We start from the raw sequence: 288,358 nt of genomic DNA, 5'->3' as shown, positions 1-288,358 counted from the left end.
ATAATTCACTGACAACATCTTGTGAAAAAAACCCTAGTGATCAGAAATCATTAAATATTGTTATAACAGCAGTAACTAAAATCAAGTCTTTTGCTCTCAATTCTTGACTATTTCAAGAGATTTGTATTGAGAATGATGAACATTTGCTGTTGCATACAGAAGTCAGATGGCTCTCAAAAGAAAATTGCCTGAGAGGCTTTTTGAAGCTGATAAAATTCTTTGAAAACTTGAACATTCAGTAATCAACTCACGAATTTTAGGCATGGCATTGCTTATTTGTCCGAATTATTTACTAAGTTTAAGTAAATCAATTTCAAGGAAATCATATGAATCTTATCAATGTCAAATAAGTCATCTCCACCTTTCTGATCAAGTTAGCTTTCTTTAAGTGCAATATTGGCTGTCGCGACATTTTCCAATTTCCGAGCATCTCTGATTTGGAAGAGAAAGGAAGAATACCAGGTGATGATCTTTTAGTATACTCTGCCCACCTGGGTGAGCTGCATAAATACATGTCAGAGAGGTTTCAGAATCTTCTCTTGATCCAAATTCCAGAGTGGATAGTAAATCCATTCCTGAACACTTGTAATGAGGAACTAACAGGAAGGATGGAGGAAGAACTGATCTTGCTATGAAATGACTTTTCAGCTGAGGTTCAAAAGTCATATCAAGACTTTTGGTTGCAGAAAGAAACCCCTGAGGCCTCTCCTGCACTGTGGAAAAAGCTCAAGATGTTTTTTATTGCCTATCTAACATCATATTTAGTGGAGTGTGGTTTCAGTGCAGCCACCCAACTTTTTCAAAGCAATGAAACAGACTGAACATGGGGATCTGAAACTCCTTCTGAGTAATAATCGCCCTGACGTCAAGAAGCTGATATCACTGCACCAAGCCCACCCGTCTCATTGAAAGGTGAAAAAGCAAAGAAGTAGTGAAGAGTTAGGTTATTAATGTGCGCTCTAAAACTGTTTCTACTGTAATTAAAATAAATAATTGTATTTGTAGTTTCAAACAGATTTGAATAATTTGTGCAATTATTTGCCACTGTTTTAAATTTGCGGTTCCTATTTTCTTCCATTGTGCATAGTAAATCAGAATTCTTTATAGATTTTATGTCATGGCTGGAAAGAGAAAGGGGAACAGGGGATGTGGTCTGGGAACCAAGGGGGTGGTTTGGAAGTCACTAATCTAGAGATTGTTGTGCATTATATCCCAGGAGATCAGCAGTTTCTGAGATTCTCAGTAACACACACAAAATGCTGGAGGAACTCAGCAGGCTAGGCAGCAACAGTGGAAAAGAGTAAACAGTCAACATTTCGGGCTGAGATCCTTCATCAGGATTGGAGAGCAAAGATGATAAGTCGGAGCAAGAAGGTGGGAGGGGGAGGGAGGAAGAAATACAAAGTGATAGGTGAAACTGGGAGGGGCAGGGAGCTGGGAAGTTGACTGGTGAAAAAAGATAAAGGGTTGGAGAAAGGGGAGTCTGAGGAGAGGACAGAAGGCCACGGAAGAAAGAGAAGGGGAGAGCACCAGAGGGAGGAGATGGGCAGGTAAGGAGAGAGAGGAAAATGGAAATGGAGAATGTGAAGGAAAGAAAGGGCATTACCAGAAGTTCAAGTTCTCATGGATAGAGAGCAGAATAAGCAGCAGTATGGGGGAGGTGTAAAAAGAGCACAGTGCACTGAGCTAGGGCCATAGTATTAAATATAAGCAGGGCAATAGAAGGCAGTGTATGTAGCCAATGAGGAGAGGGCAGTTCATTCAGCTAGGGAGATAAAAGAGACGTAACTAAAGGAAGGTGGAGAGATAGTAAAGCGTTGATGCAGGGAGATAGTGAGCAGCTTTTATACGTGAGGGGGTAGATAGCAGTGCATGCAGACTTACAGATGAAGGCCATTACATTGCCTTTGGAAAGTTAAATTTGAAGGCAGAATAGAGGGGCAGGATTGGCAGGATCCTTAGCAGTGTGGAGAAACAGAGGGATCTTGGGGTTCTTGTCCATAGATCCCTCAACGTTTTCAGGTTGTTAAGTATGGTGTGTTGGCCTTCAAGAGATTGAGTTCAAGAGCCACAAAGTAATGTTGCAGGTCTATAAGACTCCAGATGGACCACACTTGGAATATTGTGTTTATTTCTGGTTGGAAGGAGGTGTAACCGTTTGAGAGGGTGCAGAGGAATCTACCTGGATTACCGGAATCTGGGAATTATGGATTGGAGAGCATGTCTGATAAGATTAGGCTGAGTGAGCTAGAGCTTTTCTCTTTTGAGCAAAGCATAATGACATTCAATAGAGATGGACAAGATGATAAATGGCATAGACCAAGCGGAGAGCCTGAGATTTTATCCCAAGGTGGAAATGGCTAACATGAGGGGGCAACATTTTAAGGTGATTGAAGGAAGGTATAGAGAGGGATATCAGAGGTAGGCTTTTTTTTTTATACAGATAGTGGTGGGTGTGTGGAATGTGCTGCCAGGGTGATAGTAGAGGCAGATAAATTAGAAACATTTACGAAACTCTTAGATACACAATGGATGACAGAAAAATGGAGGGAAGGGTGAGACTGATCTTTGATAAGGTTGCAAGCTTGGCACAGTATCATAGGCCAAAAGCCCTATACTGTGGTGCAGTGTCCTATGTTTTATGTAGCCACTGCAGTATGTATTTCCAGGCTTATGCATAGGGGTGTGAAGAGCAGGAACCATTGGGTTAGAGATTCATATATGATCAGACCCAGTGAAGGACCTGCATTCCACGGAGGTGGCTATCAAGATGCTCTATAGTTTCTGGAAAAGTTCCTGCTGATCCCAGGGATGCACTATTCAGAAAGAAGAGACAGGAAATGGGGAAACATTGGCTTAATCACTTGACATTGGTGTCTGCCAAAATAATAGAAACCATCGATGATATGATATCCAAGACACTTGGAAAATAATAATATGAATGAGCAGAGTTGACATCAAAGTGATTTCTCATCAAAGGAAAATCACATTCAATTAATTTGCTGAAGGTTGTGAAGGAGAAAAACATAAGAAATAGAAACCAAATATGCTTCATGGTCCTTTGAGCCTGCTTCGCCATTCATCAAATCCATGTTGGCCTCCTCACTTTCCCAACATCACTCAATTCCCTTAATTTTCAGAAATACATCAATGTTTGCGGATATATTTGCAGCTATATAGGACCCTGGTCAGACCCCACTTGGAGTACTGTGCTCAGTTCCGGTCGCATCTCTACAGGAAGGATGTGGAAGCCATAGAAGGGTGCAGAGGAGATTTACAAGGATGGTGTTGCCTGGATTGGGGAGCACGCCTTATGAGAGTAGGTTGAGTGAACTCAGCCTTTTCTCCTTGGAATGATGGAGGCTGAGAGGTGACCTGATAGAGGTGTACAAGATAATGAGAGGCATTGATCATGTGGATAGTCAGGGGCTTTTTCCCAGGGCTGAAGTGACTGCAACAGAGGGCACAGGTTTAAGGTGCTGGGGAGTAGGTACAGAGGAGATGTCAGGGTTAAGATTTTTTTTTAAAAAACGCAGAGAGTGGTGAGTGCGTGGAATGGGCTGCTGGCAACGGTGGTGGAGGTGGATAGGATAGGGTATTTTAAGAGACTTTTGGATAGGTACATGGAGCTTAAAAAAATAGAGGGCTATGGGTAACCCTAGGTAATTTCTAAGGTAGGGACATGTTCAGCACAACTTTGTGGGCTGAAGGGCCTGTATTGTGCTGTAGGTTTTCTATGTTTCTATATCAATATTTCTTTTAAATTGACAAAATTACTGAATTCTGCATCTAATCAGGGTGGAGTATTCAAAAGGTTCAATGTCTTCCAAGTGAAGACACTTCTCCTCATCTCAATCCGACATAGCTTGCCCCCATGCATAGGCTGTTCCCCCTGATGCAGCAGACTCCCAACAGGAGGAAGTTCCTGACTACATGCAGCTTGTCAATCCATCCTCAAAGAAAAGTTCAAAGTTCAAAATAAAATTATTAACAAAGAACATTTACTGCATTTCACCATATACTACCCTAAGCTTCATTTTCTTGCTAGGTATTCAGAGTTGAACAGAAAAATAGAGTGGAAACAATGAAAAATTCCACACAAAGACTGATAAACAACCAATGTGCAAAAGAAGACAAACTGAGGAAATAAAATAATAGAGAATGTGAGAAGTAGAGTCCTTGAAAGTGAGTCTGCAGGTGGTGGAACACACACAAAATGCTGGAGGAACTCAGCAGGCCAAGCAACATATATGGCCTGAAACCTCGACTGTACTTTTTTCCTGGTGGGACCTAAGGCTCCTGTACCTCCTTTCTAATGGCAACAGCGACAAGAGAGCATGGCCTGGATGGTGGGGGCCCTGGCTTCTTGTGGCAGCATTCCCTGCAGACGTGCTCAGTGATGGGGAGGGCATTGCCTGTGGTGGACTGGGCTGTGTCCAACAGTTCTTGTAGGCGTCCCTAGAATTGGTGTTTCCATACCAGGCTGTGTGCAACCAGTCAACTCCCAACTCTGCACCTATAGAAGCCTGTCACAGTTATAGATGACATGCTAAATCTGCACAAACTTCTAAGACAATAGTGGTGTTCTGATGCCTTTTTTTCATGATGACACTTATGTACTGGTTCCAGGACAGAAATACTGATATAAGGCCAAGGAATTTAAAGTTCACTCCTCTTCCAACCCCCCCCCCCCCCCCAAATAGGAATGGATCATGGACCTCCAAGTTTCTTCTTCCTATAGTCGATAACCTGCTCTTTGGTTTTGCTGACATTGAGGGTTTGTTGTTTATGGTTCCACTCGACCACATCGTCAAATCTAGCATGCAACCTGCCAATCCATCCTCAAAGAACTAAGATTAGTCAACACACACAAAACGCTTGGGGATCACAGCAGGCCAAGCAGCGTCTGTGGAGAGGAATGGCCAGTCGACCTTTCGAGAGTCAGGACAATAAGATCATCAAGCACCTCTTCCGTCTCTGAAGCGCAACTGCACTTCATTTGCCGAGTTCCTCCAGCATTTTGTGTGCGTTGCTTGGATTTCCAGCATCTGCAGATTTTCTCTTCTTTGTGATTTCATTTCATTTTTTTGGCTCTTTGCAAATCACATCTTCAAAAATGGAGAGTGCTATTACTCTTGCGATTTGGGGGCTACAGTGAGCCATCAGTTAGGAACCGGGTGGCCAACGCCCTGCTAATGGACGTGCAGCACGTCTTTGGTGACTGGTTCAAAGGTGCGCACAGCCGGCCGAATGTCAAGAGTAGTCCAATTGATTTTAGTCATGTAGCACCGCAAAATAAACTTCGTGTCCTATCTTATAGGTGGGCAATGTAATTTCGCGACAATCTTTGCGCTTTCCTTTCCTCCCGAGCCAGATCTCGCCATCACGTACAATTGAATAAATAAAATCATAAAGTTCTGATTCCCCGCACGACTTCGGCTGCTTGTTTGTTTCCGTGATGAATCGTGACTGATGAGTCAGTCAAAGTGCTCCAAGCGCGAGTTTGTGACTCAGGAGTTTCCAGGAGCCACCCTGCCCGGGAAACCGCGCAGCAACGCCGTCTCCAGTCCCCGGTCATGCCAGCCACCAGCCGCTGATCACGCAGCCCGCGCCCTGCCATTGGCCGCCGCGCCGCACACCTTTGTGCCTGATTGGCCGGCGCTCGGGGCCCGCGGCCCCGCCCCCGCGCGCGCTCCTCCTGAATGGAGCGCGGGGCGGGGGGCGGGGCCTGGCCGGCCGGTGTCAACAGCTGCCAAAGTGGCTCCGTGTGTCGGTGCGGCGCCGCTTTTGTGAGCGCGGTCGCGTCCGGTTCACGAGTTTCGTCGCCGAAAGCCCAGATTTGGGAAAGCGTGTGAGTACCCCTTCTTCCTATACCCATCTCAGCTGATCCCTTTAGTGATGAGCCTGGGGACAGGCTGGTGGGGGGCTGAATCAGATAGCTTTTCACCAAGTCCATTCTGCGTACGTGTGGCGAGGCACTGGGTAAATGTTTCATCCTAACGGAACAGCAATGTTCGTTTTAAAAATAAAGCTGCTTTTGGTGATTTCATCTTTCCTTCTCCCCCCCGCCCAGTCTCATTGGGAATAAACCGGCGGTCGCTTCAAATCGGACGCGGTTGCTAGGTTCGGGCGTAATTACATGTCGACGAGGGGAAGTTTGTTTTTATGTAATTTTGGTGAAATAGTCTCTTTTTTGCCCTGTCCTGTGCCGGCTTTTCCCTGGGAACGCAGCTGCGAGTGACGCCGCCGCCGCCGCCGCCGCCTGTGCTGGCTCGGGGGAGGGGAAAGGCTGTGTCGAGGCTTGTCTGGAAAGTGGGTGAAAGGTTGCCTCGGTGACTGGTTCAAGTTCGCGCACGAGCCTGCGCCGCTCCCGCTGGGGGCCGCCCTCACCTCACCTCATCTCGGCAAGTCTGTTCGAGCTGGCGAGTGCCGGAGACACTGTCTGCATTCCTTATCCCCTCCCTCTGCAATCGATGTCAAAGCGAAATGACTAACTTCGTACTGTAGCGCTGCAAAGACATTCTGCTGCTGGGACTCTTAAAATACTGAAGAATGCGAAAGGTTTGTGGGGATAAGGGAGAGGAAGAGGGCGTGTATTCGGCGAGGTGGGAAAAGACACAGTAAATGAGAGGAAATTAGGTGTGGACTACATGATCACCGACCCTTAAAAACAGACGGCGGAGTTGACAAAAAGCATTTTCTTTAGATTTTTATTGTAATGTACTCTATGACGCTATTATGTACATGAATGGGAGGGGTGTGGATGACTATGGTACAGATGCGGGTCCGGTAGACGAGGTCGAATAATGTGTTGTCAGTGCCCTTAATATTTTATTCCTAAAATATAGATCATGCAATAAAATCAGTACACACCTTTATACTACCAAACCAACAAATTCTCTTATTTCCTAAACAACGCACGGAGCAGTTTTGGGCCCCTCCTGTAGGAGACTAAGTGCTAGCATTAAAGAAGGGCCAGGGGAGAATTAGTCTGGGAACAAAAGGGTTAATGAACGGGGATATTCAGGCTCTGGGCCTGTACTTGCTGGAGTTTGGAAGAACGAGGGGTATTTCGTCAAATCCTTTTGAAAGACCTGGAGATGGAGAGATGTTCTTCATAGTAGGGCAGTTTAGGACTAGAGTCAAGTCAAGTCAACTTTTATTGTCATTTGGACCATAACTGCTGGTACAGTGCATAGTAAAAATGAGACGTTTTTCAGGACCATGATGTTAAAAACTAGACTGAACGACGTAATGGGGAAAAAAACCAGAAAGCTACACTAGACTACAGACCTACACAGGACTGCATAAAGTGCACAAAAACAGCGCAGGCATTACAATGAATAATAAACAGGACAGTAGGACAAGGTGTCAGTCCAGGCTTCGGGTATTAAGGAGTCTGATAGCTTGGGGGAAGAAACTGTCACATAGTCTGGTTGTGAGAGCCTGAATGCTTCAGAGCCTTTTCCCAGATGGCAGAAGAGATTGTATGAGGGGTTCATGGGGTCCTTCATAATGCTATTTCCTCTGCGGATGCAGCATATAGTGTAAATGTCCGTGATGGCGGGAAGAGAGACCCCGATGATCTTCTCAGCTGACCTCACTATCCGCTGCAGGGTCTTGCGATCCGAGATGGTGCAATTTCCGAACCAGGCAGTGATGCAGCTGCTCAGGATGCTCTCATTACAAACCCTGTAGAATGTGATGAGGATGGGGGTGGGAGATGGACTTTCCTCAGCCTTTGCAAAAAGTAGAGACGCTGCTGGGCATTCTTTGCTATGGAGCTGGTGTTGAGGGACCAGGTGAGATTCTCCGTCAGGTGAACACCAAGAAATTTGGTGCTCTTTACGATCTCTACCGAGGAGCCGTCGATGTTCAGCGGGGAGTGGTCACTCCGTGCCCTCCTGAAGTCAACAACCACCTCTTTTGTTTTGTTCACATTAAGAGACAGGTTGTTGGCTCTGCACCAGTCCATTAGCCGCTGCACCTCCTCTCTGTAAGCTGACCCATCGTTCTTGCTGATGAGACCCACCACAGTCGTGTAATCAGCGAACTTGATATGGTTTGAGCTGTGTATTGCTGCACTGTCATGGGTCAGCAGAGTGAACAGCAGTGGACTGAGTACGCAGCCCTGGGGAGCCCCCGTGCTCAGTGTGATGGTGTTGGAGATGCTGCTCCCGATCCGGACTGACTGAGGTTATAGGTTACAGGGAGAAGGTGGCAAAATGGAGTTGGGAGGGATAATAAATCAGCCATGATAGAATGGTGAAGCAGATTCGATGGGCCAAATGGTTTAATTCTGCTCTATGTCTTATAGTCTTCCTGTTTGACCCCTAAAGTGTTTGAATGTTGTTACATGGGACCCAGTTACTCACTGTCCATTAGCAAGTGGACCCCTTCCCCTCAAAGCTTTTGTGGAGACTGTACCAAGACTCCATGCATCTCCTCTGCACTTTGGAACGTGTCAACCTGCAGCGTTTATTGTCGGACACTTCATTACGCTGGTGAATCAGCAGTTTTCGAGGAGACCAAAACGTGTACTGCACTGAGTAAGTGGAAAGTACTGATGAGCACAAGACAGGAAAGATACGACTGCTTGCACGAGATTCTGCAGACGCTGGAAATCCAGACCAACACACACAATATGCCAGAGGAACTCAGAAGGTCAGGCAGCATCTATGAAGAGGAATGAACAGTTGACGTTTTGGCCAAGATTGGTTATCAGGATTGGAAAGGAAGGGGGAAGAAGCCCGAATAAGATGGTGGGGGGAGAGGAGGAATAAAGTTGGCAGGTGATTAGTGAAGCCAGATGACAGGGGAAAGTAAATGGGTGGGGAGGGGGCTTGGAGAAGCGGGGTGGTGACAGGTGGAAAAGGTAAAGGGCTAAAGATGAAACTGATAGGGAGGGGAGTGGCCCAAGGAAGAAAGGAAAAGAGGAGGAGCACCCGAGGTGAGGAGAAGAGGAGGGGTAAGAGTACAGAAGTTCCCTTTAACTTCACGTACAGTCAAACAGTAACTTTCCCTGAAGTATGAATCACACTAAGCCTAACTTGAACATTACCCAGAGCAATTCTATGTGCAACCTCACTTATGAATTAGTCAGGGTCTATTGAGGCACGTGTGATTTATGCTCTGAGTACTGCTCACTGGCTTCCAACTGGCCGTGAGGATTCCAAGTATAGAAAAGGGAGGGCTGTCTCATCATTTTGAAATTGTGAAACAGAATTATGGGTAACAAGTTCTTGTTTTTTTAAACTGTGTTGATTTTTTCATTGTTTGGAATACTTTTTTTTCCATTATTAACATGTTAGAATTACACACTCTTCTTAATACAAGCTCGTTTTTTTAAATCACACTATGAACTCCCATGTCCATAATTATAATATATGCTGTGGCCACTTTATTAGGTACCGCCTGTACCCAATAATGTGGGCACTGAGTGTATGTTTATGGTCTTCTGGTGTAGCCCACCCACTTTAAGGTTCAATGTGTGTGTTCAGAGATGCTCTTCTGCACACCATTGTTGTAACGTGTGGTTATTTGAGTTACTGTCGCCTTTTTGTTCTTTTGCACGATTCTCTGTAAACTAGAGGCTGTTGTGCGTGAAAACCCCAGGAGATGATAAGTTTCTGAGATAATCAAACCACCCCGTCTGCCACCAACAATCACTTTGATCACATTTCTTCCCCACTCTGATGTTTGGTTAAACAAGAACTGAACCTCTTGACCATGTCTGCAAAAAAGCATTAAGTTGCTCCCACATGATTGGCTGATTGGGTATTTGCATTAACAAGCAGGTCTAGCTAATAAGTGGCTACTGAGTGTACGATGGCTATGTAAACCTGTCACTATGCAATTATGCTTTATTCCTAGCAGAGGAAGGTCATAGTAGTAATGTTTCTGGAACTGAGTCCTGCTCTGTTCCTCAGGGGATAGAAGAGTTTAGCTGTCATGATAGGAGGTTTATCAGTGAGTGAAACTGGCAGAAGGTTCTGTGGACAAGAACAAGGTTCCTGGATGGTACGTTCCTCCCACATGCCAGTGTCATCTTGGACTGAGTCTACAACTTTCTTTAGAGGGATGATGAGCAACTACGTCTGAACCAGTGACATGGTAGGAAGGGTGACAAGGTCCTGCAAAGTGAGTTCAGGGAGCTAGGTGCTAAGTAAAAGGACTTACTCAGGATTGCTACCTGTGCCACATACTAGTGAGGCCAGAAATAGGAAGCTAATAGTTTAACATGTAGCTAAGGAGTTGGTGCAGAAGGGAGGCCTTCAGTATTTTGGATCATTGGGACCTGTACAAATGGGACAGATTGCACCTGAACTGGAGCGAGACCAATATCCTCAGAGGGAGGTTTGTGAGTGCTACACAGGGGGTTAAAACTGGAGTTGTAGTGGGATGGGAACCAGAGTGCCAAGGCAGATAAGTGGAGTGATTGTGGGGAAAGATGTTGTTAAGCTTGCATACAAAGACAAGAGCCTGAAGGTTGAGCATAGTGGGACTAATACTCCTGAGTTGCATCTATTTCAATACAAGAAATGTTGTGGACATGGCAGATGAACTTAGAGCATGGATCAGAGTGTGGAATTGTATTGTAGCCTTTAGTGAGACTTGATTGCAGGAGGGGCAGGATTGGCAGCTGAAGGTTCCAGGGTTTCCGTTGTTTTAGACATGATAGAGGGAGAGGTATTAAAGGGGAAGGGGTGGCATTAGCAGCCAAGAAAAGTGCTCAGTCAGGACAGACTAAGGAACTTGTCTACTGAGGCTATATGGGTTGAACTGAGGAATAAGAAATTAATGGAATTTCTTAATGGAATATTAATTAATGGAATATACTAATGACCTCCTGTTGTGATGGAAAATAACTGGTTCTTTGAGTCTCAACAGTAGAGGCCTGGACGCACAGTTTTAATAATAAGGAATTTATTTACCAGGGTAAGTTGGGTCAACACAAGCAACTACAATATTCTAACAAAAAACACTTAGGGTTAACACATGTGGGGAAGGTCGGGTTGGCTGTACAATACACAGAAAGCAGTGTGGGGACAGGGTACAGTTACACATACAAAGAACAAAGGAAAAGCACTACGACAGCTATCCCCCTTGACCTTGGGTAGCTGCGGCTCGCTTACCAGGACAAACGATAAACTTTCCCAAACATAAATCAATGCACTTACCTTCAATGAGGTGGTCTGTAAGAAAGAGTGAGCCAGGCACATGTCTCACCTCTTATAGCATGGGGCTGGGTGAGATAATCCAATTAAGGTGACCAATAATTTAGGTGTGCATTGATAAGTTGGGAGGGACTAAATGTTGATTGGCATGTGGTGTGTCCTCCGACCAGCCAGGTGGCAGTGCATCTGTCACGTGGCCGGTATCTCTGGATACACCTCCTAATAGCAGGATTTAAAGGAGCAAATTTGTGGAGAGATATCAAATAGTTACAAGAAAAGTAAGATTGTGATAGTAGGTGATTTTAACTTTCCACATATCGATGAAGATTCCATACTGTAACAGGGCTAGATGGGATAGAGTTTGTGTTCAAGAAAGTTTCCTTAATCAATAAATGAAGAGAGAGCGTGATATTGGATGTCCCTTTTAGGGAATGAGACGGGGCAGGTGACAGAACTGTGTGAAGGGGAACACTTAGGTTCTAGTGATCATAATTCTGTTAATTTCAAGGTTATTGTTGCTTTGCCGAACACTGTGGGTATACTATGTTGATGCCAGAATGTGTAGGCCCCCCCCCCCCCGAGTGGTACACTACTACAATAACTGAGGGACGTCCTCACCCATCCCAGCTGCTCTGTCTCCAGTAGCAGAAGAATCCTGTACTACAGTCCTTCTCCACTGAGCCCTCGCAGTGGCTGTAACAAGCTTCAGTGCGTCCTTGCAGCCTTGAATGTGCCAGTTGGCAGCGTTCCTCAACAGCCATCTTGAGTTGCAGGCAGACCAACAAGTTTCAGAAGAGTGACATCTCCAGCATTGATTTACTGGGGGAAAGGTGGCACAGCAGCACAGCGGTTAGCTAAAAGCTTTACTGGGGTGAAATTTCCCCCCCCCCCAATCCCCCTGCTGTCTGTTAGGAATTTGTATATCCTCCCTGTAAGTGCATGGGTTTCACCCAGGTTCTCTGGTTTCCTCCCACGTTCCAGAAACATTAGAGTGGGTAAGTTGTGGGCGTACTATGTTGCCGCCTGAGGCATGGTGGAACTTGCGCACCGCCCCCAGCACAATCCCTGCGCGTGTGCTAGTCATTGATGCCAGCGATACATTCCACTATATGCTTCGAGGTACATGTGACAAATGAAGCTAATCTTGTTAAATTTTTGGAGAAGGAGGGAACCGCTAATCTACACCTGCAGTTAAAACAGGACTCAGTGTGAGTTTTCTCTTTAACAGGAAGAAAGGATGGAGATGGGCTTTGGAACACGCAGAGACAGTAGGTGTTACTGGGGCAGCCGGACGGAACAAGGGGACATTGAGGCTGTTGAAGCACTCGTGTCAATGAGTTGCAGCTGGAAGTCAGATGGCAGAAGGTACACTGATCTGAGACCACTAACACCTGCCTCCGATGTGTCTGAAGAATCTGAGGATAGTTTATCATCCAGCTCTAAAGATCTCCACACTTTGCCCCTTCTTGTAAGTAACTTTTGTAGCAGTTAAGTCTAATAAGAATGATAGATAAAACCTAATGAAGACTGGCTTTGCAGTGGTGCATTAGGTAAATGAGGGACGTGCTGAGTCATCAGGTCCAAGACTTCTTACTCCTGTAGAGCCATAGTTTCTTAGCATTCAACGTGTGGACACTGATGAAAAGGAGAGGAAATAATCTGAGCAGAGACGGAGAGATTCACTTTTCAACATACTTGTCAAAGTTCAAAATAAATTTATTAACAAATACATATATCTCACCATATACTACCTTGAGGTTGATTTTTTTGCAGGCATTCACAGGAAAATAAAGAGAGCTCAAACTATATTACTCACATACATTTATGTTCCCATAAGCTACCCTGCGATTCATTATCTTGCAGGCATTTATAGTAGAAGAAAGTAATATAATAGAATCGATGAAAAACCACACACATACACTGACAACAACCAGTGTGCAAAAGAAGACAAAGCATGCAAATTTAAATGTATACATGCATACTGCGAGCATCAGTTTGTACAGTTCTTCAAAGTGAGTCCACAGATTGTGAATCAGTTCAGAGTTGAGGTGGTTCAGGAGCCTGATGGTTGAAGGGTAATAACTGTCCCTGATCCTAGTGGTGAGGGACCTTTGGCTCCTGTACCTCCTTCATGATGACAGTAGCAAGAAGAGAGCATTGCATCATAAGAAAGTCCCGAGTGCTTCACGCTCAATTAATTGCTCAAAAGATCCACCACAGCAAGATGAATAACCAAGAGTAGCTTGCAACATTTTAGTCAGAAAGTAAGGACTCAGCGTGTTGAAGAATAGTCTCCGGAATTTTCACTTACCATGTGAATGGCTCGTGTTAACATCTCATCTGCATGTCTGCATCATTGAACACAGAATCCTCAGTGCTGCCCTATTCTGTATTTTTATATTCAATCTGTGTGTGAGATAAGATGTACACCCAGTAGCCACTTATTAGGTACCTGCTGTACCTAAGAAAGTGGCCTGTGAGTGGAAGTTCCTGGTCTACTGCACACCATGGTTGTAACAGTTGGCTATTTGAGTTGCTGTCACCTTGAGCCAATCTGGCCATTCTCCTGTTGACTTCTTTCATTAACAAGGCATTTTCATCCACAAGACTGCTGGCTGGATTTTTTTTGTTTTTTTTTCAGTGTCTGTAAACTCTAGAGACTGTTATGTGTTAAAATCCCAGCAGATCAGCAGTTTCTGAGATACCCAAACCACCCTGTCTGGCACCAGCATTCATTCCATAGTCAAAGTCACTTAGATTGCATTTCTTCCTCATTCTGATGTTTGGTCTGAAAAACAACTGAACCTCTTGACCATGTCTGCATGCTTTTATACACTGAGTTGCTGCCACATGATTGGCTGATTCAGTGTTTGCATTAATGAGCAGGTGTACCTAATAAAGTGACCACTGAGTGTACTTTGGGAATGGATGGACTCTCACTTTTGTTTTCTTCATTTCTAGTGTTTAACCCCACCGTATAGTCCTCCAATGTTTGAGGCATCTCAAATGGCCCACCCTACAATTCCGACCCCTTCCGCTCTACCAAAAGGAGGAGTTCCATTATCCAGAGAAATGACCAGGGCTGCAGCAGCGCCAGAGCTGGTGCCCGTCGATGCAGCATACTTAAGGAGTCCGCATCCAGCCAAGGTAGCCACAGGCCAGCGATCCCAGGCAACGAGCGTGATTCGCCACACCGCTGATGTCTTGCCCTGTACAGATGGTTCCTGTCCGGTTAGGGTGGTCCAGGAATCCGCGGGGCTGCCAACAGCAGCCGTGGGTGGAACTGAAGGGGAGGTGATGGAAAGTGATGGCACTGAAAAGAGAAACTGTGTATCGCAGGAACTGAGTTTGTCTGTCCACCCAGTAAATGAAAGCAATGAAGGACCAAATGAAGATCAAAACCAAAACTCGGCTCCAGTAACTAATTCCACAGTAGTTACAGGACAAGCTCTCCTTTCAAGGACACATCCTCCTAGCAACACTGAGATTCGGCAAAATTCGGTGCTGGTGTCTCCTCCAGCTTATTCCAGTGTCCCTCCATTGCCCATCATCTGCCAAGTCGTACCGGTGGCTGCAGGCAGCCCCATTATGACTGCTGTAATGCCCAACACTCCAGGCAAGCACCCGGCCATGATCCCTCCTCCCCTTGTCTTAATGGGAGCTTCAGTTTCGAAGGCAGCCCTGATGTTTGTCATGCCACAGCCCGCGGTCAAGCAAGTGAAGCTGGGGGTCACCAGCCTCAATGGCACCCGACTGTCACCCATTGCCCCTGCCCCTGGGATCCTGCCACCTGTCCAGAAGGAAGAAGCCCAGATTGATGTGTCTCGACATCGCAGCCACATCTGCCACCACCCAGGCTGTGGGAAAACCTACTTCAAAAGCTCCCATCTGAAGGCCCACATGAGAACTCACACAGGTATGGGAAGTGCACTCTCTCTAGGAGGTAGAATTGAATTGAGTCCAGTGACAAGTTGTTGGATCTTTACTGATGTATAACGTCCAGAGCCCAGTGCCAGGCAGCCAACTACCTCTGACTAAGGCCTGGGCAGTAGTGCCTTTTTGTTTTTGCAGCGGAGTGCAGGTTAAGACTATAAGACATAGGAACATAATTAGACCATTCAGCCTGTAAGTTTGTTCCGCCATTCCATTATGGCTGATTTATTAACTCTCTCAAACTCATTCTCCTGCCTTTGCCCTCTAACCTATCAACCTCCATTTTAAATATACCCAATGTCTCCACAACCATCTGTGGCAATGAATTCCACAGATTCACTGCACCCTGGCTAAGGAACTTCCTCCTCGTCTCTGTTCGAAAGGGGCAATCTTCAATTCTGAGACTGTGCCCTCTTGTCCTACACTCCCCCACAATAGGAATCATCCTCTCCGCCTTTCAATATTCGATAAGTTTCAATAAGCTCCCCCCCCTCATTTTTCTAAATTCTATTGAGTACATATCCAGAGCCATCAACGCTCCTCATACGTTAACCCTTTTATTCCCGAGATCATTCTTGTGAACTTCTTCTGAACCCTCTCCAATGCCAGCACATTTCTTAGATTAGAGGCTCCCAAGTGCTCACAATACTCCAAGTCTGGTCTGACCAGTACCTTATAAAGCATCAGCATTGTGTCCTGGCCTTTATATTCTAGTCCTTTCGAAATGAATGCTACATTCCATTTGCCTTCCTTAGTTCAAACTCAACCTGTAAGTTAACCTTTAGGGAACCCTACACAAGGGCTCCCAAGTCCCTTTCCAACTCTGATTTCAGAATTTTCTCCCTGTTCAGAAAATAGTCTTTGCCTTTATTCCTTCTATCAAAGTTCATGACCATCAACTTCTGTACACTGCATTCCATCTGCAACCTCTTTGCCCTTTCTCCTAATCTGTCCACGTCCTTCTGCAGACTCCCTGCTTCCTCATACTGTCTTTCTCTCTGCCTACCTTAGACCATAAAGACAGTCTCTTTGTCCCATTGTCTTTCTTCAATCCTCATCTTAACTTTATTTACCTTCTCTGTATTAATTTTCCTATAAAGGATGAGAAATGTTGTTTGTCCTGCTATGCAACATCTACACCAGGACCATCAAGCTCAAAACCAAATAATTCCCCCAAGCCATCAGACTGATCAACACCTCCACCCATTAGCCCACCCCATCACCCCAAACCTCCACTACTTTACACTTCCTGTCAAGAAAATCTTATATACAGATACTCCTGTACTTAGTGTCACTTTTTGTACATAAATGTATACGTGTACTGTGTAAGCTAATCCTATGTATTTACACTTATTGTGTTCTTTATTGTGTTTTATTTAATTGCTGGATTGGATTCGGACTAACAATCATTTTGTTCTTTTTAATGTGCGTGTACTGAAGAGTGACAGTAAACTATCTTGAATCTTGAATTAAGCTACAGTATCTGAATTTTCCAACCTAATTAAATGACAATTGTGGATTGCAGCAAATTAAATTGAAATTTTTAAGTTTTTTTTTAGTTTGAGGGTAAGACTGACTTTGTGATTCAACATGATCTGCCAGAGATGTATTGTAAATCGCACCATGAATCCCATTACAGGTGAGAAACCATTCAGCTGCAATTGGGAAGACTGTGACAGGAAATTTGCACGCTCTGACGAGCTGTCTCGACATCGCAGGACCCACACGGGAGAAAAGAAGTTTGTGTGTCCCATGTGCGAGCGGCGGTTCATGCGGAGCGATCACTTGACCAAGCATGCTCGCCGCCACCTCTCTGCTAGGAAGCTAAGCAACTGGCAGGTGGAAGTGAAGAAGCTGAACGACTCCATCTCCCCAGTGTCGGCTCTTTAGTCCTTGTGACTCCAGCAGTCATATTCACGTTAACCAGTGCAAACATCACCTAATGGGAACAGTCGTTCAGTTCTGCTGAAAACTATGGAACTGAGTGAATGCAAGTTTTTATGTATTATGTATGTATCTTGTAAATGTTTATGCTTAGATGTAAGCAGAGCATAGCATGCAGAACTGAGAGATTACAGAAATACATGAAATTTGTATGGAGGGAATATGTTACCTTCTGAAAAATGACTGGTTAAATGCAGTTCTTATGTGCACAGTGCACACTTTGGGAAGGCGGCAAGTAAGGTGACTTCTAACTGTGAGAAAAGTGAGTTGGTTGCTCACCACCTCTGGCCCCAGAAGCGGCAGACTGCTGGCGAGTATGCTATCCAGCACCAAAGTCAGTATGAGCTGTGGTCTGAAGTATCAGGTGGCGGCTGTACACAGTGTGTCACTTCTCAGCGGTGAAAGGAGGAAAGGAGAAGTGAAGGATCAGGATCTTCCTGCATTCATACCTAGTGAATGGAAAGGGTAACTAGGGAAAACAGTAAGGGATTTCGGGCGCTGTCTGAGACAGCAAGGAAGCACACTCTTTGAAGCTCACAGTAAATTTATTATCGAAGAATGTATATGTCACCATATACTATCTGGAGATTCATTTTGTTACGGGGATTCACAGTAAATACATAGAAACACAATAGAATCAATGAAAAATCGTACACAAAGATGGACGAACAACCGGTGTGCAAAAGTCAATAAATTATGCAAATATACACATTTACCCCATGCTTGCTTTTGCCAAGATGTTGGGGTAGACATTTCTATTTGTGTCATAGGTGAGATTACATTAGCACAACCAAATGTTCTGGAGCTGAATGTTGGGACTCACCATCAACAGGCAACTAAAGCAGATCACAATGCCCGTACCAAATTTCCTTCCCCAACTATTTACCTCTGCCTTATGAAGTTCTGGCTAGAGGGGACGAAGACAATTGACCAAATGCTGATTTAAAAACTGTCTTGGGGGAATACTTAAACTAGCTATTTTTGTGATTAAATTTTTGCCAAATTTGCAAATATAACAAAAAGGAAATTAATTGTTCTTTTTCTCAGCAAAGATGGAAACATGTCATTTCTTACAATATGAGTTTTTGACTTACATATCACTGTATACATTTACATGTTTTATAATTACTTGTGTTGCTACTTATTTATTTCATATTGTTATCACAAACTATTGTTTAATAATCTACTTGCTCACTTAACTTTTTTTGTGCTCGTCTTCTTGGTGTCCAGCTCATTTGCTCCCTCGAATGAAGTTGCTCTGTTTGCAAACATAAGACACATGAACAGAATTAGGTCATTTGGCACATCAAATCTGCTCTGCTATTCCATCATGGCTGATGTTGCTATTGTTTGTAGCAGTTTGGTGTTTCCTGAATTGTTTTCTAATATTACAAGATAGCAACACTTCAAAGAGTGCTGCACTGGTTGTAGAGAGATGTGGGATATACTGAAATTATCAGACAACCATACACCCATGAAGTTACATAGGATCTAGCCTCTTAGTGTCCAAGTGATCCAATTCACAAGGAACAGGACACAAATGAGAGCCTTGTTATAAAGATAAAGATTATCCTTATTTGTCACTTGTGCATCGAAATATATAATGAAATGCATCATTTGTGTCAAATCAAATCAGCGAGGATCGTGCCAGCAATGGTCGCGACAGTTTCGACACTAACAGAGCATGCCCACAACTTACTAACCCTAGCTGTACATAGGAGGAAATCCACATGGTCAGATGTTGCAGAACCAAGTGCCCTCATTGATGATGATGCTGACTGATGCCTCTGCAGATGCGGAGGAGTGTGATTAGGGGAGGTTGCCTTCGTTGAGTATACACCCATGGGACCCGCCAAAAGTGTTGCTGTGAAGGCAGAATACATCCCTGCTGTCTGCACTGTAGCACCTGTGTGCCCAACGAGCCTCCCCAACCCGGGTGAGGATTATAATGCCTTTTTGTCCTCAGCCATCGCTCTCTAGCAGCTGGACAAGTTACCCATACTAATGTCTAGTTAAGATAAAGTAATTAATTCTAATTTATTTGTCATGTACAGTTTACATCGAAACAAACAGTAAAATGCACCTTTTGCATTGACAGCCAGCGCACCTAACAATGTACTGTGGGCAGCCCACAAATATCACCATGCATTCCAGCATGCCCACAATGTTCCACAGACTAACACAAGCAGCAGCAGCAACAAAAAGAAAGATAACAGCCAAACAAGCCCTTTTCCCATCACTTACACCCATGACACATCTCCCAATCCCAGGACTCTGGGCCGCCAATCCTAGTCCCCTGGATTTTCAGCCTTCAACTTTGGACCACCCCAGGACTTGCCAATCTTTTGTGCCTCAAGTTCTGGATTCGCAGATCTCCATCCCTGGTAACCCAGCCCTCGGGACGACTTCTTTGGGCTTTTACCTTCAGCTTTTCCGGGTTTGATGTTCAGGCCTATACCCTACGATCTCTTTTACTGAGACATTACTGGGCTGCTGGTAACCTTGAGGTCAAAGAGCTACAGGGAAAAGTGCGATTTCATATTGCTTTATTATTGTCACGCACCAAGATACGGTGAAAACCTTTTGGTTCTGCATGTCATCCATACATAACATTTCAAAGCATGAGTACATCAAGGTAGCACAAAGGGAACAACATCAGAATGCAGAATATACATTCAGGGGCCACCTTATTAGGTATCTCCCATATCTAATAAAGTGGCCAATGAGGGTATGTTTGTGGTCTCCTCCCGCAGTAGCCCATCCACTTCAAGGTTCGATGTTTGCATTGCAAGATGCTCCTCTGCACTCCACTGCTGTAATGTGTGGTCACTTCATTGCCGGCAGTTTCTTTATAACACTGCCAGTTAAAAATCAGTGAAGAGTGAAGATCGGAGTTTGGGAGTTAAAAGATTGAGGAAAGTTGATTTCGATGGAGAAACAGGTTCGACCTTGTTTGATCCTCATTCGGAAGGAATTCGTTGGCTATCCCCTTGTTAATCCCTGCGAAATATAGCAGAAAGGGTTGGGTACAGTTTTGTAAAGGAAAGGTCAGTGCCTTTAAGCTATTTCATTTTCATCTTCGTAAATTCTCCGGGAAAAGTATAGTTCAACTGGGAACCACAACAACACGACGTGAAAGAGAATTTAAATCATCTAAAAAGTCTCTCCTTTAATGGACTGTAAGCATTTTGAACTTTTGCAGTACTACCTTGAAGAACTGTTTTTGCAACATCACTTTAAGAACTGTTTTCACTTTATTACTTTAAGAACTGTTTAAGCTGCCGCACAGCAGCTGACTTCCGGTTACGTTAGTGGTTTGCTTACTTTTTGGGGGTCTGTTTTTCTGTGTTTAATAAATGTTTTATTTGTTATAAAAACCCCTGCCTCACTTATATAATTATTGTTGCTGAATCCATAACTCCTCTCATTAACAAGACATTTTGCTCACAAAACTGCTGCTTGCCGGATGTTTTTTTTTTACTAAAGACTTTTACTAGAGGCTAGAGTTTACTAGCTGACTTGAAAATCCCAGGAGATCAGCAGTTTCTGAGATACTCAAACCACCCTGTCTGACACCAACAATCGTTCTACTTAGATCACATTTCTTCCCCATTCTGATGTTTGGTCTGAATAACAACTGAACCTCTGACCATGTCTGCACGCTTTTATGAATTTGAGTTGCTGCCACATTATTGACCAATTAGATATTTGCATTATTGGGTGTAGTGCAGGCAGACAATAAGGTGCATGGGCCATGTTGAATCCCGGTGCTTTAGTGATTCAAAGATTCTTTGGAAATCAAGAATGAGGCACAAAATTTACTGCCTACAGCTGTTTTATTAAGCATTACAAGAACAAAGAATGAACAAGAAGGAGGAGTTGAGAAAACAAAGAAAAGATAAAGGAAAAAAGCAGTCATGATCGTGTCATACTCAGACTGGAAATAACGAAATTGGAGTGATAACAACTAACCTATAACACAGCCAGATTCCAGAGGCTTGGTCCTGTGTTACTGGAAACTAAGACATTCCTGGAACAATTCATTAAACAATTACATCTGATTATATAAAAACGTAAGCAAGCATAAGAAAGTTGAATTACAAGAAACATAACAATTGTGCACCTAATGTAACAGTAGATGTGAGGTCAAATTTTGATCTGAAACGTATCAGAATCAGGTTTAATATCACCGGCATATGTTGTGAAATATGTTAACTTTATGGCAGCTGTACAATGCAATACATGATAATAGAACAGAAAACTGAATTACAGTAAGTATATATAAAATAGTTACATTAAATAAGTAGTGGAGAAAAATAGGAAATGAAAGATGTAGTGAGGTAGTTCTCATGTGTTCAATGTCCATTTAGGAATCGGATGGCAGAGGGGAAGAAGCTGTTCCTGAATCGCTGAGTGTCTGCCTTCAGGCTTCTGTACCTCCCTTCTGATAGCAATGAGAAAACGTGATAGAGGTCCTATTCTGAGGTACTGTTTCTAGAAGATGACCTGGATACTATGGAGGCTAGTACCCATGATGGAGCTGAGTAATTTTACAACTCTCTGCAGCTTACTTCGATCCTGTGCAGTAGCTCTCCTGTATAAGGGGTTTGTTCAATAGTCTTATTGCAGTGGAATAGAAGCTGTCCTTGAGCCTGGTGACACATGTTTTCAAGCTACTGTATCTTCTGCCTGATGGAAGGGTGGTGGGAGGGGGGAAGAGAAAATGTCTAGGGTGGGAGGGGCTTTGATTATATTGGCTGCTTTCCCCAAGCAGTGCAAAGTTAGTTTTCATGATGGACTGAGTTGTGTCCATAACTCTCTGCAGTTTCTTGCAGTCTTGACCAGAACAGTTGCAGCATCAAGAAGCGATGCACCCAGATGGTGCCGATTGTGCAGATCAGTTTATCAGAGTGAAAATCAATGCACCAGGGCAGCAGGTGGGTGCATGAGAATTCCCCGATGGGACGATTTTGCGAATGGACTCACTAGGGACAATCACAAATCAGAATCAGGCTTCATTACTACAGATGCTTGCTGTGAAATGTGTCGCTCTGCAGCAGCAGTACAGTGCAACACATAAAATATATTCTGCTGCATAATATACAAAAAGCAAATAACTGGTGCAAAATAGAGAAAAAAGTAGTGAGGTAGTGTTGATGGGTTCATGGACTGTTCAGAAAACTGATGGAAGAGGGGAAGAAGCTGTTCTTAAAATGTTGAGAGTGTGCCTTCTGCCCCCTCCCTCATGGTAGCAACAAGAAGAGCATGGTCCTGGGTGGTGGAAGTCCTCAACAATGATTGCCAGCTTACTGAGGCATCACATTTTGAAGATGCCCTTGCTGGTGCCCACGATGAAGCCGGCTGAGTTTACAATTCCTATCCTGCGCAGTGGCCCCTTCATACCGATGATGTATCTATTGTACATAAGACCACAAGATATAGGAGCAGAATTAGGCTATTTGGCTCATGGAGTCTGCTCCACCATTTCATCATGGCTGATCCATTTTTCCTCTCAGCCCCAGTCTCCTGTTTTCTTCCGGTATCCTTTATGGCCTAACTAGTCAAGACTCTATCAACCTCTGCCTTAAACATAAATACAGACTTGACCTTCTCAGCTGCCTGTGACAACTAATTCCATAGATTCACCAATCTCTTGCTAAAGAAATTCCTCCTCATGTCTGCTCTAAGTGGTCAACCCTCTAAACTGAGGCTGTGTCCTCTGGTCTTAGACTCTCCCACCATAGGAAATATTCTTTCCACATCCACTCTATCAAGGCCTTTCCCTTTCAAGGGGGATCTTGATGACAGTGAGGACAATATGAGTGAAGTTGATGTTTTGGAGCATGTTGATATTAAGAGAGAGGAGGTGTTGAAGTTGTTAAAATACATTAGGATGGGTAAGTCCCCAGGGCCTGATGGAATATTCTCCAGGCTGCTCCACGAGGCGAGGGAAGAGATTGTTGAGCCTCTGGCTAGGATCTTTATGTCCTTGTTGTCCACACCAATGGTACTGGAGGATTGGAGGGAGGTGAATATTGTCCCCTTGTTCAAAAAAGGTAGTAGGGATAGTCTGAGTAATTATAGACCAGTGAGCCTTACGTCTGTGGTGGGAAAGCTGTTGGAAAAGATTCTTAGAGATAGGATCTATGGGCATTTAGAGAATCATGGTCTGATCAGGGACAGTCAGCATGGCTTTGTGAAGGGCAGATCGTGTCTATCAAGCCTGGTAGAGTTCTTTGAGGAGGTGACCAGGCATATAGATGAGGGTAGTGCAGTGGATGTGATCTACATGGATTTTAGTAAGGCATTTGACAAGGTACCACACAGTAGGCTTATTCAGAAAGTCAGAAGGCATGGGATCCTGGGAAGTTTGGCCAGGTGGATTCAGAATTGGCTTGCCTGCAGAAAGCAGAGGATCACGGTGGAGGGAATACATTCGGATTGGAGGGTTGTGACTGGTGGTGTCCCACAAAGATCAGTTCTGGGACCTCTACTTTTTGTGATTTTTGTTAACGACCTGGATGTGAGTGTAGAAGGGTGGGTTGGCAAATTTGCAGACGACACAAAGGTTGGTGGTGGTGTAGATAGTGTTGAGGATTGTCAAAGATTGCAGAGAGACATTGATAGGATGCAGAAGTGGGCTGAGAAGTGGCAGATGGAGTTCAACCCGGAAAAGTGTGAGGTGGTACACTTTGGAAGGGCAAACTCCAAGGCAGAGTACAAAGTAAATGGTACAATACTTGGTAGTGTGGAGGAGCAGAGGGATCTGGGGGTACATGTCCACAGATCCCTGAAAGTTGCCTCTCAGGTAGATAGGGTAGTTAAGAAAGCTTATGGAGTGTTAGCTTTCATAAGTCGAGGGATAGAGTTTAAGAGTCGCGGGGTAATGATGCAGTTCTATAAAACTCTAGTTAGGCCACACTTGGAGTACTGTGTCCAGTTCTGGTCGCCTCACTATAGGAAGGATGTGGAAGCATTGGAAAGGGTACAGAGGAGATTTACCAGGATGCTGCCTGGTTTAGAGAGTATGGATTATGATCAGAGATTAAGGGAGTTAGGGCTTTACTCTCTGGAGAGGAGGATGAAAGGAGACATGATAGAGGTATACAAGATATTAAGAGGAATCGATAGAGTGGACAGCCAGCACCTCTTCCCCAGGGCACCACTGCTCAATACAAGAAGACATGGCTTTAAGGTAAGGGGAGGAAAGTTCAAGGGGGATATTAGAGGAAGGTTTTTTACTCAGAGAGTGGTTGGTGTGTGGAATGCACTGCCTGAGGCAGATACACTAGTGAAGTTTAAGAGACTACTAGACAGATATATGGAGGAATTTAAGGTGGAGGGTTATATGAGAGGCAGGGTTTAAGGGTCAGCACAACATCGTGGGCTGAAGGGCCTGTACTGTGCTGTATTTTTCTATGTTTACCATTCGATAGGTTTCAATAAAGTCACAACTCATTCTTCTGAATTCTAGTGAATATAGGCCCAGAGTGTCACAACCACAAATTCAGCAGCACAGCAGATACAGCAATTGCACTTGTGAATTTGCACGTGTCAGCTAATTGTTATTTAATCATGATAGTATTTAGCTCCATACTTGTCACAGTGCTTGTCGAGACTTAGATAGAGCACAGCAACGCTTTGCTGCCTGCTTTCAGCCTTGCCTGAGAAATTGGACTTTCGAGACAACTGATGCTGAAAACTAGTGGTATTTGTTTAATGTTTAGATTTTCTTTCCAGCCACAGTGTTGGCATTATTTCCCATTTGAGAGTTTTAGTTAATGGCCCTATTTGGCCTAGCGTTTATTGTTTATTTTCCCTTTAACATTGTTCGCATTAAAGTCTGTGAACTATCGACCTACTTCAGTGTCTCTCACTCTGCACTTGGGCCATATCCGAACCAGGTAACACAGCATCAAATGTACTTCAAATGACAAGCTGTTCAAATCTGGAATCATATTCATGAACTTCCTTTGAACCCTCTCCAGTTTCAGCATATCCTTTCTGAGATAAGAGACCCAAAACTGCTCTTAATACTCCAAGTGAGGCCTCTCCAGGGCTTTATAAAGTCTCAACATTACATCCTTGCTTTTATATTCTAGTCCTCTTGAAATAAGCGTCAACATTGTATTTGCCTTCCTCACCACAGACTCAACCTACAAATAAATCTTTAGGGAATCATAAGACAATAAGACATCAGAGCAGAAGTAGGCCATTTGGCCCATTGAGTCTGCTCTGCCATTCAATATTGGCTGATCTTTTTTTTTCTCCTCCTCAACCCCGTTTCCTGGCCTTCTCCTCATAACCTTTGATGCCATGTCCAATCAAAAACCAATCAATCTCTGCCTTACATACACCCATGACCTGGTCTCCACAGCTGCATGTGGCACAAAAATTCCACTAATTCACCACCCTATGGCTAAAGACATCTCTCCACATCTGTTTTGAATGGATGCCCCTCTGTACTGAGGCTGTGCCTTCTTGTCCTACACTCCCCCACAATGGAAAACATCTTTTCCACGTCTACTCTGTCTAGACCTTCCAACATTTGAAAGGTTTCAATGAGATTCCCCCCCCATTCTTTTAAATTCCAGCAAGTACATACCCAGAGACATCAAACATTCCTTGTATGATAACCCTTTCATTCCTGGAATCATCCTTGTGAACCTCCTCTGGACCCTCTCCAATGCCAGCACATCTTTTCTTAGATAAGGAGTCCAAAACTGTTCACAATACTCAAGGTGAGGCCTCACCAGTGCCTTATAAAGCCTCAGCATCACATCCTTGCTCTTGTATTCTAGACCTCTTGAAATGAATGCTAACATTCCATTTGCCTTCCTCACCACCAACTCAACCTGCAAGTTAACCTTTAGGGTGTTCTGAACAAGGACTCCCAAGTCCCTTTGCATCTCAGATTTTTGGCTTTTCTCCTCATTTAGAAAATAGTCTCCACATTTATTTTTGCTATCAAAGTGCATATTTCATTTGGCACTTTCTTGCCTATTCTCCTAATCTGTCTAAGTCCTTCTGCATCCTACCTGTTTCTTCAATACTACCTGCCCCTCCACCAGTCTTCGTATCATCTGCATCTATTCCATCATATAAATCATTATATGCAGCATCAAAAGAAGTGGCTCCAACACCATCCCCTGGGGAAAACCATTAGTCACTGGCAGCCACTCAGAAAAGTCTCCTTCTATTCCCACTCGCTGCCTCCTACCAATCAGCCAATGCTCTAACCATGTTAATAACTTTCCTGTAATATCATGGGCTCTTAACTTGGTAAGCAGCCTCATGTGTGGCACCTTATCAAAGGCCTTCTGAAACTCCAAATATACAACATCCACTATATCCCCTTTATCTATCCTAGTTGTAATCTCCTCAAAGAATTCCAACAGGTTTGTCAAGCAAGATTCTTCTTTAAGGAAAGCATGCTGATGTCCTATCTTGTCCTGTATCACCAAGTACTCCATAACCTCAACAATTGACTCCAATATTTCCCCAACCATTGAGGTCAGGCTAATTGGTCTATAATTTCCTTTCCTCTGCCTTCCTCCTCTCTTAAAGAATGGAGTGACATTTGCAATTTTCCAGTCCTCTGGCACCATGCCAGAGTCCAATGACTTTTGAAAGATCATTGCTAATGCCACCACAATCTCTATAACGCTACCTCTTTCAGAACCCTAGGGTGCAGTTCATCTTGTCTGGGTGACTTATGTACCTTTAGGTCTTTCCATTTTTTGAGCATCTTCTCCCTTATAATAGTAACTGCACCCACTATTCTTCCTTCATGCACTACAACATCTGGCACACTGCTAGTGTCTTCCACAGTGAAGACTGATGCAAAATACTCATTTAGTTCATCTTCCATCTCCTTGTCCCCGTTATTATTTCTCCTGCCTCATTTTCTAGCAGTCCCATATCCACTTTCATCTCTTTTTATTTTTTTACATGCTTGGAAGAGCTTTTACTATTCACTTTGATATTATTTGCTAGCTTGCTTTCATATTCTATCTTTTCCCTTCTAATGATACCTTTAGTTGTTCTCTGTAGGCTTCTAAAAACTTCCCAATCCTGTCTCCCCACTAATTTTTGCTCTGTTGCGTGCCCTCTCTTTTGTTTTTACATTAGCTTTGACTTCCTGTGTCAGCTACAGTTGTACTATTTTGCCATTTAAGTATTTCTTCATTTTTGGAATACACATGTCCTGCACCTTCCTAATTTTTCCCAGAAACGCACACCATTGCTGCTCTGCTGACATCCCTGCCAGCAGCTCCTTCCAATTTATTTTGGCCAACTCCTCTCTCATACCACTGTAATTTCCCTTACTCCACTGAAACACTGCTACATCAGGCTTTTATTTCTTCCTATCAAATTTCAAGTTAAGCTCAATTATATTGTGATCACTGGTTTCTATAGGGTCTTTTACCTTAAGCTCCATATTCACCTCCAGTTCATTACGTAACACCCAATTCAGTATAGCTGATTCCCTAGTAGGCTCAACAACAAACTGCTCTAAACAGCCATCTCTTAGGCATTCAACAAACTCACTCTCAAGATCCATTACCAACCTGATTTTCCTAATTGACCTGCTTGTTAAAATCTCCCATGACTATCATAACATTGCCCTTTTGATACACCTTTTCTATTTCCTGTTATAACCTGTGGTCCACATCCCAGCTACTGTTGGGAGACCTGTATATAACTGCCATCAGGGTCCGTTTACCCTTGCAGTTTCTTAACTCAACCCACAAGGATTCAACATCTTTTGATCCTGTGTCACATCTTTCTACTGACTTGATGCCATTCCTTACCAGTAGAGCCACACCTCCCCCTCCGCCTACCTTCCTATCCCTCCGACACAATGTGTAACCTTGGACATTCAGCTCCCAACGACAACCATCCTTCAGCCACGATTCAGTGATGGCCGCAACACCATACTTAACAATCTGTAATAGTGCAATAAGTTCATCCATCTTATTTCTTATACTCCATGCATTGAGATACAACACAATCCTGCACGAGAACTCCCAAGTCCCTTTCTTTGTGCCTCAGTTTTTTGTATTTTCTCTTCATTTAGAAAATAGGCAACCCTTTAATTTCTTCTATCAAAGTGTATTTGCCTATTCTCCTAATCTAAATACTTTTGTAGCCTCTCTACTTCCTCAAAACTACCTGTCCCTCCACCTACCTTCGTATCATCTGCAAACTCTGCAACAAAGCCATCAATTTTATCTTCTAAATCATTGACTTATAACGTAAAAAGGAAATTTGCTAGTGACACTCATGGAAGTCAGGAGTAGATTGCAACTCTCTGAATCAGGTGTTTTATTGGATGTTCATAACACAGAAATAACAGTGTATCATGGCAGCTGGAACCATCTCACTGTAACAAATAACCTGCCCTGTGCTCCTTTATACTGGATAGCTGAAGGGAATCTTCTCTGATCAGCATCCACATCAGGACCACCAGATAGCTACTTTCCCCAAGCAGTAAGGCTGATCAACAGCTCCACATACTAACCCACCCCACCGCCATGAGTTTATTATTTCCTGTCAGAGTCATCTCCTGTAAAGACATTGCTGTACCAAGTGTCACTTTATGTACAATCAGTGTATATCAGCTATCTTATGTACTTATTTTTATTGTACCTTTTTATTATTGTGTTCTTTCTCTTGTGTTTCTTTTTTGCTACATCTGATCCAGAGTAACCATTATTTCATTCTCCTTTGTATTGGTGTACTGGAAATGACACTAAACAATCCTGAATCTTCAGTCTTGAATAAAAACAGCCTCTTGGACAACAAGTACAGTCTTAATTTACATTACCATGACATCTCATGCTTACAGTCAGAAAAACAAAGTACATAACCAGTTATACTACAAGTTTCTGAAAATCCACTAAACATTTACAGGTAAGCAGGTAATTATACAAGCATGTAAACAAGCATAAAGAAAGTTAAACTACAAAATCAAACAATTTAGACCCTAATCCAACGGACTGATATTAGCATCGTTAACAAAGTACTGGAGGAACTCAACAGATAGACATGGGGATGAAGGACATCCATGGTTGTCAGGTTTTCCCAGGTCCTTGCGAGCAGGAGGTACGAGGAAGCACAAGGGCTGGTGAGTCAGTGTGTTCGGAGTTTGTGCCACAGGGTTCTGTCATTGACTGGTCCAGGGAGTTGATACCAGACATGGGTGCCTGAAGTCTGGATGTCACAGCCCTGGAGGCCCGTCCTGGAGGTGGAGCACTGTTGTGTTTGTGGTGGGAGAGAGGAAAGGGTCTTATTTTGTTGCTTGTTGTGTTCTGTGTTGCTCTGCTGAGCATTGCGGGCACGCTATGTTGGTGCCAGAATGCGTGGCGACACTTGTGGGCTACTCCCAGCACATCCTTGAGTTCTGTTGCCTGTGAACAGAAATGACACATTTCACTGTCTGTCTTAGTTTACATCTGATCAATAAATCTGAATCTGAACGCTTGATGTCAAGGGTAATCGCTCTTACTTCATCTCAGAAATTCAGCTCTTTGGTCCATGATGGGAACACTGCTCTGGAGCGACAAAACGCATGCCAGGCATTGGCGAAGAGCTTCTGCTCAGTAATGCTGTCAGGGCTGTTACTAATGTTAGCTGTGCAATGGCATGGGATCACCTGGTGTACAGGAACCATCACTGATATTAGATATGCAGCGGAATGGGATTGCTCGGTGCTGATCTATTACCGATGCCAGATGAGCAATGCGTTGAGATCATTCAATTCAATTACTGACACTCGGTGAAGGGGCGGGTGGGTGCAGATCACAGTATGGGTGACCATCACTGGTATTTAGTTGTTCAGTGGGGTGACATCGTTAGAGAGAAGGCCAGGAGCCTGAAGACACACACTCAAAGTTTTAGGAGCAGTTTCCTCTCCTCAGCCATCAGATTTCCCAGCAAACAGTGAACCCACGAACACTACCCTCACAATTCTTGTTCTTTTTTTGAAACGCTTATTTTTCATATACATTTCTTATTATAAATTATAGTATGTTTTTAATGTATTACAGTCACAGAGTAGCAAATTTCACGACAAATGCTAGTGATGATAAACCTGATGATTCTGATTCAGCACAGGAGCAGCTATTAACTTGGCTGTTCTGAGAGTGCAGTTTCTGATCTGATTCCAGGAGGCACCCTGCCACTGGAGCCTCATTTCACGTGCGAAGTCCACTGCTCTGACAATTGCACAAAGCTGTCAACAGCTCTGAAAACTTACTATTAAAAGTGTGCTTTCTCAAGGGCCTGTCTCTGCACCCTCCCATCAGCCTGTGAGATTACCGGACACTTAAAACATATTAATTTCTTTTTCAAATTTCTACTGTATTTATTCATTTTTTTTATTTATAGCTACAGCACGTTAACAGGAGCCCTTCCAGCCGGTTAGACCCACAAGACCAATTAACCTTCTAACCCGTACGTCTTTGGAATGTGGAAGGAAACCAGAGCTCCAGACGACTCCCATGTGGTCAAGGGCAGAATGCACAAACTCCTTACAAACAGTGGCAGGAATTGAACCCATGTCGCCGGTGCTGAAGGCCCATTACGTTAACCATGACACTCCATGCCACCTCAGCTTATTTTCCTTCATTATTTACTCTCCCCTTGTATTTACCCAGTGTGACATGCCTTCTTTGAAGTCTGGTTCATGTCTGCATTGTCCTTTCTGATTGGTTCAGAAGGCACACAACTGCTTTTCCAGTTCACCCAGGATGCAGTTCCCCAAATTCCCCTGCACGTCCAACAATGAGTTATGTTTTTCAGGCATTTGAAACCACTTGAGAACAAAGCTAACTAAATGCCACAGGGGGAATTCCCTATCTCACTGTGAATTGTAAGATGCTCCTTTGTCCCTTTCAAAACAGTAGGAAAATCTCAGCCAGTCAGACTCTGCAGAGAGGGCAATGGTCTGTTTTCGATGCTCTGGCATCAAACTGGAGGGATGTAAGAGTTATGTCTTTGAAACAACGCACTACAAAGCAACTCACACAAAATACTGGAGGAACTCAGCAGGTACAGAGGGGAATAAACGGCTGGTGTTGCAGGCTGAGGCCCTTATTACATTTTATAACTTCAAAGCATTAAACTAATTCAAATGAAGGCACGGGAGTACGAAATGTGGGTATAACTTCGAGTTTACCATTAAGTGAGGTGCGCACATATCTTCTGGTAGCGTGAAGACATATGCAGTTCAAATATTTATACATATAACCCATAACGAATTGTTTAAATGAACAAGAATGTTTAATCAAATAATTTATATACATATATAGATAAAAGATTACTCAATTCTTTGAAATATTAAATACACAATACTCCTCTCATAAAATGCATCTCAACTGTATACATAGTTTACTACGTATACAACTATCGTATACATACAGGCATCCACATCACAGTAAATTTCAAATTGCTCCATTCAGGCCTAAAGATTTAATCACTGTGGAGGATTTCTTACTCCTGTGAGATAACGTCTTTCATTCTGCCTGGCAGGTGAGATGTGTGAGTGTGAAGCAGTCTCAGGTTCTGGGCCTCCTCTGTGGTGCTGTGGGAGCCCACTCTGAGACCGCAGCGAGTGGTTCTGACAGCGGTAGCCACCTTTCTTCTCTAACAGGTGACTCTGCTCTCCTCAGCTGATCGGTGTGTTGTCTCCGGCTGACATCAGATGCTATCTTCACTGTGTAGGAGAGTGAGAAACCTCTTCAAGAGGACTGCCGTTCCAGAACATTTAGTCAGTGACAATGGACCACAGTCTGTGGGTGAACAGTTTCAATCACCCCTGAAATTGAATAGAATGAGGCATACTACATCTGCACCAAACCACCCAGACGGGCGCAAAGTTTTATCCAGAGTCTAAAGATCGCTTGCTTGAGCAATGTCAGTGGAACACACTACACTGACACTGTCAGTTCTGTCCCTAATCCTTCTACCCCATCTACCCCCCTTTGACCCTCTCTATAGCCCCTCGCTTGTCCAGGAGTGAAACGTTGAACCTCAATTCGTCTCAGCTGCTTGTCCTGCATCCTGAGATTGGGCTTGAGGAGATCCAAGCCTGAAGGCGAGGGCTGACGCAGGAACGGCCCAGCTGGGGGGTTGCTGGTTGTGCAGTGTGTTGTACGCAGGGAGGGATTGGTGAGCTTCTGAGTCAGTGCAGAGTGTTCCACTGGAATTGCTCGCAGTGCGGTTTTCAGACTCTGGCTGGGCCTTTCCGCGATTTGTAGCTGGGCAGTAGGGTGCAGTTATGTCTTGTTCCACTAAGAATGATTGAAACTGTTCCCCCTTGAACTGTGGTCCATTGTCACAGGCTAGGTGGTTTGGAACACCAGTCCTTGAAAAGAGACTTCTCAATACATCAACAGTGTGTGAGGATGTAATGGAGACCGTTGGGATTACTTCTGGCCACTTCATAGTTGCATCCACTGCTACCAAGAAATTTGTGCCCATGAATAGTCCGGTGAAAGCCAGAGGAATCCTCTGCCAGGGCAACGCAGGACAATCTCAGGGACTGAGAGGCTCCTTCTGGACATGTTGGCATCTGTATAGTGCCAGGCCAGCAGACAAAGCTTTGAGGCAAAGTTTTCACTTTGACTACGCCTAGATGACCAGCATGTAGATCCTCCAACACTTCAGCTCTCAGCTTGGATGGTGCAGATACTCCCAATCCCCACATAAGGTAACCCCTGTCAAGGGTAAGTTCATCACAGCGATGGCAACAATGGAGGAACTAGAATTTCTGCTGCACATTCCAGCCATGTTGGGTGGCCATGCAGACCTGACACAGTGTGGGGTCTTTTCTGGTTTCCCATTGGACCACCTCTGCTGTAATAGGGAGACTTTCCACTTGCATTAGGGAGAATACATCAAGAGGAGTGTCTTTTTCAGTAAATTTTTCCAATGCTTCCATTTCCAGGGTGTGGTGATCTACATATACCTGTCTGGACACACCCCCTGCTGACTGCTCCTGTGGCTCCTCCCACAGACCCCGGTATAAAGGCGATTGAGGCCTGAACCCGGCCTCTCAGTCTCCAGGATGTAGTATGGTGGTCACTCGCTGCTTGTTCCTTCTTCCAGTCAATAAAATTGATGCACCATCAATAACTCACTCTGAGACGTAAAGGCGATGTGAAGGCCACATTTCCCTATCTGGATAACATCACCATCTGTGGTTGCGACTGGTCGGATCACAACGCCAACCTCCAACGATTTTTCCAAGTGGCCGAAGCTCTGAACCTTACTTATAACAGGGACAAGTGTGTGTTCGGAACCACCCGACTCGCTATCCTTGGGTATGTCGTGGAAAACGGGGTCATTGGCCCTGATCCCGACCGTATGCGCCCCCTGTTAGAACTCCCTCTTCCCACCACTCTCAAAGCCCTCAGACGGTGCCTGGGTTTTTTTTTCCTATTACGCCCAATGGGTCCCCCATTACGTAGACAAGGCCCGCCCCCTGGTCAAGTCTACCACTTTTCCCCTCTCTGCTGAGGCCTGCGCGGCCTTCAGCTGCATTAAAGGGGACATTGCCAAAGCAACGATGCATGCGGTGGACGAGCCCATTCCCTTCCAAGTAGAGAGTGCCGCCTCCGATTTCGCGCTGGCTGCTACCCTCAATCAGGCAGGCAGGCCAGTAGCATTCTTTTCTCGTACCCTTCAAGGCTCTGAAATTTGGCACTCAGCGGTGGAGAAAGAAGCCCGGGCCATAGCGGAAGCTATTAGGCACTGGAGGCACTATCTCGCCAGCAAAAGGTTCACCTTGCTGATCGACCAGCTCTCAGTTGCGTTCATGTTCAGCAACCAACAGCGGGGCAAAATCAAAAATGGTAAGTGTACAATGTCCTGGGTATGTTACTCAAAATGGCCTCTTTGGTTTGTTACAAGTAGGAATGTTTCTTTGTCGGATAAGTGTTTCTCTCGCCGTTGTTTCACTTTAGAATGGCTGATATGGTAATTGTATTCATTTGTTAATCAATGGGGAATGTCATTGTGTCTTGTGATGCTGGGAACTTGGGGGAGGGGTTTTCGCGGGTTTTTTTGGAGAGGCCGAGGAAGACGCTGAGGAAGGTGGACGTGTGTTGGACTGCTCGTAAGACCACCGGGGTGGTCCCAGGTGCGATGGCCGGATGGGTCGATTGGTTCGTTGATTGAGCTCCGACGAGTGCACTAAACAGACTGAACTTTGATAAGTTGGCACTTTTTGTTTTTTTCCTTGTATATATATATTGTATTGCCTACTATTTTTTAAATTTTAGTAAACTCTTTAAAGTGTATTTCATAACGGTATTTGTTGTGTGTTTGATACTGTTGGCGGGCGCGAGGCATTAACTCGATTCTCACAGCACCTGCGTGTACGGGAGGTGGGTTGGAGAGTGGCTGGATCTCCTTTTTCCCCTAGACATATACCAGCCTGATGGGTAAGGGTTACATTTGTGGGGGGCTCGTCCCGGATTGGATTGTCAGGGGCTGTGGAGTCACGCAGGCAGCAAAGGATTGTCAGGGGCTGTGGAATCGCGCAGGCAGCAGAGCGGAGATGGACAGAGATAAGTTTGTTTGTTGGTGCCAGTTTGAAGATGTACCAGTACAGTACGCATGCGTAGTGAGCAGAGTGGATGTTCGAGTTTCAGGAGACGTGATAGTGAGGGGTTTAAGTTCGGTGAAGGGTATTGGGCAAGTAGAATTGGTAGCTAGACGGTGTGGTAAAGAGGTGGAGTCTAGCTGGGTGTTGGTTCGTACGAGTGCTGAAGTCAGGACGGTGGAACTGCCGGAGACGGTCAGTGTACCGGGGGAGGAGGGGCCGTGGGGTCTCCACTCCTACAAGGACGAGGCTGAGGAGACATCGGGGGAGGAGTTAGAGCTAGAGGTGGACCCCAGAGAGGTGCCCGGCACTAGTAAAGGGAGGTGGGAGGAGGGAGTCGGGACTAAGCCCCGCTCCCCAGGTAGGGTGGAAGCCTCGGAGCTGGCAGCCGCACTTAATTCCCTGGTGGGGGTGGCCGAGAGGCCACGGCTGAAGCTGGGGGTGTTCTCCGGAGCCAAGCCTACTCCGGATGGGGAGGTGGACTTTGAGACCTGGATCGAGCATACGTCTTTGATGTTAGAGGAGTGGCCAGGCTCAGAGGAGGAGAAGAGGCAGCGATTGGTGGGAAGTTTGAGGGGTTTAGCAGCCAAAACCGTCCGGGAGTTGAAAGCTGAGAAGCCTGGGGCCTCAGTGGAGGACTGCCTAGAAGTTTTGGAGGGAGCATTTGGGTTGTCAGGGGAACCCTGGCTGCTTTTAGCAGAGTTTCAACGCCTGGAACAATGGAGAGGGGAAAAGCTCTCCGAGTACATATTTAGGATGGAGGGGATGCTCTTGGGGCTGCGGCGCCGGGGGTGGGGGGGTAGTGAAGGCAACTGACGTGGCTAGCGTGAGGATGAGTCAGCTATTCAGTGGCTCTCTGGAGGAGGACAAGGTGGCGTGGACTATCCGGCAGGCTTATAGGAAAGGTCCCCCTCCATCCTTCGGGCAACTGATTAGAGAGGTGCGAGAGGAAGAGAGAGCGTTGGGGCGGAAAAGGGGCACGGGCCTTCGGGAGCAATCCTCAGTGATACAGGAAGTGGGGCTGAGTGGAGGAATGACAATCCCCCAGGGAGTAGGGAACCCCCTTTGGAGGGGAGGGACAGGGGAGGTACCTACTCTCAGGGGCGATCAGTGCAGTGGATTGGGAGCAGGAGCCGTCCTGGGAGAGGAGGGGCGGCCGGCAGTGTGTGCTTTAACTGTGGGAAAGAGGGGCATTTCAGGCGGGACTGTGGAAGGCTGAGGGTGTGCTATAGCTGTGGAGAGGAGGGTCACTTTAGGTGGGATTGTGAGAGACAAGGAGTCCCGCGGAGGACAAGCCCCCCTGCGACTAAGAAGGGAGAGGTGTCGGGGAAACTTAGGAGAGGCTCAGTGAGGGAATGGACTGGAGCCTCTGGAGGAACACGTTCCCAGAGATCAGCCGGAAGACCACCGGGTGCCCACGCCTCTGTTCCGGATGGGCTGGTAGGACCCCGTGCCAGTGTGGGTCTACGGATAGAGGGAATTTACGCAAAAGCCGTTCTTGATACGGGATCGCAGGTGACCTTATTGTACCGGTCTTTCTACAATCAATATCTAAAGCATTTGCCCATAACCCCATTTGACGCCCTGCAGATTTGGGGTGTGAGCGAGGGTGACTACCCGTACGATGGGTGCCTATAGGTGAGATTGGAGTTCTTGGAGGGCGATGTGGGGGTGTCGGAAGCTATTGAGACGTTGGTGTTGGTGTGTCCTGACCCGGTGGAAACCGGTGGTGCTGCCCTCCTGGTGGGGACTAACTCCCCAGTTGTGCGACGGCTCCTGGGAGCTTGTAAGGAGAAAGGGGGTGAAGACTTTCTGGAGACCCTCTCGGTGCATCTAGTGTTCCGAGCAGTGTTCGCAGAAGGGGTTGCCTCCCAAGGGCTGGACCCAGAGTGTAAACGAGGGACGGTGTGGTGTACGCAGGCGAGGCCCAAGGTGATCCGACCCGGGGAGGTAGCCCTAGTGATGGAGACCCCCAGATTCCCAGGAGTGCCGACGGGAGAAGCCCTGTTAGTAGACGCCCCAGACGATCTTGAAGGGGAGACACGATTTCCGGCGGGGGCGCTGGTGAGGCCCGAAGTGCAGAGACCAGGGGTGGTACATGCGAGGCGTATAGCTATAAGTGTCAGGAACACCACGGCAAGAGAAATCACCTTTAAGAGGGGAATGCCGCTGGCACATCTGTTCCCGGTGACGGTAATTTCCAGCGCACCAGTGCGGACTCCTAACGGGGAGGGATCGGAGCATCAAAGGGAGCTGACCGCTGAAGCCTTTAACTTCGGGGATTCCCCAGTGTCGCCGGAGTGGAAACGCAGGCTAGTGGAGAAGATGCTGAAGATGGAAGCTGTTTTTTCTCGGGGCGAGTTTGATGTTGGCTGCTCCAAAAGCACTCGCCACACCATCCGGGTGACGGAGGACACCACGTTCCGAGAGAGATCCCGGCGGCTGGCTCCAGCAGATGTTGAGGACGTGCGACAGCACTTGTGCAAGTTGAAGGAGGCCGGAATCATAGCTGAGTCTTGAAGTCCTTATGCGTCCCCAATAGTGGTGGCACGGAAGAAGAATGGGCGAGTGCGCATGTGTGTTGACTACAGGACGTTGAATCGGCAAACTGTCCCTGATCAATATACTGTCCCAAGAGTCGAGGATGCGCTGGCCTGCCTGAGCGGTGCGAAGTGGTTCAGTGTGCTGGATTTAAGAAGTGGGTATTACCAGATCCCGATGAGTGCGGCCAATAAAGAGAAGACCGCTTTTATCTGCCCACTGGGGTTCTTTCAGTTCGAACGAATGCCCCAAGGCATATCCGGAGCCCCAGCCACCTTCCAGAGGCTCATGGAGAGAACTGTGGGGGATATGAATCTGTTGGAGGTGCTGGTGTACCTGGACGATTTGATAGTGTTTGGATCGACTTTGGAGGAACATGAGGAGAGGCTGTTGAAGGAGTTGGGCCGGCTTAATGAAGAAGGGTTGAAGCTTTCCCTGGACAAATGCCAGTTCTGCAAGTTGTCGGTTAACTACATTGGCCATATCATTTCGCGAGAGGGAGTGGCTACTGATCCAACCAAGATAGAGGCCGTGACCACCTGGCCGAGACCCCAAAGTGGGTGCTCTGCGCTCATTTTTGGGGTTCTGTGGGTATTACCGGCGATTTGTGAAAGGATACGCCAAAGTGAGTCACCTGTTGACTCAGCTGTTGTGTGGCTATCCCCCGGTGGGGAAGAAGAGGACGGGGAACCAGAGGCAGGATGCTGGAGGATACTGGAACCCGGCGGAACCTTTTGGCTCGAGATGGGATGATTAATGTGAAGAGACGTTCCGATCTTTGAAAAGGGCACTGACCCAGGCCCCGGTGTTGGCTTTTGCCGATCCCCAGAAGCCATATGTGCTGCACATGGATGCCAGCCGAGAGGGTCTCGGGGCTGTTCTGTACCAGGAGCATGGCAAAGCATTGAGGCCGGTAGCCTTTGTCAGCCGAAGCTTGTCGCCCTCTGAGAGAAACTATCCCACTCACAAGTTGGAGTTCCTGGCGCTGAAGTGGGCGGTGGTGGACAAGCTAGGCAATTACCTGTACGGAGCCAAGTTTGAGGTGAGTACAGATAACAATCCTCTCACTTATATTTTGACTTCGGCGAAGCTGGATGCCACCGGACATCGGTGGCTGGCGGCCTTGTCGGTATATGATTTCAGCCTGAGGTACCGCCCCGGAAGCAAGAATGTCGATGCGGATGCATTGTCTCGTCGGGAGCTGGGGGAGGAGGAGAGGGACGAGGAGTGGGAGAGTGTCCCTGCCCCTGGAGTGAAGGCGATGTGTCAGTTTGCTTCACTGTGAGGGCCGAGGGAAGAGGGAGGCTGGAACGAGCCGTGGACCATTTGGGGGTTTTTGACGACGCCATACCCCTAGTTTACTGTGACCTGTCCGCACTGGGGACTAAACAGTTGCCGGAACTGAGTTCGGGGGAAGTGGCAACTGCTCAGCAAAATGACCCGGGCATTGGCACAGTGTGGAGAGCGGTCGAGAAGGGGGATGCGGCGTTGGCTGAGCAGGCGAAACACCCATGCGTGCCTCTGTTGTTGAAGGAGTGGTCTCGGTTGAAGTTAAAGAACAAAACCTTGTACCGGGTAACGACGCCTCCGGACCAACCCCGCTGTTGGCAACTGGTCCTGCCGGAGGAGTATCGCCAGACTGTACTCCAGGCCTTACATGATGATTCTGGACACTTGGGGGTGGAAAAGACATATGGATTACTCAAAGACCGGTTCTACTGGCCCCGGATGAGGGGGGACGTCGAAGAATACTGTAGGGGATGCCGTCGTTGCATCCAGAGGAAGACCCTGCCAGCGTTGGCGGCTCCACTGTCGCACTTGCAGAGTGCGGGACCTCTGGACCTGGTATGTATGGATTTCCTGTCGATTGAGCCTGACACCAGCAACACCGCGAATGTATTAGTCATCACCGATCATTACACTCGCTATGCTCAGGCATTTCCCACCAAGGATCAGAAGGCGACGACAGTGGCGAAGGTGTTATGGGAGAAGTATTTTGTGCATTACGACCTTCCCAGGCGAATCCATAGTGATCAGGGGCGGGACTTTGAGAGCCGCCTTATCCAGGAATTACTGACTATGCTTGGGGTTGAGAAATCCAGGACTACCCCTTACCACCCACAGGGAGATCCTCAGCCAGAGAGATTCAACAGGACCCTGTTGGATATGCTCGGGACGCTGGAGATTGGGCAGAAAAGCAGGTGGAGTCGTCATATTGGACAATTGGTTCACTGTTACAATTGTACTCGCAATGAGGCTACAGGGTATTCACCCTATTATCTGATGTTCGGGCGGGAAGCGAGGTTGCCCATTGACATGTGTTTTGGAGGTGGAGTGGGTGAATTTCCCGGGAAGTCCCATCTAAAGTACGTGTCTGACATGAAGAGGGAGTTACAGCGGGCGTACGAGTTGGCCGAGGCGGCGGCTACCAAACAAAATCAGAGGAATAAGATGCGGTATGATCGAAAGGTGAAGTTTGTACAATTATTACTGGGCGACCGGGTCCTTTTACGGAATTTGGGACTCCCTGGTAAGCACAAGTTGGCAGATCGATGGGCGGCCAGCCCCTATGTAATAGAGAGCCAGATGCCGAACCTGCCAGTTTACCGGGTGAAACCCGAGGATGGAAAAGGGCCTATCAAGGTACTCCATAGGAATCACCTGCTGCCACTGGGTCAAGCGGTGCAGGTGGATAAGGAGCCCGAGTGGGAGGTTACGCCCAGTACAAGGACTCTGCGAGGGCGCGGAGAATGGGAAGAGCCCGCTGCTGAAGAGCGGGGACGGGTCCCTCACCCGGGAGGACGACTCAGATGAGTGGGTCCTGTTCCCATTCGCTGGTGCTCCAGTACCAGGAGAGGAGGCTCCTGGCCCTTCCCATACTGAATTGGGTGAGAGGAGGGAAGGTCTTGAGGGTCAGATGGAGAGGCAGCCTACATTGGTGGGAGAGAGGGTGGAACCCGAGCGTGAGCCGGAGAGATCTCAGGTGAGGGAGGACCCCTGTGAGGAAGGGGGTGCGGGTCTGTCAGGTAGACCTGGGGTGTCCGAGACAGTGGGTTCGCAGGTGACGAGGGAGCCCAGTGGGGCAGAAGGGGTATGGCGATCTCAGAGGATTAGGCGCCCCCGGAGCGGTTGACATATGTGGTACCGGGAGAACCGAGTGTGATTTCTACTGCTCTGGGTAGTTATGTCACTGCTTTCTGCACCTGGGTTGGGTTTTGTGTGTTGCAAGAAGCTTTGGGGACCTCTAGTAATGCCATGAGGGCATGACATTTGCTGGTGGGGAGAGAATGTACAATGTCCTGGGTATGTTACTCAAAATGGCCTCTTTGGTTTGTTACAAGTAGGAATGTTTCTTTGTCGGATAAGTGTTTCTCTCGCCGTTGTTTCACTTTAGAATGGCTGATATGGTAATTGTATTCATTTGTTAATCAATGGGGAATGTCATTGTGTCTTGTGATGCTGGGAACTTGGGGGAGGGGTTTTCGCGGGTTTTTTTGGAGAGGCCGAGGAAGACGCTGAGGAAGGTGGATGTGTGCTGGACTGCTCGTAAGACCACCGGGGTGGTCCCAGGTGCGACGGCCGGGTGGGTCGATTGGTTCGTTGATTGAGCTCCAACGAGTGCACTAAACAGACTGAACTTTGATAAGTTGGCGCCTTTTGTTTTTTTCCTTGTGTATATATATTGTATTGCCTACTATTTTTTTAATTTTAGTAAACTCTTTAAAGTGTATTTCATAACGGTATTTGTTGTGGGTTTGATACTGTTGGCAGGCGTGAGGCATTAACTCGATTCTCACAGCACCTGCGTGTACGGGAGGTGGGTTGGAGAGTGGCTGGATCTCCTTTTTCCCCTAGACATATACCAGCCTGTTGGGTAAGGGTTACATAAGATTTTGCGGTGGAGAATAGAACTCTCCACCTACAACTATGATAACCTGTACCGGCCTGGAAGGCTCAATGAGCCCCCTGATGCCCTATCCTGGGGAACGTGTGCTAGCGCACAGCTCGACCAGCTATATGCCCTCCATGCACATCTTTGCCATCCGGGGGTCACCCAATTTTACCATTTCGTGAAAGCCCGGAACCTGCCGTACTCCCTGGAGGACATCAGGACGATGACCAGGGACTGCCAAGTCTGCGCTGAGTGCAAACCGCACTTCTACCGTCCTGAAACGGCGCAACTTGTCAAGGCCACCCGCCCTTTTGAGCAACTGAGTGTTGACTTTAAGGGCCCCCTTCCCTCCACCGACCTCAATGTCTATTTTCTCAATATTATCGACGAGTACTCGCGGTTCCCCTTTGCCATTCCCTGCCCCGCCACCATTGTCACGTCCATCGTAAAAGCCCTGCACCAGCTCTTCACTCTGTTCGGATATCCCTGCTATATCCACAGTGATAGAGGGTCCTCATTTATGAGTGACGAGCTGCGCCAGTACCTGCTAGCTAGGGGCATTGCTACTAGTCGGACCACGAGTTATAATCCCCGGGGAAATGGACAGGTGGAGAGGGAGAATGCCACAGTGTGGAAGGCCACACTTTTAGCCCTTAAGTCAAAAGGGTTGCTGGTCTCTCGATGGCAGGAGGTCCTCCCTGAGGCACTCCACTGTATCCGCTCTCTGTTATGTACGTCCACCAATGCCACCCCTCACGAACGCCGATTCTCTTTTCCCAGGAAGTCTGTCACTGGGACCACCCTACCAGTTTGGCTGACGTCCCCAGGGCCAGTGCTGCTCTGGAAACATGTGAGGAGTAATAAATACTCCCCGCTGGTCGAGAGGATTCACCTTCTACATGCGAACCCCCAGTATGCCTACGTGGTCTTACCTGATGGGCGGGAGGACACAGTCTCCGTCCGCGACCTGGTGCCCGCAGGAGCAGCAGACCACTACCCCGAACACTCCACGGTAACTATGAACCCTGTACCCGAGGTGACACCGTGCTCACCAGGCCCTACACAGACTCCTCACGACACTCATATACCGGGCGTTTTGTACGCGTATATACCAGGTGCCTCGCACACGCATGAGGGATCACTGACGCCTAGTGAGCTGACACCTCCAGTTAGGCCGGAACCAGCACAACCTCCATCTCCGATGCAATCACCACCGGCACCTGTGCAGTCACAGCCGGTGCTACGTAGATCGCAGTGACAGATTCAACCACCTGATAGACTTAACCTGTAAGAAACTTCGCCACATGGGGACTCTTTTTAAAACAAAGGGGGGGGGGGGTGAATGTGGTGAACTACATGTACCTGTCTGGACAAGCCCCCCTGCTGACTGCTCCTGTGGCTCCTCCCACAGACCCCTGTATAAAGGCAATTGAGGCCTGAACCCGGCCTCTCAGTCTCCAGGATGTAGTATGGTGGTCACTCGCTGCTTGTTCCTTCTTCCAGTCAATAAAAGCCTATATCTCGCCTTCACATCTCAGATGAGTTATTGATGGTGCATCACAGGGTTAAATGGGCCAATCCATCAGCATTTCCATGATTAGTCGGCCTCTTGAATGCAATCTTATAATTGTGTCCTCCAAGAAATGGAGCCCATCTCTGTGCTCACGCTGCTGCTGTTAGCGGAACACCTTGCTGACGACCCTACAGAATGAGCATCAGAATCAGGTTTAACATTACTGCCATAGGTCATGAAAGTTGTTGTTTTAGCATATTATTATTATGCAATACAAAATAATAAAAACTCTGAACTGCAGCATATATATACAGTATATAAAATAGCTGAATGAAATAGTGTAAAAAGTTCATGAGTTGCATGTCCATTCGGAAATCAGATATCAGGTGGCAGAGGAGCCGAAGCTGTTCCTGAGTCATCGCCATGACTTCTGCACCTCCTCCCTGTTGGCAGCAATGGGAAGAGGCCATGTCCTGGTTGATGGACGCCACCTTTTCTGAGGCCTCGCTCCTTAGAGATGTCCTGGCTGCTAATGGTGGCTGGTGCCCATGAAGAAGCTGACTGAGTTCTCAACTTTCAGCAACTTCTTTTGACCCTGTGCAGTAGTTCCTCCCCACACCAGACGGATGCAACCAGTTGGAAAGCTCTCCACGATAAATACGTAGATATTTCCGAGTGTCTTGGGTGACATACCAAATCTCCTCAAATTCCCAATGAAATATAGGTGCTGTGGCGCATTCCTTGCAGCTGCATTGATACGTACTGTTTCAACCAGTATTTGTAATCTGATTCTGTAAACTCTCTCCCATGCAGAATCAGGCACGTTTTACACCCCAAACCAGACTCAAGGCCTTCCTGTCAATCTGCGCGTTATTTTTCTCTGTAACAGTAAGGGACCCTGATGTAAATGTTATGGAGCATTCTCTTCCAACACTCGTAGCACTATGACTGCATAGTGACAACATGACTGCACCTACACCACAAGGCATGGCATCACAGGCAAGCTTCAGCAGCTGATGTAGATCATAATGTGTCAGTACAGTGCCTGACGTCACCACTTCCTTTCACTCTTTGAAAGCCTCCTCACACTGCTTTGCCCATGGCTATTTCTTCCCGATCTGCAGTAATGAGTTCAAAGGGTGGAGCACAGTAGCCAAGTTTGGCAGGATCCTGTTACAGTTCCTGTTCTGTGTCGATCTCTATAATTCTCTTCTGTGATACTTCTGCACAATTGTTGTCATACAAAAGAATTATAGTGACAGGCACAGAACAGGAACTATAACCTTTACCTCTTACAACTATCACTCTCGGTTTTCGTACGTCATCTCCCTCTCCCCTACCCACCACCTTCCCCCTCACCTGGTCTCACCTAATCCCTGCCAGCATCTACTCCCCCTCTCCTCCCCCCCCCCACCTTCTTATTCTGGCTTCCTCCCCCTTCCTTTCCAGTCCTGGTGTTATAAGGACTTATTTAAGGTTAATTTTTTACCCTTAATCGATCAGATTAAATGTTTGTTCACTAGACGGTCACCATTATCTTTATCTCTGATAGGTCGGATTAATGCTATTAAGATGATTATTTTACCCCAGTTTTTATATATATTTCAAGTGGTACCAATTTTTATTCCAAAATCTTTTTTTGCTAATGTTGATTCAAAAATTTCCTCATATATATGGCAGAATAAAAATCCTAGATTAGGTAAAAAATATTTACAGAAGGCAAGGAAGGAAGGTGGATTGGCATTGCCTAATTTTAGATTTTATTATTGGGCAGTTAATATCCGATATTTGATATGTTGGTTAAAGGATTGGGATTTATCTTTTAGCCCTCATTGGGTGAACCTGGAAACTAAATCTGTACAAGGATTTTCATTCGGTTCTATTTTAGGGTCTTCTCTTCCCTTTGCTCTTTCTAAATTGCAGAAACGAATTGACAATCCGAAAGTTAAACATACTTTACGTATATGGTTTCAATTTCGGAAATTTTTTGGGTTGACTCAGTTTGTTTTAAATATTCCTATTGTATCCAATTTCTTTTTTTATCCTTCTATTATAGACCAAGCTTACTTAGCTTGGAAGACTAAAGGATTACTATGATTTTCCGATTTATTTTTGGATAATTTTGTGCGTGTGTGTGTGTGTGTCTTGGATTTCCAGCACCTGCAGATTTTCTCTTGTTTGTTTTAGGACACTCTCCAGTCTGTGCACCTATAGAAGTCTGTCAAAGTTTCAGATGGCATGCCGAATCTCTCCAAACTTTGAAGTAGACGTGTCCGCTTGTGGTGGCACTTACATGCTGGTCTCAGAATAGATCCTCTGATATGGTAACACAAAGGAATTTAAAGTTACTGACCCTTTCACCCCCGACCACTAATGAGGACCAGCTCGTGGTCCCCAGTTTGTTCCCCCTGTAATCGATAATCTGTACTTTTTAAAGGAAACAATTCACTCTTATTAAGATTTAATTTATACCAGGAAAAATTACTGAATTGAGCCAACAATGATATAACTGCAGGAATGGATTTCTCAGGATCACAAATAAATAATAATAAATCATCTGCATATAATGTTAACTTATGTATATCCGTCCCACGAGTAATGCCAAAATGTTCGGTGATTCTCTAATAGCAATTGCCAAGGGTTCTAAAGCAATATCAAATAATAATGGACTAAGAGGACAGCCTTGTCTAGTACCCTGAAATAAACGAAAAAAGGGAGATCTTTTTTTGTTAGTAAAAACTAAGGCTGCTAAGGGAGTATGATATATCAGTTTAATCCAGGAAATGAATGTCAGACTAAAATTAAACTTCTCAAGCACAGTAAATAAGTATGGCCATTCAACTCTATCAAATGCTTTCTCTGCATCTAATGAAATGACACATTCTGAAGTGCTATGTGAAGGAGTATAAACAATATTCAATAATCTCCTAACATTGAAAAAAGAATAGCGATTTTTAATAAAACCAGTTTGATCTTCCGAGATAATTTGAGGTAATACCTTCTCCAGCCTGGATGCCAGTAACTTGGAAAAGATCTTGGAATCTACATTCAATAAAGATATTGATCTATAGGATGAACAGTCAGCAGAGTCTTTATCTTTCTTCAATATTAAAGAAATGGAAGCTCTATAAAAAGATTGTGGCAGATTACCCAATCTAATTGCTTCTTCAAAAACCCTGCATAACCAAGGAGAAAGAGTAGAGGAAAACATTTAATAAATTCTACTGTATACCCATCTGGACCTGGTGCTTTCCCAGAATTCATAGAGGAAATAACCCCATTAACTTCTGCATCTGTAATAGGAGTTTTTAATATTGAAAGATCATCTGATGATAATTTTGGAAAATTCAAATTCCTAAGAAAATCATACATGATATTATAATCATGAGGGAATCAGAATGATACAGGGAGGTATAAAAATCTTGAAAAGATTTGTTTATCTCATCATGGTCAACTGTCAAATCACCATTCTGCTGACAAATCTTAATAATTTGGCGTTTAACCAAAGAATTCTTCAATTGATTAGTTAACAGTTTACCTGATTTATCACTATGTATATAAAAATCAGATTTGGTTTTCATTAATTGATTTTCAATTGAAGATGTAAGTAATAAACTATGTTCCATTTGAAGTTCAACCCTTTGTTTGTAAAGCTCCTCACTAGGAGTGATTGAATATTTCTTGTCAACCTCTTTAATTTTATCAACCAACAAAAGAGTTTCCTTCTTAATGCGTTTTCTCAAACCAACAGAATAGGATTTAATCTGTCCACGTATATATGCTTTAAATGTGTCCCAAAGTGTTCCGCAAGAAATATCATCCGTGGAATTAGTTGAAAAGAAGAAATTGATCTGTTCCTTCATAAATTTAATGAAATCTGGATCTTGCAGTAAGGTAGAATCAAATCGCCATTGTCTAACATTAGAAGTTGTATCCATAAATTTAATAGAAAGTTTTAATGGAGCATGGTCAGAGGTGGCTATAATATCATAATTACAACCAATTACCGATGGAATAAAACAAGAATCAATAAAAAATAATCAATTCTCGAGTAAGAATGATAAACGTGAGAAAAATGAAAACTCTTTGTCCTTAGAATGCCAAAATCTCCAAATATCAAAAAATTCCATTATCAGTCAAAAAAGAATTAATATAAGTGGCCGACTTATTAGGTAAAGTCTGAGTAGATAAAGCTCTGTCCAACAAAGGATTTAAAAAACAATTAAAGTCACCACCCATTATTAACCTATATTCATTTAGATTAGGTAGAGAAGTAAATAAGGACTTTAAAAAATCAGGATAATTCACATTTGGAGCATAAGCATTAACCATAGCAACCTTTTTGTTAAAAAGTAACCCAGTAATTAACTAAAATCTACCATTCAGATCCGAAATAATATCATGTTGGACAAATGCAATAGAGGAGTCAATAAAAATTGAAACTTCCTTTACTTTAGCATTCAAATTTGAATGGTACTGTTGATCCCTCCAAAACCTAAAAAAACAATGATTGTCTTCTTTCATCACTTGTACAAAAATAATATGTGCATTCAGTCTTTGGAATACTTTGAAAATCTTTTTCCGTTTAATCCGATGGTTTAAGCCATTAGTACTCCGAGACAAAATTAATGGTCTGAGCCATATTTCTGAAATCAACCTTTTGGTATATAAAGGGTTAACCAAATTATGAACTCAAGCACCCAGAAAAGGAATGAAAATAAGGGGCGGTCCCTGAAGTGATGGCATCGCGGACATTTTAGTAGTTTAAAATCAGCCCAAATGAATAAACTAAAAAAAACTGATAAAAAGAACAATAGATTTAGAAAAAAAAACACCCTCCACCCAGGAAGAGGAAGTCCCTCCCAAGCCAGGAAAAGGCTGGGAAGAAAGAGGAATGAAACTAAATCTACCCCCATATCAGCAGAAGGCAACTCTTGTATATAAAGGGAAAAAAAAGATCCACCCAAACTCCAAAAAAAATGTTCACTATACTAAAACAAACTTCTTAATATAATTACTAGTAAAAAACAAAAAGAATATAATCACTAGTAACTTATAAATTGGGTTAAAACCCAAACAAACCAAAAAAAAATGTAAACTGTGATAAGAAATGCATTATAGGAAGAAGATGAGAGAAAAAAATGGCAAAATCCAAAAAAGCAAAAAATATTTTAGAGAAGAAACCGCCATCTTAGTAAAAAAAATTCACCTTCGAAAGATTAATAATAATGACCAAAGATAAAGTAGAGTGGTTAAAGTAAGTAAAATAAAAAGATTAGTATGTCGAACAAAAAAACTTTAATTAGAATATAAAATATAGAGTAAACCTACACCATTAGCCAGAAACAAAATCTGGTTTTGGAAACAAAAACTGTTTTGTAACAATCAAAATCACTCATTTATTAAAAACGAGAGTCAAACAGTAGAATAACGCTCATCCAGAAAGCTTCGAGCTTCAGATGTGGAGAGAAAAACACGCCGTGGTGCATTCGGAGGCGAGATTCTGAGCTTCGCAGGGTATGAGAGCACAGGTTTTAGATTTTTCTCATAACATTCGGACATCAGAGGTTTAAAAAGAAACCTTGCTTTCATTACTTCTGGGCTAAAATCCTCCACTAATCGAAAGCCAAATTCTTGGAATTTGACCATCCTTACACGCTGAGCCACACGAATAAGTTGCTCTTTAACATGCACAGTGAAATCGGACAATTACAACCGATGGTTTAGCTGAAGCACTTGGCGATCGACACATAATTCTGTGAGCGCGATCAAGTAACGGAGGACTGTCTGGGAATACAGAAGGGAACGCATCCTTTAAAAGTTGGGCAAAATACTTCGAGGGGTCCCCTTGTTCAATACCTTCCGGGAGACCAAGTATGCATAAGTTCTGTCTTCTGGACCGATTTTCAAAGTCGACACTCTTGGCTTTAAGTGTTTCCACCTGCTTAATCGTCAAAGATAATTTCTGCTCCAGTTTTTCGATTATCAAGTCTTGCTTCCAAGCGTCCTCTTGCAAAATTGCGATTAGAGCTTGCTGCTGGTTAACTACTGAATACGTCTTATCCATATAATCCTGAAAAGCCTTTATATCTTGTTTGAAAATATGTCGTTGTTCTTCAAATTTTTCATTTAAAAGCTCCGATAACATTTCATAAGTCAATTCAGTGCGCTTAGGATCGGTCTTTTTCTTCTTCCCGTTCCCGTTAGAATCTTTCCCAGGGTCTCGCCCTTCAGATCTCAAAGCCATTTCTGTACTCATTTCTTCAAAATTCACAATAGACTCTTAAAGATAAGTCCAAAAAAAGTAGCAAGAATCTTTTGGTGTAGGTAAACGTAAGTTAAATAAGGGTGATCATAGGTTAAAAAAAGTAAAGGTTATGGAGTGAATCTGAAACAATGCTCACTCCATGAGCGTCTCCTGCTGACCTCTATAGACTCACTTTCAGGGACTCTACAACTCATGTTCCCAGAATTATTTATTTTTTAGTTGCACATTTTGTTTTCTTTTGCACGTTGGCTGTTTACACATTATTGCTTTTTCATAAATTTTATTGTGTTTCTTTCTTTTCCTGTAAATGCCTGCAAGAAAATGAATCTCAAGGCTGTACGTGGTGACGTATACTTACTTGGAAAATAAACTTACTTAGACTTTGACAGTGTCTAATGCACACCAAGTTTTTGTTGCTTGTTTAGCTTCCTGGATCAGCTGAGAGCAAACTGTTAATTAGAGACTTCTTTTCAGTCCCTCACGCATTCCAGCCGCACACACCTCCCTCAGAGCCATTAGCTTAGCAGAAGACGGACCCTGCCTCATCAGGGTATAACGACACTCTGCAGCAGAGTCATCCCAGCCTCGCCAGCTCTGTCACTGAACTTTTCCAGTACACTCAGAGAAAAACAACCTCTCTGTGTGGTTCAGTGTGCCATAAGTGTTTGAAAGGTTAGTCAGCGAGCTCTTACAGTGCTAAGTAGACAAATCTTTGAAAAGGAGTGTTCAGAATCAGATTTATTTATCACACTCTTCACTATTCTTTGTGCGGCTGTAATGAAACCTACAATTTCCCTCGGGATCAATAAAGCATGTCTGTCTGTCTGTATGAACATCAAGACATACAGTGAAATGTGGAGTTTGCGTTAACAGCCAACCCAGCCTCAGTCAAAATGCTGGAGGAATGCAGTGGATCAGGCAGAATCTACAGAATAAACACCGTTTTGGGCTGAGGCACTTCATCGGGACTGGAAAGGAAGAGGGACGAAGCTGGAATGTGGGGGGAGGGGGGAGGAAGTGAGAAGCTGGGAGGTGACAGGTGGAAGAGGAAAAGACCTGAACAAGGACTCTGATGGGGGAGCAGAGTGGACAGTGGAAGAAAGCGCAGGAGGAAGGGCGCCAAGGGGAGGTGATAGGCAGGTGAGGAGAAGAGGTCAGAGGCCGGAGTGGGGAATGGAAGAAGAGGGAAGGGTGAGGGAGCAAAATTACCAAAAGCTAGAGAAATTATCTGAACCATCAGGTTGGAGGCTACCCAGATGGAATATGAGGTGTTGCTCCTCCAAATCCTACTCGTTGCGGATGGAGTGAAGGCGCTCGACAAAGCAGCCCTCTAATTTACGGCGGGTCTCTCCAATGTAGAGGAGGCCACATCTGGAAAACCAAATATAGTAAACAACCCCAACAGACCGGCAGGTGAAACCTGGAAGGACCTGAATGGAGGTGAGGGAGGAGGTGATTGGGCAGGTGTAGCACTTCTTCCTCTTACAGGAATAAGTGGCAAGAGGGAGATTAGTGGCGAGGGACAAGTGGACGAGGGAATCAACGAGTGTGATCCTTGCAGAAAGCAAAGGGGGCAGGGGAGGAGGTACAGTACTGTGTAAAATTCTTAAGCATGTAAAGAAATTGAGTACAGTGAAGATGCTTTCAAAAATAAAGAAATGAAACATTTCTAAATATTAAAAGAAAAGTACTATAGAGAGCAGTAAACAGTGAAAAATTAAATCAAATCAAACTTTGGTGTGACCACCCTTTGTCTTTAAAACTGCATCAATTCTCTTAGGTACACCTTCATGTAGTTTTATAAGAAAATCAGCTGGTAGGATGTTCCAAGCATCTTGGAGAACTTGCCACAGTTCTTCTGCAGACTTTGGCTGTCTCACTTGCTTCTGTCTCTCCAGGTAATCCCAGACAGCCTTGACGATGTTGAGATCAGGGCTCTGTGGCGGTTACAGCATCTATAAAGATGTGTTTGGGGGTAGTTTTCCTTTGAAGATGGTGGAATTTGAACTTTATCCCCTCTCCCCCACCCACATACTTCAACTGTGGCCTGCCAGCCTGTATTCCTTCCCCCCCCCACTCAACTTCCCCCTTCCTTTCCAGTCCTGACGAAGAGTTTCAGCCCAAAATGTCAACTGTTTATATTTGTCCCTGTAGATGCTGCGAGTTCCTGAGAATTTTGATGTAGATCTGCTGAATCTCTGACACTTCCAGTACAACGTAAGGATGTGCTGGGAAAAGCCCACAAGTGTCGCCACTCATTCCGGTTCCAATGTAACATGCCGACAATGCCCGCCGGAACAACACAGAGCACAGGGAACAAAATAACAACAAGAGAACAAGGCCCTTTGATCTCCTTCACTCTCCCACACACACACACACACTCTCACACACTCACACACACACACACACACACACACACACACACACTCACACACACACACACACACACACACACACACACTCACACACACACACACACACACACACACTCACACACACACACACACACACGCACGCACACACACACGCACACGCGCACACACACACACGCACACGCGCACACACACACACACACACACACTCACACACACACACACGCACACTCACACACACACACACACACGCACACACACACACTCACTCACTCACACACACACACACACACACACACACACACACACACACACTCACACACACACACACACACACACACACACACACACACACACTCACTCACTCACTCACTCACTCACTCACTCACTCACTCACTCACTCACCCACCTACCTCTCCAGTCTCCAGTCCAGAGTCCAGTGGATTTCAAGGTTTTTGATCCCAAGAGATGGGTAATTTTACATTGTACTTCGATACAATAACAATGTGATTTTAGATGGGGAACAATGCCAATTCAATACAATGCTGTTAGGCACAAGGAAGTATAAAGGAATATGAAATTTTTTTTCTTTTCTCAATATAATAAATCTGATTACAATGCCATGCCAAGGGGTAAGATTTCTGCTTATTTTTACTAAGTCCATCAACCAATTTAGCTCTCGCAATGTAAAGGACTGGGAAATTTTATTCATCGTGGGATTCAACTTGCTTTTTTATGTTTTCCATACACTTACACCAGCTCAAGACCCAATACACATGAAGTGCTGGAGGAACTCAGCAGGTCAGGCAGCATCTATGGAGAAGAATAAACAAAGTTTTGAGCCGACACTCTTCAAGGACTCAAAGTTTAAAGTAAATTTGTTATCAAAGTACATTCTACCATATGCTACCCAAAGATTCATTTTCTTGCAGGCATTCACAGTAAAACAAAGAAATTCAACAGAATCAACGAAAAACTACATACCATGACTGACAAACAACCAATGTGCTAAAGAACACAGACTGTGCAAATAAAATAAATAGGTAAATAAATAATGCTGAGGACATGAGTTGTTGAGTCCTTGAAGGAGAGTCTTTGGGTAGTAAATTATTTCAGAGTTGAGGTGAGTGAAGTTTTCCAGGAGCTTGATGGTTGAAGGGTAATACCTGTTCCTGAACCTGGTGATATCAGATCTAAGGCTCCTGTATCTCCTTCTCGATGGGGCACGCCGGAAATCATGTTCTCAGTATTTATTTATAAGTCTAGCTATTTATTTTTTTATTTGTATGTTGTCTTCTTTTGCACATTGGTTGCTTGTCAGTCTTTGTTTATGTTTAGCTTTTTTTCATAAATGCTGTTGTATTTCTTTACTTTCCTGTAAATCCTTTTCTGTTTTGTGCACTTTATGCAGTCCTGGGTAGGTCTGTAGTCTAGTGTAGATTTTTTTCTGTGTTGTTTTTACATAGTTCAGCCTAGTTTTTGTACTGTGTCATGTAACACCATGGTCCTGAAAAACATCTCATTTTTACTATGTATTGTACCAGCAGTTATGGTCGAAATTACAATAAAAAGTGACTTGACTAGACTTGAAGAAAATGAATATTAAGGTAGTATATGGTAACATATACATACTTTCATAATAATAAATTTACTTTGACCTAGACTTCACATTTACATTGCTGTTGTTAATTGCTTTAAAACTACCCTAACTCTACCGTTAAGTTCCCAGCCCAAAATATAGATTCTTTATTCCCTTGGATGCTGCCTGACCTGCTGAGTTCTTCCAGCATTTTGTTTGCTTTGCTCTAGATTTCCAGCCTCTTCAACTGCTGGCCCTCTAGAGGGCACTAGTGAGAAGCTTTGACGCTCTCCACAGACGTTGAGCTCCACCTGAAAATCAGGAGAGTATATTAACTTTACTGTGCAAACCGCATCAAATGAGAGTTTGCTCTTCTCTCTTTTTAGAGACCAAGATGCGATCTATCACGTTTATTTTCAATCCACTTTACTTTGTCAGCTCTCAGTGGAATTTGCCCAAGAAGAGAATGGCCAAATTTTTGGTTTGGCCTTGACAACCACATTCAGTACTGGGGAAGAAACAAGAGGAATATTCAGTTTCTGGAGATGTGTAGAGGGTGGAACCAGTGTCTAGAATATGGGCTTTAAGTAAATACTCAGATAACTTTAGAGAGGCCCCCAGAACATCATTAGGTGTATTGGTTATTAACACAAACAACACAGACAGACAGACATACTTTATTGATCCCGAGGGAAATTGGATTTCGTTACAGCCACACCAACCAAGAATAGTGAAGAAATATAGCAATATAAAACCATAAATAATTAAATAATAATAAGTTAATCATGCCAAGTGGAAATAAGTCCAGGACCAGCCTATTGGCTCAGGGTGTCTGACACTCCGAGGGAGGAGTTGTAAAGTTTGGTGGCCACGGGCAGGAATGACTTACATACATTTCATTGTATGTTTCAATGTAAATGTGATGCAGTATATAAATCCGAATTGTATGGTAATAGATTGATTGCTAAGGGTACAAAAAAAAAGACGTATAATATTGCTTTAAATGTAAGTGTGAGTAAAGTACTGGGAGGCACACAGTTGCAAGGTGAAGAAAAATTCTTTTAGGATTTATAATAGAATTTCTGTTTACACAAAGGGTCATAGTAAAAAGGCAACATCCATCATTAGAGACCTCCACCACGTGGGACATGCCCTCTTCTCGTTAGAACCCCCGGAGAGACGGTCAGGAGCTTGAAGAAACCCGTTCAACTTTTTAGGAGCAATTTCTTCCTCTCTCCCTTCAGATTTCTAAATGGACACCACCTCATTATTTTGGCACTTTCTTAATTTTTAATAATCTCTAATTATTAAATTATCATTAAATTATTAAATTATTTATTATTATTGAATTTATTAAATTGTTTAATTATTTTTAATATTTCTTTTTGTACTTTATAGTAGATTTTACACATTGCAACGTACCATTGCCCTAAAGTAGCAACATATTTCACAACATATTATCATTGATAATGAACTTGGTTCTGATTCTGAAACACAAGTGGAATAAAGATACAGCAAGGGTGTAAAATATTTGCAGACGTAACGTAAAATGTTGAGTGTACTTAGTGCAATGGTCTTCATATATGTTTGTAAGAGAGGGCATCTAATTTAACAAAAATTAGTGGGAAGGTAGAGAGTTGAGAAGCTTTTAAAAACCAACAGAAGACAACTAAAAAAGCCATAAGGAGCGAAAAGATGAAATATGAAGGTAAGCTAAATAATAATATAAAAGAAGATACAAAAACTTTATTCAGATATAAAAAGAGTAACAGAGAGGTGACAGTAGATGTTGGACCATTGCAAAAATGACACTGGAGAGGTAGTAATGGGGCACAAAGAAATGGCAGACAAACACAATAGGCATTTTGCGTCAGTCTTCACTGTGGAAGATGGTTAGCAGCATGTCAGAGATTTTGAGAGTATCGGGGTGCAGAAGTAAGTGTAGTGTGGCGACCCACTTTCTACGCAGGCGAACCGGCTCACAAACAGCCAGTGCGCGGGGGGAGACTTTGGTAATGAACCCCTGACGTCATTTCCGCCTGGAGAGGGCGGGCGCTAGGGATTAAATGCCAGCGCCGCGAAGTTTGAATAAACTAGTCTCGAAACAACTTACCGACTGCGTGTCGTTATTTCAGCGCTGTGTGTAGCACATCGCTACATTGGTGACCCCGACGGTCCAAACGGGATTTGGACCAAAAATGACCGACTCTTCATCTGTTCACGCAGTTTCACTAAAACTGCCGACTTTCTGGACGCTGCGACCACGCGTGTGGTTTAGCCAAGCAGAAGCCCAGTTCCAGATTCGGCAGATATCCTCTGATTCCACGCGTCACTATCACGTGGTGAGCGCCCTTGACCAGGAGACGGCTGCCCAGGTTGCGGATTCCATACAGTTGCCCCCGGAAGAAGGCAAATATGAAGCATTCAAAGTGCTGCTCATTGGGACCTTTGGCCTCTCACGCCTGCTTCACCTGGACGGTTTGGGAGACAGTCTGCCGTCAGCAATGATGAACGAGATGCTGTCCCTGGCTGACGGACACAAGCCCTGCCTCATGTTCGAGCAAGCGTTCCTAGAGCAACTGCCCGAGGACATACATCTGCTGCTGGCCCACGCAGATTTCTGCGACCCCCCCCGGAAGGTGGCGGCCCGGGCAAACGTGCTGTGGAAAACCAAGAGGGAGAGCGTGGCATCCGTCTGTCAGGTTACCAGGTCACATGCCCAACAGCAGACCAGACCAGGCCTGGCAGGGGAGTGCACACAACGCAGAGGCAGGAGTGAGGAGGCCAGTGAACAGTGGTGTTTCCAGCTCCAGCGGTGGAGCCCAAAAGCCCGCCGTTGTTGCCCACCCTGCAAGGGCCAGCTGGTACTAAAGACTATAGCGGCTGGCCACCAGGACAGCCACTTGTACGTCTGGGACAAACAGTTGGGACGCCACTTCTTGGTCGACACCGGACCGGAAACCAGCGTCTTGCCCCCAACGAGGTACGACACCCGCAGCAGGAAGCCAAGACCCACCCTGAGGGCCGCAAACGGCAGCATGATATGGACCTACGGCACCCGCACAATGCAGCTGCAGTTCGGCGCCAGCCGGTTCACGTGGGACTTCACACTGACCGCGGTGGCCCAACCACTCCTGGGGATGGACTTCTTGCGAGCTCACAGCCTGCTGGTCGACATGCAAGGAAAAAGACTGGTACATGCTGAGACTTTCCAGACGTTTCCTGGGTGAAGCCAAGTTGCCGGCCCCACACCTGGACTCCATTACGCTGTTGGACAACGAATTCACCAGAATCCTGGCAGACTTTCCATCGATTCTGGCACCGCAGTTCACGGCAGCCATGCCCAGACACGGGGTACAGCACCACATTCTGACCCAGGGACCACCCCTCCACGCCCACGCACGAAGGCTCCCCCCGGAAAAGCTCCGCCTGGCGAAGGAGGAGTTCAAGAGGATGGAGGAATTGGGGATCGTACGGAGGTCCGACAGCACATGGGCCTCCCCCCTGCACGTGGTGCCCAAAGCAGCCGGGGGCTGGAGACCATGCGGCGACTACCGCAGACTGAATGAGGTTACCACTCCAGACCGCTACCCCGTGCCGCACATACAGGACTTTGCAGCAAACCTGCACAGGGCAAGAATATTTTCCAAAGTAGACCTTGTCCGGGGATACCATCAAATCCTGGTGCATCCTGAAGACATCCCCAAAACGGCACTCATCACCCCGTTCAGCCTGTTCGAGTTCCTCTGAATGCCGTTCGGCCTGAAGAATGCCGCACAGACGTTCCAGCGGCTAATGGATGCGGTGGGACGTGACCTGGACTTTGCATTCATCTATTTGGACAACATCCTTATAGCCAGCAGTTATCGTCAGGAGCATCTGTCCCACCTCCGCCAGCTCTACTCCCACCTGAGTGACTTCGGCCTCACAATCAACCTGGCCAAATGCCAGTTCAGTCTCAATACCATTGACTTCCTGGGCCACAGGATTTTACCAAAGATGGGACAACACCTCTGCCCGCCAAGGTAGACGCGATCCGCCACTTTGCCCGGCCCAACAAGGTCAAAGGCCTAGAGGAGTTCGTTGGTATGGTGAACTTCTACCACCGTTTCCTCCCCTCAGCAGCCCGTATCATGCACCCTTTGTACACCCTGATGTTGGGTAAAGGCAAGGACAATACTTGGGACAAGGAGGCTGCAGCCGCTTTCATTAAAGCCAAGGAAGCCTTGGCAGATGCCACGATGCTGGTGCACCCCAGAACAGATGTTCCGACGGCCCTCACGGTGGACGCATTGGACACAGCAGTCGGTGGGGTGCTGGAGCAGCTCATCGAGGGGCGCTGGCAACCCCTGGTGTTCTTCAGCAAGCACCTACGACCACCCGAACTCAAGTACAGTGTTTTCGACCAGGAGCTGTTGGCACTGTATCTGGCAATCCGGCATTTCAGGTACTTCTTAGAAGGCAGGCCGTTCACCGTGTTCACGGACCATAGACCGTTGACCTTCACATTCACGAAGGCGTCCGATCCCTGGTCAGCTCGCCAGCAGCGACATCTGTCCTACATCTCCGAGTACACGACGGACATCCAGCATGTCTCTGGAAAGGACAACGTCGTGGCGGACGCACTCTCCAGACCAGCTGTCCAGGCCCTGACCCTGGGGGTGGACTATGCAGCACTGGCGGAGTCACAGCAGGCAGACGACGAGATGCCCAGCTACAGGACCGCAGTCTCGGGTTTGCAGCTGCAGGACTTTCTCGTAGGCCCAGATGATAGGACCCTCCTGTGCGACGTGGCTACCGGCCAACCTCGCCCCATCGTCCCGGCAGCCTGGAGGCGGCGAGTTTTAGACTCCATACATGGTTTGGCGCACCCATCTATCAGAACAACTGTCCGGCTGGTCTCCAGCAAGTTCGCGTGGCACGGACTTCGCAAGCAGGTCAGTGAATGTGCCAGAACGTGCGCGCAGTGCCAAACAGCCAAGGTGCAGCGGTACACTAAAGCCCCGCTGCAGCAGTTCGAATCCACCCACCAGAGGTTCGACCACATTCATGTGGATATCTTAGGCCCCCTACCAGTGTCCCGAGGAGCGCGGTACCTCCTAACTATGGTAGACTGGTTCACGAGGTGGCCAGAGGCGGTCCTGCTCACCGACACTTCTGCCGATTCCTGCGCCCAAGCACTGATCGCAACCTGGGTAGCACGCTTTGGGGTACCGGCCCACATTACCTCCGACAGAGGTGCCCAGTTCACCTCCAGCCTGTGGTCGGCTGTGGCCAGCCTGTTGGGAACGCAGCTACACCACACTACTGCCTACCACCCACAGTCAAACGGACTAGTGGAACACTTCCACCATCACTTGAAGTCGGCTCTCATGGCCCACCTGAGAGGACCTAACTGCATGGACGAGCTTCCCTGGGTCCTGCTTGGAATTCGTACAGCGCCCAAAGAGGATCTGCACGGCTTGTCGGCTGAGTTGGTGTACGGCACGCCCCTGGCCGTCCCGGGAGAGTTCATACCAGCCCCAAGGGGGCAAGAGGAAGAACCTGCAGCAGTCCTGGACAGACTACGTGAAAGGCTCGGCAACCTGGCCCCCGTACTGACTTCACAGCATGGACGGACCCCGACCCATGTACCCAAAGACCTGCAGAACTGTAAGTTTGTGTTTGTACAAAGGGGCGGACACCGGGCACCACTACAACGGCCGTACGAGGGGCCGTTCAGGGTGATCAACAACAACGGGTCCATGTACATTCTGGACATTGGGGGGAGAGAGGTTTTCATGGTAGACCGACTCAAACCAGCCCATGTGGACTTGGCGCAGCCGGTCGAGGTTCAGGCACCGCGGCGCAGAGGCAGACCTCCCAAACAGAGGCTGATCCAGACTGTGGACATTGGGGGGTGTATCGCCGGTTCTGGGGAGGGGTTATGTGGTGACCCACTTTCTGCGCAGGCAAACCAGCTCACAAATAGCCAGCGCGTGGGGGGAGACTTTGGTAATGCACCTCTGACGTCATTTCCGCCCGGAGAGGGTGGGTGCTAGGGATTAAATGCCAGCACTGCGAAGTTTGAATAAACTAGTCTGGAAACGACTTGCCGACTGCATGTCATTATTACAGCGCTGTGTGTAGCACATTGCTACAGTATTTGCTATTTCTAAGGAAAAAAGTCTGAAAGTAGATAAGTCACCTGGACCAGATGGTCTACACCCCAGGTTTCTGAAAGAGGCAGTTGAAGAGATTGTGGATGCATTGGTATTGATCTTTCAAGAATCACTAGATTCTGGAATGGTTCCAGAAGACTGGGAAATTGCAAATATAACTCCAATCTTCAAGAAGGGTGGGAGCTAGAAAAAAAGGAAATTATAGGCCAGTCAGCCTCTTGGGAAGATGTTGGTGTCCATCATTAAGGACTGGAGGTGCATGATGAAGTAGGCCAAATTCAGCATTAAGGGGAAATCTTACCTGACAAATCTGTTGCAATTCTTTGAGGAAATAACAGGCAGAATAGACAAAGGAGAGTCAATAGAGGTGGTGTACTTGGATTTTCAGAAGGCCTTTGACAAGGTACAGCACATGAGGCTGCTTAACAAGATAAGGGCTCTTGGTATTACAGGAAATATTCTAGCATGACTAGCAGATTGGCTGGAGACAAGTGAGGTCCTGTCTAGGTCAGTATTGGGAGTGCTACTTCTCACACAATATTTCAATGATGGAATTGTTGTCTTTGAAGCCAAGTATGCAGATGATACAAAGATAGGTGGAAGAGTAGGTGATGTTGAGGAAGCGTGCACTTTGGTAGAAAGTATAAAGGTGCAGACTATTTTCTAATTGGGGAGAAAATTCAAAAACTGGAGGTGTGAAGGGACTTGGGAATCCTTGTGCAGGATTTCCTAAAGGTTAACTTGCAAGTTAAGTCAGTGGTACGGAACTCAAATGCAATGTTCGCATTCATTGCAAGAGGACTAAAATGTAAGAGCAAGAATATGATGCTGAGGCTTTATAAGATATTGGCCAGTCTACACTTGGAGTGCTATGAGCAGTTTTGGGCCCCTTATCTATTAAAAGATGTGTTGGTGTTGAAGAGGATCCAGAATAGGTCCATGTGAATGATTCCAGGAATAAAAGAGTTAATGCATGAGGTGTATTTGTTGGCTCTGGGCCTATACTCACTGGAGTGTGGAAGAATGAGGCAGGATCTCATTGAAACCTATTGAATATTGCAAGACCTAGATAGAGTGGATTTGGAGAGACTATTTCCTCTAGTGGTTGAATCTAGGACCAGAGGACACGGACGTCCATTTAGAACAGAGATTAGGAAGAATTTCTTTATCCAGAGAGTGTATCCTATGTCTTATGGTCTTATGGACTTTTTACAATTCATGTTCTCACATCGTCAAGTCACTTTTATTGTCATTTCAACCATAACTGCTATGCACAGTACATAGTAAAAATGAGACAACGTTTTTCAGGACCATGGTGTTACATGACACAGTACAAAAACTAGACTGAATTATGTAAAAAACAACACAGAGAAAGCTACACTAGATTACAGACCTACACAGGACTGCATAAAGTGCACAGAACAGTGCAGGCATTACAATAAATAATAAACAGGACAATAGGGCAGTAAGGTGTCAGTCCAGGCTCTGGGTATTGAGGAGTCTGATAGCTTGAGGGAAGAAACTATTACATAGTCTGGTCGTGAGAGCCCAAATGCTTCGGAGCCTTTTCTCAGATGGCAGGAGGGAGAAGAGTTTGTATGAGGGGTGCATGGGGTGCTTCATAATGCTGTTTCCTTTGTGGATGCAGCATGGTGTAAATGTCCGTGATGGCAGAAAGAGAGACCCCGATGATCTTCACAGCTCAGGATAATTTTTAAAATAATAATATCGATGTCTCTCTTCCACCCATCCAAGATCTTGAACGCTTGCATACACAGGGACCTTAGCATTGTCAATGGTTGCTCCCATCTATCCAACAATCTCCTTGACCACCCCCACCCCCCCCACCCACCATCAGGCCAATGGCATTAGAACAAGGGGAATATTGTCCCAGGCCTTTAGACTACCGAACTCCCTGCCACCACCCAGACTCACCACGAATGAAGCACCAGTAAAGTTATGCTGTTTACTTTTTAACTTGCATCATAAATGCACTTTATTATTTGTTATTTGTGGTAATATTATTTTATATGTTGTGCATGGCTTTATAAGTACTGTATTGTGCAACTTGGTCCAGAGGAGGGTTGTTTCATTTGGGAGTGTACATGTGTATGGTCGAAAGACAATAAACTTGGAGTTTATATTTTTATTTGCACAGTTTGCAATTTGCACCTTCATTGTTTTTGTCAGTCTTTGTTTAAAGTATCGTTCTTCATAAATTCTATTGCATTTCTTTATTTTCCTGTGAATCTCAAGGTATTATATGACAACATATAAGTACTTTGATAATAAACTTTACTTTGACAGTTTTGGGCCCCTTATCTAAGAAGGGATGAGCTAGCGTTGGAGAGGATCCAGAGGAGGTTCACTGGAATGATACAGTGAATAAAAGGATTAACATATGAGAATTGTTTGATGGTTCTGGGCTTGTACTCATTGGAGTTTAGAAAAGTGGTGGGGGGGGGGGGGTTGCACAGAATCTCATTGAAGCTTAATGAATTTTGAAAGGCCTGGATAGAGTGGACGTGCACAGCCTCAGGGATCAAGGAAGTCCCTTCAGAACAGAGATGAGGAGGAATTTCTTGAGCTAGAGGCCAAGTCATCTGAGTATATTTAAAGCCAAGGTTGTTTGGTCCTTGATTAGTAAGTGCACCAAAGGTTATGGGGAGAAGGCAGAAGAATGGGGTGGAGAGGGATAATATATCAACCATGCTGAAATGACGGAGCAGACTCAATGGGCTGAATGGCCTAATTCTGCTACCACTGTTGAGAGAACTTATTCAGAGTCATTGCATTGATCAGTACGACTCATACACACATGTTCTCCTCAACAGTGCAATGCAGTTGACAGTTGCAAAGCTGCACTTTGGTCAAATGCAGTCCTTTTATATACAAACCCCACTTCCAGAAAAGTTGGGATATTTTCCAAAATGTAATAAAAACAAAAATCTGTGATATGTTAATTCATGTGAACTTTTATTTAACTGACAAAAGAACAAAGTAAAGATTCTCAATAGTTTTACTGACCAACTTAACTGTATTTTGTAAATATACACAAATTTAGAATTTGATGGCTGCAACACACTCAACAAAAGTTGGGACAGAGTTAAAATAAGATTGAAAAGTGCACAGAATATTCAAGTAACACCGGTTTGGAAGACTCCACATTAAGCGGGCTAATTGGTAGCAGGTGAGGTATCATGACTGGGTATAAAAGTAGCATCCATCAAAGGCTCAGTCTTTGCAAGCAAGATTGGGTTGTGGCTCACCCGTTTGTGCCAAAATTTGTGAGAGAATTGTTAGTCAGTTCAAAAGGAACATTTCCCAATACAAGATTGCAGAGAATTTAAGTCTTTTAACATCTACAGTACATAATATTGTGAAAAGATTCAGAGAATTCAGAGACATCTCAGTGCGTAAAGGGCAAGGTCGGAAACCATTGTTGAATGCACGTGATCTTTGAGCCCTCAGGCAGCACTGCCTAAGAAACCGTCATGCTACTGTGACAATTATAGCCACCTGTGCTCAGGAGTACTTCAGAAAACCATTGTCACTTAACACAGTCCGTCACTACATCCAGAAATGCAACTTGAAACTGTATTATGCAAGGAGGAAGCCATATATCAACTCTATGCAGAAACGCCGGCGGGTTCTCTGGGCCTGAGCTCATCTCAGGTGGACCGAAAGACTGTGGAACCGTGTGCTGTGGTCAGATGAGTCCACATTTCAGCTGGTTTTCGGAAAAAAATGGGCGTCAAGTTCTCCGTGCCAAAGATGAAAACAACCGTCCTGATTGTTATCAGCGAAAGGTGCAAAAGACAGCATCTGTGATGGTATGGGAGTGCATCAGTGCCCACGGCATGGGTGAGTTGCATGTATGTGAAGGTACCATTGACTCTAAGGGATATATCAGGAAAATAGAGAGACATATGTTGCTATTAAGGTGACGTCTCTTCCCGGGACGTCCATGCTTATTTCAGCAGGACAATGCCAGACCCCATTCTGCACGGGCTACAACAGCGTGGCTTTGTAGACACAGAGTGCGTGTGCTTGACTGGCCTGCTGCCAGTCCAGATCTATCTCCTATTGAAAGTGTATGGCGCATCATGAAGAGGAGAATCAGACAACAGAGACCACGGACTGTTGAGCAGCTGAAGTCTTATATCAAGCAAGAATGGACAAAATTTCCAATTGCGTATCTACTACAATTAGTATCCTCGGTTCCAAAACGATTAAAAAGTGTTATTAAAAGGAAAGGTGATGTAACACAATGGTAAACATGCCTCTGTCCCAACTTTTGTTGAGTGTGTTGTAGCCATCAAATTCTAAATTTGTGTATATTTACAAAATACAATTAAGTTGGTCAGTAAAACTATTGAAAATCTTTTCTTTGTACTTTTGTCAGTTAAATAAAGGTTCACGTGAATTAACATCACAGATTTTTGTTTTTATTGCATTTTGGAAAATATCCCAACTTTTCTGGAAATGGGGTTTGTAGTTCACAATGCGGTCACAATTCCAGGAGCTCAAACCTCCAAAGCAGCACTTCCCTCAATCAATACAAATCAGGGTAATCTGAAATTATGGTTCCATTTTTCAATGCAATAATGGCAGCATTTCAACTTCGAAAGTCACATTTAAACTAAAGAAACATGTTTTTATTTTACCATTTTTCACTTAAAATGGGATCTAAGTCATCCTCGACTGAGTCATTTTACAAGTTTCTGTATTTTATGATTATCTGTGCCAACATATAAACTGCATGCTGGTTCCCAGTGGAACTTAAGAATGGTACAAATTGTTAATTAAGTAGAAAATTGTTAGGTGTCAACTCACATGACAAATTGCCAACTTAACACATTTAAAATGGAGGTTATGTCAGCAATATTAATCAGCAAATGTTTAAAAGACACATGAACCCAGTTAAAATAAACTAGTTCATGCCTCAATTGAAAGAGTGTATGAATAATTATGATTTTGCATTTGCTTTTCAACTCCATCGCCTGTGATATTTATTGAAATTTAAACTAGTTTGTGATTCTTAACTCTGTATGTGTACTTTCGAAAAATCTAGTGGAGTAGATATTGTCCTGTAGTTTTGCACACAGCAGATTTCTGTGTTTGCTGCATTGTCTGCAGTAAGAGATCTCCATTTTCCTTCAGTACTGATGCTCAAGTGGCCACAGACGTTTCTCCATTCCAGAGTATCCCCTGAATGCATGTAATTCTAATGTATAACCTTTTTCTGCTGTACAATTTAACTCATCTGTTAGTATGTCCTTTTTAATTCAATGTCAGCGATGCGGCTTTTGCCTGTACTGTAATTGCAGATACTAATTTGGTCTGATTGCAGACCAGCCTGTCTGTCCCTGTCCCAGTCCCAGTCCCAGTCAAATTAATTGGGTAGCACTGTCAATAACACTTGCTGCCTTAATGCTGAAAGCTACACTCAGTGGCCACTTTATTAGGAACACCTGGTCATTTATGCAAACGTCAAATCAGCCAATCATGAGGCAGCAGCTCCATGCATGAAAGCACTCAGGCACAGCCAAGAGGTTCATTTGTTGTTCAGACCAAGCATCAGAATGGAGAAGAAATGTGACGTAAGTGACTTTGACTCTGGAATGATTGTTGGTGCTAGACAGGGTAGTTTTCACAATCTTAGAAACTGCTGATCTCTGGGATGCACAGAGAATGCGAGAAACAAAAGACATCCAGTGAGTGGCTGTTCAGTGGGTGAAAATGCCTTGTTAGTGAGAGGTTGGGGGGAATGGCCAGACTGGTTCAAGCTAGGAGGCAACAGGAACTTAAATAACCAGGCGTTACCACAGAGGCAAACAGAAGAACACCTCTGAACACACATGTTGAACCTTGAACTAGATGGGCTACAGCAACAAAAGACCACAAACATACACTCAGTGGCCACTTCATTAGATACAAGGAGGTACCTGATAAAGTAGCTACAAAGAGTGGGGGAGCTGTTGAGCTGGGCTGAGTCATTTCAAGGGCTCTGTCGCGGAAATGGTTGTTGCCTGTATTTTGTATGGCTCAGATGTTTTAGTCCATGGAGAATGTCAACTAGCAACTGATGCTCGGGAGCACCTTGCCCTCTTCTTTTTCTGAGGATTTGCGGGTGCCTGATGGGGGCCAATGTGGGGACCACAGCCGCCTCTTCCTTAGAGTGGAGAGGCTCAGTACTTGATGGGTGGGTGGGTGGGTGGATAATCGATGAAGTGTCACACAGAGCTTGTGGGTGTACACTAATGGCTCAAGGTTCTCAATAATGCCCCAGAATCCTCCTCCTTCACTCTGAGCAGTCATGGACTGACAAATCCCAAGGATCAGCGGGGACATTGCCGTTTTTAAGGAAACTGAGCACCTCTGTCATCTGCTTTTGCTATGTCTGCCAGGTAATTTCGTTGGATAACAGAATGGCTGTTTTGAGAGGCAGTGTCGGGCATACTAATCCTGGGTGTAATGTGAGCATCAGATCCAGATTTGTTTAGTTATCACACATCCACCCAAAGACACAGAGGTGTACCGTTTGCATTAACAGATGTGCTGGGGGCAGCCCACAAGTGTTGTCACACATTCTGGCGTCAACACAGCATGGCACCATGTTCAGCAGAGCAACCCGAGCATCATCAACAACAATAACAGGAAAGCAAGCCTCTTTCCCACCCTCTCACACGGTTTAACTTGACATTGTGATCCAGAGAGCCTGGTCCTGGTCCTGTGCCGTACTCTTCTGTGTTCCATGTTCATTGCCTCCACTTTGGCAGCAGGAATCTCACTTGCCACTCTGAGCGCATGTCTGAATGTTGTCCAGATCTTGCTGTGTGCAGGTACGGGGGCTTCAAGTGTTCAGGACCACTGACTGGAGCTGAAGATGGTAAAATCATGAGTGAGCACCTCCTTTTGGCTTTCTGAAAGGTCACTGAAGAAGTAGTTGAAGATGTGTTGGTTATTAATGTAAATGACACATTGTACTGTCTGCTTTGATGTACACGTGATAAAGAAACTTGAATCTTGAGCATCTTTCATTTCCATACTTCATTAAACTCACGTTGGTCAATTTTGCTTTGAAATACTGTGAGTAAATAAAAGTTTTTTCTACAAACCTTCTGTGGAAGATGATAGCAATATCAAAGTTCAAAGTAAATTTATTATCAAAGTATGTATATTTCACCACATACTACCCTGAGATTCATTTTTTTTATGGGCATTCACAGTAGAACAAAGAAATACAACAGAATCAATAAAAGCAACCAATGTGGAGAGAGAAGACAGACTGCAAATGCAAATAGATATATAACTGAGAGCATGAATTGTTCAGTCATTGAAAGTGAGTCCGTACTTTGTGAAATCAGTTCAATGATGAGGTGAGTGAAGTTATCCACCCTGGTTCAGGAACTTGATGGTTGAAGTTTAATAACTGTTCCTGGACCCAGTGGTATATAAAATTAATATTTTTTTGTTATTTAGAGAAGTAGTGAGGAACAAGTTCTTCGGCCAACAAGCCATACCACCCAGCAACCCACCTAGTGAACCCTAGCCTAATCACAAGACAATTTACAATGGCCAATTAGCCTACTAACTGGAATGAGGGAGGACACACACCTGCTCACAGGAAAGATGTATAAAGATCTTACAGACTGCGTCGGAAATGAAGCTGTAATAGCGTCGTGCTAACCACTCCTCTACTGCGGCACACATTAATATCTTAATGTGGTTGAATAAGCCGCTGCTGCTTATTGCAATGGAGGGTCACCTTCCAAAAGACAGCAGAAAATCTGGCAACAGACAGTAACACTCACAAATTTTGAATGTCCTCTTTTTGTTGTTTTATTCTTGTTTTGGTAATATTATTAGTCAGTGATTCTTTGATACTTCTTGGAGCTTGGTCCCCCTCTTCACCCTTACCTAATTTAAAGATTGTCCTGTTTAGCTGTGAGATGGCCCAGTTACGCCATGCCCGGTGGTAAATCTTTATGTCCCAGATTTCATTTGCTAGGAGTTTTTTTTTGTAACTGCAAAATTTATGTTGCTGTGTAAGACAGGGTACATATAAGGCAGGTTTCATTGTTAATAGCAGGCACTGTCAAGAGTCTGCACAAGAACTGACAGTACACATGAAAGAAAACTAACTGAGAGACATAGACCTCACTATACGGTTTTTGATGATGCATCCCAAGTCTTTGAGTGGCTGATGACTTATCACTGTAAATCTTTCAAGGATGGTTCTAGAAATGAAAAGGCAGGAGTTCGGAGATGAGGGACAGGATGCAGTTACATAAAGTTAAATAAGCTTATAAGTTGAGGCCTTCTGTCTCTCATCAGATTTCTAACTTCAGCTGTAAGCTACATGTCACCTCTTTCAGGGAAGCATGTCGATCTTGAGCCTGGAGTGAAAGGCATTGTTTGTGTTAACAATCAACACAGTCCGAGGATGTGCTGGGGTTCGCCTGCCAGTATCACCACACTTCCAACGACAACATGGCATGCCCCGACTTACTATCCCTAACTAACTCATACGTCCTCATAATGTGGGAGGAAGCAGGACCACCGTGAGGAAACTTGTGGTCATATGAGAATGGTTAGTAGGCAAATCTGCCAGAAATTTTGTAGATAAACTCCCCAACTCACATTTATTCCTTGTGGCACAGTCTGTTTATTGTTATCCAGGCATCTTGCAGAGGCTAGTGTTTAATCTGGCCTTGGGCTTGCTGCTATTTTATAGAAGTCACAAAGTCATAGAGCATTACAGTACCAAGACAGGCCCTTTGGCCCATCTAGTCCATGCTGAACCATCAACTGGCACCTGGATCATGGCCCTCCATACCCGTCCCATCCTTGTGTCAATCTAAATTTCCCTTAAATATTGAAATTGAACCCACATCCTCGACTTCTGCTGGCAGCTCATTCCACACTCTCACCACCCTCTGAGTGAATACATTGCTCCTCATGTTCCCCTTAAACACTTTTGTTTTCACCCTTAAACCATGACCTCTACTTCAAGTATCACTCAACCTCAGTGGAAAAAGCCTGCTTTACATCTATCATATCTAAACCCCTCATAATGTTCTACACCTCCATCAAATCTCCCCACATTCTCCTACAGTCTAGGGAATGAAGTCCTAAGCTGTTCAACCTTTCCCTATAACCCAGGTTCTCAAGTCCCGGCAACATCCTTGTAAATTTTCTCTGTGGTCTTTCAATCTTATCAATATCTTTCCTGTACATTCTGTGCTGACAGAAATCATGAAGGAGATTTTGTTGCCAGTCCTAACTGACTGAGCTCTACAAGTGAGGAAATCAAGGATCCAATTGATGCCAAGGTCTTGGAGCTTATTGATTAGTTTTGAGGGGATGACGGTATTGAATGCTGAGCTGTGGTCAATAAAGAGCATCCTTGTGTATGTATCTTTGCTGTCCAGATGTTTCAGAGTTGAGTGAAGAGCCAATGAGCTGGCATCTGCTGTGGACCTGCTGCTCTGGTAGGCAAATTGGAGCAGATCCAAGTTGCTTCTCAAGCAGGAGTTGAAATATTTCATCACCATCTCTGAATTATATTCACATTTACAGATGTGCAGGTATCGAATTCTCACTGCCATCTATGTTAAAGGACCTCAAAGTTCCAATATTAGTCATAAAATTATTATGACCACTGCTCCTAACCTCAAGTCCAAATGATGGACACCGGCTCCGGTCTTCAAATTGTTTGAGAGAAACTGTCTCTTCACTGCAGTATGTTGCATTGGAGCTCAATTAACAAGAGACTAGCCTCTGTGCGAAGAGCCCTGAGAAACATGTTGGATGGGGAATGGTTTGTAACACTGGGGTGGGGGGAGGCTGAATGGGTATTCTGCATGACCTAGACAATTGGCAGAGTAGGATGTGGTATAGTTTGCAAATGGTTCTTCACAGAAGGCCTAAGAAGAGGCGGAGGGTCATACATAGAACATTACAACACAGTAAAGGCCTTTGTTGTGCCAATATTTTAACCTACTCTAAGATCAACTTAACCCTTTCCTCCTACATAGCCCTCCATTTTTCAATCATCCATGTATCTTTCTAAGAGTTTCTTAAGTGCCCCTAATGTATTTGCCTCTTCCAATGCCACCCCTGCCAATCCGTTGCATGCACTCACCATTCTCTGTATAAATCCTTAGCTTTATTAACCCCCATACATTTTCCTCCAAGCACCTTAAAACGATGACCCCTCATTTTAGCAACTTTCACCCTAAGAAAAGGTCTCTGGCTATCCTCTCAATCTGTGCCTCTTATCATCTTGTACACTTCTATCAAGTCACATCTCATCCTCCTTCACTCCAAAGATAAAAACCATAGCTCACTCAACCTATACTCATAAGACAGGCCCTCTAATCCAGGCAGCATTCTGATAAATCCCCACTTCACCATCCCTAAAGAAACCACATCCTTTCCATAATGAGGCAACCAGAACTGAATACATTAGTTCAAGTTTGGACAAACAAGGGTTTTACTAAGTTATAGCATTACGGCATTGTTCTTGAACCTAACTAATGAAGGCCTACACACCATACACCTTCTTAACAACCCTATTAACTTGAGTGGCAACTTTGAGAGATCGATGGACATGAATCCCAAGATCCCTCTGTTCCTCCAAACTGCTAAGAATCCTGCCATTAAGCTTGTAATTTGTCTTGAATTCGACTTTCCGAAGTGAATCACTTCACACTTTTCCAGGTTGAACTCTGCGTGCAATTTTTCAGCCCAGCTCTGAATTCTGCCAATGTTTTGTTGCAACCTACTACAACCTTCTACACTGTCCACAACTCCACCAACCTTCATGTCATCTGCAAACTTAGTAACCCACTCTTCTAAATCATTTAGAAATATCACATAGAGCAGGAGTTCCAGAACTGATCCCCATGGAACACCGCTGGTCACTGTTCTCCAGGCCGAATACGCTCCATCTACAACCATCCTCTGCCTTCTGTGGGCAATCCAATTCTGAACCCACACAACCATGTTTCCCTGGATCCTATGCCTCCTGACTTCCTGAATGATTCTTATCAAACGTCCCACTGAATTCCAGATACACCCATCCACTGCTCTACCTTTATCAATGGGCTTTGTTACATCTTCAAAGAATTCAATCAGGTTTGTGAGGCAACACAGAAACAGGCCCTTCAGCCCATTGAGTCCTTGTTGACCTTCAACTACCCATTGACACCAATGCTTTTATTGTCCCCAGATTCTCATCCACTTCCTTCAGATTCTACCATTACCTACACATTAGGGGCAATTTATAGTGGATAATTAACCTACCAACCTCCACATCTTTGGAATATGGGTGGAAGTCAGAAGAAACCCTGCAGTCACAGAGACAACATGCAAACTCCACACTGACAGATGACAATGTCAGCATTGGAATTACAATTCCAGTTGAATCAGCACTTCTGACACAACTTACCATTAGTTCCATTTAAGGGTACAACGTGGTCCGGTCTGTGAAGTCCACATACTGGTTCATGGTCCGGTCCATGGACTCCAAACTCCGGGTCTTCCGGCTGTCCCTTGTTTCAGTCGGGCTTAATCACAGGCACCTGATTCTCATATTGGGGCTGGAATATAAGTGGCCCTGGGTTCAAGTGTGGTTGCTGATTTGTCTTTGGGGGGGGGGGGGGTGGGTGTGGGTGTGGGTGTGGGTGTGGGTGTGGGTGGGTGTGTGTGTGTTTATATATATAAAAAAAAAAGTGGAAGAAGTCAGGCTGTCCTTGCTGTTACCCTGAGGCTGGACTGTTCCCTTCCTTCCCTCTGAGGCCTGGCCTGGAGCCTTGCCTGCAACCCATGCCTGTGTCCTTGCTGGTATTGCCATCAAGTTCAGCTGCTGGAGTGAGACTGGAGCCTTGCCATGCCAACAGAAGGAACTATATATTGTTGAGCTTGGAACTGTCTCTTTGTGTCCCTGTGTTTGGTGTCTATGTATGAGTCCTGGCCCTATGTCCTGTCCCCAAGGAGGGGTCCTGACTCTGTGTTCTGTGTTCCAGTGCTCCAGTCCAAGGCTCTGAGGAGGTTCCAGTCCATGTCCAAGGCTCTGAGGAGGTTCCAGTCTGTATCCAAGTCACAGCCTAGGCCCTCAGTCCTGGTCCTGTCTTGGGCTAGTGTCTGTTCAGCTTTGCCTCTCCCTGTTTCTGCTTTGCTCTCTTTTGACCTCTTCTGTGTTCCTGCTCTATCTCAATCAAGACCAAATCTGAGCTTCATGTTCTTATCCAGCTCTGGAGTCCTGCATCCTGCCTCCATGTCCAGTCCTGTTGCCCTGCCATGTCCAGTCCTTGGCTGGATCTGGAGTCCGAGCCTGAGTCAAGACCCAGGTTCTGGGTCCCTGTCCAGACTCTGGCTCGGAGTCCTTGTCCAGGTTCCTAGTTCCTTGTCCAGGTCCCACTTTCCTACTCTAGTCCTAGCCCATGTCCTGTCTCCTAGTCTTGTCCAGGGCCTGTGGCTTGTCCAGTGTCGTTTCTTCCCCACTTCCCTTGCTTTCTTGACACACCTAGTCCTCTCCCTAGTACTTCAGTGTCTGTTTCTCGCATTTGGGTCCATTCCCAATGCCCACTGTATGACAAATACACAAAATGCTAGAAGAGTTCACAAGTCCAGCATTTTGTGTTTTGCTCTGGATTTCTAGTATCTGCAGAATCTCTTGCACTAAGACCATACAACATAGGAGTAGATTTGTCATTTGGCCCATCGTGTGCTCCACCATTCCTTCATGGCTGATATGTTATCCCTCTCAATCCCAGTCTCCTGCCTTCTCCCCTTAATTTCTGACACCCTTATTAATCAAGAACCTATCAATCTCCACTTTAAATTTAGCCAATGGCTTGGCCTTCACAGCCATCTGCGGCAATGAATTCACCACCACCTGGCTATAGAAATTCCTTCTCATCTCTGTTCTGAAAGGACATTTTTGTATTCTGTTGTCTCCATATCCACTCTGCCTAGGCCTTTCAATACTTGATAGGTTTCAATTAGATGCTCCCCTCATCCAGTATGTACAGGCCCAGAGCCATCACATGCTCCTCGCACATCAACCTTTTCACTCCTGGGATCATTCTCATGAGCCTCCTCTGCACCCTCTCATTTCTTAGAGAAGGGGCTCTGAGCTGCCCATCATATTCCAAATGTGGTCTGACCAATGGATTGCATCCTTGCTTTTGTATTCTCATCCATTATTTCAATTTGAGGAAACAACAATTCTGCTAAGGATTTTCTGTTTAAGTGCTTGCTTAGCTTTTCGCATCAATTGGCTTTTCATTCATAAAGGACCTTTTCAGTACTCATTGAGGAAGTGCTTCTTGGCTCCCCTCCATTTTAGGGAACTTGTGCTCCATATCATTATTTTTTTTGGAGATCAGTGCCCTTTTCCCTGTGCTTGAGTAGAGCACAGAAAATCCGTTTCTGTGTTCACACTTTCAGACGTCCTTCTTGACGATGAGTTTAAAATAAAAGATGCCCATTCTTGGAGATGCCCTCCAGCACACATGTACACCCAGTCTGAATGCCCAGTTGCACCTCCACTGCCTCCTCCCCAACTCACTCCGTATTCTCATCCTGCGCTGGTCACTTTCATCTTTTACTGCTGCTGTTTCCCATATTTCTACTTCTGCTCATTTTATTCGAATAGTCCCAGAAACATTATACTGTCTTACATAAACATGCACCTTGCACTTTATGTCAGTCTTCAGGCTTTGTCACTCATTGATGTGCTAATGTTAATTTTTGACCATATGTGCTGGATCATAACTGTATATGCTGAGTCACAAAATGTACATGTACCTTGGCCTCTGAGAAACAATGCTTTGTTTAGTTGTATTTATGCATATGGTTGAATTACACTAAACTTGAACTTGAAATTCTTTTGCTTCTTAAAATTGGAATACTTCAGCCTTGCAAATTATTGTTCTGAAAGCCATTGGTCCACAAAAGGGAAAGTAATGTGTTCTGGGTTACCTGTGTCTGTCTCTGCTTTTTTCCCCTGTATATTTTATTCACTTTTGGGATCCTGGCATCGCTGACGAGGCTAGGATTTTACTGCCCATTCGTAGGCACCCTGAAGAAGAAACTGGTGAACTACCTTCTGAACTACTGCAGCTTTCCACCAAAATCGGGTAGGAGTGGAACTAGAGGTCACGGCGAAAGGTGAAATGAACAGGAGCATGAGGGGGAACTTCTTCACTCAGAGGGTGATGATAGTGTAGAACGAGCTGCCAGTGGAGCTGGTGGATGCAGGTTTGATTTCAACACTTAAGAAAAGTTTGGATAACTACATGGATAGGAGGGAAATCCCCAAAGCTACAGATGCACCAACAGAAACTCCGAAGACCTCGTCTCTGGGAGACGAAGGGCCTTTGAAGATGGACTACATCTGGGGACAACTTGAAAGACTGGCCCAGGACAGAGGACTCTGGCGAGCTGCTGTTGGTGGCCTGTGCCCCAGTAGAACTGATGAGCTTGAGGAAGAAGAATACAAGAAATGCTCAATTGAAAAGCGAAGTTTCTTTCAGGCTATAACATGCATTAAAAATGCATTGTGAAGCAGAGCTACATTTGGTTGGGGGGGGGGGGGGGCTGCACCGCAATCATTCCAGGTTGCAACGGAATGACTGATTGTTATGAGTTTGCTTGTTTTCCTGTCCATGGTCCATTTGTAATCACATATTCTGGCTTCTGTATTGCAGAAATGGCATCAAATAAGAGTTGTTGTCCACTTGACATCTCTGCTGCCTGTCCAGCATCACTTATGAACAGGTTGATCCCACTTACGTGCAACTCAAAATCACACTGCATACAAAATGCATTAGGAAGTGGTGATGCGTATTGCACTCAATTTCACAGCATTATTCAACTGCAATGTGTGTAAGTGATCAACTTCAAACCTTTTCTAGATAATTTATTATGTTTCATCAAGTCTGGTTACTTCACATCTTCACCTTAAAACATAAAGGAAAGATAACTTACAATTATTTTAATACACTTCATGGCCACTTTTTACCAGGTACACTGGTATGCCCGTTCATTAATGCAATTTTCTAATCAGTTAATCATGTGGCAGCAACTCAATGTATAAAAGCATGCAGACACAGTCAAGAGGTTTGGTTGTTGTCCAGACCAAACATCAGAATGGGGAAGAAATGTGATCTAATTGACTTTGACTGTTCAATGATTGTTGGTGCCAGATGGAGTGGTTTGAGTATTTCAGAAATTGCTTTTCTCCTGGGATTTTCACACACAACAGTCTCTGGAGTTTGCAAAGAACGGCGTGAGAAACCAAAAACACCCAGTGAGCAGTCGTTCAGTGGGCAAAAATGCCTTAATGATGAGTGGTCAGAAGTTAATGGCCAGACTGGGTCAGGCTGACTGGAAGGTGCCAATAACTCAAATAACCACGTTATAACAGTGATGTGTAAGAGCACCTCTGAACTCGCGACAAGTCGAACCTTGAAGTGGATGGGCTACAGCAACAGAAGACCATGAACATACACTCAGTGGCCACTTTATTAGGTAGAGGAGGTACCTAAAGTTTCCACTAAGTGTATGTTTCAAATGTGACAAGAGACAATTTTATTTATAGCAAATTTACAAAGCTGCTAATACTATATTTGGAATACAATTAGTGAATTCTTCATTGTATGCTCATGTTGCAATAATAAGACTTGACTGAATAATTTAGACTCATTGGACTGTGTTAATTTAATCATTCCCTTGGGGGTAACTACAAGGATCTTAGTATTTTGCACTTCATTGCTTTCTTCCTGTTCAGAACTAATTACTCTGAGAACAAGTTATACTGATTTAGATTACATAATATTGCAAATCCTACGTGGAAAATAATGGACCAGCTAATCATAACATTTACGTAATCTGTTAAGACCATTGCTACCACAACCCAGATTAAAAAGAAAATTTTTCATGGTTTTTCATGGTATTCATGGTTTTTCAACAACTAAAATGAAACAGAATAATATGCTAAGTACCAGTAATCAATTGTTTTTAATTATTCTTGTTTGAGACTAACTCATTTTACAGATAATAACTTGAGATTTTGTATGAAGCTATATGAGACACAGCTTGAGGGATGTGTATAGTATCCATAAGACAATAAAGATTTTGAACCTGCATTATGACAGCTCTCCAAGATATAATTGGAGACATAAAAGACAGCAGATGCTAGAAATCTGACTCTGATGAGTGGTCTTGCTTGAAATGTTGACTGTTCATTTCTTTTCATAGGTGCTGCCTGACCTTAAGAACATTTTCAAAGAAAAAGATGAGCTTTATTTGTCACATGTACATTGAAACAGACAACGCATTGTGTAGTTAATATTTCAGCAGTAATTGAACAATATTGCAAATATATTGTTCGATTAAGCATTCTTGTTTATTTAAACAATTCATTGAGTTATATGTAAAAATAAGTGAATTGCATCTGTCATGGCAGTACCATGTCATACATGCTCAACTCTTTCAAAGTAAAAACAAAGAATTGCATCTCTCGGCTCCCCGTTTTCCTTTCAATTCATTTTGTGTTTTGGAGTACGAAACACAACAGTGATGACAATGCATTTTTTAAAACAAGCCCGAGACATCTATCTACCAGTTGCAGCACAGCGAGATGTTTAAGTTGGGGAAAAAAACACAACAAGAAATGGCGATGTTAAAATAAAAAGCACAGCATAGTATTTTTTTCAGAGCAGCACATTTTCTTTGCAAAAGCAAAGATAATCAAGTTTTTTTTTAAAGTCAGAAAATGAAAGAATTCATATTCATGAACAGTGAGTACTAGGTGATATTGATAGTTAAAATAAGCAGAAATTGCTGGCTGCTTCAGAACGATTGACATGTTTGATTATTCAATGGATAACTGGTTAATATATACTGATCTAATTTAGCACTATTTTAAAGCAAATGAAATGGCTAATGAAAAGCGAGTGCCATTTTGCTGATTACATTGAGTTTAAGGGCAAGTTTGCTTAGGAATTTAACTGCTTCAACTAAACTAGCTGAAATGAGTTTTGCTGATATCATGAAAGTAATGTGGGAACGTTTAGAATCAAAACCATTGTTGATTGCAGAATGCTATATACTTTTCATAAGTGAAATCAAAAGGAAGGGAAGTCCATTTCAGTGTATGTGACTGAATTGAAGAGATTACCTGAGAATTGTCATTTAGGCAATGGGCCTAGTTTGTAGAATCTTACAAGAAAACATTCAAAAGTGGCTCTTATCTGAAGCACAACTTACAGCTATTTCTACTGCTCTTAAATGTATCAATGAAAATAGCAGGCAGACATAATTGAGTTGCAGTCAGTAATGAAAATGAGTGAACAAAATTGCAGCATCTAAACAGAAACCAGCCTGTCCGAACAAATTGCGTTACTGTTGTGGCATACAAAAGACCAATGCAGATTTAAAGGCAAAACTTGCAGAAAATGCAACAAAGTAAGACAGATATAAAGAGCATGTCAGGAAGGCAAAAATAAATGGGCTGCATAGGGAAGCGAAAGAGATAAAATTTCAAGTTCCAGTTTCAAAAAGAGCGCTATTCTGCATGTTTTTGATGGAAGCTCTGATAATGATGAATGTGACAGGACTGGGCAGCCTTGGGATTTACAAAGTGAAAAATAAGTATATAGATTACACCATAAGTGAACTGCAAATTAATTAAAATAGAATTGAATCCTGGTTCAGCTGTTTAATTCCATAAATTGAGTTTGAACAGCATTTCAAAGATACTGAACTGAAGCCTGCAGATATCCAACTAAGAACTTACACTGGGGACAAGATAATTCCTGTGGGAGCAACATACATAACAGTGAAAAACAACAACCAACATGCCACATTGAGATTCTATGTGGTAAAAACAAAAGGCCCAGCATTGTGGGGGCATACTTGACTGAGGCTACAACAACTTGATTGGACATCCACACCCAATTTGCATGCCATATCCCCTGCAACGGAGTTAACTGAAAGCGGATTAGGAAACGTACAGGACAATGCCACATTTTCTCAATGTTGTACACTGTGAACTGTTGCCCAACAGAGGGCAAACATTTGTGGGTGCCTGCCTCTGGTTGGAAAGCATACTGGACCAAGGAAGGACCATGCTGCTCAGAGGAATCGTGAAAGTGATTAAAGCAGTGATTCGGCCATAACAGATTTTGTCGGCAACATATCCAATAAAGCTTCTGATATATCATTCAGGCAGTTATTTGCGTAATATGGCTTGGTTTTAAGCTGGAAGAGAGTTCAAGGTAATTCAGGAAAAGTTGCAAGCATTCAGGTTTTGTGAGAATAAAGAACCAGAATCTATTCTGCATGCATTAAGGTTATTACATGAACTGGGAGACAAAAAAGTTTCTTGTAAAAGTAGATGCAAAGACCAAACCCAGAAGGATGAATGGAAGGCCAAAAGGAAAGGAGTCAATGGAGATATGAAATCAGAGGATTCATCAGATGATGTTATGGATAAAGAAACCAAGAGGGGAGATCAGATTGTAAAGGGAACAATAGAAGCATTAATTAGAGTATACTCCAGTAAACTAAATGCACCTTTCCAAGATCAAGATGCACATCCTAGAAAGATGAAAAAGGAAAATAAAAGAGGATGATGACAAAAGTGCTATGGAAATGAAAGAGGATAAATGAGACTGAATTTCTTGAGAAATTAGCACACTCAGAGATACTCACAAGAGGTTAGGAGAAGAAAAATGAAGATGAGAAAAAGAAAAGTTGAATAAGAGAAGAGATAGAGAGTAAGAACATGATCGAGAACCTGTCCCAGAACCTGAGATTGTTTTCACATCCACATGTCTAACCTGCCAAGCAGAGGGACCTCTCTTGCCAGGCAAAATGTTATCCCACGAGAGTAAGAAATCCTCCACAGTGATTAAATCTTTAGGCCTGAATGGAGCAATTTAAAATTTACTATGCTGTGGCTGTCTCTATAGTAGTTGTGGCATTACCTTTTGAAGATGTCCTCTATGTTGAGGAGGCTAGTGCCCATGATGGAGCTGGTTGAGTTTACAACGCTTTTCAGCTTTTTCCCCATCATGTGCTTTGTGCCCCCCCCCCCATACTACATGCTGATGTAACCTATCAGAATGTTCTCCGCAGTACATCTGTAGAAATTTGCTGGAGACTTTGGTTTGAAACCAAATTTCCTCAAATTTCTTATTTAGTATAGCCGTTGGTGTGCCTTCTTTATAATTGTATCAGTGTTTTGGGCCCAGGACAAATCTTCAGAGATGTTGACACCCAGAAACTTGAAATTACTCACCCTTTCCATTGCTGGCCCCTTCATGAGATTGGATGTGTGTTCTCTCAACTTCTCCTTCCTGAAGTCCACCATCAATCCTTGGTCTTACTGGCATGAGTTATTGTTGCAACACCACTCAACCAGCTGATCATCACCATCTGTGATTGTGCTGACAACAACAGTGTCATTGACAAGCTTATAGATGGCATGTCTGCTGTACCTAGCTACACAGTCATTGGTGTAGAGACAGTAGAGCAGAGGGCAAAACATATAGCCTTGAGGTGCACGTGTTGATTGTCAGTGAGGAAGAGATGTTATTTAGAATCCATAGTCTTTTTCTGTCCAATGGCTCTAAAGTGCCTCACTGTTTACTCTTCTGGTCCATAAAGAGACTGAAGAATAACAGGTCTGTGATAGCCTTGGGTTGGCTTCAGCTTCTTAGAGGGATAAGGGTGTCCAGCCAAATAAGATTGAACACCAATACCATGATAGGCTAGCAGTTAGCACAAAGCTATTACAACTCAGAGTGTTCTAGATATTGGAGTTCAATTCCAGTGCCATCTGTAAGGAGTTTGTACATTCACCCCATGAGTGCTTGAATTTCCTCCAGGTGCTCTGATTTCCTCCCACTGTCCAAAGATGGACCAGTTAGTAGAGTAATTGTTCATTGTAAATTGTCCTGTAGTTAAATAGTGGGTTTCTGGGCAGTGCGGCCAAGATGGGGTCCAGCCCAAAACACCAACTCTTTATTCCTTTCCATAGATGCTGCCTGACATGTACTCTGGATTTCCAGCGTTGGCATAATCTCCTGTGTTTTATGGGGAGTGAATCTGATCCCTAAACATGGGGTTCAGAAGTAAACTTCTAAGTTTAAAAAAAAACCCAACAAAGTTGGACCACTAACTGCAAAATAATGGCGAACGCATGTAGTCTGCAAAAAGGACTATTGCTGTCCCAACCCAGATTAAAAAGAAAACAGATTTAGAGATCCATGTTCTTTTTCAACTGAAATGAAACAAAATAATATGCAAAGTAATCAAAGGCAACACAAGTGAATCTGCAGATGCTGGAAATAAATAAAAACACAAAATGCTGGCAGAACTCAGCAGGCCAAACAGCATCTATGGGGGGAGGTAGTGACTACATTTCGGGCTGAAACCCTTCATCAGCAAACCCTCCTGATGAAGGGTTTCGGCCCGAAATGTCGTCACTATCTCCTAATGAAGGGTTTCGGCCTGAAACGTCGTCACTACCTCTTCCCATAGATGCTGTCTGGCCTGCTGAGTTCTGCCAGCATTTTGTGTTTTTATGCAAAGTAATCAACTGTTCTTTAATCTTTCTTGGTGAAGCTAACTCATTTTACTGACAATAATCTGTTCAGATTTTGTATGACAGTAATGCCATATAAATTGTTACCAGACTGGTCACTTAAGTAGCATGTCCAACATTGAGGCATAGAGTTACACAAAATAAGAACAAAGATTCTTTGCTAAGCAGGTCTGTTCCCTTCTTAAGAAACGGATGCAAAAAGAAGCTATTTGGATCCTTTGCATTCTCTCCAATCCAATAAGATCATGGCTTATCTTTCACCAATGTGTACCTTTTCTGCATAAACACCCCACATCCCTGGATATTCCTGAATATTCTGAAATCCATCAATCTCACTTCTGAATATGTTCTTTGAATGACTGCCGTTTGCTCTCTTGGTTAGAGAAGTCTTACGCTCCATAGAGAACTATTCCTTGCACTCCAAGAGAAACAGTTTCTTTTCTTAAGATGCCCTGAATGGCTCTCCCCTTATCTTGAGTTTATGATCTCTACTTCAAAGCCCAACAGCTTAGAGAGATGTTATCCTTCCTTTTGCTCTGTTTTAGAAATATTGCCTGTTTCATTAGGTCACCTCATGCCTCTGAGTATTAGATTAATCATTTCTCAAAGGACAATTCTTAAAGGTTATACAGGTGTCCCCTGCTTATACGCCACTATGCTTTTCCGAAAGACTTACATTAGTACCTGTTTTTGCTAATCAAAAGAAATCTGAAGAGGATTTTTGCTTTTACGATAAAAGATGCCTGATTTAAACTTGTGTTTACCCTGAGAAAGATTACCATGACTGTGAAGCCTTGCGTGGGCAGGTGTGTGCGCATGCGTGTACGTGCCAATTTTTTCTACAAATCGGTTTTGGGTAAATCTTCCTGATTTTGGTAAACGAAACTACACTATACATACATTTCTACTTTATATAGGCTGTGTATTTATCATATCATCCCTGCTTTTACTGTATGTTAGTGTTATTTTAGGTTTTATGTGCTGTTTTGTATGATTTGGTAGGTTATTTTTTGGGTCTGGGAATGCTCAAAAATTTTTCCCATATAAATTAATGCTAATTGTTTCTTCACTTCATGCCATTTCGGCTTATGAAAGGTTTCATAGGAATGCTCTACTTTTGGATAGCGGGGGGAAACCTATATTTAAATTGGCGGTTGATTGGTCCTTGAGTATTAAGGGTGTCAAAGGTTCCAGGGAGAAGGCAGGAGAATGGGCTTGAGAGGGATAATAAATAAGCCAGGAATGGTGGAGCAGACTTGATGGGCTGAATAACTTAATTTTGCTCCTACTGTATGTTTTATGGTCTAAATTTCCTTTCCCAACAATCAGTCTGGTGAAATTCATTGCACTTCCTCTATCACAAGTGTTAGGTATGGAGACTGGCCTGCAAAAAATATTATAGGGGTGGTGTTATTGGGTTTCTATCTAACTGCAGTAAGATGTGAAATGCCCTGGTTCACATGGTTCATATTTTTTTTGTTCTCTGTGTAAGCTGCATGTTTGGGTTGCTGTTGAAATAGGAGAATTGTGTGCCATCCAATTGGGATGAACGTATTCAGGGGAGGTTTCTCTGGTTGGGCTTGGGCCTTTGAGGGGGAGAAGAGAGAAGACGCTGGAGAGAAGAAGTCAGAGGAGTTGATCCAGAGTGGGGCTGTGATTTGATGAAGCCCAGGGGGAGATTGAAGGAGGATCGGCAAAAGGGGAACTGTGAGTTCCAACTTGTGTACATTAGACTGTTTCATTAAAAACAGCCCTTTCCTTGCTTTTTCTTTACTAAGCCTTTAGTCAAATTCAGAATTATAAAGCTAAATCTTTTAATTGTATGTGGTATACTGTCTGTTGTTTTGTGGTATTTATTTGTAACAGGGTAACGTACGCAGTATCCAAACAAACGGGGGGATTTGGGGGACTCACTCTTCAACCTCCCACGTTTGGCGAGGCCAGAGGTTGTCTTCCCTAGACTTACGCAGCCGACAGAACCAGAAGGTTACAGATGTTTTTACATTTGTACTCAATTCTTTTTGCAATATAAACCAACATACCATTCTGAGTGTCTTGATGTCCCTGTATACACACACACATAAGTTCCATTGTGCACTGACACCTTTTCATTTCACCCCACTTAAAAGGTACCCTCTATTTCAATTTCTTTCTATCAAAACAGACAATTTCCAATTTTTCTGCATTTATTTGTCATGATTTTGCCCATTCAATTAGAGAGAGTGAAGAGAGCTTAATTTGTCACATATACATTGAAACATCAAAATAGACAGAGAAATGTGTCCATTGAGTCAAATTAACAAGGGTTGTGTTGGTGGCAGCCTGTAAGTGTCGCCATGCTTACGATGTTACTATAGCATGCCCTCAACTCACCAACCCTAAATGAACAAGGAAATGAAGAAATAAACTACATTCACATTTAACAAATGCAATTAAATATTTAGAAAATAACTTACTGCTTTTCCCAAAGTCGTTTAGGCTTTTCTTCTTAATGGAAGAACCTGAACAATTAGAAGATACCAGGGAAATTGTTCAAAAAGAGTTTATTTTACAATTGTGACAGTGGTAGAGTGGTTAAATTATCATAATTTTTAAAATCATTGTAGATTAATTTTTTCATACTTAAGAACTGCATTCAGATCACAAGGAAAAGGTAACACTGGACAACAATTTTTTTCGAAAGTGTAGCTTACTCAGAAATGTGTTTTGTTTACGATAGACCTGAACACAAATATGATTTCAGACTATTTGCATCACATAGAAATTTGGAGAAACAAGAAATTAACTTTTACTGAATATAATGTCTTTAATTACATAACAGTGCTGACACTTTGCAATAGTTCAACTAAGATAAAAATGTTTTGTTGATGATTTTCATTTGTACTCAGTGTCTGAGGCTTCTTGTTTAAGTATTCAACAATAATCAGCAGCGTTGTTCGATTCTATTTACCCTGATGCCCTTTCTCCGTGACCGCAATCTCCTTGTAAAAACCTCTCATCGCAGACAGTGCCAAGATTTGCAGGGAAGAAGCCTAAATGGGAATGCAGAAAATTGATCTCTAGTAATATGTTGCACTTAAAGCTTTTGTATGCTTGAAGCATGTTGTCAACCAGCTGCATGTAGTTCGGTGCCCTAATTCCAAGGGAATTTTCAATGCCTTCCATGTGAATTTCTCTGTTCCTACTCGAAGTTCTTCAAATTGCCTGTCACTGATGACCTGTTTGATTAGTGGACCAACAAAAATGCCTCCCTTAATCTTGGCATGAGTTATTCTGACTTGAATTATGAATTGAAATAACAAATAGAGGCAAATACAAAAAAGGTGGTGTGTGAAATCTCAGGGTGATTTTCAAGATCAGCAGCCACAAATCCATAAGATATGCCCAAAAGTATTTGGGAACCAAAATCTTTGCTGTCCAGTGTAATCATTACGATTTTTGATATCAGGCTGGTTTATGTTCAGTATTAGCATTCATTTTCCCAAAGTAAGCGAGTGGGCACAATGGTTGCTGGGCTAGAGCTTGGGGTTCTGGAGACTTAACTGAGAGACATACGTTTGAATACCATGCTGGGGGATTTGATTTTGAATAATTGAGTAAACTTAGAATCTCTTTTTATTTAAACAATTCTAGCCTCAATAACCTTAATCCTAAAATTATTGTATAGTCATAAAGAAAATAATTGGTTTACTCATGTCCTTCAGGAAAGAGAAATCAGTCATTCTAACTTGATCTGGCCACTGTGACTCCAGAGCATACAGTGTGTCTGTCTCTTGATTGGGGACAATTAGGCTGGACAATAAAGACTAGCTTTGCCAGTAATGTCTATGTCCTGTGATTGAATAAATAAAAATAAAGTGGAACTTTTGTGAGTGCATATCTTAGGGTGTATCAAGGGGGGTACGTTTATGGGGTGCCCAGGGAGGGGTAACACCTCTGGAGAAAGGGCATGTTGTGTCCATACTGTGGCAGCTCATTCAGCTTTTGTCCCCACCAGACACTCGGCTATCAGCTCTGGCTCCAAGTAGCTGTTTGCATGCGACAACGGTCACAACACTTCAACAGGTGAGTGTAGCTAGTGAGCCTCTTACCCCAGTGAGACAGGGACATTCCTGTCCTAGCATATGAAGTCTGCTGCAGTGGACTGGATGGATGAGATCAACAGTGAGATCTAGAGGCCTTCTAATGAGAATGGCAGATTGGGTCATTGACAGGAAGATGATATAACTCAAATAACTACGTGTTACAACAGTGGTGTGCAGAAGTGTATCTCTGAATGCACAACACATTTAACCTTGAAGTGGTTGGGCTACAGCAGCAGAAGACCACAAACATACCCTCAGAAGCGACCTTACTAGTTATATGTTAGAACTTATCTTTCCACGTATGTCTGAACTACTGAGTGGTTTGCAAAGAGTGTAGGATATAGCCCAGTCCGTCACAGGCGAAGCACTCCCCACCATTGACTACACCTACAAGGAGTGCTGCCACAAGAAGGCAGCGTCCAGACCCTGCTCTTTTCTCACTACTACCACCTGGGAGGAGGTACAGGAGCCTTAGGTCCCACACCACCAGGATCGGGAATAAGTATCACCTTTCAACCATCAGACTCCTGAACCAGCATGGATATCTTCACTCGCTCAGCACTGAACTGATTCCCCAACCTACAGACTCACTTTTCAAGGACTCTATAACTCACGTTCCTGGTATTATTTACTTGTTTTTTTATTTACACTATTTGTCATCTTTTGCAAATTGTTTGTTTGTCAGTCTTTTCATAAATTCTTTTTTATTTCTTTATTTTCCTGTAAATGCCTGCAAGAAAATTAATCCCATAGTACTACTTTGATTATAAAGTTACTTCGACTTTGAATGTTTCTCCCATTTTCTGTTTTTATTTCAGTTTTAGGCGAGTGCATTTTTTATTTCCAATTTTAACTGGCTTGTTTTCCAACAGTTCATTGACAATTTTATGTTAATAATAAATAAAAATCATTTACATTTTTCTGGCTGTTAATTAATAGCTCATTTAATGGAAGTGAGTTTTGTTTGATAATCCACTGAACTCCAGTGAGTTGTGATGAGCTTATGTATCCTAGTGACTGAGTAAACACTGCTCACCACGTGAGAGAATGGCTAATTGATCCAAAATGATATTTAAGTGCAGAAGTGCATTGCTCTCCAGATGCTGATCGGATTTAAGACTTTTAATCATACTGGTAGGTTTACTAACAGGCTGTACGCAGAGTTTCAATCATAAAACCATAACGACTAAGGAGCAGAATTAGGCCATTCAGCCATTGAGTCTGCTCTGCCTGTTCAATTATTGCTGATTTATTATTCCTCTCAACCCATTCTTCTGTTGTCTCCCTATAACTTTTGACAGTCTTACTAATCATTAATCTATCAACCTCTGCTTTAAATATACTCAATGACTTGTACTCCACAACATTCTGTGGCAATGAATTCCTCAGATTTCGGCTAATTCCAGCTAAAGGAATTTCTCCTCATCTTTGTTCCAAAGGGATGTTCTTGTATTCTGAGAATATGCCTTCTGCTCCTAGACTCCCCCACTCTAGAAAACATCCTCTCCATGTCCGTTCTATATAGGCTCTTTAATACTTGACTGGTTAGAAAGTTCAAAGTAAGTTTATTATCAAAGTACATATACTTAACAATTTCATTAAGATTCATTTTCTTGCAGGCATTCAGAGCAGAACAAAGAAATATAATAGAATCAGTGAGAAAATACACACAAAGACGGACAAACAACCATTGTGCAAAATAAGACAAACCGTGCAAGTAAAAGCATAAGTAAATAATACTGAGAACTTTGAGTTGTAGAGTCTTTTATAGTTAGTTTTTCAGAGTTGAAGAATGCTGAAAGTGAGGTTTCAATGAGATCTCCACTCATTCTTCTAATTTACTCTGGGCATGTACTCATTTATTCGAGTGAGTACAGGTCCAGGACCATCAAAATCCCTATGACAAGTCTCGGGATGTTTCTGATTTTAAGGTTAATCCCACATATTTATTTGATCTTTCTTGTATAACAGGTAAAATACCTAACAAATGTAGAGCTGGCCAGTAACCAAAAAAAAACATCAGTAAATAGGGTGATTTAAGTTTTATTTGATTGCTGGCCAATTCTTTAAATCTACCATCTGAAGATAATTTGGACCTTTGATTCTCTTTACATTGTAAAATAATTTATTCAGTACACAGTCCTGAGGGGATGATTCTAATCAGCAGTAAAAACATTGTAATTACTTTATGTAACTTCCCGTGTGATCTTGGGAGATCACTGGAAGAGATAGTATGAGAGGCCTGGATTTTACTGAAGCACCTGTGATTGCTAGTCAGCCAGTTATAGAATTTTAATCTTACTTCTGACTCAGGCCAAAGAATGGAGTGACATTGGGTTATGAGATGGAAGAGAGGGAGGTTCGGAAGATTTTGACTGTTGTCAAAAAATTGAAATCTTTCTGAGTATCTTTGACATAGAAACATAAAAATATCTATAAAGAATTTAAAGGAAAATGGAAATGATTAAAAGAAGCTTGATTTTAAAACAATGACAGATGGAGTTCAACTCAGATAAGATTTTGGTAGGTCAAATATGATGGCAGAATATAGCATTAATGGTAAGTCTGGGCAATGTGGAGGATCAGATGAATCTTGGGGTCTGGGTCCATAGGACATTCAGCTGCTACGCAGGTTGACTCTGTGGTTAAGAAGACATATGGTGCATTGGCCTTCATCAATCGTGGGATTGAGTTTAAAAGCTGAGAGGTAACGTTGTAGCTATATAGGACACTGGTCAGACCCCACTTGGAGTACTGTGCTCAATTCTGGTTGCCTCACCACAGGAAGGAGGTGGAAACCATAGAAAGGGTGCAGAGGAGATTTACAAGGATGTTCCCTGGATTGGAGAGCACGCCTTATGAGAATAGGTTGAGAGAACTCAGCCTTTTCTCCTTGGAGCGACGGAGGATGAGAGGTGACCTGATAGAGGTGTACGAGATAATGAGAGGCATTGAGTGTGTGGATAGTCAGAGGCTTTTTCCCAGGGCTGAAATAGCTAGCACGAGAGGGCATAGTTTTCTCTTTCAATATTTTTATTAATTTCTATATAGAAGAATACAGAGTACAAGAAGATATATATTATAAGTAAAAAAAAGATAAAATAAAATCAAATACATTATATTTGAGTCACACTTGGAATCTCATTAGCCTATATTCATGTAAATAAATTAAATCGTTATATTGAAATGTGATAATTTTATTATACAAAAGAAAAGAATCTAAGCCCAAGGGCACAGTTTTAAGGTGCTTGGAAGGAGGTACAGAGGAGATGTCGGGGGTAAGTTTTTTTACGCAGAGAGTGGTGAGTGCGTGGAATGGGGTGGTGGAGATGGATACAATAGGGTCTTTTAAGAGACTCCTAGATGGGTACATGGAGCTTAGAAAAATAGAGGGCTATGGGTAAAGCCTAGGTAGTTCTAAGGTAGGAATACGTTCGGCACAGCTTTGTGGGCCGAAGGGCCTGGATTGTGCTGTATGTTTTCTATGTTTCTAATGACATTTTGAACAAAACTTAGATGATTAACACCATTAACTAACATTAAATGAATTGTTAATGAGAAAGCAATTTAAATCAAAGTTCAAAGTTCAAGGTAAATTTATTATCAAAGTTTGTCACCATATACTACCTAGAGATCAATTTTCTTGCAGGCATTTACAGGAAATGTATTTGTGGTCATGTTTGCTGGAATATATTACTACTGATCAACAATTCAAAATACTTTCTGAATGTTGAACTTGGCAACACATGAACAGAATAAAGCATCTTTTGGCCTGTCATTATAATCTGTCCTCTCAAACACTAGCCAATCCATTGCTTATATTGCAGCATTTGGTGGTTTAATTCATTTTACAGATGAATTCAGTACAGGAGACGTTTCTTAAAAGAATGAGGCTTGAGTGTGAAGCCAGCATGGAAAGGATTACATAATACACTCAGAAAAGTCACAATAAACAATAACCCCAAAACATATATGAATCAACAGGAAAAATCCTGAGTTTGATATGGAAAACTAAAGAAATTTGAGTGGAAAATATTGTAAGCTTTTTGGTACAGGCAGATTCATTAAGGTATTGAAGGAACTCTTAGAATGGCACATGGATGAAAGAAAAATGGAGGGCTACATAGGAGGGAAGAATTAAATTGATAGAACATAGAACTCAGAAAACCTACAACACAATACAGGCCCTTCAGCCCCCAATGTTGTGCTGAACATGTACTTACTTTAGAAATTACCTAGGGTTACCCATTGCCCTCTATTCTTCTAAGCTATTATGTACTTATCCAGGAGTCTCTTAAAAGATCCTATCGTATCCGCCTCCACCACCATCGCCGTTAGCCTATTCTACACACTCACCACTCTCTGCATAAAAAACTTAACCCTGACATTTCCTCAGTACCGACTTTCAAGCACCTTAAAACTATGCCCTCTCATGTTAGATCTTGGAGTAGGTTAAAAGATTGGCACCACATTATGGGCTGAAGGTCCTGTATTGTGCAGTTATCTTCTATAATCTGTGAATTTCAGATTGCAGAGCATCAGCAAAGAAAAAAATGGCAACAACTATTAAATTGCCATTTTGCAGTGGTGTCTCCTAATGATAAAGATGTTTGAGAAGAGGTGAACTAGAAAGCAGCAGAGTGAGATGAATGATATCATCCAATAAACTGGTTCATCTCCAAGGCTGGGCTGTGTGGAATCTTTCCTAGGAGCCTGAAAGATCCTGAAGTAAATTGAAAGGAATTAGATGTTATACTTAAAGGCTGTGTTGAATCTGGATTTGTGACAAATAGAATACCCACTTTATAAAAGATAAACAGAGATAAAGTGAGTATTTACAAGCCTGATAACTTATGTTTCAATGAGGAAAATTTTAGGAACTTTTTTAAGGATGCGTAATCTAGAAAAAAAAAGAAAATTGTTACAAATGATGAACGAAGATTTAAAAAGTGCTTTATAAACTGTTTTAGATCTGCACAGTATTGACATGTTTATATAAGCATCAATGCAGAAACATGAACAAAAATCATTCCAAACTAAACCACAACAGAGGCGATATGGTTCCCTGGTTTAGGAATTGCAGCTGTAAGACAGGCAAATGGAGAAGCTAAGTTGTAATCCTCTGAGCAAAGATGATTTGATCAAGGTGCATAAGATCATGACTGGTTCAAACAGGATATGTGGAAAGAAGATGTTCTCATTAAAAGAGTTCATGGACAACAGTTCACAGATTCCATGGAAAATGAACTATAAGGAATAACATTATTTTTCAGAATAACTGGGACTAGAATGCACAGTTTGTAAGTGTCATGAAAATACAATCAATTGTGACCTCTAAAAGAGGATTGGTTAAGCATCTAAGCAAAAGTAATTTGCAGGGCTATGGTGGAAGGGAGTGCTTTGCTAGAGGTTGCATAGATTTGATGGAACATTTATTGACTTGGTGGCACAAATCCACTTTTGCTGTAGAGATGGCCTGGATCTGCTCCAATTAGCCTACAGGTAAACAGCAGATGCAATTTCTCTGACTCCTAACTCTCCTCTGGACCATCTGGACAACAGGAACTTGTACGTTCATCTGCTGTTCATCAACTGCAGCTCAGAGTTCAACACAATCATCCCATCTGAACTCATCGTCAAGCTTCAGGGCCTGGGGGCATGTACCTCCTTCAGCAAGTGGATGCTCGACTTCCTCATTAGCAGACTTCAATCACTGAGGAACGGTAAAAACATTCCCTCCTCACTGACCATCCCAATGGTGTGCTGGGGGGAACCCACAAGTGCTGACACATACCTTGGCACAAGCATAACATCCCCACAAAGCTTGTCAGAACAACACAGAACAATGACAGGACATCACACACCAAGTGACAAAGCAACACAGCAAAACAAGCCCCATTCTTCCCCCACCCCCCAACACATAAACTGTCTTCTAATCCCACAGGAGAGGCCATCTTTGGTCTCTAGCCTCCAGCGGATCAGAGTAACTGGGCCCGAACTTCTCTAACAGACTCACGCAGATTCACAGATTTGGGGCCTGTCCTGTAATTTCCCCCTCATCCCTGCCCCTAAATCCGAGCCCAACTTCTAATTCCCCTCTCTGCCAATGTCAGAATCAGGTTTAATATCATTGACATATGCCTTGAAATTTGTTGTTCTGCATTAGCAGTTCAGGGGAATATATAATTTTAAAAACTATAAATTACAATAAAAATAATAATCAAAATTCAAATTAAGTAACTAGTGCAGAAAGAAAGCTAAAAAAATGGTGAGATAGTATACATGGATTCTCAAACAAGAGAAAATCTGCAGTTGCTGGAAATCCAAGGAACACACACACACACAATGCTGGGTCTCAGCTGGAAACATCGACTGTGGTTATTTTCCCATAGATGCTGCCTGGCCTGCTGAGTTCCTCCAGCATTTTGTGCATGGTACACGAATTCACCGCCTGTTCAGAAATCTGATGGCAGAGGAGGGGAAAGTCTGTTTCTAAAAAGTTTTGTGTGTTTCTTCAGACCCCTGCACCTCCTCCCCGATGGCAGCAAAGAGAAGAGAGCACGTCCTGGGTGATGGGATTTCTTAATGATGGATGCTGTCTTAATGACGTATCGCCATTTGAAGATGTCTTCGATGCTGGGGAGGCTAGTGCCCATGACCATCCCCACAAACATAACAAAAACCTAAAAACTGACTAAATTTGAGCAGCAGCCTCAATGGAGATCATAGCTCAATGGCACTTGGGAAAGGAAGTGATATCATGGCAATGTTCAAAATCATGAAAAAAAGATAGACTTCATAGAAGCGAACTAGTACTCCAGAGGTTTAACGATCAAATACAAAAGAGCACATAGCATTAACTGAACCATGCTGTTCATCACATTGGTTTATAAGGACCTTATAAGCATTTCTTAATGTTTTATTTTTTGACTCTGCCTTTGCTGAATAGCTCCTGATACTATCATTCATTTCTTTTAAATTAACCTCTTGAGTTAATGGTTTCAATGTTCTCATGCTGAATCTCTCAACTGGCCAATCTCTCACTACTCTCTTAGTGTGGCCCAGTATTCAATGTTGCCTCATAATGAAGCTTCAAAGCTTTTGGGTACTTCTGTATTAATGGCTTTTGGCCAAGTCTGCCAACTAGACAAAGACAGGTAGTGCTGAGGAAGCAGAAGGACTTGGACAGATTAGCAGAATGGTCACAGAAATGGAAGATAGAATACAGAATATGGAATAACATGGTCACACTTGTTGGTAGAAGGAATAAAAATGTAGACTATTTTCTAGTTCTTCAGAAATCAGAGGAGCCTCATGGTTCGGGGGAGAAGATTTAGGACGTAACTGCTTTACCCAGAGAGTGGTGAACTTGTGGAATTTTCTGCCCAATGAAGCAGTGGAGGTTACCTTAGTAAATATATTTTAGACAAGGTTGGTTAGATTTTTGTACAGTAGGAGAAGTAGGGGTTATGGGGGAAAAGGCAGTTAGGTGGAGGTGAGTCCATGGCAAGATCAGCCTTGATCTTGTTGAATGGCCGAGCAGGCTCGACGAGTCAGATGGCCTACTCCTGTTCCTTTTTCATAAGTTCTTAAGTTCAAAGGACCTTGGGAGTCATAATGCAGGATTCCCTAAAGGTTAATTTGCAGGAAAAGTTGGTAATAAGGAAGGTAAATGCAATGTTAGCATTCATTTTGAGAGGACTGGAACATAAATGCGAGGATGTAATGCTGAGGCTTTATGAGGCATTGTTTGGATCATATTTGGAGTATTGTTTTGGGCTCAATATCTACTGTAATAAAGGATGAACAGGCATTGGAGAGAGTACAGAGGTTTACAAGAATGATCCTGGGAGTGAAATGATTGATGTATGATGAGCATTGTTGGTTTTGGGCTTGTACTCATTGGAATTTAGAAAAATGAGGGGAGATCTCATAGAATTCTATTGACTATTGAAAGGCTTAAGGATGTTTCCAATAGTGGGGGAGTCTAGGATCAGAGGGCACAGCCTCAGGATACAAAGATGTCTCTTTAGAACAGAGATGAGGAGGAGTTTCTTTAGCTAGAGAGTGGTGAATCTGTGGAATTGCTGGAGACAGCTGTGGAAGCCATGTCATAGGGCAGATTTAAAGCAGAAGTTGAGAGGTTCCTGATTAGTAAGAGCATCAAAAGTTGCAGGCAGAAGGCAAGAAAATGGGGTTGAGAAGTAAAATAGATCAGCCATGGTTGAATGGTAGAGCAGATTCGATGGACTAAATGGCCTAATTCTGCTCCTATGGTTTTAGTGTTTGATAAATATTTATTTGTTTATTGAGACATAGTGTGGAATAGGCTCTTCTGGCTGTTTGAGCCACGCCACCTAGCAATCCCTTGATTTAATCCAAGCCTAATCATGGGGCAATTTTACAATTAACCAACTAACTGGTAGGTCTTTGGACTGTGGGTGGGAACTGAAGCCGGGTCATCTGTACTGTAAGGCATTGTGCTACTTTGCTGCTCCATAAATTGTAAATATGAATTACTACTGTTTGAATAGAAAATAACAGTATTAATAGGTTTTGTTATTTATATTCCAGTTCCTTCATGTCAGTTTGATGCTGAGGATACTCAATATCGTTTCTCGTACCATCTGCATTTCATCCTCACATCAATTGACCAATATCTTTTGGTTTCCATATTACTGATCGCTTAATATACAGCCTGCAACTCATAGAACCCTAGAATGATACAGTACAGAAGAGGGAACTGCTATGATGTTTCTCAGGAAAAGCGTTTTTAGTTCTATTTCCGTGCTATTTCTCACACGTTGACACATTTCCAAAAATACGTTGCCTGCACTTTAATATGCTATTTACCGCTCAAATAGATGTCACTCCCTGCCCAGGCCTGTGCCCTGGAAACCTTCCAAGGCACAAATCCATGGTCTCATGAGACTAACAGATGCCTATAGATGTCACTAATCTACCTGAATTCTTCATGTCACCCCTCCCCCAAGGCACACATCATTATAAGTTTCTTCAATCCCTCAAGCATCTACACAATTGAGTTGCTTAAAATTTATTCTTTGGGACATCCTGATTTTTCCTATTCCACCATGGCAGCTGCCTCCTATGTCCCAAGATTTGAGAATTCCTTTCCTAAACATCCAGTGTTCATAACTGCAGTCCTTCATTGCTGCTGTCTGCTGATCGGAGGACACTTTGACGAGCACCTTTCTTCCATCTGCCCCAAAAGTTGAGTTTTCCTGGTAGCTACTCATTTCAATTCCACTTCCCATTCCCATTCCAACATGCTAGTCCATGGACTCCTCTACTGCAACAATGAGGTCAGTTTCAGATTGGAGGAGCAACATCTCTATTCCTCTGGTGTATCCTACAAGCTGATGGCATGAACTTTGATTTCTCTAACTTCTGTTCTTTCAGTCCCTCATCCTCCTCACTTTTTCCATTCCCTATTCCGGCTTTCTTCTTACCCCCCACCTACTGTACATCTGGTACCCCCACTCCCTTCCCATTCTCCCATGGTCCGCTGTCCTCTCCCATCAGATTCGTTCTTCTTCAGCCCTTTATCTTTTCTCCCTATCACCTCCCAGCTTCTCACTTCATAAGCCTTCCCACCTACCTTTCCCTAACCTAGTTTCACCTATTACTTACCAGTTTGTACTCCTTCCCATCCCCCACCTTCTTATTCTGTTTTCTTCCCCCTTCCTTTCTAGTTCTGATGAAGGGTCTCAGTCCAAAATATTGACCGCTTATTCCCCTCCATAGATGCTACCTGTTCTGCTGAGTTCCTCCAGAATTTTGTGATGTTCTTTCTTACATGTTCTTTTCACAGACATTTTCAGCACCTAATGATGTCTTCGGGTATCAAACTTTCAACAAAACTTCTACGAAACTGATTCAGATGCTTTGCATGAGCCTCCTTAGGCGCTGCAGGTAAGTTTTTCATTGCAACCATGTATACATGTGCTCCTGCATATGACAACAAACTCGACCTTGACTTGGAGCTGATAGAATACTCTATTCATAGCAGTAGGGCTCCAAGTATATTTTTTAAAAATGTCTTATGAGGACAGGTTGAGCAAGCCTATCTTTGGAGCTAAGGAGGCTGAGAGGCGACTTGATACAAGACGGTGAGAGTCATGGATCGAGTGGATAGAGTCCTAGAAAAATACAACACACAGACACAGGCTCTTTGGCCCATCTAGTTCATGCCAAACTATTTAAACTGCCTACCCCCATCGACCTTCACTGGCATTATAGCCATCCACACCCTTACCATCCATGTACCCATCCAAACTTCTCTTAAATGTTGAAATCAAGCTCACATACACCACTTGTGCTGGTAGGTCACTACACACTCACGACCCTCTGAGTGAAGAAGTTCCCCCTCCTGTTCTCCTTAAACTTTTCACCTTTTAACCTTAAGCCATGATCTCTAGTTGTAGTCCCACCCAAACTTGATGGAAAAAGCCTGCTTGCATTTACCCTATCTATATCCCTCATAATTTTATACCTATACCTCAATCAAATCTCCCCTCAATCTTCTACATTCCAAGGATAGTCAGAGTCATTTTCCCAATGTAGAAGTGTTTAGTATGAGGGAGAATAATGTTACAGTGATTTGAAGGAAGTACTCTATGGTGGGGGGGGGGGGGGAAGCCAGAGATATGTTTGTTTTACAGAGTGGTGAACGCGTGGGAGGCTCTGCCAGGATTGGTGGTAGAGGCAGATATATTAGGTACATGGATGATAAAAAAAATGGAGAGCAATGTTGGAGGCAAGAGTTATATTTATCTTAGAGTAGCTTAAAGAGTGGGCCAAAGAGACTGTACTGACTTTCTATATTGTATGAATACTTGATAAAATTGCAAATTATTGGATTTTTACATAAGGAGGCAAAGAAACTGCATATGTATGGGATTAGAACAGGAAGATTAGAACTGATGAGGTAATTCTTTCAAAGAGAAGCCTAAAGTAAATATATGACTTGGATAAGCAATGAACACTTGCTGGTGTCAGACCCTGACCGTGTATCTTATCAGATACTGAAAATCTGTGCAGACCAACTGGCTAGAATGTTCATGGGCATTTTCGACCACTCACTGTTGTATTCACTAGCTTCAAAATGGAATCAATCATACCAGTGCCCACGAAGAACAGAATGAACTGCATCAATGACTATCAGGGGTAGCATTCACATCTACTGCGATGAAGTACTTTTTCAGGTTGGCTAGACTAATGACTAGAATTAACTCCCACCAACACATGGACCTGGATCTGCTGTAATTTGCCTCAATACCTGCAAAATAGGTCTACAGCAGAAACAATCTCACTGACTCCACCTATCTTTGGAGCACCTAGACAACAGCAAAATATATGTCAGGCCAATCTTATTGATTATAGCTCAGTAGTCAACACCATGATTCCCTCATTATTCATCAACAAGCTTGAAAATTTGTCCTCCAAAACATCCTTCTGCAACTGGATTCTCAACTTCCTTACTGGGAGACCAGTCAGTGCATATTGGTAATAACATCTCTTTGCTGATAATCAACACAAGTGCACCTCAAAGATGCACTGCTCTACTCTCTCTACACTCATACATGTGTGGCTAGGCACCAGCAGGGACACCATCTGGGCGAGTTTTCCTTCTGCAAGACCAATTTTACACCCACGGGGTGACTATATGCTCAGTCTGTTAGGATGTGTGATGACATATTTATTTCCTTCTGTTCAAGACCATGCAGCAAGTGCACTGAGCTAATTGAGAAGTGATGTGCTGTCCAACTTTGCTTTGTAGTCTGTTAGAGCGCATAAGTCACACTACAACTGATGGTTGGTCTGGGACTCAACTCTGGACTGGTGTTAACACTTGGCATCTCGGATAGCTTTATGGAGGACCTACCTTGATTTCTTGTAAAGGTCAGTATCACCTGATTTGAATGCTGCAGACATAGACTTCATTACAGGGCAGTACTTCCAATATGGGAACACCCCGAATGTCCGTTTTGGTAAACTGTCTCTATCACCTTTCTGATGCCAAACCACACACAATATGATATTGATTTCTATCAAGGATATCAAAAAATAATTATATACTTCTGAAATATTTTAAAAATTGCTCTTTTTAACATTCACTTGGTAATAAGTGAATGATTTAAACAAATTAATTTTTGACAGATCAATAAGTCGCGTACGGCAGCAGGGAGCTTTGAGGTTGATATTTAAGGCCCTCCTTCTGTCACGTGTCCGCCCCTAACAATGGCCGCCGGCTGACCCGCAGTCACACATACCCAGTGACGCGTCACCTGAACTGCACCCAATCTTTTTTTTGTCTTCTCCTGCTCTCGCCTTCAGCGGTGACCAATGGCGTAGCTTGTTAGATGCAGCAGCTAGCCGAGTGAGCGCAACCAATAGCGAGGCGGCTTTTATTGTGAGGGCTCATCAACAGTAAGATGGCGGCGACTGCTTGCTGAAGCGGCGAGTGTCCAAAAAAAAGAATAAGCCGTCTGGTCACAAGCGTTTGGGGAGCTTCAAAAACATTCAAAGGAATTAACTTCAATCAGGATTGATTTATCTATTTGTTTACGCTCCCTGGGCTCCTGCTTCGATCTGTTTTCCCCCTAGTCTAGGCTAGCGCCGCGCGGGTTCGGCCGGTTACTCTCCCTTTCCAGCCGACGATGACGTCCATTCACTTCGTGGTGCATCCCCTACCGGGCACCGAGGATCAACTCAACGACAGGTGAGCAGTGCGCACTCAGGCTCGGGAGAAGGGGTGGGGGTGGGGGGAGGAGGTTCACAAAGGAACGGCTCTGGTTTGCGCCGAGGTTCGCTGGGCCTGGTGGGTGGCTGGGCCAAAAAGTTATCGAGACAAAGCGGCTTCAAAGGTGGGTGATGAGCTGATGCGAGAGACATCGGAAGGTGGGGGATGATTACTCTGGTTTCTATTCTGCAGCAAAGGACTGGGGCACAGTGCTTTGTGTCTGTCTCTTGTTCTCATCGCGATCACGGCCTGGGGTTGGATTGGGCTAGGTGCGTGTGGGGAAGAGCCCTTACTTTAATGGTAATTTATTTTATTGAGACATGACGCATGAAGCACATGTTTGTGCAGTATTTGAGGGTGAACGAACAAGAGTATCAGTTTATCTCAGGGTGACTTAAGAGCGGATTTGTGTCAGTCGATGCGTCATTTGTAGAACGATTGTTTCTCGCCCTGACTTGGTTGGGTTGTTGAGCTGTGAATGTTCTCCATATTGACCACTGAGAACATTTATTCAGTTAGTTTGTAAATTCTTCTGATGTGTGACATCTCGACAGTGTTGAAGGAATACCATTTTACTTTAAATTTGATTCTATTTAAGTTGTTCTGCTAATGCTGCCGTATGTTTCATCCCCATAACTATAAATCAGTTTGTGATTTTATGTCTTGTCTACGATAGGTAATCTTTGCACACATGGATCAAAATGCCCTAAATTATGGGTATTTGCGTTAGTTCTGTAGAATGTTCACAATGAATTTTAATACGTCAGATGGCAGTTCGGTGACTATTTTGAAAGTATTATTTGGATTAAGATGCGAGATTAATAGCCTAAACCAATTGGGTACGCAGTAACGTAGATTTTGAAGTAAAACGTGGTTTGCAATATATATTTTGAAAACAGACCATTTAATCAGCTGTGTTTACATATATGTGTCTTTTCTACTGCCATTCAAATATATTCAGAATCTAAAATAGGGCAAGTTTGAAGATGAAACCATATTGAGTTATTCTTATCGTGCATTCTTGTAACTTACTTTTGCCATGCATGTTTAGTGTCAAAAGAAAAATCATTAGACCACGGTCCCTAGTTTTTTTTTTGGGGGGGAGGTAAGTGCTTCAAGGTTTTCGTGTTTAATTTCTGCATAATGGTATTATTTAATTAACTGGTTCTTGTCACGTGAATAAAACAATTTGGTAAAGAATGGAAGAACTACTGTGTTCTGAAGAGATTGTTTCGGAGATAGAATGGGGGATAAAATAAACATTATTGCCGTTTTGATTGGAGGAATGGTAGTGATAGCAACAGATTTAACATGCAGTTTTGCTGGATTGAGGATGAGGTCTAATGAGTGGTATATTATCTTTTGGTCATGCACTTCAATAAAGGACGTAATATCGGATTCTGGTATGTTACAGCAGAGCCTCATTACACTTTGGGGAAAATTTGACAAATTAGTTAAATTTATTTAAATCTTAAACTGATCAATTTTGGCAGCAAAATGGTCAGGAAATCAAACAGGAAGAGAAGCAAATTACTTCAGTTATGTTGGATTTGTTGGAAGGGAACATAGAAAAGTACTGGAGTGGTGGCATCTTGAGTACTCATGCTTATTTGTACTTGTACTTTATTGTCACCAAACAATTGATACTAGAGTAGGCAATCATCACAGTGAAATTTAATTCTGCGCTTCGCGCTCCCTGAAGTACAAATCGAAGTAAATATAATAAAAATTTAAATTATAAATCATAATTAGAAAATAGAAAAGTGGAAAGTAAGGTAGTGCAAGTCAGGTCTGGATATTTATAAGGTACAGCCCAGATTACTTTTGGGTTCAGCACAATCTGAGAAACAAAGCCAAGAGGCAGAATCTTACGAAACCTCTCTTTAAAAGCATGCAATATCTTTGACAATGCTCAGTGTTGCCATTACCCTTGCACCTGCTCAGTCTGATATGAGGCTTGTACAGCAAGAACTGTGCTGCATTGCTTGTGCCTTGGTTGTGTTCTAGCTGATCACTTTTCTCTGTCCTAATGATAATGCACAATTAAATCTCAGACTCTACATGCATTCCACTCTCAGGACTACTTTTTTGAAGCATTATTTACAGCTTCATCTGAAACCTTTCTTGCATTTTGTCAAATGATGGTTTGCAATACTTCAATGCACTCATTGCTCACCGTTATTTGCAATTCCAATTATTGTATTGTAATATTTATCCTATGTCCTTGTTGCTGCGGAAATACAAGATTTCATATTCTACGCCATATATATTTGCAGCTAGTCTCCTACTTACAAAACCTCCAATCTATATTTGTAGTTCTCATGGACTTTTGTTCAATCTCTAAATGAATTGACAGTTCTTTTACTTGGGTATATTTTGCTCTCTTCTTTCAGAGTGGGTGGAGTTTGTTCCCAAGTTGTGTTGTTAAATGATTTGACACCTTGTAAATCAGAATATATGACTGTCTGAGCATACAATTGGTCTTCTATGAATTATTTTCCTGCTCAGACTTGCTATTCACCATTGCAGAATGTGTCAGAATTTTTTTTAAAGTAGCAAACTATTGCTGTCAAAATGCAGAACATTCCTCCAGAGATCTTTGTTTTCTTGCTCTTTCTTTCTGTCAAAGTGGCTATAAAAATAATTTGGTTACTGAGGTTACGAATTTTTTTACCCATTTGAATTTGTACTCTTTGAAACAAAATTCATTATGTTAGGTAGTTAATTATTTGAGCAGAGAAATAAATTTGGTGGAAAGTATATGTATCCTTGCTGTAAAACAAGTTAATTCTATTACTGAACAATTGTGTTTCCGTAAACCTAATATGAAAGCAAAAATGTTAATCATGTCCTTCAAGGTTAAATAATTGGAAAAACTTGAATTTCTGGTGTTTCAATTTGTTTACTATTTAAAATAAATGAATATATATTAGCTTGATCTGGTTCGGACATTTCTTCTGAATTGTTACACGAGTTCTGATTTTCTGTCATACATGTAAGAGAATGTCCTCAATTTCTGTCTGTTAAGTTAGGTGAAAAAAGAAACACTGACTACATTGTGGTACCATTTTATAATTAAATTTGCCTCGAATGGAATACACACTGTGATCAACCAAGGTCACGTTCTGAAGAAGCTAATATTATTGATGTGGTAAAATGATATTGCCTGATTTGTTAAATGTGCTATATTTGATGTTATAAAATATGCTTTAATTCAATTGAATAAAATGGGCTAAATTTATATTAAACATGGCTGTATCTGTATGCTTGATGTGCAAATAGTGAATTAAGCAGAATATTAATGGGTTTTTTCATACTTCACTCCAGTTTTTGAAATGTTTTTGAATGGTTTACACTCTGTCGCTGAAGTGTGCATGCATCTATAACAGAGTAAAGCTGATTTTCTGTGTTCTTTCTGGTTCATCTTAGAATTTGATTTCACCCTCAACTGCAACATGGTAAAGCTATTTTGTAGCTGTTCTTGCTCCAAGCCTGTCTGAGCTGCATGGGTTACTGTTATTTCTCTCAAGTACAAGTTGTTGGTGAGACCACACTTGGAGTATTGTGTGCAGTTCTGGTTGCCCAGCAATAGGCATGTCATTGAGCTGGAAATAGTGCAGAAAAGACTCATGAGGCTGTAAATGGCACTGGAGAGCTTGAGTTGTAAGAGAATGTTTGATAGACTGGGATTGTTTTTGACTGGAGTCTGAGGGGTTGCTTGATAAAGGTATATAAAATCCAGAAGGGCATAGATGAGTTCATAATCTTTTTCCCAGGGTAGAGGAATCTCTAACTAAACAGCATAGATTTAAAGTGTGAGGGGAAAGTGACCTGAGGGGCAAATTTTTCTACATGGCAAGTGGTGGGTAAATAAAGCAAGCTGCTGGAGGAAGCTATGGAGGCAGCTACACTTAAAGGCAATACAATCAGATAGGTACATGGGTAGGAGTGGTTAAGAGGAAAATGAGCCAAAGGCAAGCAAGTGAACTGACTCAAGTAGATAGCTTGGTCAGAATATGAGTTGGGCCAAAGGGCCTGTATTGTAATGTATGACTACGATCTCTTCCCCTCACTGCATTGCTAGCTTGCTGTTACTTGGCAGTTATATCCCAAAGACACCATTGGGGGATACAGTCAGCAGAACAGTAGAATTGAGTGATGGTGGTGGTTAGAATTCGAAAACAAATCATGTTCAAGCCATGGTACAATGATTCCTTTGTAAGAAGGTGACGGTTGTGCATATAACAATTAATTTAATAAGGCATATGAATTTTTATACTTAATCCTGCCTACCATGCATCAGTAGATTTGTGCTCCATATTGTCTGAATGCATATGCTGTAGTAGATATTAGAGCAAAAAGAAAACAAACTGCTGTTGGAACAGGATACTTGAGGAAACTTGGCAGATACTAGATACAAATTATATTCAAGTTAGGATGTTACTTCTAGCACAACATGTTTGCTGTGGTATTCTGTGGCTCACATTCTTTAATACTGCTCAGTAACTGCTGTATTGTGTTAGCTCTGTGAGCCCTCTTCTCCCAGAGGAAAAGACTTCACATGTTTACAGCCAGTACTTTCTGACCGTACAAATGAGTGTGGGACTTCACTTAACCATTTATTTGATTTGCTTAATTATTTCCGAATTTAGTATTTCAAGGAGCTTTCTGAATACAGTAAAGTTGGATATATGGAAGTTTTAGTCAAGGTGTATTTTGCACAACTTTAATACAAAAGTAGATCATGCATTTGTTTCTTGCGTAGTTATACAGTAACAAATTCCTTGTGAATGCCAATTTTGCAGATTTATTGAAATGTTACCTCTGAAGTTGCTGTAGGAAAACAGGTTTCATCAGCATATTCAGGATTTTACTCTCTCTTCAGTGTTGTGGAAATTTGTTAACAACTCAAGTTTATGAAATGATCATCCACTTGAAGTTTCAGTTCATTATTTCTATGACCCTACCTTTGCACTTTGAGACAACAAATGATCTTGAAATTTGAAGGTCTGCAAAGATCAAGTGATCTCTGTGGACTTCCAGCCATTTTCTGATATTCATCACTTCAGATGTCAATTGTAGGAAGCTCTGATTGAGCAGCAGGGTTGCCTCAAGTGCTAACTTGTTGCAAAGATTTTCAGTACAGCAAAATGGGAAGTTCAAGGTATAAATTTTAACTCTTCATAGAACATTGACATTTTAAAGAAGGTGGAATTTGATCAAAATTGGATTTTAAATTGTGCTTGGAATGATCAACATTCAGTTTTTATGTAATGAGACAAGTGGTGAAGCAGTCATCATGGTTAGTCTGCCACTAAACCTATTTATGCTTCACGTAACTGAGTATTTTCAGAAATTTTATGGTGGGAGTAGAAGATGAATACTAATAGTTCTTTTAGGTCACTTAATCCTGAAGATTATTTTGAAGCTGGCTGCCAAAGACAACAGGCAGTTGAAGAGCAGGGAATCACTAACAAGAACTTGTAGATTTGAATTTCTGTGAGAGTATTGGCTGTAGAATTTGCTGTCACTTTCACAGTGAAATGATGGGATATTGACGGAATAGTAGGATCTTGGCCAGTTAGTTGACTAATCTCCAGGGGAAACAGCCAATTTTGTATTGATTAAATTTGTAAATTACAATTAGGATTTTTTTGCTATAAAATTATATTATCTGGTGAAGAATACTACAGAAACATTCATTATTGTTGAGTAACCACGTTACTCAAAATCTCTATAAACCCCTTTATGCAATTATGAAAATTGTACTTGGTTTTTCTCCTTTGAGTAAATTAATGCAACTTTGGAGGGTAATAATTTGAAAATTGTCTTGCCAATTACTTTATTTGCATAATCTATGGCCACTGGTTATATTCATTTTATTGGAGGAAAATAATGTATCTATGGTCTACTAGTTTGTACACTGGTTTTGATTCTCAGGCATACAGTATGTCATTTGTCCACTGAGTTTGTGGCAACCATCATCCACCTATTTACACTAATCTTAGATTAATGCAGTTTGTTTTTCATTTTCTGCTCCCAGATTTTCAACTCCAACCTGATTCTACCAATCATTCAACACACCAAATGCAGTTCACTGTGCAAGTTATCTGTATTTTCTCTTGATTCAGCAAAAAATGTGCTTGGTGCAGCTTGTTTATATAATTCACATGAAAGTATGTTAACATGGATAACATTCAAGTGTTTGTGATTTTAAGTACATGTAATTTGTTGCTTATCAAAGAAAACAATACTACTGCCTCAAAAGGCAGAAAAAGCTAAGGCTTTGATTCTGTCCCTTGAAAAGTTCTAATGTACTTAAGAGGCAAAGAATGAAGTTGCGCCTAATTGTATTAGTTGATAAATCAAGACTGTGGCACAGTGAATTAAATGATTGTCAGTGGTTACTGGCCTGTATTTTGAAATAATAGAATTTGGGACAAATTGAGTTCGTTTTTTTTTATCTTTCAGACCTTTTAAATTGAGTGTAAAATGTTTGAAAATATCATTGGCATGGTGTCTTTGGAAATGATTGACAAGTTAAAAGGTCTGAAATCTCTTTCCATTATGAGCACCAGACTTGCCAATACCCATTGTAATTGAGTTTTAAGTTTCATAACGTGTTGACATTGAAATCAAGGTTGTAGTTCAGTGAAGTTTTTGATGGATTATGTGCATTTGTGCAAAACCTGGTGCTTGATTTTATTTAGAATCATATCTAGAGAGGTCTGCTAAATTTAACTAATTATAAATCTAATTGGAGTTTAATTCTGGCATATTCTGTAAGGAGTTTTACGTTCTCCCCATGACCATGTGGGTTTCCTTTGGGTCCTCTGGTTTCCTCCCACAGTCCAAAGACGTACCAGTTGATAGGTTCATTGGTCATTGTAAATTGTCCTGTGATTGGCTAGTGTGAAATAGTTAGGTTGCTGAACAGCATGGCTCATTTGGCCAGAAGGGCCTATTCCACACTGTATCAAAATGAAAACAAAAATTATTATCGCTAGAGTGTGAGCGGCTAAAAAAGTATTGGATATAGCCCTGTCTATCACAGGAAAAGATCTCCCCACCATTGTGCACATCTACAAGGAGCACTGCCACAAAAAGGAGCATCCATTATCAATGACCCCATATCCAGGCCATGCTCTTTTCAGCTACCGTCAGGCAGGAGTACAGGAGCCTTGGGTTCCCACGCCACCAGGTTCAGGATCAGTTATTACCCCTCAGCTATCAGACTCCTGAACCAGCATGGATAACTTCACTCACCTCATCTGAACTGATTCCACAACCTATGGACTGAAATTCAAAGAGTCATGTTCTCTCTATTATTTATTTACTTATTATTGTTATTTTTGTATTTGTAGTTTCTTTTGCACTGTGGTTGTTTGTTGAACTTTGTGTGTAGTGTTTCATTAATTCTACTGTATTTTTTCTGTGTATGCTTGCAAGAAAATGAATCTCAGGGTTATGTTGTCATATATGCACTTTGATAATAAATTTGCTTTGAACTTGGAAAGCTTCATCACAGGAATTTTGAAAGGTTGTTTTTTCTGACCTCCATGAGTGAGACTTGACTTTATCTTAAGCTGAGTTACAAACCACTATAGTCATTTTATAATTGGTACACACAGGTTGCAAGAAGAAATTCAAGAGAATTGTTTGGCGGGGGGGGGGGGGGGTATAATTTGTATTGGTCTTCTGTTTTGAAGTGAATTGGTGTTCTTTGATTTTCTGTCATTTCTACAAGTCTGGTCTGCTTGCAAGCCTTGTTGAAAGGAATTAAAAGTGGAATATGCAGGTTACATAATTACAGTTGGCTCTCCTTATCCACAAGGGATTGGTTCTGGGACCCCTCGCGGATACCAAAATTCGCGGATGCTCAGGTTCCTTACTCAACCTGTCTCAATGCGGTGGACCCTAGGAACCAGCGGAACCCCAGACCTTATTTAACCTGTGTCAGTGCGGTGGACATTAGGACCTAGTGGCAGAGAATCCACAGTGTTTCTGTTCACGAAAGTAATCACGATAACGATTGAAAATAAAGTGGAAATAATAAACCGATCGGAAAGAGGTGAAATGCATTAGGCTTCATCGGTCAAAGATCGGAACAATTTTAATGGATAAAGTGAGAGAGGCTCTGCCCCGATGAAAGCTACAATTATTACTAAGCAACGCAGTGGTTTAATTATTGGGTTTTGGGTTTTTGATCCTCCACATCAACCAGGCACGGATGGAGAGGGCGCTTGGAAGCGACCTGTCACTGGATAGAACTCGGGAACTTCCCGAGCCTGGCGCTGAAACATACGTTCTTGTTTTATGTGCATAGAAAGGTAAAATATATACTATATAAGAAGACAAATGTTTGACTAACTGACGCTAAATAATACCGGATGTACCTGTTCCGACTTACTTAGTAAGAGAACTTAAGATTTTTTTAGATCCCGATCCACTATAACCCATGCACATCTTCCCGTATACTGTAAATCATCTCTAGATTACTTATAATACCTAATACAATGTAATTGCTAAGTAAAATAGTTGTTACACTGCATTGTTTAGGGAATAAGAACAAGAAAAAGAAGTCTGTACATGCTCGAACAACAAGTGCTGGAAGAGCACTTCCGGGTTTTCCCGATCCGCGGTTGGTTGAATTCACGCATGCGGAATTCGTGGATAAGTAGAGCCGACTGTACTAGCTTTGTGGAGTATACTGGTCTTGATATTAAGCTGAAGGAAGAATTAAAATTGCGTAGGAGTTTACTTTTCAGTCCCATGTTTATGATTTACATTGAGCATTTGATATTAAATTTTCTTTTACCAACAATAATTTGCTCTTTGTTCAAGGATGATTGCTGTTTGAGATTTAATACTGAAGCCTTTTTCCAATTAACCTTTTTTTTGCAACAGTTTTGGTATGATGGTTTTCCACATGGAATATAGTAACTTGTATTCAAAACTAATTTTTAATTGAAATACTTTACTACACTTTATCGGAGAAAATAGGCTAACAGTTGACAAAGATTGGGTTCTAAATGAAGACATTTAGGGAGGGAATTCCAGAATTCATGGCTTAAGCAGGTGAAGCTGCATCTAGTATTGGTGATGCAAGGTAGTGTGGAATGCATGATGCCAAAGCTGGAGAGATGAATACTGGAGAAGTTTTGAACAGTTGAAACCATGAATGGGAGTAGCTAACATGAGTGGGATTTAATGCAAGTAATGATATGGGTGACCAAATATTGAGCAAGTTACAATTTGTGAAAATTTAAGACAGTGTCATTAGAGCAGAGAGTAATCAATTGGAAATGGCAAAGCCAAATGTGATAATAGAGCATAAAACTAAAAAACAGAACATCAAAATTAGGCCATTTGGTCTGAGTCTGCTGTGTCATTCAATCGTGGTTGATTTGATTTCCCTTTTTCCTGCCTTATCCCTGTAACATTTGACAACAAGGGAGAGGAGGTGTTGGAGTTGTTAAAATACATTAGGACAGATAAGTCCCCGGGGCCTGACGGAATATTCCCCAGGCTGCTCCACGAGGCGAGGGAAGAGGTTGCTGAGCCTCTGGCTAGGATCTTCATGTCTTCGTTGTCCATGAGAGTGGTACCGGAGGATTGGAGGGAGGCGAATGTTGTCCCCTTGTTCAGAAAGGGATAGTCCAGATAATTATAGACCAGTGAGCCTTACGTCTGTGGTGGGAAAGCTGTTGGAAAAGATTCTTAGAGATAGGATCTATGGGCATTTAGAGAATCATGGTCTGATCAGGGACAGTCAGCATGGCTTTGTGAAGGGCAGATCGTGTCTAACAAGCCTGTTAGAGTTTGAGGAGGTGACCAGGCATATAGATGAGGGTAGTGTAGTGGATGTGGTCTACATAGATTTTAGTAAGGCATTTGACAAGATTCCACATGGTAGGCTTATTCAGAAAGTCAGAAGGCATGGGATCCTGGGAAGTTTGGCCAGGTGGATTCAGAATTGGCTTGCCTGCAGAAAGCAGAGGGTCGTGGTTGTGATTAGTGGTGTCCCACAATTAGTGGTTCTGGGACCTCTACTTTTTGTGGTTTTTATTAATGGCCTGGATGTGGGGTGGGAGGGTGGCAAGTTTGCAGACGACACAAAGGTTGGTGGTGTTCTGGATAGTGTAGAGGATTGTGGAAGATTTCAGAGAGACATTGATAGGATGCAGAAGTGGGCTGAGAAGTGGCAGATGGAGTTCAACCTGGACGTGTGAGGTGGTACACTTTGGAAGGACACACTCCGAGGCAGTATACAAAGTAAGTAGCAGGATATTTGGTAGTGTGGAGGAGCAGAGGGATCTGGGGGTACATGTCCACAGATCCCTGAAAGTTGCCTCACAGGTAGATAAGGTAGCTAAGAAAGCTTATGGGGTATTAGCTTTCATAAGTTGAGGGATAGAGTTTAAGAGTCGCAAGGTAATGATGCAACTCTATAAAAATTTGGTTAGGCTACACTTGGAGTGCTGTGTCCAGTTCTGGTCACCTCACTATAGGAAGGATGTGGAAGCATTGGAAAGGGTACAGAGGAGATTTACCAGGATGCTGCCTGGTTTAGAGAGTATGGATTATGATCAGAGATTAAGGGAGCTAGGGCTTTACTCTCTGGAGAGGAGGAGGATGAGAGGAGACATGATAGAGGTATATAAGATATTAAGAGAAATGGATAGTGGACAGCCAGCGCCTCTTTCCCAGGGCACCACTGCTCAATACAAGAGGACATGGCTTTAAGGTAAGGGGTGGGAAGTTCAAGGGGGATATTAGAGGAATGTTTTTCACTCAGAGAGTGGTTGGTGTGTGGAATGCACTGCCTGAGTCAGTGGTGGAGTCAGATACACTAGTGAAATTTAAGAGACCACTAGACAGATATATGGAGGAATTTAAGTTGGGGAGGTTATATGGGAGGCAGGGTTTAAGGGTCGGCACAACATTGTGGGCCGAAGGACCACTGTGCTGTACTATTGTCAAAGGCATTTTGCAAATCCAAGAAAACAATATCCACTGACTCGTCTGTTCTCCCTACAATTTCCTCAATTCCAATAGATTTTTCAGGAAATCTTTCTCCTTGAGGAAAACCTGCTGACTTCTGCCTATTTTATCATGTGCCTGCAAGTACCCCAAAACCACATCGTCAGAATTAGGTTTAACATCTCCGGCATATGTTGTGAAATTTGAAGTCTTGCTTTAGCAGTGCATTGCAGGGTGGCAAGTTAGAGATGTGTTTCCACTAAAGGAGGTGCAAGGTGCTCCTTCCCTCTGCTAGCCTGCAGGTCACCCTTGGGCATGGTATAGCATGTGAAGCCATGAGAGCAGGTGTACAGTGCTTATCACACGTCTTGGTTATGCGACCGCTGATGCTAGGTAATCTCTGAAGTATATTGATAATAGTTGGGGTCACAAATGAACGATGAGTACATTGCAATAAGAAATAGTTTAAAAAAAGTAATAAAAATAGTGCAGAAAGAGCAAAGCAAAAAAAAAATGTGAGTTAGTGTTCATGGGTTCATTATCCATTCAGCAATGTGATGACAGAGTAGATGTACTGTGTCTAAAGCGTTGAGTATGTGATTTCAGGCACACTTTCTCCCTGATGGAGGCAGTGAGAAGAAAGGCATGTCCTTTGTGATGGGAGACCTTAATGATGGATGCTGTCCTTTTGAGGCATTACCTTTTGAGATGTCCAACTTCTTGCGGCTTTTTTCAATCCTGTGCAGTGGCCTCTCCATGCCATACAATGATGCAACCAGTTAGAATGGTCTCTATGGTTCATCTGTAGAAATTTGCTAGTGTCTTTGGTGACATACCAAGTCTCAAACTCATGAAATTTAGCCTCTGTTATGCCATCTGTAGTTGCATCAATATGTTGGAATCAGGATAGATCTTCAAAGATGTGGATTCTGAAGAACTTGAAACTGCTCACCCACTGGCCACAATTAATTCCTCAGTCTCACTGATGTTCAGTGCAAGATTGTGTTACAATACCACACAACCAGCTAATCTATCTTATTTCTCACACTCAGTCCTTAATAATTGACTCCAACATCTTCCCAACCACTGAAGTCAGGCTAACTGGCCTATAATTTCCTGTCTTTTGCTGCCCTCCCTTCTTAAATAGTGGAGTGATAATTGCGAATTTCCAGTCCTCCACAACCATTCCAGAATACAGTGACACTGCTTATGCCTCCAGAATCTTTTCAGCTACCTCTTCTAGAACCCTGGAGTGTAGTTCCTCCATTTGGTCCAGGTAACTTATCTACCGTCATACCTTCCAGCTTCCCAAGAACTTTCTCCTTAGTAATAGTGACTACACATTGTTGTCCCCTGAAAATATGAAAATAGATATTCTTTTATAAAAGGACTCCTGACTTTGATGTTTTGTTCAAGATCAAATATGCTGGTTGATTGCAATCAGTCTATTCAGCCTGAGAGTTTCTAGGAATGATGGGTGATTATAATGGGTAGAGAACTAGTTGTACTAAGCTAGAATGTAGAAGATGTTGTCATTGTAGTTGTCTGCAGCTGTTGACAGAAGAGGATGGAAGAAAGGAAAAGGCTCCTTGTGCACAGTTGGAGAGGATAGCATTTATGAATTTGGACATTTTCATTACTATGGACAGGACAAAATTAGATTGGGCATGAAGCTTGCAGTTAATGGCAAGGTAGGCACAGATTTGTGAAGCAGCAAGATGTTCAACTTTGGTTTTTAAATAAAACCAGAATTTGTAAAGTTGCACTGCCTCAATTATTTTTAACAGGGATATTTTAGCAATGTCATGTTATACATGGACCGGCCTCTATAATTTCATAAAGGAAAAGTGTAAGATGAAATCTAAGTATTCAAATGTACAGATTGCTTCACTGTATTGTGAGCGTACACTGGAGCTATTGTCATGGCCACTACCAAGGTGGATTGCAAAGTTTATCTTGAGGTTAATATATGCCATACTATAGCACCAAGTTGATCAAAGACATTGAAGCATTGGTGCTTAAAATAACCTTTCAGATTCCAGTATTAGGTGCCTTTTTAAAGAAGTATTACAGTGAACCTGTCCAGAATTCAAATTTGAAATAAAATTTGAAAATAATTTTTTAAGCATTGTTAGCATAGTAGCAAAGTAATGTTTGAAGAAAAGTTTGTATTTAGCATCTTTGTGCAGTGTTTAAAAATTTCCATGATTTTAACCTAAGTGGATGTAACAGTATTATGTGTTATTGGAGATAACATTGAAGCTGAAAGACAGAACTTGTATAGAGGATGCTGGAAAACCATTAAATAACTGAAATATTATTACTGCATTGCTTCAACTAGACTCCTTGTTTCTTTGCAGGTTACGAGAAGTATCGGAAAAACTCAACAAATTCAATCTTAGCAGGTATTGTGAATATTTAACTTCCATTTTTATTTTACCACCATACTTGACACTTAGAATTTTAAATAATTTACTTTATGGCTTGTTTTTAGTTTGACCAAAAGTAAGTAAGTACTTGATTAATATTGTAAAAATTAAATATGCCTGAATTTTATTTTTACTATTCTGTAGGAGATAGAAAATTGTTTTAAGTGTAAAACTAATGAATTAATTTATTGTGACACTAAATGTTGGAATTTGGAGTAGTAAAAAATGTTTTGCTCTTTGTTTCACATGTAGAGATCTGTTGTTCGCAGCTATCTAGTGTATATGGGAATAGAGCATTGATACTCTAAACATCACCATTTCTGGGTTTATTTCTATTTGTTGATACTTTAAAGTTTTGTATACTTAATATTTGTGGCCCTGGATTGAGTTTTGCAGTTATTTGTTTAATTACTCTGAATGATGAATCCACTAGAGGATTTCAGAGGAGCAGATTTTTCTATATCAAGTTGATTTGAATGGTTTTCATTAAATGTTAGATGTGTCTTCAATGGCTGTCATCTAAAAATACTGCCATTGAATTAAAATTGTATTGATATGTAACTACAGCCAAGTTAGCCATGGTAACGGCAGAATCCTACAATTGTTTTCTCTGCAGAGTCACCTTTTCCATTGACATGGTTTAATATTTTCCCCATATTATTTCTAACTTGGTTTGGCTTGGTAATTTATCTGTGGTTAGTTTGTCTTGCTTGGAGTTTCAGGATTATTGATTCAAAAAAAGCAGCCATTGGACCTGAACTCCGACTTGGTTAGCTTATTGCTGGTAGTATCACAAAATCAGTTCAGACAGATACAAAACTTTCTATGACATTGAGAGAATTACTCCTGGTCCAATATTCCTGCCTCAGCATGATCATCAATAGAAATGTTTAAACGTTCAATTGATTTAGTTATTTGTGGAACTTTTGCCTTAATGACAGTGCAATTTGATGTCATAATTTAAAGGTGTAAAATGGTTTGGGATGTCACAAGCACGTACATGTGACCATAACATACGTTAGGTAATATTCTTATAGTAAGTGACTAGAGCAGTCTGTAAGTTAAGTGGATGGAAAGATGGCATAGTAAGTTTGAGCATTTGTTCCTTTATTTTAATCCTGTGAAGATGCAGTGGTTCATTATTTAAACAATGCTAACTTAAAAGCGCAGCAACTTGGGCTGCAGCTGAATCCAGTGGTGTCACTAACAAATTGTAATAGGGATGGTATCAGTTGCCATGCATGTTTAACCTAATTTTGGCAAAGTTTGGAAATCCAGTAATAAATTTTTAAAATGGGATTTTTAGTTTAATCTGTGTTAGTATTAGTTTCTCATTTCTAAATTTTGTATGTTACCTGCATATCCCCTGAGAATCTTATTTAAAGTTTGACAATTAAATGTATTGCCAGGTCATGTTTTCCATCAGAAATGTATTAGTAACACAACAGATTGGGATCAGCCCATATTAATTGCTAAATTTGAGCACATACAGAGGTTACATCAATTTATAAGTCGTATGTAGTGCAAATATATCTTCTGCTAAAAGTTTGGTTAGTGAGGAGCTAAACTACAGATAGAAAGGCAGCCATTGATGTAGAGGCCCGCGCAGAGCAGACCCTCAGCTGCAGGATGGAGTTTGTGTTGAGTCAAGTTGGTCCCTGGTTTTAACTTAGTGAATTTTAGGCATGCTTCCTAGATCACTTTGTACAAAGCAAAAAGAAATTAATTTTGGCCCAAAGTATGGGAGGGAAGGTGGCAAGTTGAAGTAATTCATCAAGGAAAAAAAGATCTTTTTATTTGCAAGATCTACAGAATTTCAGTTCCTTTGAGATACTGATAGATAAATTTGAGCACCATTAATTTTGTTTGCCAGACTGGGAATAAATTGTAGTTTATTGGTTTCCTAATGACTGGCAGTAAATAGTTACATTGATTTCTGTAAAGCCAGCATTCTGTATGGGTGGTAGATCCTAAGTTATAATTAGGACAACACCCATATGAAGTATATAGGTTAACTGTAATGTATTTCAAAGATTGTAAAACTACATGCACAAAATGCTGGTGGAACGCAGCAGGTCAGGCAGCATCTATTGGGAGAAGCACTGTGGACATTTCGGGCTGAGACCTTTTGTCAGGACTAACTGAAAGGAAAAATAGAGATTTGAAAGTGGGGGGGGGGAAGATGCGAAATGATAGGAGAAGACTGGAGGGGGTGGGGTGAAGCTAAGAGCTGGAAAGTTGATTGGCAAAAGGGATATAGAGCTGGAGAAGGGAAAAGATCATGGGACTGGAGGAGGGGAGCACCAGAGGGAGATGGAGAACAGGCAGAGTGATGGGCAGAGAGAGAGCAACAAGGGGAAGGGGGGAAAATAAATGAAGCAGGCGTGGGGTAAGAAGGGGAGGAAGGGGCATTAAAGGAAGTTAGAGAAGTCAATGTTCATGCCATCAGGTTGGAGGCTACCCAGCTGGTATATAAGGTGTTGTTCCTCCAACCTGAGTGTTGCAGAGCGCAGAAAGAGAGAAAAAAGGAGGGGGGAAAAACTAAATATTCATTCTCCCCCTCTCTCCCCCCCCCCCCCCACCCCCATATCCATATCACTCCATATCTCCAGCTCTGTATCCCTTTTGCCAGTCACCTTACTGGTTTCAGCTTCACCCCACCCCCTCTCGTCTTCTATCATTTCGCATTTTCCCCCATCCCCTCCTACTTTCAAATCTCATATTATCTTTCCTTTCAGTTAGTATTGACGAAGGGTCTTGGCCCGAAACGTCGACAGTGCTTCTCCCTATAGTTGCTGCCTGGCCTGCTGCATTCCACCAGCATTTTGTGTGTGTTGCTTGAATTTCCAGCATCTGCAGATTTCGTCGTGTTTGCATTGTAAAACTGTCTGCTTTTAATATCCAAAACTAAAAATGTTTATTTATAAATAATGAGGAGGGAGATGAAACAATTGAAAAAAAATGTGGCTATAACATTTATTTCCTCAAATACTATCTATCTTTTGAAAAAAATAGCTCAATCCCCTTTAGATTTAAAAGATTCACCATAGATTTGTATCTTGAAATCAGCTCCAATCAATGCCCATCTTTTCCCTTAATATAAGAACTGCTTCTTTCCAATCAGGCTTTTTTTTAAAACTGCTCTGGCATGAAAATGAGCTTGGGTCGTCATAAATTGCATTTATGATCATATATCATTCTATGTTGTACTTTGGACTTTCTAAAGCTTGTGATAGAATTAATAACAATATCCCCTTCCAGAAGTTCATCTTGATACTCCAGCTTGCTATTGTTCAGATGTACACATGTCCTCAGTTGCACCATCACATTTTTCTCTAACCCTTGGTAATGTAATTTTAAAGTGATGGCTAGACCTTCCTCTCAAAATACTGAGTCAGGTTGTTCATTTTGAATTGATTCAAATGGTAGGTAATTTAAACAGGTGTTATGTAGTTAGTTCTTCTGAAGCCCATCATCCCTACTGGGCCATGGGCTGCTAACTGTAGCTTGCCAGAGCCTTCTGTCCTGGGCAGAAGGTTGATTAGCCCTGTGCCTTCTGCATTCATCTTTGAGACAAAGATCTCTCTCAGCAATGAGGTCTTTGGAGCTTCTGTTGGTGTTTCTGTAGCTCTTAGCTTTTGTGAGATGGGGTTGCTGGCACAATGCCCAATCCTCCTTTTGCACCCGGGCTTGGGATCGTCCATGGTGGAGTTACTGTTCGTGCTTCTGTCCCATAACTCCAGAGAGCAGCCTGGTGCTATCCAGGCGCAAGCTGCATTTTCTTTCTTTAACTTCAATTACCTCCACCTCAAAGACACACTAGTGGATTAATTGGTTATTGTTAACTCGGTTTATGGACGTGGTACTGTCGGCACTCCGTATTCGCGGGAGATTGGTTCCGGGACCCCCTGCGGATACCAGATTCTGCGGATGCTCAAACCCCGTATAGAAAATGGCATAGTATTTGCACTTAACCTAAGCACATCTTCCCGTATACTTTAAATCATCTCTAGAATACTTATACCTAATACAATGTAAATACCATGTAAGTAGTTGTTATACTGTTGCTTAGAGGATAATGACAAGGATAAAAAGTCTGTATGTGTTCAGTACAGACGCAGCCATCGTAGCTCTTCTGGGAATGCTGATGCTGCCTCAGCATCAACTGATGTCGATTCTCCCGTGATCTTTAAGTTCTTTAGGCTGTAGCACTTTACATAGTTAGCCATTCCTTATTAGCCTTAATTCCTTCCTTTTGCTCACCACACAAGTAGCGAACAAACGCAAGGCGAACAATGCTCAAACAATGAGTAATACTTTTAATCATCTCTAGATTACAGTACTTATAATACCTAATACAATGGAAGTACTGTGTAAATAGTTGTTACACTATTGTTTAGGGAATGAGAAGAAAGAGAGAGAAATTCCGTTTTTTTCGATCCCGATCTGCGGTTGGTTGAATCCGCAGATACAGAGGGCCAACTGTATATAGCCTAAAAGAATGTGAGAATGTGAGAAAGAATAAGTTGTAGGTTTGAAGGCAGAAAGAGAATTGGATTGATGTGATTACTCTGCTGAGAGCTGACATGAAATTGATGGGCTAAGTAGCCTCAGGTTATAATCAAACACTGGGATAGCCAAAGCTGATGTCTTTGTTTTCTATACCATTTGTAGATTGTGTAGCCACCTGTCTTCATTTCAGAAGCAGCTTGCAGCACACAGTTTGAAATTTTAATTCTTCTCTACACCTGCATTCTGATCCATCTGTGCTTTGTGCAGTGTTATAACAGTGTCCAACGTAAGCTTGAGCAGTACCTCATCTTCTGTCTGGGCACATTGAATCCCTTTGAACTCTATTGAATTTGGCAGATTCAGCTGACTTTATCTGAAGTGTCTGTTACCATAGCTATTCCTGAAATACTGAGTCTGTCATTTTCTGCTTTAATGGGTTTCAATATCCTTCCATTCACATAGCCATGGGCTGTCAACAACTTGCATCCTCAACATCCTGTTGACAAAGTTCTAGCCATATTTTACCTGTCAAAAGCATGTTCTTTGACCTAATTAAAGTTCTCTATTTTAAATTCTACTGCAAATCATTTCTAATTCCTGTCTTTGCTGCTTCAGGGCTCTCTATTTTATGACCACCTATGTTAGACACTTCATAACTTTCAGCTTGTCTACGGCCTACCTGCCCAAAGCACATCTATTTTCTTTCCTGTTCATGCTGACTTGAATCTAATTGTGGTCCACTGCAGTTTGATTTTAAATCATGTTAGTGTTCGGGTCTCTCCATGTTCTTTCTCTGTCTCTTACGTCTTCCAATACCTTTTAGAAGAATTTTATTCCTCAAATGCCACTACTGATGACGTCTCCAGCGCTTTCAGCTGTTTACTTTGGGGTTCATGAATCTCTCCATTTTCCTCTGTCCTAAGATGGTTATTAACTCAGCATATTGTTCAATCTTTTTGACATTTTTTTTGGCTATATGGAAAGCTTTTTTTTGAGGGATTGAAGGATTCAATGAAGTACTTTGAAGAAATGTGATATTCCCACAAACTCATTGGAATCTCTGGCTCATGACAGCTTAACATGAAGGAGAATTTGGGATGGTACTGAGAATCTTGGGAGCACACAAGAAGCACTGTGTAAGGTGTGCACTTATTCAAACTGCCCAGTTGTCTGTCTCATCATACATTTGCCCTTTTTGGAAATATCTGCATTTCCCACATTGGCTTCATTAGCCATTTAACAACCTGCTAAACCTTAGTACAAGCGAGGTATCCTTCATCTCTAGCAATTGCGTAACAAAGAGGAACTTTGGAAATTTTTATATTAAAGCTGTTGGAAAAATAACATTAAATTAATGTGAATAATTAGCATGGCTTGGATGTGTGAAAATTAAGCTCCCAATGGTATTTACAAAGACTTTCAAATATGAAACTGTGGCAACCCATTTCCTGGCACATCCGAACCGACTCACAATTAGATAGCCTACGGGGGTTTGCGAGCACAGAGCTTTGGAGCCTCTGCGCCACGGGGGACAGGTTGAGGGAGGCTTAAAAGTGAGGCTGAAGATTTCGAATAAAGTTTTTCCTTCGACTGCAGTTACCGACTCCGTGTCGTAATTTTAGCGCTGCGTGTAGCAGACCGCTACAATTGGTGACCCCGACAGTCCAAACGATTTTTGGACCAGAAATGACCGAAGCCACCTCTGTTCATGTGGTTTCGTTGAAACTGCCGGGTTTCTGGACACAGCGCCCGAACCTATGGTTCCAGCAAGCCGAAGCCCAATTCCACGTTCGCCGGATCACCTCAGAAGACACCCGCTACTACTACGTGGTGAGCTCCCTCGACCAGGACACAGCGGCCCAGGTCGCGGAGTTCGTACAGTCGCCCCCGGCAGACGGCAAGTACATGGAATTCAAAGCCCTGCTCCTCAGGACTTTCGGACTCTCTCGGGGCGAGCGGGCTGCCCGTTTACTGCGCCTGGATGGCTTGGGCGACAGACCTCCATCGGCTTTAATGAATGAGATGTTGTCTCTTGCCGACGGACACACACCCTCCCTCATGTTTGAGCAGGCATTCCTGGTCATCTATTTGGATGACATCCTCATAGCCAGCAGCAGTCATCAGGAGCATCTGTCCCACCTCCGTCAACTCTGCGCCCGACTGAGTGAGTACGGTCTTACAATCAACCCCGCCAAATGCCAGTTCGGACTCGATACCATTGACTTCCTGGGCCACAGGATTACTAAAGACGGGGCAGCCCCTCTGCCCGCTAAGGTAGATGCGGTCCGCCTCTTTCCCCGACCCACCACGATCAAAGGCCTTCAGGAATTCGTAGGTATGGTCAATTTCTACCGCCGCTTCCTCCCTTCAGCTGCCCGGATCATGCGCCCCCTGTTCGCCCTGATGTCGGGTCCGAGCAAGGACATTACCTGGAACGAGGAGTCCGCCGCCGCTTTTGTTCAAACGAAGGAAGCTTTGGCGAATGCCGCAATGCTAGTACATCCCAGAATGGACGCCCCTACCGCCCTCACAGTGGACGCATCAAAAACGGCAGTCGGTGGGGTGCTGGAGCAACTCATCGCAGGTCGCTGGCAACCCCTGGCGTTTTTCAGCAAACACCTGCGACCACCCGAGCTCAAATACAGTGCTTTCGACCGGGAACTGTTGGCGCTCTACCTGGCAATCCGGCATTTCAGGTACTTCCTAGAAGGTCGGCCCTTCACCGCGTTCACGGACCACAAACCGCTTACCTTTGCGTTTACGAAAGCGTCCGACCCCTGGTCGACCCGCCAGCAATGCCACCTGTCCTACATCTCTGAATACACGACGGATGTCCGGCACATCTCGGGTAAGGACAATGTCGTGGCGGATGCGCTCTCTCGCCCTACCGTTCATGCCCTTTCCCAAGGGGTAGACTTTGAGGCACTGGCAGAGGCGCAGCAGGCGGATGAGGAGATTCCGAGTTACAGAACCGCAGTCTCTGGTTTGCAGCTCCAGGACCTCCCCGTGGGCCCAGGTGAGAGGACCCTACTCTGTGACGTCACCACCGGCCAGCCCCGTCCCGTCGTCCCGACAGCCTGGCGGCGCCGCGTTTTCGACTCCATTCATAACTTGGCGCATCCCTCCATCCGGACAACTGTCCGGATGGTTTCCAGCAGGTTCGTTCGGCACGGACTCCGCAAACAGGTCAGTGAATGGGCCAAAACGTGCATGCACTGCCAGACGGCCAAGGTGCAGCGGCACACCAAAGCCCCACCGCAGCAGTTCCATCCCGCCCACCGGCGTTTCGACCACATTCATGTGGATATTGTGGACCCCCTGCCAGTGTCGCGCGGAGCGCGGCACCTCGTGACTATCGTGGACCGGTTCACAAGATGGCCAGAGGCGATCCCGCTCACCGACACCACCTCCGAATCTTGCGCCCAAGCCCTGATCGCCACCTGGATATCTCGCTTTGGTGTACCAGCCCACATTACCTCCGACAGAGGCGCCCAGTTCACCTCCAGCCTGTGGTCAGCTATGGCCAGCCTTTTGGGGACTCAGCTGCACCACACCACTGCCTACCACCCACAGTCGAACGGTCTAGTGGAGCGTTTCCACCGTCACCTGAAGTCGGCCCTCATGGCTCGCCTGCGAGGAGCCAACTGGGCGGACGAGCTTCCCTGGGTCCTACTCGGCATCCGCACAGCGCCCAAGGACGACCTGCATGCCTCGTCGGCTGAGTTGGTATACGGCGCACCCCTGGTCGTCCCCGGGGAGTTCCTACCAGCCCCAAGGGGGCAAGAGGAAGATCCTGCAGCGGTCCTGGGCAGACTACGTGAGAAGCTCGGTAACCTGGCCCCCATACCCACTTCACAGCACGGGCGGCACCCGACCTGCGTACCCAAAGACCTACAGAACTGTAAGTTTGTGTTTGTACGAAGGGGCGGGCATCGGCCACCGCTGCAGCGGCCATACGAGGGGCCGTTTATGGTGCTCCGGAACAACGGGTCCACGTTCGTGCTGGACGTTGGGGGGAAAGAGGAGGTTTTTACGGTGGACCGCCTCAAACCGGCCCATGTGGACCTGGCGCAACCGGCCGAGTTTCCGGCACCTCGGCGCAGAGGCCGATCTCCCAAGCAGGTTCTGGCCCAGACTGTGGACATTGGGGGGTGTATCGCCGGTTCTGGGGGGGGGGTTATGTGGCGACCCATTTCCTGGCACATCCGAACCGACTCACAATTAGATAGCCTACCGGGGTTTGCGAGCACAGAGCTTTGGAGCCTCTGCGCCACGGGGGGCAGGTTGAGGGAGGCTTAAAAGTGAGGCTGAAGATTTCGAATAAAGTTTTTCCTTCGACTGCAGTTACCGACTCCGTGTCGTAATTTTAGCGCTGCGTGTAGCACACCGCTACAAAACTACCATACTGACTCTACTTGTTCCCTGTTTAATGAGAGCTATCTGGATTATGTAGAATCCAAATTACTTCAAAAGGTTTTTAGATAAGTTGGATGTAGCTTAATTGTACAGATCTCTGGGACAATACTTTCATCTTGGACCAATACTGGTATCCTCCATCATTTCAGGTGATTTAGACTTAGTTTAGTGAGTTACATGTTTTATATTAGTTTTGATGACAATAGAGACAATACAAAAAGTTCGATGTGCAATGTCTCAAATTCTCCTTCTGCATTATAGCTCCAATGAAAGTTTTTTTGTCAAAATGTCATATGGCTGGCATTCAGAAAAAACAGTATTGTTCACTGAAAGGAGCTGTTCAGTTCTAACATACTGAAAGTAATTTCACAGGAAATCCATTCATTAATCCATCCATTAAATTGTTGGTGGGTTGAGGAGAGCAAAAAATTGTGAAGGGGTTATATTTGGATGTGTTGCAATTTCTAGTGCAACCTTTGGTTTTGCAAGTCAAATATGCTGGTAGATGTAAAAGCACGCTCCCTAAAATATCTTTTGCCCAAAATTAAAAGGTTCATGATTTTTTTTGTGCACAGTTGCAGCATAATATTTTTTGGTTCTAAAACATGTTTCAAATATTTATTCATTACCCACTATAAACAGATTTATGGGAGTGATTATGTCTGACTTTACAAAGATATTGGCTGGTCCAAGTTTGAAAGCCTGTACATTAGATATATGGGCCAACATTTGTGAGTAGAACTGTGCAAAACTAATATGAAAGCAGGAATCAGGAGGACCTGTTTATTAAATGAGACAATAGGGCTTTGTTGTGACTGGATACTTCATATTGTCTGGATTTTGCTGGGGCTGTCATGTTGAAGTACCAGTTTATTTCATCAAGTCCAAGAGTAGCATTTGAAGATACAACTTGCTATGTTTTTACATTTTCTCATTTTTTGTTTAGTATGGCAAGTAATGCTATTAGATTTGCGATACCAGGTAAATCTCTTTGAGACGTGTCGTGTCAACTGTCATTTTAATAAAAGAAAAACATCATATGCAGAACACTCCCTTTATTAGATCTACCTTTATTGGTAATTTGTGGTTGATTTCATAGGGAACATTGAAAAATCTAGTTTAGCGAGCATAGTCCTTTTTCCCCTCCCATTTTTGCTTAGGCTGCTGAAACCATAGCTTGTATTTTGGTGCTAGTGTCAGTAAGTGATTTTATAGGTTTAACAAGGACATTTTAAAATTAAAGAATCGAGCTCAGTTTACTTTGAAGAATGCTATTTGCTGAACAATGATAAAAAGATTGGTTTAAATATAGCATTTTAGTCAATTCCATGGTTCTTTCCTGTCAGGTTATGTCTAGTTTCAATTCCAATGTAAAACAAGAGTGTTGCTCATTGATTACTATTCATTGAATTTCATGTTAACTTACCAGCTCTTAAGAGGGATTAAAAAAGCACAACACGATTTGATAAGGAGTGGAATAATCTTTCCTGGCTGTTATATTTAGGCCCCTGACCATTAGAAATGCCCGTAGAGTCATAGAAAAACACAGCACAGAAACAGGCCCTTTGGCCCATCGAGTCCATGCCAAAAGCATTTAAATTGTCTTCTTGAATCAACCTGTGACCTTAATTTGGACTCTTATCATTGTTTCTGTTTTTGTTAAGGAATTGGTGAGATAGGCCGTATGTCCTGCGTTCCAGCAATGACTGCACTTAAAGCGCTACTTTGGCTGGCATAATGTCAATCCAAGTCTTAATTTTGAACTTTTTTAAAAGAAAAATAAAACTTCCCTTTTTGAGCTGGAAATCTGTATTTTAACAGTGATTATCCAAATTTATCTTTTTATATCCTTGTATCTTTTTATGTTTGTCATTGATTTTATATAGTTGCAATTGAATGTTGAATTAGGTAATGTTTTGAAAATTATACACTCCCATCTCAATTGTATTTCCTTAAATATTCAAGCTAGTAACATCTCAATAGTGCATAGATTTGATATTGAAATGGTTAATGTTAAGTAATATTGACAGTTTTGACAGATAGTTACTAAACTTATAGGTTGAGGAGAGAAATATACTAGTAGTTTGCAGCTTAATTATGCAGAGATATTTTTAATATTTTTTGTTACATTAGAAAAGCAGAATTGCCATAACAGGCAATTGTAAAATCTGAAAATCATGAGGCAATTTTAAATACTTATCTATTTAAATGTTTTGATTTTGTAGGGAAAGACGGTGTTGACAAAGCCTTAATTAGCATGATATTCTTGCACATTCTAATGTGCTTTTGATTATTGTGAGCTTTGAAAGCCACATAATGACATGTTACTGTATAAGTTGCATTAGTGTTGCTGTACAACCTCAAGTGATACTGCTCCATTGAACTTTGTTTTCCTGTGGATATGCTCTGTTCAAATCCAGATTAGTTGAGATAGTTGTCATTTGACAGTTTAGCCTGAAAATTCATAAATACTGGAAGAGTTTGGAATTCTGTATGAAGAAGTACAGCATTGGTTTGTTTATGCATTTAGCAGGTGACTACTTAGATTCATTTTGCGCAACAATGCCAAAATGGGAGCCAAAATAAAATGCATCTTTGGGTGCTTGCTTGTCGTAGGTAACATTGAGGGCTTGCGAGTCTGTCTCCAATTTGCCACAGGGAAGAATAGAGAGGAAGTGGTCATAGATAAAATGTGAAGTGCTGTTTAAGTCATTAGCTTATGTACAACTGTCTTTTGGCAAAGGTTGCTCCTTGACTAGATATTTTCAGCATTTTCTTTAATTATATTTTTAAGTACTTTATATTTTAAATGTTGAGTAACCTCATAATTTTTTTTCCAGTCACCCACCTCTGAATGTTTTGGAACAGGCTACAATTAAGCAGTGTGTGGTTGGACCAAACCATGCAGCATTTCTTCTGGAGGTAGTGTATATTTATTATGAATGTATATTAAATGATTAAATAAGTGATAATGTGTGTATTAGACGTTGCTGAGGAGCTTTGTACTTTAAAATAAGTCTGAAAAATAACACCATGTTCTTGAAGTTAAAATCATTGGAAATTTGTAATGACAGTAGAAATTAAGGTGGAAATGTATATAATCGCCATCATGTTATCCTGAATACAGCCTCAAATTCTCTTAATCTAAGTGTTTTATTGGAATTTCTTGTATTTGGTCAAGATTAGGATTCTGTGGTTCCTTATGTCCTCTTATTCAATAGGACATTTCGTCTTGTTGCTCATGATGAGTTCTAATTAAAAGATCTATCTTTTGCATGCGTGTATGTCAATTTTCTGCTTCCATGACTCTCTGAGATAGACTATTCTAAAAATATATGACCTCTGAAGAAATTCCTCTTTGGTTGTCTTAAATTGGTGACCTCTTACTTTGTATCTGTGCTCTGTAGTTCCGGTGAAGTTATCCCAACTTAGTCCCATTCTGTAGGCTAGGCATTCCTAATATACTGCTGTTGGTGTCTTGACTATTTTTGCAGTAATCTGTTTAGTACCTTACCAAAATTTGTGCTTTTGTTACAACAGTTGATGATTTACCCAAAATAATATCTTGCAAGATGTTTAAAAGGCATTATGAAAAAGGCAAGAAGGATTTGGGGAAGAGAATTATAGCTTCTGCATTTACAAAAACTGTAAACGGCTGTAGAAGGTTCTAACTGTAGAGAAGTGTGCACATTCTTTAGAGATAGAAAGGAAAGGTCTTTAACAAGTTAAAAACAAAAAAATTAAACTGGAAGGTTGATTTGTGATAGTAAATATAAAGGAGCAAAATATGTGAATGTAAATAAAAGAATTAACTGAATTTCAACTCATTTGAATTTGGAATACTAAAATGTCAAGATGAAAATTTGAGGTTTGCTTTATTGCTACAATATGTGGTGGGTGGGTTGATGAATTTGAGTGTAGCAACAAGAATCTTTAATTGAGAATGGGAGGGGTGTTTTTGAGTGACCAACAAATAGACCAAAATGCTAGAGAACAAATTATTTTCCACTTTTCCTCATGTCTACTTTTGTCCTTTTCTCTTTCCTTTGCAACCTGTTGAAGATACCTGTATTTTCAACTTTCACTTCAACAGCCTTCACATTAAACAGATTAATTGAGATTTCTGACACCTCCAGCAGCTCCACCAAGTGCTCTGACCAGTGCATCACTAGCAACTTAGCAACATTTCTAAAGGGCTAATTCCTGACTGACCTGCTAATCCAGACATATGGAACAGGGATATTTCCATCAGTTTACTATATGTTGCTGATTTAGATTCATTCCCCATCGGGAAGACTAGATGCAGCTTGAGTAACAGCTTTGCAGAACACATTTCATTTTACTTCTGTTAGCCTCTGTGTCTTGTTTCAAAAAAAACTGACATGCTGCTTCTCGACTTTCATTGGAACAGGAAAGATTTTATCCAGTTCTATCATTGAATTTAACAGATTCTTTATTTGTCCTATTACCAATGTACCATTAGTTTTATCTTCCAGTCATTCTTCCTCTATGCCACACCTACATCTCATTTGGTTCCTTCTGTCTTCCACCTCAAAATAATTTTTTTCTTGTCTGTTCTTGCTTCAAGATGCAACTGAGGAAAAAATGCTTGTTTTAGTTTAAAATTTCTTCAGTGTCAGGCTGTGAGTCTGAAATCTCTATTTCCTTGAAGGACTGACAGGAGCACCTCTGTTTAGGAGTTTGTGGAGACTTGGCATGACATCTAAAACTTTGACAAACTTCTATAGATCTGTGGTGGCAAGTATATTAACTGGCTGCATCGCAGCCTGTATGGAAACACCGATGCCCTTGAATGGAAATCCTATATAAAGTAGTGGATACAGCCCAGTCCACTGTTGAACACATCTATATGGAGTATTGTCACAGGAAAGCAGCATCCATCATCATGGACCCCAACTACTGCCATCAGGAAGAAGGTATAGGAGCCTCAGGACTTGAACCACCAGTTCAGGAACAGTCATTTCCTGAACCTCAGGCTTCCTTAACCATCAGGCTCCTGTACCAGTAAAGATAATGTCACTCAACTTCACTTGCCCTATCACTGAACACACAACCTATGGAGCTTCAAGAACTCAACTCATATTCTTGATGTTTATTGCATAGAGGTTATTGACTTTAAAATCAAAATAGGCTAGATATAGTTCCTTGAACACGCTATCATTTAGTTAGATAATTATGATGTTATTTTTTTCATCTTGGCTTCACTTTTTTTTTGCATATTCTTTATATCTGTTGACCTTACAATTGATTAGAATTCCAGCCATTCTAGCTTGCATATATTTAGTGATTCAGTCTTCATAGCTCTGGTGGAGAGAATTCCAGAGAAATTTCTTATCCCCAGTTTAAATGGGCGACTCCTTATTCCTGAACACTTTACCTACCCAACCATTCCAACTGCCCCACCAGATTTTAAATTCCTCTGAGCATGAACTTTAAGACTCTTCAGAGTTTCATGTTTCAGTAGCATTAGGTGCCATTGTAAAGTCTGTTGAGTGCGTGTCTATCCCTTTATCATGGGAAAAAATCTTGTGAACTTCTGAACTGCTTATGCTTATACCCTTGAAGTGTCATCTTTATAGAGGGGATCTCCATGATCACTTAGATCCTCTCTAAAGCAGTATTCTGAAGTCTTTCTGTATTTGAGCATTGTTGTTTCTATTTTTCTGATCAAAATTGTTAACTCCACATTTCTTCACATTATGCTATACCTGTGTCCTCCTTGCAACTTGTTTCACCTCTCCTCCATACAGTGTAACCAGACTTATTGATAAAATGCACAGACCCTCCCTTCATCTGGCAGTAATGCTGTAAATGGACAACTTTCTCTATCCACAGATATTATCTGAGCATCTAAGTAGTTCCAGCATTTTTTTGTGTTCAATCTCTTTACGATGGCAGTTTGGGGACAAACTGGGAAGACCGTGATTCCCCCCCCCCCCCCTTCAATTCTAGTTGACTATTTGTGAATTGAATTTAATTAAATTGACTATTTCTTACAATTTTCACATACGTGAGGGGTAAAAATCTTTGTTATGTCTCTGAATGTGCAATGTACAAATTATAGTAATTTGTAATAAATAGTATGTGCAGTAAGATACAACAGTACTGTCTTAGAAATACAATTATGTCAACGTGATGTAATAATTCTGATGGCCTGGTGGAAGAAGCTGTCCTCGAGCTGTTGGCCCTGGCTTTAATGCTGCAGTACCATTTCCTGGATGGTGGCAACTGGAACAGTTTGTGGTTGGGATTACTCGGGTCCCCAATGATCCTTCAGGCCCATTTTACTCACCTGTCACTGGAAATGTCCTGAATAGTGGGAAGTTCATTTTAGGTTGGGAGTTTAGCTTGAATGAAAGGAATTGCTAAAAAAAACAGATAATTGCATATGATCAACTGCAAAAAAAAATGGAATGATAGAAGAATTTTAGAATGAAATCAGCTGACATTCTGTTATGGAAGGCTCTAGTACTTCAGAGGCTTTACAAACGTAGTAGGAACATCCTTAACTTATTTTTGGCTATCTTTTAAAATTAATCTCCACTTCCTAACCTATTCTAAGTGTTCTGTTAAGCTCAGATTTGGAAGAAGTGTTTTGGGGGGTGGGGGGAAATATCTGTCGACAGTTGGAACAAAGTGGAGTTGGCTGACAAAAGTTGGCTGCAGGACATCATGGCCTGTTTGGACCTCGAAAAAATTCATTATTCAGTTCTCAATTCGGATCTAAAGTTCCATAAGGTCTGGGGACCTTTTATCGAGTACTTTCATAACCTTCCTCTTGACTAGGGTTTTTTTTTCTTTTCGGTCCCCTGCTTTCAGCTCCTTTTTTTTCTGGTAGAAGGCATTATTACCCTCTGTTGCTGAGTGTATTCACAGTCTGGGAGTTTGGCTGTCCTGACTTATACTCTCTATATTGTGTTGTGGTTGGTCTGGAGTTGCTGTTGTTTTTTCTTGTGTTGTGGGGCTTGGGGAGGACACTAAGCTTACTTGTCTTTAATTCAGGTGCTTTTTTTTTGCTAAATTCTCTTCCTTTGTAGCATATTGTTATTGTATGCTTAATTTTGCACTGTTTTAATGTTCCTCATTGGGATTTGGGGTTTTTAATTTGTAAAATGTTTTGAAAAACTAATAAAAATTTTTTTTTTAAAAAGTTGGCTGCAGGGTTCATTATGGTTAAAATTCATTTGAAGTACTGAAATTTGGCATAACATTTAAAACACCAAATGAGAATGGGAAATTTGCAGTGCTTATCTCAAGGGGAGGACAGACTATATTACCAAAGATGTATGTTTAAAGCAGGTTGTTTGATTTTCGGTACATTTGGTTCAGACCCAATTTGCTTTGCACATTGGTTTGAAAAGGTGGGTTGGAGGAATGAATGCTCATGTCTATAGGGGAAAAAAGCAGTTTGATTGAGTAGAAAGGTTAAAGAGAAGCATTTGAGAATGATGGAAATGCTATTTTCATGATCAATTCTTGTGTTTTAACATTGTCAATTTTTGCTCTCCTTTAAAAATGTAATGTTCTTAAAAAGTAGTCTAGCTCAAAAATAGCTTTTTTTTTGTCTTAACACTTGCATGTTTAACTGTTATGCCAAAAAGGTCCTTTTTCTTAAATATAACCGAGGCAGCACCCAGCAAATAATTGGTGCTAGTAATTTCTCCATTACAATAGACAATAGACAGTAGGTGCAGGAGTAGGCCATTCGGCTCTTCTAGCCAGCACCGCCATTCACTGTGATCATGGCTGATCATACACAGTCAGTACCCCGTTCCTGCCCTCTCCCCATATCCCTTGACCCCGCTATCTATAAGAGCTCTATCTAACTCTCTCTCACAGAGGCAAGGCAAAGCAATCTCAACTAGTGCCTTGATATGTTTTGTTTATAATGGGCTTTGCACCTTCAAGCTATCCTAAAAGGATTATAAAAGAGTGCTACATATGAAAGAGGTTGGGTGGTCATAGGATAAACATTTCTTTCCATTTGTAATGCAGAATTCTCTATGTAAATAACGTCCCTGAATAGTCCCTTGTTGAAATAAAATAAATAGTTTATTGTATTGTAGCGATGTGCTACACACAGTGCTGAAATAACGACATGCAGTCGGCAAGTCGTTTTGAGACTAGTTTATTCAAACTTCGCGGCGCTGGCATTTAATCCCTAGCGCCCACCCTCTCTGGGTGGAAATGATGTCAGAGGTACATTACCAAAGTCTCTCCCCGCGCCCTGGCTATTTGTGAGCCGGTTCGCCTGCGCAGAAATTGGGTCGCCACAGTATTATAATTAGGATAGCTTTACTATTGGTAGCACTTCTATGTGGGTTACTAAGATGGGAATGAGGAACTGAGGTAATATTAGATGCAGAGTTGAATCTTGGGGCCAGGAGGCCTATGTTCTAATCAGAATCAGCTTTATTATTACTGACAAGTCATGAAATTTCTTGTTTTGTGGCAGCATTTTCTGAGATGTTGATGATGCTTAAAGCTGCTTATCCTTTCAACCACTGACACTTCAATGAGCGCCAATGTGTGTACTCCTGACTTCTTCTTGAAGTCCACAATAATTTCCCTGGTCTTGCTAATATTGAGTGCAAGGTGGTGGTTGTGAAATCACTCCACCAGCTGATCTGCTTCGTTCCTTTGTGCCTCCTTGTCACCTTCTGAGATTCAACTAACAACATTGGTGCTAATGGTGAATTTATAGATGGTGTTTGAACTGAGCCTCACTGTAACCACACGTTCATGTGTTGTGCTTATGTTGATTGTCAGCAGGGAGATCCACAATATGGTCTGATGAGGAATTCATGGACCCAATTGCAGAAGGGGGGGGGGTGTAGGTACAGAGGCCCAGGTTTTGAAACCCGATGCTTACTATAGTGAGGGGATTGAACTCCAAGCTGTAATCGATACATAGTATCGTGACCTATGTATTGCTGTAGTGTAGGTGGTCCAAAGCCAAGTGGAGAGCCACGTCCATGAGCTGATTGGTATAGTCAAGGCATATATATTGAGTTGATGTTGAATTGGATACTGAACGAAATCCTAGGAGTTATGGTGCCCTGATATTTGGAGTAATAAGACTTGGTTGAAGAAATTTAAACATGTCATTTGAGGGTGAAAAATGAAGTACATACTTTTAGATATGGGTCCAAGAATGTGTTAGGCTGAGAATGGAATGAAGTACCTGAAATAGGGTCAAAACAATCTTTTGCTTTGATCTATTTAGAAGTGTAAAGAATGAAAAATTAACAAATTTCAAAATATTTGAGATGAGTACTTAACCACATAATATTAAGGGCAATTAGTGTAGTGACTGGATCTTTGTCAATATTTTGTTTTTAAGAGGCATTGTGGCACGTTAAATTTGTCTTAAAAGTAAGTTTTTTAATGCAAGATATATTTATCATGCTATCATATAGCACGACTTGCTTTAATAATTGAGGTGTCTAAACTGATTTTAGCAGATGGGTATAAAATTAAGGATATTTTTAATATGGAAAAAATACAAAAGAGTCATAGTGCTACTATTTAAATCTTTGAAAACTAACTCAAATTATCACGTGTTTTAAAAACTTGTGGCTTCTGAAGGCAATACATGTGGCTGTATTATAGGCCTATAGGATTTCACTAGGTGTCTTGTTCAAGGGTTATTAATGTGAACCAGTACATCCTCATGGCATGCTTGGCTGCAGGCAGAACGAAAGCTTTCAAATCCATCTTCCACTTCTAGAATTCTCTAGCTTCCATAAGTGGTCATTTGGCTAGTAGTTTTTTTTTCTCTGTCTGTTGGAACTACAGATTGTTCCTACCATTTGGCTGAAATTAGTGAACCAGAGAGAGATTCTTTGGCTTTGGTGATATTGCTAATTATGGACCATTTGACAAGTTTGCTTCAGAGATGAATTTTGCTCTAATGTTAATTGAAACTTCAGTAAAGGCGTACATTACTGAAAGGCCTGGATAGAGTGGAGATGGAGAAGATATTTTCATTAGTAGGAGAGTCTAGGAATCAAGGGAACAGCTTCAGAATAAAGTGACATCCCTTTAGAACTAAGATAAAGGAGTTTTTTTCATCTAGTGGATAGTCCATCTGAGGAATTCATATGCAAGTTGTTCAGTGTATTTAAGGTGGAGATGAATAGATTCTTGATTGGCAAAGGGGTTAAGGGTTATGGGGAGAATGAGGATGAAGGAAAAAAAAACTGAATGGTGGACTAAATATTGAATTTTGCCCCTTTGTATTCTAGTCATTGCAGGATTTAGTGACGGTGATAACTGTTGTGAATTGATTTCCAGCATATTGCTTTGTAGTGAATAGATTAAAATCGTTAGGGTTTTATTTAATGTTCAAAATAGAAGATTATTACGTGAGTGCAAGCTTCTTTTAATGTCTTTTCTCTTGTGGAGTTTTCTTTCAAACTAGCTGTTAAATTTCTGTGTGGATGCATCAGTTCATTGCTACTCTGCTACTATTATTCATAATTAGAAGAAAAATTTGTACAGCATGTTTTGTCTGTCACATTTAAACTATTGAGTGAGCATTTGCACCAGAAAGAAGTTGCTTGTAATTTTGGGAATGCTCCAGTAAAAAATACTGGTTGAAATATCTGAAGTCTTTCATTGACATTTGATGAAAAGACATTCAGTTGAGTGATGTGTAGTGTGAATGGGCATAAAATTGTGAATTACCTTCAACATGATTTGTAATTTTCAGTTCACTTCAGTGGTAGAACAAGTCATCTATTATGGTAAAGTTGCCTTTATGAGGTGGTGTTTTGAATTCTTAAAGAGTACATAATACTTTGTCCTCTTGATTTTGTAACTTCTAAAAATGTAGAAAATAGAATCAGGAGTGTGCCATAGAAGCATATGTCATTACTCCATAGAATCTTCTATGTTCTCACTTTCTTCCTATATTGCTTAATGCCTTGCATATCTAGATGCTTGTCTGTCCTTAAAGACTCAGCAAAATAACTGCATTGACTTGCTTTCTGTTATCTGTACCAAAAGTCGCATCCTCAAAAACTTGTTGGTCTGATTATCATTTTCATAAATCCATGCTGATTTAGTCTAATCTTTTTGATACCACAGACCTTATAATATACTTTAGAATCAGCCCTGAAACTACTGTTAGGCTTGTTTTGTCATTTTTCTTTCTCTCCCTCTCTTTTAAATAATGGAGCTACAGTTGCTGCCTTCCCAGAATTTTGGAAGAACTTGGCTATTGCTATTGGCTATTGAAATAGTGGAGGTATTGTTAACATTCTTCCAAAGTTCTGAATTTTGATCATTTTTGATCAAGACATTGAGTTTGACTGATTTTTGGAGATGATGTGGGTGGAAAGTCTTGTTCAGTCATTGAATTGAAGTTAACTCAACTGTTGATTTTCATGATTAGCCATTAATAAAGCAAGCTGTTCCATTTATTGTAAGGTAATTTTGGAACTTCTGTAGAGTTTCATTAAGTTGCAACTTTATTATAAGAAATAAGGAGATAATCCTGAAAAGATTCAAATAATTTGTATAGTAATTTGTAATTGATATGCCAATGCATTTTATGTGTTAGTCAATCAAGAATCTCATTTTTTTAAAACATGTTTTTCAATGATTTCTTAGAACTGTGCACAGGACTTCCTCTTTTCATTTGGAATTTACCCCATTTGGACAGCTAGTAAGGTTATAGAAACATCTGAGTGCAGCAGTGGATTTTTAAAGATTAGATTAGCTTTATTTGTCACATTAACATTGAAATATACAGTGAAATGCGATGTTTGCATCAAATAAATCAGTGAGGATTGTCTACACAATTATTCAGTGCAATAGTTGTGACCAGGCAATTGTGACATGAGTTTGGACAGTTTTCCTTTCTATTCCTTGTGGGGGAAGAGGAGATGAAATGTTTGTGATGACAGGAAACATTCTCTGATTTCTAAATTGATCATCTCTTTTAAGCAATCAGCTCTCATAACCCAGACAATTCACTCCTGTTTGTGGAAAGATTTCTTGTGTCTAGTTGGTCTTATAAATCATAAATACGAGCAGGTTGGAAATCCAAAGCAACACAAAATCTTGGAGGAACTCAGCAGATCTGGCAGCATTTATGGAAATGAATAGATAGTTCATGTTTTGTGCTGAGACCCTTCTTCAGGATTGTGAAGGAAGCGAGGATCTTATAAATTTTAAGATTTGGTATAGAGTATAGATTGTTGCTTCCTTGTTGAAATATTCCTATAACAAACACACCTGTTGCTATTATCTTTAGAATACTGCATTTTAAGGGTTCATTTCATGTTTTACTATTTTAGAGTTTGGGTTCATGTGCCTGCTTGCACATGCAGAAAAAATTGCAACTTGATATTGTACTTGAGGATTGAAGTATGATAGATTAAATGTTTACAACAGTTGATTCAACAGCATTGTTGACATAGTAATATATTCTAAATCACAGGAATGTGACCAAGCAAGCTTCGGCATCAGAGAAATCAGGAGAACATGGTACAGATGGATAGGGGTTCAGTGAATTTAGATGAAACAAGAATTTCGGTTTTTCTGGAGTTTGAAGGTGGAATAAAGAGACCGTTGGTTATGTTTGAATTGTCAAAAGTTTTGGTAACAAAGGCATGAATTATAATGTTAGCAGTTTACAAACAAAGGAAATGGAGGAGGCAATATTAAATGGTGGAACTAAGTGAATGTTTCTAGGCATCCAAGGCCATCTCATAATGAAGCAAGATGTCAAAGTCAAGGGCATTTCTGTTAAGTTTCAGCTATCAGGATTTAGTTAGTGGCTAAAAAAACCTAAGTTTATGGCAGTCTGAAAAGTTGATGAGTTTGAGCTTGCTGATACTTATAGGAAATTTGCTTATCTAGTCTTGAAGATTGCACAAACAATCTAATAATAATTGCTTGAAGGTGAGGAGTTGCCAAGAAATTTTCTGTGCTTTGCTGTGTGGTGGCAAGTATAGACCCTTGGGATAGAAGCGAATTGTTTCAGATAGTTCTGACTATATTCTAGGTATGTAAAAAGGAATCAATGGAATGTCGTTGTGCCCAGATGGGCATAGATCTGATTTGACAGTGATGCAGTCTACGGACAGCTTGATGAATATTTTGTTGTCTTTGAGATCCAGTTTGTCATTGCAACAGAGGAGACCATCAGGTTGTTGGGATTGAGATGGTGAATGAAATGTAGCTTGGCTTGAGCTAAAGAAATAAGCTGGAAGGCTCAGCATTGAGGAGATGTGTATTGGTTAACTTGTGAGGGAACTGATAACAATGGCAGAGTTAAATATGACACCCAAGAGGAAAGAACCATAAATTATATCATGAAATCTTATGGGGCACCTAGGCGTGACTTGAGTAGCAGCAGTACTCTCATTGGATACGATTAAATATTACTGTTTCAGCCTGATACAGCTAAAAAGCACAACTGCTTCCAAGGTCAGTACCGTCAACAAAGATGTCTTAGTTTGTTTAAATGAACTATCGCTGCAGAAAACTAACGGAAACAACACCGATTGTGGTCGGAAGTGCCCACGGAGGACACCCCAGAGGAAGCTTGGGTATAGATTAGGATTACAAGTGTGTTTAAGGAAACGGGGTTTTAAACTTTCTGTACCTTGCTGGCGAATGTGCAGTCTCTGGTGAATAAAATGGATAATCTCAGAACCAGGGTGCTGAATCAGAGGAATATTAGGACTGCCTGTGTTCTTTGTTTCATGGAATCCTGGTTAACCCCTTCTGTATCGGATGCAGTGATCCAGATTGACAGGTTTACTATACACCGTCAGGATAGATCTATAGAGTTACTCAAAGACAGAGGTGGGGGAGTATGCCTCGTGATCAGCTTTTCTTGGTGCACAGGTATATCCGTGCTGTCCTAATTCTGCTCACCAGACCTGCAATATTTAGCATTAAAGTGCCATCCTTTTTACCTGCCACGGGAGTTCTCTGGGGTCATTTTGGTAGCAGTTTACATTCCACCTCAGGCCAATGTCAAGCAGGTTTTAGATGATCTCAGTAATGGGATCAACATGCACAAAACAGTGCACCCTAACACCTTCACCATCGTTTTGGAAGATTTTAATCAGGCCAGTCTGAAAAAATCACTAAGCAACTACCATCAACAGATCACTTGCAATACCAGAGGAAACAACACACATCAAGACTGCCTACTGTGCTATTCCATGCTCTCACTTTGGGAAATCTGATCACCTGGCTGTACTTCTACTCTCTGAGCATAGGCAGAGCCTGAAGGCTGCAGCACCAGCAGTCAGGAACAAGAAGGTATGGACAAGGGAAGCACACGAATGCCAACAGGACTGTTTTGAATTGGTGGACTGGTCTGTATTCAGGGATTCATCTCCGAATCTGGATGAGTACGCTGCAATTGTTACCGACTTCATTAAAACCTGTGTGGATGAGTGTGCCCACAAAGACTTACTGTACATTCCCAAACCAAAAGCCGTGGATGAACCGGGGGTACGTCATCTGCTGAAGGCTAGATCTGTGGCATTCACGTCTGGCAGCACAGGCCTGTACCAGAAAACCAGGTATGATTTGCGGAGGGCTATTTTAAGGGTGAAGAGACAATTTCAGACAAGGTTGGAGGGGACATTGGATGCACAGCATCTCTGACAGGGTCTGCAAGACATTACTTCCTACAAAGTGAAACCCATTAGCATGAATGGCAGCGATGCTTCAGTGCCAGATGAACTCAACACCTTCTATGCACGTTTTGAAAGGGAGAACACATCTACAGCTGTGAAGATCCCTGCTGTGCCTGATGACCCTGTGATCTCCATCTCAGAAACTGATGTTAGATTGTCTTTAAAGAGAGTGAACCCTCCCAAAGTGGAAGGTCCCGATGGAGTACCTGATAAGACTCTGAAAACCTGTGCCAACCATCTAGCAGGAGTATTCAAGGACATTTTCAACCTCTCACTGCTACGGGCGGAAGTTCCCACTTGCTTCAAAAAGGCAACAATTATACCAGTGCTTAAGAAGAATGATGTGAGCTGCCTTAATGACTATTGCTCGGTAGCACTCACATCGACAGTGATAAAATGCTTTGAGAGACTGGTTATGACTAGACTGAACTCCTGCCTCAGCAAGGACCTGGACCCATTGCAATTTGCCTATTGCCACAATAGGTCAATGGCAGACACAATCTCAATGGCTCACCACATGGCTTTAAACCACCTGGACAACACAAACACCTATGTCAGGATGCTATTCATTGACTATAGCTCAGCATTTAATACCACTATTCCCACAACCCTGATTGAGAAGTTGCAGAACCTGGGCCTCTGTACCTCCTTCTGCAATTGGATCCTCTACTTCCTAACTGGAAGACCACAATCTGTGCGGATTGGTGATAATATCTCCTCCTCGCTGATGATCAACACTGGTGCACCTCGGGTGTGTGCTTAGCCCACTGCACTACTTTCTATACACACGACTGTGTGGCTAAGCATAGCTCAAATACCGTCTATAAATTTGCTGATGATACAACCATTGTTGGTAGAATATCAGATGGAGATGAGAGGGTGTACAGGAGTGAGATATGCCAACTACTGGAGTGGTGCTGCAGCAACAACCTGACACTCAACATCAGTAAGATGAAGGAGCTGATTGTGGACTTCAGGAAGGAACACGTGCCAATCCTCAGAGGGATCAGAAGTGGAGGGAGTGAGCAGCTTCAAGTTCCTGGGTGTCAAGATCTCTGGGGATCTAACCTGGTCTCAACATATCCATGTAGTTATAAAGAAGGCAAGACAGTGGCTATACTTTATTAGGAGCTTGAAGAGATTTGGCATGTCACTCAAAAACTTCTACAGTTGATACCATGGAGAGCATTCTGACAGGCTGCGTCACTGTCTGGTATGGAGTGGCTACTGCATAGGACTGAAAGAAGCTGCAGATGGTTGTAAATCTAGTCAGCTCTATATTGGGCACTAGCCTACAAAGTACCCGGAACATCTTTAGGGAGCAGTGTCTCAGAAAGGCAGTGTCCATTAATAAGGACCTCCAGCACCCAGGGCATGCCCTTTTCTCACTGTTACCATCAGGTAGAAGGTACAGAAGCCTGAAGGCACACACTGAGCCCCTTTGCCATCCGATTCCTAAATGGACATTGAATCTTTGGACACTACTTCACTTTTTTTAATATACAGTATTTCTGTTTTTGCACGTTTTAAAAAATAAATCCAATATATGTAATTGATTTACTTATTATTGTTTTTTCTCTCTGCTAGATTATGTATTGCATTGAACTGCTGCTGCTAAGTTAACAAATTTCACATCACATGCCGGTGATGATAAACCTGATTCTGATAAATTGAATTAGATAAAGTTGAAAAAGATCACAATATGAAGTGAGTTAATAAAAGAGGAGCTGGACTTGCATAAGTTTGGAAAGTACAAGAGCAGGTAGGAGGTAAATCAGAGAAGGGTGAAGTTTCAGGGTTATGGTAGTGGGGCAGCTAGGAAGAAATTTCAAGATAAATGGAGTCGTGGCAGAGCTGGCTGATGTCATGAAGATGCAGATCACAAAGTTAAGGTTTTTGTACACTGAGGAAGATGTCAGGTTTAGGGTGGGTTTGTCATTGTGGACTACTGTGTGTATGACTAAACAGTTGATGGTTTGGGCCGAGACCTTTCATCAAGATGAGGGTTCTGAGTCCAAAAACAAGTTGTTTACTCTTGTCCCTTGATGCTGTCTGACCTGCACAGTTTCTCCAGCGTTTTATGTGTTGCTTTGAATTTCCAGCAGCTGTTGATATTTTTGTTTATCTCTACGGCTGTCATAGTGTACTGTCTTGTGTAATGATTCCAATTTCACATGCTTACAGCATAGTGTAAATGGTTAGTTGATCAGAGTCTATGCTGATCAAGTACTCTTTTGTATTGATCCCAGTTGATTCTCCCCACATTTCCATTAATTCACCCCAGGTTCTACCACTTGCCAATACACCAGGTTTTATTTTGCAGTGGCCATTTAACCTACCAGACTGCACATTGATAAAGATGTATGTCTTTTCACTCTACTGCAAACTTTAGAGCAGCACACTGACAGCGATTAGAGCTGCTGTTTCAGCACATTGACCCTGTCCTGACCTTGAGTTTTGTGTGGGATTTGCACATACTTTGACCACACAGATTCCTCTGCTCTTGTCAGACCTGTCTAAAATACCAAAAATAAGCTCCAAATGCCTTGTCTCAGGGTCAAGATATTAATATAATCTTTAATGGTAATATCATTACTGAGCAGGTGTAGTACAATCTTGGACCATTGATGGAATCCATTGTAAGTGTGAAATGAACAGTAAATACTTTGAGATTATTGATAACAAAGATCTGCAAAACAGAATTAATTTGAGGCACTCTGTCTTGTTGCATGTATAAGGACAGTAGTAGCTGAGAGAATAAGTTAAGGGAAGTTGTTAGCATGGTGGTAAAGAGACACACCAAGCTTAATAGGGCGTAGAAGAGTTGGTGCTAACAAAAAGGGTTAGTGTAAGGGATTTGGGAAGGTAGGCTTATTAAAATCTGGCAATTTTGACATGCTCCTCTGCCAATATATGCATTGAAGCTGGTTAAGTGACTGTCCTGATATCACTAATGATTTTCAAAATTCACTTCTGGGATTTGTTAGTGTGTAGCTGCAAACTAAATCATTTTGAACTATTATAGAAGTCATTTGCATTTTGAGTGATATAGAATGGTATTTCATACTGGAATCTTTTCTCTTTTGTTTACCCTTCCTTCCAAACCAAAAACCCTTCTCATTAGGATGGACGTATCTGTAGAATTAGCTTTGCTGTTCAACCAGACAGATTGGAGCTGGGAAAACCAGATACTAGTGATGGGTAAGTATTTATGTCTGCTCGTCTTTTTCTCTCTCTCACTTCATGCACAGTTGCATACTTTTTAAATGTGTACATATTTAATTCTGTCATTTTGTTGATGTTCCAATTTGACATTCATGAGTATAGGAATGAAAGCCTTTTAACACATGCAGGTTTTATTTTCTACAAAATAATTGAACTTGTTTTGAATCTTCATTTAAGGATAACAATTTGTCGAGGAAAATTAGATGTATAATTATTTCTGAATAATTGACCACCCATTGGTTTACTGTGGTTTGGTTGTGATTCAGTCGATGCCTAGCAATCCTTTGCTATTTATATAAAGCTGTTTTTCCTGACACATGGCTGTAAAGTGATAACATTATTGTATCTAAATTTGGTACTAGTTTGGGTTGGCTTGGCTCTGTGTGGATTCATGAAAATTGTTTGTACCACATTTTCAGGGTTTTTAAATCAGAAAGCTATTATAAAAATTGGTGAAATTTAAAGATATCTAATATGAATTCAGATTTATAAAAATCAGTATCATAAGCAAATTGTAGCCATGCTCAAAACTATGAATATATGTTTTTAAAAAAAAAACTTGGCAGTAACTGAACAAATATTGAAAGCTAAAATTTGCCCAAGGGTGTTGCACTGTCTGGTCAATCACCAGTTACAGAAAGCTGCGAGGCTTGGGATACCTGTGTTGTAACCCATCTCCCATCTTTGTTTCCAGTTCAAAGTTGAGCAGTGGTTCAGGCACAGGAAGGACTTCCAGGCCAGGCAGGAGTAGTGATTCCCCATGGTTTCTGTCTGGTTCTGATACTCTGGGCAGACTGGCAGACAACCCCCTTGGGTAAGTTTTGGCAGGGTTCTAGGTCGTCATGACCCTCAAATCAGCCCACGTGCCAAAGAAATACACATTGCTAGGGTGGTTAAAACTTGTTTTGAAACTGCTGGATGTAAAGTTTAGCTGTTATTCATAGCGCATGCCATGATGCATTTGGGAATCTGACTCATTATTCCTGCTAAAGTGGGTTGCTTGGTTTCCTTTATGGGCTTTCTGCTGTTAAATGCCACTTGCCTACTTTTACCAATACTATGTTAACAATTAAGTTGGACCCAGTGATAATGAAATATTACATGCAAAAACATTATTCTTTTGAACTTGTGAATCGTAATCTTAGTGACAGCTTTTCTAACATAGCCACTTACCTTAAGCATTTGCAGAGTGAGAAATGCTTTATTCTGTTCATGTCCAGTTGATGAAGTGTTTGTACTACCTCCACTAATAATTCAAACTATGAACTGTTATAAATGGTCAGTGAAATAGAATTTGATGTCATTATGCTATAATAAGCATACCTGTCAATTAATTACTAGAATTAATATTTGAACTGTCAAAATTGTCCAAAAGAAGCTGAGATTCTGAAAATAGCTTCATTAGCATATGTTTATAAACAGAATCAAGCTAGGAAGCATTAGAAATGCAATTGGAATAGCATCTGACAGGTGATTACAAGTTGTAACAACAGTTACATTGTGCAGTCTTCCATTGCCATGGGAATTTGCCTGTGCACTGAAGAACTTTATAAGGCAATTCAAAGTTTTTCAGTGTCAAGATGAAACTGTTGAAGACTAACCAATGTACCTTTTGGAATATTTACCAAGGGTGGCTTGGTACTTCATTAAAACTAAGGCTTCCCTCTCTGAAGGACTCTGCTGTTTGCTATTTTGAGTATTTACTATGGATGTTCTGTTTATCCTGGCTGGAAACAATTCAGCTATTTAGGCAAGTAAATAAATTGCTAATAAATATTCAAATTATGTAAGCAAGAACTTTTAATCCATAAATTGGAATTTAAGAAATGGATGTTTAATGACAAGCATTAGTTGATAACCCATTAAATAATAGCACTGTGCCAAATTCCCATTAATGCATGTTTGTGAATTTTGTACTTGCAATTCACTTGCACTTGTTACAAGCTATGGTTGGCTGTTCTGGAATGCATTATTTTAACCTCTGCTTTTTGCTATTATTTTTATTTCAGAATAAAACATTTAAATATAAAAAATGCTCCTGGAGTTTTTATTTAATGAAGGTGGTTTGTATGTTATAATCTCTCATGATGCATACAGGTTTCTTTGAGCCTTTGTTTTCATCCCTTTCCAATGGCTTTTAGACTAGTTTTAACTAATACACACTTCATGAATTGCGCATTCAGGAGTCGTTGGAGTTCTGGAGTGAGTGGTGGGGCCTCAGGAAGATCATCCACAGGGACAAGGGACTCGCGGAGGCAGACTAGAGTGATACGTACTGGTCGCGATCGAGGATCTGGACTACTGGGAAGTCAGCCACAGCCAGTCATACCAGCATCAGTCATCCCAGAGGAACTGATCTCTCAGGTAGGGTAAAAGAAACTATTTCCATTACAGAAGAGCAGCAAACTACTTATATGATACAATTGTAAAGGAGGAATAAAAATGGGTTATCACTTCATTGGAACAATAAGGTCTGTGGAAGTGTTTCCAATATCTTCCCTAGAGACAGCTCAGTTTAAAGATTTTGTAGAACAAAGCCTGAAATTCAATGAACAAGGTTGGGTCATGATAATGAAGAGTTGGAACTTTTAAGTATTAGCTAAGCATTAAATGCCAAATAGAATTGACATAAGCAAAATGCAAGTGTAGACTGCAAGATGGTACCAGCAGCCAGTGCGACCAACGGGACATCCTGCAGGCAGTTCACGGAGCAGCTTCTTCTTTTAAATGCACTTCTGCTACTAAACTGCATGTAATTGGAAGCTGTAACTTGCAGTTTGATAATGTGTTTTTGGGCCGACTGAACGATCTGGCACTTTCACTGTTTTTGGGGGAGTTTAAGGTTGAGAGCAAAGTGTGCAGAGTGCAAACTCATGATCACCTCCATTACAGCTTGCTGATCTCGCCAACTAAGTGTTGAGCAAGATTGAAATCAATGAGGATAAGAGCACATGTTTGGTGCAGTCTGAACGTGTTTGACGGGTCTTCCTGTCCATTTACCTCTCACTCACTGCTACCTATGGAATATGCAGGCGTCCTGGGTCCCATGCTGCAAGGTTTGATCGGCAGCGCTCGTAGCTGTGAACAGGACTCTGTGGTTCATGTTACATGGGTTTCTGATTACTTGTTTTGCTGTTTTGCATGATTTAATCGGAGTGCTTTGGCGTAGACTGGCTCTGTGGCCTTCATTCAACAAATAACACAGTGCGAAGCTGAACACCCTGAGACTTTACAGGATTCTGTGATTTGTTGTTTAATATTCTGTGTTATTTGCTTGCTTTTTGCTATTTGTGCAATTTGTTTTTTATTTTGCACATTGGGAGTTTGATGTTTTCTTTAAATGACTTTGTTTTGGGCTGCCTTCAAGTAGGTGAAACACAAGTTGTGTACTGTATACATACTTTGATTTTAAATGTACTTCAAAGAGTTAAAGTGTTGTTTATTACTTGTAATGAAGCTTATTCATTGAATGAAATGGTTAACAAACATTAGTTCAGAGGTAATACCATGTCAAATAATTTTTCATTTAGCCTTGAAGTTGCATGTACAATTTTAGTTACCTTTTATTTTTGGAATTGATAACTGTACAGAACAATTTTAGATTTGATATTACTTAAAGGTTGCAATCCCCTTGTAAAAAAAAATTAGCCCAGTTATAGAATAAATATAAAACAGTAGAACACTGGACAGCCATTTGACCCACAACATTGTGTAGATCTGGATGCTAATTTATGCTAAATGTCCTATGCATAATATGAATCCCTCCCAACTTGCCCCTCACATTCTCTTTAAACTAATTGCTCCCCCCCCCCCACCTTAAAAGCATGTCCTTTGGTGTTTCACATTTCTCCACTGTGGAAAAGGCCGTGTTTGCACTATTTATGCCTCATGTAATATTAAAATTGTCTCAGGTTTCAATTTAGCCTTGAGCACTCTAGAGAGTTTATCCAACCTAAGTTTATCCAATATTATAGCTCATTCCTTCAAATCCAGGCAGCTTCTTAGTAAACCCGCTTCAGTTTCAAAGTATGTGTACATTATAGAACCTCGATATTTGTCTCCTTACAGGCAGCCATAAAACAAGAAACCCAAAAGAATCCCATTTTAAAAAAACAGCCAAAAACCAATGTTCAGAGAAAGGAAAAAACAAATCGTTCAAACAATAAAAGTAAGCAAATAGCATTTAGAATGAAAGTGAGACCTAAGACACGGAGCCTGGAGCAGACCTCAGCCTCAGTTCGGCACATAGCGGAGTAAATGTCATGGTGCCCAGAGTAAGCCACGCTGCAGTCTCAGTGCAGCGAGGAGTGGAGTGAAAGTCATGGAGCAGTGAGCAGAACTGACTCAACCCTCACCTCTGGTCCTGACAGTCTGCCTTTTCAATCCATCTGGTCCTCCATTTAAATCATCCAAACATGATTCTTCTCATTAGGACCCGGGCCCTGTCACATCAATACTCTAGGCTTGGATCCGCCACCACATTTTGGCCTGTGCTCAACCTTTCCAAATTGACCAAGCACTTAGATCAATCAAACCTCGCTCTTGGTTTAGCTGGATGGGCCACAAATCTGTTTTTGCTCTGCTCTGATTGTCTGGACTTTGCTTTGAATATACCTCAACCTCGCCCTGACTTCGCCTTGCACCAGCACATTTCAATCCTCAGCTCAGCTTTGGTTTCGCTCACCTCTTCATCATTTACCGTAATTTTTTCACAGAATAATGTTACTAGTGAAGTATTTAGTTGTATTTGTTAACCAGTAAGTTGTCCCTCACCTACAGCAGTGCCATCTTAAGCCAGAGTCCATACATCCTACCTCTAATAGGGCAACTGGAACTGCACACAACATTCCAACTATGGTGTGCCTGAATTTTAATGTGGCTGCAGTATGACTCAACATGCCTCCAATGAGGCTAAGCATGCCATATACTGTCTTTACCACGTTATTGATTTGCGTAGCCACTCCCAGTGAGCTGTGGGCCAGGACCTGACATCTTGTACTATGCTGTTAAGGGAATTGTCATTAACTACATATTTTCTCCTTTCATTTATCCTTGTCTCCCCCCCCCCCCCCCACAAAGTGCATCACCTCACACTTGCCTGGATTAAGAAACATCTGCCAGTTCTCTGCCCGTACCTGTAACCTATCTGACCTGCTGTATTTGTTAGTCTTTACATTGTCCATGACTTCGCCAATCTAGATGTTATCTACTCATCTACATTTTCATCCAGATCATTACTTTGTATTGCAAACAGAGCTCCCAGCACTGATTCTTGCAAAACAGCATAGGTCATGGACCTCCAGCCAGAATAATAGCCTTCCAATCCTACTGTCTTCTATGGGAAAACCTGTTCTGAATTCAAGCGTGCAATTTACCCTGAATCCTATATGCATCTTTATCTTCTGAATCAACCTCCCTTGCAAAAGTCCATATAGATAACATTCATGTCCTGCCCTCATCAAGCTCCTTTGTTGCCACCTCAAAAAAAACTCAAGTTTGTGAGGCATGGCCTGACCCCACAAAGCCTTGCTGACTGTTCCTAACCAAGCCAAGTTGTTTCAATGTGCACAAATTCCTATCGCTCAGTAGCTTCCCTATCATCGATGTTCTATCACTGTTTATCTGCCTAGTCCTGTTACCCACACCCGTCCCATCCAGGTGCTTATCCAGACTTCTTGTATGTTTGGTAGCATAGTGGTTAGTACAATGCTATTACAGCTTGGGGCGTCGGAGTTTAATTCTAGCACCCTATGCAAGAAGTTTGAACGTCCTTCCCGTGAATGTGTATGTTTCCTCTCACAGTCCAAAGATGAACTGGTTAGTAGGGTAGTCATTGTAAATTGTCCTGTGATTAAGCTTCGGTTAAATAGGTGGGTTGCTGGGTGGTATATCTCTAAATAAATAAATTTTGAAATAGAACCCACATCTATCGCTTCCTCCAGTACCACCTGAAGAAGTTCCCCCTCGGGTTCCCCTTAAGTATCTCACTTTTCACTCTTAATCTATGACCTTTGTTCTGTATTCACCCAAGCTCTCTGGGAAATGTCTGCCTGCATTAACCCTATCTATACCTCTCATAATTGTGCATATGTCTACCAAATCTCCCTTCATTCTCCTTTTTGCCATGGAATAAAGTCCTAACTTACTCAGCCTTTCTTTATAACCCAGGTCAGGTCCTTTAAGTCCCAGCAACATCCTTGTAAATGTTCTCTGTACTCTGATCTCAAACCTCCACTGCCTTGTGGCTATACCTGCTTATGGGGAAGGTTTCAGGAGTAAGCCCCAAGGAAAAATCTGAAGCTGGAGGCCCTAAGGCATAAGGCATAGAGTTCAAAGGGCATAGCATGCAATACTTCATAAACAAAGCCAGCCATCCCAATAGTGTTAGTAGTATTCTACCTATGTTTTATTTGCAAGCTTACTTGACCATACCTCAGGAATAGATAATAAGAGGTTTCATAGTTAATTGAAATGATGTCTGAGTTTTAACTTTATTCTAGAAATTAATGTCTTGGGTTTCTAAATTAAACAAAATTTTCATTCCGCCCCAGTTTAGTTCTTTCTCTTACACACAGGCACAGGTTGTATTACAAGGCAAATCTAGAAGTGTTATTATCCGGGAACTACAGAGGACTAATTTGGATGTTAACCTTGCTGTAAATAACCTACTTAGCCGCGATGATGAAGACGGAGATGATGGTGATGATACAGCAAGTGAATCATATTTGCCTGGAGGTTTGTGAGCTTGATACTGTGATTTCAGATTCAGATGTGTTTTGCTTTCTTGTATAGTTAACAGTCCTTCAATTTTGTGAAATTGTAATTCAAAAATCTCCTGTCACACTGTGCCTAATTTTTGTAGGCCATGTGTAAATAAGAGAGCCTGAGGCATCATATTAAGTGTTAACCTCCCTGTCTTTTCACTCTGATCCGTTTTAGATTGCTGTTCAGACAGCTTAAATCAGATTTGCCTCGCTACTACCCATCTTCCAATTCCATTTCTGAAAGATTTTGATATGTATTTTATCTGATCAAACATGCTACTTGAATCCAATTTCTGTAGTTCTTTATGTAAAATGGTCTTTCAGCTTTCACTTCGCAATTGAAGAACTGATCTACAGTAACAGTATTTTAAAGCAGGAAATATTTACTTTTATCTATAAAAGATAATATACGTATATTTTATTAAGCATTGCACTGTGGAGAATGCTTATGTTTGTACTCTATTCATGATAATCAGATCTTGTTTTGTGTTGGGGGGTGTAAAATATATTAATCATAATTGGAATAATATAGCTAACATATGTCACATACTTAAGCACCTTGTTTTGTACTATTAACAGTGCTGTGTTCCCTTCTCAGAGGATCTCATGTCATTGCTGGATGCAGATATCCATTCTGCTCATCCGAGTGTCATCATAGATGCTGATGCTATGTTTTCTGAAGATATCAGCTATTTTGGTTATCCTTCCTTCCGTCGCTCTTCTCTACCCAGACTAGGCTCATCAAGAGGTATTTTGAAGCCAAGATAATTTTACAAGCATTGTGCCTTTTTCGAGGTGTTTTCTCCTAATCACCAGTAGCAAGAACAAGAACAATAGAAAAGAAGTTCTTAAATCTTCCTATGTCAGCAAGCTCTGGACAGTGAAACTAGAGCATTACTTATCTCAATTTGAGTATTGCATTTCCAGTACACAAGTGAGTAAAGGAGAAAAAGAAATCATTGTTACTCTGGATCCGATGCTGCACAAAAAATCATAATTAAGATAAGGAACACAAAAAAACCCCAATAAATATAAATACTAAAAACAGCTTGTACACATTGATTGTATGTCCATTAAGTGACACTAGGTACAGGAGTGTCAGTATTATAAGGTGATTGACTTGAAATGTTAAAGTAGTGGTGGAGGGATGTGTTAGTGGATGGAGGTGTTGATCAGCCTTCCTGCTTGGGGAAAGTAACTGTTTTTCAGTCTGGTGGTCCTGGTGTGGATGCTATGCAGCCTCCTCCCTGAATGGAGTATGATTGAAAGGTTCAATTTCAGGATGCGTCCATGTTGGTTTGTTGGTTTTTTTAAACAGCATCTTTTAAGGCACAACTGCATTACCAAGTACAGTGCTTTCTTTGTTGTGCTTTTGATTTTTTAAATATTTGAGTTTATCTTTTAGGCTTTCAAAAGTAACTTTTTTCCAGATGAACAGTGAAGAATAAGAAAATGATGTTCATTCAATTATCCCAAACAGTTTTGACATTTAAAAATATATTCTGCCCACCTAAATATTGCAATTTCCTCAAAGGTGTGAATAGTCACATTAAGAACCTCTTATTTTGAGGTGGGATGTGAAATTGGTAAATTTTATTTAGATTGTTGCCACTCCTCTCTGTCTGCACCACCATGCCGCAGCATCCCCATTCATTTCATAAATCTGAATTTGCTACTTGCCTGTAATGTTTCTGAAATGTAAAGTTCCACAAGTTTGGTTCATCTTGATAATCAAGATATTTGTTTACTGTAATTAGTTTCCAATATCTTTTGAAGAGTGAGCATTTGACCATTTTATAAAAGGACAAAGTGCTTTTGTTTTGTCTTACAGTGGATAGTAGACAGGAGGGCAAAGAATGCAAACTCCATTTAAAAAAAATAAACTTTTTTGCTTTAAAGTTAAATGTCAAGTGTACTAAACTACATCTGATTGTTCAAAAATAGTTTTCATTAAAATGATCAGTAAGCTTAGTTTTTGCTTAAAATTTATTGCAAATTGATAGATTTGTACTGAAGTTGGGTCATTCTATAAAGAGAAACAATATTTGGAACACTAGTGTGTATAATTAATGCTAAAATATTGTAGTTTTAAGAATGAAATGTTCCAATGTTATTGTAAGGTACTGAATGAAAGGCTTTTAAGGTTTTATACTCAAATTGCTGTGTATATAGTCCCCATTATTTTTTGATTTCAGTAAACAGATATGTGTATTCATGGCCCTTGGCCGCATTTTAGGTTTAATTTTGAACAGATGTGTCTGTGTTACATACACATCAATTAACTAATCATTTCTCTGTATAAGTAAGGTAATTGGTTTCCACACCACTTGTATGAAGTGACTCCTCTGTTAGAATCCTGACTGTGTACATATCTATACCTTATAATTTCAAAACTGATCAATGACTGTTAGTGCATTCAATCAAAGTAGCTGGTTGTTAATATAATTTTCCTTTAGGTATTTTAACATTGTAATGTTTATGAATACATTTTTAATATTTTTAGAACATTGCGCATATTTGTTTATTTTGGGGTGCATTGGATACAAAAAGAGCCTTGGTGGTGGTGGTGGTTTTTTTGTTAACTGCAGGCAGTTCTTGTCCTTTATAACCTATGAATATCCAGGACTTGGTTTACAATTATTTGGAACTTTAAAAGTGGATAATTGCATACTTATTTCACTTAAGCTATTTATCCATTAGTGCAGTAACATAAACTAAGAAATGGGAAGATATAAATCAAGAAGTTTACTGAGTTTGTATTATTATATGCACAGTGTCAGGATCAAAAGGTAATAAATACCCTTTGCCCATATGACATTTCAATTTAAAATGTACATTTGGCATTTTGTCTAATGTACTAAGTTTGGAGCAGTTTCTAAACTTGGAGACTGTTTTCTTTACTCAAAATAATCAGGGGAGGTGCAGCAATAACTTTCAGGGTATTAAAGGAGGTTGCAAGAAGATCTGTTCTCAATGCCGCAAGTGCTAAAGAAAAGACTGAAGCATTTGCATTCATGCTTAGCCAGAAATGCTGAATAGCTAATCCATCTTCATATGCTTCTGAGATCCCCAGGACAACGGAAGCCAATATCCAGCCAATTCAGTTGTCTCTATGATGTCCAGAAACAGCTGAATACACTGGGTACAGTATAGCATCCCTGTTGCAATACAGAAGTCTTGCACTCCAGAACTGAGTGAGACCTTGGCCAAACAGGCCCAGTAAAAGTTGCAGCTATACTGGGAATTTGGAAAAGTCATAAAAGTAAGATGGATCTTTTCTGTTTAATTACTGTTGTGTATATCTAGTCTTGGTCATCAGCAAAGTGATTGAAGGTATTGTCAACCATACTGTCAAGCAGCACATACTTACCAATGCCCAATATGGTTTTCACCAAGATTACTTTGTCTTCAGACCTCGTGATGGGCTTGGTCTGGACATGAATTGAAGAGTTAAGGGGATAAGGGCCTATAATATCAAGGCAACATTGGACTGAGTATGACATCAAGGCTGTGATTAAGATAAAATCAGTGAGGATGAAATAGAAAACTCGCCTGTGGCTGAATTTGTGTATGGCACAAAGCAAAGTAGTTGCAGATATCATCAGATGAGCACCTCAGAACCACTGCAGGAGTTCCTCAGAGCAGGATTCTAGACCCAGATATATTCACCTGCCAGTTGTAGCATCTTTGATAAGTTCATCATGTTACTCTGTCATATTGAGCCAACTAGGAAATTAGTTTCATCCAGCTATTTATGGACAAGGCACCTCTAGGCTGCAATGAGAAAGCTTGTCTATAGACCACCATTTCTGGAAAGCAAGTCTTCAAATTGCATCTGTAAACGTTTACAAGGTCACTTGTCTTTGCCTGCTTCAGAACGCTAAGCTAATTTTTGGAGTAAATTGAATTGGCAGAATGCTGATCTGACTCTTCTGGTCAAAGGTGGTTGCAAATAATTCAGCCTTCTCTTTTGCACCTGGACGGTGGACTGCCATCATTGAGGATGGGAATGATTTTAGCACCACTATGTTATTTTACTTTAATTCTTCAGGACCAAGGGGACTAGATGAGTCAAGATTATAGGTTTGATCTAATTGTTCTTGTCCTTAATTATAACCTCATCAGATTATGTGTGGCAAATGCTACAACTGGCATGCTCTTGTACATTTCTTAAATCTATATCAAGCCTTGGTTTTATAGTAATTATAGTACAAAATAAGATGGTAGATATTGTGATGGAATAAACTGTACTTGTAGCCCCACTGTGTTTCACAGGTGCCTAATTTGAAACTCCAAGTGCTGTTCTAAATCTACTATGCTAAAAGAGTTAGTGTCGGGCAGGTATTCTAGACAGAAATGACCAATTATCTGGTAACCGATGTTCCATTTAGTTTACACCAGGGCAGATCTGCAGGGATAGTACCATACGTCATGATGGTTGTGTTCATTGTGAAGGCAGGACTTGTTTTCTGCAAGGACATGATCATGTCCACTGTTGACACTGACAGGTAGATTGGTGAGTACCAAGTCAAACAGGTTCAAATAGGTACAGCTAAGTCCTTCTGGAGCTAATCAGCGACTATCCTATAAAACTACTCTTGGTGATGGACCTTTAAGGAGCCCCTGCCCAAGAGTGCATTTTTTAACTGGTGATCATCATGGAAAAATACAGATCGATCAGTTGAAGGAATGTGGTAGGTGATAATTAGTAGATATTTAGTTTTCATTCCCATGTTTAACAAGATATTGTGGGATTTTATAATGTCAGAAGTTAATTTTGAGGAGTCCCAAAGGAACTGCTCTCTGCATGTGACAACTCCATTGCCTCTTAATTTTTGGCAGTTTTGATTCTACATTACTGTGTTGCCTGACTGGTCTTTAGGGCTGCTTTTCCAATTTTGTGTCCCTGTTCACTGTGGTTACCTGAGTGGAGTTGACTGGGGTAGGTAAGACTTTTATCCCCTGGGAATTGTTTACCTTGGTTCATTTTTTAAAACTATATGAATAATCCAAGATATGACATTAGGAATCAGTCTTTTTATTTTTATTTGTCACTTTTGGCATGTGTGATTTGGCTTGGTGCAGAGTTGTTATCCACAGGTCTTGTGTGTAACACTGCTATTGTTCTGTGGAGGGTTTTCCTAGAGATTGGCTTATTTTTATTCCACTGGTGTGACCCTATTGCATACCAGTTCTCCTTCTTCCCTTAGAGAGAGACTCCGATCTGTTGCGTGAACGTGAATCAGTTTTACGTTTACGTGAAAGGAGGTGGCTTGATGGTTCCTCATTTGATAATGAAAGAGGCTCCACAAGCCGTGAAGGTGAATCGAACTTGGATAAGAAAAGTCTTCCCATCCAAAGCCCTGTCTCCTTGGGAGAGGAATTGCAGTGGTGGCCTGATCGGGTGAGTAATTTTGCATTGGTTAATTAAATTGAAGTACTGGATTTTAGTGATGACATTCTGGTTCATTTAACAGTTACTGCTCTTCTAAACAGTATTCTGGCCATAACAGTAGTAATTGCTACAACATTGACCCCTGAATGGAACTAAACTTAAGTTTTTTTTTATTAAACAGCATTATTCTACTGTTTTGTGTTTGCTAGGTTATAACAAAGCTGGCCATTTGACAAAAGTTAAGACACTGCCATTGTTTAGTCAAGGGAAATTGAATATGTATGAATGGAACTTAATTGATGGGCATTCAATTTCTAGTTTAAATAATCTCTCTCTATACATTGCTTTTAACAACCATGCAATTAATGAAAACTTGAAGCGGTAAACGTTTTTTTTGGTGGAACTCAGAACTTACTTAAAATTACTTTGTAATTGTATCTGAATTGTACTATGCAGCTGAAATCACTGGCTAAAACTAAATGGTTTTTCTTATAAATATTTTATATTAACTTGGCTCCAAGTACCAGAATGGTAAAGTTGTGATCACTGTTGTGTGAAAATTAGTTAAATATGAATGAATGAACAAAGTCCTTCATGTCATATTTTAATGAAACAACAACTATCGGTCATTAGGAATGGGAGATTTAATGATTTAATGTTTTTGGAACTATGCAAGAGTTTGAGAAGTAGAAAAAGCCAAGTACCTCCTTGCTACAACTCTGATTCAACTTGAGTCTCAGAAAGACTGATGAAGGGCATATGAAACTGAATTGGTTTTGTTAAACCTGTCACATTAAAATTGTTGGCTACAAAAGGCTTAAATATTTTACTGGTGAAATTCTTCATCCACACTGTCTTTGTGTGGATCAGAATTAATCCTTTAAGTACAGAATAAAGTATGATTGTCAGTTGGATCAGATTATGTAACTTTTTCAATAAAAATAGAGGAGCTGATATAAATGACTGAACTTTCTTCCCTAGGATGGTACTAAATTTGTAGCTATTGGAGCCTTGTATTCTGAACTTGTGGCTGTAAGCAGTAAAGGTGAATTATATCAGTGGAAATGGAATGAATCTGAACCATATAGAAATACACAGGTATGAAATTAAAATTAGTTTTTGCCTTAATTTTCATACTTAGCCAATTGAATATCAATGTTCATGTTAACTGAATTGTTAAATCTTCATTCCCAAAGAATCCTTCAGTGCACCATCCTCGGACTACACAGTTAAGTTTAACAAATGAAAAAATTGTCCTTCTGGCTGCCAATAGCATTAGAGCCACAGTCACTACAGAGAATAGCAAGGTAAGTATAATTGAAAAGTTTTGAACTGAGCTACCTCTTTTACTTGCCTTGCCCAAATTTCTTTCCTTGTGCCTATTTATTCTTTGCAGTATATCAGCAAAGCTTTGGATTAAGGTGCTGCAGTGTGGGTTTTACTTTCATAAAAATTAGAGTCATAGAGCACTACAGAACAGTAACAGGCGCTTTGGTCCATCCAGTCCATGGTGAATTGTCATTCTGCATAATCCCATCGACCTACACCTGGACCATAGCCCTCCATATCTCTTCCATTCATGTAGATATCCAAACATTTTAAATGTTGAAATTAAACTCTCATCCACCACTTCCTCTCACAGCATGATGTGCTGACTAATCAGATCTGCTTCAAGTGAGATGATTGTACAGGTTATATTTGAATAGTGTCAACTATTAATGTCATATTTAACTAGACTGCATGAAAGTTTTTAAAGATTATGGAATAGACGCTTATTCTCTGTTGCTACAGGGTGGTGAGACATGAGAAGCATGCAGAGAGATTTTAAGGGGGAGTATAGACGGATTAAGTGAATAGACATGGGAGTATAGCTGGCCCTCCTTATCCGCGGGTTCCGCACGCGCAGATTCAACCAACCGTGGATCAGGAAAACTGGGAAGTTCTCTCTCCAGCACTTGTTATTTAAGCATGTACAGACTTTTTTTCCCCTAAACAATACAGTATAACAACTATTTACATAGCATTTACATTGTATTAGGTATTATAAGTAATCTAGAAATGATTTAAAGTATACAGGAGGATGTGCATAGGTTACCGCGGATTGGGAATCAAAAAAAAACCCAGAAGTTCGCTAAGTCGGAACAGGTACATCTGATATTTAGCGTCAGTTAGTCAAATGTTTGTCTTAGTATTTAGCTTTCTATGTATATAAAACACTTGAAACGTATTTCAATAATTAAACCACTGCGTTGCTTAGTAATAATTGTAGCTTTCATCGGGGCAGGGCCTTTCTCACTTTGTCCTTTAAAATTGTTCTGATCGTTGACCAACTGTAGCCTAACACTTTTCCAATGACGTTTCACCTTTTTCTGATTGCATTATTATTTCCACTTTATTTTCAATTGTGATCGTTTTCTGGAACACAAACACTGCGAGCAGCGGGTCTCGAGCTCCACTGGGTCCTAAAGTCCACTGCACTGAGACAGGTTAAATAAGCTCCGGAGCTCAGCTGGGTCCTAAAATCTACCGACTTGAGCATCTGTTTTTTTTTGGTATCCGAGATGGGGTCCTGGAACCAATCCCCTGTGGATAAGGAGGGCCGACTATATATTTTTTAATAGTGGGTGAAAGTCAAAATAAATTTATTAACTGTATACATATACAACCTTGAGATTGAGAAATAGTGTTTAAAAGAACCTAGCTGCTGTCGTACACAAATCACTAAAAATTAACATGCAGCTTCAGTGTGCAGTTATGAAAGCAAAATGAAATGTGACGTTGAGTTTAACAGGTGTAGTGTCAATTATGAAACCACATCTGGCAGGCTCTCTGCAGATCTGATTTACTGTATCTGCAAAAGGAAGGATATTCTTGTAAAGGAGGGAGTATATCTCTTGAACTCATCAGGATATGAGGGGTGGTCATTTAAAAATTTATATGGGCTTTGATAAGGGGAGTTCTGAAGTGATGTTTTCCTTGATTGGGTTGTCTAGAATTAGAAGTCACAAGTTTAGGATGAGGGGTTGACCATTCGTATGAATTGTGCTCAGATACTTAGCAATATATAACTTGTGTTATTGTATGGTTCTTTAACTCGGAGCTGAGGAACTGAATAACACACAAGATGCTGGAGGAACCTGGGTCAAAGCAATATCTGTGGAAGGGAATATAAGCAGTCAACATTTTGGGCTGCAATGCTTCATTACGACCAATCATCAGGATTCCTGAGCGACATATTTTTTCCCTTCATAGATGCTGCCTATCTTGCTGAGTTCCGACAGCATCTTGTTACTTCTGGATTTCCAGTATCTGTAGAATCTCTTGTGTTTGTAGGGAATTGAATACTTGTTGATTTGTGATTGTAGTTTATCCTTCACCTTTTGTCCTTAGGTTGCCACTTGGGTTGATGAAACATTATGTTCAGTAGCTTCTAAACTGGAGCACAGTGCCCAGATTTTTCCTGAGCTGCAAGGAGAAAAGATTGTATCTTTGTATTGTTGTGCCCTGTATACATGTGTCCAGCTAGAAAATGGCCTCTTTTGGTGGTAAGTGTTGAATGCATTTATAAATATTTATATATTGACAGTATATTAACCATTAGTGAACTGGCTTTTTCATTGTGACGCTGAATTCTGCTTAAGTGATAGTCCAAAGCATTTGGGGGAAAGTAGTTTAAATGAAAAATTTAATGATCTTCCTGAAACACCAGTACAGGAGTAATTTTTGTACATTTTCATAATCAGTTAAGCTCAACTTTTTATCTTTCAGCTAATTTGAGTACTGTTCCATCATACATGACTAGTCTTGCAGATCCAATTTTGTATCATTATGTATGTCCATTTTTCCAGAGCTTTTAGTAAAACCATCTGTTAACTCTCGTGGTTAGAATAGTTTTTTTTGCTCTTTACCAGAACTCCTTGTACATCTACTTTTTTCCCCTAGCTTCTAAATGATTGCAAATTCTAAATTTAGAAAATGTGGTTTAATTTTCCCCTTTGTTTCCTTGTTTTCACTAATGACTGTAGACCTGTTAATCACTTTTTCAATTTGATAAATGCTTTACTCATTAGATTTAATGGAATGAGTTTTTGTCCATAAATTCATTATTTTCATAATGACAGAAGAGCCATTATTAAACATCAAATTTGCTCAGAAAATACTTAGTTCCAAAATTATGTAATATTAAGTAACTGCTGAGCATATTTCATTTTATTCTGATTAAGAAAGTCATTCTCATCAATGTATGGAACTGGTGAAGCATGAATAGGAAGGGTTTGTTTTGGTCTTGAGAAAATTGTAAGCTCCGTTGTATGGAGTACTGATGCAGATTGTACTGGTTGATACTTCTAATTCAACATTAATTTCAATTATCTGTGAAATATTGAAATTGTGGTAAGAATATGTATCCTGATATATTCACATCATGAAATGTGAATCTTAAGTGTTTTGAGCCAAATTCTGGGAATTAAGTTTATTTGTTTACAGTCTATATACTGTGCTAGTATCTTGCCTGGTCAACAAAGGTATGGATGTGTGTATGGAACTACCCTGATCAGAAATGAACTGTTCCAAATCATTGGAATATCAATATTGCGGTCTACATTAAAATACTTTGAATGAGGCTATAGATCCAAATAAAATATTTTGCTCCATTTCTGTGGTTGCTGGGTACATTTCTAAAGCACAAGTTTAAATTAAGATGAATACATGTTAATCTTCAGTCTGCAGTCAGCATGAGCTTTAAGAGAATAGAAGATTAGAAGGATCTTTTGGCATAAATCTGTTCTGCAATTTTCCCAATCTGTTTTACCATTTAATTTATCGCTCTGATTTTTGACTTCCATATCTGAAAGTTTGCCATTCTGTATGGAAAAGATGGTTGCTCTCTATTTTAAACTTGGCTTTTGAGAGAAACATCCCAAGTTAATATATTAAAAAAAGTACTGCAAACAGCAGATCAGACAGCATCTTTTGAAAGAAAATTAGATAATATTTTAAGTCAAATTGCAGAGAGTCAATGTCAGAAATTGACAGAACAAACTTAATATATTTCTAGTAGTGTGAAGCTAGGATTCCTGTAAGTCTATCTCATAGATGAGATTATCCAATCAATGGGGACATTTAAAGGATCTGAACAAAGGAACAAAATTGCTAAAATTGATGGCTATTAAAGAGTGGAAAGCACATTTGCGAAATGCAGAACTGTAGGACATGCCCAGCTAATGCTAACGGAGAGGAAAAACTGTGCCGATACTATCGGTGCTCTGGTCAGTTCTGATGCAGAGCACACCAGTTGCCTGAAGTTGTTGAATTCAATGCTGAGTCTGAAAGGTTGTAACTTGCCCAGACAGAACACGAGGTGCTGTTCCTCAAGCTTACATTGGGCCTCATTATAACATTGCAGGAGGCCACATACAGAGAGATCAGAGTGGGACTGGGATGGAGAATTGAAGTGGCAGGCAACAAGAAGTTCAAGGTCAACACTGCGGACTGAATGCAGGTACTCTGCAAGACGGGCACATAAATCTGTGCTTGGTTTATCTAATGTGGAGGAGATCACAGGAATTGGTACTACACCTAGAAGGACTGTTTATATACTTGCGTGGTGGGAAGGGGAAAGGTAAAAGGACAGATGTTACATCTCCAGCAGTTGCAATGGAAAATGCTTTGAGGAGTGGTTGATGGAAAAGCAGACCAGGGAATTGATTAGGGAGCAGTCCCTTCAAAATGCTGAAAGTGAAAGGGTGGTGAAGGTGGTGAAATCTCACTAAGGGTGATACAAATTGTGACAGAATTCTAATTTTCCAGCTCATTTCCGTCAATATCCGTTTGAGATTTCTTGCTCTTGAACTCTTACCATTCCTCACAAGCCACCCTTTAATGATCATGTCTCTGTTCATTTGCTCACTGAAGGAAATTAGTGAAATACTTTCCACTGCATCAGGACTTTCAAAGTGCCTCGCAACCAAAAAAAAAGATTGTTATATAGTTACTATTGTAAGGTAGAAAAACAAACCAGACTTTTTAGAGATGGTAGTGGAGAACAGCTAGTGATTCCACTCTCCAGCTTTCCCAGCAGGACTGTTCCAAGTGTTCCTTGTCAATTTACAGATATGCAGATGGATTATCCAGCATCCTCATGGCTGTTTGTGTGCCAAATTGTTCATTTGTCATTCATGTAAAAAAGGTTTTGCATTGTAGAAGTTGACACTGGATAAATTAGTCTTCACCTGTAAAATGTCCAACAAAATTGATCAAAACTGTTTGTCTTTTTCTTTCTAATGAAGAAGTATTTGTAACTGCATGGTCTGCGGGGAAAAACTCAATGCAGCATGTTATTTATTTTTTTTTAGAAAAAAGTTGTTTGAAACCTAATTGCTACTCTGTGAAGTTGTACCTGCCTTCATCTAATCAGCCAAGAAAGATCTTTTTTGCTCATTTTGCTCAAAAAAAAATCTGATCTGTTCCTTTGGGGAGGTTTTCTTTCCAGATTTGGTGGTCTCCAGGAGTCCAAACAGACCATAATGCAGTAAACTTGCAGAACCCCATCTAACTGCTGTTTAAATTGACAAAACCAATAAGACCATTTTTCTCTTTTAGTCACAGCTGTAAGAATTGAAATACATTTCATAAAAAGTCCCAGAGTTTCCCATTGCCTATTCTAATTTGTATCCCAACCTCTGCTGAATTTATCTGTTAAATAATATTTCCCACCTTTTTGGCAAGACTTCCCAGTGAGACAAATTCTCTACTGTTGGTTGGTCATTTACGTTTGAATAGTTATTTCAGTCCTCCCACAGCAAACTTTTTAATCAATTAAAATACATTCATAGAACCAATTTTTTGAACCAATGACACATATCAGCGAGCTTGCCAGTAGGCTGAGGTTTCTGATTATCTGAACACCTTTATCTGAAAACATCTTCTAGCAGAGAGTTGTTCTTTTATAATTGGTCAATATTGGGGAATGTGCCCTTTCAACAATCATTAACTCTTTTATGCAAAACACTTCTAATATGGAGTCTTGGCTGATTATTTACTCATGCTGACAAAGGGAAACTTGATCCTAAAGTGATTCACTATGTTTTTTTACACAGGGGTTCTCTATTATGCATCTCTTGCATCTGAACTGAATATTCTACTCTTTCCAAGGACTAACATTTTCTGTGTCTATATTTTTGAAGTTTAGATAAATAACATTGCAAAAGGACTATTGTGTTTATAAATCTTCCAATTAGTTGAAATGGTCTATTTCAGTGCAGCACAGGAACAGGCCCTTTGGCCTACAGTATTGTGCTGATCCAATTAGTAATCAAATGGGCAACCTAACTAATGTCCTCTGCCTACAAATATCCACATTCTTCCATTTTCTTCGTATCCATGTGATTATCTAAACGTCTCTTAAAAGTCTTTAATGTATTTGCCTCTGCCACCTCTCAATGCAGAGCTTCCAGGCACCCACCTCTCTGTGTTTAAATAAATCTTTCCCAATGTTTGAAATTATCTCTCCCCCAACCCCCCATCCAAACTTGCCTTAAATGCATGCCCTCTGGTATAAGAAACTTCAATCCTGGAAAAAGATGCTATCTTTGTTCTCTATCCTTGCCTCTCATAATCTATCAGATCTCCCCTCAAAATTCGCTGCTCCAGAGAAAACAACACAAGTTTGTCCAACCTCTAGTTATTTAGCACATGACCTTTAATCCAGGCCACATCCTGGTAAATCTCTTCTGCACCCTCATCAAAGCCTCGGCATCCTTCCTATAATGGGGGGTAACATGGTAGTGTAGCAGTTAGCATGGCACTATCATAGCTCGGCATTCTGGAGTTCGGAGTTCAATTCTAGCGCTGTTCTGTAAGCAATCTCTGTATGTCCTCCCTGTGGAATGCATAGGCTTTCCCAGGATGCTCTGGTTTCCTCCAACAAATCAAAGGTGTATGAGGTAGGTTAATTGGTGATTATAAGTTGCCCTGTAATGAGGTTTGGGTTAATTAGGGTTTTTGGGTTGCTGGGGCGAAGAGCTGGAAGGACCTGCCTCATGTTGTGTCACTAAATAAAGCTGCAACATAACTCCCTGACTTATGAACTCAGTGCCTTGACTGATAAAGACAAGCATAACATATGCCACCTTAACCATCCTACCAAACTATGTAGCCACTTTCAGGGAGCTATGAACTTGGGCTCAAAAATACCTTGACCATAGCAGTATACTGTCTCTTTACATTTGACCTGCCAAGGTGCAACCCTTCATGTTTGACTGGGTTAAACTCAATCTGCCATTTCTCTGCCCATATCTGCAACTGATCTAAATCCTACTTCCATTCTTTGCCAGTATTCTACACTATCCATAACACTAATCTTGGTATTATCTGCAAACTTGCTAACCCTCCCATCTACATTTTCATCTAGGTCATTTATATACATCACAACAGCAGAGCTCCCAGCACACGCCCCTGCGGAACACCACTAATTCCAGACCTCCAGCTCAAATGAGTCCTTTTGACCACTACCCTCTGTTTTCTATGGACAAGCCAGTTCTGAATCCATACAGCTAATTCACCATGGATACTGTGCATCTTAATCCTCTTGATGAGCTTCCCATGAGGGACCTTGTCAAACCCTTTATTAAAATCCATGCAAACAACATCAACATCTCTACCTTCTTCAATCACACTTGTCAATAAACTCAATCCAGTTAATAAGATTGACTTGCCCCACACAGAGCCATGCACACTCTCCCTAGTTAGGCCATGGTTCTCTAAATGCTCTTAAATCCTACCCTTAATTCTCTCCAGTAATTTCCCTACCATTGATGTGAAACTCGCCAGTCCATGGTTTCCAGGATTTATCCTTTGTTCCCTTCTTGAATAATGGAATAATATTAGCTACTTGCCAGCCCTCACCTGTGGCAAGAGAGAACACAAAGCTATTAGTCAAGTCCCCAGCAATCTCTTCTCTTGCCCCTCTCAATAACCTGGGGTATGTCCCATCAGACCCTGGGAACCTAAGCATCTTGATGCTCTTTGAAACCCAACATAACCTCCTTTACTTTGAAATGCCATAGCATATTAATACACTTGGCACTGATCTCCCTATCTTCTATGTCCTTCCCTTTGATAAATACTGATGTCAAGTACTCATTAAGGACCTCACTCATATTCTCTGCTTTCAAGCTAATGCTCCTCCATCTTCATCCTTGAGTGGCCCTACCCTCTCCCTAGTTATCTTCTTGCTTTTGATATACGTAGAGAATGTTTTGGGATTCTCTTTAATCATACTTGTCAAGGGTTTTTCATGGCATCTCCTTGCTTTCCTAAATCCTTTGTTCTTTTCTGGCTTCTTTATAATCCTCAGGGGCTCTAGGATTATAAGATTCTAGAGCATTAAGGATCAAGAATTCTAACTTCCTAAGCTTTACTTATTTTCCCTTTTTTTTGGTTGACTTAAATTTGTCACCTCTCAACATCCAAGGTTCTCTTAGCTTGCCATTCTTGTCCATCCTTCTGATTGGAACATGCCTGTCTTGTACTCTGCAGGTCTTTAAACACCCTCCACATATTACCAAAAACATCTGTTCTCTAATTCTCCCTAGTTCCTGCCTAATGTTCTCGTGATTTGCTCTGCTCCAATTTAATACTCTCCAGCAAGATCCATATTATCTGTATCTATGTAGCTATCTTAAAATTTCAGGAGTTGTCACGATTCCCTAACTGCTCATCCACTGAAAGGTCAATCACCTGGTCAGGCTTATTACCCAACATCAGGTCTAGTACAGCCCCTCCTCTTGTTGGACTATCTATGTATTGAATTACAAAACCCTCCTGTACCTAACAAATTCTGCCCCATCTAAATCTTTTACTTGGGTCTCAAACTTATATCAGTGAAGCTGTAATCCCCTATGACAACGGCCCTATAGTTTTTACACCATTTCCTAATCTATCTGCATACCTGTTCCTCAACGTCCTGATGGTTATTGGGGTGGTATTTGTAGTACAATCTCATCAGAGTGAAGCAGCCTTATTTTTCAGTTCTACCCATGTTCACTCAGTGGACGAATCTCCATTATGTCCCCTTTGAGTGTAGCTGTGATATTGCTCCTGATTAGTAGTGCAACTCCTTTCAACTCGTCTTTTACCGATTCCTGCCTCTCTCTCTGTCTCTCTCAATTGCTTTTGTAAAAGCTATAGTTCCATATTGATCCATGCTCTAAGTTCATCACCTTTACCCATAATACTGCTAGCATTAAAATACATACTCTTCAAACTCTGTCCTATCCTGTATATTACTTTGCTCTTGCCCGTTTTTACTGGCCCTGACGTCTAACTTCCTCTCCCTCCCTCCACTTTCTGGCCTGGTGTTCTTGATTCCCACCCTCCTGCCAAATTAGTTTAAACCTTCCTGAGTAATGCAAGTGAAACTCCCAGCCAGTTTATTGGTTCCCCTCCAGTTCAGGTACTACTTATCCCTCTCGTACAGGTCACCTCTGCTGCAGAAGAGTTTCCATTGATCTAAGAACATGAACCCCTGCCCATTGTACTAGTTCCTCGGCCACTCATTCATTTGTACTATCATCCTATTACTACCTTGGAGGTTCTGCTCTTTAGCCTCTTCCCGAACTCCCTGTACTCACTGCACAGGACCTCTTCTCCCCCTCTACTGATGTCATTGGTGCCAGTGTGCACCATGATTTCTGGCTGCTCGCCCTACTTCTTGAGAATATTCTACAGCTACTCTTGAGGCATCCTGAACCCAAGCACCTGGGAGCCAACGCACCATCCTGGCTTCTCTCGTGGACGCAGAATCTCCTGTCTGTCCCCTTAACTATTGAGACTTCTATCACTCTATCTGAATTTACTTTTCCCTGCTTAGCTGCTGTTGCTGTGCACTGATTGCTCTTTCACTCCCAGCAGCATCCAAAGGGGAATACATGTTGCTGAGGGGAGTGGCCACACTGGCTGCTTACTGCCCTTACTTTTACTGGTGGTCACCCATTTATTATCTGAAGCCTGCACTTTGGGTATGACCACCTCAGTAAAAGACTCAACTATGAGGGTTTCAGCCTCCCAGTGGTCCTGAGTACATCCAGCACCAGCTCCACTTCTTTGACCTTGTCAGTCAGGAGCCAAAATCATATACACCTCCCACAGATGTAGTCATTAGGGAGACTGTTAGGCACCCTGATATCCTAAATTTGCAGAGGAGCACTCCACCGCCCTAACTGGCATCCTGCTTGCACTGAATTAAGGACAAGGGGCTTAAAGACAACAAAAAAAAAAGCTTGTCTGCTCTTATCTGTCCTGATGAAGGGTCTGGACCCGAAAAGTTGACTGTTCGTTTCCATGGATGCTGCCCGACCCGCTGAGTTCCTCCAGCGTGTTGTGCTTGTTGCTTTGACCCCAGCATCTGCAGAGTATTTTGTGTTTACTGCCCTTATCTGTGCCTTCTCACTCAACTAGGTCACTTAAACAACCTCTTCTCATTGAGCTCGTTTAACCGTCAGCCCTGGCTTTTCAAGCTTAAGAATATCTGTGTATCTCAAGAGTTGTCTTTGGTGCTCACACTACTTCCTCCAGAACTATCCTTTGCCCCAATTTTATTAATTGTTTATTTGCAATGAAAATAACAGTGTGCTAATGGCTTTGCTGAAGTTCTTTGCTTGTTGATTCAAATGTTACCCAATTAACTAATCGCAAACAAGAGAAAAACTGCTGATGCTGGAAATCCAAGCAACACATACATAAAATGCTGGATGAACTCAGCAGGCCAGGCAGCATCTATGGGAAAGGGTACTGTCGACATTTCAGGCAGAGACCCTGCTGTAGGGTCTCAGCCTGAAACATCAACTGTACTCTTTTCCATTGATGCTGCCTGGCCTGCTGAGTTCCTCTAGCATTTTGTGTGTGTTATCCAGTTAACTAATTCCAGATTTACTCAAATTCATCAAAGGTAAATAGCATGCAAGGTAATCCTGGAAAGCTCATTATTTATTTCAGGTTACTTTCTATTTAGTTTTAAGCTTGCAGATCTGAAGTTTAGGTTAAGTTTATGCATTGCAACCACACTCTTACTGTTCAGTTTTATTTCGGTGATTTATATTTGTACATTAGCTGCAGTTTTTAAAAATATTTTCAAGTTCAGTAATGCTTTTTAACTGCATTTGACTTTCTCTTCAGGGGAGTAATTCCTTTCAGTCAGCGAAAAAAGATGCTTGAGAAGGCCAGAGCCAAAAACAAAAAGCCAAAATCCAATGCAGGCATTTCCTCAATGCCAAACATAACAGTTGGAACACAGGTTAGGAAAATCTTTGCATCTTTTGTATGCTTGTTTCTTTAGTAACCTACAATACTGCAAAGTGAGCTTCCATTATTATTTTTTTATAGAAGTACGAACTGAAGTAGCTTTATTTCAGGGAAAAGAAAACAGACCTTTCAACCAAGTAAACTTGACTTGTGCTTTTGTGTGAGTTCAAATAAAGGGAATAATTTTCAAGACCATTGTTAAATTAGGTCCATTATTGTATCTTGTGCTCTTTGATGATACAACTAATGGATCAAAACTGGATGCCTAATGAAAAATATGTAAATTTATTCCATTAGGTATGTTTGAGAAATAATCCACTTTACCACGCTGGAGCAGTAGCTTTTTCCATTAGTGCTGGCATTCCAAAAGTTGGTGTACTAATGGAATCTGTTTGGAACATGAATGACAGCTGTCGATTCCAGCTCCGGTCACCAGAGAGCTTGAAAAACTTAGAAAAATTGACCAAAAGTACTGAAAATAAGTAAGTCATTGATGTAATCCCACACCTTGTATTTGATGTCTCACATTGAATATAGTAGCTTAATATGTATCCTCCATCTTTATGAAGCACTTAATGCAAATTGACCTATTGTTATGCATTGTATAAATTGGCTGAAAATTTATTCTTAACAATTTCATGATCTGAAGTAAACAATCACTTCTGTTATTCCTTCAGTGAGAAGCAAGAATAATGTTCTAGCATTATAAATATGTTTAAAAAGGTGGTAATTCTTAACTTAAAACCAGGCAGTTTAACCTCTATATTTGGGTACATTCTAAGAATAATTAGTGACTGAATTAGCATTTACTTTGAAGTGTGCATTGAAAAAAGGACACTAGCATGTATTTGTTAAAGATAAATCATGTGATATATGAACTTTCAAATGTTTAAGTGCACATAATAAGCTTGAAAAGCCCTGTAATAGTGGATTTGTAGTAAAGGAAATTAGCTAAGTTGCAGGAAACAGTAGTCAAGTGGAGTTGAATTTTGACTTGAGGGGAATTATACAGTTGATTTCCACAGGCTCTGATTAGGATGTTAATCACTTGCGCATTCTGAAGACAATTTCGAGATTTGCAGTTGACATGCATCTTGGCAGTTTGTAGTACAGAACAAGTTATAAACTTCTGTAAGAAGTTTATAACAAATAAAATAGAAACAAGCTGGTGGAATGGGCAGAGTGATGACAGACAATTTTGAATGGTGAGAAATGCAACATTTTATATTTGGTAGGGGAATGCAAAGCAGCAATACAGCGAGCTCAATTCTAAAAAGGAGTCATAAACCAAACTGGGTGTATATAAGCAAGGTTTATTGCAAGTACAGGACAGATTAAGAAAATGGCTATAAAACCTCCTATATTCTGAGCTCTGTATACAGGTTAAAATACAAGAACAAGAAAATTGCAGTGAGCCTGCAAATATAGGTTTGGCTTGAGCTGGGGTATTTTTGTTTAGTTCTGTGCTAGAAAAATGTGAAGTGCAAAGGATAGAGGATTTTAACCAACTAAATATTTCTGGAGATGAAAGACTTAATGTAGATGGACTGGAGGAAGGAGCGGGTTGCTCTCCTTAGAATAGAAGAGGTTATTGAGGGGATCACAAAAAGGATATTTCTGAAAACTAGTCCCATTGACAACAGGATCAAAGAACAGGACATTTAATAGTCATTTTCAAAAGTAACAGAAGAAGAAACCTGTATGCTGCAATTGGTTTGGGTTTGGATTGCATTCCAATTGATCCATTCTATTATAACCTATAATAGTTGGGTGTTGGACTGCAGATGAAACAGTTTTGCTAGATTTTTGGTGAGGAATGTTGGTTGGTGCCATGCAGTGGATCTATCTGGATAGGTCCTATATGAAACCAGAGAAACATCTGGCTGAATAGCTTTTTTTATGCTGAGTTTTTAGGTAGAGTTCTTTGAGAAGCAAAACAGGAAATAAACATTTTAAATAATTTTCTCAGCAAATTTCCTGTATTGGCTGATTTATAATGTCCAGAGCAACTCTGCCTTTTGGTATAATTCTAAGGTGAAATATTCTGCACTTTTGTTCCCTGAAATGCTGCCATTTTTCTGGTATAGGACAGAAAGCAAACAAGAGCCAGTGAAGACTGAGATGGGGCCACCACCGTCACCTGCTTCCACTTGCAGTGATGCATCCTCTATTGCTAGTAGTGCATCACTGCCTTATAGTAAGTATTCTGAGATTTTGTAGTCTTCATTTTGAAGTTGTTAAGATGAGCAACACAGGATTAACTGGACTGGTATTTCAAAGAGTTGCTACTAGTGTAATGAGCTGGATGTTTTCCTGTGCTCTTTAGTTTGATTCTCAGAGTCAAAGATTTATTATCTTGTAGGCATTCGCAGTAGATACAAAGCATACAATGGAATCAGTGGAAAAACTACACACAAGGACCAACAAACAACCAATGTGTAGAAGAAGACAAACTGCAATTTTTTAAAAAAGTATTAAATAACTTTGAGAACATGAATTATAGTGTCTTTGAAAGTGAGTCCTTTGGTTGTGGAATCAATTCAGTGTTGAGGTTAGAGAGCTTCCCTACACTAGTACAGGATACTGATAGCTGAAGGGTAATAACTTTCCAAAGTTATTGGTGTTGGACCAAAAGCCAACGGTTTTAGTGAAATGAGAGTGTGGCCTAAATAGAGGGGCATCCTTGATGGATGCTGTTTTTTTGTGGCAGCAGTTCTTGTAAATATGCTCAATGGTGGGGAGGGCTTTTCTTGTGGTGGACTTTGTATCTGCTACTATTTGTAGGTTTTCTTTTCCTGGGCATTGGTATTTCCATGCTAGGCCACGATGCAACCAAACAGGATACTCTTCACTGTACATCCATTGAAGTTTGTCAGAGTTTTAGATGACATGCCGAATCTGTGGAAACCTCTAGGAAGATAGAGGTGCTCCTTTGTAATGGTATTTACATGCTGGTCCCAAGAGAGATCCTTTGAAATGATAGCACCAAGGAATTTAAAGCTCTGACCCACTTCACCTTCTGTCCCCTAATGAGGACTGGCTCATGGACCTCTGGTTGCCTCCTGTAATCACTGATCAGTTCCTTGGTTGTGCTGACGTTGCGTGGTTGTTATGGTACCGTTCAACCAGATTTTCATACGCTTATACTGTCTCATACTGTCATGTGTGTTACTGTTAATACTAAAGAAACTAAGTAAGATTAATTCTAATTAATTTAATTCCATTTGGTTCTGTTTGGATTCTGGCTTACCTGTTTTTCTAATTCAGAGCGCAGGCGTTCTACTCCAGCTCCCAAAGAAGAGGAAAAAGTGAATGAGGAGCAGTGGCCACTTAGAGAAGTGGTATTTGTTGAAGATGTTAAAAATGTGCCAGTGGGGAAGGTATGCAAATAAAGTATATTTGGTGTAATGTACATACAAACTAGTGAATTCAGTGAAACGAATTCTGGTTAAGGAAAATTTCTTCAAATGTATAACTTTAAAAAAGCAGAGAATTTTTTCTTTGATGAAATAGACTTTTTTTAATTTGCTTTTGCATAGAAATGTGCATTGGTGTATTGCCATCTAAACAATTCTCGTGATAGGAGAGCTAATTTCACTGTTATGGTATTTATACTCATGGCTTATGCATTACTTCTAATTTAAGAAATGTCTTTCAATCAGTAGAAATAGGCATTTCCTGCCATCAAGAATGAGAGCAGTTCTTGAGATTTCCCCATAGCGCCCCTTGCCTCACAAAGATAAGTTAATGTACTGCAGTAAACTATCTTGGAAGCAAGGCCAGTTTTTTAAAAAGAAAAATAGAGGTATTGTAGCGGTGTGCTACAAGCAGCGCTAAAATTACGACACGGAGTCGGTAACTGCAGTCGAAGGAAAAAACTTTATTCGAAAACTTCAGCCTCACTTTTAAGCCTCTGTCAACCGGCCCCCCATGGCGAAGAGGCTCCAAAGCTCTGTGCTCGCAAACCCCCGTAGGCTATCTAATTGTGAGTCGGTTCGCATACGCTAGGAAATGAGCCGCCACATAACCCCCCCCCAGAACCGGCGATACACCCCCCAATGTCCACAGCCTGGGCCAGAACCTGCTTGGGAGGTCGGCCTCTGCGCCGAGGCGCCGGAAACTCGGCCGGTTGCGCCAGGTCCACATGGGCTGGTTTGAGGCGGTCCACCGTGAAAACCTCCTCCTTCCCCCCAACGTCCAGCACGAACGTGGACCCGTTGTTCCGGAGCACCGTAAACGGCCCCTCGTATGGCCGCTGCAGCGGTGGCCGATGCCCGCCCCTTCGTACAAACACAAACTTACAGTTCCGTAGGTCTTTGGGTACGCAGGTCGGGTGCCGCCCATGCTGTGAAGTGGGTATGGGGGCCAGGTTACCGAGCTTCTCGCGAAGTCTGCCCAGGACTGCAGCGGGTTCTTCCTCTTGCCCCCTCGGGGCTGGTAGGAACTCCCCGGGGACGGCCAGGGGCGCGCCGTATACCAACTCGGCCGACGAGGCGTGCAGGTCGTCCTTGGGCGCTGTGCGGATGCCGAGAAGGACCCAGGGAAGCTCGTCCGCCCAGTTGGCTCCTCGCAGGCGGGCCATGAGGGCCGACTTCAGGTGACGGTGGAAATGCTCCACTAGCCCGTTCGACTGTGGGTGGTAGGCAGTGGTGTGGTGCAGCTGAGTCCCCAAAAGGCTGGCCATAGCTGACCACAGGCTGGAGGTGAACTGGGCGCCTCTGTCGGAGGTAATGTGGGCTGGTACACCAAAGCGGGATATCCAGGTGGCGAGCAGGGCTCGGGCGCAAGATTCGGAGGTGGTGTCGGTGAGCGGGACCGCCTCTGGCCATCTTGTGAACCGGTCCACGATAGTCAGGAGGTAACGCGCTCCGCGCGACACTGGCAGGGGGCCCACGATATCCACATGAATGTGGTCGAAACGCCGGTGGGCGGGATGGAACTGCTGCGGTGGGGCTTTGGTGTGCCGCTGAACCTTGGCCGTCTGGCAGTGCATGCACGTCCTGGCCCATTCACTGACCTGTTTGCGGAGTCCGTGCCAAACGAACCTGCTGGAAACCATCCGGACAGTTGTCCGGATGGAGGGATGCGCCAAGTTATGAATGGAGTCGAAAACACGTCGCCGCCAGGCTGCGGGGACGACCGGACGGGGCTGGCTGGTGGCGACGTCACAGAGTAGGGTCCTCTCACCTGGGCCCACGGGGAGGTCCTGGAGCTGCAAACCAGAGACTGCAGTCCTGTAACTCGGAATCTCCTCATCTACCTGCTGTGCCTCTGCCAGTGCCTCAAAGTCTACCCCTTGGGAAAGGGCATGAACGGTAGGGCGAGAGAGCGCATCCGCCACGACATTGTCCTTACCCGAGACGTGCCGGACATCCGTTGTGTATTCAGAGATGTAGGACAGGTGGCGTTGCTGGCGGGATGACCAGGGGTCGGATGCTTTCGTAAACGCAAAGGTAAGCGGTTTGTGGTCCGTGAACGCGGTGAAGGGCCGACCTTCTAGGAAGTACCTGAAATGCCGGATTGCCAGGTAGAGCGCCAACAGTTCCCGGTCAAAAGCACTGTACTTGAGCTCGGGTGGCCGCAGGTGTTTGCTGAAAAACGCCAGGGGTTGCCAGCGACCTGCGATGAGCTGCTCCAGCACCCCACCGACTGCCGTGTTTGATGCGTCCACTGTGAGGGTGGTAGGGGTGTCCATTCTGGGATGTACTAGCATTGCGGCGTCAGCCAAAGCTTCCTTCGTTTGAACGAAAGCGGCGGCGGACTCCTCGTCCCAGGTAATGTCCTTGCTCGGACCCGACATCAGGGCGAACAGGGGGCGCATGATCCGGGCAGCTGAAGGGAGGAAGCGGCGGTAGAAATTGACCATACCTACGAATTCCTGAAGGCCTTTGATCGTGGTGGGTCGGGGGAAGTGGCGGACCGCATCTACCTTAGCGGGCAGAGGGGTTGCCCCGTCTTTAGTAATCCTGTGGCCCAGGAAGTCAATGGTATCAAGTCCGAACTGGCATTTGGCAGGGTTGATTGTAAGACCGTACTCACTCAGTCGGGCGCAGAGTTGACGGAGGTGGGACAGATGCTCCTGACGACTGCCGCTGGCTATGAGGATGTCATCCAAATAGATGAACGCGAAGTCCAGGTCCCGTCCCACCGCGTCCATTAACCGCTGGAACGTCTGTGCGGCATTCTTCAGGCCGAACGGCATGCGGAGGAACTCGAAGAGGCCAAACGGGGTGATGAGAGCCGTCTTGGGGACGTCGTCAGGATGCATCGGGATTTGATGGTACCCTCGGACAAGGTCGACCTTGGAGAAGATCCGGGCGCCGTGCAGGTTTGCCGCAAAGTCCTGAATGTGCGGCACAGGGTAGTGGTCCGGTGTGGTAGCCTCGTTCAGCCTGCGGTAGTCGCCGCACGGTCTCCAGCCCCCCGTCGCTTTGGGCACCATGTGCAGGGGGGAAGCCCAGGGGCTGTCGGACCGCCGGATGATCCCCAATTCCTCCATTCTCTGGAACTCCTCCTTCGCCAGTCGGAGCTTGTCCGGGGGAAGCCGCCGAGCACGGGCATGGAGGGGTGGTCCCTGTGTCGGGATGTGGTGCTGTACGCCGTGCCTGGGCATGGCTGCTGTGAACTGCGGTGCCAGAACCGATGGGAACTCCGCCAGGACCCTGGTGAAGTCGTTGTCGGACAGCGTGATGGAGCCGAGGTGAGGGGCTGGCAACTGGGCCGCGCCCAGGGAGAACGTCTGAAAGGTCTCGGCGTGTACCAGTCTCTTCCTGGGCAGGTCAACCAGCAGGCTGTGAGCTCGCAAAAAATCCGCACCCAGAAGCGGTTGGGCTACGGCGGCCAGTGTGAAGTCCCACGTGAACTGGCTGGGGCCGAACAGTAGCTGCACCTGACGGGTGCCATAGGTCCTTACTGTGCTGCCATTCACGGCCCTCAGGGGGGGACCCGGTGCCCTGCTGCGGGTATCGTAACTTGTCGGAGGTAAAACGCTGATCTCAGCCCCAGTATCGACCAAAAACCGGCGTCCCGACCTTCTATCCCACACATACAGGAGGCTATCCCGATGGCCAGCCGCCGTAGCCATCAGCGGCGGCTGGCCCTGGCGTTTCCCGGGAACTTGCAGGGCGGGCAGCAACGGCGGGCTTCTGCGCCCCACCGCTGGTGGTAGAAGCACCAGTGTTCATTGGGCCAGGGGTTGGCGGGCTCTGCGGCCGAGCCTGGACTGGTTTGCTGCCGGGAGCGTGGCTGGGAGATCTGTGCGATGGACGCCCCGCTCACCTTTTTGGCGTTCCACAGCAAGTCCGCCCGGGCTGCCACCTTCCGGGGGTCACTGAAATCCGCGTCGGACAGCAGCAGGCGTATGTCCTCGGGCAGCTGCTCCAGGAATGCCTGCTCAAACATGAGGCCTGTGTGTCCCTCGGCCAGAGACAACATCTCATTCATTAAAGCCGATGGAGGTCTGTCGCCCAAGCCATCCAGGTGCAGTAAACGGGCAGCCCGCTCGCGCCGTGAGAGTCCGAAAGTCCTGAGGAGCAGGGCTTTGAATTCCGTGTACTTGCCGTCTGCCGGGGGCGACTGTACGAACTCCGCGACCCGGGCAGCTGTGTCCTGGTCGAGGGAGCCCACCACGTAGTAGTAGCGGGTGTCTTCTGAGGTGATCCGGCGAACGTGGAATTGGGCTTCGGCTTGCTGGAACCATAGGTCCGGGCGCTGTGTCCAGAAACCCGGCAGTTTCAACGAAACCGCATGAACAGAGGCGGCGTTGGTCATTTCTGGTCCAAAAATCGTTTGGACCGTCGGGGTCACCAATTGTAGCGGTGTGCTACAAGCAGCGCTAAAATTACGACACGGAGTCGGTAACTGCAGTCGAAGGAAAAAACTTTATTCGAAAACTTCAGCCTCACTTTTAAGCCTCTGTCAACCGGCCCCCCATGGCGAAGAGGCTCCAAAGCTCTGTGCTCGCAAACCCCCGTAGGCTATCTAATTGTGAGTCGGTTCGCATACGCTAGGAAATGAGCCGCCACAGTATTATAATTTTTAAGCCATGTAAGGATTATGAAACTGAAGAATCTAGCATTTTAATGTTATTACTTGCAAAGTACTGTAGTTTTATTTCCAATGTCATCTTGCTGTATTAGAGTAATTAAAATTTTCTGGAAATATTTCAGTTGAGATTTTTGACTTTTTTATGTGGGCCAGATCTTGCTCTAGATTTCTTAGGTTTTTCGATCTACCCTTTTAGTTCCAATTTCAGACCATAAGTGATTGAAAATAATATAGCAAGATGATGGGTAGGAGTAACAGGGAAACTTGATGAGAGAGATTATGGACTGTCTGGAAAAGTGCCTTTTAGAAATTGATGGTATAGGAATGGGATTCATATTTGGAATTATTCCTATTCTGACCAGAAGGCTTGTTTTGCACAGTATATATCAGAAAATATCACTAATCCTAGTTTTCTATGACAAGTCAAGCAGATAGGGTAACTTGCTGTATTTGCATTTACTTAGTCTTTAAATAGAACAACATAAATGGCAATGATTGGGAGTTTTGCACTTGGATTACACTGTTGTTAACTTATGTGAATAATAAAGGTTTTTGCTTAAGTTGAATTTTATTATTGCAATGTTTGTCTGTAAAATTCACTTGATTTTCAAGGTATTGAAAGTGGATGGTGCTTATGTTGCTGTGAAATTCCCTGGAACTTCTAGCAATGTCAGTAATCAGAGCTGTGCTAGTGCAGATGCTGATCCAACTTCTCTGCTGCAAGACTGTAGGCTGCTTCGAATTGATGAACTGCAAGTAAGCATTTTTAGATATTTTTTAAAATAATTAAGTTTATGTTGAATTAGTTGAATTGTAGAATTATTGTAGAATTATTATTGTACAAAGACAGGTGATGGTTATTTGAAGTTGGCTCAACATCAAACATTAAACAGCAACTATGGTTTTTAAAGCTCAGTGTGATGACTTCCAATTAGAATTTTCTAAATTCAGTCATCAACAATTAAGTCCAATTAAAATTAGTTGGTCTTAAATAAACACTGGGCTTTTTTTTTTGGCAGAGGGATCATGGGGGTGGATGTCATTGTGGCGGTGATTCTTGTGAAGATTGTTAGGGCTGAGACATCACACAACCAAATAAGTTGGCTTTTCTTTAGAAATAGATTGAGACTTCCACCTGTTCTTTGTGTCTTTCTTTGCTCCTTACCCTCTTCAAGCCCATTATCATAAAGTGCTTGTGCTATTAAAGTTGTTGTTCACCATATGTGCAGTTGTTTGTCATCAACGGACTTCTCATCTGCATGGCCTATTTTGGTTTGAAACTATGCCAGTTGTATACCTGATGAGGAGCTTGCACCTTTAGAAATAAAAAAAAAAATCATCTTGCATTATATAGTGGAAGATAGCAAACGTTTATTAATTTTGTAATCTCAAACTCATTTCTGCTTGGTTTATTTGAATAAAATTGGTATAAACAGTTTTATGTCTCGGTTTATTCCAATGGTAAGTGTAACAGTGCATTGCATAGCTTTATCAATTCTATTTGAAAGAAAACTTGCAACTTCTAAGCCATAACGACAAAACATTCTGCAGATGCTGGAAACCCAAAGCAACGCACATGAAACGCTGGAGGAACTCAGCAGGTTCCCCCAGCATTTTGAATGTATGACTTCTAAGCCATGTCTCTTTCCTCATTAAATGATAAATTACTTTCTGATATTAAATCAGATGATAAATTTAAAACCTGTCTGTCTGTTGCATTTTTGGATCAAAATTTAAGCTTGTAAATCATTTCTCAAAACTGAATCCAAAGCATTAGGTCAAATTAGTTGGGGCATGTGCCTGATTTTAACTGAGCCTTGTGGTAGAAGAAAGGGGGTGGATAACCACAATTCAGGTTTTCATTCACTTAGTGTGGCATATGATTTTGGTTCTAAATCTGCCAAGTGGATTTTTCATGTGATTCAACTGGTCATTAGCACCAGGTTGAAGTCCTTGTACTAATTGGGCATCAAGGTTTGTTGAGCACTGACTGAGCTGTATTTAGCAGTAACATAAAAAGGTGTTCAACAAATTTAAAGTCATCACCACACCAGGTTTGGTTTTATTTTCCTAGCAATTATTGCTAGCACTTAGAAAATCTTGAGCCTTTGTGACAATTAGAGTGTTTTTGTTTTACTCCCAGCACTATTATTGGTACCAATGGGTTCTCCAATGGGAATCCTCCTTATCTAACGTGTTTGGAAAACGAGGACCAGCGGAAGGCTGCCAACCAGGTCAGACTGCACGTGAGGTATTCTGTGCCCACCCAGCAGTACCCTCACACCTGAATCTGCAGACAGAGGTGACTAGACCTTGCTTTGGCAGATAATTAGTGCATGTGGTGGCTCCTTTTTCCATAAGAAACTGGAATACCCGACCCATTAGTTTCTTTGACATGTTGATACTTGCCTGTCTATAATACTAGATCAATGCTTTAGAAGTAGTCTAATCACAGTATGTCATACTTTCTGTTGTACTTGAAAGAAGGCATGCTAGGATGATTTTAGACAGCAGACCACACCCTTCTATCATATTAGGGTTCATTGCATCAACCTGGCAAAAGGACCTGAGTTAGCACTGAACGAGATGTAGAAGTGCACTATCTATTTGGTCACTTGAAGCTACAAGTACCATGCAAGTAGGAAGTAGCACAATTGGTGCCAGTCTTTTGTTACCACTTTGAGGATATTGCAGTCTGCAATGTAGGAGGGTCACATTGAAGTAGGGGAGAAAATGCACTTTTGTGGCCCATGTTAAGCAACGTAGAATATGATTATGCTCTGAACTGATTCGCTTTTTGCTTGTAGACATGCCAGTTTCCACTTAAGCGTAGTAAATGTCAGAATGCTTTGCGCCATTTTTGGGTCTTGCAGGTGCTTTATTCTTTGACTTCTGTGAGTTTTTATAATTTCATTTGTACTGCTGTCTTCTTATACCACTGGTTTTTTTGCATCCTGCAGCTGGATCAGTTCTTTAACTATAAAGTTTGAGTGGTGGGTGCATATTGATAACTGGTAGTTTCATTGGTCTCTGAAGTTTTAAACCATTTACACTGGTAAATGATGTATCCTATTCTGATCTGCAAAAGTGACAACATAGAAATAGGCCATCTGGCAATTAATTCTATACTGATTTTAATCTACACAAGTCACCCAGTCTAATACTATTCACATTCTTGAACAGTATATTTTATGCAACATTAGATAAACCTGTATGGCCCCTTACTGAGAAGTGCAAATTTGTATAATCCTTTGCACAGGATCCTTTCCTGTTGCTTTTAACAATACCATGTTACTACTTCACTGTAAGCAAGAAATTCATCTTTATTGTTCCTTTAAGACCCTATCTGTCATCTGTAGTGATTGCAGCCTTTCAATAACCTGCTCCCCCCACCCCTGTACAACCACAGCCTCCTGTTCCTGAGAAATACACTATAATCATTCCTTCGCTTTCAGGTGGTGTGCAAAGCTAAGGTCCAAGGTGTTTAACATGGAGAACAATGTATTTCATTGGCCTTTTATGTCTTACATTGTTCCTGCTGTCACACCTTAATGAACTGGCATCTTGAGGCAAAATTTTCTCTTTTGAAGGCTTTTTTTCCGTAGGCCTTTCAAGTGGGTTTCTGCTGAAAACTTTCTATCCCTCAGAACCCTGTCCCCACTGCATTATCTACTTGATAACTTGTATAATTATGCCTGCAATTTATCATTAACCTCATGATTATTCATTAAGCTTTCACTGAGTATCATAAAATAATATTCCCTTCAGTTATGAACTGCAGGTTGTTGTGTTGCAAGTGGATAATTGAAGTAGCTTTAACATGAGAGTTTTGCTGTGGATCTCTGAATTGATCCTTGCAGTTCAAAGAATTTTCATATGCACTTTGCCTTTTGTCTGCCAGGTTCTTCTTTCTGTCTGACCGTATGTTCCCTTTTTCTTTCAAAGAATATTCTATTTCAGCTATAGTCTCTTCTAGAAATGCATACCTAATGGCCTTAATGAGTTCCTGTTTTGCCAAGTGTTTTACTAATTGTATCTTTTTTGTATTCCCACAATATTCCTCAAATAAACTAACTAGCTGAAGTAATTTCCTAGCTTTTGTCCCCATTTTCACCCACCCTTTTGAAATGTGTTCACATTTCCAGTTTTGCAAAGTTTTCTTTTAGGAATTTTATAAGTGCTGAATTTGTGCATCTAATTATTTCAAGCTTCCCTTCAAGCCTTCATAATAGACGGTTTAGACTAGCTTTTCTGTCTTTAATCTACAAATGGTGGTTTACATTTGCTTTTGAGCCTGATGTCTCTTACTAAAGACTGTGGGGGGGGTTCAGAGAGTGCAGTTCCACGCCCTAGGCTTTACACAATGCAGTTCTTAGGTTTTTTAATTCCCTGAAAGACCTTGATAATGGCCCATCTTTTCTGAATTCTTTTGTAAGTTTTCCCTGCACTGTTGTCACCTTTGTCAGTGATCTAGTTATAGTTTATTTTATGGATATTGTGGTGTGATTATATAAACTGCCAGACTGAAATTACCTAGTTGGAACCTTGCGCATTTAAGTGATCAGACCACATGGCGGATTTGAGCTGGCATCTTCTAGTTTTTGTTACCTCTGGGTAAGTTTATTGGTGGAAAGATCTAGATTTCTCCTCGGTCATTTTAGTGTGCAGTTTCAAGCTATTCAGTCATCCTCCATTATTGCACAGGAGGAGGACAGGTGCCTTCCACTAAGGATAAATGACACAATCCATTCTTCGTTGTCCCGTCACTTCTCTTCCCAATTTGTCTCTCCAACCAATTTAACATGGAATAGTTTCCAACTACCGTTTCCTTCCTCTAATATCTAAACAGTATTGTTCTGTTGCCATCTTCTGTCTTTCTCATTTTCAGTATCATCTACACACCTGTCTTGAAGTGCGAACTCCATTTGTGCACCATGCTCTATCTCCGCAGTCATTTGCTTTGTGTTGGTAATGTTCAGTTTCTTTGGACTCCTCGTGTTGAAAGTAGTGAACACTGTCACAAATTTTTTAAATGGACTTGGTGTAGTTGTAGTATACTTCAGAAGGGTTGTAAATTATTGATGTGATACATTTTACTTAGGTGTTTACTATAACTGAAAGCTTTTTGTTGAGTTACTCCTATTTGAAATGCTGATTATGTTTATATTTTGGTGCTTCTCTGTCTTGCTTCAGGTGGTGAAAACAGGTGGAACACCAAAGATTCCAGACTGTTTCCAACGCACACCTAAAAAGCTTACTATTCCAGACAAAGCTGAGATCCTTGCAGTGAATGTGGATTCAAAGGGTGAGTTCAGATGCTGTACTCTATATATTTATTATAAGACCACTAAAGAACATTTGCAGGTTTTTATTGAAACAAGGTGATAATATAATATAACTGAGCTTTCACTTCTAGCCATAATCAGGTCTTTTAAAGACGGTCGGGTTGCTCACAAATCCAACAAGGTCATAGGGTAATCATAACAGACTTTAATCTTCACAAGCTATGCACGAGAAGTAGTAATTGCCGTGGAAGCTGAAAGTCTTGAGTTACTGAGATAGGAAGACTCAACTCAAGGACATTCTATTTGCACAGTGCTTCATTTAAGATGTGAATCTTTAGGGATCAGTGTTCATAATGGTTGGAAGTGATATGGTTCAGTCTTAAACTAGGGTCTTACTTTAAACAAAGAAAATTGCTAAGTTATGAGATGTGTTGGCTTTGCTTCATTGGAAATATTACAAGATAAGTTATATTAATAGATGAGTAATGGTAGTATCTAAAAATGAGTACGTAACTTACAAAAATAGATATCCTTTAAAAACAAAACTCCAGCAGAAAGAGTGGTCCTGCAATGGTGTAAAAGAGAAGTTAAGTGTGTTAGTCCCAATGTATAAAGGCTAATAGTATTGCCAAAACTAACAGTCTAAAGATTAGAGGAAATGTCAGAATTCAGCAAAGGCAAGTATCATGGCATTGCCAAGGAGCTGAAGTGTCTTAGTGTAATCTGATGAGTGCCTATAAAACAGGCTGTAAATGTTTCAGTGGATTTGCAAAAAGAATAGCATGGAGGTAAACCACCTGGAAAGAATGTGAAAGAAATTGGTATTATTGCTTAGAAAAATATTGGGGAAATTAATGGGAGTGAAATCTAATAATTTTTGGGTTTTATCACCTGGATTCCAACACTAACAGCTGTATGTGTTATCAGACAGTAAATACAGTCTTTCAAAGTTAGTTTTAGAAAATGGTAATGTGACACAAAATAACTTAAACCATGCAAAAGTGGGACAATAATGAAATGAAAATAAACAATTTAAAAAAATGTTTAAGGGATTATGAGTGTTTTATGTAGATTTATTGGTCAATCCCTCTATATTGACTTCTACAGAAATTGAATTAATCTTTTGAGGATCAAAGTGGTTGGCAGGATCACCTAAAGGGCTAGATACGAAAATGCATAGAAAATATTTTTAAATATATTATCTTTATCCTAATGCTATAAAGCAAAATCATTATTTTGTAGCAGTACTACTTAGTTCTTTATGTGTATAAATAAACGAGTTTATTGATTATTTACTGATCAGTTGTTCAGACTGCATTGATTCCCTCTTTGTGCTTCCAACAACTAGAATCTTAAAATTACCTTCCTGAGGAAAAGTAATTAAGGTTTCCTAACAATGCTTACCAATCCTTGCTGGAAAATACGGTCATTAGAGAGAATAGCTCTTTTTTTAAACACAAGGTTGAAGTAGTCTGTGGATTAAGCTGACCCCAATCACTTAATGATGCTTTTTCTCAGGAGCAAGTAGTACCAATTGATGCCAAGGCTTGTCTACAAAGTAAAAGTACTCGCCTTTGCTGAATTCTGTGGTAATGGCTCACAAAGCAAATTTTGAACCAGTTCTCTTGCTTTTTGAAAGTTTGCTTGTATCGGAAACTTTTAAAACCAGTCATCTGATTTAAAGAATGTGAAATAAAGCTTACCTTTAACTACTGGAAGAAAGATGAGGATTAGCTTTATTTGTCACATGTGCGTATTTCTGTGTATTTCACTTGTGCACAGTGAAATGCATTTACATTAAATCAGTACGGATGGGGTCAGCCTACAGGTGTCACCATGCTTTCGAATGCCAACATAGCATGACTATAACTCATTAACCCTAACCCCAACTATATGTCTTTGAAATGTGGGAGAAAATTGGAGCACCCAGAGGAAGCCCATACTGTCACGGGGAGAACATGCAAACTCCTTACAGACAGTGGTTGGAATGGAACCCTGATCAGAAATTGCTGGTGCTGTAAAGCAATTGTGCTAATTGCCATGCTACTGTGCTACCCTAGTAATGGAAATTGGGTAAAGAAAGATAAGCGAACCTCTGTACCTTTCACTTGGCTAGTGACTGCGTTCTGTTACTTGTCAAATTGAGGGCCTCTTTGCAACCTGCATCTAGCCCCACAGGTCAGTATATTTGTGGTATATGTAGAGCCAGAGTGGGAAGTGGGATGTGCAAGGGCCTAGCTTCCAATTTGTCTCTAAGTATATTTAAACAAGCACATAGGAGTCAAATAACCTAATCTGAGAAGAGGATGTTATCACCGGCTCTGTACTGAATTACCAGCTGGATTGGGTATATTCCAGCCCATTAAGTTCCATGTTTTCTCGTTTACTTTTTTTTGTTTTTACCCTGGCTTTACGCTGGGCATTTTTTTTTAAATACCCTCTCTTGTACTCTTGTGGGTAGTGTTCAGTCCTTTTATGTTTTCTCTCTAAAGAAGCTTTGATTTAGTGTGATTATTTAGTGTGATTATTGTTGCTTAACCTGAATGTTTTTCATTAGTTGTTTTTAAGATATATTTACCATTGTAATTACTACTTTGAGAGTTTGTAGGTTTACCCTATCAGGTAAGCCTTTATTCTCTATGGTCAATTTATTTCTGAACTCTTTTTGTGTTTGTTTAAATTTGGGGTTTCTTTGTTCCCACAAACTTTATAGCAAGTTATTGGTAAAGAAAATCAAACTACAGGTCTTGAGAAGTATTGTGATTTGGCTTTATAAGTGGAAAGCTTGGAAGGTCAATATTTTTCCATCACAGTGCCATCAAACTTGAGCCTTTACTCAAAAAGATGAATCTGTTTTCCAACCAAAGTTACAGGAATTGAAAATACTTCTCATTTCTTCCTCTCTAAAGTAAAAAAGCATACTCTATTTAGTGATGCCATATTTGAAACAGCATAATTTTTGATAGGTTATTTGAACATTTCCTTAGAAATGCTGACCCCTTAATAAAACTGTTGAAAATGAAAGCAAAGCTTATTGAGTAAACCTGAATCTCCCAGTAATAGACCTGGTTATTGATCTAGTTATGATTAAAATCGCACAATGTGATTTGCTTAATCACACATGTATTTTATTAAATCTTTGGCCACTAGGTGTTCATACTGTGCTGAAGACCGGGAGCTGGGTGCGCTATTGCATCTTTGATCTAGCAACGGGTAAAGCTGAGCAGGAGCATAATTTCCCTACGAGCAGTGTTGCTTTCCTTGGCCAGAATGAACGCAATGTAGAAATTTACACAGCTGGACAGGTAATTGTCTCTCCTTGGATTTTAATTTATTATCAATATGATCTAAGTCAGTGGATGTGACTGGAGTCAGTAGAGCCAGATGTTGAGAGTGGATTTCGATGCCTTTCTTATCCACATATGATTTAAGTGGCTGAGGAACAGTTACTTCCACAAGTATCTTATCACAAAATCATTTATTAGGGGTAAAATAGATGCAGCAGGCACCTACGTGCCAAATCTCCAATCAGCAGTAACAAATGAGATGCAGTTGGCACAGATAATCAGATAATCCTACAGTACCTCAGGTGACAAGTTGCATTGTATTTCTTAACTACAGTGTTTTCCTGGTCCCCCACACACAGACTCCCCTGGGGTATTAGTTTTGTGCACAGGCTCTGTCTGGGATAGTTAGCCTGTGTTCATAAACTGTTAAGTCCCACAAAAACTGATTTTACTAACTCTATGTTTGTTGACATTAGAATATATTTTCCATAACCCTGCTAGTCATTGTCCATTAATTTCTCTTTGTAGTACAGTCTTAAAGTTATTTTGAGAACTAAACAACCTAATTTACTCAAACTTGGCAAATCAAAGTTTGTCCTCTAATTTGCAATGAAAGAAAACATATCCTTCATGGGGGACATGATATCCTTGGGAGGTGTGTTAAATCATGTTGGTCAAACCAGAATAATTGAGTGTGAGGAATGTTAATCTTTCTCTAGCCCTTTTAAAATGTTCCTTTTACATTTTAACCCCTAGTAATTGGCTTGTATACAGTTTGAAGATTTTTTTTAAATATTGGCAAAACTGAACTTGGACTAGACACATAGCCAGGTCAAGTGGAATTCAATGTATCCTTATGTTCAACTTAATCTGCACTAGGTGAAGACTTTTACTAATTATTTAATAATATTTAAGTAGTATCTTAATACTAATTGTGTAATGACAACCCTTGGATTAAAATGTGTAATATTTGTGAGAATTTTGTAATCAGAATCATATCCAGGTTTCCGGTTGGTTACATAATGTTGATTTTGAAGGCCCTCCGTTTGAAAATTTTGCCTGAACATTTACATGATCCCAGTTTTCATAGTGTAGTGTTGTGATGTATTATTTTACATGTGAAGGTTGGAAATATGAATAGAATTTTGACTATATTTGGTGTGAAGTTAACTTGAAACTTCAAGACCTGAGGCTTCCATCTTTGGTTATTTATATGGTAATGTTTCATTTTTTACTTACCTGCTTCAGTACATCAGTGCCCCCATAGCAATTGCTCCCATATTGACTATTTCAAGGTTTCAGAGGTACATTTAATGTCAGCGAAATGAATACAATATACATCCTAAAATGCTTTTTCTGCGCCACCATCCACAAAAACAGAGGAGTGCCCCCAAAGAATGAATGACAGTTAAATGTTTAGAACCCCAAACCCCCCCCAGCTCCCCCTACCACGCTAAAGCAGCAGCAAAGTAAAAATGCCTCCCACCAGCAAAAATAAGCATCAGCACCCTTCACCGAGCACTCAAGTGTGCAGCAAAGCATCAGTAAAGATACAGACTTGCAGTACGTCACAGACTACTCGTATTCGACATGCCACAGGTGCTCTCTCTCCCTAAAAAGGGATAAAGAGGTGTCTCCGTTTCACAGCGAGAGGAGAGACATAACAAACAACTCGCTGATTTTTTTGCATCGTCTCTTCTGAGTTCTCTGCCCAAAGAACTCGGGTTGCAGGGCACACAGCCAAACATCTTCAATCTTCCACGACACCCCGGATTCCGACAGAGACGCCACCTTCGGTCTGCCCATCTCCAGAGCCAAGGCATCCCGGAACTCTGAAAGCAAGTGAATCTCTTAGGCTGCATCCTTGGTATATCGAATAACAGCCTGTCGTGAACCCCCAAGAGCAGGTCCCATTCCCAGAAAGAACTGAAATCAGCATGTCAGATGTCTTCCCAGGTCAGAGTCTTCAAAAGAACCCTGAAAGGGAAAAATAGATATTAAAGATGGAAATAGAGCTGTCTCTGAAGATGCAAGCAAAGGAGTCACAGTTAAGTGCTGTTGTCTCCTCCTAAGCTCCTCCTCAATTATTCCTGAATGAAATATACTTCCCATTAAATTCTGGAGTCATAGAGAGAGAAAACACAAAACCAGGCTTCTTCGGCCCACAGAGTCTGTTAGCCAACAACCACCTATAAATGTTGGGAAATTCCAAGTCATTATATTTGACTTGGATGCTTTTTTGTTCCCTTGCCAATAATTTTATCTTCTTAGCCACTGTGCAAGGCTGGGTTAGACTATGATCACTATGATTCAACTAACTTTATATTTCTCATGAGCAATATTTTGCTCAATGCCTTCATGTCTGCATTGCAAAAGCAGTTTGGTATTATCTTTTTACAGCTCTAATATTGGCCTTCTCCAGCTATTTTTGTATTTGTCTGCTGCTTAAATTCTCATGGAGATTTTCTTAGCTTCCCACTACAGCTGGATGCCATTTGTAACATCCAAATCTTTGTCCATGTTCCACTGTGAACCAAGTTGTGTATAGCCATGATCCTTGAGTTGGCAAGCTGCCAGCTCTATTAACATTGCAGTAATTCATGTCCCTTCCTTTGTCATTTCCTCTGCTCACAATGTCACTTAGTGAACTTCCCTCTTCCTTTCCCTCACTGGCACGTGTGCTTTAAACTATCTCGATTACAGGCTCCCTGGCTGAATATCTCTGTTTCTTCCTTTTAAGATGCTTTTTAAGCTTAAGCCTTGTGAGCAAGTCCTTAATGATGTGCCTTCCTGTTTCTTTTCCCTCAGTGTTAATATTTGCCAAGTTTTAAAGGGAGTAGTATTTTCATTATGGTTGCCATACAAATGCAACCTGTCATGTACACTGCTCCATTTGGCATGTCATCAATAGCTTTGACAAACTTGTATAGATGCACAGTGGAGAGTATCCTGAATGCATCACAACCTGGTATGGAAACACTAATGCCCAGGAAAGGAAAAGTCAAGTCCATACAGCCAAGTCCATTGAGCATATTTACAAGAAACATTGCCACAAGAAACCATCATCAAGCACCCTTGCCATTTAGGCTATGTTCCCTTCACAGGTTGACCTTCACTAATCCAGCACCATTGAGACCTCAGGAGTGCCTGATTAGTGAAAATGCCGAATTACAGAAGGATCACATTAAGCAATAGCTAACCGCCTCATCATACCTTTAAAATATCATGTATATGAGTACAAGTTAGATAATAATGAAATAGAAATATTAAACAAGCAGCAAGTAAAATTTTAATAAAGTAATATTGTACAGTTACAGATAAAATAAAGGGTACAAGTAAGTTTACAGGAATTAACTTATACAGAGAAGTTGAGCACTTCCACTTCTAAAGTGAGACGTTTAATATACCTTCAGGCAAAGTTACATGTCTGCAAGTGTGGGGTTGTCAGGATCATCAACATCTTCATCTTGAAAAATGAGTAGCATCAGGAACTGCTGCTGAAACTGGTACAACATTGTACACCTGTTCACGGCTCAGTTTTTCATCAGAGACTAACTTGACAAACTTGTCAACAAGCTCTGCTGCTGCTTCCTTGTCTGCTGAATGTTTTTCACCACACACTGCACGAAACTGTAAGCCATGATGCTGCTTCAACCGATGAAGCCAGCCTTCACTATAGTCACACTCATAATCTAGTCCTAGTTCTTCATGAAACACTTTTGCTTGTTCCTTCACCATATCTCCAGATAGTTCAACACCTTCACTTACACGATGATTAAACCACGTTATCAGCACTTTATCTTGTTCCGAACTACTTCCGTCTTTCATTGTTTTTCTTACACACATCTGTTTCTTTGAGCCACTATCACAACAAGCAGGAATCGCCTGTCTGTGCTTACAAGAGTGCGCCAACTCATGAACAGATCTAGTGCAACCAAAACAATGCGCAGCAGATTGAAATTTGAAATTACAGTTGTGTGGAAATTTAAAATCAGTGGTGGATTATCGAAGGAACTGGATTACAGGTAATCGGATTAGTGAAGGTCGACTGTACTACCATTGGGCAAAGGTACAAGAGTCTTGGGTTCAGGAAGTTAGTACCCTACAACCATCAAGATCCTCAATCAGCCTAGATCACTCACCTCAACTCTGAACATATTCCACAACCTACAGAGTCACTTTCAAAGACTCTCCAACTCATGTTCTCAGTATTTATTTTTCTATTTGCACAATTTGTCATCTTTTGCACATTGGTTGTTTATCAATCTTTGTTTATATATAGTTTTTCATAAATTCTATTTTTCTTTATTTTCCTGTAAATGCCTGCTAAATCTTCAGGTAGTATATGGCGACATACGCATACTTCGATAATAAATATGTGGACTTGGTTTTTTTTATGGTTTATAACCTTGATTTAAGAATGCATTTTGAAGGTATCTCACAGTAATTGATTTCCTCATGTACATTCATTAGTATCCCAATTAATTGTGTAAGAGGTGAAGTTAAAACTAATTTTTCAAATGGTTAAAGTAATACTTAAATTCACTTTTGATTTTCTAGAATTGAGACTAATGCTAGTTAATGACTGAATTATGAGATGTTGATATGATTATTTATTTAGAGATGCAATGCAGAATAGGCCCCTCTGGCCCTTTGAGTTTCACTGCCCAGCAATCCCCAATTTAACCCTAGCCTAATCACAGGATAACTTACAGTGACCAATACCTACTAACTGGATTATGGGAGGAAATCAGAGAACCTGGAAAAAACCTATCAATTGCATGGGGGAGTACACACAGATGACGTCGGAATTGAACTCCGAGCTCCAACGCCCTGAGCTATAAAACTGTTGTGCTAACTGTGCTTTAAGCAAAGATGTGATTTTGGCAAAGTTCATGGACATTGCACCTATTTTGGCAGTTACTGAAACTAAATTATTTTATTAACTGCCTAATATTTGTATGTATTAAAGCTGAAATTTGTTTTTTTTTAGAAATGTAGGTTTTGTGGAGAATTGAATTCTGCTTTAAGATTAAGTTGAATTGAATTTAAATTGTGTGTTTGCTTGTGTTCTTGCAATTGTTACTTAAGGTTAGACAGCTAAATGATGCAAGTTGCAAGCCCTTTACTATAGATTTTGATTGTTTAATGTAGTTATTTATATTCTGAATAAGGGTATTCACATGACCCAAGTCACCAGTAAACTTTACCAATTCTGGAAAAATGTGCACTCAAGTTTACCTTACTCGAATGCATGTTTCTCATTGCTTATATTGTTATTTCCAGGAATCTCCTATCATCCTCAGGGACGGAAATGGCACAATCTACCCAATGGCTAAAGACTGCATGGGTGGAATCCGTGATCCTGACTGGTTAGATCTTCCACCGATTACTAGTCTTGGAATGGGTATTCATTCTTTAACAAATCTTCCTGCAAATTCATCAATTAAAAAGAAAGCCGCTGTTATTGTAATGACAGTAGAGGTAGGTTTATTAAGTTTAATTTATTGTTTGAGGTTCATTCCTATTGACTCTACTTAACACTCCAATCAGTAAAGCAAATGTTGGGCAATATGATTACATATAATATTAATATATTAAATATGATTAAATATAATATATTGCTTTTGATTGAAAAGTAAACTTTGGGAAGTGGGATACTTGGACCAGGCCATGAAGGTGCACTTTGGTAATTGAGTCGTGGTATTTTATTTAAGTAGTTTGATTGATTACATTGAAGGATCAAAAATGTTGGAAGGCTTGATAAGGAGCAGAGCTGGCTGGAGCATAGTAGATTTGACTTTTTTGTGGAAGTAATGAAAGTGATATGCAACAATTAGTGGGAATCTGTTCGCAATACCTTTTAAATTTGTAATTTTGAGGGCTGTGGCTCTAGTTTGTGAACGGTTTACAAACCTTGATATATTCATTTCATTTTCATTTGCATCCTTGACTGTGAACGGTGCAATGTAAGTCTGCTTTGAGAAAGAACCTTCAATAAAATTCTTGGATGGTATGTTGCTGATCAGATGTCAGGGTCAAGGTGAGCAGCCTGAAGTTGTGGTACACATTGGTGTCATTGACATAAGTAGGAAGAGGGATGAGGTCCTGAAAAACAAATATAGGGAGCTAGGTAGCTTCTAAAAATCAGAATGTCTACAGTAGTAATCTCTGGATGGCAGTCTGTGCCACACACCAGTGAGGGTAGGAATAGGGTGATATTGTAGGTGAATGTGTAGCTGAAGAATTGGTGCATCAGAATAAGGTTTCTGATCTGTGGATCATTGTCTCTGTTCTTGAGAAAGTGTGACCTGCACAAAAGGGATGAGTTACACATAAACTTGAAGGGGACAAATATATTGTGGGCAGGTTTGTTAGAGCTATTAGGGAGGGGTTAAACTCGGTTGGCAATGACATGGGATCCTGATTATAGGACAGAATATGGAGCAGATGGTGTAAAGATGGATGCAATCTAGAGAGGCTGTGAGGAAGGATAGGCAGTGAATAGGGCATAAATGCAGACAGTTGGATACATTGGAATGTGTCTGATGTGATAAGTATCAGGAACAAGAGTAATGAACTTAAAGAATGGGTCAATACATGGAACTATGATGTTGGTGACTTAGCTGCCACAACAACAGGAATAGCTACTACATGTTTTGGGGTTTAAATAGTTCAAAGGGGACAGGGAGGGAGGTAAAAGAGCTGGGGGGAATGGTATTGCTAATCAGAGCACCACAGCTGCAGAAAGAGAGGGCATTGTCCACTGTTTCAGTGTGAGTAGAAGTCAGAAACAGGAATGAGGCATTCACTCTTTTCTACAGATACTCTCTCCCATTCCTCTTCCCCCCCCCCCCCCCAACTCCCAAGAGCAACAGAGATGATAAGGAAGAAATCAGGAGGCAAACTTTGGAAAGGTGTAAAACTAACAAGGATTGTTGACATGAGTGACTTTAACTTCACTAATATTGATTGACACTTCCTTAGTGCAAAAAGCTTGGATAGGGCGAAATTTGTTAGGTATGTCCAGGAAGGATTGCCTGACATAAAATCTGGATAGACTGACTAGATGAGAAGCTATACTGGATTCAGTGCTAGGCAATAAACCTAGTCAGGTGACTGATCTCTTGGTGGGTGACCACAATTTTCTGCCCTTCACCATAACCTTGGACAGGGACAGGAGCAAATGGTATGGAAAAGTGACGATTGTTTAGGGAGCACTTGCATGGGGTTCTGAATAGGTTTGCCTCTTTGAGGCAGATAAAGGATGGTAGTGTGAAGGTACCATGGATGACAAGAAAAGCACATTTACAGTTTAAGAAGCAAGGATCAGACAGGCCTCTTGAAAGTTATGAGGTAGCCAGGAAGCAGCTTAAAAAGGGACTTGGGACAGCTGGGAGGGGCATGAGAGGATTATGGAAACTCCAAGGCATTCCACAGGAATGTGAACCTTTGAATCTTTGACTAGATTGTGGATAGGACCAATCAGGGATAAAAGAGGCAATGCGCCTGGAGTTGGAGGAGGTAGGGGTGAATGAATACTTTGCTTCAGTATTCACCAGTGAGAGGATGTTCACGAATGTGAGGACATTGTAGAACAGGCTAATATGCTGGTATATGTCCATGTTAACAAAGAGGATGTACTGGAACTTTTGAAAAACATTAGAATAGATAATTCCCCAAGCCCAGATGTGATATATCCCATGTTACAATGGAAAGTGAGGGAAAAGATTGCTTGCCATTGGTGATGATCTTTGCATCCTTGCCGGCCGCAGGAGTATTACCAGACAGTTGGAAGATGGTAAATACTATTCCTTTGTTCAAAAAAGGATAATCCTTGGAATTATCCTTGGAATCCTTGGAATGATAGACTATTGGGCCTTGCAGCAGAGGTGGGCAAACTATTGGAGAGGATTCTCAGAGAGGACCTATGAGTATTTGGAGAAGCATCGTCTGATTAGGTATAATCAGCATGGCTTTGAGGTGCAGTTCATGCTTCTTGAGCTTGATTGAATTCTTTGAGGAAATTGAAGGTAGAGCAATAGATATGGATTTAAGGATAAGGATTTAATATAAGGATTTTAGTAAGGTGTTTGACAAGATTGTCCATGGTAGGCTCAGTCAGGAAGTCGGGAGGCATGGGATCCAGGGAAACTTAGTTGCATGGATTCAGAATTATCTCGCACAAAAGGCAAGCAGTGGTAGTAGATGGAGTGTATTCTGTCTGGAGGTTGGTGACCAGTGGTGCTTTGCAGGGATCTGTTCTGGGATGTCTGCTCTTTATGATTTTTATAGATTTCTTGGGTGAGGAAATGGAGAGATGGGTGAGTAAGTTTGCAGATGACAAGAGAATTGGTGTTTTGGACAGTGTAGAAGGTTGTTGTAGATTACAATGGGGCATTGACGGGATGCAGAGGTGGTCAAAGTGGTGACCACCAGAGATCAATATGGAAAAGAATGAAGTGATACACTTTGGAAAGTTGAACTTCAAAGCAGAATACAGAATTGATGGCAGGATTCTTAGCAGTGTTGAGGAACAGAGGGTTCTTGTGGTCGACATCCATAGATCCTTCAAAGTTGCCACACAAGTTGATGAAGGTGGTTAAGAACGCATTTGGCTTGTTTGCCTTCATTCGCTGGAGGATTGAGTTCCAAGATTTGCGATGTAATGGTGGAGCTCTATAAAACTGGTTAGAACATGCCTGGAGTATTGTGCTCACTTCTGGTTGCTCATTGTAGGGAGAATTTAGAAGCTTTGGAGAGGGTGCTGAGGAGATTTACCAGGATGCTGATTGGATTAGAGAGCATATTTTATGAGGAATGGTTGAGCGAGCTAAGGCTTTTCTGTTTGGAGTGAAGGAGCATGAAAGATAACTTGATCCTGAAAATAGGCACGGATGGAGTGGACCACTAGTGCCTTTTTCCCAGGGTGGAATTGGCTAATACAAGAGGGCATAATTTTAAAGTGATTGCAGGAAAGTATAGAGAAGATGTCAGATGAGGTTTTTTTTTATCCCCAGTGGTAGTGCGAGGATCATGCTGCTGGGATAGTGGTAGAGGCAAGTATATTAGGGACATTTAAGAGATTCTTAGGCACATGGATGAAAGGTAAAATGGGGGGCTATTTGGAAAGGAAGGGTTTGAATGATATTGGAGCAGGTGAAAAGGTCAGCACAACATTGTAGTTTGAAAGGCCTTCACAGTTCCATGTTAAGGTCTTGCTTCCATGCTGTATTACTCTGACAACTTAGCTGATGAGCCTGTTAAAGCTGTTGTTAGTGCAGTCAGCTGGGGGATGTTTGCTTTGTCCTGGGCCCTGATTATGGAGGAGGGGTCCTGCCTTTCAGCAGAAAATTATGCCATTCTTACAGAAATGGTTTTGTTCCAAATGTAACTGACTGGTGATTGTAGGATGGATAAGCTTTTGAGAATTAACTGATATTTTGATTACTTAATTCGGTTACTTTTTTTTGACTGCAGAGTTTGCTGATAGTTTTGTACTCTGATCTGCAGTTAAACAGTAATGAGAATTATAGTAGTGCCTGTATGGAGGTGTGCTTAAGCCATTTTGCATGCTCCAGGTAGGACTTCCCTATGTACAGTAATTAGTCACTGCTTTTATTTTGTCTTCTGCAGAAGCAAGCATTAATGCAGCATATACTGAGATGTGATTATGATGCCTCCAGGCAGTACTTGATGAACCTTGAACAGGCAGTCCTGTTGGAACAAACACCACAAGCCCTAAATACATTCCTAAGCAATCGGTGTGATGGGAATCGTAATGTCTTGCATGCTTGTGTATCTGTCTGTTTCCCCACAAGCAATAAGGAAACCAAAGAGGAAGAAGGTGAGAAAAGATCTTTTTTCTGTTATTTGAAGGCTGATTTTAATGAACATAAAGTTGAGGATTATAAACATTTGTTAATATAGCTGTGTTAAGACATTAAGGTCACAAGCAAGAGAAAGTCTGCAGCTGCTGGAAATCCGAGCAACACACACAAAATGCTGGAGGAACTCAGCAGGCCCTGCAGAAAGGTTTCAGCTTGAAACGGCAACTACTTTTTTCCATAGATGCTTCCTGGCCTGCTGAGTTCTTCCAGCATTTTGTGTGTGTTGCTTAAATATTAAGGTGTTTGTTTGATGACAGGATGTTCATGTGGTGGGGATAGGTTTCATGTCACCGTATTTGGATGCATAAGTAATTAGGAATTTTACAGAAAGCTCCTCTGAGAAGCTTTATTGTTGATAAATTGGAACAATATAATCTGTTTTCTAAGTGGAGGTTGCAAATCAATGTTTATTGCCCATTTGTCAAGATGAAAATATTTTTCAGCTTTCTTTCTCTCGTTTTCATTCTCCGAGATGGGTCTTGGTGCAAGAATGTGATATGCTATGCACTGGGCTTGGAGCTAACAGTCTGTTCCTGAAAAATAAGTATTATTTTACACTCATTTCGATGTGCATGAATCTTGTGGGAGTATTATGCTTTCAGTCCTGCACTGGGACTTTTTATTGTTGCACTGTCAAGGGTTTACAGTTCACTGGGAACAATCATATTTAGTTTTTGCATGCTAGTAGGTGATGTCAAAATTCAACATGAATTCATTAGCAAAGTACATGTATGTCACCATGTACAACCCTGAGATTCATTTTCCTGTGGGCATTCTCAATAAATCCATAATAGAATAATAATCATAATAGAATCAATGAAAGGCAACCTGGGCATTCAACCAGTGTGCAAAAGTGAAAAAATTGTGCAAATACAAAAATAAAGAAATAATAATAAATAATTAAGCAATAAATATTGAGAACATGAAATGATAGGACCAGATAATTTGAGTGAAGTTATCAGTTTTGTTTCAAGAGCCTGATGGTTGAGGGGTAATGACTGTTCCTAAACCTGGTGGTGTGAGCCCTAAGGCTCCTGTATCACCTTCCTGATGGCAGCAGGGAGTGGATGATGTGTCTTGGGTGGTACAGCTCCCTGATGGACTTTTTCCTGTGACAGCACTTTGTGTAGATGTGCTTAATGGTGGGGAGGGCTTTACCCATGATGCACCAGGCTGTATCCACTACTTTTTGTAGGATTTTCCATTCGAGGCCATTGGCATCTCCATAACTCACTGTGATGTAGTATTAATATACTCCTTCCCCCCCCCCCCCCCCAAATCTTTTCAAACTCCTTTGGAAGTATAGGCGCTGCCAAGCTTTCTTTGTAATTGCACTTGCATGTTGGACCCAGGGCTGGTCCTCTAAATAATAACACCAAGGAACCTAAAGTTGCTGACCCTCTCCACCTCTGATGAGGACTGGCTCATGGACCTCTGGTTTCTTTCACTTGAAGTCAAAAGTCAGCTCCTTGTTCTTGTTGACATTGAGTGTTATGATACCACTCAGCCAGATTTTCAATTTGTATGCTGATTTGTCACCAACTTTGATTCGGTCTATGACAGTGGTATCTTCAGTAAACTTGAATATGGAATTGGAACTGTGCTTAGCCACACAGTCATAGGTGTAAAGCGAGTAGCGCAGGGTGCTAAGTACACAGCCTTGTAGTGCACCTGTGCTGATGGAGATTGTGGAGGAGATGTTGCCAATCTGAACTGACTGGGGTCTGCAAGTGAGGAAATGGAGGATCCAATTGCACAAGGAGGTATTGAGGCCGAGATCTTGGACCTCATTGATTTGTTTTGATGAGATATTATTGAATGTTGAGCATCCTGATGTATACCTCTTTGCTGTCCAGATGTTCCAGGGTTGAGTAAAGAGCCAGTGAGATGGCAACTGATGTGGATCTCTTGCTCTGGTAGGCAAATTGGAGATGATCCAAGTCACTCTTGAATCAGGAGTTGATATGTTTCATCACTCTTGATGTAAGTGCTACTGGATTATAATGATTGAGGCAGCTTATTACGTTCTTTTTAGGCATGGGTATAATTGAAACCTGCTTGAAACAGGCAGGTACGTCAGACTGCTGAAGTGAAAGATTAAAGATCTCAGTGAACACTCCAGCTAGTTGTACAGCATAGGTTTTTCTTGGCCAGGTACCCTGTCTGGGCTGGATGCTTTTCATGGGTTCGCTCTCCAAAAGGATGCTTGCATATCAGCATCAGAGACTGAAATCACTGGGGGCTTTGGGAATTTGTGATGGTTCTTCCATCTTTTGACAGTCAAAACGAGAATAGAAGGCATTGAGCTCATCTGGAAGCAAATTCATGTTGTCACCTATTTTGCTTGATTTTACTTTATAAGAGGTGATGGTATTTAAGCCTTGCACAACTGGTGAGCATACTTTGTTGATTCAAGTTTAGTCTGGAAATCACCTGTGGAAATCACCTGTGGCTTTCTGGAGGTCATATCTGGATCTCTTGTAACTTTCTTGGTCACCAGACTTGAATACCTCTGATCTGGCCCTCATCGGATTGTGGATAATATGGTTCATCCAGGGCTTCTGGTTGGGGAAGACTGAATAATTTTGTGGGGACACACTTGTTAACAGCTGATTTTAATAAAGTCTGTGACAACCATGGTGTATTCATTCAGGTCCACAAATGAGTTCTTGAACGTGGCCAGTCCACTGACTGGAAGAGATCCTGCAGCAGCTCCCCAGCCTCCCTTTGGTGTTCTATTTTTTTTCTCTTTTCTGAGCTTTGGACTTTAGCCTCTACCTCAATGCAGGTAGGAGAAAGACAACCAGGTGATCCAATTTACCAAAATGTCTGAACATGGAATGATAAGCATTCCTTATCTTAGTATAAAAGTAGTCTACCATGTTGGGACCTCTGGATGCGGATTGTAATTGAACAGAGCTTTCTTCAGACAAGCCTGGTTGAAGTCCCTGACTATGATTTGAAATGTTTTTAGATGGACTGTTTCTTTATTTAAGAAGAATGAGACTGGAGTGTACTGTTGTCATTACTTAATATGAAGTGAAAGCAATGAGTCATCTATACAAATGGCTACTTTTGCCCATATCCCTCCAAACTTTCCTGTGCATATGTTATCCAAATGCCTTTTAAGTGTACTTGTCTCAACGACTTTCTGTGGCGGCTCATTCCATATACTCACCCATCCTTTGCTTGAAGTAAGTGCCTCTCAAGTCCCTTTTAAATCTTTCCCCTCACCTTAAATTATGCTCTTGTTTTTGTTTCCCTTTCACTGGGGGAAAGAACAAGAACAACTGAGTGTGGCTGATGCACTTCTGGTGTTTTGTGACATCACTTGGAAAATTAGTCTGATAATGCCTTCTGGTAGGTTATATTTATAGATAGAATTAATAATAGAATATAATTCTGCAGTTGAAGCTTTGTTCTTATTGTGGTCCATTCAGAAAGAGGGTTTCTCTTGGCATAAACACACCCATATTGCTGTAAGATGGGATCACAAATGCTATGAATGAAAGCAGTGTCACTAAGAATTAATCATTATCATTTTACTACTTAGAATACAGGTTGCATAGGTTGGAAACATATTTTCTGTAAACCAATAAAACATTACTGTAAATAAATTGTTTAGTTTGTTAGAATTACGATTTCAAAGAAACTTAAGATGGAGACTGATATTGCAAAACTGACCTAATTTGGTTCAGTCCACACAGATTTAAATAATTTTGTCCATTCTGAACAAATGTTTCTATTTGAAATAAGATAACTTCATACTCCACTGAGGGCAACATTCTCTTGGATACAACTTTTGCAGATTTTCTGAAGTAAAAGCCTGAAAAATGTACTTTATCCCATTGGCCTGGAATACTGTCAATAAAACCAAGTTGGAGCGTAGATGTTTCATTTGTGACTTTTACACAAAGCCTGTTTAATTCTAGATATTCTTTCATATGCTTCAGTTCATAACTATACTGTTTCTGAAGGTACAACAGTTGTGTCTTCATTTATTGATAATGTTGGCTAAAATCTTCAGTTATTAAAAGGAAACAACAAAATGCTGTGAATATTTTGCAGACTCATCAGCATCTGTGGAGGAAGTGGGTGGGTTTTGTAAGTCAGTGACCTAGCTAGAAATCAGTTTTAAAGAAATTGCAGAAGTTTGGGTTGGTAATGAGGATATGGGATGAGTGGGGACTGCTGGTGGAAAAGGGAAGGGAAGATAAAGCAAAAGTGTAAGTCAGTGAGAAAGAAGCAAAGAGGGGCAGATTAATGAAAGAGAATCCCAAACTAAAGTGATAGTAACTGGCCAAAAACAAGGAAACAAAAAGGGACTAGAATAACTGTCCAACTACTTTAGTGTCACTTGGGGACGAAGTAAAAGTAAATAATGAATAGCTTTGGAGTCATAGGGTAATACATCTTGGAAATGAGTCCTCTGTCCCAATTTATCTGTGCCATCCAAAATATTCACCAATGTTCTTAAGCCCATCACCCCTACTGACAGCAACTTGCAAGAGTTCTTTGCCCTGGACCGAAGTTTGATTGGCCCTGTACCTTCCGCTTTCACCTTGTGACTTCATATGTCTTGCAGTCGAAGATCCTTCCTCTTCCAGAAATAAGGTCTTTGAAGCTTCTGTTTACATTTCTGTAGCTCTGGGTTTTTATAGGCTGAGGTTGCTGGCCTCATGCTCATCCACCCTCCTACTATCATAGCCAGGCTTGGGACTGTCCACAATGGAGTTGCTCACCTAAATCCCATTTTATTTTATCTGTTTGTTTAAAAATATAGAGCGGAACAGGCCCTTCTAGCCCAATGAGCCTCACCACCTGGCAACTTTGATCCTTGAAAGGCTACTCTTTAACTCAAGATAAGAATGCCCTGAAGTGGGTCATATATAGTAGTTAGATTAAAGTTGTTAAAATGTTCAGATCTTGAAATGTACATACATTCATTTTAAATCATGTCAAGATATCCATCGGATAAACAGTAACAAAATGTGAAGCTACAATAAACATTTGCAGTCTACATGTATTTTGATTTGGTGAAGCTAGAATAGTACATCAAGCAGGAAACGGGATCTATATACTGCAGTTGAGATTTTATTGAAACATTTTTCAGAGTGTTGTAATAAAGTAGCAGCTCATGAGATGCTGCACCTTCTGAGTTAATCATTTTCAATTGCTGTAACTTTTGAAGTTCACCTGTACTCTGTCTTGCTCAAATTTAGTTATTTTCCTTGACCAGTACAGAGTCTTATACCAGTTTGCTAGACTTGGCTTGAGAGAGTATTCCAAAAGCTTTTATTTTGAAATGTGTTTTCTAGCAAATCTTAAATTTCATGGTTTTGATAAATTGGTTTGTTATTGTCATATGTGTTGAGGTACAGTGAGAAACTTTATTTGGCATGCCCAAAATACAGAACATTTCATTACCTCAGTACATTGAGGTAGAATAAGGGGAAAACAGTGATAAAATGTAAAGTGTTGTAGTTACAGAGAAAGTACATTGTATGTGGCTAATAAGATGCAAGACCATGAAGATGTGGATTGAGGCCATCCCATTTTACAGGAGTTCCATTCAAGAGTTTTAGCCCGAAGCTGTCATTGAGCCTTGTGCTTTCAGGCTTTTGTATCTTCTGCCTGATGCAAAGTGGGCGAATGTCACTAGTGTCTTTGATTATGTTTAATTTGAGTGAAGTGAAAATTTTAAACTATTCAAGAATCCAAAAAGTGTGCCTAAAATGCTCTACTGATTTACCAAAGGAGCTGATTATAGTGCAGGACAAAATCTCTGGGGAAAAAATATTCTATTTTTTAATCGGAGGAAGTTTAGGGTGGGTGTAAAGAACTGCTTATTAAAAGAAATTTCACAGTGAATTGCATTTAATTGGACTATCAGTTAACTGGGCAGCTGCTCATTTGGGACCACTGTTAATGAACAAAAACTGAGAAACTAGCTGGGATTCCCTTGGTTTAGTTGCAACACAATGTTGTTTAATTGGGACAGGAGACTGTTGCTGAACAGTTTCTAACTAGTGTCAGTCACTGGCACTTGTGTGGATGTTAAACGTGCACTGTGCTTATTGCAAAGAGTTTTTAAGTAGTCTTAGTTGCATGTGTTTGTGTTGAAAAGCAGTGATTTTTGTCACCGCTAGTTGACAAGAAATAAGCGGTAAGACGAGAAGTAAAAAATAAACTTCACTACTTCAAGTTCGGAAAGATGAAAAATTTGAAGATATTGACAATCATCTTGAATGTTATAATAAAAATGAAGATTTGGAGGATGCAATCATTGAAAGAATTGTCTGTAGGCAGCCCATTGTTTGTGCTGCTTTCGTTCATTTACAGTCAATCAGAAGAACATGGCAGCGTACAATGGATGAATTCCTCGTTTGATAACTATTAGAATATAATGCACAATTTTATAGTACTGTAATGGTATTGGTAGTGTTCTAATTCTGTATTTTATTTAAATATATAATTTGTTACTTAAATGGTAGTTTGTCTTTATGATTTTAACTACTTCCATCAAACTGGCTAATTGGGGTAGTTGCTTACTTGAGCTAAAATGTACTGCTTCCGATGTTTCCCAATTAATTGGAATCCTTTGTATTTTGAATGAAATAAGAGCCACATCAAGGAGGTTTTAAGAAACTTGCATCAGATTTTCTGTGGGATTCTTTGAAGTTTGAATTTGTATTCCTTCTGGTATCATTGTTTTTTGAGACCAAATGCCTCTGTGCCACAGAAGCAGAGCGTTCTGAGAGAAACACCTTTGCAGAGAGATTGTCAGCAGTTGAGGCCATCGCAAATGCAATATCGGTGGTGTCCAGTAATAATAGTGGTAACAGAAGTGGACCATCTAGCAGTCGTAGGTAGGTATAAACAATTCTTTTGGATGTTAATTTTGTGCCAGTTATCTAAATGTAACACCTAATTTCCTCATTATAAGGTGGGGTTCGAACTGCACACATTTGACATAGGAGAAAAGGGTGAAGGATTTTGGCAAATGGTTCCCATTCAGCTCAGGAGTGGTGTAATTGAAGAGTTAGCTATTAAATAGTAAATATTCTAATTGAATTTTTAGTGATTAAAATGAATAGGATATTTATGTCAATTTCCAGAAAATTGGAGAAGGCATTTTTGTCAGCATGTTGATATCTGAAGCTATGAAGATCTGGTTAGCAAATTAATAAATACCTAGCTGAATTGAAGTGAAAGGTAGTCATTTGGTCCACAGTTGGCAAACCCAAGGAAATCTGTAGATGCTGGATATTCAAATACCACACACAAAATGCTGGTGGAACACAGCAAGCCAGGCAGCATCTATAAGGAGAAGCACTGTCGACGTTTCAGCCCGAAACATCGACAGTGCTTCTCCTTATAGATGCTGCCTGGCCTGCTGTGTTCCACCAGCATTTTGTGTGTGTTGTTGGCAAACCCAGGTGACTTGATGTCAGATGCCTCTAACAATCATAGCAACTCACTAAAGAAATGTAGTTTCTCCTTCTCAGCTTTCCCTTTCCTCTTCCCCCACACACAGGTTCTCTAAAAATAATGTATTTTAAATTAATTTCTCCAAGTTTAAGATTACGTGAGATGATGCGACGTTCACTACGAGCTGCTGGCTTAGGACGCCATGAGTCTGGTGCTTCATCTAGTGACCATCAGGATCCAGTCTCTCCTCCTATTGCACCACTTAGCTGGGCACCAGATCCACCTGCAATTGATCCAGGTTAGATTTTCCAGATGTATGAGAAAATAATTTGTTAAATATCAGATTCTCATTCAAGCTATATAAGTTGGTGTGATCTTACCTGCATGTGGTTTACTGTTTGCTGTAATAACATGGAAGTTTCATCCAATATTGATATGTACTTATAAACAGCATTCTTTGCAGTTGATGGACAGAGTAGGTTTCCTTCATACAAAAAGAGCATTTGATCATGTTAAGAAGGCGAAATATTCCTCTTTAGTGCCAGCTCATTCATTGTACAAATGCTAAAAAATTTATTGACATTATCCTTTTGTATACTGGCATTTTAACTATGTTCTCTTGGAGACAAATTGAGGAGAAAAATCTGGGTGCATTGAACTGGACTCAGCCCACATGCTATACAGTTCCCAACACACACTAATGTTGTTTCTATGGTCATCCAACAAGGTAGAATTGTGAATGGGAGCTAGGCCGTATGTGGTGGAAACAGTACTGCAATGGACTTTCTGGCCATCTGACATCACAAGTTGTGAGATGCCTTTTCATTGTTTCCAAATAATCAATTGAAGGAGGAAAAGCTTTACATTTGAAGCAATAAATTCAATTAAATGCCAGTTTTTTTAAAGCTTCAGTTGTTAATAAATTCAAGGTCAATGACTTCATTCAGGTGAATGGCAGTGTTAGATGCACCGCCTATGCTTGCTGAGATGCTAAGGAGCCGGATGTGAAGTTAGTTTGATTCTTCAGCTCAGTTGTGCATTGTTCTGAACTCAGTAGTAGGTCCAGCAGAATGGAGAGAATTCAAGTGGTTTTGAATCTTATCTCCCCATGCACTGTGTTTCATTGACTGTATGTTTCAATGTACATGTGACAAATAAAGCTAACCTTTACATGTAGGTACAAAAGTCTGGAACATGCCATTGGTTCTTTTCAGAACCATTAGCTAGCAATGGACATGGCATGATCCTGCCCATTGCTTTCTATGATCTGTCCCAAAGTGCTTTTAAGACTCTAAGATGTTTTATTTAGGAAATGCAGCAGCCAATTTGCGCTCCTCCAGTCATGGAATGAATTGAGTGTGTACCCAGTCATGTTGACTGGGACATCACAGACTGTTCTTCAAACAATACCTTAATTTTTATGTGCACCTCAGAAGGCTGAGGGAACCTTAATACCATATCTAGCTGCAGAGCTGTCCTATCAACCGTAATTTAGTACTCAAGTTCCTGAAATGTGATTGTTAGCTGTCAGTCCTAGTAGTGTTCCATTTGAGTGGTTTATGTCAAGTTAATTTTCTGATCAGATGTGATTATTTTTATACCAGACCTGGATGCTAAAAATTTCACTCCTTGTGTTTCAGTAGGTCCGTTTTTGTTTTACCAATTTTTCATTCATTTGGTCGTTACCTTTGTTCTTTGATTTCCATTGTATCAGTTTTTTCCATATCAAATTCTTCAGTTGAGCTATAATAAGAAAACATTGCTTTGTTTTTGATGGGATGTTTATTTACTTGGTGCAGCACTTCCAGCAAAGGTCTTTTAAAGTGACAGCATTTGAAAATCGATTAAGCCCAAAAAATATGATCAGCTGGATTTTCGTGTATTACTTTCACTGTGCTTTGTCTTTTATTTTCCAGAGCATGCAGCATATTCTCTGCAATATGCTGTTAATAACACTAAAAATTGAAGTGAGAAAGAGAACTTGACCTTTTGAAAGGACTGGTTGAACTTAGTACCTCATCTGAGTTGTCAGCTTACATTGTATCTTGCTGAACTTCAGGCATTCAGTTTTGTAGCAAACTGACAATGCAGGTCATAATTTGAAAACATTTTTACTGTTTTTGTTCAGTTAACTAGTTCTCATCTTGACCTGATGTATGGGATTGAAGCCTTGTTAATAGCCATGTCAGCATTACGTTAAAGAATGCCTTTTGATACACTCCAGCTGCTAGTTTTCCCTTAGTGTTCTAATAGTTATATTTCCTAAATGTGATTTTTCTTAAAACTGAGAGTACAATATCCTTAATAGATTAAAATTATTTCCTACCAATTCACAACAGACTAATCAGCCTAAAATTTTGTATGCTTCCTCAAGCCTTCTTGGAAAGCAGAATTGTATTCAATACCCTCCAAGCCACAAGGACTGTTTTAGAATTTTTAAAATGCTAAGATGAGCCAATGAATCCTTGGCATTTGTTAGCTTCTTAATTTCTCCAGTAGTTTTTCTTTAATAGCTAAGGGCACTACTTTTTACATAAATGAAGTTCTTTTAATCATTGTTTACTTTTTACATTACCCATCTTTAGACAGAATTGTCAGCAACTATTGGTCTTTGTTCTAATTTTTATTTAGTCTGAACTGAAAACAGGAAATGCTCAGCAGGTCACACAGTGTCTTTGCAGGGAGAAGGAGAGGTTCAAATGTTTCAGCTGCATTGCTGCAGTTACTGATCTTGGCAAGCTCAGTACAGACTGCAAGCCGTGTTAAAATAGAACTCGACATACAGGAGGAGATTTTCTAGAGCATTGGATCTGTGCTGATATGATGAAAAAGCTGTTCAGTTTATCCTGCTCCTCTGCATATTTCTCATTTTCCTATAAGTTCCTTTTAAAGTAGCAGTCTAATTTCCATTTCAGTTATTATGATATTCTGTGACGTTGCTGTTGCAAAATGTCTGTCTAGACCAAGGGTCGGCAACCCGCGGCTCTTTGATCTCTGTGTTGCGGCTCCCCGTGGTTTGTTAGTTTTTGAAATGTAATTCGAAATTTGAAGATTATGGTGATCTTGTACAATCTAAAAACGTTGTGGAGACCCCATTTCCTGGCACATCCGAACCGGCTCACAATTAGCCACCGTTCCGGCTAAGGGAGATAGCCTACGGGGGTTTGTGAGTACGTGTCTTTTGGAGCATCCGCGCCCACGGGGACGGGTTGAGGAAGGCTTCAAATCAAGGCTGTTTAGTTCGAATAAAGTTACCTTTGACTACAGTGTCTTTATTTTAGCGCTGCGTGTAGCGCTACACCGCTACAACGTGTTTTTTATCGCTATTAATATACATCACCACTGCCAATGCCTGACACCCGCCAGTGCGCGCTTTCTTTTAATTCTTCGATCCAAGGTAGGCTACCTATGAAGTAACCTTCAACCCAACGTCTTTTTTTCGGAGTTCAAAATGTTTTTGTTGCATGCAGAAATGTAATTTCGTTTTCTCTGCAGGAGTTCATCAATTTCATAAATGCAACACATTATTGTTTGTTTATACATAGCATAAAGGCAAAAAAACTGTTGTATGCAGTGTTATTTCATTTTAAATGTCAAACGGGTTTTGTGGCTCTCAGTGTTTTCTTTTCTGTGGAAAATGGGTCCATATTGGCTCTTTCAGTGGTAAATGTTGCCGACCCCTGGTCTAGACCTATCCCTCCCTTCCAACACTCAGGTAATGACTTGGACCTTGAGCTGTACATATGAGCCTGTTTTAAATTTGATGGAAGTTTCTGCCTGCTACCCTTTCAAACCGTAGTTCCATGCTACTAAATGCTGCAGTAACTTGGTAAGTCAGGCAGCATCTGTGGAGAGGAATAAATAGTTGACATTTCGGACCAAGACCTTGAATTCAGACGGGAAGTAAGAGGGCAGAAGATGCGGGGGAGGGGAAGGAGTACAATCTGGCAGATTATAGGTGAAACCAAGTGTGGGGGATAAATGAGTTGCAGGGGCGGGGGAGGGACTGAAGTGAAAAGCTGGGAGATGATAGGTATAAGTCGTGTGAAGTGTGAAGTAGGCGGCATCTGAGAGGAGAGTGGCTCATGGGAGAAAGGGAAGGACCATGCAGGGGTGGGGGAGGTGATATACAGGTGAGATGAAAGGAAGGAGTAAGAATGGAGCCAGAATTGGAAAGGGAAAAGAGAGAAGGGGGTGGGGGGGAGAAATGACCAGAAATTAGAAAAATTATTGTTCATGCCTTCAGGTTGAAGATCACCCGGACAAAATATGAAGTTTCTAGCTCCTACCACACACTTGGTGTAAATATTTTTCCCATTCCCCCTTAATTCATATTACTGACAGTGTCTGACGCCTTTGCTTTTCAGCCTAACCAAACTAGCCTGTATCTAGGCTAGATACAGGCATTTTAAAACTTTCCTCACTGGCAACTTTAGCTACTTGCCCTGACCCACCACTTTATCGAGCTCCAAACTAGTCAGTATATGAATAACAAAAGTAAGGGACCCTGTACAGAGCTCTATGAAACCCAAGAGAAGGCAGCCTTACTGTCAAAAATTCCTATCTAGTGTTTCCTGCCACTCGTGTTTTAGATCCTATTTGCTGTTTTTCTTTGGATCTAATGAGCTATTAAGCTCTAGTATTCTTGGACTGGAAGTGTAATTTTTGCTCAGTGTGGATTTTTTTTATTGCTGGAGTCTTCTAGTGTGCTTACTGTTAAACTGCTAGGATTTTATAATGAGTAACATTTCTCCACATCAAGTTGTAGCTCTGGAGAATAAAAATATATAATTCAAGGATTTTTCCATCAAGAAATCCCTATCACAGTGTCAGTACCATGCAAGATAGGATGTACTGCAAAGAGAAATTGTTTACATTGCATAATTTGAAATACTTGGCCAAGCTTCAAAAAATGTTCTTCAGTATTGTTTATTTATCCACACACTTCCCTCTGCTCATCATTGCCAGACAAAGCCAAGATCACATTGACTGTAATTGTAAGGCAAAGCCTCTAACGCATCAACCATAGTTCTTAGAACTTGAGGTGCAATCAAGTCCGATTTCCAAGGAACATTTGATTTTAAAAGATACTTCCTTTTCAGCAAAAGTAACATGTCAGCTTTTTAAACTGCTAGAGCAAATTTTTGCACTTGGAATAATTGAGCTTTTGAATTGGAATTGATTTATTACATGTACTGAGATACGATGAAAACTCTGTAGCTTGTCTTGCATAGTGTTCATACTGATCAAATCATTATGCACTATGCACTATGCATTGAAGTGGAAAATGGTAAAACAATAACAATGGTAACATTGCAAAATAGAATGTAGTAGCTGCAGAGAAAGTGCAGTGCAAGTAAACAGTAAAGTGCAAAATCGTAGAGAAGTACATGGTGAGGTCAAAAGTCCATCTTATCATACCAGGGCAATATCTAATAGTCATATCTGAGGGTCAAAGCTATCCTTGAGTCTGGTGGTACATGCCTTCATGCATTTGTATCTTTGTCCATTTGAAGAGTGCAAGAGAGAGAATGTCCAGTATGGATGTAGGTTTTGATGATGCGGTTTGCTTTACTGAGACACTGAGAAATCTAGACTGAGTTCTTGGTTGTTTTCCGTGATGTGCTGAGCTGTGCTCCTGCGGTCATGAGTAGCGCAGTTGCCGTTACAATCCATTATGCATCCAGATAGAATGTTTTCTGTGATAGATTGATTTAAAATTGGTAAGGGTTGATAGGGACATGCCATTGTTCTTGAGCCAAGAAAAGTAGAGAATTGGGGAGCTTTCTTGGCCATGGCATCTTCATAGCTGGATATTTTATTGATGTTCCTAGGAACTTGAAGCTCTCAATCTATTGTTGTAGACCAAAGCATGTGCACTGCCCCCCCCCCCCCTTCAATGACTAACTCTTTTGTTTTGCTAACATTGAGGGAAACATCATGACATCATGGACATAATGTTACTAAGCTCCCTTATCTCGTCCCTGTACCTCCGACTCATTATTTGAGATACAGTAGTATAATCCGCAAACTTGCTGATGGAGTCGCAACAGAATGTGACCATACAAGACTTCTCATGGTTCCAATCAGCAAAGGCATTCAGTCTTTAAGAACTGATGAATTAAAGCTGACTCATTTACCCCCAGGGAAAATTTAAAGCTACAGTAACCGCTTTCTCAGTTTCTAGGGAAGTTTGCATATGATGGTAGAGCTTATGGCTGTTGCCATTTTTAACAGTGCAAGTAGTCTGTTTTGAATGTTCAGTCATTACAGTATAAACTATCTTGTTGAGAATACTGGGGTTTTATGGTCTTTTGGACAGTTCAGCAGGGTGTTCATGATCGCCAGTATTCACTGGAGCCAGGAGAGTGTCGGACTTCAAATTACCTACTGCATTTTTCCAATATAATCTTAGACAATGCAGTCTGATCCTACAAGCTCTGCAATATGCAGAACTACATCATTAGTACATAATGTCTGGCTAGCCTGTTTATGGCATTGTTAAATGAGGTATCATAACAAGTGAAGACACTTGGGATAGTGGCAGGGGAGCTTTTGTGTCCAACTGAGAACAAATGGTGTTTTATCTGTTGGTGCAGCATTTCTTCACTTGGGCTGCATCAGTGATCTTGGATTTTTTAAGCATGTCTAGATCCTTAAATCTCTGACTGTGAGGTGAATGCTGCTTAAAAAATTATGACTGACATCCTTTATTTTAAAATCTTAATTGCTTTTATATTCAGAATTTTTAAACTCCTCCAAACCCCTGCCCCCCCCCCCCCCTTCATTGGGATCTGTATCCAACATTTGTTGCTTGTTCCTAATTGTCCTTGAGGAGTTGGTGTTAGGAAACGATTGTTTAAGAGCTTCTTCAGTAGAATAGGGTTAAATCGGGTTGTTGACCGTTGCTGGGCAATGCAGCTTGAATGGACAGAAGGACCAATTCCACTCTATCTTTAAATAAAATACCATTATAGATTTGAAAGATATTGTTGGATTAAAGACCTATTGGTTAGGGTTTGTGCGTTTTGAGCAAGCTATGTTGGCACCAGAAATGTGATGACACTTGAGGGCAGACCCAGCACTGCCTCTGTGTTGGTCAAAGAAGCAAATGACACTTTTCACTGTATGTTTCAATGTATGTGTGACAAATAAAAGTAATCATTATCATAGCCCTTGCAATTACCTACAAGTTTGGCATTATTTTATAAGTTTTCACTTTAAGCAATCAAGATGCTCATCTGGTACTATTCAAGCTATTTTGGGTAGCATTCATCACTCTTTTTCAGGTCTATACAATGTATCTTTATTAACCATAACACTGTTTTTATCAATAGTATACAGTGTGCTTAAAAGCTTGTAGCTTTTTAATAGAAATTGTTTTTGGTGTGAATTTCTATTTTCTAATGAGTGCTCATTACAATTTTTTGTAATTTGTAGATACTTGATTTAGCTTACTGATATTTTCTGCACTTTAATTGAAGAATTAGATTCCTTTCTGTTTTTGGAAATATCTTTTACCATTATTAGTACTATGCTTTGGAACTTGTACATTGTAAATGTGTAGTATTCAGCGGAATGATCGGAACATACTAAACTGAAGAAAAGATCTGTCTACACAAACCTAAAATTTTTACCAAGTTATATAATATTAAGCAATTAAGTATTACTGCCCAATAAAATAATTTCTCTAAAGTGCAGAAAAGGGAATAAAAGCATTCTTATTTTTTAATCATGGAAGTATTTTGTAAAGTAATTTGTTGATGAATATGCTGTTCTGTTTATTGAAAGATGGTGACATTGATTTTATCCTGGCTCCCGCTGTTGGATCTCTTACCACAGCAGCATCTGGCACTGGACAGGGACCAAGTACGTCTACCATATCAGGTGAAGATTTCAGATTTTGACATCTCATGCATAATAAAAATCCAAGACCATGTTAGGAACCCACAAGCTGTTTAGCAGTATTAGCAAATCATTGTGTGCAGCATCATTCAAAGCTGTGGGTTAGCAATATCCATTCAAGGTGTAGAAGGAATGGGCTAATGATGCTAGTCATGTAAGTGATAACTGTGTGTATATATTAAAAAAAGTATATATATATATATATAAAAATAATAATTTAGGTTAACAATGGAGCAACAGGGTGTGAAGAACTTAGTGTTTGTGGCAAATTTGCTTTATATTATAATTGTCTTGAAATTTCTTGTTCCAATGTCCTTTGGAAATTATTTTATAATTTATCATTCTCATAATGTATTTTAATGTGTGTAATATGTGTGTATACTAAACATACTTGAAAGTGACCGAGTGAGACAGATCAGATCTGTGCATCATTTAAATTAGAGTAAACACAAGACTATTTGTCACTTGAATACTCCTGAGAGCCTAATGTTGCTTGTTTATTATTATTATTTTATTTCTTTTTAACTTCTTTTTGTATTTGCAGAGTTTGTTGTCTTTTGCACATTGGTTGTTCATACATCTTGTGGGCCTTTATTCATTGGTTCTATTGTTTGTATTTACTCTGAATGCCTGCAGGAAAATTAATGTCAGAGCTGTACTATATTTATGGTGACATTTATGTTCTTTGATAATTTACTTCGAGCTTTTTGAATTTTGAACTTTTTAACTCTAGGCTTAATATAGTTACTCTTGGCATTATGATTTTTGCCTTATGGGTATTGCCGATTTAAGATGTAGAGGCTATGTCCTTCCTGGTTGAAATATTTCAGCCACTTTTTTTTAGTCACCAGTGGGGACTTCAAGCCACTGTCTGTTGAAGTGGCAAAAACTGAATCATTCAGGAACTTGAAAATAGGAATTCAGTTGGCATGCGAGTTGAAGTAATATTGAGGGCCATAGTAGAGAAAGAGCTGAAGACTGTGGTTAACTGTGCTGGCAGTATTTCAACAGGCTGACTAGTGTCATTTACCTCAGTTCTGATTCAAGAATACATGAGTTTTAAGCTAATATTAGCTTTTCTGCTATCACTCAAGAGGGCAGGGTAAAATGATTATGGCATGTGATGTAGTCTGAAACTGTACTCAGTTGCCTTTGTTACGAACCCTGTAACTGGGTCACTTACCAGCAAAGATAGAGAGGTCTGTTGAAGTCTGATGGTACTATTTTTAACAGTATTTATTAGTAAAAATACACAAAAGTAATATCAATGCAAACATACAGATAATATACGTCATCAATACTAAATCTAGAAGTGCGGGTATAATAATAATCAATAAGAAATAGCTCTATCGTTGTCTGGGGATAATGTATTGTCCGATGGAAATATAAAAGCCACTCAGTTCATTCAGGCTGCAGCCTTTGGTTGGAGTCAAGAGAGAGATTTTTAGAAACTTGCCAGCTTTTCCTTTTTATGATTTCAATCCTTCGAGAGTTCCGTTGGTGTGGCCGGTCACTTGTGGCCTCTCCTTTAGCTAAACCGTTCTTCCGTGGTAAGGCCCCAATCCCAGGCAAAGGGAAAGGACGCACGCGAGCCCCTCACCGGCTGTCGCTATTAAACGCTGTCACGGGATTCCTAGCGTTTCTCCTGGTGCGTCTAAAGGGGTTGTTCCCCAGACCCTCTTTTATCCTTATTCACGGGGTCTCAGATGTCAGTCAGGTTGGGATGATGCAATCCCTCAACCAGCCCACTCTGGTCATCCCCTGAGGGCTTCAATGAATAATACAGTACTCAATACACAATTCCATCTCCAAGAGACGATGGCCCTTATCCGTGGCTATGTCTCGCTGAGGCCTGGACACATTCCAAAACCTTGAGGATTCTCTCTCATTTCCTGGGTCCCAGACCCAAATTAATAACGATCTTGCGATTCTCAAAAAGGAGGGGGTTACTTTGTACCCTTCGGCCCCTCAGAGTTGTGGCACATTCGTAACACATGTAATGAGGCACCTTGACATACCATGGTAGTCAAGAGCATCACCCACTTGTCATTAATTCAGAGTGACAAAGTCTTAACTTTGCCAGTTACCTGTAAGCTGTACCTTATCAAATTTACAAATAAAATAATGGGCTAACATTTGAATTGTTTATTTATAGGGATGGAGTTTGGTTTATTTAAGAAAAGCAGAACTTCTTTTGAATATAGAAGATAAAAATCAGATTAAGCAATACACTGACTACTTCAAGTTAAAGGTTGAATTTACATGTATTAAACAAAATATTTTACTATCTGTTAATTAATTTGGGACCACTGATGTGTTTTTAACAATACAGTGAGGTATCTTAACGTACCATGGCAGTGCAATCAGTCTAGAGCCCCACTTCCATCTGTCCTGCACCCCACCCTCTTGTTGAGAAATGGTTTAGAGTTTCTATAGTTTTTTTTAAGGTAATTTGTAATCATAACGTGCAGGAAAAAAAGTGGATCAATAGCTTATCTCTGTAGTGTAGATTCTGTACTCATTTATAGTTTTAATCGTGATCTCATGTTTAGTGCCTGGTGAACAAGAATCCTGTTGAATTTGGTTAGCGGGCTCCCAGCTGCAGTTTGGAAATAATGTTAGTAAGTTCTTCTGGACTTACAACTTCATTACCAGAACTATTTTTAAAATCTTAATGGTAATAGCCAAATGAGTAATCCTGGAGTTGCCGCATCTATAGAATATACATAACTATTTATTTGTTCCATTTATCAGCATTACTGAAATGTGGAAAGATCTTTATTCCATTTGCTAGCCCCAAATTTACTGTTGGTTAATTTTAAAGTCATATATATAGTGCATTAATCATCATATTGTATAGAAAAATTTGTAAAAGCACATTTTAAAATCTACTTAAAATGTTTGTTTCGCAGGTCCTTCAGCTGAGCCACCTGTTGTGGAGTTAAAGGACAGAAAAGCTAATGCTCATCTAATCTTAAAATTACTTTGTGAAAGTGTGGTATTGCGACCTTACCTTCGAGAGTTGCTTTCAGCCAAGTAAGTGAGGTGCATTACAGAAACAGATTTTGCAACAGATTTATATAGGAATATAGCCGTTACAGCTCCTAAGGGTCAAGCTCTCTGGAGCTAACCTGGTCCAAACATATCAATGCAGTTATAAAGAAGGCAGGACAGCGACTATACTGTATTAAGAGTTTGAAGAGATTTGATATGTCAACAGATATACGCAAAAACTTCTGTAAATTACTGTGGAGACCATTCTGACTAGCTGCATCACTGTCTGGTATGGGGTGGGTGGGTGGTAGGGGAACAGCGACTGCAAAGGACTAAAAGAAGCTGCAGAGGGTTGTAAATTTAGTCGGCTCCATCTTGGGTACTAGCCTACAAAGTACTCAGGACATATTCAGGGAGCGGTGTCTCAGAAAGGCAGCATCCATTATTAACAACCCCCAGCACCCAGGGCTTGTCCTTTTCTCACTGTTACCATCAGGTAAGAGGTGCAGAAGCCTGAAGGCACAAACTCGGTGTTTCAGGATCAGCTTCTTCCCCTCTGCTATCCAATTCCTAAATGGGCATTGAACCCGTGAACACTACCTCACCTTTTTAATACATTATTTCTGTTTTTGCACAATTTTAAATCTATTCAATATATATACTGTAATTGATTTACGTATATTTTTCCTTCTGTATTATGTATTGCATTGAACTGCTAAGTTAACAAATTTCACGACACATACTGGTGATAATAATCTGATTCTAATTCTTCTCGTGGATCTGCATCAACTAGAAAGAAACATGGATGCTTCTGAAACATTGGATTTGATACGGCATTGATAAGATGGTGATGTTATCTAGTTGCAGTACATGGTACAGGAGAATGGGCAAGTCACAAGCCAATTTTTAAATGTGCATAGTAAATTCCTAAATAAGTACAAAGAATCTGAAAGCATTTCTTTCCTTACAGCATAAGTTTGAGTGATATGTATCAGAGTCAAGTTTAATATCACTGACATATGTCATGAAATATGTTTTGCAGCAGCAGTGCAGTACATAAAAAATAAATTACAATAAGAAATATAAATTAAATAGTGCAAAAAGAAAGGAAAAAATTGAGTTAGTGTTCATGGGTTAAGTTTTTGTTCAGAAATCTGGTGGTAAAGGGGAGAAGCTGCTCCTAAAACTTTAGTGTGTGTGTCTTCAGACTTGTGTACAGTGCCTCTAAAAAGTATTCACTCCTCTGTGGAAGTTTTCATGTTTTATTGTTTTATAACATTGAATCACAGTGGATTTAATTTGGCTTTTTTGACACTGATCAATAGAAAAAGACTGTCAAACAAGAGAAAATCTGCAAATGCTGGAAATCTGAGCAGCACACACAAAATGCTGGAGGAACTCAGCAGGCCAGGCAGCATCTATGGAAAAAAGTACAGTCGGTGTTTCGGGCCAAAACCCTTCAACTCTTTCATGTCAAACTTGTAAACAGATCTTACAAAGTGATCTAAATTAATTACAAATATGAAACCTAAAACAATTGATTACGTGAGTATTCAAACCCCTCTAATATGACACACCAAATCAACACTGATACAGCCAATTGGTTTTAGAAATCATATAATTAGTAAAATGGATATTTGCTTTTTGAGATCTGTGCAGAGTCAAGGTGTTTCAATGGGTTGTGTTAAAAATACAATTGTATCTGTAAGGTCCAACTGCTGGTGAGTCAGTATCCTGGCAAAAACTACACCATGAAGACAAAAGAACACTCTAAGCAACTCTGCGAAAAGGTTATTGAAAAGCACAAGTAGTGAGGTGGATACAAGAAGATTTCCAAGTCACTAAATATCCCTTGGAGTACAGTTAGCTCAATCATTAAGAAATGGAAAGAATATGGCACAGCATAGCATAGAGCAGGCTGCCCTCAAAAACTGAGTGACTGTGCAAGAAGGGGACGAATGAGGGAGGCCACCAAGAGACCTATGACAACTTTGGAGGAATTACAAGTCTCCGTGGCTGAGATGGGAGAGGCTGCACATATAACTGCTGCCCTGGTGCTTCACCAATCACATCTCTATGGGAGAGCGGCAAAGAAAATGCCACTGTTTAGAAAAAAACTCACATGAAATCTCGGCTAGAGTTTGCCGGAAGGCAAGTGAGAAACTCTAAAGTCAGCTGGAAAGTCTGATGAAATCAAAATTGAGCCTTTTGGCCATCAGACTAAATGCTATGTTGCACAACACATCCAAAACACACCAACTCTACCATGAAGCATGGTGGTGGCTGCATCATGCTTCATTGCAGCAGGTACTAGAAGGCTTGTGAAGGTAGAGGGTAAATTGAATGCAGCAAAATACAGGGGAATCCTGGAGAAACAGCTGATCCAGTCTGCAAGAGAACTGTGACTTGGGAGAAGATTTCTTTTCCAGCAAGACAAATTACCCCAAGCATTAAAGACAAAGCTACATAGGAATGGTTTAAACAAAAGTTAATGTCCTGGAGTGGTCAAGTCAGAGTCCAGACCTCAATTCGATTGAGAATTTGTGACCGGACTTGAAAAGGACAGTTCACACATGATCCCTATGCTGTCTGACAGAACTCGAGCAGTTTTGTAAAGAAGAATAGGGAAAAATTGCAGTGTCCAGATGTGCAAAGCTGATAGATACCTATCCACATAGATTCAAGACTGAATTGCTGTCAAAGGTGCATTTATACTGACTTGAAGGGGGTGAATACTTATCCAATCAATTATTTGGTGTTTTATATTTGTAATTAATTTAGATCACTTTGTAGAGCTCTTTTCACTTTGACATGAAAGAGTCTTTTTGTATTGATAAGTGTCAATAAAAAGCCTAATTAAATCCACTGTGATTCAATGTTGTAGGACAATAAGACTTGAAAATTTCCAAGGGCAGTGAATACTTTTTATAGACACTCTATCTCCTCTCTGGTAGCAATAAAAAAGCAGGTCCTGGGAGTTGGGAGTTCTTAATGATGGACGTCACCCTTTTGAGGCATCACCTTTTGAATATGTTCTCGATGCTGGGGAGGCTAGTACCTGTGATGGAGCTGGCTGAGTTTGCAACCCACTGCAGCTTGTAAATTAATCCACTAAATTTTGTGAGGAATTGCCTACAGTTTTGCAATGACTGCTTATATATCTTGTTCATTTCATTCTGTAGAATCTACTATAGATTTTTGTACTGCCATTTAAAAAAATTATTAATCCAGGGACAGTTTAAGAAGCAATCATGAGCCATAGTTCCTTAGTCATGGTGGTGCTAGATAAATGACATTATTGGTTTCTAATAGGGTATGATGCTAATGAGTTGTATTTTAAATGTATTTTCAATTGTAAGTCAAAATCTGCTTTATTGTTTATCTTGTGTATCTTCAGGGATGCTAGAGGAATGACACCTTTTATGCTTGCTGTCGGTGGGAGAGCTTATCCAGCTGCAATTACTATTCTGGAAACAGCTCAGAAAATAGCCAAAGGTAACTATCATTTGAGGAGAATATCTAGAATTCCATGCTCTATCTCTCTATAACTCTTATCAATAATGAAATGTAATTGAATTTGTTGTCAAGTTATGACAGTGGATTGCAGTCTTTTCCCATGTGGTAAAGGCTTAATTCCCACGTGGTTGTAAAGTATTTTCTAGAACATGGCTTGAATCCCCAGAGTGAACAAAAATAACGATATTCCTAAACAAGAGATTCTACAGATGCTGGAAATCCATAGTAACATACACAATATGATGGAGGAACTCAGCAGGGTCAGTGTTCCCACTGAGGCTAAAATTATCCTTGATGTTGGGCTTTTCTGGATAGGAAGCCTTTCCAAAGATTACTGGAATTATGAATTGGTGTTAAATTTGAGGCTTGTAATGCAGACCTCCCCTTCCCCTCCCCCCCCACCCCCCATTTCTGCTATTATGGACAAAAGCTTTGAAACATTTTCATGGCAAAGTTGCAGCAGCTAAATGATTTCCTAGTATCCTGGAAATTAAGCTGTTCAGATAACCTGGTGGATAAATGTTGAATAGCTACTGTTGAACCACGAGAATCCTGTTTGTATGGAGCTTTCTATTAGCTTTTCAGAGAGTCTGATTTTCCAAGTGCATGATAAGTGATTCTGATACCAAAAAAAGCCAGAAATGTCAAACCAGAGACAAAAGAATTCTAGCTGACAGAATAGTGAAAATTACTAAGTTTTTTTTAACCTAGGAGCCTATGAGGTTTCAGACAATTTAACTTATGAAACCTGTGAGCTTTCAGATGATTTAACTTGCCCCCCCAGCTATGTAAATATGCTAAACTACTCTCTGCTCAACTAACAAGAATGCCATCACAATCATTTTGAAGACCCTCTATAAAAGGTAAAATGATTGGAGTATCCAAACATCAACTGGGGGGATTATTAGTCATGAGTACTCTTCTTAATTTTCTTGCAGCCCATCAGTTAAATTTTTTGGCTATCTTATTTTAAGGAGATTATTTGTTTTACTGTAGCTAGTTGAAAGGCATCAGAAATCTAGGTACATGATATCTGCTTGCCCATGTGATAATACAGAATAAAATGGTTATTACGGTTTTTATCAGATAGTTCTGATATTGTATTTAGTTGGCTGTCAAGGTGACAAGTTAAACCATTCTTCCATTTAATATGTTCTGGAATTGGGTTTCAACTTTTCAATGTGCCTTATTTTGCATCTATAATTAGTGGCCATTTTATTATGTACACCTTGTTAATGCAAATATCTAATCAGCCAATCAAGTGGAAGCAATGCAGTGCATAAAAGCATGCAGACACGGTCAAGAGGTTCATTTGTAATTCAAGCCAAACATTAGAATGGGGAAGAAATGTGATCCAAATGATTGACCACAGACTGACTGTTGATGCCAGATGGGATGGTTGAGTCTCTCAGAAACTGCTGATCTCCTGGGATTTTCACATACAGCAGTCTCTAGAGTTCATTAAGAAAGGTAGGAGGAAAAAAAATCATCCTGTGAGCGGCAGTTCTGTGGATGAAAACACCTTGCTAATGAGAGAGGTCAATGGAGAAAGACCAGACTGCTTTAAGTTGACAGGAAGATGACAACAACTCAAGTAACCACAATTTACAACTATGGTGTGCGGAATAACATCTCTGAACGCACAACACATTGAATCTTGCAACGAATGGACTACACAACAGAATGCCATGACATACGCTGGGCCATTTTTTTTAACGTACAAAGGGTCCCTAATAAAGTGGCCACTGAGTGTATCTCCAGGTTATAACTTTTGATGTCTGAATGCTCCCAATGAATTGATTCTATAATTTTTCACCCTCAGGTGATGTCTCTGGAGAAAAGGAGGAGGATATATTTATGAGCATGATTTGTCCACCAGGTACAAATCCTGATGATTCCCCATTATATGTTCTGTGCTGCAATGATACTTGCAGTTTTACCTGGACTGGAGCAGAGCACATTAACCAGGTACTTTTTATTAAGAGAAATCCAGCTTATATCAATGTAACACATTAAAATCAAAGTTTCCAGAAACTCAAGCTGTTAGTCAACAAAATACTATATACTATGTACATTTAGTTGTACTGCTCACAACCAAGCTGTCGATTTCTACTTTATTACCTTCTTTCTTTACATGCCTAATTGGTGCTATAGGAGATAATTTGTTAAACTCAGATGCGCATGGACTTTTTTGCACTTTCTTAATTGTGAAGGCTCTTTCTTAATTGATCTTCCTCCCACACGGCAAACTTTATTTTATAGTCACTGCATGAAGATTTCTTTTGGATCCATAGGCCCCCCCCCCCCTCCCGCCCCCAGAAGTCCGATCATCAAACTGTGGTCTTTTGTATATCTCCCTATTTTAATCTTTGTCTTTTATGTCCTCACCTCTGGAATTCTCTCGCCAAATATTTTTCAGTGCTTCTTTAAGATTTGGTCAGCATATTTGACCAAGCATCAATGCCCCTTTCTACCTACCCCAATTCATCCTCTTGGTATGGTATCAGTTTTTCCTGATCTATTCTCCTGTGACAACCTTTCTAAGAAATGCACATTGATGTTGGAATGCTAAAAATATCCAAAGTAAGCTTTGGACTGCTGCACAGTTCATACTTATTTCCCCTAGCTGATGCCTAGAAACTAAGGTTATTATCTCAAAATAGAGGTCAACAATTTGAACAGAAAGGAAGTAGAAACAAATAAATTCTGTTCCTCAAGGGTTGTATATGCTGTCTTTCATCCAAGAGGGATGGGAGATTCCATTACTGATGTGTTCTAGATAGAGATCAGTACATTTGAGTAGGAGCAGAGCCAAGGCATATGGGGAAAGGCAGGAAAGTGATTGAAGATAAAAGATTAGCCATAATTTCAACAAATAGCAGAGCAGCCATGAAGGGCCAAATGATCTTAGCTGATGCTGTACTTTAATTTCACTTTTTAAAAAAATCAACTCCATTGGTGTCCAGAATGTGCTCAAACTCTTAGAATCCCCAGCCCTCTGATGTGTAGAATTCTTGAGATTTATAAACATTTTATTTCAATCCTGAATGTATGATGGTTCTATTTCCTGGCTCGCTAGCTAGAGGAAAGAACTTTCCCATCAATACCTTTTTGGGATGTTTGGTATTTCAGTGTAATCATCTCTGTTCTAAACTCCAGTAAAAATAAGCAAGTTAGCAAGTTTCTCCTCAAATGATAACCCCATCCCCCCCCCCCTTTCCCTTTACCCCGTCCCTTCACAGGAATCAGTTTAAAGAAATGCATTGTGCCTCTTTCAGAATGGTGTATTCTTCAATGAGCGTAGAGGCTTAAACTAAGGTTCGAAATCCAAAACTTTTTTTAAAATTTGGGTTTTATGAGCATTACTGGGAAGGCTACAAACTGTTCATCCTAGTTTTCCTTGGCAGGTGGCTGAGTTTTCCCCAGAGTGCTGTATTTAACAGAAAGTTGCAGGATTTATACTCTGGAAAAAGGAGAAAAGGTGACTGTTTTGAAGTTGACATGCATTTAACAAGTAGAAAATCCTACAGCAACATTCACAGAAATACTTGCTTTTAGTTCATCTCCCTTGCAATATAAAGTTACATATACTGCTTGTCTTATAAAGTCCATGCCCTAATACTACTTGAATCTCTATATTTAATCAATCAGATTTTTACAGCCTTAAAGTTAGTTTAGTTAACTAACTAATGTGTTACTTAATTAACAACCTAATATTAGTTAGGGGCAACAAAGTAGTGTAGTGGCTAGTGGAATTGCTATACAGCACCAGCCAATGGTTGTGGTTCTTTCCCTGCCACTCTCTGTAAGGAGTTTATACATTCTCCCTGTGACTGCATGGGTTTTCCCCCAGGTGCTTTGATTTCCCCTCGTATTCCAAAGACGCATGGGTTAGGGCGCAGTCAACTATTGTGGGCTGCCCAATTCAATCCTTGCAGGCATTTCACTGTATGGTTTGATGTACATGTGACAAATAAAGCTAATCTTTACCTTTATAGTTTCTATTTATGAAAATTAATAACTTCAGTGTGCTGTTTTAGTATATAGCGTTTGTTCTGTGCCATGGATTTGATTTTTTAAAAATATTGCATTGGTCCATTATCACTCCTTATAACTTGAATGCACTAATGTTTTGCGATTATATTCTGTGCAGGATATTTTTGAATGTCGAACTTGTGGATTGTTGGAGTCTCTCTGTTGCTGTACAGAATGTGCAAGAGTATGTCACAAAGGGCATGACTGCAAGTGAGTAACTAGATCATTTGTATGGGGGATATGAAAGCACTTTTCAGTACACCTGTTAAGTTTCAGTCTCTAATGTGAACAAGGTAACATCTAACAATGACAAAGAATTTAGACGTGGCTCTATTATCCAATGACACAGTATGTTTAGTTGCCATCCCCACTTTTAATCAATAGTTCTAACCAGCCAACTTTCTTGCTAATTGGGTGCAGTGTTAGTTATGCACTTTTCTAAGACTTAGTCTTTTGACACATAAAATGATTCGTTTTATGCTCAACTCTTTCAGGTTGAAAAGGACTTCCCCTACTGCATATTGTGATTGCTGGGAAAAGTGCAAGTGTAAAACACTGATTGCAGGACAGAAGTCTGCACGTCTTGATTTGCTGTACAGGCTCCTTACCACCACCAATCTTGTAACTTTGCCAAATAGCAGGCAAGTATCTAGAATGACAGTTCTGCAAAACGCAACTGCACGTGGCAGTTCCATTTATGACAAAATATGAAGATTTACTATATGCTGATAACTTTTTATAACAGCCATCCAAAGCTTGTGAAGCTTAATCATTTTCATAATTAAGATTTATGTTTGCGGAACTTGGAACTATCTGAAGTATGAATTGTGTTTTCACAAAACATAATAGGGGTGAAAAATGTGAATGCTGAAAATCTGATAGGGAAGTCAGTCCAACATTAGGCTGAAGGGGTTATGCTGTGGCGTGATGTTTTATGGTTCTATTGTATTTAAGGAACTCTTGGATAGGCACATGAATCGTAAAAAAAAAATGAGTCCTTTGTAGGAGGATCTTGGAGACCTATGTAGATTGATCATAAGGGTAGGTTCCAGGGTTGGCATAACATCATAGGCCAAAGGTCCTGTGCTGTAAAGTTCTATATAAAACAGAAAACTATAGAATCACTCAGAAGTCAACCAACATCAGAGGAGAGAGCAACCTTGCGTGTTAAGTCCTTATCAGAAGTGGGATGGGGAGGGGAGAATGTAAGTTAAGTTGCAAAGAAAGGAAAGGGTGGAGGCACAGGGAATGTTTATGAAAATGTATAGGTAAATTTGTGAAGATAATTTAAAAACTTGCAGTTTGAGACAAAATTGAAGCAAACAGAATCTGTGGGGGAAGTGAGAAAATTAAAAAGGGAATCAAGGTTCATGTATCCTAAAATGTCCGGATGACAGTGAGATGCTGTTCCTCCCACCTTTGGGCCTTGTTGGAATAAGGCAAAATGCTGAAGACTGGTCAGGATGGGAGCGGGCAGAGAATTGAAGTGACAGAATTGTGCCAGCAATCAGAATGGAGAAGTTCCACAAAACCATCACCCATTCTGTTTTGCATCGCAACAGGAGAAGATCATGTCACGAATACTTTAAATGTTTGCTAAGTTAAAAGAAGTTCAAGGAAATTAAATTTCTGGTAACTTCTCTCCCTTCTCCTCTCTCCTTATCCATTCCCCATTCTGGCACTTCTCTTACCCCTTCTTTTCATCTGCTTATCATCTCCCTTTGGTGCTCTTCCTTCTTCCCTTTCTCCCATTAGATTCCTCCTTCAGCCCGTTACCTTTTCTGTCTATCCCCTCCATGGCTGTCGCTTCATTCTCCCTCCCCAACCCACCTACCTTCACTCTCACCAGGCTTCACGTCATCTGCTAGCTTGTACACCTTCCCTTCCCCTTACCTTATTCTGGCTTCTTCCCCCTTCCCTTTCAGTCCTGTTGAAATGTCTTGGCCCAAAACATCAACTTTTTATTCCTCTCCATAGATGTTGTCTGACCTGCTGAGTTCCTCTAGTGTTTTATGTGTGTTGCAAGGGAATTGATCCTTCATCTGGAAAGATTGTTTGGGTCCTTGGATGATGGAAATCAAAGTAGGAAAGATAGGTATTATATTCCTTGGTTGCATGGGGGTAATGCTGTAAGAAGGTGAATTGAAATAGAGATAGAAGAGTAAATTAGAGAATCGCAAGAGAACAGTACCTTCTGAATGCTGAGGGAATGGTGTCTGGTATGGGATCCCATTGGAGCTGGTGAAAATTATGTCAGTTTATTGCATTTGTGTTGAGTTCAACAGTTTCATTATCTTTGTCAGTTTCTACCTACTCTCTTTTACTCTGCACCTGACTTTCCTCCTGACATCTTTCTCTCTCTGAACAAAAATTAGATACCAATATCTATTGTAAGTTCCCTGACTCCCAGAGTCCTTCTGACACCCTGGTGTTCCCTGACACCATTCCATTCTTGGGTTTTCTCCACCTTTCACAACTGTTCTGAAGATTTGCTTTTCACACCAGTGGCATTAACATATTTTCCCCTTACCTTGAACAATGTTTTTTTCTTGTACCATAGTTTGCAAGGCTCTCAGCCATGTTATTAGTTTTCCCACTTCTGTTCTCAGTCCCTCTCCTCCGAGCCAGAACATTGATAGAACTCCTTTTGCACCTGCCTTCTAATCCATTCGATAGAACTTCTGCAGTTTCTAAAGGGATTCACTCAGCAGTCAACCAACATTCTGAAGGGACTGTTCCCTCACAATTTGCTCTTCTTTTACAACCAACTGCCCCCCTACTCACAGCATTTTACCATGTAACATCTAGCCTTTGCTTCTTTGCGTTGTTAATGAACGAAACAATCTTTCCAGGAAAAGCAGATGGTTCTTGAACTTCCTCCAATTTAATGTATTATATACAGCTCTCCCTAATGTGATCTCTTGATCCCTTTGTTTATTGAGTGGAGGTGTTCGACAAAGATGATGATGAACTTTCAGCTGTCTGTCATTTTAATTCTTTGTTCTACTAGGTTGGTCTGTGTCATTGGCCATTTACAACGCCAAACATAGGCTTGTAGGACAGTGCCTCATCTTTAATCTGGTTATTTTTAAGCTCTCAGATTTTTTAGGAGAGTCACTTCATTTTATTTATATTGAAGTTTTTTTGTGTTTTCTGTTTCACCTGGTAGTTTTAAAAATAATTTTGATAACAGAGGTATAGTGGTATGGTAGAGTAGTAAATAGTATAATGGTTTACAGCAACTGCAACCAGGGTTTAGTCCCTGGTTGCAGTCCTTACTTTCTGTAAGGAGTATATATGTTCTTCCCGTGACTGTGTGGGTTTCCTCCCACATTCCAAAGATGAATGGGTTAGTAGGTTAATGGATCACATGGGTGTAATTGGGCAGCACAGGCTTGTTGAGCTGAAATCAGTCCATTACCATGTTTTATCTCTGAGTAAAGCTGTGTTATCACAGGCCTTTCCTCTGTTCTTCCATATTCTGCAAGTTTGCTCTTTTTTTTTACTTTTCTATTTATGGTAAAGGGTCTCCCTATTAATCCTGCTATTTCCTGCATACTCTGTTTTGCTTTTCTGTGGTCAGCTAAAATAAGGTCTCAGCATTAACTTTTCTAAATTAATCACACTTGCTTTAGGGGAAAAATGTATATGAACTTGTGCAGAGGTTGGTGTTTATTCTGAAGTATCATCCAGTGTTGTGAAGTTCCGAATAGAGTCCAGTAGTAGCAACTGACTTGCTAGAAGCTAATTCTTACAGCAAGACTATCCTCCCTCAAAGTTCCACATGAATTTTTATTTCTGTTTCCTCTGAGAACAATAGTATCGGGCTCAGCATAGGAATCAAAAAAGATAGCGCAGTCAGGCTTTCTTTTGTTTGGCTTGGGGAAATAGCGACAGCATCCTTTGGAACTTACTGTTTCTAATTATGATAAGAAAACCAAGTTTTTGACCTGCTGAAATAGTTGCTGACCTCTAATATCACTGGTGTAAGCTCTAACTATCAACGTTCTAGTGCAGCCTCAATATTTTAAAATGTGCTTGATTCGGGAATGAAGAACACAAAATTACTAGAAACCGACGAGGAGTATCAAATCTCACAACATAGTTATGTTAAACACAAAGATTGTCAAAGTTTTGGAGTGATTGCACTATCTTCCTTTAAATGTATAATTTTTCATAATATAGGAATCTATAAATCCTTAAATTTAAGACTGTAAAGGGAATGCAAAAATAGAAAGCAAAACTGACTTTTTAATCCTGGGCAACACATACAAAAGGCACTTTGTGTGTGCTGTTCAGGATTTCCAGCGTTTGCAGAATCGTTTGTTTTTAACCTGATCTTGTAAAGTGCATCACTGTTACTTTGTAGCCAGTTTTTGTCTTGGTGCACTGAAATATTTCTGCTACTTGTCATACAAATTCCTTTCTCAATTCAAAATTTCATCAGTGTTAAAATCTTTACAGGGGTGAACATCTGCTGTTGTTTTTAGTGCAGACTGTTGCTAGGCAAACTGTCGAGCATTGTCAGTATCGTCCACCACGAATAAGAGAGGATAGAAACCGGAAGACTGCAAATGTTGAAGGTCAGTATAACTTTTGAAGAATGCTTTTAGGATTAAAGGGCAGAATTGTGAGACATCCATTGCACTTTGAGAGCTGGTTGTAGTGTGTGTAAAATTATCCAGGTTGTATTAAAAGTTCGTCAATTTTGAGAATTTTTAAAACATTTGTTTTGTGCTTATATTCTAGATGTCACTTTGACACAAAGGGATTAGTTTACATAGATTGTCAGAAGAAAATAGAAGGGATTTTAAAACATAAGGCAGCAGCCAATGTAAGACTTAATGTGACTGAGTATGAGTGAGCATAATGATTGATTCAGCCTATGTCACTCACTTGGCCATGTCCACCCCCACATTATTCCCGCAGCTGCACTAATTGTTTGCTGCCTCAGAGATCACATTGAATTCTAGGGGTTGCTGCCACAGCAGTCCTGTGAAGTGGAGTTCTCTGAGAGCAGTGACCCAGGGTATTTTAAAAAGTCTACATTTGTTTTGAAATTACAAACATTGGGCCACATCACATCCGGCCCACACTTTGAAGTTGCACCCTTTGTGGCTGTATGAAACCCAGTATCTTGAGGTTTGCAGCAACCAGGCATTTTCATAGTTTTCAAATCTCTCCCCCAAACTAGAGTAATTAATATCAGTTTAAAGAAATTGGTGAATCCATTTATTTTAGTAACTGCCATCGTTTCATTAAAATGATTTTTGGGGTTAGGGTGGGGAGAAAAGATCACCTTAATTTAACTGTTAGATGGAAACTAGTGAATAAAGCTATAGTGGTTGGAGAAGTGCATTCAGTTCTGATGTCATGTGCACACTGCCTCTAGCCAGCATTTTCTGGCTATGCATCAGTGTGAATAAATACGTTAATAAAAGTTTTTCTGGGGTGGGGATAGTTATCTGCACTTGTCTTTTCAATCCAGGTCAGTAACCCTGTCAGATCTTTGGGATTACACATCAAAAGTGACTTGCGTAAAGCTGAGAGTCTAGAGAAAGGGATCGAACCATTTGGCTCGAATGACTAAACTCATTGCTGAGTCAGTCTCATGGTGAAATAGAAAACTGAATGTGCCATCATTTGATTTCCAGCATGTTCCTGACATCTGTGCTATATTACACTGGTCTAGAAGTCAACAATGACAAACACTGAACTGGCAGAAATTTTTACATCTTATTATGCTTTGCAATATTCAACAGTTTAAGCACTAAAACTCTAAGAATTTGTAAACTATTCTGTGACTATCGAACTAAGCAAAATTTATATTCCTTTATTCTCATTTGGGAGATATTGTCACTTCAGAGTCTAGTGCTAGTATATTTAGCAAGAAATAATCAAATTACATACAAAATAAATAATCCTTCTCCATCTATGTAATACAATTGGGTGGTCCTGTCTGCAGCAAAGCCAGTCAGTGGGTATGCGGCAGGAAGATGGTTCTGTTTGCCTTCCACTGGCCCCGGTGTGTTACAATACTTAAAGTGTGACTTGGGGGGGGTGGGGGGGGGTCGTCTGCCAGAAACGGCTAAATCTGTAAAGGTGAGAATGTGTGATGCCTACCACTGCAAAATCTAGTGCTAGTGCAATGGTTCTCAACCTTTTTCTTCTCATGGCCCACTTGACTTTCACCTATCTCTATGGCCCCTACCTTCCATAATCTGAGATGCTGAAGTATTTTTGTCAACTGTATTAATTATTCTAATATAGTCAATATTTATGTTTTAACAGGTCATAGGTATTATGTCTTTGTTGTGTAGAAATTACACGTATAATAACATAATACCTATAACCTGTTGAAGGTGGGGGCCACAGAGATAAGTGAAAGTTAAGTGGGCCACGAGAAGAAAAAGGTTGAGAACCATTGCACTAGCACTAGATTATGCTAATTTCCAAGTTCTTTAAGGGTTTTTGTTTTAAATGTTAAATATTGCAAAGCATAAAGGATGGATAAAACTTCTGCCTGAACTAAGCACATGATAAAGGCATTTGTTACAAATGTGCTAGGAGGTGTGTTTTAAAAGCAAAATCTTGGTGCCATTTCTGTGCTAAGCATGAGATACTGACATTTGCAACAAACTAGTTTAAAAACAAAATTTGAGTGGATTTTCAGCCCAAGACATCAACTGCTTTCCCCCTCCATAGATGCTGCCTGACTTGCTGAGTTCTTCCAACATTTTGTGTGTGGTGATCCCAGTGGAAGTTGGAAGTCATCTTATTTGGGATCACTCATCTCCTGCAGTTGTGTTTCTTGCAGGTTGTTGGTCTCCTGTATTTTAATCTGTGGTCATGTCTTTTCCATACTAAAATGTTCTTGGATGAACACATGATAGAATTATGAAACTGTAAATTGTTATTTTCTGTTAAAAATGCGTTAGTGAAAAAGATAGGTAATTTAAAATAAGGTAATTTTTTGCTTATATTTGTTCACATTTCTATATCAGCATTACCTGCCATTTTTCTTTGTTTCTTTCACAGATTCTGATATGCCTGATCATGACTTGGAGCCGCCTCGATTTGCTCAGCTAGCTTTGGAGCGTGTCCTTCAGGACTGGAATGCATTGAAATCTATGATAATGTTTGGATCACAAGAAAGCAAGGATCCGTAAGTAGATGCAAGTTTCTGTTTTCATGCAGTGTACTTTGTGAAAAGAAAGAGCACCATTCTCTTTTTCTCTTTCTTTGTTTTAGGCTGAGTGCCAGCAGTCGGATAGCTCATCTACTGCCAGAAGAACAGGTATACCTTTCTCAACAAAGTGGCACTATCCGGTTGGACTGCTTCACTCACTGTCTCATTGTAAAATGTACAGCTGACATCCTGGTAAGTATTTCTAAATACTTCTGCTCATCACCATAACAATAGGAGCAGAAATAGACCATTTGGTCCATCTGTCCTATCTGTCCTGCTGGTTTGTTATCCCTCTCAGTGTCATGCTCTTGCCTTCTCTCTGTAACCTTTGAAACAGTTATTAATCAAGGACCTATCAACTTCTTTAAATATACCCAAATGACATGGTCTCAGCTGTCTGTAAGAATGAATTCCACAGTTTCGCCACCCTCTGATTAAGAAATTTTTCTACTGTTTTAAGTGACTGTCATTATATTCTGAGACTATGCCTTCTGGTCCTGGATGCCCACACTATAGAAACATGATTTCCACGTCCACTATCACATGACAAGTGATAACTAGTTAATCTTTGAGCAGCATTGCAATAGCCTTCATTCAGGATTGGCTCAGTTAACTTTGCTGCATTTTGTTTCCGAGTGAAAGTGCATATGGTGTCTTCAACTTTTACATATGGAGACATTGCAGTTTTGCCTTATTAAATACTATATGTCACTTTGTGGTAGATGGATATGTGTTCCTTTTCCTTCATGGTGCTTTCAAGCGTGTATCAAAATATCAACAGAATTAGTAAACGACTTTAACCTTTTTAAAAAATATATATATATTTTGAAGCTTTTGGATACTCTACTTGGAACACTGGTGAAGGAGCTACAGAATAAATACACTCCAGGGCGTCGAGAAGAAGCTATCACCGTTACCATGAGATTTCTGCGCTCAGTAGCAAGAGTATTTGTTATACTTAGTGTGGAAATGGCTTCATCAAAGAAAAAAAAGTAAGAAACTGTTTATATACTAAAATAGTGTCAACCTTTTCAGCAATTGAAGAAATTGTGAATTTTTTATTGTACTTGATTCACTCAAACATTTTAGAACTTTGAGATCATTAAAATTGTATTTCAGAATTGGCATATAAAGATGTGAACTAAAATGGTCTATTTCACTTCACTTAACAGTATCATTTAGTAATGACTTGATAATTTGAGCTAACCATTTTGAATAGATAAAATAAATAATATGACCATTCTCTTTTTCACTAATGCAGAAATTTGTTCTTGTAGCTGTGATTGTAGTGTTAGATTGCTGAGTAAAATCATATAGACTTCTAGGAATTTAAGGACAATATAGGAGTGTTGGGTTAGTCCTGGTTGAATTATTCTTGTACCCAGGTTTACTGAAGAGTTTATGCTACCTAATCTTCGCAGTTTCTACAGATGTTTCCTATTTTTGTAGCAATTTCGTACCTCAACCAATTGGAAAGTGCAAGAGGGTATTCCAGGCACTTCTACCCTATGCCGTAGAGGAGCTCTGTAATGTGGCAGAATCCCTCATTGTTCCTGTCAGAATGGGAATTGCACGCCCAACAGCTCCTTTTACGTTGGCAAGCACAAGTCTGGATGCTATGCAAGGTAGTGAAGAACTCTTCTCTGTAGAGCCACTTCCTCCAAGGCAATCCTCTGATCAATCCAACAGGTAACTTTACATCTGTCATTTTGTTTAATCAGCCCCTAATTTTCAGCAAAGTGATTTTAGTCGTAGAATTGTTTTTGTAATTCATCGTCTTTTGCAGCTCCAGCCAGTCACAGTCTTCATACATCATTCGAAATCCTCAACAGAGACGCATCAGTCAGTCACAGCCTGTTCGAGGAAGGGATGAAGAGCAAGATGATATTGTTACAGCAGATGTCGAAGAGGTAATGTTACCGATTTTTACTCGCTGAAACTGTTGGGTGTTGTAGATTGTGCCATATTTAAGTTTGCTGATGACAAAACTGTCATCATCCGAATCAAAGGTGGTGACGAATCAGCGTATAGGAAGGAGATTGAAAATCTGCCTGAGTGGTACCACAACAACTTCTCACTTGCTGTTAGTAAGACCAAGGAGCTGATAATTGACTTTAAGAAGAGGAAATCGGAGGTCCATGAGCCAGTCTCACTGGGGAATCAAAAGTGGAGAGTTTCATCAACTTTAAATTCCTCAGTGTTACCATTTCAGAGGATCTGTCCTGGGCCCAGCACTTACATGCCATTACAAAGTAAGCACAGCCGCACCTCTACTCTCTTAGAAGTTTGCGAATACGTCGTTTAAAACTTTGACAAACCTCTATAGATAAGTGGTGGAGAGCACATTGGTTGCATCACATCTGGTGTGAAAACACCAATACCCTTGAACAGAAATGCCTACAAGTAGTAGTTGGTACAGTTCAGTCCATCACAGGTAAAGCTGTTCCCACCATTGAGCATATCTACACAGAGCACTGTTGCAGGAAAGCAGTATCCATCATCAAGGACCCTCATCATCCAGGCTATGTTCTTTCTGCCTTTAGGAAGAAGGTACAGGAGCCTCAGGACTCTCACTACCAGGGTCATGAACAGTTGTTATCCTTCAACCATCAGGCTTTTGAACCAGTTGGTATAGCGTCATTCATCCCATCACTGCACTGTTCCCACAACTTATGAACTCACTTTCAAGGTCTCTTCATCTTATGTTATTGATATGTATCATATTTATTTGCATAGTTTGTTGTCTGTTGCACTTTGGTTGCTTGTCTGTCCTATTGAGTTTGGTCTTTCATTGATTCTATTGTTTCTTGTATCTACTGTGAATGCCTGCAAGAAAATGAGTCTCAGCATTGTATGTGCTGACATATATGTACTTTGATAATAAATTTACTTTGAATTTTGAACTTTGTAAATTTTATTTGTATAGTTTAAGCTCATTTGTTCAGATGTCTCACAAACACAAAGCACAGGTTGAGTTTTGAAACTGCAGATGCTAGAAGCATGAAATACAAATAAATCATTGAAAATAGTTGAGTTGGGCAACATCTGTACAAAGGAACCTGGTCCAGCAACAACTGTTACTCTCACCACAGACTTTCAAATTTGACCCTTTGTTATTTAAGTTGTTTTTGTTAAATGTATTTAAACAATATGTAATAATTGTCATATTCTTCAATAAAAGATTCCTGGTCCAGCTCTATTTACACACACCTCTTAGATTTGCAGAGCATATATGGAATAAAATATTTTGTCGTCATGTTTCAAGTTGTTCAAGTGATTTTTAATTCATTTGGAACTAAAAACAATCTGTTCAGTTGGTAATTCTAATGAGTTACTATTTTAAAAGGATGCAGAGGGAAAGAAGTTAGGAATGTTAAAGGTTATTTTTGCTGAGAATAGAGAAAATACTGCGTTATAAAAAAAGTAAATGCTTTCCAAATGTTTTCAGAATTTTTTTCTTGAAAGTATAATTAAAAAGGGAAAAGATCTTAGTGTGAAGTACAAACTGATAGAAAAGGAAATATTATAGAATTATTGAAATATCTTTCAAGACCCAGATAGGTTATGTAGATTATTTTTCCCTTACCTTATCTCTAATTATTTTTGGAATTACTGTCAGCTGAAATTGTTTAAACTGTAACTGGCTACTAAATTTAGCCCTTTAGCTCATGGTATTTGATGACTTTATTGACCATGAGCATTGAGATAGATATTTTACATTTTTATTATCCTTCAGTTTAACATCTTGGAACCATTTAAAATACAGTATATTTCCTAATTTTAATAAAAATTGTGTATAAACTCAATATAGTTGAATTTTAATATGCAAGATTGCGTAATGTCATTTCTAGTCCACAAGGAGAATGAAATAATTGTTACTCCAGATCTGATGCAGCACCAACAAAAACCACAAAGATAAATAACATATTAATTAAAAAAATAAATATTGTAAGATATTGTAATATTGGTATTGTAATAATGTAAGATAGCTTGTATACATTGATTGTATGTCCATAAAGTGATGTTAGCCTCAAAAGTGGCTACGTAAGATGAATGACAGGAAATGATAAAGTAGTGGTGGTAGGAGCTGTGGTGGGGTAGGTTACTGGGTCGAAGTGTTGATCAGCCTTAATGCTTGGGGGATAATAACTATTTTTGTCGTCGTCCTGGCGAGAAACCATGTAACCTCCTCCCTGATGTGAGTGGGGCAAACAGTCAATGAGCAGGGAGGGGTAGAGTCCTTCATGATGTTTCTGGCACTTTTCTAGCATCTTTCTGTACATGCGTCCTCTGGCAGGTAGGCTGATGCTGGTGATACGTTGGACAGTTTAGAGCCTGTTGTAGAGCCTTCCTGTCTGCCACATTGCAATTCCGTACTATGCAGTGATGCACAGCATTAGGATATACTCTACTGTGTATGTATACAAGGTCATGGGTATTCATGTGCATAGTTTAATTTTCTTCAGTTTCCCCAGAAAGTAGAGGCATTGGTGAGCTTTCTTAATTGTGTTAAGATGTGTTCTGTGGCCATGAGGGATTGTGTGGGATGTACACTCCCAGGAGTTTGCAACTATTTGCAGTTTCCACTGCATTGGTGCTGATGTATAGAGGGGTGTGTGAGAGTTCTCAGGAAATTGGTAACCATCTTCTTTGTCTTGCTGACATTGAGGTTATTTGCCTTGCACCTGAGTAAAATATGCATCAATAACGTTTACTAACCATGTGTATTTAGTAAATACACAAAGTTTAATTCTGTATTCAAGAAGATAAAGTCCATGGAAATCAAGTAATACTTGTACACTTTGCTGTTAAGCACACAAAAGCTGAAGTGTACAAGTATATGAGTGATCAGAAATTCTTCCGAAGATTGACAACTGTTCCTAATTTGGTTATTAAAGCAGCTTAATTTTCAGCAGCTGATTGTTCAGTTAGGCAAGTGTGATGGATGGTTTTGTGTTGGCCAGCACTAAGCATCTTCTCAGTTGACAGATTCTTTGCTCTCCTTAGTATTGGCTATATTTAAACAAAAGAAGTCCCAGGCATTGACCATTTTGGGAGGTGTTTGAAACATATTTGCTTCTAAATAATGATGATGATTTCTACTCTATTAACTGCACTTCAAAAAATTATTGTTAGATAATAATGTAATGATCAGAATGTCCATTATAACTGTGTTCAAGGTTGAAGTGGTTGAGGGCGTAGCTGGGGAAGATGATCATCATGATGAGCATGAGGAACAGGGTGAAGAAAATACTGAGGCCGAGGGGCACCATGATGAACACGATGATGATGGTATGGTATATCATTTATGTTTAATAATACTTGTGTATATATATTAACTTAAAACTATAAGTCCCTGAAGGCATTTGTAGTTGTTTTGAGGAGTAACTAATAAGGGTTCACAATACAGCATATAACCCAGCAATTCCTACTTAAAGTAAAATGGCATTGGTGTACTTAATGTGATTTAACAAAGATTTTTTATTCAGCCTTTAATACCTTTTAATCATTTATTTGCCCTGTCAGCTTCAACTTTCCACTGCCATCTAAGTGGGAGTATTTGCTCATTCTTGTCCATACCATTTTCAGCCAGTTACCAATAATGGATTCTCAGCCCATATTTGTATACTGCCTCCTTCCAGAAGGATTTGTACTTATCAATCAGCAACATGGTTAAAGGAAATGTGATAGCAGACTCCATTGAATGCTGAAGGCAATAGCTTTACCTGGCCATAATTTCTCATAATCAGTCAATTGTTGCCAATTTATCAAGCCATCTAAAGTCTAATACTGAATGTGCAGAAACTTCACACGCCCAGGTGCAGGGAAGATTAAAACAATCGCGTTTGCTCGTTTTACCGTCACGCTTTATTACTCTCCCTTTTGTCTGAAACTTGACTGATTTGACACCAAAATAATTTCTGAGCCGAGTCTCCATGCTATCACTGAGGCAGCCAATTTCCAGCAAAACTGGAACTGAGCAGGTCAGACAGCATCTGGGGAAAAGAATCAACCCCAGGGATTCAAATCCAAGCACTCAATTTGGTTCGGAATGCTGTTGCTTGCTTCTGTTGTTTGCATGATTTGTGCTTTTTCCCTTTCTCTATGCATTGGGTGTTGGTCTTTATTTTTAATTGGGTTCTTTTAGGTTTCTTGATTTGTGGCTGCCAGTACGCAGACAAATGTCAAGGTTTTATAATTTAAACATTCTATAAATGTAGTTTGAATCTTGTATCTTTGAAACAGTTGGTTTTGGGCCAAGACCCTTAATCAGCCCCAAAATGTCGACTGTTTATTCATTTCCATAGATGCTGACTGACCTGCTGAGTTCCTCCAGCATTTTGAATGTGTTTATCTGGATTTTTAGTATATGCAGAATTTCTTGTTTGATTTGCAGCTTTAATATTGCCCTCTTTTGCTCTCCCTCATCTCGTCTGACAAACTCATTTGTTCCATTACTACTTAAATGTGACTCTTCCAGCGCATTTGTTCCTTGCAACTGTATTCCCTTATTCTACTTTGAGCCTTGCATGTTTCAAAAGATTAGCTCTATTTGTCGAATGTATGCTGAAACATACAATAGACTACATCATAGACATCAAACCAATGCAATGAGGATTGTGTTGAGTTCAGCCTGCAAGTGTCACCGTGCTTCTGGCACCAATATAGCATGCCTGCAACTTACTAACCCTTACTATATGTCTTTGGAATGTGGGAGGAAACCCATGTGGTCAAGGGGAAGAATACAACACTTTACAGACAGCGGCAGGAATTATGAGATCATAAGACACAGGAGCAGAATTAGGCTATTTGACCCATCAAGTCTGTTTCGCCATTCAATCATGGCTGATCCTTTTTTCCTCTTCTCAAGCCCTGCTTTGAATATACCCAACGACCTTGCCTCCACAGCTGCCTGTGGTAATAAATTCCACAAGTTCACCACCCGCTGAATAAAGAAATTTTTCCACATCTCTGTTTTATATGGGCACCCCTCTACCTTGAGGCTGTGCCCTCTTGTCCCAGATTCCCCTTCTATGGGGAACATCCTTTCCACATCTACTCTGCCTAGGCCTTTCAATATTCAAAAGGTTTCAGTGAGATCCCAACTCATCCTTACAAATTCCAGCAAGTACAGACCCAGAGCCATCAAACATTCCTCGTATGATAACCCTTTCATTCCTGGAATCAGCCTTGTGAAACTCCTCTGAACTCTCTCCAGTGCCAGCACATCTTTTCTAAGATGAGGTGGCCAAAACTATTCATAATGCTCAAGGTGAGGTCTCACCAGTGCCTTATAAAACCTCAGCATCACATCCCTGCTCTTGTACTCCAGACCTCTTGAAATGAATGCTAACATTGCATTTGTCGTCTGTACCACCAATACAACCTGCAAGTTAACCTTTACGGTGCTCTGCACAAGGACTTCCAAGTCCCTTTGCATTACAGTTTTTTGGATTTCCTTCCTATTTAAAAAATAGTCCACACATTTATTTTTACTACCAAAATGCATGACCATGCATTTTCCAACATTGTATGTCATTTGCCACTTTCTAGATTCTCCTAATCTGCCTGTCCTGCATCCTACCTGTACCCTCAACATCAACTGCCCCTCCACTAATCACCATATCATCTGTAAACTTGACAACAAAACCATCTAGTCCATCATCTAAATCATTGATTTACAGCATAAAAATAAGTGGTCCCGACACCATCCTCTGAGGATTACCCCTAGAAAACCAGAAAAGGGTCCTTTTATTCCCACTCTCTACTTCCTACTAATCACCCAATGCTCTAACCATGTTAGTGACTTTCCTGTAATACTATGGGCTCTTAACTTGGTAAGCAGCCTCATGTGTGGCACCTTGTCAGAGGCCTTCTGAAAGTCTAAATATACAACATCCACTGCATCCGCTTTTGTTTATCCTACATGTAATCTCCTCAAAGAATTACAACAGGTTTGTCAGTCATGATTTTCCCTTAAGACAACCATGCTGTCTTTGTCCTATATTGTCCTGTATCACCAAGTACTCCATAATCTCATCCTTAACAATTGACTCCATCATCTTTCCAACCACTGAGGTCAGGCTAACTGGTCTATAATTTTCCTTTCGCTTCCTCCTTTCTTAGAGTGGAGTAACATTTGCAATTTTTCAGTCCTCTGGTATCATGCCAGAGTCCAATGATTTTTGAAAGATCATTACTAATGCCTCCACAATCTCTACTGCTACCTCTTTCAGAACCCTGGGGTGCAGTTCATTTGGTGCAGGTGACTTATGTACCCTTAGCTCTTTTAAGCTTTTTAAGTGTCTGCTCCCTTGTAATGGTAACTGCACTCACTTCTCTTCCCTCACACCATTCAACATCTAGCACACTGCTGGTGTCACTTAATTTACCTTTCATTTCTTGTCCCCAGTTATTTCTCCGGCCTCATTTTCTAGTGGTCCTATAACCACTGTCATATCTTTTATTTTTTACAAACTTGAAAAAGCTTTTACTATCCACTTAAATGTTGTTTTCTAGATTGATTTCATATTTCATCTTTTCCCTCTTAATGATTCTTTTAGTTGGTCTCTGCAGCTTCCAGATCGTCTTCCCACTGAAGAGAGGGTGTTGTCTATCCAGCCTCATCCTCATTTTTCTCAGAATTTCCCATCATTGCTGCTCTGCTGTCATCCTTGCCAGCATCTCCTTCTAATTTACTTTGGCCAACTCCTTTCACATATCACTGTAATTTCCTGCACTGAAATACTGCTATCTCAAACTTTATTTTCTCCTATCAAATTTCCAGTTGAACTCAGTCATATTGTGCTCACTGCCTCCTAAGGGTTCTTTTACCTTATTGAACCCTAGTCAATGATTGCTGGCATTTAAAGTTATTGTGCAGACTGTTGCACTTAAACTGTTCGTACATTGTTTCTGAATTTGCTTGTTTAATTAAACTAGACTGCAGTTACAAATTGCTTGACTTTGTATAATCTCTCCATTCTGTTGTTCCTTTCTAGCTCTGTGGTCTGGTACTTACACTTTTATTCTGCTTGCACTGCACACTCTTAAAGCCTCCTATGCCTTCAGAGCCAAAATTTCTGGAATTCCAGACCAAAACCATTTCACCTTTGGGGGGGGGGGGGGGGGGAAGAAACAGATTGCAAAGAAATGCCTGTAGTCAAAACTGAGTTGTAAATTAGCCCTGCCCTGAAGATCTAATGCATATTAAAATGCTTTTTTAAAAAAAAAAGCAGAAACAAATCTTTGTAACTACTCTCTTTCAAGACCTACCTCTTCGTTTGCTTTAACACTTTATTTGGCAGTGTCAAGTCTTTCATCTTTTTCTGCTGCATTGATCGTACAATGAAAATGCTTTTGATCAGCCTTATTTGTGTCATGTTTCATTCATGTCTTCTATCTTCATTGATTTATTTAGGGAGTGATATGGAGCTTGATCTGTTAGCAGCAGCGGAGACTGAAAGTGATAGTGAGAGTAACCATAGCAACCAGGATAATGCCAGTGGGCGCAGAAGTGTTGTCACTGCAGCTACAGCGGGGTCCGAAGCAGGTGAGTTAATGACTGTCACTCCGGATCCAACGAAGTATAGAAAGCACAACAATTATAAGAACACAATAAAGAAACAAAAATAAAGCACAATAAATATAAATGCAATCCTATAAAACACAGTGATTAAGTAACCGTTTTATTGAGAGACTGATTATATATACGTAATGTGATGTTAGGTAATGTGTATGTTGAGTTTATGGGGGGGGGGGTGGGCTAATGAATAGAGGTGTTGATTAGCCTGACAGTTTGAGGGATGTAATAAGTAGGCTAAAGGGAAGTGATGCCATTTGGTATTTACGTGTTTACTGCATTTACAGTTGCAAGAAAATGTTTGTGAATCCTTTGCAATTATCTGGTTTTCTGCATTAATTACTCATAAAATGTGGTCTGATCTTCATCTAAGTCTCAGTAATAGGCAGACAAAATCTGCCTAAACTTATAACATAAACAGTACTTCAGTACTTGTCAATACTGAGTAGTCCATTTAAACAATCACAGTTTAGGTTCAAATACAAATGTGAACATCTGGGGTAATGCCTTCTACAAAAGCTATTTGGAGACAAATGTTCCAATCAATAAGATGAGATTGTAGGTGTGGTTTGTAGAGGTGTCCTGCCTATATAAAAAAAAAGATGCACTGTTGGGTTATTGTCGGTCTGCTCTTCTCAAGAGATCAGTTTATGTGCACCATGCCTTAATCAAAATAACTTTCAGGGAACTTTAGAAGAAGAATTGTAGAGATACAAGAAGCTGGAAAAGACTACAAAAGCATTTCTAAAGACCTGATTGTTCACCAGTCCACAATAAGAGAATTTGTCCAGGAAATGGAGGAAATTCAGTATCATTGGTACCCTCCCAAGCAGTGTGCATCCTGCAAAGATAACACTAATGCTGAAGGAGGTGAAAAAGCACCCAGAGTTAACAGCAAAAGTGTGCAGGAATCTCTAGAACCTATTCATGTGTCCACCATATATTAAAAAAAACACTAAACACAAATGGTGTTCATGGAAGGACACCACGGAGGAAACCAGAGCTCTCAAAAAAAACTTTGCTGTGCATCTCAAGTTTGCAAATTACCACCTGGATACCTCCACAACACTTCTGGGACAGTGTTCTGTGAATAGATGAGACAAATGCATACCGCTGTGTTTGGAGATAAAAGGGCACCATGCACCAACACCAACTATGAAGCATGGTGGAGGGAGCATCATAGTTTGGAGCTGCTTTGCTGCCTCAGCGCTTGCACAGATTGCAGTCATTGAGGGAACAATGAATTCAAAATTTTGTCAAGATATTTTATAAGAGAATGTCAGGGTAGTAGCCTGTCACCTGAAGCTTAACAGAAGTTGGATAATGCAATAAGACAGTGATTTGAAGCACAAGAGTAAATCAACAACAGAATGGTTTAAAAAGAAGAAAATTTGTGTTTGTGGAATGGTCAAGTCAGAGTCCAGATCTTATCCCAATTGAGATGCTGTGGCCTGGCCTAAAGTGAGTTGTTCTTGCAAGGTATTCCAGAAATACTAATGAACTGAAACAGTTTTGTATGGAGGAATGATCTAAAGTTCCCCCTTGCCTTCGTGCAAGTCTGATCAGCACCTACAAGAAACTTTTGGTGGAGGTTATGCTGTTAAAGAAGGTTCTACCAGTTATTAAAAACAAAGGTTCACACACTTTTTCCAGCCTGGACTGCGAATAATTAAATGATAAGTTCAATAAAGACATGAAAAGTGCAATTGTTTGTCTTATTAGTTTAGGCAGATTGTGTTTGTCTATAAGATGAAGATCATACCACATTTTGAGTAACTCATGCAGAAAACCAGATAATTGTAAAGAGTTCACAAATTTTTTCTTTTTTTATAGCAAGTGTGTTTCAACCTTAATGAGTGACTTATTAGTTGTATTCAGGTAGCTCTATGGCAATCACTTGTGCAAAATAAAATTTAATCTACAAATGTATCACCGGAAGCTCTGAAGTGTAGTTTTCTTCAGTCTTTGTAGTTAACAGTAATTTCTAAATCATTACTTCAGACTGGAAAGTACTTTTTTGTATAAATGTTATAAATTAGCTTTGCAGTTTAAGTACAACAGTCCAATTAATTTGAACACTTGCCTGTTCCGATCTGAATAACCATAAATGTTGACTACCAGGTGCCAGCAGCGTTCCAGCATTTTTCTCGGAAGATGATTCTCAATCCAATGACTCCAGTGATTCTGACAGCAGCAGCAGTCAGAGCGATGATGAGGAACAGGATACGTTTTTACAAGATGAGCCTTTGGAGAGAACCACCAGCAGCTCTCATGCAAACAGTGCAGCTCAGGCACCACGTTCCATGCAGTGGGCAGTGCGCAGCACTCAGAACCAACGGTCTAACAGTACAGCTCCATCTAGTAATAGCACTCCTGCAGGTAAGTTCTAATGGATAGGCATCTATAAAATTAAGCAAGGCAATAAAATAAGGACTTCTGAATTACTCCAGACTCTAAAACTAGCAAAGGAAATTTAGGAATTAAACCAATTTTAAGATGTAACTTAATTGATCTTTTAAACCCATTTCAAATTTATAACTGGAAGTTGTTTTAGTGTAACCTGTTCTAATCATTTGAATCATATATGATAGGCTTTAGGACTGAAAGTATCTATGGAGAGGAAATAAACAGTCAACCTTACAGGCCAAGACCCTTCATGAGTCCTGATAAAAGGTCTTGGCCAAAAAATTGACAGTTTATTCCTCGCCATAGGTGCTGCCTGACCTACTCAGTTGCTTCATCATTTTGTGCTAGATTTCCAGCATCTGCAGAATTTCTTGTGCTTGGCTCTGAGAATATTTTCTTTATTTGTTACTTGTTGTTTGAGTTGATTTAAGTAGAACTGAATTGTTATGGTTTTATCTAATGCATCTTTTCCAGGTGGCTCAGCAGGTTTAATTTACATTGACCCTTCTACCTTGCGACGCAGCGCTACAATCAGCACCAGTGCAGCTGCAGCTGCTGCAGCTCTGGAAGCAAGTAATTCTAGTAGCTACCTCACATCAGCAAGCAGCCTAGCACGAGCCTATAGTATCGTAATACGGCAGATCTCGGATCTCATGGGCTTAATTCCAAAGTATAACCACTTGGTGTACTCCCAGATTCCAGCTGCCTTGAAAATAACGTACCAGGATGCCATTAACTTGCAGGTTTGTCAAGTTTTAATAAGTGGTAACAAGTATATATATTGTCCTCTTTAACCTTAATAATTGTTGTCACTTTTCCTAATGTGTTTTATTTGCCAGTGGAGAAGAAAATTGTATTTCTCTGAACCATTCTTGCACCTGCTGTATTAGGCTTTTGTCTTTGTTCATTGGACCTTTCCTTCTCTAATTTATGTTTAATGTCTCAACTTTAGTTCTGTTTCAAAACTTACTGCATTTTATACACTGATGGCTGGAAATTAAATGTGGAGAGAACAATTTTCAATCAAGTCATATGGCAGTGCAGCACAGAAACTGACCCTTCAGCCTATCCAGTCCAGGTTGAACTGTTATTCTGCCTAGTCCCATCAAACCACACCTGGTCTGTAGCACTCCATACCCCTCCCGCCCATGTAGTCCCCTTCGTATCTCTGCCAAAGGAGAACACTTTTTTTCTTCTGAATCCCAGTTCCCACCTTGGCATTTGACTTTTAAAAAGTATTTTCCTTCAGAATAACAGATTCATGGTCCTCTAATGCCTGTCTTCTAATGTGTCGTTACACAAGAGTCTTGGTTCCATTATGTTACTATCTACACTTTTGGCACAAAGAAATTGCTTTGAGGCTTGATTTTAAATGCTTCTCCTTGGTAGCAGCAGCATTCGGCATTGTCAGCTAATGCATGCAGAGCAACATTAATGGAGACTAAAACGTGCGCCTGTAAAACACTACAGAAAATGATCAAAATTTTGAACAAAGAAGTCTGTTTTCAGCAGTATCTTACAGTAAGTGAGAGAATAGTGGAGGTGTTGAGGACATGAGCTTAGGCTAGTCTGCCACTTTTGACCATTACTGAATAAGGAGGGAGTGCTGCAATGTGGAATTTGTCATCCTTTGGATGTCAAACTCATCTGTTCTGTCATGTGAATAAGTTAGAACTTTATGAGGGGTATAGATAGGGTAAATGCAAACAGGCTTTTCCATTGAGATTGGATGAGACTAGAACTAGAGTTCATGGGTTAAGGGTGAATAGGGGACACGAGGAGGAACTTCACTCAAGGTGGTGAGAGTGTGGAAAAAGCTGACAATGGAAATGGTGCATGCAGGTTCGATTTCAATATTTAAGGGAAATTTGGATAGGTACATGGATGGGAAGGGTATGGAAGGCAGGTTGATGGAACTAGGCAGACCAACAGTTCAGCACAGACTAGATAGGCCCAAGGTGATCCTCCTGTGCTGTATGTTCTGTGACTCTAAATGAATACAAAAGTTCTGTTGGTTTATTCTGAGAGGCAAAGAAGCAAACAGGTTATATCCAATGTAGTACTCAGTATTTTTAAGGTATCATTGAAAAAGTAGTTGATATGGTCTAGATTCAGTGGCACTGCAGTTTGTGTGATCTTTCTCTGTGTGGATTAGCTCCTTAATGTCCATGTTACAAGAGTGAGCAATTTAAAAGTACTTTATTTAAAGTATGAAAGCTTTTGGGGGTACCTTAGGATAATGGAAGTTGTGTGAATTCAGTTCATTGCTGTGTTGAACATATTTTTGAGGGCCAAGGAGGAAAACCTGGTGACAGTATAAACCACTTGATAAATTATGCCTAAAGTTCTTCATTGCATTAAATGCTTAAGTTATTTTTCTCCCCATTATCATATAAATTTTGAAAAGGGCTGTTTAATCCAGCCTACAGAACAGATTGCACAAGTTACTTTAGTATTAAAGGCCTTAATTTTCCATTGGGTTGTAACCTGAGTGCTTAATTCCTAATAGTGGTAATTTCATTATATATAAGATTTGACTTTAATTTGTAATGGTGAAACTAATTTTTCATTGAATATTGTCTGTCACATCTATACAAGTAGACTACTCCCTGACCTCCAGTTTCTTCATTGAATTAGCAATTGAGGAGTCTTGTCTGTGCAGGTGCTGATAGAATAAACATGATCTTGCAAAATTGTTAAGGATCTCTGAAATAATCCTTTTTCTACTTTTTCCTCCTCCCCACCTTGTCCTAATTAAATGACGTTCTTGTGTTTAAGCAGATGAATGTTCATCCTCTCTACTATTTAAAGTCTTAATCATTTCTACAGAATTATGTTGAGGAAAAGCTTATGCCCACGTGGAACTGGATGGTCAGTATCATGGATTCCACTGAGGCTCAGTTGCGGTATGGTTCAGCATTATCTTCAGCTGGAGATCCAGGTCATCCAAGTCATCCATTGCATGCTTCACAAAATTCTGCCAGGAGAGAAAGATTAACAGCACGTGAAGAAGCCAGTCTGAGAACTTTAGAGGGAAGAAGGTGAGTTCTCATTATATAGATTCTCTTGATGTAATGGTAGCATGATGCCACTAAATTTAAGATGGAAAAATGCTGTCTTGTCTAACAAAAATACTCCGAAGCCAGTGTTTTTCTGAGCTTTTAGTACGTGTGTTCATAGCAGGTTAATCTTGCCCTTGGCACAGTTTCCATGCATTTTTCCAGTCATGAACATATTTTCCTGAATTAATTTCAGCCTGTCCATCATTTTACAATGGAATTTTTATGAACTTTGTCATTGGATGAACGTCAGTCGTAATTTTACTGTCCTGACCTCTTTCCTTAATCACCTTTTTTTTGACCCCACACTACTTCCCCCACCCCAAATATGTGTTATAATTATTGTCACATGTATCAAAGTACAGTGAAAAGCTTGTCTTGTGTACTGTCATCTGTACACATAGTGATCAATTCATTACAGCAGTGCATTGAAAGAGTATGGTGTAAATCAATATGAGTTCGGAAAAAAAATGTTGCAGTGGAAGTGCAATGTTGGCGGACGATAAGGTAAATTGTAAGGTCAAGAGTCCATCCTTTCATACTAGGGAACCCTTCAACAATCCTATAACAGTGTGATAGTAGCTGTCCTTGAGTCTCATGCTGCATGCTTTCAGGCTTTTGTAACTTCTATCTGTTGGGGGGTGGGGGGGTTGGGGAGGGGAGAGAATGTTCAGAGTAGACAGGGTATTTAATTATGCTAGTTGCTTCACCAAGGCTGCAAATATGAATTGCAGACAGTTCATGGAGGGGTGGCTGGTTTCCATGATATGCTAAGCTGTGTCTGTCACTCTCTGCGGTTTCTTAGTTACGTACTGAGCAGTTGACATACCGAGCCGTGAGGCATCCACGTAGAATGCTTTTCCGGTAAACTGATTACAATTGGGGTCAAAAGGAGCATGCAAATTTTATTAGCCTCTTGAAGCAGAGGTACTGGTGTGCTTTCTTGGCCATGGCATCACCATGATTGAACAGAGCAGGGTATCGGTGATGCTTACCCCCTAGGAACTTGAAGCTCTCAACCCTCTCAACCTCAGCACATCTGATGTAAACAGGAGCAGATGCATCCTCTCCCCCCCCCCCCCACAGCCCCGTCCCCACTCATATTTATTACCACCTCTTTTATTTTGCTGACATTACGGGAAAGGTTTTTGCCATGCCATCAAGTTACTACACTCTGAGATACAGCCCACTATGATCTATCATCTGCAAACTTGTAGATGAGGCAGAATCTGGTCATGAGTATATAGACAGTGAAGTAGCTGTGCTCAGGACTCTGTAGGGCACCAGTGTTGAGAATCATCATACTGGAGGTGTTTACCTATTATGGTCTGTTAGTTGTTTACCTGTATTACCTATCATGATCTGTTGACTTACCAAAATGATTTACTGCGGCATAGCACGTTATTTGGTTGTTGAAGGCAAAGCATTATTAGATCAAAGGACACTTATCGTTTACCGTAATACTATTGATTTAAGCCTTATAAATTATCTGTTTATAGTTGTTGAAAAATGTTATCATAGGTGCTACCATTTTAGAGGAACTTTTGACAAAATTTCTGTCAGGCATGTAATTGTATATAAATACTTTTTTGAAGTTTGTTTCTTGATTTCAAATTGAAATTGGTTAATAGCATACAAAAGTTTTCCCCCCAGATGATTTATGTTAGGAAATATCTATTTTTCTGAAGTAGCCATCAGTGGTCTTTGAGAACATACTGACATTATGCATGTATCAATGTAAAGTTTTTGAGGAAAGCATTGTATGAAAATCAGTCTTATTAGAAGCCTTGATAAAAAGAACTAAATCATACCCCAATTTGGGTTTGAAGGCAGTTTCAGTATTTGTTTTGGTGTAGGCTGAATTAATTCAAAAGAAGGATGAATATTAAATTTTAATATATATATTCTGTTCTTTTCAATATTTTGACCCCTGTCCAGGCGTGCCACCTTGTTGAATGCCCGTCAAGGAATGATGTCTGCTCGTGGTGATTTTCTTAACTATGCTCTTTCTCTGATGCGTTCGCACAATGATGAACATTCTGATGTTCTGCCAGTACTGGACGTTTGTTCACTAAAGCACGTAGCATACGTCTTCCAAGCACTTATTTATTGGATTAAAGCAATGAATCAACAGACAACACTGGATACACCACAACTAGATCGAAAACGGTACTTGAGTTCAAATTTTAAGAAGACTGATTCTAAAAACCGAACTACTTTTATGAATAAAAATCTAATTGGCTCTTCTGTCAATCTTTTGCTCTCTGTACCTGAATGATGGTGTAATTAGGATTTTACAAGAACGTGACCTTTCAGTGATTAAAGAAAAGTACATATCAGGAAGGCAAGTGTTGGTAGAGTTTGGAGATAAGATAGAACTAGGCCATTAGGTTTATTGAGTCTGTTCTACCATACCTTCATGTTTGACTTATTATCTCTCTCAATCCCATTCTCCTGCTTCCTGCCCATAACCTTTGACGCCTTGCTAATCAAGTTCTCTTTAAATGTATCCAATGAATTTACCTCCCCAGAGATAAGTTTGTTAATGTAGATGGAAGCTGATGAAGAATTTCGCAAAGATTCCTGTGGAATGTATGCATTGTAACTAGAACGCACCAATGTTGAAAACAGTGTATTTGAAATCCAGTGAGAGCCTCACTATCCATAGTACACAGCATAACAATGAGCTATAGATATTCTTGGGGAATTTACCTACCCAGGCAAGATTTCCATTGCACTCCTGACCTAGCTTTGTAAAAGGAAAGGCATTAAGGGATCAGACCATTTTCCAATGTTCCTTAGATTCAGGATCAGTTCCTGAAGATTGGAGAGTGGCTAATGTTGTCCCACTTTTCAAGAAGGGAGGGAAGGAGAAAACGGAGAACTATCGTCAGTCGTTGGGAAGATGCTTGAGTCTATTATTAAGGACGAAATAGTGGCACATCTAGATGGCAGAAATAGGATTAGGCCGAGCCAGCATGGATTTACCAAGGGCAAATCATGCTTGACTAATCTGTTGGAGTTTTTTGAGGATGTAAAAAAGGATGTTAGATGAGGGTAAGCCAATGTATGTTGTGTACCTAGATTTTCAGAAGGCATTCGATAAGGTGCCACAAAGGAGATTGGTGAGTAAAATCAGAGCTCATGGCATTGGGGGCAGGGTTTCAACATGGATAGAAAACTGGTTGGCAGATAGAAAGCAAAGGGTAGCAGTGAATGGGTGTTTCTCGGACTGGCTGGAGGTGACTAGTGGGGTACCACAGGGCTCTGTATTGGGACCACAGCTCTTTACGATTTATGTCAATGATTTAGATGAGGGCATTGAAAACTATATCAGCAAGTTTGCTGACGATACTAAACTGGGTGGCAGTGTGACATGCGAAGAGGACGTTAGGAGAATACAGGGAGACTTGGATAGGCTGAGTGAGTGGGCAGATACTTGGCAGATGTCATTCAATGTGAATAAATGTGAAGTTATCCACTTTGGAAGCAGGAACAAGAGGGCAGAGTATTGTCTGAACGGTGTCGAGTTAGGTAAGGGAGAAATGCAAAGAGACCTAGGAGTCCTAGTTCACCAGTCAATGAAGGTGAATGAGCAAGTGCAACAGGCAGTGAAGAGGGCAAATGGAATGTTGGCCTTTGTTACAAGGGGAATTGAATACAAGAGCAAGGATGTTCTTTTGCATTTGTACAGGGCCCTGGTGAGACCACACCTGGAATATTGTGTACAGTTTTGGTCTCCAGGTTTAAGGAAGGACATTCTGGCAATTGAGGAAGTGCAGCGTAGATTTACTAGGTTGATTCCTGGGATGGCAGGGCTGTCTTACGCAGAGAGATTGGAGAGATTGGGCTTGTACACGCTGGAATTGAGGAGATTGAGAGGGGATCTGATTGAAACATTTAAGATAATTAAAGGATTTGATAGGATTGAGGCAGGAAATATGTTCCAGATGTTGGGAGAGTCCAGTACCAGAGGGCATGGATTGAGAATAAGAGGTCAGTTATTTAAAACAGAGTTGAGGAAGAGCTTCTTCTCCCAGAGAGTTGTGGTGTGGAATGCACTGCCTCGGAAGACGGTGGAGGCCAATTCTCTGGATGCTTTCAAGAAGGAGCTGGATAGATATCTGATGGATAGGGGAATCAAGGGATATGGGGACAAGGCAGGGACTGGGTATTGATAGTGAATGATCAGCCATGATCTCAGAATGGCGGTGCAGACTCGAGGGGCCGAATGGTCTACTTCTGCACCTTTTGTCTATTGTCTATTGTGACTCATGACAGAGGAGCCAGTCTCTTCTGGCCTGCTCCTTTTTGAGGCTTAAATCTCAAATACAACTATTGGATATTGACACAATCTGGATTTGACAGTAATGCTGTTGAGAATCTTCAACTGAACCCCTCTGGTACTGGTATAGAAGGTCTTTGAGCTGGTAGCAGAGGCTGAAAAACCATACATGAGGGTTTAATTGGCCTTTCAACAGCCAGTTCCTTACATTGAGTCTCAATGCTGGTTATGTCCTACTTTATTAAATTATTTAATTTTCCTTGGGGATTTTTTGCATTAGATTTGAATTGCATATTTGAATTTTATGCTCATTCAGCTGTGTCCTCTTGCTTTGAAGTGTCCTTTTGCTTCATCCCACTTTAAAGTTTGATTATTGGACTTTGTGACATTTTTGTATTTGAAATGTTCTAAAATAAGAATTAATTGCTGGAAAATCAAAGGGTACTACCTTTAATTACAGTTAAGGAGCATTTATTTAAAGCTTATCATATCTTGTAAGTATTTAATGATCTGTGAATAATGTGAGCAACAGTGGTTAGTTTGTAAGCAGCACAGTAAATAAAATTGCTTTAGGCAGAATGTCCAAATCGATCTGCTGTTGACTACCAACAAGAGATCTTTGTGGAAATAGATAGAATCCTGGTCTTATTTTAAAGTCGTTATAGCATGAGCAGCCATGGTTATACCTTACTTCAAACAATCTAAGCAGTTAGTTTAGATGCTGAGCTGCTGGACTGCAGCTTTTGTTAAGCTCTGTCGAAAGGCAGTATAGAGTTAAAAGGGCTGAATGGTATCTTTCAGAGTAAAATATTGTGTTATGGGTCAGTTGACTCTTATTAGAGTGGATATTATATGATTTATAAGAGTTTTTGTTTCATTATAATTGATCATTTCTTAAGGTTGGTGGGATCCTTGGAGCCTAATGAGCAACACTACTAAATTTGCAATAACTCCAAGATGGGGAAGTAGGACTGGCATCTTTGTTTTTGATCTGTTGAACTTGTCTTTGCAGCTGCAAATGCTCTCATTGATAGGGCATATATGCTTGTTGCTCTATCTAGGAACAAAATAGCACCACTTTAGAATGAATAATGTTCGAAACTAAAACTGTGAATTGTGGAGAATTTAGATGATGCTGAATCCAAAACAATCAAAAAACTGGCAAATATTTCCCGTATTGTATTGCTCAAATATTTCCAGAGTACATCAGTATTTGGATGTCCCTCGGGGGGGGGGGGCATGATAGTGTACTGGTTAGCACAATGTTTTACAGTAGCAGCTAGCTGGGTTCAATTCCCATTGCTCTCTGTAAGGAGTTTGTATGTCCTTCCTGTGGAAGGCATCTGTTTCCTCCAGATGCTCTGGTTTCTTCCCACAGTCCAAAGATGTACTGGTTGTAGGTTTAATTGGTCATTGTAAATTGTCCTGTGATTAGGATAGGGTTAAATCAGCGGTTGCTAGGCAGCATGTCTCGAAGGGCCTATACCATGCTGCATCTGAATAAATAAATGCAGGCTGAAACACAAACTTTTCCAATGGCAGCATTTTTTTTTTAGAGTGGGCTGCACAGTGAAGAGGGTATTGCAATGTAAAACCTGATTTGGTTTCAGAGGTAAAATGTTTTTCAAAACTAAAAGTGGTCCATTGTAGTAATTTGAAAAATAGTTTCTGTCCTTGAGTTACTTTGAGTAACTTTTACTTTCAAGCTAAGAAAGTTTTATATTTGGATCTAATGCTATTGTTGCAGGACTCGAGAGTTGTTGGAATTGGGTCTTGACAATGAAGATTCAGAACATGAAAATGAAGACGATACCAATCAAAGTAAGTATATTTGTATGTAGAAATGGCTTACAGAATATCAAGGCTATTCTTTTTATTTTACATGGTGTAGATGGAGTCAATGGAGAAGGAAGCTGGTTTGCATTGTGTATTGAGTTACAGTCGCAATTGGATTTTATTGCTGCTTCACAGCTGAAACTGATTTGATGTAACTTCTTTCTTTCTTTTTACAATTTTTTTATTCAGAAAAAAGATTTACAGAGCGCAACACATAGATACATCTCAACATAACTTGTGTACGTTCATATATTATAATAAAATTGATCAAAATGTTATAGCATAACACATAAAGGTATACCACTCTGTAATCAAAAATTTAAAGAGAGTTCATACATCATAAAAGAAATTTTTTATATATATTAAAAAAAGTCAACCCCCTACCAACTACCAAAGAAAAAAGCTGATGGATGACAATGGATAATTAGAAAAAAAAAGCATTCACTTTAAGAGAAGATAAAAATATACATAAAAGTCTGTGCACTGATATACTTTATAAATTGGAAAAGTAATTTAGGAAAGGTCCCCAAATATCATAAAAGGATTGTTTCGAATTTAAGACTGAGCAGCGGATCTTTTCTAAATTTAAAACCCATAATATCACGTAGCCATTGAAGATGTGTAGGAGGGGTAGACTCCTTCCATTTAAGCAAGATTGCTCTTCTTGCTAAAAGAGAGGTAAAAACTAAAACCTGTAGGTTAGGAGTATTTAAAGTTATATCTTCATTTGCAATAATACCAAACAAGGCAGTAAGGGGATTTGGGTCAAATTGGACCCTAAAAAGTTGTGAAAAGGTATGGAATACTTCCTGCCAAAACTTTTCAATTGTAGGGCAAAACCAAAACCTATGAATTAAAGAGGCATCAGCAGAGTTGCATTTATTAAAAAGTGGAGAAACATTCTGTTAAGAACTGGAGAGCTTCTGTTTAGAAATGTAAGCTCTATGAACCACTTTAAATTGTAGAAGAGAATGACGAGCACAGAAAGTTGATTTATTAACCCGTTTAAGAATTTTATTCCATCTGTCATCAGAAATCTGACAATTTAGGTCATCCTCCCAGACTTTTTTTATTTTATCTAAAAAAAATCTTGTCTAGAATCAATCAACAAGTTATAGATACTGGTAATAGAACCATTAACAAAAGGTTTTAAATTTAAAAGATCGTCCAGTAAATTTTTATCAGGACCTATAGGAAAATAGCTAATTGGAAACGTAGAAAATCTCTAATTTGAAGATATCTGTAAAAATGTGATTTTGGGAGTGCAAATTTATTTGACAATTGGTCAAATGAAGCAAGAGATGCTGAGATAAACAGGTCCCAAAAACACTTAATACTTAATTCATCCCAATCTCTAAAGACTTTTATCAGTCATGGAAGGGATAAAAAAAAATTAAGGAGAATGGGAGATGATAATGAAAAATTTGCTAAACCAAAAAATTTTCTAAGTTGAGACCAGATCCTTAAGGTTTGCTTAACAATTATGTTATCTGTTGTTTTATTTGCTGAAAAAGAAGAGTATGATCCAAGAAGAGAGACAATAGAGGAATTTTTTACAGAATTAACTTATAAGGAGACCCATGATGGGCAATCTTTACGATAAATATCATAGGACCAGAAAGTAATATTCCTTATATTGGCAGCCCAGTAGTAAAACCTAAAATTGGTGGGTCCACCCACCTCGTTATTTCTTTGTAAGTAAACTTAACTTAAATGAGCTTGTTTATTATTCCAAATATAAGAGGTTAAAATTGAATCTAAAGAATCAAAGTAGGTCTGAGGAATAAAAATATGTAAGGCCTGAAAAAGATATAAAAATTTAGGAAGAATCTTCATTTTAATCAAATTAATTCGGCCAATTAGGGTTAAAGAAAGAGGGGACCATTTAGAAAGCGTCTTTTTCACATAATTCAATAAGGGGTTTAAGTTTTCTTTGAATAAATTCTTGAAGTTTTTAGTCATTGTTACACCTAGATATGTAAATTGACTTGTAACAACTTTGAACGGAAATTTGGCATTTGATGATATTAGGTCATTTAAAGGAAATAACTCACTTTTATGTAGGTTCAGCTTATATCCTGAAAAAGAACTAAACTGGGAGATTAAGGAAAGAACCAAAGGTAAAGAAGTTTCAGTGTTATTAGAGATAAAAAGTGAAATACCGTCAGCGTATAATGAAATTTTATGAGACATACCTTCCCTTAGTATACCAGAAATGTCCTTAGATTCTCGAAGTGCTATTGCTAAGGGTTCTATAGCTAAAGCAAAAAGTAAAGGACTAAGAGGACATCCTTGTCTAGTTCCCCACTGTAATTTAAAGGGCTTAGAAATTTGGGAGTTAGTAATAACCTGAGTGGTAGGAGACAAATAGATTAATTTAACCCAACGAATAAAATTGGGCCCAAAATTAAACTTTTCTAAGGTCTTAAAAAGATAATTCCACTCAATCCTATCAAAGGCTTTTTCTGCATCTAAGGATAATATACACTGATTTTTTTTTTTGGATGGTGAATATATCACATTCAATAACCGACGTATATTAAAATGTGAGTAACGTTTTGTAATAAATCCTGTCTGGTCATATGATATAATAGATGGTAGAATATTTTCAAGTCTTCGAGCTAAGATTTTGGATAAAATTTTTGCATCAACATTTAAAAAGGAAATCGGTCTGTATGAAGAACATTCAGCTGGATTTTTATTTTTTTTAAGAATAAGAGAAATAAAAGCTTCATAAAAAGATTGAGGGTGTTTACCTGATTTAAAGGACTCTGATAAAACAGAGGATAAATAAGGTGTAAGTAACGTAGCGAAAGTTTTATAAAACTCCCCAGGAAAGCCATCAGGTCCTGGGGTCTTACCAGAAAGTAAAGCACGTATAGCCTCAGCCACTTCTTCATTGGAAATAGGCTGATCTAACTGTGTTAGACTATCAGCAGACAATGTAGGAATGTTGATATTACTGAAAAAAGCATTCATATAGGTATCATCTGAAGAAGAGTCAGACTGATCCAACTTAGGGTAAAAGTCTTTAAATATGTTGTTAATTTCAGAATGGTCGGATGTCTTAGTTCCATTATCTTTAAAAATTTCTGTGATTTGACGATTAACTGTAAAAGATTTTAAGCGATTGGCTAATGAACTACCAGTTCTATCCTCGTGAATGTAAAATTGAGTTTTATGTCTCAACAGTTGTCGTTCAATTGGGTAAGTCAGCAGAAGATTATACTTGGATTGGATTTCAATACACTTATATATACTTGAATCTGGAGATAGGGCATACTTTCAATCAAGATCTTTTAATATCACTGCTAGGTCAGACCTTCCTTTGTCAGCTTTTTTTCTTTATATAGGTAGAGTAAGAGATAATTTCTCCACGAATATATGCTTTAAAAGTATCCCAGACTATATTACCAGCAGTATCTCCTTTAACATTTTCTTTAAAGAAAAAAGTAATATGTTTTTTCCAAAAACTTTAGAAAATTTTTATCAGATAACAATGATAAGTTAAAATGCCAACTTCTATTTGGTACAGAGTAAACAGGTAGTCTTAAAACCAGAAGCACAGGTGCATGATCAGACAAAGCAATCTCCTTATAATCACAGGATCGTACCAGTGGAAGCAAGTTTCTATCTATAAAAAAATAATCAATCCAAGAGTACATATGATGAAGCTGAGAGAAATATGAATATTCCTTTCCTTGGGGGTGTAAAAAATGCCACACGTCAAGAATACCACGTTGAGATGATAAAGATTTAAAAAGTAGGACAGATTTATACAGGGGTTTTACTTGAAGAGCGGTCTAATATAGGGTCAAGCCAAAAATTAAAATCTTCACCCATCACTAAGGAATATCGATTCAAATCAGGCAGAAAAGAGAAAAGACGTTCAAAGAACAAAGAGTCATCTGTATTTGGAGCTTTTCCATTCGCAAACACGATTAGTTTATTCCCCAGACTACCTGAAACAATAACAAAGTGCCCATTTGTATTAGAAATTACATTATGTTGAATAAAGGATACATTCTGATCAAACAGGATAGAGACGCCTCTCAATCTAGATTGAGAGGGTGAGTGAAAATGTATACCCTTCCATCCTTTGAAAGAATGTGAAATATCATCTTTAGGAATATAGGTTTCTTAGAGAAAGATTATATGAGTTTTAAGTTTCCAGATATAAGAGAAAATCTTATTTCATTTATCAGGGTTATTTAGACCTTTCATATTAAAACTGAGTATATTAATAAAAGAATCCATCAAGTATCCTTTAATAATGTATGAAAGGTAATCACAGACATGTAGATAATGAATAAGTAAAACAGTAAAAACGTCCAATCAACTTTATAGAAGAACCCATTTCTCCCCTCCCTCCCTCCCCCCAAAGAGAGAAATCAGCCAAGAGAGGCTGAAGACTAATTCTAATGTTCCCAACCCAAAACTCCGGTGGCTCCAGAAAATATATATGTATAGCTGTGCTGAATAAACCATTGTAAATATATATATATATATACACACACATACAAAAAAATATCAAAGTAAATAAGTTTGGTAATTACGATTTAAAAAACCATGGGAAAATATAAGTATTAGTCTCGGTAAAAAAGGAAAAGACAGATAAGGAAAATCAAATGTGGAAAATCAATAAGTAAAACAACATATACTCGCGGGTGCAAAAAAACAGTAAAGAGATAGAAGATAATTAAAAAAGGGAAGCTGTTTAGATAGCTTCCTACATAACACTGAGAATATAACGTATTGTTTAAAAAGAGCTGCGAAAAACAGCAAAAGAGAAAATCGTTGCAGTCTGCCTGCATGTTTTGCATAGTTTGAAAGATAACAAGATGCCAGTTACTTAAACAAATGATTAAGACTTTGTAAAACCAAGAAACCTTGTTATCAACAAAACGCCAATTACTTGATTGAACACGTGAAATTAAAACATTTAACATAAAACAACTCAAAGTTGAATTTAAGGATTGTAAAAGTTTCTTAGCTTCTTCAGGCTTCCTAAACCAAGAAACCTTATTATCAGAAGTAGTAACCTTGAGTTTACATGGATCTCTGAGAGAAAGGCGACAGCCAAGCTTAAAAAGATCAGACATGACCTCTTTAAAAGCCTGTCTAGCTCTCAGAACTTCCAGTGGGTAATCTTGAACGATCCGAAACTGTTGATCACGAAATTGTAATGTATGTTTCTTCCTTGATTCACGAAGGGTCTGTTCTTTAATCTGATAGTCATAAAAGCGAATGATAATAAGGTGAGGTTTGGCAGGTTCCCAATTAAGCGGGGTAACTTGGTGAACGTGCTCAAATTTTGGTAGTTCCGATAGTATATCAGGGAATAAATCAACATTTGAGCACAAAAATCGATAGGTTGATTACCCTCCAGTTTTTCAGGGAGCCCAAGAATTCTGATATTGCACCTTTGGTTCCTGGTCTCCAAATCTGTATGTTTCTTCAGTAACGCGTCGTATTTTTTAAGTTGTTCCTTAAAATTTTTCTTGAAACCTTTGATATCCTTCTGCAACACCGGCAGAGATTCTTCGTGTAGCTTAATATGAATTTCATGGTCATTTACAGTCTGCTGTATACTTCCAAGTTTCCGATTAAGCGTTTTCAATTCAGATTTAACCAGGTCGAAGGAATTCTGTAACGAATCAAACTTGGATTCCAAGTCATCCAGTTTATCCAATTTTTCGAGTTTCTCTGACATTTGTTGAATCATTTCAGTCAAAGTCTGTAAAGTAGTCTCTCTTTTTGACGGCCTTCTACTCATGGTGCTCTCACCGAGATAGGTTTAAACAGCAAAGTAAGCAAGTAATTTCGGAGCACGTAGCTAGTGCAACCTACTCCATTTCAGCCACCGGAAGTCTCATCGATGTATCTTCAGTGTATCAGAAATAGGGGCATGAATCAGCCCCTCTAGCCTGAAATTTCTGCCACTCTCTGCTGTATCCCTACAGCTTTCCAGGAACTTCCAAAGATTCCCAAATCCCTGAAGAAGAAATTGTTCATCATTGCCATCTGAAGTAGGAAACCCCTATTTTGAAACTGTCCCCTAGTTCTAGAATCTCCCAGTGGATGAAATAATTTTTTTTGTCTCCATGTTCAAAATTTCGTTTCAGCCAGATCACCTTTCAGCCTTTTATACACCAATGCATGTAGGCTTAGCCTTTCTTCATATGTCAACTCCTACATCCTAATCATTAAACTAATGACTCATTGCTGCACTGCATCCAGTGTAAGCACTTTACTCCTTAAGTATGGAGGTCGAAATTGTAAGAATACTCCAGGTATGATCTCAACAGTATCGTGGAAAGAACCTACTTTTATGCTCCGTGACCCTTGTAATGAAAGTGAGCGTTACATTACACTTTTTAATCTTTTGTTGTATTTGCAAACCAGCCACCCATGTTTCATGTACTGGAACTTGCAAATCTCCTTCTACCATTTGTGGTCTCACTCCATTTAAGTCGTTTTTTACTTTTCCATCATGGAATTCATCGCTTTTTCATACATTGTACTCTGCCAACTTCTTGTCTGTTCATTTAATCAATCTTTCCATCGAATTTAATTAGTGATGGACTTCTATATTATGTTGTACTAGACAATTTTTCCATAGTGGCTGGTATTATTTTTGCATATTTTAGGTACAATATGGGGTAAATAAGAACTATAGAAATTGGAAGTAACTTAAAGGCATAATAAATGGTTTGAAGTCCAGTTTCAAAGATGGCTCACCACTTGAGTGATAGAAAAATATGCATCAAGAAACTCTTATAGGTATCCACTTAAATGCTTTGGGATTATTGATGTGGTGATTAGGGGATCAGTTGTGTGTCTCCTCGCTCATCAGAACTTCTGCTTGTGACTATCATGTCATCCATCCCTACTGATCACCTTTTTATTTCTGTTGCTGCTCACACTTAAGTGAAAGAAGTAGCTTGAAATTAATTATCTGAACTAATGAGTGACCTGTGATGCATATCTGCATAATTTAAAGATAACTTGAGGCCTTAGTTTCTTCAGGTGTTGGACAAATCATTTATGTATTCATAACACCTAATTTATAGGTCTGGGTGAATCTCTATATGTGATGATGAGGTACAGTTTCTTTTGGCTGAGGGTGGTGCATCTGTGGAATTCATTGCCTCAGACACCGTGGAAGCCCAGTCATTATAGCAGAGGTTGATGGGTTCTTCGTTTCGTAAGCATGTTGTGGGTTATGGGGAGTAGGCAGGAAATGGAGTTAACAGAGATAATAAACTGAGAGTTTAGAGGTCTCAAGATGGCACTTTTAGAGTAAACCGCTGTTAGGCTTTGCTCCAAACCTTTTAAGTCTTTTTAACCTACAAACACCCCTTAAATGATCTTTTTATACTTATTCTAAAGGGGTCTAAACATACAGAATTTTTCTTTTTAACTATTTGAACTATTTTCAACTCGCTGAAATGTCTAAAGCAAAAGAATCGAAACAGTCGAAAGAACCGATAACTTTAGAAACAATTATAGAACTTATAGAAGCTTATAGGAGCTTATAGAAGATAAATTTGAAGGACTGGAGAGAAAAATAACCGTAAAGCTCTCTGCGTTTGATGAGCGTTTAAAGTAATTCGAAGAAAAACTTCAAACACTTACACTGGAGAGTTTATTTACTCGATGTAAGTATCTACAGGTGGATTTTCAGTTTTTTCCCCAACTTGTTCTGTCCAAAATTGCAAGTTCATAAATGTATCAGAAACTGTTTTGTACAGTTTTGAAGGGCACATGGATATATGTGAGGAATGTTCCATCCCAAGACCAACACCTACAAGAATTGCTCATTTAATATTCATACTACGTTACAGACCTGACAACTTAGGAATCTGTCTGAAAGGATCCATTTCATTTGTACATCATTACTGGCTTAAACTGCACACAGATACTGCTGCTGCTTGGGAAGACCTTTGGTGTCGGGCAGGGGTTCCCAAGCTTTGGTATGACATGGACCCCTGCCATTAACCGAGGGGTCCATAGAACCCAGGTTGGGATCCGCTGGTGTAGGGAATGACTTATTTTCACTCTGGTTTGTGACCTCTTGGACTAATGAGTTTAGTGAAGGAGCTTCAGATTCATGGCACTTCCACAGTAGGCCATGTCACGACTGATGGGGTAAGCAGGTAGGTATAATGTGAGGCATATCTGTGCTCCCAGATATGGTCCCATACATCTGTGCTTCCAACACCTCCTTCGCCATCTTGAACTCCTCTGAATAGTCATCAGCTAGAGATTACCAATAGAGTCAGAAGAAATGTGTTGTTTTCAAGAGGCTTTGAGCAACCTTTTGAATGTTTTCATCTGTCCACCTGGAAATCTCTTCCTATGAGAGAGCCTGGAATGATGTTATATAGCCTGCCCAGCATTACTTATTTAGAGATACAGTGCAATTACAGGACCTTATGATCTAATGAACCTGTGCCGCTCAATTACACTCTTGTGACCAATTAACCTGCTAATACGTACAGCTTTGGAATATGGGAGGAAATCAGAGCACTTAGAGGGAAACCCCATGCAGTTGAGGGGGGACATACAAGTGTGTTACAGCATAGCTGAGTATAATTACAGTCTCGATATTTGGGATGTTAGTCTGGGAGCCTTCACAGAAGCTGTCACCTCGACATGATTCCTTTTCTTTCAGGTTCAGGTCTCCATGATAAAGATGATGAAACACTGTCCACAGAGGCGGGGCAAAACCATCCATTCTTTCGCCGTTCTGATTCTATGACCTTCCTTGGCTGCATTCCACCAAATCCATTTGAAGTTTCTCTCGCTGAAGCAATTCCTTTGGCAGACCAACCTCACCTGTTACAGGTAAACAATAGCACTGGTCATTTCAGACACCTTCAAGTTTCCTACAGTAGTAGTGATTTTACATTGATGTTGATAATTATGTAAATTGTGTTAGTGTGAACAATATTTGCCAAAATAATTTGTTACTCCAGAGCCTTATTTAGTTCTTTCTTTTCTCTTTATAGCCCAATGCCAGAAAAGAAGATTTATTTGGTCGCCCAAGTCAAGGTCTATATTCATCCTGTTCTGGCCTTGGGAAAGGTATAACTGAAGTAACTGTGGACAGAAACTGCTTAGAGGTAAGACTAAACCAAATACACAAGCAATGATTACTCTGTATATAGTCTTCTCTCATTTTGACGCTTCTTTTCATGTAATATATGCAGATGCTGGAGATGTGAAAGTAAACATAACATTTCAGAAGTATCCACATGAGGTAGCATGGTAGTGTTGCAGTTAGCACAATGCTTTACAGTGCAGTGTAAGATCGGGGTTTGATTCATGCCACTGTCTGTAAGGAGTTTATATGTTCTCTCCATGACAATGTTGTTTCTCCAGATGTTCTGGTTTTCTCCCAAATTTCAAAGATGTATGGGTTAGGATTAGTGAGTTGCAGGCATGCTGTGTTGGTGCTGGATGTGTGGCAACATTTGTAGGCTGCTTAGCACAATTCTCGCTTACTAAATTTGATGCAAATGACATATTTCACTATTTTAATTAACAAGGTATTTTTTAAGAAAAAAGTCTGAGTAAAAACGAATGTGTTTAAATACAGAACAAATTAGAACACTATCATTAGTGCTGCAGTACTATAAAACTGTATTAGTTCCTAATTACTATAGATGGGTGAATTTATCCAATGTACACAATTGGGTAAAATGATCACAGGCACCTAGTGTAGGTAATGGACTGCCTTCATTCCATGCTATTGATGAATGCATCCTCCACATCTTCATTTTCATTGTAACATTCAAGATTGTTGATATCTTCAGATTCTTCAGTTTCTAACTTGAAGTAGTGAAATTGTTTAATTTTTACTCCCAGCTGTTTTTGGCATTTCCAAATCTGAATGCACGAAACCATAGTGAACAAAACAGTTTGGAATTGTCCTCCTGGATATTTCTCGCCAACCACCTCTGACAAAAATCACTGCTTTTTGAACACATACATATACAACTGACGCTATTTAAAACTGTAAGCATGGTGTTGTGTCTAATGGAGCGCACAACTGATGCTATTTAGAACCTGTCTGGCAATGGTCTCTTGTCCCAATTAAGCAGCACAGTATCCCAAATAAGAGAAAAGAATCCTGGTACTTTTCACAATTGTTTTTGTTAGTTTTGTCTCAAATAACTGCTGTCCTAATATGGCCCAGTCAACCACAATCCACTGCATTCAATTAAAATTAAGTTTAAAAGCTTTATTTTTAAGCTGAACATGTCAAGGGTTGCAAAGTAGACCTATTGTGGAGAAGCTTTAAAAGGAAAGTAAGACTATAAGACATTAGGAGCAGAATTAGGCCATTCAGCCCATTGAGTCTGTACATCATTCCATCATGCTGATTTATTTTCCATCTCAACTCCATTCTCTTGCTTTCTTCCTATAACCTTTGATGTCCTCAGTAATTATGAATCTATCAACCTCCACATTAAATGTACCCAATGACTTGATCTCCACAGCTGTCTGGCAATAAATTCCACAGATTCATCACCTTTTGGCTATATACATTCTTCCTCCTCTCTGTTCTCAAGGGACATTTTCCTATTCTGAATCTCTGCCATCTGGTCCTAGATTTTCCAACTATTGGAAACATCTACATGTCCACTATATTTTGGCTTTTCAATGTTTGCTATGGTTCAACAATATTTCCCCCACACCACTTTGATAAACTCCAGTGCCATCAAATACTCCTAATACATTAACCCTTTTATTTCTGGGTTCAATCTGGTAAATGAACTCCTGGACCTCCTCTGATTCCAGCGCATCCTTTCTTAACACCCAAAACTGTTTACAGTAGGCCAAATGCAGTCTGACCAGTGCCTTATGAAGCCTCAGCTTTGCAAAATGCAGAGAATTAAATTAACCCATGTACATTTGTTTATCATAGTAAACACTTTCATAATATTTGAACTTCATGTGCCTTATGTTGTACAGTTTTCTATTCCTGTATGAATTTGCTTTCACTCAATTTTTTACTTGTTCATTTACCACAAGTTGGCTTTTTCTGTGAGATTTGTGGAATAGAACTCTATTCTACAAACCTGACATTAAACATAGATCTGAGTCAGTCAGTTGCTAATATTGGCTGGAGTGCTCCCTTTTCGTTGTAAACGTACAGTCCAGTAAGTGGTCTCCTGCAAGGCTTTTATCAGAAATCACTGCATGTTCGAGTTTCTATTGCAGAAAATGCTGGAAATACCAGGCATTTCAGGGAGTATCAGTGGAAAGTAGAACAGAGTTAACATTTCAATTCAAAGATCCTTTGTCAGACATGAAACATTAAATTCTGTTCCTCTTAACACAGATGCTCTTTGATCTCCTCAGTGTTTGAAGGAGTTACGTTGATTTTAGCATTTTTCAATTGGTTTAGATATATAACAAGGGTTACCAATGGGTTAGGCAAAGGTTGACCCTCCAGATCAAATGGGTCAATCAGTTGCCATCATTTCACGGACAATGTATTTCCTCAGTAAGGGAAATACATCGTCTTTGAATACTCCTTGAACTTTGTGAATTCTATAACCTGACAGCAATGGTGATTGACTTGAATTGTGAGGTTCTCATTACTTGTTTCAGTGCTAACTGTTGATGTCATTTCATTCACTACTTCTAGTTTAGAATAAATTCTCCTATTGTACATGTGAAGGTAGTAATGGCCACAAAGTCCCTCCAGCACAGCAAGTTTGTTAGCCTTCTGTAAGAGCCTCTCAAGTATGCCTTCAGAACACACCCTGTTTCAGAACTGTCTCCTGTGTTTCTTCACATTTCTTTACAGGCATAGAAAACTGGACTCATGACTTAGTCAGTTTACTTCCTTTGTTTCTCAGCCAGGAATCCAGACAATATTTTGTCAAAGTACGTTTCTGAAATGTCTCTGCTGGTTAAATATACACTCAGTAATTGCTTTAATTACAGGAGTGGAACCCAGCGTGGTCTTCTGATGTAGCCCAGCCACTTCAAGGTTCGACATGTTCTGTGTTCAGGGATGCTCTTTTGCACACCACTGCTGTTAACAAGTATTTGTGTTACTGTCACCTTCCTGTCAGCTTGTCTGGCCATTTTCCACTGACCTCTTGAAACAAGGCACTTTTGTCCACAGAACTGCTGCTCACTAGATGTTTATGTTTTGTTTTTTGCACCATTCTGTAAACTCTAGAGACCATTGTGAGTGAAAATTCCAGGAGATCAGTTTTTTGAGATACTCAAACCACCCCATCTGGCACCAACAATCGTTCCATGGTGAAAGTCACATAGATCACATTTTCTCCCCATTCTGCTGGTTGGTCTGAACGACAACTGAATTTCTTGACCATGTCTGCATGCTCTTGTGTATATTGAGTTGATGCCACATAATTGACTGATTAGATATTTGCATTAATAAGCAGATGTCAGTTATACAGCACCCAGTGAAGTGGTCACTATGTATGTACGCTCTAACTTGAATGAAACTCATCTTAAGGAGGAGCAGTTTTCCTTTAATATGAATCAATGACCTGTTTCTTATTCTCCATTCAACTACTGTTCATGGAAGAAGAGTTTGACGAAAAAGTTTGTGAATCCTTTGCAATTACCTGGTTTTCTGCATTAAATACTTATAAAATGTTGTCTGATTTTCTGTCACAATAATAGACAAATACAATCTGCCTAAACTTATAACACACAATTGATTGTACTACCACTTGTAAATACTGAGAACACCATTTAAGCAATGGCAGTCTACATTCAAAAAAAGTATGTGAACCCCTGGGTTAATGCCTTCTACAAAAGCTTTTTAGACAGATGTTCCAATCAATGAGATGAGATTGGAGGTGTGGGTTGTAGAGGTGCGCTCCCCTATAAAAAGGACAGAGTCTGGTTACTGACAGAGCCTGCTCTTCTTAAGAAAGATCTGTACCATGCCTCGATCAAAACACCCTCCAGAGGATCTTAGAAGAAGAATTATAGAGATGTATGCTGCTGGAAAAGGCTATAAATGCATTTCTAAAGACCTGAGCGTTCATCAGTCCACAGTAAGAAATTGTCTACAAGTGGAGGAAACTCAGTACCATTACTATTCTCCTGTCCAAGATCACACTGCTGAAGGAGGTGAAAAAGAATCCAAAGGAAACGGCAAAAGACCTGCAGAAATCTCTGGAATGTACTAAAATCTCTGTTCATGTGTCCACTGTAAGAAAAATACTGAGTGCAAATAGTGTTCATGGAAGGACACGACGGAGCAAATGACTGCTCGCCAAGAAAAGGCTTTGCTGCACGTCTGCAAGTTTGCAAAAGACCACCTGGATGTGCCACAATGCTTCTGGGACAATGTTCTGTGGACAGCTGAAACAAAAATTGAACTTCTTGGTAGAAATACAGATTGCTATGTTTGGAGGAGAAAGGGCACCACACACCAACACCAAAAAACCTCACCCCAACTGTGAAGCATGGTGGAAGGAGCATCATGGTTTGGGGTTGCTTTGCTGCCTCGGCCTGGGCAGCTTGCAAACGTTGAGGGAACAGTGAATTCAAAATTGTATCAAGATATTTTACAGGAGAATGTCAGGTAAGCGGTCCGTCACCTGAAGCTTAAGAGAACTTGGATGATGCAACAAGGCAATGACCCGAAACACAAGAATAAATCAACAACAGAATGGTTTAAAAAGAGGAAAATTCATCTTTTGGAATGGCCAAGTCAGAGACCAGACTTTAACCCAATTGAGATACTGTGCCATGGACCTGAAGAGGACTGTTCGTGCAAGGTATCCCAGAAATATTGATGAACTGAAAGAGTTCAGTATGGAAGAATGTTCTAAACTTCCTCCTTGCTGTTGTGCAAGTCTGATAAGCAGCTCAGGAAATGTTTGGTGGGAGTTACTGTTCAAGGAGGTTCTATCAGTTATAAATACAAGGGTTCACACACTTTTTCTAGCCTGGACTGTGAATGATTATACATGTTTGATAAAGTCATAAAAAGTAAAATTGTTTGTGCTTTATTACTTTAGGCAGATTGGATCTGTCTATTTAGATGACGATCAGTCCACATTTTGAGTAATTAATGCAGAAAAACAGGTAATTGTAAAGGGTTTGCAAACTTTTTCTTGCAACCGTATGTCTTGTTTATTGCCCTCCTGCAAACTCAGGGCTGGCTGTGCAGATCACGTCCTACAAGTGAAACTTTTTTAAGTCTTAGCATTGCCAGTTTACACCAGTATTGTGGTCCATTTCAGGTGCTTCCCACAAAAATGTCTTACTCTTCAAACCTCAAGAATGTTATGAGTATGCAGAATCGACAGAGGAAGACAGCTGATGAGCAAGTGTTACCAGAAGATGAATCTGAAAACTCACGAATAGGACCATCTGCTCAAGACCTTGCAGCACAACTAAAAAGTAGCTTACTGGCTGAGATTGGGCTTACTGAAAGTGAAGGACCGCCACTTACATCATTCAGGTAACTGTTCTTTGCAGTTTTTTCTGTTGTGCAGCTGTATTTCAAATTGTTCAAAACAATGTTAAAAGAAAACTGTCATATTCTTAATTAACATTAGTTCATGCTTCTAGAAATTCATAATTTCTTCATATTTTTAATCTAATCTCAGGCCGCAATGTAGTTTCATGGGAATGGTGATTTCTCATGACATGTTATTAGGGCGTTGGCGATTGTCTTTGGAGCTCTTTGGCAGAGTATTTATGGAAGATGTTGGAGCTGAACCTGGTTCGGTAGGTAAAATACAGCATCATGACACTGATATTAAACTTCTAAAGTTATTGTTTTCAGAATTATTCATATAGCACTTAAACTAAATGTGTGAATTTCTTCAATAGATCTTGACTGAACTTGGTGGGTTTGAAGTGAAAGAGTCAAAATTCCGGAGGGAAATGGAGAAACTAAGAAATGCTCAATCCAGAGATCTAACGCTTGAGGTAAAAAGTGGCTTGATTTCATGATCACTGGCATCCCTTTGTTCTCTTTTAAGTCTTGGGAAGTAATATAGAAGATTATTTCTTGAATAATGTAACTTTGTATGTGAGTGTCTCTGAGCAATAAATGTCAAACCCCATTTCCAAATGCACATTCTCCAGCAAAGTATCTAGTCAGTAATGCTGATGTTTCAACTTGAACAGTGCAGTTAAATTTGGGAGATTAAATTTGAGTTTCCTGGATTATTCAAGTTTTATCGTTAGATCTTGAAGCCTTTAAGTTTATACTGAAATATTGGTAGGTGTCTCAAGTTGAGAAACAGTGAATCAGTGCTTCAAGTTTTCATCTGTGCCTCATCATTTCCTGTATAATTTCTTCCCCTCAGTATTTATTTCAATGTTGTAAATAGTTAAGTGGTTTGGGTACTTTAAATTAACATTGGGGGAAAAAAGATAATTTTAATGTGTGATATTTCAGGTTGATCGCGATCGTGACCTCTTGATTCAACAAACAATGAGGCAACTGAACAATCACTTTGGCCGCAGATGCACCACAACTCCAGTGACAGTACACAGGGTGAAGGTCACTTTCAAAGATGAGCCAGGAGAGGGTAGTGGAGTGGCTCGAAGTTTTTACACTGCAATTGCACAAGCATTTCTGTCCAGTGAAAAATTACCAAATCTGGATTGCATACAGAATGCAAGCAAGGGATTGCAAACTAGTATGTGATTTTTAAATATTTCACAAATATAAATGGTTTTTGTGTGTTCTGGTGCTAAATCATTTCATTTAACAAGATTAAAAAAATCTGACTGTAACAGGATCAGTTAGATTGTTACAAACTAATCCTACATCTGAAATGATGTGAACCTTCATGAGTATATAGATACCTGTAATAGTCTGAAAATTCATTGAACCTTTTCATTGTTAATGAGAACAATCAAATTTAACTATGATTAACCTTTACTGTAAGTACATAATTGTTCAAATTTAATTTCTCATCTTAGAGATTCAAATTATTATGTCAAAGGAGCAGATTACAAAACCATCAGAATATTATATAGAAAGTAAATACTTTGTCAGTTTCTTAAAGAGCATGCGATTAAATCACTGAAAACAAGTTTTCTTTGTTTTATATAACCGTAATGGTTTGCAAAACATCAGGATGTTGGGTAGGAATTTATTCCTACAATGTCAGTTTCAGATGAAGGTTATTTTCATTGTTTTAAAATTTTATTTACTTTTGAGAAACAGTGTGCCGAACAAGCCCCTTCTGACCACCAAGCTGTGCTGCCCAGCATCTCACCAATTTAACCTTGGCTTAATCACAGGACAATTTACAATGACCAATTAACCTACTAACCAGTATGTCTTTGAACTGTGGGTGGAAAATGAAGCACCCATGGGAAACCCATGTGCTTCATGGGAAGGACTTAAAACTGTCTTACAGTGGAGATGGAATTGAACTCCAAACTGATACCATGAGCTGTAATAGTGACACATTAATCACTACGCTACCATTGTGCCTTCTTGTGTATTTTGTCCTTCATATCTATAAGAAGGGACAGTATTGATGATTGGCAATCTTAGATCATAATTTCCTGGTAGTATGTAGATAGAGAGCTGATCTTTTATCTGATTATTTCTGAATTAAAAATATATTTTGTTAATTGATAAATATATTAATATTTATAGATATTTACTGCAAGAAAATTTGAAACCTGGAAATTTTCATTTTTGTGTTGTAACTAATCAATGGTACTGGTTGTTAACAAAATTAATAACATTTACTATAGAAGTTACAACAATAAGTAGTTGTTTATGGTTTAGGTCTAATGCAGCGCCTGAGGAACCGAGAGAGGGAGCGGGAAAGAGAGAGAGAGCGAGAAATGAGGAGAAGTGGTGGAATGAGAGCAGGTTCACGTCGAGATAGAGATCGGTAAGTGAACTTCTTCATGTTTACCCTTGGCTTTTGAAAGCTTCAATATGATATCAACTAATTGAAGACTAGTTTTTATTCAGTTAAACTATTAAAATACCATTGCATTTTGTGTTTGGGAGGAGTTTACATTTGGTCCCACTTTTGAAGAAGAGAGATTGTATAGAAGAATATAGTCCAACCCTGTCGAATTTTATAAACTAATGGAATTCAAATCAAGTTCAATGTTTCAAGAAAATATCCGTTGTTCAAAAATGTTTACAATAAACTGAAAAGGTGTCATTCTGCACTCAGCCACATTATTAGGTACACCTATACGCCTCAGTAAGGCATCTGTCTAAGTCATCTGCAACTAATGTGGCAGCAGCTCAATGCATAAAAGTACGTAGATACAGTTAAGCAGTTCATTTGTTGTTCAGACCAAACATCAGAATGGGCTACTTAACAAAGTGGCCACTGAATGTATGCTAACTATATAACTCCTCTATGTCCATACAGTTAAATCTTGTTCCAATTATTTTGGCTTGGGCTGAACCAGCTCAGTCAGAGCATCTTTCCTGTCTGTTTCCTATTTGTCCTTCAGCCTTATTATTTTTCTTTACTTTCAATATTTTTTATTAATCTTCTACGTAGAAGAGTACAAAGTACAATAAGATATATATTATAAGTAAAAATGGATTAAATATTATCAAATACATTATATTTGGATCACACTTGGAATCTCATTACCCTACATTCATGTAAATCAAATCTTAATATTGAAATGTGATAATTCTGTTGTGCAAAAAAAGAATCTAATCCCACTACCAAGACCGAAGCTGTTTGGTAAAGAAAGAAAAAAGGAAAAAAATTCCTTATTATATAGTGAAATATATTATTAGCCAACATCTGTAATTTAAGAGCAAATCAAAGGTTTTGAAAATAATTCAAAAATGGTCCCTACAATGTTTGAAAGTCTTGACTAGATTCAGAAATTGAACAACGTTATTTTTGACTACAGATTGATTGGTGCATTTTTTTTTGTAGATATTCTAGCTTAGTCACTGAGACAAGTCGAATTGTGATCAAACATAGTAACTGAAGACCTTTTATTTAAATCCTGGAATGATTAGTGCATCAGGGTTTTGGATCATTTGTCAAGCAACATTATAAGACCAGAAATGCTGCTAAGCAGTATTACCTGAGCTGACAGTAGGAACATCAATTTCTCTAATTTCTGGTAATTTCTCTTGTCTCTTCCCCACACCCCCACCCCCACCTTTTTCCATTACCCATTCAGGCTCCCACTAGCCCCTTGTCCTTGCCTGCCTATCACCTATCTGAAGCCTCTCTTCCTTCCCTTCCTCCTTTAGTCCACTCTCCTCTCCTATCATATTCGTCCTTCTTCAAAACTTTACCTCTTCCACCTATCATTTCTCAGCTTCTCACTTCACCCACCCACCTTCTTTTCCCCTCACCTGGTTTCACCTATCCCCACCTTATTCTGGCTCCTTCTTCCTTTCCAGTTCTGATGCAGGGTGTCTGCCCAAAACATTGATTGTTTATTCCCTTCCAGAGATGCTGCCTGACCTGTTGAGTTCCTCCAGTGTTTTGTGTTTGTTGCTAAGCAGTAACATTTTTATATTCAAAAACTCATTTGTACCTTGTTAAGTTGTGCTGATTAGAGGGCTTAGGCTACATCCACACTACACCAGATAAATCCATAATTGAAGCTTTTTCTCTTCATTTTTACCCTTCATCCACACTAAAACGGTGTTTTCGTCCCCCAAAACTGGAGCTTTTCAGAAACGCTCTCCAAAGTGCGTATTTTTGAAAACGCCAGATTGGCTGGATCAGTATGGAAGGGGTAACGGGAGATCTCTGTCAGATGACAGCGCGCTAGTTCATTGTTTTCTTGAACGCAACCTAACAATTTCAGAACAGACGGCAACGAAACTGACACCAGAAGAGTTAGAAGTGTACTCACCAAATACTTTGACTGATAATTTACTGAATAAATAAGAATACTCACTTTGCCATGTTTTCTGTCCTTGCTCGTGTGAAGGTGGTTTACCTATTTAGGCAAGTAATTCTCTGACAATAGATATGTAACAGCCTAATGTAACATTGTATGGAAATACAAGATAATACTGATGCAGGCATGTTTTATACATTTAACAAGGGGCTTTATTAATGCAACAGAGTTTAGTCAGTTTTTCAGTGTTCGTCATCAGCCGGGTCAATCTGTCCGTGAACTCCCTGATGGTTGCCTCCGTACACTGCAGTATTTGTTTTTTTTTTACTTTTAAAAGTTCTCCTGCACAAAAGCCAACAGCTGTTCGTCGTTTTAAGTTTTACTAGTCTGTAACTGCGCAAATGCGCAATTTTACGACGAGATTCAACGCCAAGCATGTCGCTTGTTTTCGGTAGATGTGTCCTGCGCATGCGCAGGAGGAGGAGATTCGCCGAAATCTCCGTTTCAATGTGGATAGAGATATTTTTAAAATTGCATAGTGTGGATGCCTATTGTTTTTACGTGAAACCGGTGTTTTCAAAATTATCCGGTCTGGTATGAACATGACTTTAGTCTGTAGATACCGGAACAAAGTATTTCTTTAATGCTGGAAAAACCATTAAACAGCAGAGTCTGTGAGGTAACTGGTGATCACTGACAACACGCTGCAGATTTCTAGGCTTGAACTACTCATGAAGCTGCAGTCAGTTTCACAGAATAATGACAACAAACATTGACAGTATCAATGTCACTGAAAGTGCAGAATCTGCACCATTATTTATTTCAACATCATATTAAGGATCGTTTCCTCCCCAAACAAATTCCTAAAATGATGTCCTTATACGCAGGGAGTTTGAAAGTAGAAAATAACGAGCTTTCAAGAGATTTCAGGTGATAAACATCCTGTCTCCATCTGTATTGATTTTCTATGTTTTCCCTGTGACCTCGTGGGTTTCCACCAGGTGTTCCAGTTTCAAAGACATACGAGTTGGGTTAATTGGTCACATGGGTTTAATTGTGCTTTGGGAGGCTTTTTGGGCCAAAAGAGCCTATTACCAGGCAGCATCTCTAAGTAAATAGACTTCCATTCACAACACAATAGGGCTTAGAGCTTGTAATGGCACTTCCTAAACAGTTAATTTGCTTTTATATTGTACTATTAAAAATAAAATAGCCATCCTTCTCTGGTCCTGTTTGCCTATTACACTAGCCAGCAGGACCTCAGCAAATAAAATGCTAGCGATGTTGAAGTCTATTACATCGAAGGTTCTACCAGTTCATCTTACTTGATTAGTCATATTACAGGTCTTTCTGTGCTTACACTGGTGGAGTACAATCTCGATTACTTTCAGCAATGTTCTGAGGTCAGGATTAAATAAACTTGGCTCCGTGAGATAACGAATATCAGATCCTAAAGGATATGTTGAAAAGAATTATTTAGCTTTTAATTTAGTATTACTATGCATTGTTTCAAAATGCAGAAGATAGAAGACAAGTTACCACATCTTTTTAAAATATATACTTCATGAGGAAGCTTCCTCTGGAGGCTAAAGAAATTTGTCATGTCCTTGTTCACTCTTACCAGTTTTTATTAATTCACCATCGAAAGCATTCTATCTGTATGCATTATGGGTTGGTATGGCAGCTGCTCTGCACATGACTGCCAGAAACTATCCAGCTCAGCACATCACAGAAACTGGAATCCCTGCTATCGACCCTTTATACTTGATGTCTCAATTGAGCTGCCAGCATATGCAAAGACCCCACCCACTCCAAACATCCTCTCCTCTTTCCTCTCCCATTGGACAGAAGTTACAAAAACCAGTATCATCAGGTTCAAGGACAACTTCTATCCCAGTGTAATTAGACTGTTGAACAAACTAATTTGCATTATTAGACCTCACAGTCTGTCTTATGACCTTCACTTTGTTTACCTGCACTGCATTTTCTTTGTAGCTTTTGTACTTCATTCTGCAGTGTTATTTTACCATGTTCTGTCTCAATACACTGTTATGACTTGATTTTTATGAATGCTATGTAAAACAAGCATTTTATTGTATCTTGGTGCACATGACAATAGAAACCAATATCAATATCGAAGTAAGTGACCTGACCTGGGAATTTCAACAGATTTGGCCATATGATTAGTGCTGGTTGAAAATCCTTCACTTTCACAAATGCATTAATAGAATCTGATCCAACTAATATTATTGATGTAGTGAAGAAATAAGCTTGCACGAATCCTGCTGCAGCTAGTTGTTCTGATGTAATACAATCAGTGATTATTAAAGTCGTATTCTTAATTGTTGTAGGGAATCCAGAAGGCAGCTTTCGATAGATACCAGACCTTTCCGGCCAGCATCAGAAGGAAATCCTAGTGATGATCCAGACCCACTACCAGCTCACCGGCAAGCTCTTGGAGAGCGGCTCTATCCCAGAGTTCAAGCAATGCAGCCAGTAAGTCTGAAAAATAATCTCTTCTGGTCATCATGCATGCAATTTTTCTGTGATGAGTTTATGTAGTTTCTAATAAAATTGTAATGCCTAAATTAAAACTTTGTATTTCAGGCATTTGCAAGTAAAATTACTGGAATGTTGCTAGAATTATCGCCTGCACAGCTCCTGCTGCTTCTAGCTAGTGAAGACTCATTAAGAGCAAGAGTTGACGAGGCCATGGAACTAATAATTGCACATGGAAGGTAAAGTACATTATCCTCCTTGAACCTAAAGCTTTAGAGCCTGATGTAAAAGAAAGTCTCAGCCATTCGGTAAGCATGGTGGAGTGTGAAAAGAGCATTTCAGATCAGTGACTATATGCACAAGTTATGCAACATCTCTACAAATGAAGTCAGACTTGAAGTGTATTGCCAACATTTTCTACAGTTTTTTTTTCATTAAACTTCTAAATCTATAATGCAAACTTAAATATTATATTTATTTTACAGGGAAAATGGTGCTGATAGTATATTGGACTTGGGATTACTTGATTCGTCAGATAAATCTCAGGTAGTGAGATCTTATTTCTTTGAATAAGTCTTTGTATTTGTTTCAGCCTGTAGGATATGCAATTTAAGAGTTCTTTGTAAAGATGTGTTACAAGTCAAATTAACTAGCTATGTTAATATACGTTCAGTTCACCAAAAGATAGCCCTTTAGAAGGAGAACAAAATCAACTTGAGTAATCACACTACTACTGTTACTGGTATTAGTATTACTACAACTTTTTTAATATGACCTCCATGCTCATGGTTCTGCTTTTGTCAGGTTTTTTGCGTTGTAATTCTTCACTTTTAAGGAACTTTAAGCATTTTATTACAGAAGCCAGCAGTTGCTAGTTAAAGTTTGAGTTTCACTTTGTATTACTAGACTGAAGTTTGAATTGTGAATGTCATGGTCTATTCAGTTTCAATGTTCCAGTTTGGCAGAGGAAAATGGAAGAGCAGAGATTGAAGAGTCTACAAATAAATTACATTGCTGCAATGTTCTTAAAAATTGTTGTCTTTTAAATTTGTAGCAGGACACTAGAAAACGACATGGCTCCAGTCGGAGTGTGGTGGACATGGAATTGGATGAGCCAGATGATGGTGATGATAATGCACCATTATTCTATCAACCTGGGAAGCGGGGATTCTACTCACCAAGGCCTGGCAAAAACACAGAAGCACGTCTCAATTGTTTTCGTAATATTGGCAGGTGAATTGAATTGTAAACTTATTTGGCTATGTACTATTCACTTTTCCTAGCTCATACAGAAAATTAAATAACTATCCCTTTGCATTCATTTCAGGATATTGGGCCTTTGCTTACTACAAAATGAACTATGCCCTATAACACTAAATAGACATGTTATTAAAGTTCTGCTAGGAAGGAAAGTAAGTATGTTAATGAATATAGCTTTATGTACATATTGTATAATTGGTACTTGGACTCATTAAAAGTAATGATTATCAATCCTTTCCAGGTGAATTGGCATGACTTTGCTTTCTTTGATCATGTGATGTATGAAAGCTTACGGCAACTGATCCTCGCTTCTCAGAGTCAGGATGCATATGCAGTGTTTGCAGCAATGGATCTTGCTTTTGCTATTGATCTTTGTAAAGAAGAAGGCGGAGGACAGGTATGTTACTTTTTGTGTGAAAGCTCAATTGTAGTTATATTAATGAATGAATATGACATGCATAATATGCATCACTTTAAAAGCCTTAACAGAAATAATAATTCTGTTATACTTTTAATAGCACGCACAAAATGCTGGAGGAGCTCAGCATGTCAGGCAGTATTTATGGGAACGAATAAATAGTTGGTGTTTCTGGCCAAACATCAGCACTGGAATGGAAGGGGGAAGGTTGCAGGATAAGAAAGTGCAGGGGAGGGGAAGGAAGTATAGCAAAAGGTGAAGCCAGATGGGTGGGGGAAGGGGGGTGAAGTAAGAAGCTGGGAAGTGATAGGTAGTAAACGTAAAGGGCTAGAGAAGAAGGAATCTGATAGGAGAGGAGAGTGGACCATGGGAGAAAGGGAAGTAAGTGTTAGGCAGATGAGAAGATAAAAGAGGTCAGAGTGCAAACTTGAAGTAGGGGTGGGAAGGAGGGGAGAAAATTTGATGGAAGTTGGAGAAGTCAGTGTTCGTGCCATGAGGTTGAAGGCGACCTGTTCAGAATACGAGTTGTCGCTCCTCCAGCCTAAGAATGGCCTTTTCATGGCAAAAAAGGGAGGCCATGGACAGACATGTCAGAATGGGAATATGAGTTTAAATAGTTGGTCACAGGGAAATCCTGCTCTTTGCAGATGAAACTTTTAATAACATAACAATTAAATTCATCTGTCAAATATTACAGAAAGTCTTTAAATGGAAAATGTTCACGGTAAATTAACGGATACAACTTTATATATGTAGAGATGCAAAAAAAGTTAATAGTTTGAAGTTGCACAGGTTATTGGGATATTGTGTGTAGGGTTCATAAAGTGTGGCAAAAATTACAAAATAGATTCCAACTTGTTGATACCTATAGGTATTGGAGCAACTTGCTACAGATATCATAGAACTAAAGAATTGGTATTGTTTTATTAAGATCCTAAAATCAAATCAAAGTAAAATTTATTATCAAAATTCATATATGTCACCATACACAATGTATTAATCTGTCCATTCGTTAATTGAGACAGTTGTTTATTTTGGACAATAAGGCACTTCATAGGGAAATGAAACTGATACCCAACAGTTTCTAACTGGCATCAGTTGTGTGCACTTGTGTGGTCATTTGACACTGCACCATACTTAGAGCAAATAGTTTTTAACTAGTGTCAGTTGCATGTGTTTCTATTCAAAAAGCAGTGGTTTTTGTCACTGATACGTAATTGGTGAGATACAAGCAATAAGAGAATTCTGAATCATATTTTTGTTCACTGCAAATTTCAAGCATTGAGGCCTGGAGGTGCCAGAAATGGTTAGGAGTGAAAATGAAATGATCTCACTACTTCAACATGTTAGGAACTGTAAAGAATTTGAAAGAGTTGATTGATAAATTTTGAAAGTTACAATGAAAATGAAGATTTGAAAGATACAATTGTCAAAAGTATTATATGAAGGCTTTCCATTATCTGCACGAGGTGTTTGTGCTGATTTTGTTCATTTTAGTCAAGCAAGAACATGGCAGTATACACTAGATGAATTCCTTTGTGGATAACTATTAGGAACTAATACAGTTTTATAGTACTGTAATAATATTGGTAGTGTTCTACTTTATTCTATATTTCATTTAAATACATAGTTTGGTACTCAGTTAATGATAGTTTGGCTTTTCTATGCCTTTTAACTATTTCCATGAAACTGGCTATTTGGGGCAGCTATTTAATTGGACCTAAATGGGCTGGTCTGAATGTGACCCAGTTAGCTGGAATCCATTGTACTACCTTGAGGTTCAGTTCCTTGCAGGCATTCACCAGAAAATAAAGAAATACAATGCCATAAAACAATACATGAGCAAAGACTGGCAAACAAAATACACATTATAAGTACATGATTATATATAGAGTTGGCCGGGAAGGCAGTTCTGAAGACATGTATAATGTGTAAAAATATTGAAAAGTAGAGTATATCATTCAGCTCTTCCATTCTGCTCTGCCATGCAATAGGATCAGAGCAACCTGCACCTTATCCATACTGTCTTGAATCCATAACTAAGGATCTGGGTGACACACGGGAATGGCCAGCATTTACTGTCCTTAATTGTCTTGGAGAGTAATGATTAGCGTCCATCTCAAATGCATCATTCCTGATGTTTTGATAGTTAGGGAATTCCACAGAGTTGAGTGGTGTGATGTGATATGACATGTAGTTATGGTCTTGTATGCACTTGTCTTCCTGGGCGTTGGAGACTCAGAGTGAGCTTATTGGAGCAACCTAGACAAGTAAATGTCTTCACACAACACACACAAAATGCTGGTGGAACAGAGCAGCCCAGGCAGCACCTATAAGGAGAAGCACTGTCGATGTTTCGGGCCGAGAGCCTTCGTCAGGACTAGTAAATGTTTTTTCAGGTTGTAGTGGAGGGAGTGAATGGTTAAGGGCATGGGTGGGTGTTTGAACTGGATAGTGGCAAGTCTTTTGAGTATTGAAGCTGCATTTGGTCAAACAAGGATATCTCATCAATCTCCTGACAATCCATGCAGATTGTGGAAATACAGTAGGGTATCAGATAAATTACTGCCTTCAACATGCTCAGTTACTGATCTGCTTTTGTGGTTGCCATGTGTGTGTGTGTGACTGGCTTCTGGTCAGTTTGATCCCAGATTGTGGATGAAAGAGTAGATTATGTTTTGCTACTAACTGCCACTGGTAGGGTGATAACCTTCTGTGATGGGTTCAGCACAGGGAACAAACAGCACTGATGCTTTCACATCAGCCATGCCCAAATAAGGTTAATATCCTGGAGTATGCAAGCACTGAGTGCTTCATTTTCTGAGAGCAGTTGTGATTAGAAAATAATGTTGTATCTTGTCGCCCACATCTCACTTAATTGAAAATCCTGATTAAAGCTGCTGAAGATGGTTGGGAAATAGGTCTCTTGAGAAATGCTTGAAGCAGTAGCCCAGTTCTGGAATTGTTACCCTCCAACAACTACAGTCACCTGTATGCAAGATATAATTCCTAGTTAATTTTCTTGATGCTTTTTGACTTCAGTTTCCCCAGATAAGGTGGTGCACTAACGTAGCTATTTGTGTAACATTTTACAGTGCCTGGGATCAAGCTTCAGTTCCCGCTGTTGTTGTCTTATATTGAATTTGTTCTCTCCGTGACCACCTGGGTTTTCTTCAGCTACTTCAATTTCTTCCCACATTCTGAAGAAATACAGATTAGGGATAGTGAGTTGAAGACTTACTGTGTTTGCCCTGGAATTGTGGTGACTTTTGCAGGTTGCCCTCAGTACATCCTCTGAATATGTTAGTCATTGATGCAGGCAATGCATTTCAATATTCGTTAATATTGAATATCTGTGTTTCAATATTCATATGACAAGTAAAGCTCATCTTTAAAATCTTTGGATATCCTTAGTGATATGCTCAGGCAAATGCTGTCTAAAGCCAAGGCCAAACAACAATACACACACAATGCTGGTGGAACACAGCAGGCCAGGCAGCATCTCCCTATAGATGCTGCCTGGCCTGCTGTGTTCCACCAGCGTTGTGTGTGTGTGTTGTTTAGATTTCCAGCATCTGCAGATTTCCTCGTGTAAAGCCAAGGCCAGTTGCTTTTACCTCCCCTTTTTGGTTTTTCAGCACTAATCTGCTTATGGACCAAAGTTCCAATAAAATCTAGAGCTAAGTAGTCCTGATAAAACTCAAAGATGAGTAAGTGTTGCTTGATGGTCTTGCTGATTAATTGGCTGCTGATGGAATAAAATGAGAGGTATATTGCCATATTGGGGTTATCTTGCTAATAATGATTTTTCACTTATCATTTTTCATTTTGTGGGTAGATGCCAGTGGAACAGTTAGAATGGAGTTGCAGCTTGTTTCAGTTCTTTTCTTCAATCTTGCTGCAAGAATGTATCTGATCCCATAGTCTCAGCTCTCTTCACTGCTGTCACTAGTGGATTGATGAAGCTGACAGAAATTGCCAAAAGAAACCAGGGTGGACCACCTGCTCAATAACTCAGGCTGAAGGTGGTTCCAAGCCATTTGCATGCTGCACCCTATTGTTGCCGAGAATAAATATACTCATGGCATCCTTTTTTTTAGCCAGTAATTTTGTTTGTATGTTGATTTTCACAACTTAGTGAAGCAGGAATGCAGAGGGATCTGATTGTGGGATTACTTGGCTATTTTTCTTGTTTAGTGTCAATTGTATCCAGTGTTGCAGTTTTTAACCAGGTTGGCAACTATCTGCACACATATCTGGAAATTATCTAGGCTTTCCTTCATATCCATGATATCCCTTGGTAGTATGATGTAATAAGAAGCGTGAGGTTACTGATAGTGTTGGAATATAGTTATCCAGTGTCTCATAATTCCTCACTTTTGCCTCATTTACTGGAAAGTAAGTCTACTTCCTCAAATGGAAAAGTGTTTCTCCCTGCAGCATAGATCAACTTGAAGTGTTGTTATCATTCAGTTTTACACATGGATGCGGCTAAATGAAACATTAACTTCTAAGCTTTTCAGCCAGTACACAATCTAGCCATATGTGTGAAGTATTCTGAGCTTTTCTTTTGGTATCTTACCGAAGCCAAAGTTCTGTACTTGTCCCAACTGGCTGCAGTTGAATTCCACGCATCCTCTAAAATGGAGTGAAATTATACAGTCTGTATGTCAAATATTGAGTACTGTTTTGCATGAAATGTTCTCTGATTACTACATATTTATATCTCCTTTCCGATTGGAAGCTTTATTCATTGGTATGTGGAATTCAAGTTCCTTTAATATAAAGAGAGCAGATTTAATTATTTAAGCTTGTATTATGTACATATCGAATGCCTGACTAGACCTGATCATTCACAAAGGCTTATTCATGAAAATGTGTGCTTAAAAGCACCTCGAGATCAAAGTCAAGTTGGTATTTTCTGCTTTGTTCAGTAGAAACATACTGATCCACTGCCTCTGTAGATACAGTACAGTAAAATTCATTCCTTATTTTCCACTGTATATCATGTATGATGATGTAAAAATCTGAAATTTTTGTTGGTTGCAGGTTGAACTTGTTCCTGGTGGAGCCAATATTCCAGTCACTCCTCTGAATGTTTACGAATATGTTAGGAAATATGCGGAATACCGAATGCTGGTGGTTGCTGAGCAGCCTCTTCATGTAAGTCTCTATTTCTGATGCAAGTGTCTTGTTTTCACTGGAAAGGTCACTTATGAAGAAATTCATTAAAACTGCAGTAAACAGTGAATCTGCTAGTGCTGTGGAAACACTTAATATGCTGCTGAGAATGTGCTTTATCAGTTCTTGAGGTTCTCTCTATAGTGGGATGTTCCAAAGATTATAAAAGGGTTTGAAGGTTCTGTAGTAAGGATAATAGCATTTGACAGAAGAGCCATGCAGTATCTAAAGCTTAATCTCACTGAGATGACTGACTGAAACCAAATATAGATTGAACAACCCTGCTTGGGGCCAGAAGCATTTTGGATTTTGGTATTTTTTGGATTTTGGAATATTCGCATCTGTTTAATGAGCTCCCTTGTGGATGAGACCCAATTCTAAACAGGAAAAAATACATTTACATTACATATACAGCTTATACATATCCAATATCCTGAAGGTAGTTTTATAATACTTCTAATAGCAATCACCACCTTAGCCATCCAGGTGGACAGTCAGTGGCTGTTTGACATCACCATCATTCATAACTCTAAATTTATGAGCTACTGGTAAGCAAACTTTGTCCTGCACTTGTTCATCACACATATGTACTGGTCCATCTTGCTGTTCAGCATTTTAGATTTTCATCGGTGACTATCTTGGCAAACTCATCTATGAATTTCTCTGCTGTTTCGTGACCAGCAGGTGCTTTATCACCACAAATCTTCAAAAATTTAATGCATGCCTTTTACATTTCTGCAACCAGCCTGCTCGTTTTCAGTTTGTCTTGATAAATCTTTGCTTGTTTCATGATCAGCATACTGTAAAGTGGCATATGTTTACTTCACTGATGAATCCACTCTTTCGGTACACGATTGCGATCTTCATTTTTCACTTTATGCGGTGCTTTTCTACCTTTCATTAACTTCATTACACGTGTGAGATCACTTCTGTAAGAGAACTGTCTGTGGTATGCAGAGATTTGCGCATTGCTTAGGAACAATCCTAATGCCTCATGGAATTTACCGTTTGTGACGTTATGTCAGTGCACAAAAGGGTTTTGGGATTTCGGATAAAGAGCAAAAGAGAATACCAAAGAGCAGCAATAAGTGTTTCTTCTGCCCCGTCCAGTACTGAATCTGCTGGAGAAAAAGCAGAACCCTGCTCAGAATGTAAATTTGAGAAATGTATTCTGATACCTCAAAATAGAGTGTAGCAAGCATCACTGTAGTAGATTGTCTTGAACAGGTATAGTAACAAATCCATATTTTTTTTTTAAAGTTAATTGTAGTTTTATGCTGTGCTTTTGCACTAAAGGTGTGAGTAGGAAAAAGGAAGGCAAATCATCAAGCCAGGGCCATGCACTCATAAATTGTATTCCAAGTTTGTTTGCCCTCCCCCCACAAGCTAGACACCCTGTCAACCTGCGAAAAACCAGAAAGAGAACAATTGCAATCCAGTGTAAGTGACAAGCACTTCTGAAAATTCCGGGTCTTTGAGACCATGTAATAAGTTCCTGGAAGCTGGATTGATGGTATTGGTTTATAATTGTCCTTTGCACCAAAATGAAAAGCTAGTCTTGCATACTGTTTATAAAACATAGAAATTTACAGTGCGTTACTGGCCCTTCGGCCCACCATGTTATGCCGACATGTTGTGTGCTGGGGCAGCAGGCTGAGGGTAGCAGACACCAACAGAATCAACAAATTCATTCATAAGGCCAGTGATGTTGTGGGGGTGGAACTGGACTCTCTGACGGTGGTGTCTGAAAAGAGGATGCTGCCCAAGTTGCATGCCATCTTGGAGAATGTCTCCCATCCACTCCATAATGTACTGGTTAGGCACAGGAGTACGTTCAGCCAGAGACTCATTCCACCGAGATGCAACACTGAGCGTCATAGGAAATCATTCCTGCTGGTGGCCACCAAACTTTACAACTCCTCCCTCGGAGTGTCAGACACCCTGAGCCAATAGGCTGGTCCTGGACTTATTTCAACTTGGCATGATTAACTTATTATTATTTAATTACTTATGGTTTTATATTTCTACACTATTCTTGGTTGGTGCGACTGTAACGAAACCCAATTTCCCTCAGGATCAATAAAGTATGCCTGACTGTCTGTCTGACCCATGTAACCTACAATCAGATCAAATCTTTACAGAGTGCACTGAGCTAGAATAAGATAAAACAATAACAATGTTGAATGAAGTGTAAAAGTGTAAAAGTACATGCAGGTAAACAAAGTGCAATATTGTATTAAAGGAGATTGGGAGGCCAAGACTCTGTTTTATTATGCAAGAGCTCCATTGAAGCTGCATTACTAAGCTGTTATGCATCCAGACAATGTTTTCTATGGTGCATTGATTAATGATTGGTTACGGTTGACGGGGACATGCTTAATGGCTTTTGCCTCTCGAGGAAGTAGTTGTTGGTGAGCTTCATCAGCTGTGACATGAACGTGGCTGGACCAGATAAACCCACGTTGTTTCTATGATGTAGCAACAGCAGCATATTCTTCAGATCTATAGTTATTTTAAAAACTCTTGACATCAAATTTGGATTTTTATTTTCTGAACTGAAGTCCAACAAACTCATGGTCTATACACTTAACTGAATGGAAAATTCCATTGTTTTAAAGGTTTGAATTGACCCAGATCTCTGTTTGTAAAAGATCTTTTAATTTTGATACCAAGCCAATGATTCTCCATTAAAATCAAATAATAAAGTATTTCTTGTCTATTATGTACAAAATGCTGCAAGTCATTTATACCATGGGCTGTTACTAGAAGCAACATTTATGCCTCAAATGCCAAACAATAAATGAGCCCGGATGAAGGGTCTCGGCCCAAAATGTCAATTGTTTACTTCTTTCCATGGATGCTGCTTGACCTCCTGAATTTTGTATGTGCTGCTCTTTGTCAATGACTTGTACTATTGTGTAATCTTCCATTAACATTCATGCAGTGATGATGCTAAACTTGTCTGGACCAGCCACGTAAATGCCATGCTAAAAGAGCATGATTTGACTCTCCAACTCTGCTCACTTTCAGAACCTTGCAGCTGAATTTGGAGCTTGCAGTTCAATTTTATTGAAGTCCTATTACCAGGGTGATAACTGTTATCATTTTGGCATCTTTGGTGTCGGTGTCAGTTGTATAGTACCCCATTGCTAAATCATAGTTTTCTCTTGGATTTGCAAAGAAGACAATTAAAACTTACTGCACCATGTGAATCTACTTGACTCTGGCCATCAAACTATAATCCTTATGTAGCATTCTTGACTCTTTTAAAAAAAAATCATCTATTACTAGCGCAAGTAGTTTCTGTCTTATAGCTTCTATGATGGCAGTTTGCCTTGTTTTTTGTTGGAACTTAATGCCTGGCTTGGCTTTTTGAGAGCTATTTTCCTCTGTTTTAAGTGTAAAGCTCTTGATTCCGGCTTCTCCTTGGTCAATTTACCATTTCGCTTTTTCTTAAATGTTGCCCTTTCAATCATTTATGATTGAACTTAATTATTATCCTTGAATTAAAGTTCAAAGTTTGCATATTACTAGAATAGCATTTTCTATCAATATTTTGATCACTATTTTTGTATTTCTATGAAACTAGTCACAATTAACTCCATCTGCCTTCAAATGTATTTGAGAGAAATAAGCAGCCACATCTTCAATTTTTTGTGGACCTTCATCCTTTGAAATTCAAGCATCTTTTTATCCACCTGCTAATGGTTCCCCTTGTCTTTGGCTGCTCAATAAATTGACAATTTTTTTGTTCCGTCCTAGGAAATAGGACTGTTGATACTTTGTCCAAAATAGTCTCAAATAAATATGGGTATTGGCAACATTTTTATTTGTTCTTTATCTGAGACAGAAATGTTGTTTCTCCTTGTTTCCCATCTTCTCCCCCCCCCCCCCCCCACCCCTTGATGGTGACATCTAGAATTTGAGTGGTTTTGGCTGGAAAACACTTAAGTAAATTAAGACTGGGGCTTGATTCCTGCCACTTTGTGTAAGGAGTTTGTACGTTCCCACCATGACGATGTGGGTTTATTCCGAGTGCTCAAATGCCACATTCAGTGATGTCCAGTTGGGGCTAATGAGTTGCGGGCATACTATGTTGCTGATGGAAGTGTGCCAACACTTTCCAGCTACCTCCAGCATAATCCTTTCCAGTTGGATGCAAGCGGTGCATTTCACAGTATGTTTTGATGTACCTGCCACAAAGCTATTTAATCTCTCTTTCTTAAGCTTGCACACATCCTTCACCCATTAAGCAATAAAAGTAATGGAGGGTGGGAGCAGTATTACAGCGTGTTCCCACCATCTTTATTAAATATAGTTCAGGCACAAAGCAATGCAACTTAAACATAGGACCATTTTTTTTTACAGATGTACAGTGGATGTCCATGTAGTGTTTAAAAAGTGCTTAAAGATTTCTGTGAAATCTCTGCTGGATGAAACCAGTGGCTGCCTGTAGTCTTGGCGGCAATTGCTGGATTCTCCCAAGCCTGGCATGACTCATTTTTTTGCTTAATAGGTTTTTATGTACCTTGCCTCACAATTTTCACTGCATTTTACCCTAATTTCAGTACTTGGCTTGACAGTTGCTTGTTCTAGATTATCTAAAGCTTGCATTGAATCCGGTGAAAGTTTTCTTCTGTGACCATAGTTAAGTGTGTTTCTGCACTAGTCACATTTATTTTATACTATCTCACTTCACCTGAAAAATACCACTGTTTTTAATGCATTTTTCTATTTGCATAGATGTTGTCTTGTTACATCTTTAAATGGCTTCTGGAAGAAATTTCTACAAATTGTTATTACTTTGTTCATTGAGATTTGTTGTTTGACTTTAGGTAACCTTGTCAGACTGATGCTTTGTTTATTAATATTGACCTTTTCTGATTTTTTCCTTTTCTCTCCATTTCAATTTTTCCTCAACACTGCCATTCAAAATAGAATTTATATTCATTAATCCAGGTTTATTTGCAAACCCAGCATAACCTCTCATCCATAATCACCAAATCAAGCAGGTGAATGTTGTGGCTCAGTGCACCCAAAAGCCTAGCAACAAGACCCTGAATGGTGATGGGATTCTGAATACTGTTGTAAAGAAGTGTTACTTCCAAAACTCCCTGACAGTTTTAAAAGCTAACAAAGACCCAGTCTGGTTTTATAAGCTGTCAAAACTCATTTTTAAATAATTCAACTTAACTCTAAAAAAGCTTTATGTTAGAACCTATAACAGTACAGTGCAATATAGGCTCTTTGATACATGATCTTGACCTAACATTGTAACCTGCTTTAAATTCAATCTAACCTTTTCCTCATACATAGGCCTCCACTTCTCTGTCATCCATGTTCCTTTCTAGAAGTTTCTGAAATGGCCTAATGTATCTGCCTTTATCGCCACCCCTGGCAATACGTTCCACTCCTCTCTGTGTTACATATACTTCCCTCCATTCACCTTAAAATTATGCCCCCTCATATTAGCCATTTGCACCCACTCAATCTGTGCCTCTTGTACACAAGTTAGGAGATTAAACAAATCACAAATAATTAAAAATTCCACTTTTCTTCCCCACAACTCTAGTATCACCATTGAAACCATTAGCTTCATCACCTGTGCTAACTTTAACCTGGCACATGATCCAGAACAGTTCCCTACCTTAAATGCTGGTGAATCTCAGCATGAATTTCCACCTAAGATACTAGTTATCTTAAGTTTTGAACTTGTGTTGACTATCAATGGGTGGAAGTCGCAGGCTTGTTGTCTGGTAATGTTCAGAACAATTAACAAAATCTTAGCCATCAAGCCACAGCTCCAAAATAGAGGCCTCATCTTTGCCTACCAGTTTCTCTTTTTTAGTGTAATAGATCTTTGACTATTTTTGAATATTCATACAAACTGTCTCATTTGACAATCCGGCATGACCAGTTAAGCAGCCTGTGAGCACAAACACTCCCAAACAAATATCCAGAAGATTGTTTTTGATTATCAGTGTTAGGTGAGAACGCTTCACAGGAACAACGCAGCAAACACACGTTTAGACTCATAGTTGTACAGATCAGAAATTGGCCTTTTGACCCACAATATTGAATGCAAACTTTTTGCCTATCTGCACTGACCCTATTTGCCTATATCCTTCTATAGCTTGCCAATTAAGTGTGTAATACCTCTTAAACATGGTCATTGTATCTGAGACGACGACCACCACCACCTAGTAGCATATTCCAGCTATCAGGCACTCTATTTAAATAAAACTTACCCTTTAAATTTACTACTTCTCACCTGTTGATAAGCAGCCAAATTTCTGGACTAAGACCCTTCTTCAGTATTGATTATCTACCCTATCTACACTCTCATGAACTTGTGTACTTCTATCAGGTCATCCCTCATGATTCACTACTCCAGGAAAGAGAAGTCGGGTCTATCCAGTTCTTCCCCATAACTAAAATCCTTCAGTCCAGGCAACCTTCCTCTCAAGTGCAATTACATCCTTCCAATGGGGTTGTTTTCTAAGTAGTTTTAAAACATTAAAATGTGTATGTTTTAGTATTCATTTTTGCATTTTCCTGGATATAACACACTGCTATTAATATTGGTATTTGGCAATTTATAGGCTATGCGGAAAGGATTACTGGATGTTCTCCCTAAAAATTCACTTGAAGATCTAACAGCAGAAGATTTTAGGCTCCTGGTCAATGGCTGCGGAGAAGTGAATGTCCAGATGCTAATTAGTTACACATCTTTCAATGATGAGTCTGGTATGAAACAACTGATTACTTTGGGGTTGTTGGAATTTATTAATATGAAGCTTTAGCATATTGAATTTGTGTCTGGTGCGTGGAATTAATATAAAACAAGGATGCGTAAAATTTCTCATGTATTTTCTGGAGTTATGCAATGCAGTCTTGATTCTGTGAAATTCTTTGGATTTTAAATCGTCATTTCAGATGCTGGGTAGGTGGTTTTTAAATGGGACTGTATGGTTTAATCACAGACAAGAGAAACTCTGCAAAACACACAAGCAGACACCATCTATGGAAAGGAGTATAGTTGACATTTTGGGCCAAGACTGTTCATCAGGACTGGAGAAAAGATGAGGAGTCAGAGTTAGAAAGTGGTGGGGTGGGGGGTGGGTTGCAGGGTGAAGAAACACAAGGTAAAACCTGGAGGGGGAGGGGTGAAGTAAAGAACTGGGAAGTTCATTGGTGAAAAAGATACAGGGCTGGAGAAGGGGGAATCTGATAGGAGAGGACAGAAAGCCATGGAAGAAGGAAAAGGAGGAGGAGCACTCGAGGGAGGTGGTGGGTGGGTATGGAGATAAGGAGAGAGGGGCTGGGGAATGGTGAGAGGGTGGGGGTGGTCATTACCGGAAGTTCGAGAAATTGATGTTCATGCCATCAGGTTGGAGGCTACCCAGACGGAATATAAGCTGTTGCTCCAACAGCCTGAGTGTGGCCTCATTGCGATGGTACAGGAGGCTATGGATTGAGATGTCAGGATGGGAATTAAAATGGGTGGCCACTGAGAAATCCCGCTTTTTCTATGTCAGGTCTCACCGATAGACAGGAGGCCTCACCAGGGGCACCAGATACAGTAGATGACCCCAACAGACTCTCAGATGAAGTGTTGCTTCAACTGGAAGGACTGTTTGGGGTCCTGAATGGTAGTGAGGGAGGAGGTGTGGGGGCAAGTGTAGCACTTGTTCCACTTGCAAGGGTAAGTGCCAAGAGGGAGATCAGTGCAGAGGGACAAATGGACAAGGGAGACATGTGGGGAGCAATCTATGTGGAAAGCAGAAAGTAGGAGTGAAGGAAGGATGTGCTTGGTCATGAGATCCCATTGGAGATGGCAGAATTATGTGTTGGACATGGAGGCTGGTGGGGTGGTAGGTGAAGACAAGAGGAACCCTATCCACGGTGGGGTGGTAGGAAGATGGGGTGAGGGCAGACGTGTGTGAAATGGAAGAGATGCAGTTGAGGGCAGCATTGATGGTGAAGAAGGAGGGTATCTACTTCATTCTGAAATGAAATGACTCATCCCGAGAGCAGGTGTGGTAGAGATGAAGGAATTAGAGAAGGGGGTGGCATTTTTACAAGTAATCGGGTGGGAAGAGGTATAGTTCAGGTAGTTGTGTGAATCAGTAGGTTTATAATGGACACCGGTAGATAAGCTGATAAGAGATAGAAACAGTGAGATTGAGAAAGAGGAGGGAGGTGTCTGAAATGGACCAGGTAAATCTTAGGGCAGGGTGGAAGTTGGAGGCAAAGTTGATGAAGTCGACTAACTCCGCATGGGTGCAGGAAGCGGTACTATGCAGTCATTGATGTAGTGTAGGAAAAGTTGGGGAGTGATACCAGTGTAGGCTTGGAACATGGGCTATTCCACGTAGTCAACGAAAAGGCAAGCATTGTTGAGACTCATGTGATTACCTATGGCTTACACCTTTTGTGTGAAGGAAGTGGGAGGAGCCAAAGGAGAAATTATTGAGAGTGAAGACAAGTTGCACCTGATGGAGAAGAATGTTGGTGTAGAACTGGTTGGGTCTGTTGTCCAAAAAGAAACAGAGCGCCTTGAGGCCTTCCTGGTGGGGGATGTAGCTGTATAGGGACTGGACATCCATGGTGAAAATACGATGATCAGAGCCAGGGAACTTGAAATCATTGAAAAGATCAGGAGCGTGTGAAGTATCATAAATGTAGGTAGGAAGGGACTGAATCGGGGGGATAAAACTGAGTTGAGGTATGCAGATTATGAGTTCAGTGGGCCAGGAACAAGAAGAAACAATGGGTCTACATGGACAGGCAAGTTTGTGGATCTTGGGTAGGAGATAGAAACAGGAGGTGCAGGGTGAGAGAACTGAGGTTGGTGGCTGTGGATGGAAGATCCCCAGGGATAATAAGGTTGGTGATGGGGTGGGAGATAGTGACCTAGTAGATCCTTAGTAGATCCCGATCAAGGGGTAAGAGGAGGTGTCTGACAGTTGTTGCTGGGCCTCAGCAAGGTAGAGGTCAGTCTACTACTACACCCCCCCCCCCCCACACCTTTATCTGTGGGTTTGATGGTGAGATTAGGATTAGTGCTGAGAGAGTGGAGAGCAGAGCGTTCAGAAGGAGTGAAGTTGGGATTGGAAAGTCGGCAGCTGGCAATGAAAAGATCAAGAGCAGGCAGACGACAAGTCCAGGAAGAGGAGGGGGGCTGAAGATGGAAGAAGGGGTCATCAATGTGGGGTGGAGAGCCCTTGCCAAAGAAGTAGGCATGGAGATGGAGGTGGCAGAAGAAGAGCTCAACATCACAGTGGACATGGGGATAAAGGAAAAGCCCATACTGAGGACAGAACATTCTGCCTCAAAGAGGAGAGGGTTGGAGGAGATGGTGAAGACCCAGTTTAAATGTTAAATTGTTTTGCTTCATTGCTTTGGCTGTAGTCAGTCTAAATAGACACACAGAACTGTTGATAGTTGCCAGGTAGTTAATATCAATATGCTTCAACAGTTTTAACTTCATTTGCATCCTTCAGTAGCTAAAATCTATTTTTCCCCTGCACTAAGGACTTAGTAAATTACATCCTTGTGTAAATAAAGATCCACATTTTCATCAAGGCACCTGTAGGCAGATTTGATGAGATTGACATTTCTGGGCTTGTCCAAGCATGTAGATGTAATAACTTAACGTTTTGTTTCAGGGGAAAATGCTGAAAAGTTATTACAGTTCAAGCGGTGGTTCTGGTCCATTGTGGAGAAGATGAGCATGACAGAAAGACAGGATCTGGTAAGACTGAAGTGAATTTTACTGAGCTTTGAAATTAGACTTCACCAAAATATTTAATTTCTCCATCTGGAGTGCTGTGGTACAGTAGCAATTAGCACAACACTATTACAGCTCAGGGTTTTGGAGTTTGGCGTTCAATTCCGATGCCACCTGTAGGATGTTTGTATATTCCTTCCTGTGAGCGCGCGGGTTTCCTCCACAGTCCAAAGCTGTAACTGTTAGGTTAATTGGTCATTGTAAATTGATAAATAAAATTTGATCTTGGTAAAATGTAATTGTTTATGGGATATAGATGTTGTACCCAGTATTTAGTGCCCTTCGGAAGGCAATGGTGAACTGCAATCTGGAATTGTTGCAAAACTTGGGTGAAGCTATTCACACAGCAGTGTTGGATATAGTGCTGCTGTATTTGAACCTGTTGGTGATGAAAGAACAGCAATATATTCTGCAAGTGCCACACCTCTTGACTCTGGTGGTTGAGATCATGAGTTTTGGGATGCTGTCACAAAATATTGTCCAGTAACTAATTCCATTTTGTAAGTATACACTTTATAATCCTTCTGTACTAATGGTAGAGAAAGTCAATGTTTGTGGGGGTTGGGAACTAATCGAAGGATTTCTTGTGATGGCATTGAGCTAGGTGTTTTTGGAGCTGCAGGATGCATGTATGTGGGAAGTATTCTGTTTCACACCTAAAATGCCTTTTATTAGCTGAATTAGGCCATTCAATGAGCTGAATTTGCCCATCAAGTTTGCTCTGCAATTCCATCATGGCTGATTTATTATTTTCTCAAACCTGTTCTTCCTTCTCCCTATAACCTCTGACACCATGAATAATCAAGAACTTATCAATTTGCATATTAAATATACCCAGTGAACTGGCTTGCACAGCTGTCTGTGGCAATGAATTCCACAAATTCACTACCCTGTTGCTAAGGAAGTTTTTGTTTATCTTTGTTCTAAATGGATGTCCTTCTATTATCTCTGTTCTCAGAGGCTGTGCTCTCTGATCCTAGAATCCTCCACTATAGGAAACATCCTCTCCATATCCACTCAGTCTAGGCCTGTCAGTATTTCATAGTTTTCAATGGGATCCCCTCCTCATTCCTCTGAACTTCAGTGAGCACAGCCCCAGAGCCATCAAACACTCATGTTAACCCTTTCATTCCCAAGATCATTTTTGTGATCCTCCTCTGGATCCTCTTCAGTGCGCACACCTTTCCTTGGGTAAGGAGCCCAAAACTGCTCACAGTACTCCCAAGTGCAGGCTGACCAATGCCCAGTAAAGCCTCAGCATTGCGTCCTTGCTTTTATATTCTAGTGCTCTCAAAATGAATGCTAATATTTAATTTGTTTAACATCTAACATTTATAGATGATGTAGTGGCTTTGAGGTGACAGATAAACAGCCTGCTCATGCAGCTAGTGTTTATGTGGCTTCCCTACTTATTTTTTGACGGTCAGTTTTACTGATGGGTAGGTGGTCACAGAGCTCCTGTTACAGATGGTCATTGCTAAGTACTTGGGTGAGAGCATGGGGCCAGAAGGAAATAATGAAAACAGTTTGCTGATGATGATGTTTTCTTTCTGGACCTCAGGTTTATTTCTGGACATCAAGCCCATCATTACCTGCCAGTGAGGAAGGTTTCCAACCAATGCCATCGATCACTATTAGACCACCTGATGATCAACATCTTCCGACTGCAAACACCTGCATCTCACGTCTATACGTCCCACTTTATTCCTCCAAGCAAATTCTCAAACAAAAACTGTTACTAGCCATTAAGACCAAGAACTTTGGTTTTGTGTAGAGTATAATAAAATGTGTGTACTGTGTGTAATAATATAACTAGGTCCAAGTTTTGTAGATTAATTTTTCATTTGTCAATAAAATTTATGGAAGTTATTGCTGTCACACACCTGGAGGTTCTGTGGTGGTGAACATTCCTGAATTTGGCTTGTAGCTGAAAGTCCAAACCACAGGCTTAGCGGCTTTGACTCTAACCTAGGCTTTTGGCTATCCAGTGACCCGTTAGCCTAACCCCAGCCAAAGATGACAGCAGATCATGTATTATTACACTGTGATTTATGGTCATTAGGCCTAGGAGAACTGAAAATGTTTCTGAAATTTCACTGCTGCCTTTGTGGAAAGTTTGATCAAAGGTTCTTGTATAAAAGGAGGTAGGGGAATTCCAAAATAAAAAAGAATGCTTTACATTTTGTGTGTGGCTATTAAACCTGATGGGAAAAGCCCTTTTCTTTGCCTCATCCACTCATCATTGGATAAATTTTAAATTATGATTTGTTCATTTTAACATTGCCGTAAGAGGTGAAATATATTCTTTGTTCTTTTGCCAAGACATGGTTAAACTGATTTAAACTGGTACGCACTCAAGGTAATTTATAATGATGTTTAGTTTTGGTATTGACAGCACCGTTCAGTCACAAAATGTAAAATTGAGCCTTTTGTGCAGGTTGCACAGAATGCTTCTATTTGCCCAAGCTACTTTAAAAACAAAATCATTGGTTTGGGTAATCACTAAGTTTAACAAATGGTTTATTGAGGTTTCAGATATGAAATTTGTGTACTGTACCAAAGAGTTGGCCAATCAGTGCACATGTAGAAAAGTGCATTTTTATATAAAAATAAAGGAAATTTGCATTCATTTTCTTGCTGCAGTTCGCACACTCCTGTTGCCTCTTTCATATGCACATTTAGAATCATAACATTTTCCCCTTTTGTAATAGCTTATACTTAGTATTGACCTGTAATGCTTTGTTGGTTGTATGCAACGGACAATACTTAAGGTATGAGAACTTTTGTAATCTATGTATGAACCCAATACTTTAAATTGTAAATACTTAGTTCTTATTATATAATAGAAAAATGTAGCACCATCGTGATTCAGTTTGTACACCATTGCACTATGTTGCTTTGAGTTTGTTAAAACAGTTCTTTTGCATTTCTGGTTTTACAGAATAATCCCTTCATCTATTAAAGGTTCATCAAAATATGCACCTGCGAACATATTTATGGCACCTTAAGCTTCTTGAAACAGCTTGCTGTACTCCGTTTAGCTTGACCTTGAGAACATGTTGAAAATAGGCTCTTGTAAAACAGCACAGCACAGGAACAAGCCCTTTGGACCACAGTCTTGTACCAAACCAATTAAATTAGTGATCAAATCGCTAACTAAACTAATCTTGTCTGCCTACACACTGTCCATATCCTCCCATTTTACTTGCATTCATGTGTCTTGTAAAAGTTTCTAATGTTTCAATGAGCCAAGGCAATGCATACCAGCCAACCCACCACTCACTGTTTAAAACAAAAACAAACAATAAACTTGTCCCTCATGTCTCCTTTGACATTGCTCCCTTTCACCTCAAATGCATGCCCTCTGGTATTAGACATTTCAACCCAGAGAAAAAGATATGGTGTGTCCATCTATGCCTCTCATAATCTTATAAACCTCTATCAGATCTCCCCTTTGCTGCTCCAGAGAAAACAACCCAAGTTTCTCCAACCTCATTATAGAACATGCCTCTAATCCTCGCAACATCCTGGTAAACCTCTTTTGCACCTTCTCCAAAGCCCTGACATTCTTCCTGTAATGGGGCAACCAGAACTGTATGTAATGCACTTCATTGCGATAACTGAGGAATCAGTTATCCATATCAGGATGTCCAATGCTGAGCTCCAATCTAAATATGTTCAAAGCAGTGCCAAGTGTCTGTATATGAAAGTATTGATCCAAATTCATAGCATGTTTTGTGACTTAATATGTCTTAACACTATTGCAATTCCTCTAGTCCAGCTGAAGAATTGCCCTCCCTCTCTCTCTGCAGCTCATTTTCAATCATGAAGAGTCCTAGTTTGAAATGTCGACAGTTTATTCCTCTCCGTGCATGCTGTCTGACCTGCTGTGTCCTTTGGATTTACAGCATTTGCAGAATCTCTTTGTGTTCTTCATTTTCAATTGGATGGAGAGAACTTTGTCAGTAGTTGAAAAGTGTGATAATGAAATCTCAAATTTAAAAGTACATCTTTGTCCCCATATACATTGCTGAGATTCATTTTCTTGCGAGGATAATAAATCCAAAAACCTTAGTGGAATAAATGAAAGACTGCAGCAGTAGCGTGGACAACCAGTGTGCAAAAAAAAATAATAATCAATATATATTGAGAACATGAGATGAAGAGTTATTGAAAGTGAGTCCATCTAGGTTGCGGAAACATTTTGGTGATGGGGCAAGTGAAAGAAGAGGTGCTTTCTTCATAATTGCACTTACGTGCTAGGCCCAGAACAGGTTCTCTGAAATGGTAACACAGGAATTTGAAGATGCTGATTTCCCCCAATGAGGACTGGCTTATGGACCTCCAGCTCCCTCCTCCTGAATTCAATGATCGGCTCCTTGGTCTTGCTGACATTGAGTAAGAGGTTGTTGAGGCACCAGTCAGCCAGATTTTCAATCTCCCTCCAAAATAATCTGATTTGTCTCCACTTTTAATCTCGACATAGCTTTTAAAAGGGAAAAAAATTGCTTGTACAAACTTGTTAAATCCCTGAAGTGGTATCAAACATGAGTGTGTTACAGTTCTGGTCAAATTTGTTTTTTCTAGAGGCATTCAATGAGGAAATCCCACACTAAGTGAAGCATGTAAGCAATGGAATAAATTGTAGGTTGGCTTCACTGGGAGTAAGGTGTAGCTTTATGTAATAGAAGAATGGGAGTAGAATGTTCTACAAAAATTAGTGTTGAGACTGTCATTTAAAATTTATATGAATGATTGGGATTATGTAAATAAGTGCAGTTGTATAGTTTGACAATATCAGCATTTCGGCTCTTGGGGTAATGAGGTAGGCTGTTGGTGATATTAGAGAAGTAGCATCAATTGTAAGAATACCAGCGAGTTACAGGAGGATGTAAATAAGTAGCGTAGGCAAATGAAATTCAATGCAAACATGAACCAATATATTTTAATAGAATAAAATGGGTGTTTGTTAGCAAGCATCAGCCTAAGTTAATGAGGCAAAAAACAAATATTATTAACTGCCTTTAATTTTATGGAAAAAGCAAACTAAGTTGCAGGGTTTATATCCACTGGATAAAATTGGGAGAAAATGGCAAGTTACTTTAAATCTTGAAACTTAGTCTTAAATGTTTCATAGTGGTCTGCTTGTCATAAATGGATGCATGGGGGAGGGTTCAAAACAAGGGGTGAACTTAGAAAGAAGCTATAAATTAAGAAGGGTTGAAGAGATTAGATCTCTCTTGTGGGAAGAGACCTAAAATTTCTTTGAGTTTAAAAGGTTTTGATGGAGTGGCTGCAGATAGCATTCTTTCACTTATTTGAGGGCAGATGGATGCCACGGTACTGCACCGGTTAGTGCAACACTATTCCATCTCGGGGCATCATAGTTTGGAGATCAATCCCTGCATCCTCTGTAAGGAGTCTGTACGTCCTCCCCTTGGAATGCATGTGTTTTTTCTGGGTGTACCAGTTTTCTCCCAGAGTCCAAAGATGTACAGGTTACTAGTTTAATTGGTCATTGTAAATTGTCCCCTGATTAGGTTAAGGTTGTTGAACAAAGGTTCTATTCTGCACTGTATTGATAAGTAATGTAAATAAATATGCAAAGGCATATTTATGAAAGAGAAATCATTGAGCAAAAGAATCGTGAGAACATGGAACCTGCTGCCATGAGGAGTAGTAGATTGGAGAAGTACAGTTCCATCTGAATGAGCTACAGGAGGAAGGGATGGATGAGCCACATACAGCATAGGGCCAGGTTTAATTATCCACCACCCTTTTACACTAACCCCACATGAATCCTTTTTTAATACCTGCCACATTCTCATGAACTCTCCTATCCAAGATTCTGTAGGGGAGGGGGGGATGTACAGTGGCCAATTAACCTGTACGTACTGGAATGAAGGAGGAAATGCAGGTAGTGATAACTTTCTTAATACTTTCACTGTTACTTCAAAGAGCCAGGCTACCCCGTGAAGCACAATTTGAAGTTGGTGTTGCAGTTGTGCACTGATGGATCTTGTAGGTTGGTATGACCTCTTTTGGATGGTGTGGTACATGTCTCATCACTCCCCCTCATTTTATGCTTGTTACCTTCCCTCTCCACTCTGAGTCCTGATGCATTCTTTTAACACTTACCTATGCTAAGAGGTAATTTGCAGTAACCAATTAGCCATGTCTTTGGGATATTGAGAGGGAGCCAGAGTAACTGATGGAAACTACAGTATCACAGGAATAACACATAAAACTCCACACAGACAGCACCCAAGGTTGGTATCGAACCCATGGCCCTGGAACGGGAGGCACAATGCCAATGTCTGCAGGATGAGTAGGCCTCGAGCCTTTCCTGCCATGTGCTAAGATCACAATTGGTCTAAGTACTCAGTTTAACAGCCTTGGTTCTCTAAACCTTAATTTACTATTGAAAATAATATAGTCAGATTGTAGCCTAAGCAGATTTTTGGAGTGAATAAGCAGTTTCCACTCTCTATGATAAATAGCACTGCCTACAGCTAACGCCGAGCAGTTCTAAAAATAGTATCACCTATATTTGGACTCCGGAGTCTGCCCTGTCATGTCATGGGATCACCTGAACAATCTTTTAAAGTCAGCATATTGCACAGATATTCTATCAAGAATGACAGGATTGTCAATTATGAGCAAACATTTAACCTACTAAACCATGCAACTTTGGAATGTGGGAGGAGACTGGAGCACCCAGAGAAATCCCACATGGTACAGGGAGAACGTACAAGCTCCTTACAGACAGTGGCGGAATTGAATGCGGGTGGCTTTTCTTTCACCTGTCCCAATAGTACCGTATGAAATGGTGGAGTGTGACTATAAACTCCATAGGGCAAAGAGTTATGAAGAAGAATAAGGCTTCATTCTTGACAGGGAAGGTAGAAAGATTCATGAGAATGCTTGATTTGAAATTCTATCATTGTTGCTGTTTCAGCTTAGATTCTCTATCACTTGATCATAAAATCTGTCGTTTTGCCACCATCCTTCCTAAAATTGTCACTTAATGCAACAGCATTAAGGTGACTTTCCATAGAACGCAGGAGAATGAAGGGAGATTTGATAGGGGGAGAGATGGGATAAATGCAAGCAGACTTTTTTCCACTCAGAATGGGTGAGACTAGAGCTGGAGGTCATGGGTTAAGGGTGAAAGGTGAAACATTTAAGAGGAACCTAGGGCTATTGTCTGGGTGCCCATTAATGGGACTAGGTAGATTAATTGTTCAGTATAGACTAAATGGGCTGAAGGGCCTGTTTCTGTGCTGTAGTCCTCTATGGCTCTAACCTGAGGGGGAGCTTCTTCACCCAGGAGCTGCTGAGAGTGTGGAATGAGATACCAGCTGAAGTGGTGGGTGCAGGTTCAAATAAGTACATGGATGGAGGGCCATGGTACAGGTGGAGGTAGGTGGGACCAGGAAGTTTAATAATTCAGCACAGACTAGATGGGCCAAAGGGTCTGTTTCTGTCCTTTAGTATTCTATGACTCTTTCTGAGGACAAAAATTGCAGCTCAGACAGCATTTGCTGAAAGAACAACAGTTGACATTTCAGGTTGAAGACCTTTCATCTGACCTTCAAAATGCATTCCTGATTCCATTTCCCTGTCCACAGTTGCTACTTAACCCACTGGGCATTCCAGTATCTTCAGTAATTTTTCCACTCAGTTCCAAGACAGGAAATCAATTAAGAACCAGAAAGTAGCATGTCCAATTACACTTCTTGCACACATGTGTACTTGTGTGTAATAGGACTGGTACTTGTCCAAACAGTCCTGGGTGTTTGCACTCTCCCAAAGAGTTCAGTGGTTCTCAACAGGCAGAATCACAATCAGGTTCATTTTCACTGATATAAGCTTTGAAATGTGGTTTTTGTGGCAGCAGTACAGTGCTATACATAAAATATACTATAAGTTAAAATAGGATATCTATCTATATATATAGATAGTAAAGAGCGCAAAAGGAACAAAAATTGTGAGTTAGTGTTCATGGGTTCATTGACCATTCAGAAATCTGAAGACAGAGGGGAAAAAGCTGTTCTTAAAGCATTGTGTGTGTGTGTGTGTGTGTGTCTGTCTGTCTTCGGGCTCCTGTACTCCCTCCCTGATGGTAGAAATGAGAAGAGGGCATGTCCTGGATGATGGGTGCTGCCTTTTTAAGATGTCCTCAATGGTGAGGAAGCTAATGATGGAGCTATGATGGAGCTGGCTGAGTTAACAACCCTCTGTAGAGTTTTCTGATCCTGTGCAGCGGTCTTTCCATACCAGATGGTGATGCGATCAGTTAGAATGCATCTGTACAAACTTGCTAGAGTCTTTGGTGACATTCCAGATCTCCTCAACACCTAATGAAGTATTGCCATCGTCATGCCTTCTTTGTAATTGCATCAGTATGTGGACTCCCAGGAAGTTGAAACAAGCTC

The 288,358-nt window shown here is 40.7% G+C and overlaps 2 protein-coding genes across 11 annotated transcripts; both read left to right on the top strand.

Annotated features, from left to right (window-relative positions):
- Positions 1-5,726: 5,726 nt before the first annotated feature.
- LOC132395463 (Krueppel-like factor 10) lies at positions 5,727-20,431 on the top strand. The gene is made up of 4 exons (XM_059972115.1): positions 5,727-5,851; positions 12,406-12,645; positions 14,139-15,093; positions 16,750-20,431. The coding sequence occupies exons 2-4, from the start codon at positions 12,415-12,417 to the stop codon at positions 16,998-17,000; spliced, it is 1,437 nt and encodes a 478-aa protein (XP_059828098.1). The 5' UTR covers positions 5,727-5,851; positions 12,406-12,414; the 3' UTR covers positions 17,001-20,431.
- Positions 20,432-96,149: 75,718 nt separating this feature from the next.
- ubr5 (ubiquitin protein ligase E3 component n-recognin 5) lies at positions 96,150-282,899 on the top strand. Of its 10 annotated transcripts, none has more exons than XM_059972040.1 (61): positions 96,150-96,447; positions 109,812-109,856; positions 121,649-121,730; positions 136,623-136,699; positions 137,418-137,537; positions 138,907-139,087; positions 143,299-143,458; positions 144,086-144,235; positions 148,698-148,891; positions 149,864-149,980; positions 150,079-150,189; positions 152,273-152,427; positions 154,287-154,382; positions 161,057-161,174; positions 161,480-161,664; positions 163,270-163,379; positions 164,450-164,562; positions 169,841-169,984; positions 171,372-171,530; positions 174,422-174,533; positions 177,664-177,818; positions 183,087-183,284; positions 187,437-187,647; positions 194,433-194,559; positions 195,268-195,419; positions 202,913-203,008; positions 205,939-206,062; positions 209,418-209,515; positions 211,359-211,504; positions 213,690-213,781; positions 214,066-214,212; positions 218,036-218,154; positions 220,610-220,736; positions 220,823-220,952; positions 221,592-221,752; positions 222,210-222,449; positions 222,547-222,670; positions 225,941-226,052; positions 230,182-230,313; positions 232,465-232,722; positions 233,224-233,492; positions 235,579-235,790; positions 237,747-237,977; positions 241,841-241,914; positions 250,607-250,779; positions 250,944-251,057; positions 256,185-256,405; positions 256,554-256,674; positions 256,780-256,878; positions 257,354-257,597; positions 258,692-258,815; positions 263,121-263,265; positions 263,377-263,507; positions 263,754-263,814; positions 264,323-264,501; positions 264,596-264,680; positions 264,770-264,925; positions 269,996-270,109; positions 276,730-276,874; positions 279,799-279,884; positions 281,482-282,899. In XM_059972040.1, exons 1-61 carry the CDS (start codon positions 96,386-96,388, stop codon positions 281,692-281,694), a joined length of 8,637 nt encoding a protein of 2,878 aa, XP_059828023.1. In that variant the 5' UTR covers positions 96,150-96,385; the 3' UTR covers positions 281,695-282,899. The 10 variants fall into 10 exon arrangements, with proteins under 10 accessions (XP_059828023.1, XP_059828015.1, XP_059828005.1 ...); XM_059972032.1 differs by having other exon boundaries at positions 148,680-148,891; positions 258,707-258,815; XM_059972022.1 differs by having other exon boundaries at positions 148,680-148,891.
- The last annotated feature ends 5,459 nt before the right edge of the window (positions 282,900-288,358 follow it).

This window comes from Hypanus sabinus, chromosome 1, assembly GCF_030144855.1.
Source record: "Hypanus sabinus isolate sHypSab1 chromosome 1, sHypSab1.hap1, whole genome shotgun sequence".
Classification (NCBI taxonomy): Eukaryota; Metazoa; Chordata; class Chondrichthyes; order Myliobatiformes; family Dasyatidae; genus Hypanus; species Hypanus sabinus.
The sequence above is the reverse complement of the archived record's forward strand: the minus strand, read 5'-3'. Positions and strand labels throughout refer to the sequence as shown.

Bases quoted from the DNA above. Each gene is read 5' to 3' on its own strand.
- LOC132395463 (XM_059972115.1), top strand. From the start codon at position 12,415: ATGGAGATGGGCTTTGGAACACGCAGAGACAGTAGGTGTTACTGGGGC. The intron at 12,646-14,138 runs GTAAGTAACTTT...CTTCATTTCTAG, and splicing joins TCCACACTTTGCCCCTTCTT to TGTTTAACCCCACCGTATAG. The intron at 15,094-16,749 runs GTATGGGAAGTG...ATCCCATTACAG, and splicing joins CCACATGAGAACTCACACAG to GTGAGAAACCATTCAGCTGC.
- ubr5 (XM_059972022.1), top strand. From the start codon at position 96,386: ATGACGTCCATTCACTTCGTGGTGCATCCCCTACCGGGCACCGAGGAT. The intron at 213,782-214,065 runs GTGAGTAACTAG...CAACTCTTTCAG, and splicing joins CACAAAGGGCATGACTGCAA to GTTGAAAAGGACTTCCCCTA. The intron at 233,493-235,578 runs GTTTGTCAAGTT...TCATTTCTACAG, and splicing joins AGGATGCCATTAACTTGCAG to AATTATGTTGAGGAAAAGCT.